General features: G+C 33.7%; 3 protein-coding genes across 4 annotated transcripts; 2 read left to right on the top strand and 1 right to left on the bottom strand.

Annotated features, from left to right (window-relative positions):
• Nucleotides 1-52719: 52719 nt before the first annotated feature.
• On the bottom strand, nucleotides 52720-180007 carry LOC129231845 (proton-coupled zinc antiporter SLC30A9, mitochondrial-like). 2 transcript variants are annotated; one of them, XM_054866227.1, is made up of 19 exons: nucleotides 179877-180007; nucleotides 158527-158654; nucleotides 152255-152404; nucleotides 150021-150200; nucleotides 144304-144409; nucleotides 130628-130720; nucleotides 120369-120451; nucleotides 112855-112922; nucleotides 108804-108859; nucleotides 94971-95073; nucleotides 94826-94881; nucleotides 91373-91508; nucleotides 87922-87961; nucleotides 72669-72740; nucleotides 66447-66657; nucleotides 62137-62199; nucleotides 58437-58566; nucleotides 54151-54264; nucleotides 52720-52997 (listed from the first exon to the last, which is right to left on the bottom strand). In XM_054866227.1, the coding sequence occupies exons 3-19, from the start codon at nucleotides 152379-152381 to the stop codon at nucleotides 52953-52955; spliced, it is 1683 nt and encodes a 560-aa protein (XP_054722202.1). In that variant the 5' UTR covers nucleotides 152382-152404; nucleotides 158527-158654; nucleotides 179877-180007; the 3' UTR covers nucleotides 52720-52952. The 2 variants fall into 2 exon arrangements, with proteins under 2 accessions (XP_054722202.1, XP_054722203.1); XM_054866228.1 differs by lacking the exon at nucleotides 158527-158654.
• A 14746-nt stretch (nucleotides 180008-194753) lies between these two features.
• On the top strand, nucleotides 194754-207814 carry LOC129231413 (transmembrane emp24 domain-containing protein 7-like). Its single transcript, XM_054865724.1, has 3 exons — nucleotides 194754-195041; nucleotides 206708-206953; nucleotides 207036-207814. The coding sequence occupies exons 1-3, from the start codon at nucleotides 194880-194882 to the stop codon at nucleotides 207261-207263; spliced, it is 636 nt and encodes a 211-aa protein (XP_054721699.1). The 5' UTR covers nucleotides 194754-194879; the 3' UTR covers nucleotides 207264-207814.
• Nucleotides 207815-229699: 21885 nt separating this feature from the next.
• On the top strand, nucleotides 229700-279919 carry LOC129231625 (beta-1,4-N-acetylgalactosaminyltransferase bre-4-like). The gene is made up of 7 exons (XM_054865991.1): nucleotides 229700-229760; nucleotides 247405-247637; nucleotides 252107-252294; nucleotides 257471-257593; nucleotides 261119-261214; nucleotides 269247-269396; nucleotides 279793-279919. Exons 1-6 carry the CDS (start codon nucleotides 229700-229702, stop codon nucleotides 269380-269382), a joined length of 837 nt encoding a protein of 278 aa, XP_054721966.1. The 3' UTR covers nucleotides 269383-269396; nucleotides 279793-279919.
• Nucleotides 279920-288358: the final 8439 nt, after the last annotated feature.

Below are 288358 nucleotides of genomic sequence, written 5' to 3'. Positions count from 1 at the left end.
AGAGCACATTTTTCAATATTATATCCAGGATATAACGGCAAGGAGTTAGAATAATGACTATACATTAGCAAAACATCACTCCTCCCACTCACATATTCAAAAATATTACTAAAATGTCCATTACATGACTATTACGTCATCCACATGTCCCAAAAAAACACACTTTCAAAAATGCAATGATCATAAATTGTTAATGCTAATGTCTTATTTTAATAATTAAAACTTCAAAGTACCATCTTATCTATCTGCTTATTTAGTTATTTTTCTTTTCAGATTCTTGAATTACTTATTTTTTTATTTATTTATTTACACTCCAAAAAGTAATTGTAGAATCTCCTACATAGGGTAGACCGATCAATGAAGGAGTAGCTAGGTTTTTCTTTCTAAGTTCAAAAAGTTTTTCTTGGGTGAATTGGCAGTAGCAACTCTTTCTTCTAAGCATTCTTAAAAGGAAAACAATCAGAAAATGTTGTGTTTATCCACTGTTCATTCAGGGGGTTCAGGCACTTTTTTTTTCATTTCAGTTGCCCAAAACGCTTGAAGCAGAGCTGAGAAATCCCAACATGTTCACGATGTTGTCAGTGAAAATCCGCATACTTAAAACTGCGGCTTGCATTTGGCACCTTTTAGGGTGAAACGTTGGAGCATTGGCGGCACCTCCTTAAGGGTGCCATTTACGCCCTATGCCATCTCCAAGGGTGCCAATACGGAACCAAATGGTGCCTTTAAGGGTGCCATAGGGGTTTCATCCTAAAAAGGGCCACATGCCACACGCAGTTTTAACAGCGTAATGTGCGATATAGTACACATTTCAAGGATGTTACGTATTTTTGAAAATGAAACTGTATTTAAGTGTTCATTCTCTGGTCGGTCTACGCTTGTCGTGCTGGGTGATAAGATTTTATTAATACGCGGCACCGGTTTGGTCTTTTCATCCATAGGCTCATTTCTTTGCATTTAAAAAGAGTTTCTTGGTAAAACCGAAACACAAGACTGTTTTACTTTCTTTCACACCTTCGTGCATTTATAAAGTTATTGATTTTACATTCACTCTTTAGAACATAAGAGTTAATTTGTTTCTATAAAATGATTCTGAATAACCGGGAGAGCTTCCACGATTTCTGAGACGGTTCAAAACTTGTCGATGATTGGAAAAACATTTTCAACGGGAACAGAGATTCATAGAAGAAATGGTAGTATATCCCACAGTTTTCTCGCGACTGAAATAGTAATTACTTCTTGTTTACCTAACTCCTTGAAAAAAAGAGAAAAATCTTGTCTTGCTTGTTAGTTTGAGCGTATCCCTCTGAGCAAACCGATGGTAATAAGGTGAGATTTATCTGCACACAGCTCATTTAACATGTCATCCAGTGACATAGTGGCTGGCAAAACTTTTGCAAAAAATCACCAATTATTTTCCCCACGTCTTTCCGCTTGAGTTGCTTCCTCAAACTAGACCATGACGATTCGAGGGTTAACTGTCAACGAGAGGCGTCGTGAGAAATGGCTGCTTTGAGTTAAAGTTCAAATGGGGTTAATAAAATGGGTGTATAGGCCCAGGGGGGGGGGCGATAGGAGGTCACGGTGACCTCCCAAAAAATTCCTTACTCGGGAGTTCTATTGGGCAAAATTGTTATTAATCGAAGGAATTGTTCTGCAAATTGAGAAATTCTGTCCTCCCAAATATTTAAGCTTTCCATGTCCCTGAGAACCTACAGATACGTCAAAAAGTGTTCCGCAGTAGGAGTTGACGAATTACCTTCAGTTCATTCGTTAAAAAAAAAGGGGGGGGGGATCTATAGAAAAAAATCTAGCAACAGCAACCTGTAAGGTTGCTAGATTTTTGATGATTTTTTAAATATATGAGTGATTCTCCAAAAATCTGACATTTTATAATCACAAATGTTTTTTAAATAAAAATGCTTCACAAAATCTGAAAAAAATTATACTTTCTCTATGTTAAGAACTTATTGAGGGAAAAATGGAGGGAACTCACTTTAACCATGCTACACCCCTCAATACAGGGGGACAAATTTTCACACGCCAGGAGAGTGACAAGCAGTAAGTTTCATCGAAGATTGTCAAAAATAAATTATAATAGAGAAATAACTGTAACCTAAACCAAAAAGTATGTTATTGCATGACAAAACACAATACATGTAAAACTTCTCTTAACAGACACTCCCTAATAACGAACATTTCTTCGAGTCCGGGCCCCTTTATATACATTTTTCCATATTATTCACTCTGATTATCTTACACTTCGAATAATGGACAGTTATTTTAGCAAAAAAAAAAAAAATTTTTTTCAATTGCTAGACTAAAATTCGAAACCAGCTAATAAATAACAATTGTCCCATTGAGTTCTAGTTTTTGTTATTTTCAATTCTCAGGTGTGATAAAACATCTGGTAAAAAAATCTCGGTGGGCCATTCACAAGCAGTCGATAAAAACACATTTTTTTTTATTTTTAGTCAAAAAAATGAAACTCCTTTCAAAAATAAAGTTTATTAAACTGCGTTTTCCCTAAAATGAAAGCCAACACGTGTAAAAGAAGCCACAACTACGAGAATTTAGGTGTGCACAAAATAAATACAAACATCAGAATAAGTTAAGATTATCTATCAGTAAATGTATTTACTACTTTGACTTTGTCTTACAGTACACACCCCAAAACATTTAATTGAGTCCGAAACTATTATAAGTATGTAATAAAATATCTATGAACAATCTTATTAATAAATAAACTTCAAATGATAATTAACATGAAATATTATTCCATGTAATTGGACTTACCTCAGCTGTTGTATTTGCAATTCGATAAGGGTAAACATTGATGAGTGTTGCATAAATTCTGTTTCGTGTGAAGTGTAAGGTAATAATTGCAAATATTATTTTCTTGCACTATATTTTATAAAGTGATCAATATCTTTTCGAGTTACTTTATTGTTAAAAAAATTTAAAATATTGATGGCAGATTATATGTATTATATAAAATCAGCAGGGATTTATAACTTTTTGTTTCTTATAGATAAGACTAGTTTCTAAAATTAGAATTTTCCACTTTTAGAAGCATATTTTATCCTCACAGTGCACACTAAAACTGTAAACTTATCAATAATTACCTTAAAAACAATTTTTTTTTAAATTTTCAATCGAAAAAATTGAAACTCCTTTCAAAAATCATGTTTATTGTACTATGTTTCCCACAAATTGAAAGCCAATACATATAAAAGAAGTCACAGTAAAACAGTTTAGGTGTCTTTCAAAATGAACCCAAACACAAGTACAAGTAGTTATGATTATCAGTCGGCAAAGGTTGTTACATTTTACATTTTTCTTGCAAATTGTTTGCTCCTTTTTAACCGACTTCAAAAAAGGAGGTTACGATTTCGTATTGTGGCATTTTATGTATGTTTTCGATTTATTCCAAGACTACTGGACCGATTTGAAAAATTCTTTTTTTGTTTGGAAGGATATACTTCTCACATGGTCCCATGGTAATTTGGTCTGGATCTGATTAGGAGTCTCGGAGAAATCCAACAAACTAACTGAGTAGGTTTAGTTTTAAATACTAATTTCGCGTTTAGTTAAATTAGTGTTTAATTCAGGATTCGGTGGGTTGTCAGTTACTTTAGGTAGTAGTTTATAGGAGGCTCCGACTTCAAAAGTTTATTAAAAGTTAAGAGATCGTATATAATTAGTTAGGTATTTAAAATAATTTATGGGTATAGTAATTAAAATCAGTGCTTATTTTATGATTCAGTGTTTAGTTTAGTTTATTTTTGTACTAGAATTGTAAAATAAATTTCATTTCTAGGCTTCGGTAGAAAATAGTATGTAAGTGTAATCAGTTATTTTTTGCTTTTTTGTTCCTAGGTGTTTTTTGAAGGCGGTTTTTTCTTTTTTTTTTTTAAATTTAAAAGTAATTTATAACAGAAGTTTGTGCGGACAAGTATTTTTGGGTGCATTAACACCTGGTAATATAGTTTTGATGTTCGATTCTTGTTTTTTTTTTAATCTAAAATTTTAAATGTTTCAAAAAAAAATTTATTATTTATTAGTGACGTATAAAAAGGTTTAAAAGATAACAAATACCAAAAGGCAGATATTTCTTTACATCCAAATATGTTTAGATCATTCGATAGAAAACATTGACTAATGACTGAGCAGTAATATTTAAATTATTTGCTAGAAGATTAATTTCCCCTCTGTCACATCCATTCCTCAATTTTACAGACTATCTTTACCAATAATAAAGCTGAAAGTCTCTCTGTCTGTCAGGATCTCTGTGACGCGCATAGCGCCTAGACCGTTCGGCCGATTTTCATGAAATTTGACACAAAATTAGTTTGTAGCATGGGGGTGTGCACCTCGAAGCAATTTTTCGAAAATTCGATGTGGTTATTTTTCTATTCCAATTTTAAGAACATTTTTCCGAGCAAAATTATCATAAGATGGACGAGTAAATTACGAAATTATCATAACGTGGAACCGTAACATGGGCACAATCCAATTGGCGAGAAAATTCATCATACAGTATTTGTAAATATACAGGCGAACCAAAAGACCTTTTAATTTTCTATTACGGGCAAAGCGGTGCGGGTACCACTAGTTTTAATAATATAATTCTATGTATTGCGAAGAAAGGTAATTTTTACATACAGTTTAACACAAAAAGTCCTTGTGAGTGATGCGTGTTAGACCTCTACTGAAGAAAAAGAATATTGTTCCAGAAATCTACATCAAAGAAAGTGATGCAACAACTTATCTTCATCGACCATCACCTTCTTACTTTGGGCCAGAATATGACTGCTTTTACTTTCTCCTTGTACTGATGATATCAGTACAAAAGCACAGGCCATATAGAATTCGTGGACAGGTCTAAAGTTTTAGTGTGAGCTGTGAGGATAAAATATGTTTCTAAAAGTGGAAAATTCTAATTTTGGAAACTAATCTATGCATAAGAAACAAAAATTCATAAATTACTGCTTTTTTTTAATATAATACACATAATCTGCTATCACTATTTTAAAATTTTGTAACAATAAGGTAACTCGAAATGATATTGATCACTTTATAAAATATAGTTCAAGAAAATAATATTTGCAATTATTATCTTACTCTTCACAAGAAACAGAATTTATGCAACACTCATCGACGTTTACCCTTATCGAATTGCAAAGACATCAGCTGAAGTAAGTCCAAACACATGGAGTAATATTTCATGTAGTTTCATTAATTTGTAGTTTATTTATTAATAAGGTTATTCTCATAAATATTTTATAAAATACTTATAATAGTTTCGGATTAAAATTTAATGTTTTCGGTGTGTACTGTAAGTCAAAGTAGTAAACACCTTTACTGATAGATAATCTTATCTTATTCTGATGTTTGTATTTATTTTGTACACACTTAAATTCTCATGTTGTGGCTTCTTTTACACGCGTTGACTTTCATTTTAGGGGAAACGCAGTCTAATAAACTTTATTTTTGAAAGGGTTTTTTTTTGGACTGAAAATAAAAAATTTTGTTTTTAACGATTGTGTGTGAAGGGCCTACCTAGATTTTTTTATCAGATGTGTGTGTCACACGCCGATCGTTCCACTACTATTTGTGGGTTTTCAATACGCTGATTAGTTTGCGCAAGTTAAAAGAGGGTGTTGTCTTTCGACAATTTTGATATTCATTCACTGAAACCTTAACCTAGATCACTAGGGTGTTTGAACTCAGCATAATCTCGAGCGCTTACCTTCAAATAACGATATCTAAAATTTTAGTTCAATTGCTTCAGCGGATAGGCAGCTAGGACTACGTACATAGGGAAAGTTACTTTTTGACTACTTTGTATATATATTACTAAATATTGCAGTTTTAATTGGTCTTTAATAGTGATTTTTCAATATTGAACTACTATTAGAAAAAAGTTGGCCGCCGAACCACAGGACGGTCCTGCGGCGGCTCACTTAATGATAATGTCATATATGTTTGGAGTCTATGGGTTTGGCGAAAAATTAAAGAGACATTGCAGCGTTGACATCATTTTTAGCGACTCATTTTGGCCCCAAATTCGGCGGAAAATTATTAAATGTCGCCAAGTTTAAAGACATTTGGTCACTTTTTTAATTTTCTGTGTCATTACTGGTCATTTAACTATCATAATCAAGGTCACGTGACGTCTGTGATGACGTCATCCGTGCAAAACAATCAGAAACGACCTTTAGATGAACATTACAGACATACATACAGTCGGGTTTTAATAGAATAGATTTTAGTTTTTACTGTGTTTTAAAAGGTGGTCAAAAAATGGCGGACACGGGTCAATTACTGGAAGCAAGGGGTCAAATACTGGAGGTAAGTAGTCGAGTACTGACGAAATCTCCCTTTTTAACTACCATTGAAAATAATTTGAAAAATAGTAACTAAAACAGAAAAAGGACTAGCAATCTTTAGTCCTGATAGTTTTATTGACACAAAAAAAACTTTCAAAAATTTTTCCGGTTTTTTTCCTGTGAAATTAATAAGAAGTTGTAGATATTTCTACTAAATGGTGAATTACTGGTGAATCACCCTAAATAACGCTGTATGGTAGTTTTTGTTTAGTTTTCATAGGACCACTCTGATGATATGATAGAACTAAGCAAGTAAGCAATGAATGGTTTCAAAGAATCCGATCGAAGTCCGCCCTTCAATAATTATAGTCTCTTTTTTAGTGTATAAGGAAATCAGTCCATGACCACTAGATCTCCAGACATCGCAACGATGTCGATAGCGTGCCCATGTCACGAGCCTTAAGTCCCAATCATGTTCTGCCTTAAAGAATTTCGCCCGAATTCCTTAGGCTGGCTTTCTGTTACAAAAACGATTATAATAATGATTTCATTCCTTAGAAGTTTTTATGTGAATGAAATTACTTATTTTCAATCACAGTCGCAGAAACTGCTTTGCTTCCATTCAACGTTTGACTTTCGCGAAAATCAGCTGCAGCCTTGCAGGAAAACTACCCTCATCATCTGCTGTTTGATACAGGGCTGCGGAGTCGGAAGGAAAATGGCCGACTCCAACCCCGACTCCGACTCCAACTCCGACTCCTGATTTTTTTTTTATTGTACTTTTTCAATTCCCTTTCTCCCTTCAGGGGAAGGGGGAAAATCTCTAAACAGAGATTGAAATATTAATTCTTTTTTATGAAAATTCCGAATTTTGTTTTTTATTGTAAACCCAAGACATTAGAAATTCAATTTAAAAATCAAATTTTCCAATAGTTACGAGTTTAAAAGTGAGATGACTTAAAAATCCCTTTAAAAAGAATTGAAAAGGATTAGCTGTAATTCCCCCCCCCCCTTTTTTTTTAATGTTTAACAAATAGATATTGATCAAATCGTGTGCTTTCAATTTTTGAAAGCTTTAACTTGAGAGAAAAAAAGCTTTTATTCACATTCCAAGTTCCTGAGAGGGGGTGGTGTGGCCGGGGTGACACCCATCTGGTAGGTGACTTCCAAAGTTAATTTCAGAGTTTATAAAAAATATAAATATTTTAATTCTGAAAATTTTCCCGAATATATTATAAATTATACTTTATCAATAAAATTTCAACAAAAATAGGGCACATATACGTCAGGAGCTAATTTTATACAAAATGCGGCGGTATACAAATGTTTACGAATAGCTTTTACTATACCTATATTTCTTCTTCGCTAAATTTTTAATTTAAATTTTATTGGCTACTTTAGAATTACCCTTTATATGAAGATTTTAAGATTAACTGCAATTATTGAGTGTTATAACCAAGAAATCATTTACACTTATTTTGTTCCATACATTTTAGTGAGAACCAAGCTTATAGAAATAGTCTTAATGAAGAAAAAATATACATATTATTTCATCGGATCTTTTGGATTCGTGCTTTCGCGCCAAAACTTATTTGAGTTTGCGGATCACTCTCAAAAGTTTCCACCTGAGCTACGGGCCTCGTCTTACTAAATTGTTATGTTCCTTTTACTATTTTATAACTGATATTGAACAAAACACTATATTTTTATTTTTATTTGAAAGTGATTATACTTGAAAATGTTAGGCAACAAAACCGTCTGCTGACAGTTGCTATTAGTTAAGTTAAAAGGCAAGAAAACTAGGGGACGGCTACAGAAAGTTCGGTAAGTACTCAAGCTAGATGATTGCCATAATGGCAGTTATTTTCTCATTAGTAGTTTTGTATACATGTAATCGAACCAATTGGTAGTCAGTTTTTAAAAAATGCAAGGAGAGTCAGTGAAAATGAAAGAAAAAAAGAACCCCGGAGTCGGAGTCGGCATGGTTTCTAACAACTCCGACTCCTTTATCCAAAAATCAGTCTGACTCCTACTCTTCGACTCCGACTCCGACTCCACAGCCCTGTGTTTGAATGACTAAAAAATAATAAGTGTTCAGAGGGTTTTCGCTATGACGGGAAAAAACCGAAGTCATTGAGCCATATGATAAGAGAGACGAATAGTACGACTGATCCTAATTTTTCGCAACGGTAATCCGAAGGATGAATCATTAGTGAGAGACAACAGTTTTGTGCTAATACAAATATTTGTCTTTTACCTTATGATTTGTTCCTGGATATGAAAAATTCGGCCTCAAAACATGAGTGACGTAATGTTCGTAAGGAGAATATACGCTACTCGAACTCCAATGGCGCGTAGAAAATTCTTAGGCAAAACTAATCATATTATTGTTATCGTACGCTTAGTTAATAAAGAACATTGTCTTTTATTTGGCCCACACAGTCAATCCTCGATAACTGCTTCATTTTAGTATTGATAATTGAAAATAGCTATAAATGTATACTCCCACTCTTGCTTAATTACTACTTTTTATACAAACACGTTCAACGTTGTTTTTAAAGAACCTGGCATACTGTTTTTTACCATAATCATACACATAATTATACATCAAAACATATTTATCAAAACACATTATAAAAATATTTATTAATTTTTCAAAAAAATACTTACTTTAACATGTCGGACCGCGAAAGACAGACTGAAGTTAAAAAAGCAAGCTTCAAAGTAGAGCAAAATTCAAATTATATCTCTTTGTGGGGTAGACAAAGAAGTATCCTATTGTAAAAAAAAATAAACTTTAAAAAAATTATAGATCGAGGTGGATTCTATACTAAACTCCATTCAATTGATACATTTGTGATTAACCGCCAATTCTAGCATTCCCGTCGTCGCCAAGTTCCCCCGGTCCACGTGCCTTACCTGCGCTCGTAAGAAAGCTTTTGTAGGGACTGACCGTATAAAATTGGCCTACAATACGACACCCTGGTCGTAAAAAAGTCCTCCGTTTAAGGCCTAACGCACCGTTTAGCTAAAAAGCAAAGAATAACTTTTTTATTTCTCCAAAGTAGAGGATTATGTTTATTGCGAAGTTTGGCGGTCATCTTAGGTCGCCAATGAAGCGTAGAGCGATGAGAAAGGTGAAAAAAAAGTTGTTAAAGAATATGAATGATATGGAGAATGTTTGCTTTGTTATCGAATACGTCGTAAGTTTTGCGGTTTTACAATGCATTCAAAAAATCGACTTTTTTTCGCACTTCCGAAATGCATACACGCAGATGGCATACAATCATTTGACCCCGAACTGCTAAATAATGCGATTTTTGGATTGTTCCCATCAGGTGAGAACCACAGGAAATAGTTAAGACTTAATAATTAATTCCTCACCACGTAAAATTTTCTTTCATCTATTTACTTTTCTCTCTGCGTGCATGACATAATTTTAAAGGCATGGATGTATATATGTTTACATTTACAAATTTCATATTTCATTTGTTTCTTTATTTAAAATAGTCTTGCTGGTGGAAGACACTCAATTGCAAGCTTTGTTTATTATTAAGCGAACAAGCTCGCTTATTGATATCCCATGGTCTTTTTATTTGCTTTGTGACTGGTAAATAGCGAATTACATGATCCATTAATATTGCTTGCAAAAATATTTTCAAAAATAGCGTCGCTAGTAGTCCGCTTTTTTTTCGCATCTAAAAGAGCATTTATTTCTTTCTTTCTTTCTTTTCATTATCTCTCTCTCTCTCTCTCTCTCTTGGCAATTTCTTTTGAAATGGATATTATTTTATTTTATTGGTTCTCAATATTTTCAGAACATTATTTAACTTTAAACACTTAGATTCGGTAATTATGAACGAATATTCTTGAGTCATACCCAAGATTTTCTTTTATCAAGTATATTTAGTGAATTCATTTAACATGTGTGTTTTGCATTTTCATTTTAAGAAATAAATTAATTGTTTAATTGAAATGAAAATTGCATATTCATTTCAATTAAACAATTAAAAAACTAAAATAAAACAAATAATAGTGAGAACCGCGGCACAATGAGACAAAAAATATGAAGTTCTTGAAATTTAAAAACTTTGATGCAATAAGAATATTTTCAAAGTGAACTTGTAATCTAACGGAAGTGCAAAATGTTGGGAGATCTGAAACGTTTCAGTATCATTTGAAGTTTTCGAAATAAAATATAATAAGGAAGCGTAAAAAATTATCTCATTGTACCCCACCTAAGTACGGGGTACAGTGAGGCAGCATATAAGGATTAGTGAAACATAATTTCGTCACCTCCTCAGAGCAACAGTAAGGTATCGTAAAGTGGGGCTACTTGGACCCGAATTTTCATACTTTTTGCGAGTTTTACACTGAATGCTTTGTTAAACCCGTAATGTGAACTGATAACCTTGTTTTTTCCCCTTTTCAGACGCTCTGCTACCACCTTAACCTTTTTTAAACAACAATTTTAACTCTTTAAATTTATTTTCTATTTTTAAAAATTGGGTTCAAGTAGCCCCCGCGCTGGGGCTTTGGTCCAACTCAACAAATCCATTCGAAAAAGCTGTAAAACGTGTGGTGGTATGAAGATGGCCCCATGATTTTGAAAAATAAACTCAAAACGTAAATTCTAGAGAGCAAACTATTTATATAAATTGCAAATTATTTATATAAATTAATATAAAATCAATGTATATATAAAAACATATTTTCAGGCAAACATAATTTCACAAATAGAAACATAATCCAACTACAGCTAAAACCAATTGAAATGCTCATTATTTAAACATTAGAAGGGAGGAAAGTCCCTTAATTTAATGGCTTGGGTGGATTTTTTTCTCTGATATTATTTAATACTTGCTCATCCTAGCTACTAAATACTACAGGAGGCCCAGGCTTGTTTTGTAAACGATCTTTTAATTTCCCTTTTAGAGTTGATATACTTCAGTCAAAATGGGTTAATGCCACTCTCTGATATATTTCTCCGGAATTAGTTAAATCTGGACAAAATTGTAATTTTCCTCTTAATAATCCGCATTATTTCCTACTTCAAGGGGTTCTCTTTTACTTTCGGATCCTTTTTATCCCCAGATCTGCAAAATACGGGTATAAATAGTAACTAATCTCTTTATTTTAAAAGGTTACAAACCTAACTTAGCATAATTTAGTGATGAAATGTGGTTTGGCGCTGTTTGAACGCTGGGTTCAAGTAGCCCAATTTTAAAGCAACCAGTGCACTTTTACTAACTTATATTAGTTGCTGTTTTAATTATATAGCTATAACCGTAAAACACTGATATTTTATTAATAAATAGAATGCAAACATAAAACTATCTTGACCTTCATGATATCAGATGCTTCCATGAACTTACATGTGAAAGTTTGCAGACACAAAAAACAACTGTTTAGACAACTTGCAATCATAACCTCAATCAGAAAAAGGCGGGAATAGCAGAAACTTTGTTTTATGCTCCAGCCTTTACCTAGTACTGCTACCTGTCATGAAAAAAGTTTTTTAAGTCGATACATTGAGTTATATAGGACCATGACGGATTTTAAACACTTTTTTCTCACGGGTTCGAGTAGTCCCTGGAGGCTCAAGTAGCCCCAATTTACAGTATCTAATCCCAGGAATAACACTAAGATGTCCCACCGTTGCTCTGAGAAGACGATATGTCCAATGTTTAAAATCAAAATTAAACAAAATACATTGAACAAAATCTTCAGGCTTCATCAACGAGTTAATTTCAAATTGAAAAACAGATTGATTTCACTTAAAAATAAAAATAAAGAATTAAAAATACCAAAAAAAAATGAGATTGATACTGCTGTGATCATTAATGTTGGAAATGTCGGAAAAAATAAAAGAAGGGGGGGGGGGCACAAAAACACCAACTGCAAGAAAAATTGAAGAACAAAAATATTAATAAATTACTTTTAAATAAAAAAAAACGCCTTCAAAACACACCTAGGAACTAAAAAGCAAAAAACAACTGATAACACTTACACACTATTTCCTACCCAAACGTAGAAATGAAATTTATTTTACAATTCCAGAACAAAAATCAACTAAACTAAACACCCAATTATAAAATAAACACTGGTTTTAATTACTATACGATGAGTGTTTTTAAATACCTAACTAATTATATACGATCTCTTAATTTTTAATAACCTTTTAAAGTCGGGGCCTTCTATAAACTACTATCTAACGTAACTAATAACCCACCAAATCCTGAATTAAACATTAATTTAATTAAACGCGAAATTAGTCTTTAAAACTAAACCTACTCAGTTACACTATTGCATATCTCAATATGAAGTATCAACTTTTTACGCTCTGTTCACGGAATACATAGACCGAAAGGGTTTCCTGAAGGTTTGCCGCGATGCCATTTTTGAGGAGTTTCTCTTGAATAAGAACGGTTAACCAACAGGATTCGCATTCGCCGTCTGCTTGGCACCATTGTTCTTGTCCTAGCCAAGCACGTGATTGAGGTCGCCAAATGGCGTAATTCTTTGTTTACATCTAGTTTATCTTTCCAGTGAATGAAGTTTAGAAAGTTTTCTTGCATTTAACAAATAAAGATTCGTAAATGTTGCAGAACAACATACCAAACAGCCCAATTACAGCACCCAATAACTGTAGTTTCACGATAATTAGCAATCATTAGTCTGTACTAGCTATAACTGAACTGGAGAAAGTAGACCTCTCATTAACGCGGAGATTACATTTATACTGATAGTTAAATATGCGGTAAAATATGATCACTTATAAGCGTGAAACTGCTGTATCTGGGTGCCGTAATTAGACAATTCGGTGTATGCTTTTAATACAAATTATTGCTATAAAATTGGTAAAAATGCTGAATGAAAATAATTATATTGTCAGAAAAACTATACTTTGACATGAACATTAACCCCCATTACAGTTTTAGCAGTCGTTCAGTTTCTGGCGCTTTAATTGACTGCTTCTCATTAGGTCAAAAATAAGTTTCTTGGCGAAGATTTATGTCTACAGTCCCTTGTCAAATCATTAGACGCTCAGCATGATGTAAAGTGCCCCACTTCACAATGCTTTTCATTTTGATATTTAAACTTTCCAACGAAAATTCAATCTCTTGTGCATTTAAGGTATCAACAATGGACTCAGGAAGAAAAAAAATCCTGTCAGAGAGTTTTAGAAATTCTCTAAGGTTTAGAAATTCTCTAAGCCTAGAACAAAAGTGGCACTAGAAATCCTGGCGTTAATTGCTATTGTTGCAGTTAAACTTCTAAGTCCGTCCTTTAAAGATAAGTGTTCTTATTTTTACCAGTTCACTTAAACACAAGATTGGATTTTTATTTCTTATTTCAACATCGTACCTACTAACTTATAAACTCATCAATGATGAACGAAATACTGATAAATAGCATTTGATAGCATAAATGGGTAGATCAAGATTGGGAAGTTGTTCTGATCGCCAATGGCGAATAGAAGCAAGTTACCACTTCTTCTTTTCTAGTCTCCACTTGTTAATATCTCCCCCCCCCCAAAAAAAAATATAATAATTTAATTACAAATTAGCTTTGAAATGTTTACTGAAACGTTAAAAATATCAATTTAAATAAAGGTCAATATAACTAATTAATGGTATTAATGTTAATCGCTAGCACATGTGGGATGGAGGAAAGTGGTGGCCGGGTGCGAATGATGCAAATGCCTTTTTTTTTTAATTTCGTCGCCTCGTTGCGAATGATGATTGCTTATCTCGATCTTTAAATGCGTAATGGCAAACAAGAAACAGTAGCTGGAAATTTTCTTAGAGCAAATGTGCCGACCCATTTGGCAAACCTCTGGGAGAAGGTTCAAAACAGGATCTATTTATTTTCGAACCCACAGTGGTGATCCCAGTTGACAGCACTGACAGTCATAAAGTACCCCCTCCAGCTTCCGTTCCATCCAGCTTCGATTGCGCACCTAAGTCGTAAAATCCTCCGCTTCTTTCTATGGATTGAAGATGATCCCGGCAAAGGTCCATGTGGAGTGTCTTCTTTGACAGAAGGGAGGGACTGGCCTCTCCAAGACATCTGCCCAAGACACATTTTGGCGAAAGGTCAGGCGCTTCAATTCTCGAGTTTATTTATTAGGACAATAAGATGGGAAGTTATAATAAGGATTTGACGTTTTACTACTGCAATATGGAAGGATTTCGGAAAATAAGTCTAGTGGGTTTGAAGGTGTTCAGATATACAAAAGACGTCTGGAGCATCTTATCTTGCTTGAGATAATAAGCTTTTGCCTTGAAATATAGACGAGCCAGACAGCCGGAAGCTGCTATTCTAGTTATAGTAAAGTCTGTTTCCTTTAGGATTTATGATAAAGAGGGTTTAATCTTAACTGCAAGATGTTGTTAAAGTGTTGATGATTTTAGACTACTGATAGTTTCTCCTGATTTTTCCGAACAGAGAAAGAAAAACAAATTGTACTTTTTAAGCGTACAAAAGAAATAGTAAATAATTCACAAAAAATATAGTTTTGAAAAAATGATACATTATAGTACATGCACTAAATCATAATTTAATGGTTGAGTACTACACAATCGATTGATTTGCAAACTACCATTTTTTAACTTGAGTAATTGCGCCTTTATTGCATCACATTTTTCATTCTAGAAAATTAAAATTGTAATCATATTATAATTTAAATGCAAATACTTTTTTCACATACTCACACACATACACACACAGCTCCAAAATTTAAAACTTTTTCCTGAAATTTTCATCGTGCATTTCGCGAACATTTTTCAGCATTCATAACTCAAAATTTGAGCATAGTTAGTGTTTAATGAGTGGTTTGAGAGAATTTTTTAATTTTTAAGACCTAAAAATAGTTTTAACAGAATCAGTTGACTGCCGTAAATTTAAATCTTGAACTTTATACATTAACAATTAAAAACACAATAATCCTAATATTTAAAAACATCTAAGTTTTATTGTAAAAATACCATTATGGCCACATGGGTTCTCCATACTCGAGCGGTCGTGGTCGACTGCTTGCGGCACAAATGACTATGAGTTCGAATTCCACAATGCCCTAAGTACGATTTCTTTAAAATGTCAATAAATAAAAATTGGAGAAATTGTCGTTGGTTATCAATGTAAAAATGGAATCTAAGCAGTCCCTTTTCAAACTGAGTGCGCGAATGCTTGAAATCTGAAATAATTCCAAAGTAAGGAAACTGGGGGTAAGCAGAGACACATTATTCATTTTACACTCTAAAACGGCTAAATTTTAGCATCATTTTTAAATGTATTTTTTTACAGATAATATAAACCTGTCTCGATTCGGTCATAAAAATTTGAGATTATAGCTTCTTTTTCTTTTCAACTAGAGTTTGACTTTTTTGATCAAATACATGCGGTCCCACTTCACCCCAGCTCTGGGGGTCTAAGCCTAATGAGACAAATGAATTAAACTGCTGTGTATGAAATCAATAACACATTTATTGCTTCACGGGAGGAAATAATTGCACTATTCTACATACATTATATTCTAAAAGATTTTCCAAAAAATGAATGGAGATATGTTCAATGTTAGATAGTGTTCCAACATTATTCGCTTCATGAATTCGCACAACCAGTCCGGACAGTTTTCCTTCCAATGGGTATTTCGAAGGCTTTTGAATATCGATATGAAAATTTTCTGTATTCAACAGTCGTTGAACCATGATGCATTTATAATAATTAATGTATTCAATAATCAAATATTCTCCCAAATTTTTTCTTCGCATGTAAAAACCTGATTTGGAACGCATTTAGGGTTCAATATAAGAGTTTTCCTTTCAGCAACAGATTTTCTAACAGCAAGCGAAAGGTCTAAACACTGTCGCCTTTTGTCTTTGCCATACTTTTCAGCACTAACTCTTATAGGGACATTGGTATTCAACACATTTTTCATTTCGTCTGTCATTCCATCATCGAATATCCTTTCCCTTTCTATCTATGTTAAAAAGTTAATCCTATTACTAAGTTGTCAAACCGTTGATATAAGCATTTCATATCAGTGGTGTCAAAAACTCTATTTTGGCATCTCTAATATGATTGAAAAAGGAATACAAATTCAACATAAATCGAAAATGAAGGCCATACTAATGTTGTTTCATAAAATATACAAGTTAAATTAAATATTACGCCTTATATTTCCTCTTACTTTAGTTAGGGATCAAATAGAACATGTCCCATTAAACACCACGTGATAGGTCCCATTAGCCCCCATGCCCCTTGCCCAAGTATTAGGTCCACTTCCGTTTAACTATTTCAAAACGAGCTGATGTCCCTTTACACCAATTTATTGTTATTACCCCATTATATTTAGCAATTTTAATGTGATTCAATAGTTAACTCTCTAAATATCACCAACAGTGGCCAAATTGAAATCAGATTTAAAAAAAAAAATCCGCCAAATTTGTCGTGAAGTTGGCGACAAAACTTGGCGACCAAAAGACTGGCGATATATCGCCAAGTGTCCGCCAAATGATAACACCACTTGAGTTTACATCGAAATTAACAATGATTTCCCCCCAAAAAGGAGAAAAAGACCCCTTTAGAAACACCCGAATGCAACCATAAGGGGAGGTGCACAACTAGACCCCACTAGGATTCTACGTACCAAATTTCAACTTTCTAGGACATACCGTTCTTGAGTTATGCGACATACATACGCACATACGCACGTACATACATACGTACGTACATATAGACGTCACGAGAAAATTCGTTGTAATTAACTCGGGAATCGTCATTACGGATATTTTGCTTGTCTATACGTTCTTAGGCACTTATCCACGTCTAGTCGAGTCGAAAAAAAAAACTCAATATTCATGCACAGACGCACATCCGCACATACATATACATACGCACATACAGACGTCACGAGAAAACTTGTTGCAATTAACTCAGGTATCGTCAAAATTTATATTTTGCGTGTCTATGCATTCTTAGGCACTTATCCACGTGTGGTCGAGTCGAAGAAAAAACTCAACATTCATTCAAGGGCGAGCAAAATGGAAATTAATGTCGATTTTTGAGTGAAAATTTTTTCGCGAATACAATACTTCCTTTTTTGTAAAAGGAAGTAATAACATAAAACGAGAGTTGCAACATATGAGGCACTGAGAAGCAAAAGGATGTAAGTGGACATTTTCAAGTTTTGAGAAAAATGCATTTAAAGATAAGGTCCTAGGTAGGCTTTCATCGAAAACTTTTTCTAAATCATGCTGTATAACAGAACCTACCAGGGCTACTAGTACTATCTCTTGCCCCAAGACAGAGGAGATGTTCACTATCATTTGTGCTGTTTATCTCAATTTTTTTTTAATTTTGCCACTTACATTCCTTTGCTTCTCCCTGCCTCATATAAAACGCTCCGAAATAGAAAGTGTCAATGTTGTGAAGGAAAAAAAAGAGATTAAGGTTGACAGAAACAACTATTTAAAAAAAGTGGAGGGGAAGGGTTAAATCATTACCGTGAGGCTTGAACAAGTCTTCTCCATTGCTCTCCAAACAACTAAGGATAAAGAAATTGCACATACATAGTCATCTGCAGAACTACTCTGCCGTGTGCAGGTAAAGGGCAGTAACTGCAAATTTTTCATTTTTTTTTTTTTTTGCATTTGTGTCATCTATTGTACGTTAGCTTAAAAGAACAAGCTTGCTTATTTGGTTTTCTCAGGAAAAAAAGGCACGAAGAAAAAAACGTCTAACTCCAAGATTTCTCTATGGTTAATATTGAATGCGACACACATTTCTTCAAGTATCTCGAAAACTCATTTCTGCAGATGCTGCCGCTTACCTGCACACGGCAGTACTAGTCCATGTATTTTCAAACGGAAAATGGAATTATTTCTTGTGATAATTCACAAATCTCATTAACCCCACGTCCCAGTAGCGACTAATCTCTCTTATTAGCTAAAACCGACAAACAACGTTTTGCAAAAGTATTGCACTGATTCAATTCTTATTCAATTAAAATTACTGGCTCACATATCTTTATACGATTAAAAGAAGTACAGTCAAGTTTCCACACTTGGAACAGTACCAGAAGGCGCTGCAGCACCACTGCCCACCGTCCTCTGCTGGCGGCGCAGCGCGGCTGCTCCGGTTTTGAGCTATCCGATCTCCTGGTAGGAGGCGTCCATGTCCTACACACACGCACGTACGTTCACACACATACACACAGGTCTACGCACACACACAACTAAGCACACGTAACCGCCTAGGAGGAGAGGCAGGCTTTTGGGGTGGTCAGGAGCCGTTTCTAGAAACAATAACTCCAATGAATAGGGTCCTGTCTCAGTTCGTGATTGCGAAAACCATAATTTGGATTCAAAATTTCAGAATTCAAATTAATTTTCTTTTTTTTTAAATACATTAAAATGTTAGTACCTAAAAACATTTTCCCCTTAATTTTCCACTTAATAGTTAGACAAAATTACTGGTCTAAAGCAAGTTTTCTGAATTTCAAAATGATTAGAAGAAGAGTTTTTACAACCGCATGCATAACTTTAATGTAAATATAACTCATAAACCGAAAATATGAATAATAAAACATTTCTAATATCTAAAAAAATGTCCTAAGTATAGAGAAAGACAATTATTATTATTATTATTTTTTTATTTTTTTTTTATTTTTTTTTTTGCATTTTTCCCATTTATTGTATTTCAGCTCTATTGTACAAGCTTGCTTGTTTGGTTTCCGCTGAAAATAAAACACGAAAAAAACGTCAACTTCCAACATTTCACTATTCGTATGGAAATACACAACGCGTTTCTTCAAATATATCTCAAAAACTCATTTCTGCAGATACTGCTCTTTACCATGCCACTGCAGTATAGTCTACATTCTACAAAACATAGCTCCACTAAAAACGAAAAAACTGATTTGAGGCCGCTTATACTTATACTAATTTAAAATCCATTTCGAAACCCAGGGGTGCAACGAGAGGCAATTTTCCAGAGCAATTGTTTTTTCCCCCAAATTCTAGTATGGTATTTTAGACCTACAAGGACTGTTATGATCCAACCCCCTCCCCCCCCCATTCTTTCAGGAGGTAACTTGTGATTGTGCTTTTGTTGAAACATAATACAAAAAGCATGTAAGTAATTAGGGGGTTTTTTTTGCATCAATTACATTGTCTAAAATTCTATTTAATCTTGTAAATTAGCAGTAAACTTTTTCGAGGGTTTTGTACAAAATTGTCAATACTTTTGATAGTATATATACTGAGCTATGTGTTCTGTACAGTGTACAAAAAGATAAAATAAAATTTAAAAAAAAAGTTTAGAAGTACACAACGTATGTCACTTATCATAAAAATATTACTTTGTTTTCCGTTAGAGTAATACGATAGATCTAATAAATTTTAATGCTAATGTTATTATTTTTAAAGATGTTTTAGAGAATTAATATGGATAATTTTTCTGTATGTAATAAAAAATAATACATATCAAAGAAAAAGCAGAGTTTATTGATCCGGTGAAAAGCAATTAATTACACTGTTACTAGTGTAATTGAAAAACAAAGGTTTTGTTACATAAAACATTTATAATGTTTCTAGGGTAATTTTTGACGCTGATTTCAAATAGTTTATCATAATTTTTCCATCACCCATAGTTTTTATGTAATCATAGTTTTTAAGTGATTTATTTCGGCCGTGTTTTCCTGTATCACGTAATGATAAAAACTCATAATTCCCAATTAAAATCTTGTCGTTAAGACAAGAAATACAGAGATAAATAATCAGGTTTGCTGCTACTGCAGTAGTCTTAATGGCACCCATTTTCGTGATATACGCCATACCTGAATTGAATTTTAATATTTGAAAGCAAACAAAGAATTTCTAGATTTTTACTCTAAGAAAACTGCTTTAATATACAGTAGAGAACCAATTATCCGGGAAGTTCGGGACCATCGCTGTCCCGGATATCTGAATTTCCCGGTTTTCTGGATCGCTAAAAAGCGCTAATGGGCGTTTGTTTATGAAACTTAAATAACTATAATAAATAGTAATACATATTGAAAATCGGTGTTTCCCGCGCTTTTCCAACGTGACTTACGCTCCAAATGGCTTTAATTAGAGACTATTCAATAAAATATTGCTTTAGAATGTGACAATATTCATTTCTTTAGCATTCAGTTGGAATAAAACAAGAAAGTTTCAGACTTACGAGTGTACTTTTTAATTCAAGAAAATATTTCGGAAATTTTGCCCCGCGTTAAGGATAACCCTCTGAAGTTCGTTTTTGAAAACATTTTCCCGAATCATAGATGAGTAATATGGTATTTATTAAGAAAGCATTCATATTATTTTAGGTATTTCAAAAAAATGCTTAGTTTTTCAAAAATTGCCGAAAATGCTCATTTTTTAAAAATGGCGGGAAAATCGGTAAAAGGTTGACGGTTTTCTGGTTTCCCGGTTTTTTGGTTCCCGGATAAAAGGTCCTGCATTGTACTGTAATAATATAGACTCTGTAATGGTTATGTTCGTATTTCAATATCAAACAGGTGAGGCTTGGTATTAACTCTTTCGAAAGTAGTTTAAAATCTATACTATTGCATGATTGAAACACGTTGCCTTCGGTATCACTAGCACATTCAGTCGAAATGAAAGAAAAATATGGATATTTGTAAGTATTTTTAAGATAAAATTTATTTCAACACATATGGGACAATTATTTATGGAATTATTTATGGCCTTCAGTTAAACGAAATAAATTTTATTAACAGCTTGGGTTTTATACAATGTTGTTTTTTCCTCTGCGACTGGGATAGTAATCACTGTTAAAACTACAGGTTGCGTTTGGCACCTTTCAGTGGTGAAACGTTTGTTCACCAGTGACACCCGATAGAGAGCCGAAATTGCACCCTTAGCAAGGGTGAAAAACTGGCTCCCTTCACCCAACGTGCACCGTAGGTGAAAGATGGTACTCCAGGTGAGAAAAATGGCACCTGTATTGCTTCCTAGAGAGATCCCCCCCCCCCCCCGTGTTGTTTGCGTTTTTTAATACAATTGTGTTTTATTTATTTTGATTTATATATACGAAGGCATTTGCTCACATTTCAACTTTCGAACATAGTTTAGAAGTGTTCATGACTTTAATTTTCTGTTCGTGCACTAACTTTCTTATATTCACTCTTGGATTGCTCAGTATGAATATGTCGTTGACAACTTTTACTGCATGATCCGTACTGAAAATGAATAGGGAAGGTAGTTACCAATCATTTGTCGGAACAACCAGCAATATTAGGTAACATTAGATTAGAATTATGGGAAAATAAAAGCGTTCATAAACGTTTAAAATTTTAATCGAGCGTAACATATCAATACTTAGTATAAGATTCGATATTTGAGTATCCTTATGCGTACAAGATAAATACTGATTTAAAAGCCCTTCTTTCCAATGTCAAGTTTTCCGTCAGATTTAAAAATAAAAACGAGTAGATAACTACATTCGCTTCATGCAATAACGCCTAAGAAAGATACGTTAACCAAAACACGATGTGAAACTCATGAGTCAAACGCTGATGGAGAAAGATTTCTTTTCAGGCGGTTTCCCCCCCCCCCCCGCCTTTGCTGCTTGATTAGTTTCTACTACGTAGTTATTTCATTTGAGAAGAAATAGATATTGGTACATTGGCTGCTCACGTCAATGCATTTTTATTCCGGAATTAGCAATTCAATTATCAGCTGATTTAAACGTTTTCATTTTTAATGTTGTTGTTGTTCAAGATAGTACTGATAGATAGTTTTAGGTAACAGTTTTGCAGGACATAAATAGCAAGATATAAAATATTTAATAAGGCAAACGGAACAATAAGCAGTTGTCAACATACTTTAAACACTTTAAATATGTTCGAAAGCTCTAAGTGCTACAATATGATCAAATGCCTTTACTTACGCGATATTTCGAAGATTAATCCACGAAATTTTCAGTTTTGTACTTCATTCAATGTGAGAGCAAAATTCGTTGCAACTTCCTTCGTTCGCCATTCAAACTGAAGTTGTCGTTGGACGATTAGTCAGAGCGCATGCGCAATGAGTCGCTCTCCTATTGAATCACTTTTGTTAACGTCGTTCACCCACTGAGGAACCAAAAGCACCTTGACGACACTTCCTAGCCTCCGTTTCACCCCGCGGCACTGTTTTTTCACCCTAGGGTGAAATTCTTTACCCCTGTGGCACTCCTGGTTTTAACAGTGATGGCAAGAACATTCTTTTTAAAGACTGGACCTGTTATTCTTCTTGCCTTTCATATTAAATTAGGCCTTTTCAAAAACTTTGTAAAGACTTTGCATTACTGGTGCTGATTTTGAATACTTAAAACCAGAATTTCTACGTATTAATGATTTAAAGCTACAACCCAAATCCAAAATAATAGAATATCAGAACTGTTTGAACAAAACTCGTCCCTGAGTCGGGAAAAATGAACGCATGCAAATTAAAAAGACTCATATTCGTTATTCATGAATGGGTAAATCAATTTAAACAACTTTTCAGATATTATTTTATCAATTTATGGATCATTAACACATTGGAAAAATAGATAGATTTTTTATATGGGTCAAAAAATTAGAATAATCTATTCATTCAATGTGAATTTTAAAAAGTAGCGAAAATATTTGCATACCTGTTACCCTGTAGTTTGTCACAAGTATGGAGCTTGGCACCCGGAAAATTTTACGCAATTTTAAAAGATTTTTATTGCTCAAAATGGGTCGTCAAGGTGATAAACAGGAAAAAAAACAAGTTACATATTGTATCACTTTTTTAAGTTATAAAAAAAAACTATCCAACTCAATTCAAATGAACGTTTTACAATCTATGGTATGTAAGATTTTAAAGAAATATAGAAAGACTGACCAACTAAAAAGTAACCGAAGTATAAACGAGGTAGAAAATTTGTAACACCTGGCAGAGATGAACCCAAATTAAAGTAAATTGTACAAAATAATCGTTGAAGTATGTTTCTTACGTCCATAAGTGTTGGACAGAATGTATAGTTATTTTATCCACGTCAACTACACTTGAACGGTTACATAAACTGCAACTTTAATTGCGGATCTACGAAGTAAGACCAAAGATAAACATGAAGCAGAAACGTGCACGACTCTCCTGTAGGAAAGAGAAGCTCAAACAGAGGCAACAAGGTTGGAAAAGTATTATATTCATTGGTGATTTTTTTTTTTTGAAATATCTGTGAACAAAAAAAAGGTATTCGGTTTTGACGTTTAAAAAGAAAAGCGTATGAGAAATCTTATCTAAGACGTTCTCTCCACTTTGACACATCCTTCTTGGTTTGTGGGTGCATGACGGCTGCTGGAATTGGGAAGTTATATACAGTGGCTCCCAAAAGTCTTCGTACACCTACGACTTTCAACAAAATGAGCCCCAATCCACTGGTTAGAATTAATATTTCGAAATAGGTATTTAATTGTAAGATCTATGATCAATTTTTAACCAAACTACAGGAATAATTTTTTTAAAAAATTAAAACTTAATTTTTTAAAAATCAAAAACCAAAAAGTGCCGGAAATTTTATCTCACAAAAGTCTTCGTACACTATATAAAATGTCTATATATTATTGAATAATCTAACTTTTGATTAAGTTATTAATTAGTAGAATATCGTACAGTATTCATAACACCTTTTAAACGTCTGGGAATAAATTTCATTCTTTTCCTTTCTTTTTTTTGCGTAATTTCTGAGTAAGTGTTCAACCACACTTCGAGTCTTACTGTTTCTAGCTCTATTTTCGTTTTAAAGCCCTGTTTTCGGAATCTAGCCTCCAGATATCTCTAAATACGTTACATTAAGTTAAAATCTAGAGTTTGAAGGAGTATTTTCTAAACTTTAGGACAATTTTCGAGGCACTAGACGCAAACGTTGAAAGCCGCGTGCTTCTTATCATTACTTGATAAAAAACAAAGTTATTTCCAATAACCAAATTTTTGGCTAAGAGTTCAAAATTTGTTTTTAAAATATTTAAAGGAACAGTATGATTCATTATTTCATCAAAAAATTACAAACTACCAAGTCGTGATGCTGATATGCACCCTCACACTAGAACACCTCCACCGTCCTGATTAACTGATCCAAATAAGTTCTTAAGATTAAGTTCCTAATTTTTTCTTTTACTTACAGTTATACAACAATTTAACCAAAAATGTTAAAATAATTCTTATCTGTAAGTAAGACATGATTCTAAAACGTTTTTAGCTTATTTATCATTGATTTTGCGACGAAAAGCGTAAGCTTTCTGTTTTTCGCACGACCAAGAAAATTTCTGCGGAAAGAGGTCACATTTAATCCTGCTAATCAAAGAACTTGGCAAACAATTTAGGTGAAAATTAAATGTAAAATGCTTCATTTAACTCTGCAGAAACTTTTACAGTACACAAATGTGTATTTTTCATAAATTTTTTAGCTTTAAATCTCCGATCACGTTTTGTCAACTTCGCCGGTTGCCCTTTTCTTACCTTGTTTTCGGTCCGATTCCTTTCTTTAAAGCATTTTATCAAGCACTTTACTATACAAACAAATAAATTAACTAATTTAGAGACATTTCAAACCAATTTACCACTACTGTGGGAAAAAATTTAAATTTTGAATGGTGTTTGCGGTTTTTTACGAATTCCAGCCATTTTACAGTATTAAGCACAATATTAAGGAATAAATAAACAAAAAATTAAAGCCAAATGACTTATAAGGGTCATCACAATGCAAAAATATAAATAAAACGGCATATGAAAATTTTAATCATGAATATATTCGAAAATATTCGAGTGTACGATGACTTTTGTGGCGTTTAATTTCTCTGTCTCTTCGTTTTCTGACCCATTTCAAAAAAGTAGCTAAGTCAATATTTTGAAAAAACCAATGGGTTGTATTTAGAATGACATAGGAATGATGTGAAAAAATATTGGACTTAATATTCGAATTCAGTTTCGAGTTATTTTGGTTTTACTAAAAAACTTCAAAGTGTACGAACACTTTTGGGAGCCACTGTATATCTTAAAATTAAACAATGCGTGACTTCCGCTGTATATCAATAACACTGCATGATACTTCATCTGAGGCACAGCAGTTACACATTCAGTGACACATTTTATCTTTCAGCAAGATTTTTCTCCGTGTCACGCCTCAAAATCGACTCATAAATTTTAAACAGAACGAGGAATTTCGGTATTAAACTGGCCAAGCAACTCTACCAATCTCAATACGATCAAGAATTTGTGGTGCCGTCAAATCTAAAGAAAGCGGTTCAAGACCTGGTGCCCGCCAACAAAATTGAGCTCGTATAGAAAGTGTATAGAAAGTGTCAGAAACGATTAATGTAAACAAGTGGTAGAATCCGTGGTAGAAAGGATTAAAGCATTAAATCCAGCAAAAAATGATGCATTCTAGTATTGATACTATTTCTTTTGAAAGTGTTTTTCCCCCTTTAATTTGAATATTCTAATTTTTTGACTCAATGTAAATCTTCATCACTATCACAGCTGCCAACATATCAACTTCAAAAATCTTACAATGCATGCCGTGGGTGTATTTGGACACTTTTTTAACCAACACACAACAAACCGTTAAAACTAAAAGCATTATATTTTGAAATCTTTACTTGTCACACAGAAAAAAAAACTGGATTCACAAAAGAGAAACATAGGATTACAACAAGCAGTTAGTTTCAAAAAGGCAGGCCTGTGCATTTAAAAATTTAGGGAATACAAGTGTGCACTTTTAAAATATTGTCTATTATTTTTCTGTAAGATGCATCATTCAATATTAATCTTTAAAAATATTCTTTTGGAAAAAACTATATCTTGCTGTATTATCTTACTTTTTCTTTCATAAATTAATGCAGTCAGCTGCTTTTGCTGAAACTACTTTAAATGGAACCTAAGCTTTCTTAAGTTGCTGACTTAGCAACATTCAAAAATTTTATTTCAATAACTTATTCAAAACAATAGTTTCTTTTAGTAAGAACTTAATGATTAAAACGTTACCCAGGTTATTATCAAACAGAGAACTTCACAGCTCTGTCCTTGCCTTTCTGACACTACTGAATATTCTTTTCCACTCTGCATTGCTGTGAGGTATGGCTAGAATAGAAAGAATAGAAAAGGAGAGCCTTTCATACTTCAATGAACCACTGACATCAACTAATTTCTTCAAAGCAGCCTATTTTTTATCCATCCTTTCCCTTTTTAGCACAACATCGGGAAAATCATCTATATTTGTGCAGAGCAAAATTCACTTTGGGGCTTATCTTAGGCTCTTCATCTGCAGTTTCTCTATTCTTCTGAAGCAACATAACACGAAACTAATTGAAGAAAAAAGCAATACCAGGGATCTAAAACCTAATTATCTTACAATTATGTCATAAGATCTTACAAACTTACAATATCTCCAAAAATCTTACAATGTAAGGCTAAATCTTACAAGTTGGCAGCTATGCACTATGAACTTTTGGATTATTCTATCTAAGATTATTTTTAACTGAGTATATTTGAAATGAAATGCACACTTTAAAGTCTAAGAAGGGTGGCACGTTCATTTAAACACCTAATTTGCTCTTATATCTGGTTAGAATAAACTTTTTTCCAAAAAGTGGGAAGTATTCTATTATTTTGAATTTGGGTTGTATAAAAAACGCATCTTTGGAGAGCCCCTTATTGTCCAAGTAAATACATTCTTGCTGATTAATGCTAGACATTTAAGAAGAATGATCCTAATACCAAATACATATAGAAATGAACAATAGTTAAATTTTTGATCATTATTTTTTAGCGTTATGCATGTGAATATGTGCATTTCTTTCAAACTTCAGTCCAGTATTACAAAAAATCTGTGGGTAATGGAGAAAAACTGTTTACGTATTTGAATTCAGCACATCATTTTACAATAAAATCAGGTATTTTTCCCCATGTAACGGATTTTTTTTTTTTTTTTTTTTGTAGATTAGAGTTATTAATTAATATTCACGCTTTAACAACTTCGCGTGTAAAGTGTCTGACAGTCGCAAAATGAAGTTTCTGTGAGCCTTCAACTAAAAGTTAACTGAAGCAAATAAATAGTCGACTCCTATTTTCGTATTTCAGAAAGTTGTTAAATTAGACATTTGTATTTAAGCACGCCTATATACGCACACACAAGCGTCTGCACACACACGCACGTGATGGCGAAAAACATAATTTGAATTTTAAGATGTCAAAAACTTAAAATTTTATGTCTTTTTTTAGTTTTAAGTCGGATATTCTAAAAAAAAAGTAGCGCAAAGTTAACCGGAATGCTTAAAGTTACCCTGACTGTATTTGTACTTCTTATAGCTTGTAAAAAGTTTCTAAAAAAGGGGAATGAGCACCTCATGTTTCATGATGACTTTATTCCTGCAAATGCTTTTTTACAGATTTCCCTTTTTTTTTTCCAAACGGTTGACGCTCTTTAGTTTGTCCACCGCCCTTTTAGAGGTTCCAGTCTTTCCCAAGAGGAAACCTTGTCGGAGTAATTTGGATCAAGTGCTGTCCAGATTAAGGAAATTTCGAAAATCGGAAATTTAGAGTTTAGAAAATCGGGAAAAATATGAAACAAAAAAACAAAAAGAGGGAAATAATACTTTCAATGTCGCTTGCTGTTTTATGTACAAATTGGAAACAAAAAGGAGAAAAAAAAATCACATACACTCAATAAAATTTAAAAATTGTTCTCCTAGCAACTGAAAATGCCAAAAAAAAAAAAATATTTTAAAAAGTAGGTTCTTCTACTCAAGTCCGTCATTGGGAAGAGGGGGGGGGGGAGAGGGGGGAAGGGCTCAATTGCTACCCTCCCGGGTTTGGAAAATTAACGTTTTTACGTAAAGTAATAAGTGGGATGTTTTTCGTTGTTTTCCGGTACAATTTGCATTGAAATTACTTTATTTGCCCCCTTCAATCGGAAAAATTCGAAACCTCACACCTATTTTACTTAAAAATAATTATAAAAAAAATGTGAGTTTATAAAAATTTGTATCATCAAATACACAATTACTATTTTAGCGCATTTCATTTTTATTTACTTATTTTTTTTTTACAGAGTCTGAGGTCTGAGAGGTTACGGAGCCTGTCCAAAGAGCAGGGCCCGATTAAGATATCGAGGGGCCTTAGGCTAAATTCTTTTTTGGGGCCCCCTGTGTTCAAACTTTATAACTTATCCGTTGGCTGAAACAATTTTAATCATTGACTAAAGTAATTTCAGCCATTTGGGGGCCCTAGGCCAGGACCTAATTGGCCTATTCAGTAATCAGGCCCTTCCAAAAAGAATAAATATTTTTGTTCGAACTGTCAGATTTCATCCGTCTTTCACGTTTGTTTTTAAAGGAAGAACTTCAATTCTATAAAAGATTTTTTCTTTGCTCAGAAAATGGAAGTTCCTCTTCATCGGCAACCATCTCACGTTGCTGGCAACCACGTGTTGAAAAATCCGAACAGCACCGATTCTTCGAACGTTTTCCAGCAGTAGTTTTTATTTCATTGAGATTCCCTTCGAAATTCACTACTCATGCTGCCATCTAGTGGCCAATTGTACAGCTAAAATAATATTTTCATGAGTAATTACAAAATGAACGTAACAAATATTGTACGAAATGTTAATATAGCTTTTAAAAAAATAATATGTATGCGAAGAAAATATTTATAAAAAAAACTTTGTTCAAAAACATTAACATCAAAGCTAATTAAAGTCGTTTGGGTATTTTGCCTCAATTATCCTTAAAACTCTCCCCATGGGCAGTTTTGGTTCAACTTCAAATTCTTTTACATTTGTCATTATCGCCGTCGCTTTCACTGTTTTTTCAACTCTATTAGCTTGAATTTTAGCTGTAATACCTTCGGAAGTTAATCTCAGATAAATAACGTTGAAAATTTAAAAAAAAAAAAAAAAAAAAAGGCCGTCATCAATTGCTCTCAGAATTGATGACTCATCAGTTACTTTAAGCTTTAAAGAAATTTTTCCAAGAAAGGCTAAACTGAGCTAAAAGTCATCAATAGAACTTTTGAGACTCACAGAATGCTCCCACAGATTTCACATTGTATCAACCAAATCTTTCTCTTAAATTCGAGAAATTAAATACACACATTAAAATAAAACAATTATATTGATTTGTTGAAAAGCTAGCGCTTAAAACAAATACGACTGCGATAAAAAATGTCAAATGCTACAAAATGATCAACGAAAATCCTTGGCAGAAAAAATATTATTTTCATGATCATTTACCATGGGAAATAAAGCATGAATAAAGTTAAATAAAAGTTTTTTTTTTTATAAAGTTAAGTAAGATTTTTTTTATAAAGTAAGTATCTCAAAACAAATAAAGGATTTGTACGAGAAGCTGTAATGAGACAAGAATCTTAATTTCGAAATGAATGATACGCAACTTTTTTAGTACGGAATACAAAAAAAAAACAAAAAAAACTGAGAGCTAAAAAGTAAAACTATTTGAAATAAATTTTTTAAAAAGGATAAATTTGTTAAAACTCGTTGGCGAGTTTTCGGAAGAAACCCTCTTTTCAAGGCAAAATATATGTGAGTATGCTAAGCAGGATATCATGTCTTCAAATACATAAGCACACATCTTATTGCATTGAAAAAGGGGTTACTTATTTCCCCGAAACACCTAAGAGCGTTTTTAATTTATTGCTATGAAATGCCTATTATCAGGGTCTGGAAATTAGTGTGGCCTAAAACACCCTAAAAATCTTCAAAAATTGCACAAGAAATGATCCCAAAATTGCAGTTTTAAGCTTAAAAAAAAAAGGCTTGTAAAATTTTGCACTTTAAGTAAAAATTTTATTGAAACAATTTAAACATTTGTTTTTTGAAAACATATAATACCAACATCATGACTTTCTTTAAAAAAAGTAACACAGCTAGTAAACTGTTAAATGTATATTTCAAAAAACTCATGTTGAATAATAAGTACTGTCCACCTCTGGCAAGTTGAGCTGTGGCCTTGAGCAAGTCCATTTCTTTTAAGGGAGAGCAATCAGTAAGAAAAGGAAATTGTCAGGCGCAGAGTTGGGTTTACATATCAACCTTTTAATTGGCGAGAAAAATCCTGTACTGCTTGCTATTTTTACCACTTACCTGAATAGTATATTATACTATTGGCTCCTATTTTGAAGTGCGTTTATTTTTCCAGTACAGATAGTTTACCTTTTCGAAATGCTTAAACATGGAAAGATAATCCATTCTAATGAACGTGGGATAATTTTTAATGTATTGAATTACTTTGAGAAAGAAAAAGAGTCAGACGCGATGTCAATTGAAGTCAAACGGATCCAGGAAAGAACGGCTGCTGCAACTGGTGTTTCACTATAAACAATAAAACGCATTAAAATGGAAGGGAACACTTTCCAGAAAATTATTGTCTCCCGAAAAGAGACGGAAACCTCCAAAAGGTCGAAATATTATTTCAGATGTAGATGATTTTGACCTATGCCTAATTAGGCAAACTGTGAATGAACTTCATGCCAAAAATATAATCCGTCTGTAGTAACGCTACACCCTGTAATTAAGGAAAAAAATAATTTTCCATTTAAAAAAGAAAGCTTGAGACGATTGCTGCATAAAATCGGGTTTCGGTTTAAGCGTTGCGAAGACAAAAGAACAGTGACTATTGAAAGACCAGATATTGTCCAGGGGCGGTATAGATACCTACGAGAAATAAAAAAAATATATATAAAGCCGCTGAGAGAGTCATAATTTATTTAGGTGAAACATGGATTGATAGCAACATGACTATTAAAAAATGTTGGCAAATGGAAAATATTGAGCACTGCAAAATCAAAATGCTGGCAAGCGACTAATAGTAGGGCATGTGAGCGATAAATTTGGCTTCATTGAGGGGGCAAGTTTAATATTCCAATCTGGCACTATACCACTTCTGGGGACTATCATGGCCAAATAAATTTTCAAAACTTTTCAAAGCGGCTAAACGAAAAATTGCTTCCAAATATTCCGCTAAAGTCTGTAATTTGTCTTGATAATGCACCTTATCATTCAACAATTATAAACTAGAGATGTGTCGTTCATGAACGAACGGGTCAAAAAAGAATTAATCCTTGAAATGAACGTAAAAAATGAATGACCGTTCCTTTGAACGGTGAACAGTTTGGAACATTAAATTGATGCACCTGTGATAAAATCGTATATGCCGTAAAATCGTAAGCCCTTTTTTTTTACTAGGTAAGAAGGGTACTAGTGTGGACAAGGGGTTAGTGTGGACCTGTGGAATAATTCTGTTGTTTTTTCAAAATTTCTCTGTTAATTTATTCATAAAGACAACACCAACATGCACTTTCATGTGTAATTTCGTGACAACACATTTGATAGTTCAGTGTGTTGTCACGAAATTACACATGAACTATCAGCAAATTACTATAGAAGGTTTTCATAGTGGAAAAGTAAATTTTGGATTTTCTTTTAATTATTAGATTAGACTATTTTAATTTATTTTTTCAATTAGAAGGAGATAATGTATCATAAATAAATGTATTAAATGTATATTTTGATTTTCAGTTCTGCTGTGAATAGTTTTAATTAATAATTAAAAGGCTTTAAAGAAAAAATTGCCCCATGGGTTAGAATGGACACACAGTGATGGGGCTACTGTGGACATATGGTAATGAGGCTTCTGTGGACTCATGCCCACGCTAATTTCTTGCAGCTTTGAATGAGAAAAAAAAATAAGTAGTTAAATATAATATATTTTATGTTATTTGCCTGATTAGATTAATTTTGACAAGTATGCATTTAATTACAAAGAATTTTACGTCCCGTTTTTTTTTTCATATTTTAAGTTTCCTTTACAAAATAAAATTGATTCTTGTATAGTGATGATTTTTTAAAAATTATTTTATTTATTTATTTATCATATTAAATTTTGGGATTTTAAAATTACCAATTGCTTCATAAAACGATTTATTGAAAATGATAAAATGATGACATTTAAAAAGGATTCAGTATTTTTCGCACATTTTTAAGCCTTTTTTTTTTTTTTTACTAAATAAGTTTGCTTATTGAAAGGTGATAAATCAATTTACCATGGAGTCCTGTCATTTTCAAACATTTATTATTATTTTTTTTTATAATTCAAATTGCCAATGACATAAGCCTAAATGACTTTGTGTTGGTCAAGTTCACTTAAAAAAATAGCATTTTGCACTATGTTGGACGCGAGTAAAGGCCGTGTAAAAATCAACTGATTTCATTATGCATTTCTTCTGGGAAAAAGGTGAAAAAAACCGTTCTTTGAAACACAGAAAATCGTCCTTTTTCCACGATGGAAAAGATATGTCCCGAACATCGTGAAATGAAATTGCAAGGAAACTACCATCGCCAGATCTTGCTAGTAGCACACTAAAAAAAATTCCGAAAAGTTACTGATTATTTTCGTGGAATGTTGCAGGATTTCACAGGTTTTCACTTATTTCCCCGTAAAATCAACCATCTTTGGAAAACTTCTGAATTGCTTCACGTTGCATGAGACTCCTCATTGGAGTGAAAAATATTTTTAGCTACCAGTTTAAAGATGAACTGAGTGTATGTATTAAGTGTATCGTCTTATGCTCAATTACGGTCCGTCCAGGTTGGTTAAGCTCGCTCTCAATGAGAGATCACCATATTCTTCAGAAATATTAAAGAATAATTTTACGAAGGTTTCTGGTTTTTAGCGGAAAATGTTCCTAGTTTTTGCTAAGTTAAGGTATTGGCAGAAATTGGTCACATGAGCTGCCCATTAATTTCCAGGAACGTTTCTGAATCGTTTTTACAGTGCATGTTCTGCTCTGCATCTCACATAATATTTAATGTTAATACCTTTATTTTAGCGTAAAAAAAAATTCTCTGCTGTATTAAAATAGCATTTTTTCATCTAAATAAAAGTGAATAGCTTTTAAACATTTTAATTTGTCTTTTAAATAGCTTCTTTACTTTTAGACAATTCGTAGCTACGAATTAATATCTTAAAATTTTATTATAAATTAAAATATGCTTTGCTAAGGTTAACACTGGCTAAATAATATGCTATATTAAGGATATATATATATATATATATATATATATATATATATATATATATATATATATATATATACACACACACTCCTGTTTGTGAAAATTGCAAGAAATGTAAAGTAGGGCATGATATGCAAATGATTAGAATTGCAGACCGGTAGCGCATGCGTATGCTGAGCAGCGCCCTCTGAACAGCGGATCGAACCGAATATAAATAGACGGCTGTAGCAAGGCGTGTAGTGGTTATATGCTAGAGTAAACGTTAACTGAATCTTTACTACGCCTCTTCGACGAAAGAAAGCGAAATTTGCGCAAATTTCGGAGTTTGAAGGGGACAGAATCGTCGGCCTTCGTGAAGATGGATTGTCTTATCGTGCAGTAGCCGCTCGTGTGCATCGTAACAGCAGCACAATCATGCGTGTTTGGAAGCAGTGGACGGACGAGGGTCGGACAGCTCGGAAATCCGGGAGTGGACCCGGAAATGTGACGTCAGCTCGCGATGACAGACACCTGGTGCGTATGGCGCTGACGGACCGCACAGCTTCTTCTAGACAATTGGCAGCACATTGGTCAACAGCTACAGGTGTTTCATTGTGTGCTTCATCAATTCGGAGACGTCTGCTGCAGCGTGGGCTGCGCGCAAGGATTCCTTTATGCAGGATTCCTCTCACGCAAAACCATCGCCGCCTGCGGCTACAATGGGCCAATGTGCATAGGAGATGGCATGCTGATTGGCAGCATGTCGTCTTTTCTGACGAATTTGTGGCACCATGATGGCCGAATTCGTGTCAGGCGCTATGCCGGTGAACGGCACATTCCGGAGTGCATTATCGAACGCCACAGTGGACGAACACCCCGAGTTATGGTCTGGGGTGCCATAGCATATCATGGACGATCACAATTGTTACGAATTGTGGGCAATTTGAACAGTACCCGATACATAAACGAAGTTCTACAGCCCCAAGCTATTCCTTTCCTGCAAGGATTGCCAGGGGCTGTATTCCAGCAGGATAATGCCCGTCCACATGTCGCCAGGACTGTCAAATCCTACCATGATTCGCAGCAGGTACAGCTTCTTCCTTGGCCTGCATATTCCCTGGATATGTCACCGATTGAACATGTGTGGGATTTCGTTGGACGGCGTCTCGCTCGTGATCCTCGTCCTGCTGCTTCGACAGACGAACTTTGGTTGCGCATACGAACAATATGGAATACTCTTCCGCAGGCAGATATTCAAACTTTGTTTCTCTCCATGCCGAGTCGTGTAGCAGCTCTTATTGCGGCGCGTGGTAGCCACACAAAATACTAATTTCTATTTCTTCTTATTGTTTGTTTGGTTTGAAAACGTAATCATTTATTTGTACCATTACCCCTCAACTGTGTATTAAATTTCATTCAACTATGATGCTTCCTTCATGGTGTTGCAATTTTCACAAACAGGAGTTATATATATATATATATATATATATATATATATATATATATATATATATATATATATATATATATATATATATATATATATATATATATATAACGTATTTATTTATGTTTATAAATCCACTGTTTACATTGCTGAATTAGCATTCTAGCTTGTCCACACTAACCCCATGACATGGGGCTAAAATGGACAAAAACAACCTTTTTTGAAACATTTTTTATTAAATAACTGTTTGGCCAAATGTTTTAATACATCAGTTAAAATAAGTGCAAAAGTTCAAATTATTGTTAAAAAGATATCGGGAGTATAAAAACAGTATTTAGTATACGTTTTCTCCAAAAGTGCGAAATTTGTCCACACTAGCCCCCTTCTCCCCTATATGACCAAAAGTATTGGGTCACTTTCTAAAATTAGACCTTTCTTTTTGCAAACGTTTGTCCTAGATGTATACTTCCAATTGCAAAAACGTTCAAAATCAGTTTCAGGGTTAATATATTGAGAGTTTGAAGCAAAAATAAAAATGAGTCAAAAAATACAAAAAGTAACTTTTTATACGGGCCTTAGGTCCCCTAACTAACATTTAGAGAAATAATCTTCATTGAAAACTATTACCGACACAAAAAACTTGACACTTGTGCGACCAAAACTCAAGGAGATATTCCAGTTCAAAGTTTTAAGGGACCATACAGAAGATGAGATTGGAATTTATCGCCCTTTCAGAATGAGAGGTTGTCGAAGTAAAAAAAACAAAGTATTTATGTATTTTTCATTGCTATTCAAAAATAAATGCAAATTTTATGCCGTGATGTGCAAAAACACACTGCAAAACCTCGAACAATTTGAAAAACCACACTCTGTCCACAAATAATTTTAAACACTGGTTAACTGCTATATTTCCCCCAAAAAGTAGTTATTGATAGCGAGTGTAAAGTTGTGTAAGTTACTAAACGCTGCGTTTCACATCTCGGTGAATATTTGTCGTGCTAATTTCAAACTTTTTACAATGGAATTGTGTTTAAATGGAAATTATTTCCCTAAATATATGTTAGGGGACCTGGGGCCCGTATAAAAAGTTAAATTTTATATTTTTTGACTCATTTTTATTTTTACTTCAAACTTTCAACATCTTAACTCTGCATCTGATTTTGAACATTTTTGCAATTGAAAGTATACATAAAAGTCTTGCAGGTTAAAATGAAACACCCTGTATAGCTGATACCCTTTGCCCCCCCCCCTCCCCCCCAGCCAAGTGTTCCGGGTAGCAACTTCTAGAGGGATACAAATTTACCCTATGTCTGTTGTTTTTTCGTTGAACCTCGTTATTAAACGATTCAAGGAAGATGGGTAAGAGTAGCAAGATCTAGGTTTTACTCCGGTTTTGAAGAAGATCCGGCATTGCAGAAATGTAAAGTTAGTTATAGAAAAGTACGAAAATTTAATGCTTCCGTAATAGGTAATAAATGCCAAGTTAAAAGACTACGAGAAGTTTACATAAAAATTCCGAGTACGGAAACTGAGAAAATATTTTTCATAGTACTTATTTTTAAAGGCTCGAAGATATGGCACAATACAGATTTTCAGTCGTAGTTCAATTTATCCCATTTAGGAAATTTTCAGTCTCCTAAATTTATGTTCTTGCTTTTTGCATCTGTTTTCCAATAATCTTTTAAAATAAGTCTTCTTGAACACTAACCTGTTTAAACTGCCCTTTGAATTTATTTGCTGTAGAATTGATCATTATATTAAAAGCTTCTACAATTCAGTGGCGCAACCAGAGGAAGGGGGGGGGGCACAGGGCCCGTGTTTCCCCCCCCCCCCGCCCCAAAGGCTGATTAGAATGTTTTTTTAAAAACATTTCTTATAATTAAAGAGAAGAATAGAACGTACCTTGGGAAAACGAAGTTATTTTAATAAGGGGAAAAAAAGAATGTCGCGAAAAAAATCTAAATTTCTTTTGAAAAGAACCTTGAAAAGAAAATTTTCAATCGTGGTGGACTATTGATCAGCTAGTTACCTCCCACATCTCCTATTTCTTTCATCCCCTCTCCCTTTTTTTTAAATTTTCCTAGTCTGTCTAAAAATAAGAAAGTCTTCATGATACTAAGCTTTAGAAATCCCCTTTTCCCCGCCTAAACATTTAAAGAGCGTCTCAATTCTCGTTTTCGGGGCTTAAATTTCGAAAAATTTCCAGGGGAGAACTACCTAACACCTCGCATTCCGAAAACATCGAGAATCGTTTAATATTGCTTTTTTGGAGCTACAAATTTGAAAAATTGCCAAACCCCTAACGTTACCAAATATAGTCTACAATCACGTTTTTAAGACATCAATTAAGAAAAATTTCCGGACAAGGGCTCGAATGCTCTCGTAGGAAATCTAAAAATGAAAAAATTACAATTTCTAAAAATTTAAGGGAGGGGGGAGCGTTTAAATCCTTCGTCACTGAATATCGCTTAAAAACTTCGTTTTCTAGGACCTTAATTTCAAAAACTTTTTGGGAAGAGCCTTAGAACCCCACTGTTCGTAAACATCATCAAAGTTTGTCTGTAACTGCGTTTTCGGAACTTCAATTTCGAAAAATTGGGCAAACGGGTGATCCATTTAGATCTATTCTGCTAAAAAAATCGATCGGAAGCAGCCCCAAAAAAGGCCCATCTGTTACGTTACCGTCAACAAATATCGCCTATAAACATATTTTTAAAACTTCAATTTCTAAAAATTTCTCATCCGTAACATAATCAGAAATCGTCTTAAACTGCGTTTTTAGGACTACAATTTCTAAATAATTTCTGAACCCCCCCCCCCCCCCCCCACTCCCGTATGAATTGGAGAAAATTTCAAGATTAAAACATAAATCCAACAATAAAATACACAACAATAAGCAAAAGGTTTTTTTTTTTTTTGAGAATTATATTTGCAAAATATGTAATGCAAATTTTTTTAAAAAAAAAGAAGCGTTAAGACGCAGAGAATCAAAATGTAAAACTCAATTTTTATTTCTATTTTTTAATGAGTAATTTCATACACTCCCTCGCCATCTCCCATAAACATAACTGCTAAAAAAGTTCTCCTCCCAAATCTATAGTCTGGATCCGCCACTGCATACTAATAGGATGACATTGATGACTAGGTGATTATACTATTTTTAAAACTTGACCCAGGAAAACGTTTGGATTAGAATTCCAAACTTTAATGAATGAATACAACTTAAATTTAAAAAAAAATCAATCATTTAAATAAAATGCCCTTAAAACTTAAAAAAATGCTGTAAAAATCTAAGTGTTCAAAAACACGGAAACAACAAAGAATGCTAAAAATGCAGAAACAAAATGCAATATCATCAATTTCTGGGGTCTGCTTATCATTAATTTAGAAATAAAAATACTTGTCATCACAATGTTAATACTTTCCATACATCGTTGATTTGCACTTGGGAAGAATGTATTGTCTTATGTAAACTTTTATAAACTTAATGATTTTTTCATTTATCATGCCCTGTGATTATTTTAGATGATCATGAAAATATTAATCTCCCCCCCCCCCCCCAAAAAAAAATTTTTTTGATAATTTTGATGCACATTTGATTTTTTTCATCGCAGTTGTTATTGTTTTAAACGTTAGCTTATCAACAAACTAATTTAATTGCTTTTATTTTTTTTAAATGTATTTATTAATTTCCTTCGCCTGACATTTATTTTTTTACAAATAAAAAAAGAAATGATAGGGTTAAAACACATTCTCAATGCTTTTCATTGATTCAAATTCGATTTAAATTTTGCTATTTTAAATCCACCAAAAATTAATGAAATTTGGAATAGAATATCTTTATTCCAAATTCATATTCAAGAAATATTTATAACAACATTTCATACAACATTTTTGAAAGTTAATATTCTAATTATTAATAAAATTTATATTTAGTTTGTACAGTTTGCCAATAGATGGCAGCAACGTAATTTAAAACCAGTTGTAAAAAGAAATCAGTGTATCAGACAAATTCCGCCATCTATGGGGAAAATATCACACCAATTTCTCTTACATGTTTTTGAAATTTCACCGAATCGAGTCACCAACTTGGTTGAACCAAAATATGTAGTCATTACTGGATTAGTGAAACGAATTTTTAAAACTACGATGCATTGGGGTCTTGTGTGGCGTTCAACTGCACAAATAAGAATCGATGAACGGGTTTTTGCTTTGTCTCCCGAAAAATTACGTTTAAAAGAACATGTTGCATTCAAAATAAAGGTTGTTTTTCTCATAGGTTATTTTCTTCTTCTTTTAATCAATGAATAAAACTTGGCACATTTTCCATAGACTTAATTCGTTGCGGTTTAAATGGCAACTTTTCGATTCGTATTCTACCATAAAACAATAAACATATTTTCCTATTCCTACTCCTATTCAGAGTCACAACTGACTACAACTGTATTTCTGTCGAGGACTGCATACTAAGTGCCTTGCCTCCATTATTTTATATACCGATAGATGGCAGCACCATCACCGGATCGAACAGTTAATGAGAATTTAGAACTAGTCCAGGAGCTAATAGCTACCTGGTGCTAGCACCCCCAGAGGTATCGTTTCACTTGGAGGACATTGAGACCACGAGCATATTTAACGTCGCCCAGTCCCCTTTAATGACGACGGTGGGTCTTCGACCATCGAGGTTCCCGAAAGAATGTGCGCTTCTTGGTGTTAAGACTCGCGGGGGCCATTGAATGACCCCCAAATCAAAATCTAGTCAGTAGCGAACCCACGAGGGCGAGTATGAGGTTGCAGCCCCCCCCCCCCCCAACAAGCAATAGCAATAGCAGAAAAAAATATGAAAATACATACATAGAAAAATTCAAAAGAAATTGCAAAAAATTCAATTTGAAAATTTTTTTGGCGGTCCTCGTAAGTTTGCCTTAATATCACCAGAGATCGTTAAAATTCCTTTTTTACGCTTTCAATCCCGAAAATAGTATCGGCAAAAGCCCACAAACTCCACAAAAAAACCATTGAAGGTTCCCTTAAGGATACCAAAGATGACTTACATACAATCGCGTTTTTAACAGACTTCAAAAAAGGACGTTTTGATTTCGTCTTGCACCTTTTTATGTATGTTTTCGTATTACTCCACGAATACTGGACCGATTTGAAAAATTCTTTTTTCTGTTTGGAAGGGCATAGTTTCCAGATTGCCCCATGTTAATTTCTCTGGATCTGATGAGGGGTCCTGGCGAAATCTAAGGAACTTTAAATTTCATACGTTGTGGCTACGTAGATCAGTTTTCGGCGGCTGCGCGACACGTCACAGGTCACGTGGTTTTGGCTCGAACGGTGCATTTTTTCGACGGAGGAAACCTGTCTTGAACAATATTTAATTCTCTCGCATCGGGATGTTTGATTTTCATGGTGCCGCCTGCTAATTTTAATTATAGTCTTACTAAAGCATTTATTACTCATGTAGCAAATCATTTAATTAAATGTGTTTTGCTACGAAAATAGTTGAATTAATTAATTTAATACAAAATTTGTTTTACTAATAACTTCATTTGTCATCAAAGTTTTTTTTTTAATATTTCAGTTTTGAAATATACTTAGTGTTCAATTCAAGGGGAATTGAAGACAAAATCCCCCCCCCTCGCCGCCCCTCCGACGATTAAATTTATGTTCCTTATCAAATACTTTACAGCTATGGTAGGGGTGCCTATCTAGGAGGGAAGGACATTGCGCAGACTGCGCTATTGAAACTTTTAAGGGGAGGGGGGCTGTTTTGAGGGACATTTTTCTCATTTGGGGGGCTCTAGTTTTTAGGGGGGATCTCCGCGATATTGAGGGGGTCGCCTTTGCCTTTAGGGGGTGGGCACCCCTGGTTATGGCAATACTATTTGACAGACTTCGCTGGAATTTTTTTATGCTCCAAGATTACTAGAAGACTCCTGGACTGATTAGGAGAATACATTTTCTGTTTGAAACGGTATATTTCTCCCGGTCGTTTAATGATCTTCAAGTCCGTGTATGAGGTATCCTGGAGAAATTGAGGAATCTTTCATACTCGCGCTTTGTTGTTTGTAAATTCATAGCGTCTAAGCTCTGGTTTCCAAGACTGCGTTTTCCCCGCTGTGCTTCGTGTCGATGACGTCAACGTCCGTTTCGGTGGGGAGAAATACGTCTTGCAACGCAAGGGGGGTTTCCGAAACTGCGTCAATCGCACTCGAAAAACTGGCCAAACAAGGTTCCAATCCCAATAAAGAATAAGAATGGGCCCACAGGGGGAGTCTCGGGCGCACTGGGTTCGTGCCCCTTCCCCCAGAATGCTGAATGTTTGTAAAATATGTTCTTTATTAATGAAGAGAAGAAAAGAACGCTTCTTAAGAGAAACAAAAGTGATTTTAATAAGATAAAAGTCTAATAACTTTTGGGGGTAATCTTAATTTTGTTAAAAAAGAAATCTTTGAATAAGAAATATTCAATAGTTACAGGTTATTGATCAGCTAATTCCTCCCCCCCCCACCTATTTTTTCCTTCTTTTTCTAGGTTTCTAGGCTGTCTGAAAATAAGAAAGTCTTCTAAATGATACTCTCCCGAATTTCCACATTCCCCAGTTAAACTCATTACGGAGCATCTCAAATTTTGTTTTCAGATCTTCAGTTTCACTAAATTTCCAGGCGAAAGATCTCGAACACCTAACAATGTCGCTTAAAATTGCTTTCGAAAATCGTTTAAAATTTTGGAGCTTCAATTTCGAGAAATGGCAGACCCTAATGTTACAAAATATGATCTTGCTATCGCATTTTTATGACTTCAATATTAGAAAATATTCAGGCTAGAGCCCCCGGATCGCCTTCCTTTAATACCATTAAAAATTAAAATTTTTAACTGAAAGAGCCTCTGAAACATTCTTCCTAATACCATAGAGTAGTGCTTAAGTTTTTAGGGCTTTAACTCTTAAAATTTTCCAGGGAGAGCTCCATAACCCCCTTCCTGTAATATCTTCAAAATTCGTCTACAATTGCGTTTTTGGAACTTCAATTTAGAAAAATTGGAACTAGCAGGAGGAATACAGTCAATTTCGACCTAGTTTTCAAAAAAATGGATCGATGACACTCCCTGAGCTCCATTCATACCCGTAAATCGCGTTTTTAAAGGTTCAATTTCTACAAATTTTCGCTGAGCCCCCTGTACCTCCCCCTCCAAAGCACGAAAAGCCCTCTAAAATTGCGTTTTCAAAGCTATAAGTTTCTGAAATCTTTCGAGGGAGAACCTGCGGACCCCCTCTATTCAAAAAAAAAAAATCAATATGCCTTCTCCCCTCAAACTATTTTTTAGTTGCGACACTATATTTTAGGTTAACTCCAGAACTTTTCAATTTTGTCCTTGATGGAAAAGCATCTGATATTGCTCTGCAACAGACATTAAAAACCCATTTCCTCCACTGAAAAACTTGCTCTGAGAATCAGGTAAAAACCTTTTTCTTTCCTTATCATTTCAAGTAACATACATTTGAATCAGTTCAATTAAGAAATAAGAAGCATGATTTAAACTAGGGATGCTCCTAAATACCATATTTTACCGAATAGCAAATTGCAGTGCTCCCAACTGGTTCCCTTTTTAATTATATCTATTACTGACCGTTAGTTTATTACTGACAATTAATAATTTCATCACAATTTTTAACATTTTGCGCTTTATTTGCGTCTCGGTTTGGCTTCTCAGCAATAGCACAGCGCACAGTGGACGGCGTTGAATAGCAGCGGACGCTACGGTTCACGCATGCGCAGAAAGATCTCCGGTAAGAACAGCGCTGGCGCTTGCGAATCCGCTAGAAAGCGCAGCGATTTTTATAGTTTTTTTGTTTAATGGATAGGAATGATGTAACTTAGGTCCTTTGCTTCACCATATTTGTTCTTTAGAAAAAAGTTATGGGCAAAAAACAATAAACTTCATTTAATTTCAATATTAAACGATTTAATATGAAATCCATTGTTATAAAAATATCATACAACAAAAGGTACTTTCTTTACTCAGTGTTAAAGGAAGTACCATACATTAATATTAATCAGGGGTGCCCCCTTACGGGCGGGGGGGTTGAGGGGTATTTTTCCTTTTTAGTGGGCTTTTGCTTTAGGGGAGTACCCCCCTAAATAGTTCCCCTGTATTAATTAAAGTCATATCGCAAATTTTGAATTAAGATTCCTCTGAAGCAAACAGGAAATTCATTTAGTATCATTGCTTTAGTAGTATTTCGATCTTCATATATACAACATCACAGTAGATACTGTTTCCAGTGTGGTGTTGATCTATAACAGGGCCAAGTAAATAGAAATGTGACTTTTATTCACGAGTTACGTGACACGTATTATTGTGATATATAAAAGAGTTAGGAAAACAATTGACATTTAAATGGTTCTAATTAAACTAGCGCACAAATAAATCCTGGAGAGGAACAAAGATAACTTTTAGTTCCAATCGTATTAAAGGTTATGCGCATTAAGATTTTTTCTCTTTTTAACCAACTTCAAAAAGGACGTTCTCAATTCGTCTTAATCTTTTTATGTATGTCCCCCGTAAACTCAACCACGCATATACCAATTTGGAAAATTTCTTTTTTTTTCTCGTTTGAGAAGGTATATACTTCCCAGGTGACATAGGCAGATTTACAGGGGTGCCAGGGCACCCCCAAAAATTTTTGGTTGGGTTTTGAAAAAAAATAATTTAGCATATTTCATCTAGAAACGCCGTTGGGGGAAAAATTTAATATCTGCTATACTAGTAAATTTACTTGAATCCAGTGTATCACCACACTTTGCTAGTGCAAGAAAAACATAACTGTGCTTTCATATTAAGAATTAAAGTAATTTTATCCATTTGAAAAAAAAAAAACAAAAACAACCTAATAAATAATTTTATGCAAATAAAGAAATTTCTGAAACCATGTATTACTACTATTGCAATTTTTTTGTGGGGAGTGAATGCCCTTCCAAACCAGAAGCTGGATTCACCCATTGCTTCTAACATCGACTTTCGTTGAAGACTTTCTGCAGTTTGAAATGTTAAGAATTGTCAATCCCCTAATATTACTAAATATGGTTTACATTGCGTTTTTTAGACTTAAAATTGCACCCCGCCCTAAAATTACTTTCTGATTTCGCCACTGCCTTGTTATTCCGGGAATACCCATCCCTCTCCAGATCCCCGTTATTGTTGCACCCCCAAAACTTTCGGCCTAAATCTGCCTATGCCAGATGATCCCATAGTCATCAGGTCAGTATCTGAAGATGGGATCCTTGAAAAATCAAGAAAACTCTTCAAATATTATGGGCAAAGTTAAAGCGATTTTTGTTGTTTTTTTAGTGACTTGTGAATATTTTTCGGAAAGCATACTTTGATAAAGTCAAACTGATGATGAAGACAATTTTCTTTGTACATAACTGCACATTTGAAAAAGCCTTTCTTCAGTCTTCAAAAGTCGTGGAGACGCAGGGCCGGATTTAAGTTAGGGCAGGCGGGGCTACTGCCCCAGGGTCTCCACAACAAAGGGGCCCAGACAATACAATTTTTACAAAATATCCTAACTTTCACGGGTTGAAAATATCGGATATATACGTATAAATCAAAATATTCGGATATATATCAAAGTATCGGATATTTTCCAAAATATGATGATCTTTTCGAACCCTGATTAGGGGCCTCCACTCCTTCGTTACCCCGGGGCCTCCACACTTCCAAATCCGGCCCTGCGGAAACGCTGTCATCTTAGCTGTTTTCAGACTCCTGTGCTCAACGCTTTCAACTCGAGATGTACGTAAGGAGTGTACCACATACTCAACCCTGCATACTTATTTTATATTTACACCACTAAAAAGAAATAAATAAATTATTTTCAAATAAAAAAAGAACAGACTTCAAAAAACAAAGAGGAACTAAAGTAAAAAATAATTGTTCATACTTGCATACGATTTCCTACCCAAACGTATAAATCAAATTTATTTTACAATTCCAGTACAAAAATCAAGTAAACTAAACACCCAGTTATAAAATAAACACTGATTTTAATTACTATACGATGAATTGAATACCTAACTGACAACCCACCAAATCCTGAGTTAAACACTAATTTAACAAAACGCGCAAGTCTTTAAAACTGAACTTACTCAGTTACGTTAGGTAATAGTTCATAGGAGGCCCCGACTTCAAATGGTTATTAAAAATTAAAAGATCATATATAAAAAGTTAAGTATTAAAATAATTCATCGTATAATAATTAAAATCAGTGTTTATTTCATAATTGAGTGTTTAGTTTGGTTGATTTTCGTACTGGAATTGTAAAATAAATTTGATTTAAACATTTGGGTAGGAAATCGTACATAAGTCTGATCAATTATTTTTTACTTTTTAGTTCCTCTTTGTTTTTTGAAATCGATTCTTTTTTTATTTGAAAATGATTTATTAAGGTTTAATTTTCAGCTCCCTTCCTAATCAATCTTTTTTGCCCCTAACATCACCAAAAACCTTCTAAAACTGTTTTTACAGCTAAAATGTTTAAGCATATTTGGGGAAGCCCCCCCCCCCCTCTTTCCCCAGCATAAAAATTAAAATAAAAAATCGACAATTGAAGGGTCTGCAGCAGAAAGACCTACACAAAAACCAAACCTTGGCTCGGTGTAAAAGGTAGGGTCTGGTGGGGGAAAGTGGTCAATGGGGTAAAGTGGTCATAATTCAAATAAATGGTTATAGCTTGGAAATAAATGTTCGAATGAATGTGAAAATTTTATTTAAGGGTAGTGCAGTTAGAAACTACATATTGAATACAAACTTTTACAACAAGCAAAATTTTATTTGGTACAAACAATATTTTGGGTAAATATGAAAGTTTTTAAAATCTAAACGCTTCTTTTAACTTCCCTTGGAAATTTTGTTTGTTAGAATTATGAACAGATTGACTGCCCAGGAAGCTTCCTACATGTCTCAAGAACTCTTACTCATTAACAGTTAGCTGAATCTATTTTGGACAATTGTTTAGAACAATTTAAGTAGAATGGGGTAAAGTGGTCATAATATTAGGCTTAAATGAATATTGTTCTTATAAAGTCACTTAATCTTTAAGAAAGAAAATAAACTGTTGGAGCACATTTGGAAAATCATCAGAAAGTCCAACTACAGTGACCACCGCTCTTATGAATTATGTTTGTTTTTAACAATTTTGATTCAATGAAGTAAAAATGTGTGTGTGTTTTTTTTCTTTTTTTAAACGTGGAATCAGTGGCGAATCCAGCCGATTGTTTTGGAAGGGGCCATCCAAAATTTTTGAACAAACTCCAAACTCCCTAGAAATTTTATTGAAATGAAGTTTTAAAAACTCAATTTTCGGGGTATCGAGACATTAGGTGAGGGGGTGAATTTAGGAATCTCAGTCGAAAATTTTTCAAAATTTAAATTTCCGAGTAATTTTTGAAAATTAGAAAGCTAAAAATGCATTTTGTCTATTTTTGATGATGTACGGAGAAAGGTCAGGTTTTGGGCGCTGGCCCCAAATACTTTTTGTAAATAAAGATTAGAAGAGGAGGGGTTCCAGCTCTTCAGCTGTCCAGCCTAAAAGTGCACCTTTAGGTAATGTTTGCTTACATTAAAGGAAGTGTGAAGGTACTTAGAATTCTTCCTTCCTTCCTGGAAATATTTTGCCTTTGAGGCTCTAAAAATTCGATTTTTAATTATATTTATGCATATTTTAGAAAGGGATGGAAGATTGGTGAGCTCCTCGAAAAAACCTCCCTTTAAAGCTATCATCACGATATAAACTAGAGAGGGAAGAGGTCCTATCAAAAATTGTTTGTAATTGAAGTCCCAAAAAAATTTTATTTAAGTTGCTTTTAAACAAGTTAAGTGATAAGGGCCGGATAAACTAGTTTCCGTTGACATTTTTTCCAAATAAAAGACTTAAAATGCAATTTTTTGCTACATATCAAGACATTTGTGAAAGGGGGTCCCCCCCCCCCTAGTTTCGAAATTAAAGACATAATAATGAAAATTTAGGCTCTCTTTGGTCTTGTGAACAATAGGTATACTTTGAGAACCGCAGCATTTAGAGATCGCCCGAGTGTCTGTATTTGAAATCAAGAAATGATGTAAAAGATGGGAAAAAATTTTTGAAAATAAAAGTTTTGTTTTGAGGATAGGGATATAATTTGTCTCCCAATTAAGGCCTATACTTCTTTTTCAGTAAAACGCATGTGTTACATTTTGTTATCTTCTCATAATATTTTTTCTTTTCTTTTTCCTTAAAAAGATTCTTACACTCACAAGGCTTTGGGAGGGGCCATGGCCCCCATGACCCCCCTCTAGATCTTCCCTTGGTTTAAGGATGGTTTACAATCTCGTTTCTAAAACTTCAATTTCGAAAAATTTACAAGGAAGATCCTCAAAACTTGCCCTTTTAATATCACTTAAATTTGCCTAAAATTGTGTTTTTGGAATTTCAATCTCAAAAATTCCGCTGCATAGTATCCAATTCAATCCCCCATTGAAAAGTCATCAAAGGTGACCTACAATTGCGTTTTTAAGAGTTTCATTTCAAAACATTTCCAGGGGAGAGCCCCCCCTGAACCCCCCTAATTATTAACATTACAAAGATTGTCTAAACTACGTTTATGAAACTTTAATATCAAGAGATTTTCCGAGGAGACTCTGACTCTTTCCACCTAAGGTGACTCACACAATCACTATGTAAAAACTTTAGAAAAATTTACGAGTAAGGCCCTTGAAACTTCCATTATCCTAACATCACTGACGAATGTTTAAAATCACTATTTTGGAAATTCGAAAAACTCCGATAGAGAAATCCAAACCTCATTCTTTCACTTAACGTCATGAAAGGTGGCCTATTGCCGTTTTAGATGTTCAATTTTGAAAAATTTCTGGGGATAACTCCTGAACCTGAACTCTGTTGTTTTAACATCATCGAAGGTCTTCTAAAACTGCGTTCTCCGAACTTCCAATGAGAAAATCTTTGTGAAAGAGAGTCCCTGACCCCTTACGTTACAAAAAATGTCTTGCGCAATTGCGTTTTTTAAATTTCAATTTCGAAAAATTTACAATGAGTCTGAAATTCCATTTTTTAAACAAGAATTTTAGAAGAATTTTAGAAACTCACTCTAAACCCCTATTTTTGTACAAATATTATCCTCACAATTAAATTCATATTGCTAATTCTTTTGCTCCTCATTGTGATGAATTCTCCAGATTTCTGTAGCTAATGATCCCTTTCTAAACAAAAAGCTCAACCGCATCCCCCCCCCTCTCTCTATATATTGAGTGTGTGTGTGTTTGAAAAAAAAATTGTGAGGCTGAAAAAATTGAAAAATTGTACTACAAATATACATTAATACGATTTTTAGCAGCGGGCCCAAAATCAAACTTTGCAGGGGGGCCCAAAATTTGAAGTTAAGCTAGTCGCTACAAGAGCAGCCATTTAATAAGATTCTAAAACCGCCTTGCAGGCTATTAATTCAACAAGAATCCCATCTTTGGTAGCCATTAGGAATTGCTAATCTCTTTTAGTCTCTTTTGGAGAAACATAAAGCTATTTACCTTCAGTAGATTCCAGCCCACAGTGGAATGGAGAGAAATGAAAAGGGCTTTTTGTCTAAAATAGGCGCAGCGACTGCTCAAACTGCTAATTATGATGTTCCGTTTCATAATGCAAAAGAGAACTATCAGTTAGGAAATCCCAGAAATCCTGGTTGAAAGATATCCAAAAACTTTGGACCGGATTAGAATGAAAGCAGTAGCAGAATTCTGCCTCGCTACTCGCCACGACTACCTTGCTAAGCATTTACATCTCCCATTAATACAGTTAATGACCCATACTGCATGTTCTCTAATCCTTGTGAACCCATGAATTATATTCATCTAAATTGTTGTACTCCAAGAGTTCGTGCGGATGCAACTGGGAAGTTAGAGATCGAAAAGGGTCCATAAACTTCTTCTGTCATTGTTTTTTTCTTCTTTTTTCCTTAGTTAATTTGATTTGGATGTCAGTATTGTATTTTGTATCCACCATTGGAAATAAAAAAGTCATCTTGAAATATTTTTTCAAGCAATAGCAATGAATTGTGTGAATCCTTATCCATGAATTACAAAATACATTAAAAGCTGTGGCAAAATAAAATTGTTAAACAATCTAGATTCCTTAAAAAAGGCGCATGTTCTTTTGAAGTTGACAGTTTATTTTCAAGATTAGTTTTATAAATGTAATTTTCAATATGTTTTTTTCTTTTTCAGTCAATTTAAAACACAAAAACTAAAGGTTTATAAACAAAGAAAAAAAAAAAAAAACAGAAATACATTCTAAACAATTTTCCACATTAAAAAGAAAAGAAAGGGATTAATCGGTCAATGAATAAGAAAACTTTCTCTATACAGGAAGTTAGTACTAGAAGTAACAGTATCCGTAATTTAAAAGTTACCAAGTGGTAATCAATGGAAGGGCATTTGAGGGCATTGGAAGGGCAAACTTTGAATTTTCTTCTTAAGAAATGTTGAAACCCATCATAGAGTTATCAAATGAAGCAGTTTATTAGATTCTACTTTGACTGATTCAGCATACTTTTAAATTATTAATAATAATAAATTGAACTAAAATAGAAGGTGGAAGAAATTTGGTGATGAAAGCTAGTAGCTGCACTGCAAAATCAACTGTGGAAAATGTAAGCATGTAGGTAAGTGGCGTCAAAGGCTGACGTATTACGCCACACGCTCCTTTTTTTTGACCAGAATTCTGAAAATGTCTTTAAATTATGAAAGTAAATTTTTTAGAGACTAATAATCTATTGACTAGTTTTCAGTACGATTTTAGGAAATTTAAATCTTGTGCAACTAATTTATTACATTTCTAAGACAAAGTTACCATGGCTTTAGACAATAAGAAGCCTGTAGATGTTGTTTACATTGATTTTCAAAAAGCTTTCGATAAGGTACTGCATGTTTCTCTACTTAGCAAATTAGCTGATATAGGAATAGGAGAGAAAACTTTCATTTGGGTAAAAAACTGGCTGATTGGAATGAAACAAAGGGCAGTTGTAAGGAGAAATTATTCTAAATGGAGTGAGGTTTTAAGCGGGGTTCATCAAGGATCAGTGTTAGGGCCTGTCTGGTTCATTGTTTTTATGAACGATATTCATAAAAATATTTCTGGGAACATGAATTGCTTTGCTGATGATGTCAAAGTTATGGGGATTGTAGATAACGAAGAACAAGCAAACCAGCTGCAAGAGGATCTAGATCATATTATGGAGTGGGCTGATAAATAGGGTATGGCTGTTAATGATGGGAAATGTCAAGTGCTACATTTAGGGCATGGAAATAAGTGTACAAGTTATTATTTGAAAGGTTCAGTCATTAGTCAGGCAGAAGAAGTTACTGATCTGGACGTCTTAATAAGTCAGGATTTAAAGTTTAGTCAACACAGTGCAGCATAGCTAGTAACAAAGCCAATAAGATGGTTACGTTTATCAATAGATCTATTTCAAACACATCTAAAGAAGTGCTTCTGTTGTTGTTGCTAGTCCCACTTGGCAGACAGAAACATCATACCAAGTCCATGAAGCCATGCAAACAAAGTCCCTCCAAAACAGCAGAAGGGTCGGAATACAGCTGATTCAGGTCACAGCCGATGCAAGAGAAAATATGGGTGGGAACAGCCTGAGTCAAATTGCATTTTGGGCACAAGGGGAAAACCTTAATACCAGCCACATGTCGCTGTGCTCGAGTGTGTCCACTTCTCAGTCGGGCTAGGACGGTTTGATGTTCTCTACTACTTGCCCGAAGTAAAGCAGCGCCAGGGCGGGATGCTTTGTACCATTCATGAATAGGGGGCTGTCTCCAAGAGGAACTGATGCTTTGCTTAACACGGGTTGCAATTATATAAGGGGAGAAGTGCTTCTGTCCTTATATAGAAGTTTGGTAAGACCTCATTTGGAGTATGCAGTTCAGTTTTGGTCTCCTTATCCTAAGAAAGATATTAATGTATTGGAAAGGGTTCAAAGGCGGGCTACAAGGCTAATAAATAGACTTTTTCATTTAGACTATGAATTCACGCTTAGAATGCTAAAAATGTACAGTCTTGAGCAAAGAAGATACCGAGGGGACATGATTCAGTTGTTTAAATTTATTAAAATGAAAGATGATACGGGGCTAAAGTTGAGCACTGAAAACAGGACAAGAGGTCATTGTTTTAAGCTATTTAAATCTCAGGCTAACATGGATATTAGGAAAAATTATTATTTTAGCAGGGTAGTTGGACCAGCTTACCGGAAGAAGTGGTAATGAGCAAGAGAGTATATAGTTTTAAGAGGGCCATTGATCTTCACTGGGGATTGTAAATTGACTAGGACCAGCCTAGCTGGGCCCAGAGCATGTTGCTGGTCGTCACTTTTGTATTTGTATTTAAAAAGCAATTCTCTGTTTTCCAAGTATGGCGATGATGAATTTCCTACTTTCGTGGGTATCTTGACAGTATCTATTGTCAAAATAGGTCCTCTATAGTTTAGAAACTTCTCTATAGTTTAAAACACACCTAAGTGACAGACTTTAATAGCCAACATACTGGATATTTTAAGAGACAACACTAAAGCTTGATTTTCTGTTAGAACTGTAAACAAAAAAAAAATGTTGTTGAAATATATTTTCAGATACCTGGGAATCCACCAATAACTTCTGTGCAAAAAAGTTTTTTAGAGCATCTTAAAATCGCAGATTACTAAAACAAATTTTTATTTATTTGCTATTTATTCTTATTAATTTTTTTAATATAAAGATTGACATTTCCTCATAGTACTTATGCCATAAGATATATCTATTTCAAAATTACATCATAAATTATGTAACAAATGAAATCTCCCATTAATAAAAATTAAACACTTAATTTTTACATATTTACCGAAAAGAATTTCATTCATCTTATCCATTTCCCAAGGTTGTCATAAAGTTGAAAAATGGTTTATGTCATTGATCACCCTTTTATTGCTTTTCAAACTTATATATACAAGATGAGAGACAAAACATATCCAACTTCTAATTTGGGAGGGGATGATCACTAGAATAGGAGCACAAAAACAGGAGAATTATGTCATACATTTGTGAAGAAAGAGAATTAGCAAATTGAAATTAGGTGTCACATAATATTCAAGTACAAACACAGGTACTGGGGATCCTCCTTAAAATGTTATTAGCATTGTAGTTTTAAAAACGTTCTTTTCTACGATATATTGTCCAGAAGCTATTCCTGGTAATTTTTTAAAAATTTTTTAAGTCTTAAAACTGCTGAAGTAGACCATTTTTGCTAAATTTAGAGGAAAAACTAGAATTCAAAGAATCCCAAGGAAAGCCCAAGAAATTTTTCACAATTAAGGTTCTAAAAATACTATTTTATACCTTGTCTAATGATATTAAAGAAAGAAGGTTCAGCAGTTCTATCTTAGAAATTTTACTGAATTGAAGTAATAAACAGAGCAATTGTATTCAACCTTTGAAAAAGGTAAGAGCAGGGATAGGATTAGGAACTCCCCATCGAAATTTGTCGAAATGGAAGTTCCAAAAATGCACTTTTAGATGATCTTTAGTGAAATTATGGAGAGAGGAGGTTTGGGAGCCTTATGTGGTTATGCCTACAAAATTTAAAGAATTTACATTTTTAACAGAAATTATGCGTCACTAACCAAAACACACATATTTAGAACAGGAAATTGATAAGAGATAACTGCAATACTTCAAAATGGGTTCTGACTCAGTTAAAGCTTAGGCACCTGCAGAAATTGCTTAGAAAAAGATGATTTGATGACATACAAGAAAAATACAGATAACTTAAAAGTAAACCTTTAAACAAATTAGAGCAAAGTTTTTCACTTCAGTTTATTTACTTCTAGGTAGATTTCACAATACCATCAATTTAAACATAAATTATAAAAGGAAGAGCATTTGTAAAAACGTTCTACATATACAAGTTGCTTCATTCATAGCACATAACAATTTTCAATATTATACAACTTTGATCATTAGTAAGTACAAGTATTTACATTTCTACAGTTCATACTTTTATGAAGTAGTTACAGAACTTCTAAATCAACATGCCGAATTTCAGGATGCTTTTTCTAAAAACAGAAGAAATTGAATTTATTCATTTGTCTAGGATGAATATCAGATATAGTAAATTTTAATCAACATTTTTATAGTTTAGAAATACAGCATATATACAATACAATACAATACAAATGTGACAACCAGCAACAGGCTCTGGGCCCAGCTAGGCTGGTCCTAGTCAATTTATTAGTTTCCAATGAAGATGCATTTTTAACTTTGAAAACTGAGGGGGCAAAGCAGCCCTTTACTTTTGGAAGTGAAAAGGCTGTTACCCCTTGGGCTCCGTATGAGCCGCCTATATTCTAAAATCCAGCAGAAAAAATTATCCACAGCATTTTGTCAAAACTTTGCATATGAGTTACACAAAAATTTAATGAACTATAACTCACAAAAATGCTAGATTGTTTTAGCAACAAAAACTACTTTTTTCAGTCCCTAAAATTTCAGGCTTTCAGCGTGATAAAATTTTCAGCAACCTGAGCTTAAACATAGCAATTCATTACGACAGGCTGAATTTTGAGCTCATTTTTCCATTCTTATCTAAAAAGAACACCACTGAAGGAAAAAATATGTTCTTTCTAATGGTCTTAACAAAAAGATGATGCAAGATGACAAACTTAAGCTACAGTGGTTTACAAATAGACTATTTTTGCCGCTTAGGATGACAATATTTTTTAGAAAATAGATATTTAAACTCTGCAACTATAACCCATTAAAAACAAGTATTTTGACAATAGAATCACGAAGTACATGCCTTTAAATTATTTTGTTCAAATTTCATAATGACCAAAAATAAAAGGAAAAAATTTCCCCACTATCTTCTTTCATGAGTTTACATGTGTGCTACACAAAATCTAATGAGCTCAAACTCATAAAAATACTTGAATGCATTAACAGCAAAACATACTATAAGTTTCTAAAATTTCAGGCTTCCAGTGTGATAAATTTTCTACAATATTAGCCCAAAGATGGCAATTTTTCACAAAAAGACTATCTGCCAGTTTGGATTACTTTTTTGGGATATCCTAGATCCTCAGGTTTTGATCTTGCAAGCTGATAATTTGCATAGATTAGTTTCAAAGGCATTTCTTCACTTTTTCAAAAATTAGGCGAGTTGACATGGAATGACTCCCCATTACTGAAAAGATTCATTTTAAAAATTACCTTTAAAGCAATTTCAATTCTATCAATCTGGCCACCAAGCATATCCACTATGCTTTCACCATGCTTCAACATAAATAATTCCACATCTTCAATAGATTTCAAATTCTGCATTTCCTATATAAGAAACAGAACATAGAATTGTTGCAATCACAATATTTACATACAGTGAAAAATGCTTAAATGCTTTTTATTTAAAAAAATCAGTCTAAGTTTGATGACTGGAAATCCAAATAACTCAATATATATCATTTCAATGGGTGAAAAGTACAGTTGAGGCTCAATGGTTTTTGGGATCATAAAAAAAATTTCTAAGAACAAGTTCATAAAACTGAAATGCACTCAGAACTAGGTACTATTAACAAATATGCAAACTTCCGTGGTAAGCTATACTGAAAACAAAGATATTCATTTGAATAAATTGAATATGTACTACAACAAAATAAAGACAAGCAATAAAAATACCATCGTACTCACTGGTTTAAGCATAGCACATTGATTACTTCAGCCGCTTTTAATTTTTGTTTGCATGGATAAAATAGTTTGAAAGCTAACATAATTACAATTTATCAACACTAAGAGTTTCTTCTTTCTTGTTTTGTGCAAAAAAAAAAAATGTCTTAACCAAGACATGCAAAACTTCATATCAAATTGTCAAGATTCTCTGATCACTTTAAACTGAACTATTTCTTATAGGAATAAAAACTATCAGGGGAGGACAAAATTACGGTATAAATTAGTTGTTATGGACTCATCAGTCTGGAATAGACAATAACTGAGCTAGAGGCAGTGTCATCTCATTGAAGCAGAGAGTGCCAACAAACTGGTAGCTAAAATAAGTTCAGCACACTAGCGAGGTCATCAGCAATGATGTGGTTCAACTTGTTAATTGAAGGCAAAGCTTAGGCATTAACTTTGGATATTTACTTTAATTACCAGTTTGATGGGACTATCAGCTTCAATTATATGAAATCTGCCTCCAGCTCTGTTATTTCCTATTCCAAACTAATGAGTCCATAATAAGGACGAAACTGTAGTCTTTGGATGGCATAACCAGGTTGGTGGTATATTGCACATAGTTCTGCTTAATCTTGGCTTATGGATGGTAATTTACTGCTTACTACCCAAGCATTGTTTTCAATAAATGAATTGAACTACACCATTGCTGCACTCTTGCTTGTGTGCTAAACTTCCTTTAGCTACCAGTTTGTTGCCACTCACAGCTTCAGTGAGATGACATCTGCCTCCAGCTTGTCTATTGTTTATTCCAGACTGATGAGTCCATAACAAAGACAAAACAGCAGTCTCTGGATGGCATAACATTGCTGTCAATATATTGCATACTAATTTGAAATCAGATTTCAAGTTCTATTGATTTTGAAAAGTCTTTCTTTTACATTGAAAAAAACAGTTTTGCAAAACTTTTAACAATATTGTAAACTTCAACACCTTACTTTTTTTTTTTTTACATTTATGGGTAAAAACCCTTTGAGAATTAAAATTCGACGGTATGTACCTATAAGCGATCTGCATATGTTTGTATGCATGTCACTAGAACTCCTTGAGAATGGGTGAGAGTTGAGAATCTATCTGGGTATAAAATTTTTTTTACAAGAAATGATGAAATAGACATGACACCTGGCAAATTGTCTCATGTTTGATCACTAACTCTAGCTAATCGAGTTCTACGTTTGTATTTTTTAGTGGAATCTCCTTCCCAAAATTTAATAATTCTTGCAGTATACGTCGTCAAAGTTTGCACTCCAATCTGGTTTGCTACCAAAGGTTACACTTTCTGTTAAGATGGGGCTTGTGGGGCACTTGTTTAAACTCATCACTGTAACTAGATATTTATCCACTGAGTTGAAGGCCAAAATATATTCTGTAATCCAAAGAAACAGTTATTTTACACACCCTGAAACTTTATTGATTGCAATGCCAACGAACTCAGAACAGCATGCAGAAGCTTGTACTGTTCAGCAAAATAGACTCAGACTTTTTACATTCCTGTTGCTAACTTTGATGCAGTACCTTACATTGATCTCATTGACTGGAAAAATGTGTCTGATCCACCAACACTGAAATCAATCTCTGACAAAGATACTCAAATGTTTGTTTTCGTAGGAAAAGAAGTCTTTACTATGCCTGCCATGTCACGCACAGGCTGTTGAAAAGGCTACACCATGCAAAAAGACCACTTTATAACGAACCAACTGGAGCCCCGGAAAGTTGTGCAAAAATTTGGAAGTAAGAAGGCTTTCATGCCATTTAAAGATAAGTATTTTCAATATGGTAAATAGGATTGGTTGAGGTAAGTGGGACACCTTTTGAGAATAGTTCGTTTTTGAAACCTCAAAAAAAAAATTTTGAAACAAAAACTTATTGTCTTATTTTATCTTGGACATTATTAACAAACGAAAGTTCATCATTATTTTCTAAAATAATTCTTTAAATATTCTTAACGATTATATTTTTTAAAAAATCAGATGGGTGTCCCACTTACCCCATAATAAAGGGTAAGTGGGCCACCCCCTCTCCTTTATTTTAGTTTAAATGAAGCACGTCTAAGAAAGGGGTAAGGGAGTTTTACTTGATAAAGCACATAAATTTTTAGTATGAATTATTTTTTTGTTAATGCATTCCCTTATGAGATATTTACTGTCTTATAAATCTGCATGAGAGAAAAAATTTAAAACAAAAAACAAAACAATTACATTGTGGAATTTATTGAAAGCCAATAAGTACATATTATGCTTATGATATAAAGGTAACCCTCCTCTTGCAAAGTTATTAATAATATTTTATACAAAAATTCTTGTTGCCGTATACACTTAACGTTAAACTATACATCAAAGTTTAAAAATTATAAAAAAATACTAAAAACTAACCTGAAAACACTTCTTTGAAAAATATTGCTTGAACCCGCAAAAAAATATTTTTCAGAATATATTTTTGACTAAGTTCTACGACCTAGAACAAAATTCCACGAAACCCAAATACATGAAAAACTAATCACTGTGATGAAAGATGACATGATCAGTGCAAAAAAAACTAAAAACTATATGTATGTTTCTGTTTTATGGGGTTGAATCATTTACCCCAACCAACCCTATAAGACTATTATAAACGTTTTTTAATAAATTAATAATACTCAGACAATCTTAAGTTGTTACATATATGTGTACATTAATTTGTACTTTTGCTTTTCAATTTTTTAATGAAAATAGAATTTTTTTTCTTAAATATGTGGTTTTCAAACTCAATCCGGATGCAGGAAATGATCTCCTAATCAAATGAAATTTTATGTATAACCTTAAAACGTCATTCGGCACATTTGTCTTGTCCTGCCTGATGGAAATCGGAAACTTTTTTTTTTACCATACAATGGTGACCCAAACCTAGTATATATCAGTGGGGATGGCAGTTATGGGGTTACCTTAGATATTATTTAAAAACACATTTTTGTTTTTTAAATGGTTCCCTCTACCAAAAGGGGATTGCAGTATCGATTCAAAATCTGTATTGTTGGAAAGCCCCTGAAAAACTCTCTTTGAAGATTTTTACAATGCTCTAAAACATGATGGGCCTTAAATTGGGTAAGAAAAATTTCTGGAGAGTGAAAATTCATTTCCATAAAATTATCTAAGCATGATTGACTAATATGAAAAAAAAAAAGCTTAATAATATTATATGTTGCACATTATCAAGTTAGAAATTATTGTTGATAATGAGCTCAGTTCGGAATTGGCTCTAAGAAAAAAGCTTAAAGTAATACTGAACAAAGGATACTGAAAATTTTTACAAAATTAAAGCAGAGATTTAAAACAACTAAGAAAGCTAGAAGCTGTACAGCAAACATGGTAAGATATTAAAGTTGGAACATTAAAAAAATCACTTTTTTTAAAAATAAAAAACGCCAATTATCTTGAACTACTGTCAATTGCAAGACTAAAAAAGCAGATCTACTAATGGTTGATGAAAATAAGCCTTGAAAATGAGAAACACTTTTATTTTCATTTCATTAATTTTTCTTTGGCAACAGCATACAGTACTTTGAAATATGTTACATAAAGGTAACAGTAGCATCAGCTACGCAACTGGAAAGAATTGGGTGCAAAACCTCATTATTTCAACAAAGATCAAGGAATGAATACTAGATTTACAATTAAATAAGTTGGAATTTTTGAAATAGTAAGAACAGCATTTTCTTTTTCATTACCAGCATTCACTGTCAGCTCCCAAATTTGTCAACAGGAGATATATAAAATAGACTAAAATAATTAACTAACTTGCAGTAAAGCATCTAAATCTTGAGAATCCAAGTATGACCGTGAAAGCTGCCTTCCATCAAAATCAACTTCTGCTTTGTACCGAACATAATTGTTTCCCATGTCGGTAGCTTTTACATCATGAATAGCCCTTGAAAAGATAACAACTGTAATTGATATATAGCTGTTGACATTGTAAACTTGCAAGAAAACAATTAAAAAATAAATAAATAAAATCAATACATATCAAAAATTTGGAGCACAAAATGTTTCTTTAAGAATAAAAAAAGAAAACATATAAAATAAATTCATTTCAATAATTTAGACAAAATCCCTTTCAAGAAAATGATTACTTACATGGCTGCCACACTTTCAAAAGTTTCGGCCATCGTTTTTTTTTTTTTTTCCATGTTCAAAATGATTTTTATAGATGAAACAAATCTTTACTTTTGAATCTCTCACTCTCAAAAAAGGTCTTATTCTTTGGAGGACAAAAAACCGGCCCATCTGCTAAAGTTAAAAAGATAAGCTGTTTTTTTCCCCCCAAAAATAACTAAGATACTCAATCAGTTGATTTCAACCATTCTTATCTTAATCTGGAAAGTTTCGTTAAAGTTTTTATCACAATGCATCTTATAGCCAAGAATCTCATACCTGATTTTTTTTTTTTTTTTTTTGTATGAAATATGAACTATTTATGTAACATGAACTATACAATCGGAAGCTTTTTTTCTGCAGTAGCAAATAGTAAGTTTTTTTAAAATTGTATTTTATTATTAGGTTCTTTTTCTACTTTTACCTCCAAAAAATCTTGGAAAATGATATGTTATTTTTTTATTTAGGTTTTAATTTTTACTTAAACTTACAATTTGGTTTTGCTATATAGTTACAGCATCAAAAATTAGCATTATATATGTCTAAAACATCAAACTAAGCGCTAACATTTTGGTGGCGAAATGGAGCCACGCGCTTTTCAGTCCTGGCCAATTTTTAGAGTGGCACCCATGATTACTTAACAGAAATCAACATAAAAATACTCTCACGAATAACACAAGTTTAAACTTAACAATTAGATGCCTTGAGTTAGTTTTCATATGCTAAACAATCAAGTTATACAAACTTATACAAATACAAATGTGACGACCAGCAACAGGCTCTGGGCCCAGCTAGGCTGGTCCTAGTCAATTAATTAGTCCCCAATGAAGATCAATGGCCCTCTTAAAGCTATCCACTCCCTTGCTCATTACCGCCTCTTCCGGTAAGCTATTCGTTACTATTTCTGAAACTCGGAAGGTAAAAGAAAAAACTGAAAATACATAATTCAAGCAATACCTTATTAGAACCTTTTGAAGTTTGACATTTTCTAGTATTTTTCTTCTTTTTTTGTGTGTGTCTTTTCAAATAATTTTTGAAAAATGATTTGTCCAATGTTATTAGTTGTTGCTGTTCTTAAATTCATGAATGAATATATAAACACACATACTAATTATGTATCACATTAAGAAAAACCTTTACATGCTGCTATGCATACACCAGAGTAAGTTTATTGCTTAACATTGCTAAAATTATAAAAGTGAAGTTTTTTGGAACAGAAAAAAGTAAAACACTTATTTCAAACAAACGATTTAAAATGCATTTAAAATTACAATGACTCAAGATAATATTTTCCTTTTGCATCGAAAGAGACAAACTACACAGTTTATCACTTAATAATTAATAATTTATCTGGCAGAGAAATAAAAATATAATAACAATAAAAATTAATATAACCATTTAAAATTTATTTCAACAGGTTAAATAAGAAATATTTGTAAATTATGCCTTTAACCTTTCTACCCAAGTTTGCATTGATAAGTTTCTTATGAATAAAAGTGATTTTGCACTAAGATTTCATTTTTCACCATCAATACTAAAAGTTATTTCAATTCAGCCACTTAGGTATCAGAAAACTGTACTTGGCATGAACATGGGCTTTTTGAACTATCAAAGGGCCTCATACCAGAAACAGCTTAGGGCCAACACCAAGTCTGAATCCAGCTCTGACAATGAGTATTCCAGACAGGATAGAGTTGTTTTTAAACAACAAACTGCAGAGTTTTATGAAAATGATTTTTAAACCATTACAAAGCACACACATTGGAAAAATGAAAATGCAAAATCCTGGCAAGAATATACTGTAACTAGTGAAACATCGTCAAAAAAAATCATTGAAGGAGACAAAATCATGAAGCAGCCAAAAACCACCACTGGGAGCCACACTCATTGTACTGGACCTTTCTTAATAACACAATAAATAATTTCATCACTCTCACAGATGCAAACTCAAAATTACCAGAGGTCTATTTTATATACAGAAAACTCTCCCATAAGCAAATCAACTAGAGATCTACTGAAAAACATTTTAAGTGTCCATAGCATTTCCTAGGCTTATGTTTGATAATGATTCAGTTTTAAAAGTACTGAATTCAAAGAACCTTTCAAAGAAAATGGAATTGATTGCAATAACACTACACTAGGGCACCGTACTACAACTAGCTAAGCGGAGAGGTGTGTTCAAACAAACTATACTCTATTACAAGTAAAAATACCTTTAACTGATAAAGTTCAAGAAATTTTACTTCACTACAGACCCTTAACTATGGAAGACACTGAGTCTAATAATTAGGCCACCAAATCAGAGCTAAATTAGATTGGCTACAGCCACTAAAAACAATAACTTTGCAATGCAGATTCCACTTAAGCCACCAGGGAGAAATTTAAACACTGCAGACTGTGTACAATCTCAATATTATCTGAAACAAAGCTGCAACTGTAAAGAAACTCGAAATATTTCACTAGATCTTTGAGCTGAACATTCTCTTAAATGACATTTTAACCAGCTTAGCAACTGGAAAATTAAAGCACTGACAACAGTACATTGCAATCTCTCCAGTGAAAGAGGTTTTAGGAGGTAAACTGTCCTGCTCAGAGAGTGCAGTTTTCAACAAAAGCATACATCAAATCTCTCTATTGAGAACAAGTAACAAATTTAGCTACTTCGTCAGAGAGCATCAATTCACACGAGTAATGGAGATCAGAGGGAATTAAACAACCTTTCAGATGTCTAGCAATTTGGCACATGAGAATAGCGATAATGAGAAAAAATATTATCATAATAAAAATAAAAAAAAAAAAAAAACAAGCATAGAGTCAAGTTTAAAGAAATAGCCTTTTTATCAAAGCATTGTACAAAAAAAGATGTTTTGGAGCAGTAGTGGCAGCTCTGCATAACAGGAAAAAAATCATGATCACGATGAATCTTAGGGGTAACATGACTACCCCTAGAATTTCTGAAGAAGTCATTTTTGAAATAATATAGGGAGGGGGAGGGGAGAGATTTTTTAATTGTCATTTGTGATAGCTATTTGAATCTAATTACTACTTCAAAACAAAGAGATTAATCCATATCATTGATTTTATGATTATGACAGCAAACATTTAATAAAAAATTTAAAAAAAAAATGAATATCTCATAAAGAATAACCCTGAAACTATTAGGTTCAGAGTAATTTTCTTAAAGTGGTCCTACTTTGGATGAAAAAAATATTTAAGTGCCTTTTAATAATTTTCTAAATTATTAAATTTTTAAGGACAGAGTAGAAGAGTATTATAAATCAGAAATTAAAATGGAAATTGGAATCTAATATGCTTTAATTTACACTTGAGAAAAATGAATACATACCGAATCATGACATCATTTTCCATTTCCTTATTTATTTCTTGCAACCTTTCTGCTGGAATTGATCTGTGGAGAAAAACAGATCAATTACATGCATTTCTGTAGGAAACTATCAACAAGGTAACAAATTAAAATATAATGAAATAAAGTCTAGGTTTTTCTTTTAATGATAAAAACCTAATTTAAATTCTTGCAGCCAGTTAAATTTCAAAAAGACAATCTCCAAATATTTCTGAAGCTCAATATTTCAACTTTAAAAAAATCACTAAAAAGCAATGCTGAGTTTCTAAAATTTTGTCATAAGATCATATTTGGAGCTGTTTCATAATGTTTTCTTTCTTTTTCAAATTTTCATCCTTTCCTTACTAAGAAGTCAGCTCAGGGCCTACAAGAGGTCATGTGAGCCTAATAGGTAACTAGGCCCTAGTTACCTACTAGGGGTAGAGGTAGTTACCTACTAGGGCCTAGGGTTACAAGCCAGGCCCCTAAGGGGCCTGGCTTGAGTTGGAGTCGTAAAAGTTTTATAGGTTTCATGGAGGGAGGGGGTCCTGGCAGCCAAACTGACACCTAGTGCAAGCCTTGGCTCTTGGCGGCCTTAGGTCAGTTACTTTCTTACTGAGAAGGTGTAGGCAATTATAAGTTCTCAAAGAAGATCAAGAGCCCCCTTAAACCTATTCACCCTATTGCAAGTCACAGCTGGTTCTGGTAAAATATTCCAAATACCTAAAACCTTGTTGAAGTAGTAATTTTTACTGATTTCACTGGAAAGATAATCATTTCTAGCCTTTTTTCAACTTTTAGTCAAATCGTTCAGTGTTTTTTCGCTTATTCCAGTGGTGAAATTGACCCTCAAAACAATAAAAGGTGCTACATGCACATTCAGTTATAACAGAACAGGTAAAGAGAAATAGTCTAGGAAAAAAACATTGCTTCCTCCCACTTCCGAAGAACTTTTATTCTTTATTGATGTTCTAAAATTTAAGTTAAAGAAAAACTCAGCACTTTTCCTGGAAAAGAAACATCTCGGATAACTTCTGGTGGAGAAGAAAGAACCATTAATAAATATAATAATAGTCTTGCATTATTAAAGATATTAATTTATACTTTTGATAATGATCATTTTGGATGTGAGTAACAAGTTATGGCTAATTATTCTACATTTTTCGTTACTGGAAATCCAAGACACACCAGTTAAAAGTACCCAAACTTCTGGGTTAGCCCATAAAAGTTTCATGCCTGTTATTCAATTGTAAAAAATAGTTAGTTGCTTTTGGTCAGTTATGAATGACAGTTAGAGGCTTCAATAATATGTTATGATTATCAATATGTTTTTCTTTTTTTATAAAAATAAGGAGAAAGTCAAGAACAGAAAGATAATAAATTCTTGAGAAGTCTTTTTGTAAATTGTAGAATTGACATTCAAAATTATTTAAAGGACAAAAACAAACTCTTACAGTAGACGGGAAAAACGGATTAAAGTTGTCATTAAAATATCTGCTGAAAATAAACTAATGTGTCATTTTATTTTCTAATCAAATTATTTACTAACTACAAATAATTCATTAGAAAAGCTTCAGAAGTTATTTTAAGTATTCCTAATTGTTTTCTTCTTTTCCAGTACAATTTCATTTTTGTCACCAAACTTGCTTTGAATGTCAACTCCTCAACTGTAAACAACTAGGTTGATTATTTAAAACACAAAGATTTGTTCATATTTTTATGGTATAAAAATTACTTTTATACTATACAAAATATACAAACTATTTTTCTTTTCTATTATCAGATTGCCGACACTCACACATTGAGTGATTCGATAACATAAACCAAATCTTAACAATTTGGAGATAGGTTTTCACTCGCACACTAATGCAACATGTACAAACTTTATTTTGCAATTTCAATTTTGTCTTTGCATTCCTTTTGTCTATTGCTCCTTAACAAAATTTAATTTGTGAATTATTCTCCTAAAAACAGTAATTTTGAGCTCATTTAGTTCAAAAGAAATTAAAGTGGGTGGAATCAGATGAAAGTTTTTATAGAGATAACCATATATAGTGATGTGCCTGATTAATAATAGTGTATATCCGCGGATACGAATATGGATTATTCGTGTCCAGGTTCACAAATATGGATCTCAGCATTTTTTACCCAATTTAATCCTGGTCAAAGAGTAAAATTTGTAATGGAAGGTATTTCTGTAAGGGTAAAGGCACAACTTCTTTAAAACTCCATCTACACCAAAAATATCTTCTTGAACAGGGTTTCTCGCCCTACCAGGCTCTGCACCCCCTCCCCCTTTGAACATTGATGTGAGCTAACTCTTACATTGGTCTCTTTCCATTAGACCCCCCCCCCCCCCCTCCATCAATTCACTCATTAGAGAGAGAATGAAAAATTCATTACCATTTGTTTCCAGTAGTTAGATCTTTCTGATATTTGAGTTCATTCACTTACAAATATTCTCAAATAAGGAAATAACCAATGATTATTAAGTTTTTATGCATTATTTAATTTTATTTACATGTAAAAACTGATAAGAGGGAATGACGGATGCAAAAAACTTTATCTGGTTTTATGCTTTTATATAGATTTCAAGAACAAATTGCAATAACTTGAAGAAGCAAATATGCTGCAGTATTTTTCTGGGTTGCCATATGTACACCACTCAACATTGTGCTGAAAAAAAAATAGTTAATTATGGTTACGTGAAAGGAACTAAATGTTGTGAGGGATTGACACTATCCACTAGGGAAAAGCTTAAAAATAATTGACTGACTAATTTCTAATGAAAAATTAGTTTTATAGGGCTCTTTTTACTTAAATTATTCAATATTTTAAAATAAAAAACACAAAAATGGGAACTTACTGTATCTTTTCTTAGAAATAGTTTTTGCTTATTTTTTACTAACAGTGGGGACAAGTGAGGAAATGACATTTTGGTACCTCAGACTCACATAAAATAAAGATAAATAAAATATAGAAATTTTACTTTACATATCTTGTTAACTCTATTCTGAAAAGTATTTAAGCCCCTAAAAATATGTATTAGTCATGAAATATTTATAAATTATAACAAGTGCACAAAAATGACCATTTATGTGAGAATGACCTATGAGGAAACAACTTTCAATCAGCATATCTGGGTTATCAGATGGACAATTTTCTAATAGGTATAACGCATCTTTAGAAATAAGTCTTCTTTTCCACACTAGTCAAAAACAAAGACTGTTTTATGTAGAAATAAATTTAAATATTTCATAAAACATTTCTGAAACCACAAAATAATAGTTTATCTAACTTTTAGGAAAGAAATAAACATGCACTGTAATACAGGGTGATTCTGAACTCTTGGGCAAAACTTCAAAGGGTGATAGAGGGGATGATAAGACACAAAAAAAATAATATAGGAACACTGGTTGCAAACGCAATGCTGACGCACTACATGCACACAAAGTCAGAAGTTGATGGATGCAGAACAGGTAAAAAATTTATTACACAAAGACGATTTTGTACAGCATTTTAGTTTTTAAGACAGGTGTAAAGTGGTTGTTGAAATTTGTGGCCTGCAGCTGTAATACATGCATCACAATTGTTAAGCCCATAGTGTAATTTGAAGTCAAAAAGAAGGCGCTACGATCACCACCAGATGTTATTCAAAAAGTGGCAACATTTATATACGTAGGAGTGTGCCTTGTGTAGTGTTAGAGTGTGGGAGTCCGCAAGTGTTGTCCAATCCCCAAGAGAATAAAGAGTTTTCTTTAGGTAATACAGTTCACTTGTGTGTGTTTTTGAGTTTGTGTGACTAACGTGAAAGTCGACAAAACATTGTGGTCCTTATAGAGCCGTAGTAGCTTCAAACCTTTTGTAACTGTGCAGTGCAAATTGAAATGATTTGGAACAATAGCGGATTTAAGTGCCACTAGTCATCCAAGAACTGTCAGGAAGGAAATTTAATATTTCATTTCTATTCAAGTGCAAATTAATTCATTGTGTCAAAATGGATGTTCTTTTAGTACATAAAAGAGAGCTTAAATCGGGTATTACAAAGGCATCTAATGGATTAGTTAAAGGCTCTTTCAATAAAATTCAATTGGAGCTCTATGAGAAAAAGTGTGACAATTTGAAAGTGTATGCTCCAATGTTTTGGAGAAAGTATTTGAGACTTGTGATGAGAAAGATATTGGTAAATTTATTGAAGAACAATGTTCAAGAACACTTTTCCGAGTATCAAGAACTCGGCAAATTGCTGAGTCAAGGAGTATAAAACGGAGTATTTGGGTATGAAACTACAATAAATTAGCTTAATTTAATACCTTCCAACCAATGCAGCAGTATTGGTATAAATTATGAAAGAGGCAACAGCACCTAGTAATCCACCAACAACAAGAGAGCCAACAGCGTCATAAAAAGGCAGACCAGTATAAGAGGTTAATCCCATGCATGTCGCAGCTATACCAATGCCTATTACAGAAGCTATGTCTTCTAACAGCACCACATTTACACTTGGATCTTGACCACGAAGAACTACAATTAATAAAATTACAATTAGAAATAAAAAAGTTCTTCGGATTAAAAATTGAAATAGAATAAGTTTTTCTTCTTTTTTTGATGGTAAACAAAAGAAGAACTTTAAGCAGTTTTTTTTCCTCCGCTACATTATATCATGAGTAAGGCTCCAGTCAGGACTGCCCCAAACTGCAATGTGGCTTGGGGCAGTTCAGACTGCAACAAACATGGGGATAGCTTACTGGAAGACATACATAAAAATATATCACCAGCTGATATATTTTTATGCGATCCCTGTGCACAGCTTGGCTGGTCCAAGTCAGTTTATAAGACCCATATAAAGATCAATGGTCCTCTTAAATCTATCTACCCTCTTGCTCATTACAGCCTCTTCCAGTAAACTGTTCCAAGTGCCCACAAAACTACTTAAGTAAAACATTTTTTTCTAATTTCCAGGTTAGCAAGACATTTGAATAACTTAAAACGACTGAATCATGTCCCTTCTGACCCACTTTTGCTCCAGGCTACACATATTAAGCCTTTTCAGTCTAGTATCATAATCTAAATTTAAAAGTCCCCTTGGTAACCTAATAGCATTAGAACTGTTTCCAATAAAGATATAGCTTTCTTGAGATAAGGAGACCAAAACTGAACAGCATCCTCCAAATGAGGTCTTACCAAACTTGTATACAAAAGCAAAAGAATCGTTTTAGATTTGTTTGAAATAGATCTATTGACAAACCAAAGCATTCTGTTGGCTTTGTTACTTGCAATGCTGCACTGCTGACTAAATTTGAAGTCCTGATTTATCAAGATACCTAGATCAATAATAGTATAGAAGCCTATGATGCTAAATGCAGATTTACTCGACTGTTGTGGGGACCTATTAGATTTTGTAGTTTAGATTATAAGAAGAAAATGATAGATAATGTTCCCCTTTAGTGGTGGGGAAAGTGTCTACTGATATTTAAAATGGAAAAAAAAAAAAAAAAACAGCAACATAGAAATGTTCAAGCATGTCAGACATTGAGTTTTGATGCTCCAACTTGTCTGTGAACCGAAGGTATGTTAGCCTGCCAATTTGCGAGGTGGGGGGTGTAACTATCTGAAAGGGTAGACAAAAAAAAAAAAAATAGCATGTCAGATATTCAGAGGGTATATTAAATGAACCTTAAAAATGCAACTATTCAAAAGACTAACATTTTGAAAGGGATACAAGCTCGTAGGGAATACTTGAAAATGCAAAAAAAAAACACCATATTGAAATACTTGAGCAGGTCAGATTTTTATACTAAAGGTTCAGCTTGATGTTCTAGACCTGGTAACCTAAAATCTGATTATTTAGAGGGGTAGCATTAATATGACCACTAGAAAAAAAATCGTACATGTAATACTTACTAACCAATGAAATATTCTGTGCTTTGTGATGAGCCTTAATCGCTTACTGCGCATGTGTATGCTCAGCAGTCTTGCATAATATAGACAAACGTGCGAACAGCATTCACAGAAAATGTTTGGCACTACAGAAAATATTTTTAAACTACCAATGTTAATTTATAAAAAAAAAAGGGGGGGGGGAATAAAAAAATTCCCACAGTTTTGAAATCGCGATCATAGTATTCTAATTACTTAAAGACAAAGGAGCAAATGGTTGCAAATTGAGAGTGCTTCTACTATGACTGTATGGTTCTTCATTTTACACAGCTTGAATCGCGTAAGAAGAAAATTCAAGCTATGTAAAACAAACAAATTTACAGAGGGAAAAAAACCACAGATAATCCATCGCAGTGTATAATCCACACCTCATTAATTTTACACTTGTTTAACAGATAATGCGTATGAATATACGGTATTTATTTTTGCAGAAATACTCAATTTTAAATGATTAGTTGTTTTTGTCGATTTGTTCACAAAATCAAACATCTTGATAAAATTTTCAAGTAAAAAGCAGGTAGCTTATGTTTTATCTTTGTCAGCAACTTGAGTAGTTTCAGATCTACATGAACTTTTTCACTATGAAATGAAAATAATAATAATGATCATGTGATTGACATTGGGCAAAAAATAATGGTTGAGGCAATTTTCTTCAGTTGGTGAAAAATAAACAAAAACTATATGTTATTGCAAAAGAAAAAAAAAGAATTAAATGATTTTAAACCAATTTTTTTTGTCTTTTTTTATGTTTGAATATAAATTTATTTTTTTATTCAAGGGTGAATAGTGTAAAATAATTATTTGCAGAAAATTTTTCAGTTAGGATTTGTGTTCGCAGAAAGCTTTTTATTTTATCTAAGTCTGACGCTCAGAACTTGACAGATGATTTTTATTACTTCTGCTAGCAGAAATCAGCAGATTTTTTTTTTTTATTTTGTGATTTTTTTTTTTTCAAAATAAAAAAAAGTCAACCACGCTCGAGAATATCAAGACAACATTTTTTTTTTACAACATTGTAACCCTTACATCACGCTCAAATCATCAGATTTTCTAAGTATACACTTTTTAGCTAGTAATTAACCCACCTTATCTTAATCTGACGAGCTTCAATAAATCTGATGATCATTTTTTTTACTAATCTGGCGAGCTCTCCTAGCCGCATCCACCAACAAAAAGAGCCAATATTTGGTGTAGGTACTCGACAGGACGTAAGGTATCTCCCCCATGTTTATCTGATGAGCTTGAATAAATCCCCAAAAACACTTTGGGCTCCTTCCTCTATTATAACATTTTCTGCCTGGCTAATGACTGAATCCTGTAAACAATAGATTGAATACTTATTTCCTTGAGTTAAATGTAGCACTCGACATTTCTCAACATTAACTGCTATACCACACTTATCTGCCAGCTTAATAACATGATCTAAATCCTGTTGAAGCTGATTTACTTGTTCTTCATTTTCTACAATCCCCATAACTTTGACATCATGAGCAAAATAATTTATGTTTCCAGAAATATTTTCATGAATATAATTCTTAAAAATTATAAACAAAAGAGGCCCTAAAACTGATCTTTTAGGAACCCCACGGAAAACATCACTTCATTTAGAATAATTTCCTCCTCCAACTACCGTAAAATACCGAACGTAACTCCCCTATCGATTATAACCCCCCCTTCCCCCTCCTTTCACATAAAAATTTTCTGATCATCTTAATTTGCCACTCCTTGCAAAAAAAATAATTAAAAAGGATAACATTTTCTGCTTTACTTAGAAAGCCTTTACAGAGGTTTAGCTTCTCCCTCCATGTGCAGGTTTTCTTTTCTTTCAAAAAAAAAGAAAGAAAAGAAAAAAAAAACGGTCTCCAAAGTGTATTTCCTTTGAAAATGTCTAGACTCCTTTTGATGCAAGGGCGCCTTTTTTTTTTGTTCATATTTACAGTCGAGTCCCGACATATGCGAGGGATGCATTTCAAGACACCTCGCGCTAAGTCGAAATTTCGCGTTGTAGAAAAATGTAAGGATATTTTTTTAGAAACATACCAAATTCTTTTAAATGCTATTAAACACCACTTCAACTGCTTTAAAGCATTCTTCAACTATAAATTACAGTTTCTTACATAAAGAACTAAACTTTTACTGTTTTAAAAAAATAAAAAAAGGCAAAAAGGCGTTTATTCGAGGTAAAATACTTTAAAATGCACAAAATGAATGATCAATGGGAAGGAAAGACATTAAAAAAAAAAAAACAACAATAACAACACAGCACAGTATGTAGTAATAGTAAAATGCTGCACTATAATAGTTCTGTACAGTAGATACAGTAATAATATCCATGAGTCGAAAAATAATGATGATGATTCATGCTCTATGAGCAGATCGTTATTCTTTTTTAATACATTTTAAAATATGATTGCTTCGCTTTTTCTTTTATAACGTTTCCATTTATGGCAACAGCCTCTCTTCCTGAACTCTTTAATCCACAGTACAAGAGCAGCTTCCTTTTTCATAATACTTATTTACTTTGCTTAGACACTACTCTGCAAGCTACAATATTAAAACCAAGTTCGGAACTTTTAACAGATTTTTTTTTGACTTTTAATTGTACGTATTTAAGATTCACTCATAATTATTGTCTTGACACCGTTGACATTTTGTAGTTCAAGCATATCTAGATTCTTAATCTTTTTTTTGGCAGAAACTTTCTTTTTCTTCTCTTCTTCAAACTTAGGATGAAACAGCACTCTAAGGTGTCATTATATTTTATCAACTTTAATAATTAGAATGAAAAAAAAATAATGAAAGATGTTGAGCGTATATGTGATGCATTAACAATGCAATGCATAGACTAGTTTGGTGTGAGAACTTTAGCTGTGAGTGATTCTAAGAGATGTAATAACATTCACGAAATCAATATTTGGTTAGCCAATAACTAAGTCGATACTTCCTACAAAAAAAAATCAAGTTGTTGATGAAGAATCCGCGTTAGCTCTAAAATTCGTTACTCATGAAAAATTTGTGTTAGTCCTTTCCCGTTAGTCGAATCCCGTTGTAGTGGGATTCGACTGTATTACAAAAGAAATTTATGCAATCGTACTGCTTTTTATTCATTTTGGAAGGAGCATTTTTCTTCTGACTTGTGAAAATAAACAATCTTCAACATGATGCCATTTTGAAAACGCGACGCCATTTTGGAAATGCGTTGCTTAAAAAGTAGCGCAACACTTAAAAATAACCTTTATAAAAGCAGAAATAGAGTACTGAAACGAGTTTAGGATCATCAGAAACCTATATTTTACGAAATCGAGCAAGAGATTTGTCTGTTTTTATGTTCCCGAATTTTGTAAAGCGCAGTTTTCAAAATTACAATTTTCGTTACGAATTTGCGGTTGTGATTGTGATTTTTGCTTCTATTTTGAAACAAGAGCATTAAGATTTTTTTTGCTTTTACTGTAAACTTATTACATTTAGCACATGATGAATTTTCAAGTGATAAATTTATAGGGATTTTGCCAACTTAAGGTGCAAAATCCTTTCTTACAAAAAAAAAAAAGGCGCCCACGAGCAATTTATTACAAAAAAATTATGAAAAGATTTAATTAACTAATTTCTCACTCTTCATTAATATTAACTGTTATTTACTTATTTTTTCTTTTCTGTACTCTAAAATTAATACTACTAAAATCAATTATTTTGGCTAATTTTTCAAACAAATTTCAATTATAACCCCCTCCTAAAATTGACAAGTTTTGTTTTGAAAATAGGGGGGGGGGAGTACTTTCGGGATTTTACAGTATTCTTTTTCTTTTTCCTTCCAGTCATCCAATTTTTTACTCAAATTAAAGTTTCCTATATCCTATTCCTATATCAGCTCGTTTGCAGAGAAGAGCAACATGCTGTACCTTATCGAAAGCTTTTTGAAAATAAATATAAACAATATCTACATACGTTTTGTTATCTTGAGCCATCATAATCTTGTAATAGAAATGCATTTAATCAGTAGCACACAATTTACCTTTTCTGAAACCATTCTGTAAACTAGTCAACAGACTATTTAGTCTATAAGAAATTTGTAATCTGGATTTCAATCAAAATTTAGCATCCACTAGTTCCTCTGCACATTCAACTAAAATTTGTGGATGAATACTATCAGGTTTTAGACATTTTGTGCTTATTAGCACTCATCAGCCCGGCAGAGGAAAAAAAAATTGGTTTCTTATTTCTCAAGAAATCCATAAAAATGTGAATTTGGGTGGTATAGCTTACATATTTCTCAGATCTTTTCTATGATAAACATTTATGTCACTACAAGCAATACTGGTTGGGGACTTTAAATCCTTTTTCATATTATGCATGCAGCTGAATTGTGTGTGCAGCAATTTTAAGGTTCAATTATGCATAAAGAGAGAGCTATTCCATAAACATTTTACAAGCATATAAAAACATATCTTTCAATTGAATAACAACATTTTTATTGTGAATTTCATTTTTCAAAATGATAATTTTGATTGATTAAATTAGACAGTTACTTCACTACATTTGAATTTAAACCTATAAAATAAACTACCACTAAAATAAACTAGTAACTTTCAACTTACCATATTGAGCAAAAGTCATTCCTTCACGTTTAGCTCCTCTAATTGTTTCTCTAAATGCCATCACAAGAGTTCCTGTGAAAATTTTTTTAAGTCACATCAAACATATAAAAATTTAATATATCAACTTTTGATTGAACCAAAAACCTACAGAAATTCATTGAATAGTAACAATAAAACTTAATAAGTTCTTGAATTTCTCCTTTACTTTCTTTAACCATTTGATTTTTTTTTTTTTAAGTCAGACAACTGACACAGTAGTTGATATAAAATTGGCTGATATTCTTTTTTTTTTTTTTTTTTGCCCACAAACAAAGACTCTGCCTCAAAGGGTTAAAAGCAGATTTTATCAGAGTCAGCCGGGTCAGATGCATAAAAATTTGATTTTGTTGAAAATTTTATAGTGGTTTCTTCTTACGATTTTAGAAAACACATTTTTTCTTTTCTTTCAAAAAAAAAAAAATTCTAGTGACCAACCAAAATTCGAAAAGTTTGTCCTAAGTTTTTTTTCAAATTAACATTTTTCAATATTCGATTATCTCAGTGCTCACCCCACTGAGATAATTGATCCACAGTACTTCTTTAGATTACAGTATGATATTTAGCATCTAAATTGAAATATTTCGTAAATTTTATATCTGAACTTCAATGTAGCCTCTTAGGGATAACTATGGGATAGGTTAGGGTAGCTTTGTTGAAGAAAGTGAAAAAGTGCCACGTTTGAGCCTCCTGGTTCCAAGCACAGAGTTTCAACCATAGTTTTTACATGTAACATGTGTAAATATCTATACAAACTATGTAATAAGCTAATTTGATCCATGGCTCACCCTCAGTGCTGTCAAAAGATGCTACAATGTATGTCCTTTAACACACCGTTTACAAAACTATGGCAATTGTCATGCCAGCTCATGTAGCACACTTGTAAATGAGCATATGTTTTAATGATGAATCCAGCTAATTGTAGCTCCACTTAACTACTTAAAAATGTTTTTTTTTTTTTTTGTCTGACTTGGCAATTAGGCAACCATGGAAAATAGCTGGGTTCTGTAGCCTAATAAGACCTCATATAAGTCATTTACATTTTGGGCTGCTTTCATCAATAATTTCTTTAATGTTTGGAATTGCTCTTTCAACCTGTTTATTGGCACTAGAAAAGTATGGCGACCTGATCTGATGATTTATCTGATGATGATCGATTCCATGCAAAAACTTTTACACTCTGAGTGTAAGTACAATTTTTACATAATAATAACTAATATCATATTATATAGCTAGTTTTTCTCGATTAGGTCTTGATGTTGTGAATCTGCTTAAGCTTATAACATAAATACATTATAATTATGTTTAAAGTGGCTGCAGATCATTCTTAGAGAACTATTTTAGCTGGGCAGCTGTTAAGTAGACCAGCAATAATACGGGTTGCATTTTGTTGGATATGTTTCACTTCCGTAGGTTAGTAGAAGAACATAATTAGTTCAATTAGCATAATAATAATTTTGACTAATACTTATCCATTATTTTTTCAATAAAAAGCATTTCCTTAATAGGAAGACTAGCGGAATCTGGTTTCAATGTTGATTCAGTGCTGCATGAAGTGTAAACATGAAATAATATCTAAAATGCATAAATTTTACACCTAATGCATAAAAACTGGCAATTGCACCATCTTTGAAGGAAACAATAGGATATTGTTTAAAAAAGGAAAAGGTTTTCATTTTGATGCAGAAAACACTGGTGTTTCTGCGACACAACAATAAGAAGAATATTTTATGTATGTTTATAGCAAAAATGATTCCTTTGTTTTCTATGTTATTTGAGAAATTATGGTATGATGAATTTTTTTCAGTCACAGTTAGAAAGTGAAAGGGTAAAAAGCACATTTGTGCTTCAGCAAGATAGTCCACCACAGGGGTTTCCAACTGGTGGCCCACAGCCGCATGCAGCCCACGCGTCTTGTTTCTGAGGCCCATGGAGTCCTTTGAAAAAAATAATTTGTAGCATTAAATTTCATGTTTGTATGCAAGAAATTTTTTTAAAGAAAAACCATATCTGTTCCAAATGTTGTTCATTAATAATTGCCGTATTTTAGGGACTATAAGTTGCTTTTCCAAAATTTAGATGTATTTCATATGCAAAATAGTAGAGACTCTCCATGGCAGAGTTTGAGATTAACTTAGTTTTTAGTGGTAGCAAGCTCATCAACCCTCAGTCTTTCCATTTAACATTTTATAAGTATTCGGCAAAGTTTCTCTTTTCATTTTATAATCTTCATTATGTTGTTCCAGCTCCCCTCCCCGTCCAAAAACCTATTTTAGTTCCTGCTATAGTTATGTTGGGGTTTCAGCTATGGTCATTGATCACTTAGAAGTTGGAAACTCCTGGTCAACCACTTCACTTCACACAAATTTGTCGAGACTACCTCAATAAACTATTTTCCAATAGTTAGATAGATTGTGGTTCAAATTAACTATGAGCAATATGCTCTCTTACTTAACACCTCTGAACTTTTTTGTGTGGGAGTTCAACACAATTCAATGAATAAAAAAATGAATAACTGATACAGTAGCGCAAATAACACCACATATGCTTTTAGATTTCTTTTACATATAAAAATTGACATTAGAACAACCAATAATCAATGAGACATAAAACACAGCAATTTTTGACTCATACCACTGTGCATTTGTGCTCATTCACCTTTTTTGGAGTTTTGGAGGGAAATACAGCAGTTAACAAGGGTGTCAAATTCATTGTCATTAGTGCGTTGTTTCAAATTGCACCAGATTTTTTTAGAGTTGTTTACGTATCATTTTCATTTATGTTTCAATAGCAATGAAAAATATCAATATTTTGTTGTTTTTTTTTACTTCCACATATTATATTTCTGAGGCCATATGTTCCCATCTCATTTTCAGTGCGTCTCTTAGAACTTTGAACTCTAATATCTCCTTGAATTTGCTTGTAAATGCTTCAAAGATTTCGCGTTAGCAGTATTTTTCTATTCAGAATATTTTCTTCAATGTAATTGTAAGGACCTAGGGGCTGGATAAAAAGTTAGATTTCGTATATTTAAATTTTTTATTTTATTTTATTTATTTTTTGCTTCAAACTTTTAAATATCTTAACTCTGCATCTTATTTTGATGATTTTTGCAATCATAAGTATGCATTTTAGACTGCTGGTTGCAAAAATAGAGGAAAAGTGGGAGTTTCCTTGGCCGCTAGAGGGCGCTACAGTTGCTGGGGGGAGTGTTTTTGCTGCTCCTGAGATAAGTGATTTTTTACTGTAATTGTTTATTTTACTACTTTAGTTTCAGTATTTTTATTGTATTTTATCATATAATTAAGTATTCTTGTGTACTTGCTTTCTTAAAGTGTTTTTCTATTCTGTGTAGCTAAGCCTAAATTGTGCTGATTTCTTGTTAAGCCTGACTGCTCTGTTTAGGGTGTAACTTGTTTATTTTAATTTACTGCTTATCTTAGGATTTAGTAATATTTGTATCTTTTACTTCCAATGCTTTCTAATTCTAATAATTAGCAATATTTCTCCAATCTTGTATTTTTGTATTGACGTTTTAAGTGTACCATTTTGAGCTAGAATGGGAGTTATATGCATAATGAAGGAGGTTAAAAGTGGTAAAGGGGACAAGTGGATTTCTTGTGACCTATGTCAGATGTTCTGCTTGTTTAAGGGGAAGGATGAGTCTGAGAAGGATTTCATTTGCACAAATTGTGTTGAACTCTCAGAAATCAGAGTTAGGATGCTTACTTTGGAGGGTGAGTTAGCATTAGGCTGTAGGCCTGTAGATGGGGTAAACACTCCAGAGGGAAAGGGGGAAGTTAGCAAAAAGGAAGTTGGCATTAGCTGTGTGTTAGATAGTGGGAATATTCCAGAATTAAAGGAGGAAGTTAGTAAAAAGGATGTGGAAATTAGCTGTGTGTTAGATAGTGGGAAAATTCCAGAGGTAAAGGGGAAAGTTATTGCTGAGGCGACTGACTGGGAAACAAAGGGTATAATTTTGGGAGATTCAATGGTGCGTGAGGTGGGAAACTCAATAGGCAGAGTTAGACGTAAGGTGGCTAGATGTTGTTTGCCAGGGGCTCGGATGAGAGATGTAAATAGGGTTGCTGAAAAGAAGGGGGTATTTAATAAAGAGGATGTAGTTACTTTGTGGGTGGGAACTAATGATGTAGGCCATAGTAACAATGATGAGTTTACAAAGGAATGGGATTCCCTGTTGGACAAAGCAACCAACTGTTTGGCAAATGTCCAAGTGGTTGGTTTGCTTCCCAGGTATGGAGTGCATAGGAGTTGGTTAAACCAACGGGCTAGGTGTATGAACCTGATACTCAAGGAAATCTGCGTTAAGCGTAGTATCAGGTTTATTGATGTGTGGAGTAAATGTAAACGAGATTGGATTGCTAGGGATGGCCTACATCTGAGCTCTACAGGGGTCAAAATGGTTAGTGGTTTGGTTTTAGAGGCTTCAGAATCAAAAAACTAAGTTGGAATGGGGGGCATGGTTTACAGAGCAGAATTCGAAAGGGTACTAACTATCGGGATTTTAGTAGAAACGGAAATAGGGTGGCTAATAAGAGAAAAGATTTTAACACTTGGGATTCAAACAATCGTGCAGCATTAAATAAAAGTAAGATGGGCTTACTTAAGGTTTTTTATACAAATGCTCGTAGTATTAGGAACAAGATGGAAGAATTGAAAAGCATAATTATAGACGAGAGGTTGGATATTATTGGAGTTACCGAGACATGGGCTACCGAAAGTGATGATGATTTATTATCTATTGCTGGGTATAATTTGTTTAGACAAGATAGAGTAGGTAAAAGAGGTGGTGGGGTTTTATTTCATGTCAGAAACACTTTAATTTGCAATGAATTGGTAATTAATGATAAACCTAATGAGATTGATATGATTTGGCTGGAGTTGATTAGTAATAAGGGCAAAAAACTACGTCTGGAGAATATTTATAGGCCACCCAACTTAAGCCAGGGTCAAGAGGAACAGATGTTTAGTATTATTAGTGACATTTCTAGCAAGGGGTCAGTCATCATAATGGGAGATTTTAATTTTCCAGGAATTGATTGGAATAATTTTTACCATAGTAATAGCAGAGAAGAGGATTTTTTGAAAGTAATTGGTGACTGTTTCTTAGATCAAATTGTAACTCAGGGTACTCGACAGGATGCGATTTTAGATCTAGTTTTCTGCGACATGGAAGGCTCTGTTCGGGGGTTATGTGTAGGGGAACACATTGGAGATAGTGACCACAACAGTATTAGGTTTGGGAATAAATTTGATATGCACAAAGTAGAGAATTTTAGGTTTGTGCCCAATTTCAGAAATACTGACTTTGTGGCACTTCGGCCGAGTTTGAAAGCAGTTTTTTCTTCTGGATTGGACAATAGCGATGTGAATCTTTAGTGGGCTGAGTTTAAGGAAAATCTAGCGAATACGGTTAGGGATCATGTTCCTTTTAGGAGAAAGGGTGTCAACACTAAAATTTGGCCAATGTGGTTCTCCAGGGAAAGTAAAGACGCTCTAAATTACAAGCAAGCTGCTTTTCATAGGTTTAGAGAAACAGGTCACAGTGCAGATAGGCTCCAATATTGTAAGGCAAGGCGTAAATTTAAGTATTTGGTACGGATTCAGAAAAGAGAATTGGAGCAAAGACTGGCAGATAACATAAACAGGAATCCCAAGAGGTTTTTTGCATACGCTAATTCGGGGAAAGTTCGAAATAGTCATACTGGGCCACTGGTTGATGAGCACGGAATTTTAATTCAGAACGATAGTGATATTGCTAATGTTCTTAATAACTTTTTTTCGAGTGTTTTTAACGATAACTGTATCTCAACAGTTGACATCAACAAGACACAAGCTATAGTACAGCTTGAGGACTTTGTATTTTCCAGGGATGACGTTTTACTTCATTTGAAAAAAATTAAAGAGACTAAGGCTCCGGGGCCAGATAATATTTATCGAAAATTTTAGTTGAATGTGCAGAGGAATTAGCAGATGTAATCGCAAACATTTTCAATGCTTCTTATAATTCGGGGACAGTGCCAGAGGACTGGAAGCTGGCTAACATTACACCGCTCTTCAAGAAAGGGTCTAAAGGGAGTGCGGGAAATTATAGACCTGTGAGTCTAACTTCGGTGGTTTGCAAAATTTTTGAAACATTGATGAAAATTAAGATAGTAAATTTTCTAGAGACTAATAATCTATTGACTAGTTTTCAGTACGGTTTCAGGAAAGGCAAATCTTGTGCAACTAATTTATTACATTTCTATGACAAAGTTACCATGGCTTTGGACAATAAGAAGCCTGTAGATGTTGTTTACATTGATTTTCAAAAAGCTTTCGATAAGGTACCGCATGTTGCTCTACTTAGCAAATTAGCTGATATAGGAATAGGAGGGAAAACTTTCATTTGGGTAAAAAATTGGCTGACCGGAAGGAAACAAAGAGTAGTTGTAAGGGGAAATTATTCTAATTGGAGTGAGGTCTTAAGCGGGGTTCCTCAAGGATCAGTGTTAGGGCCTGTTTTGTTCATTGTCTTTATGAACGATATTCACAAAAATATTTCTGGGAACATGAATTGTTTTGCTGATGATGTCAAAGTTATGGGGACTGTAGAAAATGAAGAACAAGCAAATCAGCTGCAAGAGTATCTAGATCATATTACAGAGTGGGCTGATAAATGGGGTATGTGTTGGGCTAAATGCCTTTATTTTTGGTTCTTGAAGGATTTCACCAATGTTGTTAAAAAAAAAAACATTTTGTGACTTACCTTTTGCCATTCCGAGAGAAAACCTTGCGCGGGGAATCCCATCCACCTGCCACCAACACTCAAATGTCCGAGTTTGAATCGGAAGTGTTCGGAAAAACATGTGGCACGCTATGATTGGTTGCCGTCATTCGGCAGATGTCGGTAAACTTCCGAAAGAGCACGTGTCGATGACGTGATGAAATCATGTTGAGGTGTTAAGTGCTGAATGCCAAATTAAATAAGAATTGTGCAACCTGCAAGCTGTGTGATTACCGAGTAGTGTTGTTCTGGCAATATGCAAATCATGTAACATCACATTGTTTCGGGAAAGGCCGAATCTGGCTATAAATACGCAGACCGGCCGTAGCTCGATCGGCTACTTTTCTTCTACTCGTCTCCTCGTCTTGTGTTGTCTGTGTTTTGTGAACGTGTTCGTCAAATGTCATCATAAATTTTCGCTACTGGCCTCTTGGGTGAGGTCTGGTCTTTCTTGAAAAAGCACTGCTGATGTCTTAAGTTTGGAAAGCGCGTGTTGTGATGACGTCTACCAAAGTGAAAAGTTGTAATTTTCCCTGATGTGGGTCATTTGTTCTCCGGTGAAAGAAGATCGTGTTCATCCTTGGTATGCCTTTTTCCCTGATGTGGTGAACTGTTGCTCACGCGGTACGAACTGACCTGCCTGCAATTCGTGGAAATTGCCATGCCGTCCAACGATCGGTGAGGCGTCACCATGGAACATCAACAGGACTTTTGATCCATGCATGGACTTATTGTAAGATCTCTTTTTTTAAATTTTTCTTCGGGGAACAAATCATTGTGTTGTAATCATTTTTCAATATGTGTCAAATAAATGTTTTTCAGTGTAAAGAATGATTCATGTTTTATTTTCTTCGGGCAGACCACTACCTCAAATTTTTAGTTGGAAATGAGTTGCCTAATTTTCAGTTTAGCTGTAGGCCATTAACCTCAAATTATATCCAACAGGTGGTAGCAGAGCGTGGTTGACCTGCCCGGAGAAAATTGAATCATTTTTTATTATGGAGAAAGATTATAGAAACGTTGAGAAGTTGGGCTCCCATAATTGGGCTACCTGGTCCAAAGATATAAAAATGGTGCTCATAGAAAGGGATTTATGGGAGATTACCCAAAAGAAACCAGAAGGGGAGTTAACTAGTGCTGACAGAGAAAGATGTGGCCAAGCTTTAGCCATCATCTATTTAAACTTGGAAAAAGACATAAAAAGGTTAATTGATAATTTGGAAGATCCTAGTGAAGCCTGGAAAGCCCTTAAGGCAAATTTTGAACCCCCATCTTTGGCCAGAGTAGCCGCATTATGGGAATCCTACTTCTCTTGCAAAATGCAAGAAGGTGAAACGGTGGGATTATTCGCTGCAAGGTTGGGGGGAATTTTTAACCAATTAGTCGAAAATGGATATATTCTGGAAGAAAAACTCAGAACATTTCAATTGATACGGCATTTACCTCATAATTTCAGCAGTATTGTTCAAGCCATCTACAGATGGGAAGGAGAGAGATTTACTTTCTCGAAAGTAAAAGATGAACTACTGGCTGAGGAAGGTAGGATTAGGTATTTGGCCGAAGAGCCTAATATAGAAAATTCGGCAATGTTTTCAAAACCCGGAAACTCCGGAATGGCAAATGGTAGGGGTAAATTTCTTGCTAAAAATAAAGTTTGTTACATTTGCAAAAAGAAAGGGCATATTGCGTCGAAGTGTTGGAGCCGTAACAAAGTAAAACAGGATAAGAATTTTAAATTTCAAGCCAAAGAAGACCCTCAGGCAGGAATGTTTTGTTCAGTAAATGAAAACGAAATTTCTGCAAACACTACCTACCCAAAATATGAGGATACATGGCTATTGGATAGCGGCAGCACATCTCATTTTTGTAGAGATAGATCATTATTTGCCGAGCTAGAGCCTGTACAAAACACACAAATGGAGGTAGCTGTAGGAAATGTGAAGAGCCAAGTAGAGGGCATTGGGAAAGTGATTTTTAAAATTGAATCAGATGGAAAATTAGTTACCATCACCCTGAATAACGTTTTCCATGCTCCAACACTGCGACGCAACCTAATTTCTGATTAAGGTGAAAAAACAACGTAAGTAAAGCACAAATATTCGAGAAAATGCAGCATATAGCTATTTCAAGGCTACAATGGAGCCTCTTCATCAGTGCAAAAAGCTCACCAACACAACCAGAAGTTGCGAGAGAACTGACAAAAAACCAGGTGGACACCGGTATTTATACCAAAGAGAGCCAACCAATAAGAATACAGGAATATGACAACAAACAACCAATCAGCGAACAGCATGTACGCTCCGGGCTCAAAGCAAGGCAAGAGACAACCAATCAAAGCCAAGGAGACAAAAAGAGTGCGAGACACCAAAGAAACAGGAAAGGCAATTATAGAAATTGCTTCCAAATATCATGAAAAAATGGAGTTTCTTATCTTAAAGCAGTGGCTTTCGATCGTGGTTATTCTCCTAGCATCATTGATTCAATTTATAATAAGTTAATTAAGCCCTCTCATTCTGAAAAGGTTTCTGCTTCTAGTGCTTCGTATACTATTGTTTTGCCTTATTATCCAAAAGTTAGTCATCAAGTTGCAAAGATTTTGAAGAAATTTGGTTTCGATACAGCTTTTAATCCAGTTAATAAGATTAATTTTACAAACTTAAAGGACCCCATTGATTGCCATAGCAACTGGGGCATTTATAGCATCTCCTGCAAGTGTGGACTTGGCTACGTTGGACAGACTAAACGTGCTCTCAAGCACCGTCTGAAAGAGCACGAAAACTATGTTAAGCATAAAGAACTTGCTCGTTCTTCCATCGCTCAGCATTGCTGGACTTCTGGTCACTGTTTTGATTTTTCATCTGCAAAGATTATTTGTAAATGTTCTTTGGTTTATGACCTCGATTTCTGGGAAGCTTACCATATTTGGAAAAATTCTCATTCTCTTGTCAATGATTTTTCCAGCACTCCATTTTTTCATGATATTTGGAAGCAATTTCTATAATTGCCTTTCCTGTTTCTTTGGTGTCTCGCACTCTTTTTGTCTCCTTGGCTTTGATTGGTTGTCTCTTGCCTTGCTTTGAGCCCGGAGCGTACATGCTGTTCGCTGATTGGTTGTTTGTTGTCATGTTCCTGTATTCTTATTGGTTGGCTCTCTTTGGTATAAATACCGGTGTCCACCTGGTTTTTTGTCAGTTCTCTCGCAACTTCTGGTTGTGTTGGTGAGCTTTTTGCACTGATGAAGAGGCTCCATTGTAGCCTTGAAATAGCTATATGCTGCATTTTCTCGAATATTTGTGCTTTACTTACGTTGTTTTTTCACCTTAATCATATTGTAGCACAAAGCTTATATGATAATTTTTCATTTAACCTAATTTCTGGTTCTTGTATAGACAGACAGGGCTATAAGCTCAAATGGTTGCCCGGAAAGATCTGTGTTTTTAATCAAGAAAATGTTAAATTATTTACAGCAAATTTAATAAATAAACTTTATCATGTTAAACCAAATTTTTATATTGATTGTGAAAATGTTAATTATACCAAAGTTTTTAAGACCAAGGACCCGTCTGAAGGGGCCAATATGGTCAGTGTTGATATGGAAAAATGGCATAGGAGATTTTGCCATATAAATATGGAAAGTATCACCAAAACGAGTAAACTTGGTGCAGTCCAAGGACTGGAGATTAAGAAGGGGCAAAAACCCAATTGTGACCCTTGTCAATTAGGAAAAATGAGGAAGTGCTCGTTTAAATTTATGCCAGAAAGGCGTACTAATTCTGCACTTCAATTGCTCTATATGGACCTGATGGGACCCCTTCAGACCGAGTCCTTGGGGGGAAAGAAATATATTTTTATAATTATAGATGATTTCTCAAGAAAGTCATATGTTTTCTTTTTAAGAACAAAAAATGAGGCATTTAATGTTTTTGTAAATTTTCAAAAAAGGACTGAAAGATTCCTGAACTCAAAAATTTTGGCTATCCGTTCCGATAATGGAACAGAATTTGTTAACAAAGATTTTGAAAACTATCTCACCAATCAGGGAATAAAGATAGAGCGGACCAATTCCTACACCCCGCAAATGAACGGGGTAGTAGAAAGATATAATTTAACCATAATGAATGGTGTGAGGTCTATGCTCAAGGATTCTGGATTGGGGGATGAGTTTTGGGCTGAAGCCGCTCTTTGTTTCAACTATGTAAGGAATCGGACGGTAATAGGAAATATGGACAAGACCCCTTTTGAGCTGTTTTCTGGGCGTAAACCTTCAGTGAGGCACCTACGTATTTTTGGGTGTACTGCCTATGTAGGTCAGCCTAAGTCTAAACTAAAAAAGTTAGATATGAGGGCTACCAAGGGGATCATGGTCGGATACGCCTTACGTACCAAAGGGTACAGAATCTGGGATCCTGAAACCAGAACAGTCACAGAAACTATTAACGTAAAGTTTAATGAAAATGAAAAATGGGGGGAATTAAAAGTCCAAAATAAAAATGAGAGAAAATTTAACTTTATCAGGCCTATAAGTGAAGTTCAACTTGAACAGGAAATCCAGGAGAGTGTTGAGCAAACTCCCTGTGAAAAGATTAAATGGGTTAGAGAAGCCAAAAAGAGAAAGACCGGGGACAGGACTGATATTTATTATACAATTGCCGGTAAAAATAAAGTAAGATTAAATTCATTAAAACAGGTTCTAAAATATTGTAGTGAGAATAAAATAGAGTATAAACCAAAACTTTTTGACTTTTCATCTAAAAATCCAATAGTAGGGGAAGTCTGTGACGACAGTGAAAGTTCGGGAGAAAGTGAAGAAGCAAGTTTGGTAGAAATTTTTATACCGAATTCGTATAGGCAATGTATGGCTACCCCCGAGGTGGACAACTGGAAACTGGCCATGGAGTCTGAATTAGATGTCATTAACCAAAGAGAGGTGTGGGACCTTGTACCCCCACCAGAGGGGAAACCAATTTTGGGAAACAGGTGGGTCTACGACCTCAAGGTAAATGACAGGGGTGAAATTGTAAGATACAAGGCCAGATTAGTTGTAAGGGGGGACCGTCAGTCAATTGAGTCATATTCTGAAGTTTTCAGTCCAGTAATTGAGTTTTCACTTGTAAGATTTTTCTTTTCTATTTTTATATGTCTTTTAAAATGGTGTCACTCACAAATTGATGTAAAAAATGCTTACCTGTATGCTGATTTAGAGGAACAAATCTACATGAGACAACCAGAGGGTTTTGTCAGTAAAAGCCACCCTAACTTTGTCTGTAAATTGAAGAAGTCTCTCTATGGACTACACCAGTCCGGAAGAAACTTGTTCTTAGACATAGACAGTGTTCTTCGTGGTTTTGGTTTTCAAAAATTAAAAGGATGTAATTGTGTATATCATAGAGACAAAAATACTTTTCTTCTTATTTATGTAGATGATATAATAATTCTAGCAAAAAATGAAAATTTAATTAAAAAGGTAATTAATGAAATTAAAAGTATGTATGATATTAAAGAAATGGGGAAAACCAGAAAGCTCCTGGGGATTGAATTTGTGGAAGATAAAAATAATCTTTTTATTCACCAAAGCTCTTATATTTCGAAGGTCTTGGAGTTATTCTCCGATTACTATGTGCCAAATTCAACCCTCCCAATCTCAAAGGGTACAGTTTTGTCGAAGGACGACTGCCCGAAAACTGAGGAAGAAAAAAGGGAAGCAGAAAAGCTCCCATACAGAAATTTGTTGGGTTGTATGGCATACATAGTGGGAAAGACCCGACCTGACATTTCGTATGCGGTGAATATTTTTTCCCAATTTCAAGCAAATCCCGGAAGAAAGCATTGGGATTTTCTATTAAGATTGCTAGGGTATTTAAAATATACAATATCATACAAACTAAATTTAAGCTCAATCAATAGTGTAGATCTACGGGGATTTTCAGACTCCGATTACGCCGCTAATCGGGAAGATAGAGTCTCAATGGGAGGATCAATTTTGTGTATTGATCGGGTCCCGATTAATTGGAGGACATTTAAACATAAATGTGTTGCGTTATCTACAATGGAAGCAGAATATATTTCACTTGGTGAAACTGCAAAAGAAATGGTCTGGCTGAAGAGGATAATTACAGAAATAAGTGAATTAAATATTGAAAACCTCCAGCTTAGAGATACAATTATTTACTGTGATAACACTGCAACAATTGATTTTTCTAAGTCTCCTATTGAGAATTTCCGTACAAAACACATTGATGTAAGGTACCATTTTTTAAGAAATTTAATTGAGCAAAAGATTTTTTTGATTAAATATGTGAGGACAAATGTAAACATCGCGGATATTTTCACTAAACCCCTATCTAAGAATTGTTTAAATAAACTTTGTAAAATTATATTTAATTGGGATTAAATGAGGGGGGCGTATCAAATTTTTGAACTGTTTTTCAAATGTATCTTTTGTAAATATAATATGAATGTAGTTAAATGTTTTTAATGTATATAATGTGGTTTTTGATGAAATTCCTTCAAGAGGGGGGAACTTGTTGGGCTAAATGCCTTTATTTTTGGTTCTTGAAGGATTTCACCAATGTTGTTTAAAAAAAAAAAAAAAAAAAACATTTTGTGACTTACCTTTTGCCATTCCGAGAGAAAACCTTGCGCGGGGAATCCCATCCACCTGCCACCAACACTCAAATGTCCGAGTTTGAATCGGAAGTGTTCGGAAAAACATGTGGCACGCTATGATTGGTTGCCGTCATTCGGCAGATGTCGGTAAACTTCCGAAAGAGCACGTGTCGATGACGTGATGAAATCATGTTGAGGTGTTAAGTGCTGAATGCCAAATTAAATAAGAATTGTGCAACCTGCAAGCTGTGTGATTACCGAGTAGTGTTGTTCTGGCAATATGCAAATCATGTAACGTCACATTGTTTCGGGAAAGGCCGAATCTGGCTATAAATACGCAGACCGGCCGTAGCTCGATCGGCTACTTTTCTTCTACTCGTCTCCTCGTCTTGTGTTGTCTGTGTTTTGTGAACGTGTTCGTCAAATGTCATCATAAATTTTCGCTACTGGCCTCTTGGGTGAGGTCTGGTCTTTCTTGAAAAAGCACTGCTGATGTCTTAAGTTTGGAAAGCGCGTGTTGTGATGACGTCTACCAAAGTGAAAAGTTATAATTTTCCCTGATGTGGGTCATTTGTTCTCCGGTGAAAGAAGATCGTGTCCATCCTTGGTATGCCTTTTTCCCTGTTGTGGTGAACTGTTGCTCACGCGGTACGAACTGACCTGCCTGCAATTCGTGGAAATTGCCATGCCGTCCAACGACCGGTGAGGCATCACCATGGAACATCAACAGGACTTTTGATCCATGCATGGACTTATTGTAAGATCTCTTTTTTTAAATTTTTCTTCGGGGAACAAATCATTGTGTTGTAATCATTTTTCAATATGTGTCAAATAAATGTTTTTCAGTGTAAAGAATGATTCATGTTTTATTTTCTTCGGGCAGACCACTACCTCAAATTTTTAGTTGGAAATGAGTTGCCTAATTTTCAGCTTAGCTGTAGGCCATTAACCTCAAATTATATCCAACAGTATGGCTGTTAATGTTGGGAAATGTCAAGTGCTACATTTAGGGCATGGAAATAAGTGTACAAGTTATTATTTGCAAGGTTCAGTCATTAGTCAGGCAGACAAAGTTACTGATCTGGGGGTCCTAATAAGTCAGGATTTAAAGTTTAGCCAACAGTGCAGCATTGCTAGCAACAAAGTCAATAAGATGCTTGGGTTTATCAATAGATCTATTTCAAATAAATCTAAAGAAGTTCTTCTGCCCTTATATAGAAGTTTGGTAAGACCCCATTTGGAGTATGCTGTTCAGTTTTGGTCTCCTTATCTTAAGAAAGACATTAATGTATTAGAAAGGGTTCAAAGGCAGGCTACAAGGATAATAAGTGGACTTTCCCACTTAGATTATGATTCCAGGCGTAGAAGGCTAAAAATGTAGTCTTGAGCAAAGAAGAGACCGAGGGGACATGATTCAGCTGTTTAAATTTATTAAAACGAAAGATGTTACGGGGCTAAAGTTTAGCACTGAAAACAGGACAAGGGGTCATTGTTTTAAGCTATTAAAATCTCAGGCTAACATGGATATTAGGAAAAAATTTTAGCAGGGTAGTGGAACCTTGGAATAGCTTACCGGAAGAGGTGGTAATGAGCAAAGGAGTAGACAGTTTTAAGAGGGCCATTGATCTTCACTGGGGATTGTAAATAGACTAGGACCAGTCTAGCTGGGCCCAGAGCCTGTTGCTGGCCATCACTTTTGTATTTGTATTTGTAAATGTCACAAACTGTTAGCACAAATAACTTGGAAAAAAAAAAGCATATGTATTCCACACGCAAAGTAAAATTTGCACAAAAATGAGAAAAATTTTAAAATTACAAACGTACCTCCTTCCGAAACCAGAGAGCCTCCAAGAACAACATATGCCTGAAACAAAAGATAAACTCTGTTACTTTCAATCAAATGCTAAATTATTTAATAAAACAAAGGAACAATCTTCATGTTTAAAAACAAATATTTTAAAAATGGAGCAATTTTTGTCAGATAAGTGAAAGACAATAAAAAGTCAACCCACAAAAAAAAAAAAAAAAAAAAAAACATATATCAAAATATGCAAAGCAATATTATAGCAATTATTAATGCTCAGGAATGGCTTAATACAGTAATTTCATAAAGTTCACTCTGATCATAAATGTAGCCCAATGTATAACTAGCAGCAGTTAAATAGCAGTTATTGATTTCAATAAAGCAAAACTATCGAGTTATATGCAATTATTTGCAATCTATGTTTTTCCTATTGTACATGAATGTTACTGAGTTTAACACTTATGTGATCAAGTTGCCAAAAAACGATAGAGAAATAGTCAATACGCACCTCATATTGTACTGGTTTAGTTTTAGAACAGAATCTACTTTGATACTCCCTCAATCATTACAACATTTTTAGTTTTAGAAGGGGAAAATATCAAAGCTTCAGACACTACTTCATTAAACAGATTTTGAATAAAATTATTTTTTTTAAAAGTGGGTTACAATTAGTCACCATGAGTCATGAGTAAAATAGTGTTCTGAATCTCAATCACAAAATAATCTCTTATTATAAATATATTTATTTTGATATGCTCACAAACTGAAATCCATTGATTTTTTTGTAAAAACCATCCTTCCGTTACCTCTGGAATTCATCATAAACAGAAAAATATCTTGTTCTGGAAGCAGACGGATACATGAGACAGAAAGTTATACCGCTAGGTTCTTTTTAATGGTCTTAGTGAAAAGAAGATGCAAGTTGAAAAACTTGAGCTACAACATGTTGAAAATAGGCTTTTTTTTTCACTTGGACAGTTTTGATAGCCACTTTGGATGACAATATCTTTTAGATTTGATACTGTACTCCATTAAAAGAAGTATTTTGACAATACTAGGGCAAATCGAAAAGTCTTTGCGCCTATTTTTATTCACCAAAAACAGGTACATACAGGTTCTTACAAATAAACGTAGCGTACTATGTACATTACACTATTTTTCCACATAGTCACCACACCGGTTCAGACATTTATCCCAGAACTAAATCCCCCTACTAATACCCCTACACTAATCCCCTTGTGTTAGAATTCTTCCAGCTGCCTGTGGAATCACCGTGGGATCACGTTCTTGGCTTCTGTCCTGCCAGAAACTTTTTCAATGGACCGAAATCATAAAAATCACTAGGGGCAAGGTCTGGACTGCAGGTGCAATTCCCTGTGAATTGCAATGGGGCTGTGTCCCTTGCTCCATAAAAAACGAATAACATCCTTGCTGCTAATAAGCTGTGGATATCTGAAGAACTACCGTCATCTTAAATAACAGGTAGCAGCTCCGCTCATCTAAGCAAAAGGCAGATACAACTGGTACGCTTCAAGGAACGGTCACTCCTGGGAACATATATGTTCGCTTTGTATTCACAGCCGTATTTTGGCTAGCAAAAAATAGCCACAAAGACTTTTTAATTTGCCCTCATAGAATCACGAACTACGAGCCTTTGAATTATTTTTGTTAAAATATTATGGCAACTTAAAATCCAGGAAAAAATTTCCCTTCTGTGCTTTTCTACAAGTTCACATGCATGCTACACAAAATATAGTGAGCTCAAACTCACAAAAATGAAGTTTTGTGCTGTAAATACTCGAATGCATCAACAGCTGAACATACTTTACACTCCCGAAAATTCAGGCTACCAATAAGATAAAATTTTCTGCAATCTTAGCCTAAAGATGGCAATCTGTCAAAAAAAATCTACTCGGCCATTTAGGATTACTTTTTTTTGGGGAGATCCTAGATCCACAGGATTTGTATATCAGAAGCTGAAAATTTACATAGTTAGTTTCAAAGGCATCGCTACACCTCTATAAAATTTCATCCAATTCGAAGATGGTCGAGTGGGGACCACGAGGTCACTTGACATAGAATAACTCATATTTGCCTATAAAAAAAATGAAAAAATCCAGATTTGCACTTTCTTGTCAATGTTATGAAATAAGTTTTCTGTTTTTACAAAAGATTAAAAAGTTGGCAATATTGTTTATAACAAATTGCATCATTCAATCATTCCAAAGTGACTGTTTGGAAACAATTTTTTAAGTTGTTGAAAGTGCTTTTCCTACACTGTGATATTCTACCACTATAATGAATGATAGAAATTGTGTAATGTTGTGCAAAAGGGGAGTGTTTAAACATTAAGAAATTTTACTTTGCTGCATTGAAGTTGCATTAGTTTTATTAAAATAATTTATCTTGCACTCCTCTCAGTGACCTCCAATGGAAGGATCACTTTGAACTTGTCAAATAATTAATTTGAAATTGGTTTTACAGTTGTTACTTCATAATTTTGGAGAAATATACAATGTTTAGGGGAGCTTCTATTGTTTAACACCAACAAATACAATAAAACAAGAGTAGGGTAGTTTAAAATATAGAAATTGCCTCCCAGTTACCCTGAATAATTGTATACCATTTTCTTTCAGAGCCTGCACTAGGCATTTGCCACGGTGCCAAATGCAATAAAATAATAAATTTGGCAAAACAAACTCTGATTTAGGGCAAGTATTGGCAAACATTAATATCTCCAATATTTCCATAGAAAACTTTGTTACCTCAATTTTCAGAATTATGTCAAAAAATTGATAAAATTTCCCAAGAGTAAAAAGAATGCTGCAAAATTGATAGTTGATTTGAAATTGCTTCTCTCCACAAGAAATGCTGATTGTAGAATGAAAATTAAATATCGCATATATTGTTATGAAGTGCATTAAAAATACAAGTATTTGTTAACATAGTATATTTCATTCAATTATACTAGTTTGCTAATTGAAGTTAAAAAAAAACATTCCTGACTAAAATTTGTTAAAATTAATCTTTGGCTAAAACTTAATAAATTTGGATAATTACTAGCTAACAATTTGAAATCCCTACTGTGGGCCCTGTTCTTTTGGTCAGTTGCATGCTCTATTCATTTTACCTGGCTTCTCACAATACTGTACATAATATAAAAGTGAACATTAAAAAAGTATTTACCTATAGCCATTGATTGGACAAAATTTGAACAGTTGCTACTCATTGTAATTTTTGAGTACTTTTGCCCTTCCTGTGCTTACATATTTCATAGGTAATTTCTTTATTTATTTTACACTTTATCAAAAGGGAGAGAGAGAGAGATAAGGCTCTAAATAAACAATGAAGACAAAAAGCAATTAAAATACTGTAACAGAATCAATTGTTTAAATGAGTAACAAAAACAAACCAGAAATTTTTCAGGCTCTTTAAAATTTTTAAATGAAAAGGGGAAAAAATAATATTTACCCACAATAATGATTCCATTGTATCAGGATTTAAAATGCCCATAACACCATGGTATATAGAGAGCCCAGTTCCAAGAAAAAAAATTCCAACGCCACTAACAAGTGAAGCAACATATCGCATGTTGTGATAACCGTACCTGAAACACAAGCAAAATTATGTTTCTCTAGCAGATGTAATAGATGTTTACGAGCTATTCTGAGCAAAATAAAGGCAAGTAACTAATATGATTTCTACGTTCCGAAATTAATCGAAACCAGAAATACGGAAATGAATGCACAAACACCTACATCATTAAAATCAAAAAGAATAAGAAAAAGGAAATTTTCTTCTTTGCATCGAAAGTTGCAATCAATTTTTAATTGTGTACCATTTATTTTAATCTTGGTAAAGGCACCAACAAATATGCTTGAAGCTAATACTTTCCTAAAACAAAAAAAAAAGCACTAGACATACTTTTTCACATTGTAAAATTTTGAAACAATGGTCAGAGATTTCAGCTTCACTTTAAGAATTAAAAATTTTAAACAAAGGAAGCGTTCTTTAAGGTCTTAAAAGGCAATTCATTCATGCATGAAAGTTGTGAAGGGTTACATTTCTTAACGAATTGAATTTGGATAGTATAATAGATGTTAAAAAGTTCAGATGCAACAGAGAAGCTACAAATGTAATTGCCTGCATCCTTTTTTAAAACTTTAATCTTTGAACTACAATAAAAGTTTAGCTGAATATCATTTTTGCACTCAGTTATTGATGAGTAAATCTGCATTATGTATTAGATGTTTATTTGTTAGGGGAGAAGGGGGGCTAGTGTAGACAAGGGGTTAGTGTGAACATCTGGAATTATTCTGTTATTTATTTTTTTAAATTTTTCTGTTAATTTATGCATAATGAAATCACCAACATGCACCTCCATGTGTACTTTCGTGACTACACACTTGATGGTTCAGTACAATTGACAAAATAAGGTTTTTATGGTGGAAAAGTAAATTTTGGATTTTTTTTAAAATTATTAAATTTTAGACTATTTTAATTTTTTATTTCAAGTAAAAAAAGATAAGATATTATAAACTAATGTATAAAATATATATTTTGATATTCAGTTCTGCTGTGCATAATTTTAATTAATAATTAAAAGGCTTAAAAGAAAAAAATGCTCCATGGTGTTAGATTGGACCGTGCAGTTTGAGAGGGGAAAAAATACGTGTCAGTGAAAATATATTTTATGTTATTTGCCTAATTAGATTAATTTTGATAAATATGCTTTCAATTACAAAGGATTCTATGTCCCGTTTTTTCACAATTTAGGTTTCATTTATGAAATAAGATTACTTCTTGCAAAGTGATAATTTCTTTTACATATGATTTTATTTATTTATCATAATAAGTGATGTGATTTTGCTCTTTACAATTGCTTCATAAACTGATGGATACATTTGGAAAGGATTCTGCGTGTTTTTGCACTTTTTTTTTTTTTTTTTTTACTGAGTAAGATTGCTTATTGAAAGGTGATTTTCAATTTACAAGAAATTCTATCATTTTCACACAAAAATATTATTTGTTTCAAATCACATTTCCAATGACATAAGCCTTAATAGCTTTGTGTTGGTCAAGTTTATAAAAAAAAAAAGGCATTTTGCACTACGTTGGACGAGTGGAAACCGCGTACGGAGCAACCAATTTTTATTTACATTTCTTTCAGAAAAAAGGTGGACTAATTAGTTCTCTAATGCACTGAAATTTTTCTTTTTTTCCCAATGTAAAAGATAAATCCTAAATATCATGAGCTGAAATTGTAGCAAACCTACCATCACCAGATGTTGCCAGTATTATATTCCACTCTGTATCTCACAAAACATTTAATGTTGATTTTTAACTATAATGTAAAGCAGAAAAAAAAAATTCTCTTCTGCATTAAAATAACCTTTTTTTTTTTTTACACTGAAAAAAAGTGAATAGCTTTCAAACATGTTAATTTGTCTTTGAAAAAATGTCTTTTTTTTTTTTTTTTTTTTGACAATTCATAGTTACAAATTGATACATTAAATTTTTATTATAAATTAAAATATGCTTTGTTAAAGTTAACATTGACTATGGAATCTGCTAGTTATGTTAAAATTTATTTATTTTTGGTTTTAAATATACAGTTTACAATGCTTGAATACTATTCTAGCTTGTCCACACTAGCTCCATGTTATGGGACTAATGTGGACAAAAAGAACATTTTTTCAAATCTTTTTTGTTGAATGACTATTATGCCAAATGCGTTAATGTATCAATTAAAACAAGTGCAAATTATTGTAAAAAAAAATAACAGGTGCATTAAAAACAATATTTAGTATATGTTTTGGCCAAACATGCATAATTTGACCATACAAACCCCCTTATCCTATACTATAAAATATAACATTTTAATTACAATAATGAAAATACGATACAGTAGACCCTTGTTTTACGAGGGTTTATTTTACGGGGATTCGATTCTACAGGGTTTTACATTTGACACTTTTATTTTATTTTATGCGGATAAATTTCAGTTTTCCTCAGACGCGACAATGCAAACCGATAAAATTTTCCCCACTTTCCAAATTCCAATTGTTAAAGAATTGCAGATTACACGTATTAAACTGCATTTTGGCATACTAATAATAGAGTTTGGGCCACTGGAGACATTTTACGCGATTGGTTCCAGAACTCTTTCCAGAAGTAAAGTTATTAAACTCACACAGTTCAGAACTCACTGGAAGAAGAGCTTTTAGGAGCGAGAGGACGACAGAACCAAAAAGGATACCGACATTGGTGATATACAATCAGAAACGTTCATATTGAAAATGTTGAGCCATTCCTAGACAATAAGCATGATCTTTTTGATTTGTTTGCGAAGAAAGATTCTATCATGGAAATGACGCAAGTGACCATGCATGCGTTAATACTCTGCAAAGAACTACAGAGAAAAATTCTCAATGAGTGCCAAAAGACTATCAGAGCAAGCTCAATTTTATAAACAGAACACGAAGTTAAGTTTTTTTTACATAGAAATCGATATAAGTACACATTAAAGGTATTATACAATTAGTCGTCACTAAAATGAAGCATTTTTTTAGTCTACGGAACATAACCTCTATTTTAACACCAATATTAAGTCTTAATTTACGCAGTTTTGATTTACGTGGCATTTCCATGGAACATAACCCCCACGTAAAACGAGTGTCTACTGTACTATTCAGAAACTACCCCGACAAAAAAGGGCACTCAAGCATCCAATGTATTCCCTGACATGTAAGTTTTGTTAAAAAGCTTTGTTTCATAGCAAATTATTGAAATATTAAAAGAAAATAAAAAGACCATTACGGATTGAATTTTTATAACTCAACCTATATAACAAAATCTTTAGAAAACTAACAAAAACTAACAAATCTTTAAAGAATTCCACACAGATCTTAAAATTGAACTTACGGATGATACTGCGTTGGTGTTTGGAGTGACTTTTTAATACCATATGCAAGTAAAAGCTGAAATAGAATGGATAACCCAATCAATAAATCATTAAAAAAATGGAGGAAGAAAAGAATGAAACAGAAAATTACTTTGAAGATCTAACCTGATTTCCAGTATCAGCTAAGGAATGAATAGCTTCTGCAAACATACTATGGGAACCAGTATAAAGCCAAGCAAGGAGTTTTAAGGCAAAATTTGTAGCGTTTCTACAATTAAATAAGTGTCTTGTAGAAGTATGCATAACTATCATCTTCACAAAATATAATGTTTTCAAAAGAAATTTTGCATCCAAATGTTTTTCTAACTTTCTACAGCAAAACACTTAATAAGAATGCATAAAAAAGCTGCAGGCAAATCAAAGCATCAAGTTGCAAGCAACCTTATATAAGCAATGTGTATACCTTTACACTGGTAGCTAAAATATTTTTAGCAAAACAGCAAGAGGTTCAAAAATTTGGTTTGGCTTGAAATAAAAAAAGTGAAGATAAAAGCTGCAGTATAAAGCCAAATTCTTTTCAGAGACTTTTCTCAATAAATAGTATATTACTCCCTTAAAGCCTTGATTAACTTTGTCCTAATAAATGTTCAAAAGATCATTCTAAATGATCCCTTCTCTGATTGAGTAATAAAAATGTAATATGTATATTTAAGCTCACTTGCAACTGTAGTCAATCTGGGGTCTTCCACAAGATTTAATTATAGTTAAAAATTCAGTATAGCTTTTTATCACCGATAAGCGAGACTTATCACTTCAGAGTTGAAAATGAATCTTTCAATATTTTAATTAATATACAAAAAAAATTCAAATATCAAATTAAAATTTACTAATAAGTAGTTCACCATCTGTTTTAATTTGTTGAGCAGTAAAACAATGTTATATAAGAGGCAGTTAGTATCAAATCTAGCTCAATCCATTTTCAAAAATTTCATAAGGGAGACAAAAATTATTTCCCACTCGGCCCAGCAAATTTTTCCAAAGAGATTAATTGTCATTTGAATGACTTTTAGTGTATCACTTCATTTTTGTTTTCTTTTTTAAAATAGCAGTATTGTTTAACTATTTACAGATAAAAGTAAGTCAGATTGAGCTAGTTTTAAAATAAATTGGCCATTCTTTTTCCAAATTGCAATTATTTTCATTAAGCACCTCAATTTTTTATTTTCTGTAAAATCAAAAATGTGACTTAATTTAGCAAATCAATGTAATTGAATCTTTGAGTTTGAAAACTAGTCATCTCCGCTTTTTTTTACCCAATTGAGATTATTTTACTTTCCAGTTCAAATGATGTAGACATACTTTTAGCCAGTAAAAAAAGACATATTTTTCAATACTAATTATAGAAAATATTAAGAATTAAAATTCATTGAAATCTGTATTTAGTTCAAAAACGTGCCACATCCAGGAGATGCCTTGTTTTTTAACAATTCATTGCTGATTTAGGCAAAATCAAGGGGGAAAAATCTTAGAAAAAAAAAAAAGCTCCTAAAAGTGATACCATTACCAGTGAAGGAAGTATATTCTGTAAAAGTTGCTATAAGCCACGAGAAAGTTACAGACATTAAGATGGCACTAAAATATGTACTGAATGACTTTTTGGATTTTTATGAAGAAATATGTTTTTATGGCCCAGCACAAATTATAATGATCCAGAAGAAGATTTCTGAACTGAAGATTTAGTTCAGCTGTTAAATATTAACTGTTAATTGAGGAAAAGGTGTAAAAATAGGCCATGGGTGTAAATACAGGCACCCCTCTCTAGTAACTTAAGGGGAGTACTGAAGACTGGCAGTGAGGACTGTAGATAGTCCCACTTACTAATATAATGTAACACAGAGCAGTTTGAACCCTTTTTTCAAGTAGTGTGGAAGCTGTTTGAGTTATTGTGAAAATAGGTGTTTTTTTGGACAACAAACTTTTTAGAGGAATATGAAATAGCTTTCTTTTCATGTTCTTATGTTTAGTTTAAAACAATTTCACAGTAATATCCAGAAAGCAGAGATCTAAAGCTACTTTTTTAAGCACACTTTTACGTTACGTGCGAGAGTGATCATTTTTTGTTTGTGTAAATATGGGCCCCCATTTAAAGAGTTCCCATTACTATACCACCTCTTTTCTTAAACAACAAAAATAATTTCACAAGTGATGCATTTTGCCTCTTTCGTGATAGAAAAATCCCTGAAGACACTCGGGGAGAGGTTGGGAGAAATGTGTTATGTGACAAATATGGACACACTTATTGTGAAAGAGCTGAAAGAGCCAGTTAGGTTAGCAACTTATATAAATATTTTTTCCCCTTGTAATAAAATTATCTACCATTTTGTATAACTTTATCCTCTTTTAAACTATTTTTGGGGACTTTTTCGAACGGTGCCCATATTTACACTCCATATTTTCTGGTGCTGTTTTAAAAGCTTTTTGTAAATTGCCATTTTTTAAATGAAATCATTGGTATTAATCATTGTTTTGCCTTCTCGCATTTAGGATCCTAGAAAGACAAAAATCTAGAATTTATTGAACTAAAAGTAACTTTGAATCAAAAACAAAAGATTTCCATATAATATCCATATAAGAAAGAAGCCCATATTTACAACTTTTCTTCTAATAGTACAGGGGCAGAAAAACTTATATCCATTAATTTGTAGTATATAAAATAAATTTTACTTTAAGTATTCAATAAAGAATTATCCTTATTTTCTCTTGTTAAAGTTATGGCAAGTATTTTTTAAGATTTTTGTCCGAAAACAAGTCATTTCTAATTTTTCATTATTTTGTTTAATGAAACAAAAATTGTTATAACCACACAAAAGTAATTAAATCTTAAATGAACAGCCATAGTCTATGATTCAAAAATGAAAAGAGCTCTATATGTGAGATGAATGTTAAATAATTTAGTTTTTGTCTCTCTTGTAAGATTAGTTTTGATGGAGAAATCAGGTTTTCAAACTCATTGATTCACCTATGTTGATGATTTTATTCCTGCATTCTTAAGGTAACAGTTCAGTAGAAGCATGCACACCTGCCATTTTTGAAAGAAACATAAATAATAATTTCACTTCAAAAAACAGAAAGAAAAAAAAAGATTTTTACCCCTAAAACAAGAGAAAAAAAGTCGGTTTTACATTGAAAATATTTTAAAATTATGCTTTTGCTCAAAAATACCACAGAAATTTGTTTAAACATTTACAGATCAAGGTTTTAAGGAAATTATACATTTTATTCACTACTCTTTAAACAATAATTCATATTAATTGAATATGCAAAAAATTCCAATTCCCAACAGAGATATAAAAAGATTGCATTTTTCTTCTGATGTATGAAAACAGAACTTTTAAACGCATTAAGTTTTTTTTTTTAAATTTCTATTTTAATTCAACCATATTAATTACTACCAGCATGATCATTTGAACTTTTGTGCAAACTAAAAAATGATGAAAAGAAAAATCTCTAATTTGAGATAATTTTTGCAAACTTATCATTTTTTGTTTTGCTTAATCCCTAGTGAGAGGGTAAGTTTTTTTACAATAATTTTAGCTATATTTGTTTCTTAGTGGAAGAAAGTCATACTCAAGTGGGAAATCTGAAGCAGCCAAAAATAAATAAATAAATAAATGGGAAGCTCCTGTGAAAACAGTAAATTTAGCAGGTATGAGATGGTTTTGAAATAAAATCTGTTTTAGGCTATGATTTTTGACTTGATTGAGATGGATTTAGTCCAAAAAGTATCAAATTATAAAAGAAAAACTTTTCAAAATTCAGATTGAGCTGGTTTTGATACTAAACACATTGTATGTTTAAATTTAGAAAACCTTCTGATTCTTATTCTAAAACTAGATAATAACTCCTCAAGGTGTGACGGGGCAAACTGCCTTTTAGTCAGAAATTAACCTTAGAATTTGACGTTTTCGAATAAATATCTGTACCATAAGTTACATTTTCACTACTTTTCTGGAGAGCGTAAAAAGGTATGTTTACTGCATATGAAGGTTAGGACTTGCACTCTTATAAACAGTGATGTTCCCATCAGTTTTTCTGAGGATATACTCGCAGTAATCCATCGCGCACAATATGTGTATGCGATCATATACATAATATGACATAATACAAAAATTTTCGGAGCATGAGGTTATACGCTATGAGCCAGAAAAAAAGTTTGAGAGTATACAGCGTATATGGAGAACACCACTGCTTATAAAACTGGTCAGTATATATCAAGGTCTTTTTTTTTACAAAATTACATTGTTATAGCTTAATGAGGAAAGGAATCTAATCATAGAGTCTGACCATCTATGAGATAGAAAGGCTAACATGTGGCTTACAGGCAGTAATGGACCCATCAATTAGTTTTCAGAGATACTACCTGTTTAAAATGAAATTACTGAATTTTAGGAGCTCCAGCAACCAGTTAATGCACTCACGCTAATCAAACATAACCAATGGTTTTGTACTAAGGTAGGAATTGAAGACATAAGTACATTCATTTTATCGCAAGTTTCATTTTTGGTGACATCACGTCAGAGTGTTACTCAATCAGTGATTTTGGCTATTATATATATGAGGATATATTTAATTTGCAAGAACCACAAGCTCTGATACATTTTCTATAAATCAAGATTTCCAATATCTCAGGTACTAACAGTCCTAATTAGCCTGGATAATTAAACTTTTACTGTACAGATGCATTAGAATGAGATTTCCTAAATGAGAACTGAAACAAAAATGTTTTTTCAAATCTATTGCCTGAAAAGTTACTACAAACTGTGGAATGAAGCCTTAAAAAATACGTTGAAATATTGTTGGTGTGTGCAAAACGAAAAATGATATTTTTCTGTATTCTACAGATAAAAAAGTGTAATTCAAAATAAATAAATAAATAATAACAATATTTAATAAATATTAAATACTGGCATATACAATTTTCAAAGCCATTTAAAATAAATAGCTAAATTAGTTTGAACAAAGATTATGAAGCTGGTAATTTAAAAATAAATGAAATAAAAACATTTCTTTAAGAAGTAAGCATTTCTTTCTTTGAAAATATAAACAACAATTTTAAAAAGGAACAACATTTTGCAAAAAATTACAGATGCGTTTTTCAGGGTTTCAAAGTACCTTCTCCTCAATGCTAAGAAATGAGGTAATGGATGTCGTTTCATCCTATAATTCATTTATTTACGTGGAAAAAGGTAACCTTGAAACATGTTTTTTGCATCTTTTTGCAAGCTAAGCTTTTTTAACATTGTTGTTTACATTTATATTTTTTAGCACAAAGGTATGCATTTATCTATTATCCCCGTCCTTTATAAGCATTCAATTCATCAATAAGGTACAATAGAAACTACAACAAGTGAATAGTACTCGATTATGTGGTAGGCAAGCATAAAGAATATGAAACAAAATTCAGGTTGCTGAACAGATACAATATATATGACAGTCTTTGAACATTTCAAAATTTTTAGATTGCTCGATTTTCATTTTGATTGCATAAGGCACAATCATTCAGGGTAACTTTGTGCAACATTTTCTATACTTTTAACTACTACATGCCTATTTCAATAGGGCAGCATTTCATGCATCTACTGCATGAAACGAAAGAAAAACATGTAAAGTATTGTGGAGTTATTCAAATTAAGAAATAATTTTTCTTAAAACCATTTAGAATGGATTTTTAACCTGCCTCAAAGTTAGCCTAACATACGAGATATCATTGAGCCACGTGAGAAATGTATTGAGATATAAACTATATTATGAAAAATATTGTAGCTGTGGAACTTCAAATCAGAAATATATGAGTGATAAACATTTTAAAACTCACCATTTTTGTCATGTAGCATAAGCTTTATATAAATTATTATATTGCTGAAAATATTCCTTGTATGGAAAAGTGGAAGAGAAAATTAATTATTTGTGTAAGAAAGAAGAATGTAAAAGAAATTCGTTTTCAATTATTAAACTAAAAATTACCCCTCTTTTTACAGAATTATACTTGTAAAGTTGATAAAGAAAGAAAAAATATAAACATGTAATGTATTCAACCGGGAAATTATTAGCCACAAAGTTGTAAGCTACAATATATATTTTGTGTCTGTCTTACTAAGGCTATGGTAGATTTTTTTTTTATGTGAGTTTAAAATTGTAATATTCATGTGTTTTAGCAGTGTTTGTCAGGTATAAAATGAAATAAAGAAAGTATTTTCTGGGAAACAAATGTCCATACAATTAACATTTCAGTTTGTATATAGAATTTGTTTATAAATGTAGGTAAACAACAACCATAAGTCTAATGTGGAGCTGGCTCAAAGTAAGCTTGAATACTGGAGAAAAACTATAATGTCTTACTTTTTGTCATTTAACTAAATATTATGAAACAAACTGTTATACATACAGAGAAACTTAGAAATAAAGTCCAAGATTAATGCGAATAATGTTATACGTTAAAAGATTCATAGGATTTCAACAACTTCAAATCAGCATTTCAAAATAGCTTCCAAATAGTGACTTTAAATTAGTTTTATTTATGATAGGTTGTAGACAGTTTTGCAAATTTATTCCCTAAAATAAAAGAATAGAAAACTGATTTAATAACCTCACCAGCAGAATGAAGCACTGGCCATCAAGTTTATTCTTTAATTTGAATAAACTAAAAAATTTGAAGTGCTTACTGAAAAAGATTAAAAAATTTCAAATGAACTAGAACGGCTGAAAGATACCCTGAACGATTCATTTTAGCTCTTCTAATACTTATGTATAAATTTTGAAACTGAAGCCGAATAGAGCATAGATCACACAAAAGTACAATATGAAATATTTTCTGGCATATTTAATTATTTAAGTTAGAAATCAGCTTGTCAAGCACTTTTGTGATTCAGTAGAATAAGATAGACATTGCAATTGAAACTGAAATAGCTAAACATGAGATTTTAGTCAAAACATGTTATCTACTCCTGTTGGCTTGAACACAATAGCTACCATAATAAAATTTGAAGTTTACTAACAAATGATTAATGTAAATGTCACACTGAAAATTTTAAATGTGACAACACTATTCTTAACTGGAATATTGTATGCTAATATAATTTTTGAAGCAAACCTACCTATGAAACAAAAGTGATAATCAGCATATACAAAGAAAAAAGGGCATGATGTACAGCAGAGTTAATCAACCCTAAACCCGTGGGCACCATAGTGACCGCCATTGATTTTACGTGTCCGCTGCTATAGGATAATAATAAAAATATATCGGTTTTTGAAATGAAATAGCTTTGTAAATGATCTCATTTTTAATTATTAGCTTCACAAAATGGCATCCAACACAGATAAAAGCACAAATCAAATTGTAACCAATTTCTTTTTCCTTTTGCATTCAAGAAAAAAGTTCTAGAATATAACTGAGAGAAGTATAAATTTCCTATCTTGAAAAAAGCAGAACATAAATAAAATTATGTTACGTCTCCACAAACTGGTAAGAATAATTGTTTACGACAATGAATACAAAAAATAAATAAAAAAATAAAGAAGAGAACGCAACTCAGAGATGCACACATTGATGACTGCTAATGAGCATAAATATCAGCATGCGTCTTAATTAAGCAGCAATAGCCAATCAAGTGCAATGACAATAATCTTATTGACTTTAAAAATTATATTTTTTGTATTAGAAATTTTGGACATAGCAAATTGCGCGTGAATTTAGTAATTACCCATTTTACACAAGAATATTAACAAAAAATTTATACGATAACTTATATTGGCAATTATTAATTCAGATTGAAAAACATTGTGCTTGCCATTCGACCAACATTCTAGAAAGTGCTCTCAAGTAGAAAAAGGTTGAGGACCTCTGAGGTAGAAAATTAGCTAATGTAAAAAAAAAGGTTAATAGTGAATAACCATTAGATTATTCGCTCAATTTATGCCTCAGTAGATTACATATTATTACAAAAGTACAACTTTTTTGTGAATTTATAAATAGTTGACTTCGGATAATTCATTAATTACGTGCTTCTTTAGGATATGAAGATACTGAATGAACATGTTGTTCCTTGGAAAGAACTCAAAAGGCAGCCAAGAAATAGTCGAACCTGGCTATAGAGAACCTGGGGTATAGCGATCCCCCGGTTGTAACAAAGTTTTCGAATGGTCTGAACTGAAGTCCTGTGCTATTGATGCAATTTTAAATGCTTGTAACGATCCCCAAATGCTAGAAAATTGGCTATAGCAATCCGAAATTTCAAGCTTTTCACCATCTAGTAAAAGAAGTCAGAAAGATGTCCTCTCATCCGTAAATGTCCTTGACTTAAAAAGTGGATTCACTTCAAAAGAAATTTATTGGACTGAATTTTTGCCTTTGTACATGTGCAAAGAAATTGTTGGGTTTCATGAGTTTCAGTATTTTTTGATTGATCCAAAAAGATTTCACAAGAACACCTTCACTGTGAGCTCATCTTCCGATATTGATGAAGAAACAGAAGATCCTGAACCTTCAATTTCAGCTCCAAAGGCAGCTGTCAATGTTTTGAACTTTTTTTTTCTTTTTTGGCAACTGAAACTATAGCTTAACATATAACATGTTGCAGATTTGTCTCCAATAGCTGACTTAAAAAATTGGCGAAATACATTCAAAATAAAAATTCTTGCAACCGAAAATAACATCCTTCTTTAATGCTATAAAAATTTTTTTCTAAAAAAGGTAAATTTGTATAGTTAGCTTATTATTGAGTGTAATGTAATAAATACATTTCGCTTAATTGTCAGAAGTACGAAAAGGAACATCTTATAATTAAGATGTTGATTATGGAAGTAATTGAGCGAATTCAGACATTTATGAAAAATCAGATGTAGCGAACCCTCGGCTATAGCGATTTCTCAAGTTGTTCAGTTGAGGGCTCATTATAGCGGGGTTTGACTGTATAACAACAATGAAAAGGAAGTGTTATAATTTTTTTTTCAAAAGTTTAGCTGGGTTAGTATTTTTTAGATAATTTTGTGTGCATGTACAAGTATTTTTCAGGTGATTTTTGCTGTTTCCAGTTACTTTACAGGTTAAAATGTATGTAATGTTGAAATGCCTTTCGTAGAAATTGAGCATTGCTTTCTGATTACATTGGTATTGTTTATCAAACGCATATACACCATAAAAATCCAGGCTCAAGGATTTCTGAAAACATTAACATGTCCAACCATTATACATAAATCTAGTTATTATCCATTATACATAAATGCGGTTAGGTATAGACAAAGTCAGCAGACCCAAATCTTAGTCTTTTTGAGACAATCATTACATTTAAAGGTTGTTTTTTTTTTTTTTCAGTTTCCCCTATTTTAATTTTGCCTGTCAATCATATACAACATTTTCTGTACATATTGCAGTATATTTCAAAAAGACTATACCTACAACCCTCTCATTGGCATAGCTGAAACCAATAGGAAGGAGACAGAACATCAAATCGAAACTTTAACAAGTAACAGTCAAAGAAATACACAACATGCATTCCATTACATGTAGTTCATAAATTGTGGGGGCTCAACAAGATAACATCAGATCAATAATTACTCATGGCTGCAAACATGGTCTAATTATAAACATTTGCAGCAGCATCATAAAGAAGCATCTGCAGAACACTTATGAGGACATGTCGTTTTATATTATGCTACACAAATATCAGCCTGAATAAAGAGTCAATAAGTCATTCTTTAGTTGTGTTTTTTACATGTAAGAAGCTCTAAATACAACACTGTTCTTAAAAATCATTTTATATATTTAAAGAAACCTTCCCTAGATGTTTTGAAATTTTTCTACTGAAACCTACTAACTGACTGAAGAAATTGATCACATATGCCCTTTCCATCACACATTTAAGTGCAGCAAAGCTATCAAGTGACAGATTCTTTATTATTTTGCTATCGATTCCACTTAAACAACAGCAAGAGAGCACCTGATACTGAGTATCAGAAAAATTGTCAGTTCCATGAGACTGACACAGCCCGAATGAAAAGTAAACTGGAAGCTAGCTAACATAACGCTATTCTTCAAAAAGGGGTCTAAAGGTAATGCTGGGAATCATAGACCTGTAAGTCTGACTTCAGTGATTTGTAAGATGTTTGAAGCTTTGATCAAAATTAAGATCATGAATTTCTTAGAGACTAATAGTCTGTTGACTAGTTTGCAGTATGGTTTCAGGAAAGGTAAATCTTGTGCTACTAATTTATTGCATTTCTACGACAGTTACTTCAGCTTTAGATAACAAAAAATGTGTGGATGTTGTTTAAATTGATTTTCGAAAATCTTCTGACAATGTACCGCATGTTGCTCTTCTCAGCAAACTAGCTGACATAGGAAAAGAAGGAAAAACTTTACTTTGAGTTAGAAATTGGCTCACTGGTAGGAAGCTAAAAGTAGTTGTGAGAGGAAAACATTCTAAATGGAGTGATGTTTTAAGCGGGGTTCCTCAGGGATCAGTTTTAGGGCCTCTTTTGTTTATTATCGTTATGGATGACATCAATGATAATATTTCTGGAAGCATGAATTGTTTTGCTGATGATGTAAAAGTTATGGGGACTGTCAAAAATGAAGAATGAGACTAAGGCTCCGGGACCTGATAGCATTTATCCAAAAATTTTAGTTGAATGTGTGGAGGAATTAGCAGATGTAATCGTAAATATTTTCAATGCTTCTTATAACTCAGGGACAGTGCCAGAGGACTGGAAGCTGGCTAACATTACACCGCTCTTCAAGAAAGGGTCTAAAGGGAGTGTGGGAAATTATAGACCTGTGAGTCTAACTTCGTGGTTTGCAAAATTTTTGAAACATTGATAAAAATTAAGATAGTAAATTTTCTAGAGACTAATAATCTATTGACTAGTTTTCAGTACGGTTTCAGGGAAGGTAAATCTTGTGCAACTAATTTATTACATTTCTACGACAAAGTTACCATGGCTTTGGACAATAAGAAGCCTGTAGATGTTGTTTACATTGATTTTCCAAAAGCTTTCGATAACGTACCGCATGTTGCTCTACTTAGCAAATTAGCTGATATTGGAATAGGAGGGAAAACTTTCATTTGGGTAAAAAACTGGCTGACCGGAAGGAAACAAAGGGTAGTTGCAAGGGGAAATTATTCTAATTGGAGTGAGGTTTTAAGCGGGGTTCCTCAAGGATCAATGTTAGGGCCTGTTTTGTTCATTGTTTTTATGAACGATATTCACAAAAATATTTCTGGGAACATGAATTGTTTTGCTGATGATGTCAAAGTTATGGGGACTGTAGAAAATGAAGAACAAGCAAAACAGCTGCAAGAGGATCTAGATCATATTACGGAGTGGGCTGACAAATGGGGTATGGCTGTTAATATTGGGAAATGTCAAGTGCTACATTTAGGGCATGGAAATAAGTGTACAAGTTATTATTTGCAAGGTTCAGTCATTAGTCAGGCAGACAAAGTTACTGATCTGGGGATCTTAATAAGTCAGGATTTAAAGTTTAGCCAACAGTGCAGCATTGCTAGTAACAAGGCCAATAAGATGCTTGGGTTTATTAATAGATCTATTTCAAACAAATCTAAAGAAGTTCTTCTGCCCTTATATAGAAGTTTGGTAAGACCTCATTTGGAGTATGCTGTTCAGTTTTGGTCTCCTTATCTTAAGAAAGACATTAATGTATTGGAAAGGGTTCACAGGTGAGCTACAAGGCTAATAAGTGGACTTTCCCACTTAGATTATGATTCCAGGCTTAGAAGGCTAAAAATGTACAGTCTTGAGCAAAGAAGAGACCGAGGGGACATGATTCAGTTGTTTAAATTTATTAAAATGAAAGATGTTATGGAGCGGAAGTTTAGCACTGAAAACAGGACAAGGGGTCATTGTTTTAAGCTATTTAAATCTCAGGCTAACATGGATGTTAAGAAAAATTATTATTTTAGCAGGGTAGTGGAACCTTGGAACAGTTTACCGGAAAAGGTGGTAATGAGCAAGGGAGTAGATAGTTTTAAGAGGGCCATTGATCTTCACTGGGGATTGTAAATTGACTAGGACCAGTCTAGCTGGGCCCAGAGCCTGTTGCTGGTCGACACTTTTGTATTTGTATTTGTGTAAGTAAAATAGCTTCAAGGGGATTTGGATCATATCACTAAGTGGGTGGATAGAAGGGGTATGGCAGTTCATGTAGAGAAATGTCAAGTGCTACACTTAGGTCATGGAAATAAGCATACAAGTTATCGTTTACAGGGTTCAGTCATTAGGTCAGGCAGAAAATGTTATGGATCAGGGTATCATAATAAATCAGGACCAAGTTTAGTGAACAGTGCAGCATTGCAAGTAACAAAGCCAATAAAATGCTTGGGTTTATCAATAGATCTACTTCAAACAAATCTAAGAAGGTTCTTCTGCCTTTATATAGGAGTTTAGTAAGACCTCATTTGGAGTATGCTGTTCAATTTTGGTCGCCTTTCTTGAAGAAAGATATTTCTGCATTGGAAAGGGTTCAAATTTAGGACTTTCAGATTTAGATTATGATACCAGACTAAATAGGTTTAATATGTATAGCCTGGATCAAAGGAGAGTCAGAGGGGACATGATTCAGTTATTTAAATTTATCAAAATGAAAAATGTTAACGGATTAAATTTTTGCACCGAAAGCAGGACGAGGGGTCATTGTTTTAAGCTATTTAAATCTCAGGCTATCTTGGAAATTAGATAAAACTACTGCTTAAGTAGGGTCGTGGGCACTTGGAACAGCTTACCGGAAGATGCGGTAATGAGCAAGGGGGTGGACAGCTTTAAGAGGGCAATTGATCTTCATTGAGGACTAATTAATTGACTAGGACCAGCCTAGCTGGGCCCAGAATCTGTTGCTGGTTGTCACATTTGTATTTGTATAAACAGCCTGCATGAAAAGTCCAACCTCCAGGCCTGATATTGGCTGAACAGAAAGTTCACTACCATTTCCAAGGAACTGCCATATTGATTGGCATGTTAAGGCACCATTTCACAACACTCATAACTTTTTAGACATGTCAGTATACACAAACTTAAGTCATTTCTCCAACATTGCCACCTTAGAGAGAATGTCAATAATTTTTTTATGATTAAAACTCAGATAATTAATTTAGTAAGTGTAATCATGTAAACAATGAACTGATTTAGTAAATATTTACCTTTGTGCTAAAAATATTCTTCATTAATTCCAACATAATATATGTTGGAACTAATTTTCACTGCATTTTGTGCCTGTAAATAAAGCACATAATTGCAGACATGAAAGAAGGCAAATGTTCAGTGTAGAAATAATAAAAAGGATAATCAATGTTACTAAAGCATACATTGCAAAATTATTGAATTCATGTGCTTTTTAGTTAGAAGGGGACGTTTTTTTGCAGCACATACGTTTTGAGTTTCTGGAAACTAAGTAGCAGCTACAATGAAGTTTGTGACTTCATTGTACGCTTAGGGTCAGAAAGTTCTAAGTTTTTTGCAAGGGGTTCATGAAACTCAAAACATGTGAATACAACAATAAGTTTTCAATTTGTATTTTATCAGTAATATTGTCATTTAATGAAATATGGATTTTGAAATCACAAGACATTGTGAGTGATAGAGTCACATGAAAACAAAATAGCCATTTTTCTCAGAAATGGCAATATTTTTCAAAAACCTTTTTAAAAAACAAATACATGAATTAATAATAGATGACAAAATCAACTCTTCACTTTAACTTATAATTTTGAACGTAATAGTATAATGCGAGATTAAATGAAGAAATAAGGAGTTTGTAAGTTCCAGAAAAGAAGAAAAATAGAATATTTTGGGAAAAGTAGCAACATACAAAATTTAGGAGTGAAAAACAAAGTACAGGAAACATACAGCAAAAAACGTCAACTCATCAAGAGAATTATATTACAAATATTCTCAATTTGCAATAACTAATAGTAATTGGATTCTTACATTATCACAGCAGTCATCACAACTCTTCCAGATGTTCTTAGTATCATCTCTTGACGCTAAAAGTACAAATGAAAATGCATGACGATTTGTTAAGTTTTAGAAGCATCTTTTGTAAATTTTAGTGTTTTATAATTCAGGGTGGAAAAATATATTGAAAATACAATCCATGGTGGACATTTAACAAATTGGTTTAAAGAAGAAAAGTAAGTTATTAAGGGTTTTACTAGTTGACAATACAGGTTGACAAGAAATAACTTAGACACACATAGTATATTATAATTTTAATGCTAATGAAAATATTTCGACCAATATTCAAAATAAAGATGTATACATTATTTCGTCTGATAAATTTACAAATTTTCAAAGTGGCTACCTTTAGCTATAACCCTTATGAAAATGTTGATAGAGCTTAATAGAATTCTATAGAAATTATTTCTATAATAATTCTATAGATATCCATATAGAACTTGAGAATGAAGTTTCTATGGAGAATTTCTTCTACAAAGTTCTATAGAAACTGCTATAGAATTTGAGCATAAGGTTCTTACACATATTAAATTCTATAAAATTCTATAGAATTTGATCAGAAAATTTCCTTTACTGTAGAATTTTGTAAAAAATTGAGAATTCGTTCATTTTGTTACTATTATTTCATTAGTGTTTATATAATAATTCTAGTTTGGAAAGGCTAAAAATCCCTAATTAATCAGGATGTTTAATCCCTAAAATGAAATAGTTTAATTCCTAATTAATCTATTTAATTTTAAGAATGATTATTTTAACAATTAATTATTTGTCAAGGTCATTTTTTTATTACAAGGGAGGATTGTAGTATGGTCTTTAATAATAATACTGTTGCATTTTGTCATAGTTCAAAGAAAAAAATCAAACTTAATTTAATAATAGAAAAATATACTCATAAAAGATAAAAATTACTTATTATTTAATATGTTTAAGTTATTTTATAGTAATAATAAAACTTCCTAACATTGAAATTAATTCTAAGTGTATGAGAAATCGTATAATTTCTTGTCATTGTTTAGTAAATAAAATAATCGAAATTCCAAGATGCATTCTCCCTATTTTGTCGCGAGAGCTTGCCGGCAATATTTCTCTCAATCTCTTTGCGCATGCACCAGTCTGTTTTCCCTTTTCTGCCACAAATCGAATCGCCCATTTTGCATGTGCGATCGACCCAAAGCGTTTTGCGCTGAAAATGGCCGAACATTGGTGAATTCGTTAGAAAGTATGTGTTATTTTTGTGTTGTTTTGTTATATTTGATTGTATCAAACCAATTGAGAATGAAAAAAATTATGAATAGTAGTTATAAAACAAAACTGAGTTTGAAATCCAGAATGAACTTCATTATGCATAGGAAATAGCATTTGATTTTACGAAATAAATAAAGCTCATGACTGAGTAATGACATTAATTTACTAGTGATTTTTGCATTATTAATTTATATGTAAGCAGCAATAACCGAAAGTTTGGACGTGTTAACATTTATTTTTGTACTGATAGGGGTTTTAATATTTAATTAGCACTCCCAAATGATGCCATTGTTCAGTTTTATGCAGTGTCTCTATCTAACAATAATGTAAAATCGTTGGAATAAATTGCTGCACCTAATATTTTTAGGCATAATTTGTAAGGAACCATTTATAACCATTTTAAGAAGACTATTTATAAGGAAATATGGAGCTTAAAACGTGCCACAAAATTTTTGGCCATGGACTGTAACTCACTTACTGATATTTTACTCCATTCCTTGGATAAGGATTTCCTTAGGGATGCCAAAGTTTTATGAAGTTTAGCACACACCCTTGTCTCCAAGCATTCTTCTTTGTTGAACGACATCAAAGACCACAATTTGGACAAGGGTGTGTGCTAAACCTCATAAAACGTTTTCAACCCTAAAGAATTCCTTATGCAAGGAATGGGATAAAATATCAGCAAGTGAGTTGTGGCCCACAGATGAAAGTTTTGAGACACGTTTAGAGCTCTGTATTAAGGCTAAAGGTAGACACTTTGAAAATTTGTAAATATATTAGACAAAATATTGTATTGATATTTATTTTGAAGTTTGGTCACAACATTTTCACCAGCATTAAAATTATAATGCACTACCGTATTTTCAGGAATAAGCGCCGCGGCACATAGAAGAAAAAAAGGCAAAAAAATCCTTTGACCTTGGATGACGAAAAAAGCAAAGAGGGGGAGGGAAGGCGAGTTGTCAGTGACTGCACGTGTTTCACTGAGGAGAGAAACGCTGATCCACGTGGGCGAGCAAGCCTTATCACGTTGGAGCAAAAGGGTCAGGGAGAGGAGGCAGCAAAAGTACTAGTAAGGGAGGGGGATGGATGTCCAATTTTGTAAAGGGAATATACCACTGCCCTCCCAAAAGTGGGTTGCTCGGTCAAGCAACTTAATTGAAAACTTGTCTCCTAGCTCTAATTTTATTCTTCACTCACATCGTTGCGTTGCATCTTTTGCTGTCGTTCGTGCATTCTTGGCTTATCTTTTTTATGGGATTTTTTCAGAGTTGCTTTTGAAATGGCTCCTAAGCGATTAAAAAGTTATACTGCAGCCTTTAACTTTAAGGTAATAAAGGCAGAAGCAACTTGCTGCCAGAGAGTTTGACATTAACGAGAGTGCGTTTGCCATTGGAAAATGGATAAATTAATCATTGGAAATGATGGCCAATCGAGGAACGCAAAGGCTAAAAGTGCAAAATGAGGATTTTTAAAAATATTTCATAATTGAAGCAGTCAGAAGCAAAAGGATGCAAGTGGACATTTTGAAGTTTTGAGTAAAACACGTTTAAAGATCAGATCCTAGGTAGGCTTTCATTGAATTTTTTTTCTAAATCAAGCTGTATACCGGAACCTACCAGGGCTACTAGTACTATATCTTGCCCCAAGATATAGGAGGGGTTCACCCACAATTAGTCCTGTTTATCTCCAAATTTTAAATTTTGCCACTTGCATCCTTTTGCTTCTCACTGCATCAATAGTTTATTAAAAATTATAATGAGAAACAAAAAAAAATTATTTACTTTTAATCCAGCTTTCTTTACTACTATGTTGTGCTTTTAAGTTGTTTAATGTTGGGTGTGCGCATATTGAAGGTGCGGTGCATACATTTAAAAAAAAATTCTTTGAGAATATATTACGATGCGGCGCTTACACCGGGTGCGGCGCTTATTCCCAAAAATACCATATATGTGTCCAAGTTATTTCTTGTCACCCTGTATTTCAGACATTAAGAATTAAAATCAGTTCAACCAGCAAACATTTTAAATCTGTTTTTCATGTAATTACTATTTCTTGGTGGATGTTGTCATGTTACAGAGTGAATTGAAACAGATCTGGCTCAATCAGGTCAAAAACCAATTTTCTTTGAAAAGTAGTTCTATCTCTAATTGCTTTTTGTCTCTTCAGAAAATTTAAAAAATGGCTAGAATTGCAATTGAAATAATTGTAAAAAAACAAAACTTAATACAGAAATAATGAATAAATTTATGATTAAGTTCAATGTGTCAATGTTCTAATTATTCCACTGAAATTCAGAGTTCCTCGATTGTAAGAGTAGAGGATCAATAAATCCCTCCTTGTTATTTACATTTCACACTAATCATTACTCTATTCTGGATTGCATGTACTGAAAAATTTTTTTAAATCTGGGGTTAAAAACCTGCAACAATGAATTATAAAAAAAACAATCACATATTTAATTTACAATTTAAACTTTCTCAAATTTTATTTATTCATTTAATTTTTTTAAACGAAGAGCACACATGAATTGCACTTTGAACACAGAATATTATGATTTGTTTCAGCACCATAATTTTTAACAGGGTAACAAAAAAAAAAAAAAAAAAAAAAAACACTTGGAAATTATCTAAAAGCAAAAAAGTTCCTAAAGTATGTATAAATAGAGTCAACTATAAAAGTATGCACACGTATAAAAGTAAGTTCATAAGAAAAACTTAATCCTTACTCTCACACTTTTCAGAACTAATAAAAAATCAGAAAAAATCAGAATTTTTACCTTTCGTTCTTCTTCATGCATGGTTGACCTTGTGTATTCCTTTAAAATTCTTTTCACATTAAAAAGGGCTGTAAACATTTTCCAAAATATACTTAGAAATGTATATCAAAACATTCTAGCAAATTAGTACATAGAAAAACAATACATATGGATGATTAAAAAATATTAGTTAAGATATTTTCGTGGCAAGGAAAAGTCACCAGGGGTCAGCTACCTAGGGAGGGTCATGGAGTAGATAGCATCATTGAAACTTTTAAGGAGGTTTTCAGAGAAATTTGGGAGATCATTTTTGGAGAGTTCTTGCTCTTGGAAGGGGCTCTGTAGTATTTAATGGGGTGCATGATTGCTCTTATGAAGGGTACCCCTGGCTTAACTCACAAAAAAATAAGATATGAAACTAAATATATTTCATTGTATATTATGTAATACAGTGAAACCTTTCTGAGCAGTCACCCCTCCGTTCCGTACATTTTCGGCCATTCAGAGGGGAGGCTGCTTTAAAGGGTTTTTGTTACAGTAGCAATATAATTTCTATAATACATAATATAAGCAAGTCTAACACATAAAATGAAGTTTAAGATTTTCTAAAGAGGAAATAGTACTACATTCTATTTATTGTTTACATACACTCCTGTTTGTGAAAATTGCAACACCACGAAGGACTTATGCAAGTGAGCTGAAAATTGCAGGAATTGTAAAGTAGGGCATCATATGCAAATGATTAGAATTGCAGACTGCTAGCGCATGCAATTGCTGAGCAGCGCCCTCTGAACGGCGGATCGAACCGAGTATAAATAGACAGCTTTAGCGAGGCATGTATGATTATCAGTGGTTATATGCTAGTGTAAACATTAACTGAATCTTTACTATGCCTCTTCGACGAAAGAAAGCGAAATTTAAGCAAATTTCGGAGTTTGAACGGGGCAGAATCGTCAGCCTTTGTGAAGCTGGATTGTCTTATTGTGCAGTAGCTGCTTGTGTGCAGCGTAACAGCAGCACAATCCTGCGTTTAGAAGCAGTGGGCGGACAGCTCGGAAATCCAGGAATGGACCCCGAAATGTGATGTCAGCTTACGATGGCAGACACCGGGTGCGTATGGCACGGACAGTTCGCAGAGTTTCTTCTAGACAATTGGCAGCACAGTGGTCAACAGCTACAGGTGTTTCATTGTGGGCTTCATCAATTCGGAGAAGTCTGCTGCAGCATGGGCTGTGCGCAAGGATTCCTTTATACAGGATTCCTTACATGCAAAACCATCGCCGCTTGCGGCTACAATGGACCAACAGCATAGGAGCTGGCTTGCTGATTGGCAACAGGTCGTCTTTTCTGATGAATCCTGCTTCAATTTGTGGCATAATGATGGCTGAATTCGTCTCAAGCGCTATGCCCGTGAACAGCACATTCCGGAGTGCATTATCGAACGCCACAGTGGACGAACACCCGGAGTTACGGTTTGGGGTGCGATAGCATATTATGGATGATAACAATTGCTATGAATTGTGGGCAATTTGAACAGTACCCGATACATAAATTAAGTTTTACAGCCCCACTGCAAGGATTGCCAGAGGCTGTATTCCAGCAGGATAATCCTGTCCACATGTGGCCAGGACTGTCAAATACTACCTTGATTCAAAGGCAGGTACACCTTCTTCCTTGGCCTGCATATTCCCCGGATATGTCACCGATTGAACATGTGTGAGATTTCGTTGGGCGGCGTCTCGCTCGTGATCCTCGTCCTGTTGTTTCGACAGACAAACTTTGGTTGCACATACAAACAATATGGAATACTCTTCCGCAGGCAGATATTCAAACTTTGTTTCACTCCATGCTAAGTTGTGTAGCAATTCTTATTGCAGCGCGTGGTGGCCAGACAAAATACTGATTTCTATCTCTTTTTATTTTTTGTTTGGTTTGAAAATGTAAATCATTATTTGTACCATTACCACTCAACTGTGTATTAAATTTCTTTCAACTATGATGCTTCCTTCATGGTGTTGCAATTTTCACGAATTTAATTGAAAACACTAATTTTCTACAGACTCGTTAACCAGAAGACATTTTTCCCAGTCGGTGCTGTAAATATCAAGGCACTCCATTGCTGTTTCGTGCTTGAGAAGAATTCGAAATTGTCCTCTACTTGCCAGTTATGCATGCTCGTATTGCTCAGAACTTCAATACGTTGTTCGAGATCCATAAAAATATTCATCAACAGTGCTGTTTGCCACCTACGTCAATCACGCAGACACACACTGACCAACTAATAAAATAAACGTGAGTGACGATTCTACTCCAAAATTATTGGAATTAGTTAACAGCCAATAACACTTCTCCTCCTTAAACCGATAGGATGCATATTAGAAACAAGAAGTGAATAAATTTTCCTGAAAAATGGGATGGGCACACTCACTCGGCAGCCGTTAAGAAGAGTTGGGTGGCAGTTGCTAGGGGTATTTTTAACATTAAGTCATTGGGCCAAAAAATTCGTGCCGCAAAAAATTGGCCGTTAAGAGGGGAGGCCGCTCAAAGAGGTTTCACTGTCTATCATATTTTCCAGTATATTATACGAGGAGGATCAGTTTAAAAAGTGTAAAATTAATGAGATGTAGACTATATGCTGCCGCAGATTATCTGTGCTTTTTCTTTTCTCCACAACAACACTGTCGAAACTATGGGTGCCTTTGACTAACTATTTGGCTCCCTGGGGTAAAAACAGGGGGCCTCAGGGTGCAATAGAGGCTAGGAAATGTGATCAAGGTGAATGACGCTAATAAATGTGAAAACGGACCTCCTAAATGCATGGGTGAAACGCTGGCGCATGCGCTCTCCGCTCTGACATCATTCAACCACAATCAATGGCGGACACAAGAATAGTTACACACATGCACTTTCCCATTGAATGAAGTACGAAATTGGATTAAAACTCATAAGTTTCTGCGATTTACTCTACAAAGTTTCGCGTAAGTACAGGCATTTGAGCATAATGTAGCTTTTAAGGCTTTTGAACATATTTAAAAGTGTTTCAAAGGTATGTTGATTCTTCAGTTAGCCGTTATGTACATTTGCTATTTCTATCATGCATAAATTTTACCTAAAAATAGCTATCAGCACCGGATAAGTAACATTTAATAATCAAAACGCTTAAATTAAATGATATTTGTGTACTGCCCAAAAGCGTAGTGGCAACAGTTGGAAATGACGCAATGGATACAAGGCAGTACGAAAGAGCTAAAGTTTCCTTTTTTACGCATATCATCTCGCCTTGCATGCGTGGCTGAAACAGCCTCTCGAGTTTCGTTAAAATGGTGAATGTGGGGATGGCCCTTTGCAAGGTTAAGTGCAGATAAATGTTCCTCGCTAAGATGTGAAGTCTCGGCATCACATAAGTGAACCAAGAATCTATCAGAGTCTCCTGCCAGACTAAATTCATCGCTGTGTCGGAAGTGGAGGCCCCATGGACCAGACCTGGGAGCTAATAAACGCATCGGATGGATGGAAATTACAAGTCTTGTGGCCCGTGAAAATGAATAGCAGGAATTGGAGTTCGGAGCTATCGGCAGCGGGCGAATCCTCAAATCATTCAGCCTACGCTAGATCTTTGAAGCAAGGTCGAATTGGTGCCTTTTGTACAGCGTGTGAGATTTTTAGTGTTTGATGCCTCGTCGTAGAATTCAACCCCTGTGAAGTAATGTTTTAATGTATTACATGAGAACTTTTTAATTTGTGCTAACTGTGGTATTATGTTGTTATAGGCTAATGTTATTTTAATGTGTGTAAAATGCAAATTTCATATTAGTTAATTTTAAGCAGAGAGTTATTTGGGCTTGGTGCTCTTGTAAATATGTATAGGCGGAAACTCTGGCCGTGTAATAACTAATGTAGTTTAACTTTTATTGGGGGTTAATTTTAGAGTTTGTATTTGGTCAAGGAGTAGTTTTAAATTCTTTTAAAAGCACTATTCTTGCAATTGTATTTGTGTTATAATGCTGCATCTTAACCATGCCACCTAGTAAGAATAAAGCTGTTTCTTTCTTTAAAGAATTGTAATTAATGTGATCTTGGGTATGTGTTTCGGTGTTTCGCGTACTGTACGTTTCACCAGTACATTTGAAAAGTTATTTCAACTATTAATTTTGAATATGTGGTTTTACTTGCTTGTATTGTCGACAATCTTGTGGATTTTTAACTAAGAGATTTATTTTTAGCAATGTCATGCACTCGGCAAGTGAACGGAAACTCTAATTACGATGATGCAAATAACAAAAACATAAAAGCACAAAAAAAAAAGGAAAGCGGATTGAGAAAAAGAAATTTCTTTTCAGTCTGGACTTTTTTTTATTTATCATCTCGTGTTTAAGTTAACTAGCTTTCCTCGGCGTTATTGCTTAAAGCGAATGACTGAGCTTTTTTTGTCGTTCTAGTAATAGTAAGAATGAATAACTCGTTAGAAATTGTTTTGGCTTTTTAATTTATTGAAAGACTTATGCTCTTTTATATTCTATACGGATATTTAAATGTCGAATCATATATACATACATACTAATTTGGTGCTCTTGATTAAAATTTCAAACGTGATGAAAAGATTTTATTTTCCCATGATTGCAATATAATTCAATATTTATTGTTCGTGTAAATGATTTACATATAGTACCTACGCTCTTCATTCTCGGTACAATCGTGCTGCAGTAAATGTCAATAACATATTAAAATTACTGAGCAATCCAAGTGGATGTATGAAAATTAGTGCACAGCAGACAAATTTAAGTTATGAACACTTCTAAACTATGTTCGAAAGTTGAAATGTGATCAAATGCCTTAAAGTACAAGTTTTAATCATTTTCAGAACTATTGAATGTGGAAAATGTACCAAGACTTAGTTTTTTATAACTCAAAATAATAAAGAGTAATGTATACAATGGTTTACGGAAATGCACACAAAAAAGAAGGGGACAGTGGGGCTCAGCAACAGGAAACAGAGGGTGCCAATGTACTGCCATAGGGTTCCGCTTTTCACCGCAGTGCACGCTGGGTGAAGGGTGCCAGTTTTTCGCCCGTGTTAAGGGTGTAATTTTGGCACCGTAAAGAGTGCCGCTGGTGAACAAGCTTTTCACCCTTGAAAAGTGCCAAATGCAACCTGTAGTTTTAACAGTGAAAGCATCAAACCTCAATTTACAGCAGGATTTGCCATTAGAGACTCCTTGGATGTAGGATTGTATATTTTATACAGCTTGAATTTTCCTCTTACGTGATTCAGGCTGTGCAAAATAAACACGCATACAGTCAAGGAAGAAGCCTCCATATGCACAAGATTAATCGTCTCGCTCTTTGTCTTGACTCTGTAAGTAATTAGCGTACTCTAATCATGATTTCAATAAGAAACCATTATTTTTTGGATTATTTTTCACATCACTTTTAAAATTAATTTTTACCATACCTCAAGGACAGATACAAGGGAGGGGCGATGGAGGCAATCGCCCCTCCCTTGAGAAATCCTGCACCTGCAATTTTTTCCGAATTGAAGTCCTAAAACAAAAGTGTAGGGCATCTTTGATGATGTTAAGAAAAAGAATGCGGTTCGAGTCTCCCTTGCGGAGACTTTTTGAAATTGAAGTTTCAAAAAAGGAAATTTTAGTCAATCTTTTGAGACGTTAGGATGAGTGGTTTGAAAGCCTTTCCTGGAGCATTTTTAAAAATTTAAGTCTGAAAGACGCGATTGTAGACATCTCAGATAGTGTTAGGGGAAAGAATGGTTTGAGTGACTTTCCTCCAGTAATTTTTCGAAACTGATGTTTCAAAAAGCACAATTTTAGGGGACCTTCCATGACATTAGGTAGAGAGGATTGTGAAAAATTTTTCTGAATTATCATGAAATTGAATTTCTATAACACAATTTAGGAAAACTCTTTCATAGGAAAGGAAAAGAACAGGTTTGGGGACTGCCTTAGCTAAATTTCTAGATTTTAGTTTTTTTTTTTTTTTTTAATAAAAATGATGTGGCAGCCCAAATGAAGTGATGTTGGCAGGTGTAAATCAGATAAATAGTAAGAGGTAAAGAAAAAACACTATCACCCCTAATACAAAAATTTCTGGATCCGTCCCTTGCTACACCTTGAAAATAATTACTGATTCTCATTTTTAATTTAGTTGCAAAAAATGTATGTTAAATCAAAACTAAGTTTTTTTTTTAACAGGGATTATACAAAAAAAAATCTCACACCCATTTTAGGATCTGTGGATTATAGGCCACAATGTATAATATGCAAGAAAATAGGGTATTAGGAATTACAGGAATGAGATTGCCAAAAAGCAAAAAAAGAGGGAACTCCTAAACCAAAAACTGGAGAAATTAAAAACAAAATGTGCCTATAAAACAAATAAAAACTTCAGTTTCAAATCTGCTAGACATTTATTTTTATAGGAGGTGAAATTCACTCAAAAAAAATTTATATATATATATATATATATATATACACACACATATGTATTTGTGTATATATATATATATATATATATATATATATATATATATATACACACACATATGTATTTGTGTATATATATATATATATATATATATATATATATATATATATATATATATAATGTTGTGTTGTTTCCCTGTTCTTGCAAAAAGCACGAACAGGGAAACAACACCAAAATGAAAAATATGAACCAGGGACTGATACTACTTTCTCAAGGGGAGGACCAGTCCCTAAGTTCACAAGGTCCTTTCTGTTTAGCAAGAGGGAAGGCTCCAATAACTTGCTACCCTCCCCTTCGAGGAAAGTTGAACATGAAAACATACCTGTATATTAAACAACGAAAGAGTTTTCGAGTGAATCTTCAAAAGGAATCAATAATCAGAATGTGAACTGAAGGAAAGAATAAACACTTTAATGTTTATTCTTACATTTTTCTTTCAGTGTGTTCGAATTTATATTTAGAATGTTCTTAAAATGTATCTCATGTTATATATATATATATATATATATATATATATATATATATATATATATATATTGCTTTGTGCAATCATCTATCTTTTATTTTTCTGCATAATTCTTCATAAAATATTAACCTAATTTGATCTAGGATGTTATAGCATGTACAAATATAAATGATTAGCAGATAAGAAAATTTTATCACTAGAAACATTTTTTTGGCATAGCTTAAGAGGAAAATAGGACTCCATTATTTTACCATGAAAATGAATTGAGGATTTGAACTAGGCTCGCTGCGGAAAAAAAAATTAAAAAAAAAAAAACCTAGGGGAAAAAAATTGGTAAATTTTTCCTTCATTTCTTGTATGATTTATTAAAATATCGTCGCCTTAGAGCAACAGTAAGATATCTAATCCCAGAAATAACACTAAGATATCTTACTGTTGCTCTGAGATGATGATATGTGCAGTAGTTTTGAAAATATAATTTTTTTCAATCGGGTTCTATTGTGCTCACCCTGTATTTATCTTCTATTTTGATACATAGAAAAAATGCATTGAGCTATTTTTAACCTACTATCTTTATGAAGCCGCTCTTCTTCTTGTCGTTTCTTCAATTCTCGTTGCAAGGCCTCTTGACTTCCCCAAACTTCAATTGATCTAATGAACAGAAAAACAAATAAGTAACATTTCAAGAAGTTACATATTTCAGTCAACATCCAATAATAGTTAACATTACTTAGATTAGTGTGGATCATCATTACATAAGCAACACAAAGTTATAATAGTATTACATTAACCACCTTTTTTTTTTTATTAGAAGTAGAGTGGTAAGTTTTTGATAACAAATTGTTTTATCCAGTTTTAACTATTTTGTGAAGAAATTCTTTTGGTAATGATTACCAAAACAAAAATTTTGCATTAAAAAAACCTGTTTGATACAAAATTCATGTGGAAACATGGATAAAACATAAAATTTACTACAGTAAAATCCTGATTATCCACAAAATAGGGTGGCATGGAGGGATAAACAAACGTGGATAGATGAATTTTGTGAATAATCCCCAAAACAGGTGAAATATAATACTTGCGACTTTGTAGTTGCTTTGAAAAAATAATCATGACACAGTATTACCAAAATATCAGAACAAAAATCAGGACACTTTTAATATTTTTTAATGCATGTAGTGTACATATGGATCATTCTACAGAAACTAACTTTTTAACATAAATATTTTTTCAATTTCAAAACCCGTTTTTTGTTTTTTTTTCATTCTTACATGAAAGTGTTACTTACTAGAAGTAACCATAAACAATGGTCCAGCTAAGTTCCAATTATTTTACTCATAAATAAAAAAAATTAAAAAATGTCTTGTTCACAGAAATTTAAAAAAAAAAGAAAAAACTTTTAATGTTTAAAAACCAAGGCCAATTTAATATCAAAGTACTAATTTTGTTAATTGTGCACACAATGAGCTATTTTAATGATTAGTGAAGGTCTAATATTAAACTCTCTTAATTAAAGTTCAGCTTAATTAGTAGTTATCCTTTTTGTTCAAATGTGCGTTAAAAAGTAGTAGGGGAATGTGGGGCAAAGTGAAATACAAATACAATACAAATACAAATGTGACGACCAGCAACAGGCTCTGGGCCCAGCTAGGCTGGTCCTAGTCAATTAATTAGTCCCCAATGAAGATCAATGGCCCTCTTAAAGCTGTCCACCCCCTTGCTCATTACCGCCTCTTCCGGTAAGCTATTCCAAGTGCCCACGACCCTGCTAAAGTAGTAGTTTTTCCTGATTTCCAAGTTAGCCTGAGATTTAAATAGCTTAAAACAATGACCCCTTGTCCTGCTTTCCCCACAAAAATTTAATCCATTTACATCTTTCATTTTGATAAATTTAAATAACTGAATGATGTCCCCTCTGACTCTCCTTTGCTCCAGGCTATATATGTTAAGTCTATTAAGTCTGGTATCATAATCTAAATCTGAGAGTCCCCTAACTAATTTAGTTACCCTTCTTTGAACCCTTTCCAATACAAAAATATCTTTCTTCAGATAAGGCGACCAAAACTGAACAGCATACACCAAATGAGGTCTTACTAAACTCCTATATAAAGCCAGAAGAACTTTCTTAGATTTGTTTGAAATAGATCTATTGATAAACCCAAGCATTTTGTTGGCTTTGTTACTAGCAATACTGCACTGTTGACTAAACTTGAAGTCCTGATTTATAAAGATACCCAGATCCATAACATTTTCTGCCTGATTTTTGACTGAACCCTGTAAACGATATCTCATACGCTTATTTCCACGACCTAAGTGCAGCACTTGATATTTCCCTACATTAACTGCCATACCCCATTTATCTGCCCACTTAGTAATATGATCTAAATCCTCTTGCAGATGTATTACTTGCTCTTCATTTTCGACAATCCCCATAACTTTTACATCGTCAGCAAAACAATTCATGCTTCCAGAAATATTTTCATTGATGTCATTCATAAATATAATAAACAAAAGAGGTCCTAAAACTGATCCCTGAGGAACCCCACTTAAAACATCACTCCAATTAGAATTATTTCCTCTCACAACTACTCTTTGCTTCCTACCAGTAAGCCAATTTCTAACCCAAAGTAAAGTTTTTCCTCCTATTCCTATGTCAGCTAACTTGCTGAGAAGAGCAACATGTGGTACCCTGTCAAAAGCTTTTTGAAAATCAATATAAACAACATCCACACATTTTTTGTTATCTAAAGCTGAGGCAACCTTGTCGTAGAAATGCAATAAATTAGTAGTACAGGATTTACCTTTCCTGAAACCATACTGCAAACTAGTCAACAGACTATTAGTCTCTAAGAACTTCATGATCTTAATTTTGATCAAAGTTTCGAAAATCTTACAAATCACCTAAGTCAAACTTACAGGTCTATAATTCCCAGCAATACCTTTAGACCCCTTCTTGAAGAGTGGCGTTAAGTTAGCCAGCTTCCAGTCCTCTGGCACCGTCCCCGAGTTATAAGAAGCATTGAAAATATTCAAAATAACATCCACTAATTCCTCTGCACATTCAACTAAAATTTTTGTATAAATATTATCTGGTCCCGGAGCTTTAGTTGCTTTAATCTTTTTCAAATGAAATAAAAACCTCCTCCCTGGAAAATACAAAATCCTCAAGCTGTATAATAGCTTGTGTCTTGTTAGTGTCAACTGTTGAGATACAGTTATCGTTAAACACACTGGAAAAAAATTTATTTAGAACATTTGCAATATCCCTATCGTTTTGGATTAAATTTCCATACTCATCAACCAAAGGCCCAATTTGACTGTTTAGAGCTTTCCCAGAATTAGTGCAAGCAAAAAACCTCTTAGGGTTCCCATCAATGTCATCTGCCAGCCTTTACTCCAATTCCCTTTTCTGAATCCGTACCAAATACGTAAAATTTCGCCTTGCCTTACCATACTGGAGCCTCTCCGCACTCTGACCAGTTTCTTTAAACTGACGAAAAGTAGCTTGCTTATAATTAAGAGCTTCTTTAGTCTCCCTGGAGAACCACATGGGCCAAATTTTGGTACTAACACCTTTTCTCCTAAATAGAACATAGTCCCCAACCGTTTTAGCAAGTTCATTCTTAAATTCCGTCCACTGCTGATCTACGTCACTATTTTCCAATCCCGGGCGAAAAAACCTCTTTCAAGCTCTGCCTAAGTGCAAAAAAATCAGTGTTTCTGAAATTGGGCACAAACCTAAAATTATCATCTTTGCACACTTCAAATTTAACCTGGAACCTAATTGCTTTGTTATGATCACTATCTTCAATATGCTCTGCTACACACAACCCCTGAACAAAACTACCTATGTCACAAAAAACTAGATCCAAAATCGCCTCCCCTTGAGTCCCCTGAGTTACAACTTGATCTAAGAAACAATCACCAATTACTTTTAAAAATTCCTCTTCTTTGCCATTACCAGGATAAAAATTATTCCAATCAATACCCGGAAAATTGAAATCCCCCATTATGATAACGGATCCCTTACTGGACATGTCACTAATAATACGGTACATCTGTTCATCTTGTCCCTGGTTTGAATTAGTTGGTCTATAAATGTTACCAAAGCGTAGCTTTTTGCCCTTACTGCTCATCAATTCCAGCCAAACCATATCAATATCAGTAGGCTTATCATTTACGACCAATTCATTGCAAATAAAATTGTCTCTAACATAAAATAAAACCCCACCACCTCTTTTACCTACTCCATCCTGTCTGAACAAATTATACCCAGCAACATGTAACAACTCTGCATCAGATTCGGTAGCCCATGTCTCTGTAATTCCAATAACATCCAACTTCTCATCCATAACTATGCTATTCAATTCATCCATCTTGTTCCTAATACTGCGAGCATTGGTATAGAAAACTTTAAGCATGCCTAAGTTGCTTCTATTTAACACCCTGAAATTTCCTAAATTACAATTGTTAACATTACTACTCTTGTTTGTCACTTTATTTCCATGTCAAGCAATACCCAAAAAAATTTCATTCTCTCGATACCTGATGCTTGAACCATGCCCTCCATTCCAACTTAGTTTTTTGACTCCGAACCCCCTAAAATTAATCCACTAACCATTTTGACCCCTGTAGAGCTCAGATGCAGGCCATCCCTAGCAATCCAATCCCGTTTACAATGACTCCATACATCAATGAACCTGATACTGCGCTTTTCGCAAATTGACTTCAGTAGCAAGTTCATACACCTCGCACGTTGATTTAGCCAGCTCCTATGCACTCCATACCTGGGAAGCAAACCAACCACTTGGACATTCGTCGAAAAGCTGGTTGCTTTATCCAATAAGATTACTGAGTTTTTTCAAAATGAACAAATCGGAATTCATTTTGGTTTGTCTTAAAAATTACAGTACATAAAGAAAGAACATTATATTTTATAATAAAACTTTTGTTGAGAAAGTATTTTTTATTTTTGACAGTAAATTTGAGTCTTCAAAAAAAAAAGTAGAAAATTTTCACTTTTTTTTTCCATGGGACAAAGTGAAAAATAAGTATCATATAATTTCTAATGAAATATTTTCTATTTGATTATAAAACATATTTTTGATCAAAAGAATCAGTAAATAAAGGGTTGAATGAATAACTGAAAGGATAATGAAACAAAAAAATGAATAATTTAATGAATAAAAGAATGAATGAATTAGAAAATAAGTGAATGAATGAATAAATAAGTCAATTACTAAATGAAGGAATGTAAGTGAACTAATTAATAAATGAAAATGGAAATGATTTAGATTAAATGACTGAGTAAGTACATGTAAACTATTTTACATTGCCCAATCCAATTTGCCCTGCATGTACTTGACTAATTGCACAATTTATTTAAAATACAAATACGCTCAATATTAACTAAATTTTTGCTGCATTGAGTATTAGGAGGTCTAAATTAATATTTTAAATGCTAATAACAAGAACTTTATCATTTTATAGTAACAAAAACAGTATTTCTGACTTACAACAAATTAATCAATATCATAATCAATCAATAGATCTATTTCAAATAAATCTAAAGAAGTTCTTCTGCACTTATATAGAAGTTTGGTAAGACCCCATTTGGAGTATGCTGTTCAGTTTTGGTCTCCTTATCTTAAGAAAGACATTAATGTATTGGAAAGGGTTCAAAGGCGGGCTACAAGGCTAATAAGTGGACTTTCCCACTTAGATTACGATTCCAGGCTTAGAAGGCTAAAAATGTACAGTCTTGAGCAAAGAAGAGACCGAGGGGACATGATTCAGCTGTTTAAATTTATTAAAACGAAAGATGTTACGGGGTTAAAGTTTAGCACTGAAAACAGGACAAGGGGTCATTGTTTTAAGCTATTTAAATCTCAGGCTAACATGGATATTAGGAAAAATTATTATTTTAGCAGGGTAGTGGAACCTTGGAACAGCTTACCGGAAGAGGTGGTAATGAGCAAAGGAGTAGACAGTTTTAAGAGGGCCATTGATCTTCACTGGTTATTGTAAATTGACTAGGACTAGTCTAGCTGGGCCCAGAGCCTGTTGCTGGTCGTCACTTTTGTATTTGTATTTGTATTTGTATTACAATATGAGTACCAATTTTTTAAAATTACCTGTATTACCAACTGCTTTAATCTTCAGTAGTACTTTTTCCTGACTGGAATAGACTACATATGGTACTATATAGTTAAAATAATACCAGATAGGTGGAGCTAAAAGCAGAGTATATGTTTCACCATTTCACTTTGCTCTATGTTGCCCCATGTTAGTAAATTTGAGAATATATTGACAATCTATAATTTTGGCAGAATGCCTAAGATTGATGTCTTTCTCCTCCATCATTTATTTTCACCTCAGAAATAATGACATTGATAAGATTGGTCACAGAGATGAGACTTACAGAGGCGAGGAATTTTGATTTGGACAACACTAAAATATAGGGATTGAGAAATAGATAGTGGCTCATTTTTCCAACCTAATGGATAGACCAAATGGATACATTTTTCAGGGAAATATATTTTTTTCTTTTTTGCTACTATCTGCGCATACAGGGCATATAAAAACATTCTCACTTCTTTTTTTACATTAATTTATGTCCCTGAAATTCAAGTTCACGGAAGTGAGAATTCACAATAACCACACTTAGTTTTAAAAACAAAATCTATCTTCTTGTTTTTCGGCAAAAATCTCACAACTTCTGCTGAAAATAAGCAAGGGTATATATTTCCCTTGTATCATGGGAAATAAAATGGGATGTCAATACTGCCACGTGTTAATGAGACATGGCATTTTGTTTTTGGGTAATAGAGGTGAGAATTTATTGTGTGACATGATTCTTTATCCTACAAAAACAAACTAAAACACAATATTTAAAAATTAAATATACGTAAGCAATTAATATTTGAGACACTTGTGAAAGGAATAATAAATAAGTATATTCTTTTAATTAAACAAGTTATTAAGCAGCATAAACAGTCACACCAGGTGTGTGACATGCCAAGGAGGTGATGAGAAGTCACATGTTGTGAACCAAAAATATATTAAAATAAAAATTGTTATTAAAAAGTTGTTGGTATGTTTAAACAGATATATTTTTGATAAAATTAAAAAGCTTTGTTAAATGAATTGTTCCTTAAAGTTTTTACATTAATAGGTGTGTGACAGAAAAGTTACACTTTTTGAAGAATAACCCATATATATCAATGAATATATAATACTGAACTCTATACTATCTGCATGTACCAATATAAGGGATGTGTATAGTTTTGTATTTCATTATTGCACGTTATAATCAAATTTACTGGTGCTTGCTGTTTTTTCCTGGGAACATTGGTATAAAAAAGACCCATAAAGTTCAATAACTAATAAATTTGATTTTTTTTTTTCCAATGGGGCTGTATACGAGATTCACCTCAAGAAGCGTCTGGGCCATAATCAGACCTAATGCGCTCTCCAACAATGCATCAGTCTTTCATGTGTCACCATTAGGCACTGATGCATGACAAAGCAGTTTTTTGACGCCCAGTTTTCACCAGATGGAGGCACCTGAGCTCTCTTTTGATGTGAAATTGCACTAGGAATTTAATTTAGGCGAGGGATATTCTAAGCTAAATGAATACCCAAGGGATCTTTTACATGCCGCATAATCATAAAACATAGGCGCTGATTATTTTCTGCATCTTGAAAATCCACTGACTAGCCACCTCAAGCTGGCCTGAACCCGGGTCCACAGGCTTAGATGGCCAGCGCCTAACCATCACACCACGGTCACTAAATTTGATATTGTTCAGATTCATACAAAGATCTTATTGATACAATTACTCTTAAGAATTTGGAATGCACAACTGTGACAACATTATGAATTTATTTTGTAGGAAAGTTTATCTTTCAAACATTCCTGCTGAAATTTACATGTATAAAGGTGTCATTTATAAAATTTTGACTTACATAATAAATACTACGGCAATATGATATTTATCAGATTTTAAAATGAAGTTACTATATAGAAAATGGTAGTAATATTTAGCATAAAAAAATGAAAAGTTTAACAATTCACTACTTAGTGACAATAGTGAATACAATGTTGATAAAGCACTAACTAGCAAATTAATTCAGATATTTGTTTTGGGGTTTCAAGGAACCCCTTATTCAGTGCATAAAGGCATCAGTTTATGGATATAAATTCAGCATGTCTATCTTCAGTAGCTAATTTGGGCTTTATCAACATTGTGTTTACTAGTGCAACAGTGTGGCAAAAAAGTTTATTCTTTTTTAATTTTATGCTTGTTCTTCTAGAGCGCAGTATTATCTTTAAAACTATTAACAGCCAGTAATTTAATAACAGATTAAACTAGAGATTTTAAAAAAATATTAAAATTAAAAAAAAATAAATAAGTTGATAATTTATTACAGTTAAGTGTTGAGAGTTTGAATGCAGCATAAATTAGAGCAGCTTTCAATTTTAAAAACTAAATTGAAAAGATTGAAATCTCTAACCTTTGCATGAATACCTTGCTTCAGCAAAGCATGTGTTCATCTTTGGAATCTCCCTCCCCCGTTTTTCAAAAGACGTTTTTATGAGTTCCTATTTTATACATTATCGAAATTAAATTCGAGATTTAGTTTTAAATGTTCCCGGGAATTTTTCTCGGTTACAACTCAAAAATGACTGGAAAGGTTAATGGAAAAGTAATTATGAGTGAAGCACATATTCAGTTTATTAAAGAGTTATTTCTCACGTAATTAGCAGGGGCATGCACAGAAATTTTGGGGCCCATCACAAAAAACTTTTATGGGCCCCCCCATATTGTTTAGCACTACCTCCCTATACATTAGAAATCCAACCACTCATTTTAGAAACCATGCCCCCCCCTTTCGTAGTTCATTTGTTATTTCATTCCACTAGCAGACGTTTTAAAAAATCACTTGGAAAATTAAAAGATGAGTCTCAATCACAAACTTGCATGAATAGTTTCAATTTCTGCTCTTGAAAACAAACTTGCACAATAGGAATTAATGGCAGCAATGGAGGGAGGTACTGCTGATAAAATGCAGCAAGTTATTTTATTAAGTAATTGACAATTGCAATCTAAACCCCAAGAATGCACTTCAGGAAAAATCGAAAATTAGTGCTTGCATGGAACCAATTCTGAGAGAATTAATGGTATTTCGCTGAAAGACAAAACATTTTTTATCAAACAATCAGGAATATTAGGACAAATATTGATACTGATTTAACAGCTTTTAAAAAATGAATAAAACTCACACATACATTTATACTTTAGTTAAATACGATAACAATTCATGTAAAAGCAAAAAATTTAATTCCATTAATTGCAAATGGATTACATCAGGGGTTTCCATATTTTTTAGATATGAAACACTCTTTGAAGAACAGGACTTTTCTTGAAACAATCTTATCTATCTCCATTTGTATATAGTTAACTCTCTGGAACTTGAAGCCTTATAACTCAAATATTCCTTTATTTTGAAGTTTTCATTCAATCCTTAAATAATTAAGTGTTTTTAATACAATATTGTCTTTATATCTCGAATGTACTCCCTTTAAATCAAGTTCATACCAGAGTTTCATTTCCATTTTATACATAAAAATGCAACCAAAATAAGAAAAAATAGTTTTTTTCTGCTTTGATATATTGTTTTGCTTATTAGTTTGTGTGAAAGGGAACATTACTTCAAGTTACATTAGAAGTAGCCAAATGGGCTCCTTTTTAACGTGGCTGACAATATACAATTTTATTGCTGGCTAACTTTGAGAGACTTAAAATTTTAACAAAAATTGAAAAAAGTAGAGTTTATTTTCTGGATGATTCAAATAATGTACTTTTAGGAAAAAAAAATTAAAGCAGTGCTAACAGAAATCAAAAGAGAAAAAATTGGACCAAGTATATACAAACCTAATGACGTTTTAAGATACAATAAAAAATATCAGCGGTTAAAAAATCCTTTTTGAAGTATCTTAGTAAAATTTAATATCAGTAAATATATTTTAACATAGCAATAATAATTAATTCAAACAAAGAGTTATAGTCTATTCACTATGCACTATTCCTGAAAAAGAAAATTTTAAAAAAATCTTCAGAATGCTGGGAAAGGAACTTCTGATAACCCTACCGATTAGTCGAAGGTTTTAGCCGGTCCTTTCTGACTTCAAGTTATCCAAAGTTGACTGTACACATATTGATATCATGGATACTACGTGACCACTCCCCCCCCCCTCTCTCTGGGGCATCCTAGGGTGCATAAGCACCCATTTTGAGAACTATTGGATCATACACATACACAGCAACTTGTGCAAACAGATTACCAAAAACTAGGGAGGAGGGATTTCCGAACAAAACTAGTCCAGCCACTGATTTACATATCTAAAGAGAATAGATCTAATAATCAGGTTTCTACAAGTTAGGTTTCAGTGATCTTGGATAGTTTGATGATTGTTGTAATTGGAAGGGATGGGTTGAAAGAAATTGGACTGTCTAAAAATAGATTTTACACTTGTTATGTGTTAAAATTAGAGCATTTTAACCTTCTATAGATACTTTCTCTTTTCTTGTTCTTTTATAACTTATATAATGCTAAGTTTTAGAAATATAGTTCAATATTTTACAAAATACAGCACTTATTTTATTAGTTTATTAATTTTAAGACTCTTTAAGACGGTAAATTTGTGGATAATGAATTCTTTTAACATCAATAAAGGGTGCACCAACTTCAGTACCACATAGCTCAGAAAGTTAACTTATGCAAAACAGAATTTGTAGATATTATTACTGTTTAGATTCTTACTTTTGTTCAACATCACGTCGCAGATATACATTAATAGGTGGGTTATCTTCAAAAGGGCTTCGTCTCTCGATCTTTCTCAACATTTCAAGGTCACTACACAGTAAAGAGTCATAAATGTTAATCATATGTTCAGCGTTGAGAGCAGAAAAACAACTGTATTTATCAACAAATAAAATAAATTAATTTAATGAACATATCATCAGTATAGACATGTTTTACAAGTCTTTTTCATTCCACATATACATAACTATTTCATACTGGCTGTAACATAAAAATGAATGAACTTCGATGTGCTAATTGAAACAAATTATCAAACAAAAGAGCTAAGTTATTACAGCAATACAGTAGAAGACTGTTATACCGTACACCTTGGGACTAGAGTTTTTGCGTTATATATCATTTCACAAGTTTTGAAACTAATATTCAGAACATATCTCCATATTTATACTTCATAATAAGTTTTAACTGCAATGAGTATTAAAAAGCACTAATTATACAATTTTTTATCTTGTCATTCACAAATAAATGTATTTCACAATAGAAAGAAAGTGAATTATCAAGGATTTTAAAAGCTTTGAATGAAGATAGGAAGATAAAAAACTTTTAAAATTTAACTAGCTCAACAATTTATATGTTTGCAATGCGGAACAGAGGGTTTTTTTAAACTGCAAAACTTATTGTTTACTTGCGGTTTATAGAGAATTGGGTTATATAGGTCAGTGTTATAAAGGTATTCAACTGTATTTTCTAATGTTGCTGAATTCACCTAATAAAGTCTATTTTAGGACGAAAACAATCTGCAGCTGTTTATGACTACAGAAAAAAGCTTTCTTTCATTTTCTTTTTTAGGGGGGGGGGGAGGAGAGAGGGACTGTCTATCTGCACAGAAAAAGCTAACACCACAGCTAGTATACTTTACATAGCTAGTAGAACTCTTTTTGGTAAGACTTTATTTGGAGTATGCTGTTCAGTCTTTGTCTTAAGAAAGATATTTTTTTATTGCAAACGGTTCACAGAAGAGCTAGTAAGAGGACTTTTAGATTTAGTTTATAGCACAGACTCAAAAAGCTTAATATGTATAGTCGTAGCAAAGCCAGAGAATCATGATTCAATAACTGAGTCACATCCTCTAACACTGTTTAAATTTATCGAAGAAAAGATGTCAATGGGTTAAACTTTTCATGAAAAGTAGGACAATGGGGTCATTGTTTTAAGCTATTCAAATCTCATGCTAACTTGGTTATTAGGAAAAATTACTACTTTAATAGAGTTGTGAGGAAAGCTCTTTTAGGCACATTATATACCGTATTTTCCTGTGTATTATCCGCTGAAAAAGAAATCTATTATTTTACAACTAGGTTCCTTGATCAAAATGACTCTTTTAGGTGAGCTTACACACCTTTAAAAAAAATGTTATTCATTGATTTGACCAAAGAATTAGTGGACGTATGGCGACAATACGTTCCCTTGAATTTTAAACCAGTGAGTAAATGTATTCTGCCACTCTAGGCCTCTGATTCCAGTATTACTTCTTTAGCAAAGAAAAATACTTTTACTAAAATATGCTGTGTGTTTTTTTGTGTTCTTTTTAATTAACTATATATATATATATATATATATTAGGGTGGTCCTTATTTTCGAAAGTTCATATTTTTTCAAAATTATTTGTAATTTTGTTCAGTTACACCAAAACATTAAAAATACAAAATTTCAGCTCAATCCGATAATATTAACACGTGCCGCATTGGCCTTGAAGTTTCATGCATCTGACTGTCTAACATGCTACGACGAGTCGGCGCCAAGTGCGTTCGAATTCGCTACAAGCGCGACTACAAGTCTCGACAAGTCAATTTTGTTTTTACATATTATTTGTTCAATGCTACATTCGTTTTAGTTTCGTACTTGAAGTGCATAAGAAAAGACGTGCTATATAAGTAATTGATAAAAGTGCTGAAATGTCCACTTTGCGGAACAATATTTATCTAGTTGGAGTGATGAAAAATCAAATCTGCGGTAGTAAATTACCATGTAAACGAGATGTTTTGAGTGTACTTTTTTATAACATGAGAGTGGTAAATTTAAATCTTAATGACAGCAGTGCTTTAGTTATTGATGAAGTGGTCGTTTTTTGGAAAAAAGCAAGAATCCCAGTTCAAAACCGTTCAAACTGTATTTCGAAATTAAAATCTTTGTACGATAATGTCAGAAATTTAGAAAAATCTAAAAATAGAGATACTGAACGGCAGAGAGAAAAAGAAAATGATTTTAAAGAAGCTTTAGACAACCTTTTCGATATTGCCACCTTAAATGCGTTAAATGAGATTAAAATCGCCGAAGATAGAGAATTTTTAATTAAGCAAAGGGAGAAAGGTAGAGTAGGTTGTATGTTGGGAGTAGATATCAAATTATTACGTAAGGAAAAGCGGAAAGAAGAACGCACAGCTGCAGAGTTGAAAAGAAAAGAAGATTTGTTGGAAAATTCTAGTTGTTCGATTGGACATTTTGAAATGGAAGATAAAGAACACGAAGATTCACAGAAAAAAGTGATAAATCAAGACAACAGTGAAGATGACATATATTTCATATCGGAATCTCAACAGGGTCCATCTTCAAACAAGAGAGGACGAAAGACGTTAATGACACCTCGCCTGGCCGCTGCCTTGGACAAATGTAAAGTGAGTGACAGGGATGCAATGCATATTATTTCTGCCGTCCTAGAAGCTCTTAATATAGATATCACCGAGTTTGTTCTCAATAGATCGTCTATCAAAAGAAATAGAGAGATTTTGCGGAAAATAAAATATTCATCAATAAAATCGGTAGGAAATGATGCAAATTTTATTGAAGTGCATTGGGATTCCAAATTATTGCCTGATATCACAAAAAATGAGAAAATTGATCGGCTTCCTGTGATCGCGGTTGGTTTAGATTTTGAACAATTATTAGGAGTACCTGGAATTGCATCATCAGGAGGATCGGAAGTTTGCTCTGCTGTGTTCCATATCACTGATGAATGGAATTTAACCGAAAAAATTCAAGCCTTTTGTTTTGATACTACAGCATCAAACACTGGACGTATAAAAGGAGCTGCAGTTCTGCTTCAACAAAGGTTAGGGCGAGATATTTTGTGGCTTCCATGCCGACACCATATATTTGAGGTCATTTTGGCTGGTGTATTCACGAGGACAAAAGCAATTGTAACATCCGGCCCTGAAATTGCTCAATTCAAAGCACTTAAAGAAAACTGGAAGAATATTGATAAAATGAAATTTTTAGATTATACCAGCGATGAAGCCGTTTATAATGCACTGAAAGATGTAGCGCCCGAAATTATTTATTTTGTGAAACAGAAACTTGCAGAAGAGCAACCACGTGATGACTACAAAGAGTTTTTGCAATTGACGCTCATTTTTTTGGGAGATAAAACAAATGTGAGTTTTAGGGCCCCCGGTGCATATCATTTAGCGAGATGGATGTCTAAAGCGATTTATTGTTTAAAACTTTTTTTATTTCGCGATCAAATGAAAATGAGAAAGGATAATTCCAAACTGAATGCAGAAATTTGCGTTTTCGTTGTATACTGTTATGTAGAGGCCTGGTTTTCAGCAACGAATACTACAGGAGCTCCCCTAAATGATATATATTTTTTGAGAAAATTGGTTAAATTTAAAAATATTAATGAAAACATTGCAACCATTGCAATAACAAAATTTTTAAACCATTTATGGTATCTAAGTGAAGAGTGTGCTGCCATGGCAATATTTGACGATAGAATTGAGAGAGTTGAAAAAATTAGAATGGCTCAAAAAATTATGGAATGTGCAAGTAAAAACATAGAAACTGTGAATGAAAAAGAAGAAGAAAATGAAGAGACAGAAGTCATTGAGAAAAAACTATCGTTGCAAATCCGAGATGTCCAAAATTTTGTTCAAAAAGATCTACCAACTGAATTATTGTCCGCCAATTCACTTCAGTTATTTAAACGATTCGGTATTTGTGTTGAATTTCTTCAGGACGATCCGCTGAATTGGGAAAACAGAGAGGATTATCGCACAGGAAAAAATATCATTTCAACCTTAAAATGTACAAATGATATTGCAGAAAGAGGAGTCAAGTTGATTGAGGATTACAATGAAAAAATGACGAAAAATGAACATCAAAAACAATTTTTGATACAGGTATGTATAAACAAATTTAATTTTTTGTTATTTTTTTCTTGAACACATTATATAGGCTAGGTTTAGAAAACACATTCAATATTATTTTTTTTTATTCAGGTTGTTCAGGAGTACCGGAGAGAGTTCCCAGTCGCCACAAAAGGAGGCTTACTTAAATCCAAAATATGTATCTGAAGTGGATGTATCATTTCAATAAATAAAAAATATAGTACTAGGATAAACTATATCTTTATTTTACGTTTTCATTTTAATTAGTATGTTTTTATACTAAAATTTAAAAAAAATGCGTAATTTTATGTTTACAGTCGAGCGTACATTGTCGTTCTTATAGGTAATAACTGCCTTACATTGAATCTCACAACTTCAGCGTCGATGCGGCACGTGTTAATATTAACCGATTGAGCTGAAATTTGTTACATTTTCATGTCTTATATAAAGGTACATTCTGGCAAATAATTTCTAAAAAATTCGAAAAAATTTTTTTTTCCTTATAAATAAGGACCACCCTAATATATATATATATATATATATATATATATATATATATATATATATATATATATATATATATATATATATATATATATATATATATATATATATATATATATATATATATGCAAAAAAGAAGTCAATTAAAAATAATAAATAAAATAGAAAAATTAATTTATCCCAGGGGGCACGAGCCCCCTGGGCCCCCCCTAAAATCTGCTACTGGCCACTTTTGCACTTTTGGCAACGATTTTTTTAAATAAAATTATGCACAGAGTGCATTTATCAATTGTCAAATTATGAACAAGCCGCTTTTTGTCAGTAGAAAGAAACTGGTCAGAGTGCATATAGGATATTGTAAAGCAAGACGAAATTTTAAGTATTTAGTATGGATTCGGAAAAGAGAACTGGAGCAAAGTCTAGCAGATATCATTAACAGGAATTCTAAGATGTTTTTAGCTCATGCTAATTCTGAGAAAGTTTCAAATAGCTAAATTGGGCTACTGGTCAATGAGCATGGGCAGTGAGGATGAAGTTGAGGATGAAGTGGCAAAATAAAAAATTTCGAGATAATCGCTACAAATGAAAGGTGAACTTTTCCTCTGTCTAGGGGCAAGAAATAGTACTAGTAGTCCTGGAAGGTGCTGTTATACAGCATGATTTAGAAAAACTTTTCAATGAAAGCCTACCTAACGCATTTTACTCAAACTTGAAAATGTCCACTTACATCCCTTTGCTTCTCACTGCCTCAAATGTTGGAAAAAACTTCTTTTCCGGTGTTTTTAACAATAACTGTATCTTTACAGTAGAATGTAGCAGGACACAAGCAATTATACAGCTTGAACATTTTGTGTTTTCTAGGCAGGAGGTTTATATTTCATTTGAAAAAAGTTAAAGCAACTACAACTCTGAGACATGATCTAAAAATTTTAGTTGAATGGGTAGAGGCATTAGTGGTTGTTATTTTAAATATTTTCAATGTTTCTTACAACTCAAGGACAGTACCAGAGGGTTGGAAGCTGGCTAACATAATATTGCTCTTCAAGAAAGGGTCTAAAGGTAATGCAGGGAACTATAGACCTGTAAGTCTGACATCAGTGATGTGAAAAAAAATATTTTGAAACTTTAATCAAAATCAAGATTATGAAGGTCTTAAGGACTAATAGTCTGATGACTAATTTTCAACCTGGTTTCAGGAAAAGTAAATCGTGTGCTACTAAATTATTGCATTTCTATGACAATGTTACTATGGCTTTAAATAACAAGTGTGAAGATGATGTTTATACTGATTTTCAAAAAGCTTTCAACTAGGTACCACATGTTGCTTTTCTCAACAAACTACCATAATTTTGGGTAGATAACACGTTGCTTATACAAGTTTTAAAGTTGAATTTTAACATCCACAACGTATCTGCCAGGGCGGCATATCTCAAGAAATTTTGTCCCCATCCTTTGTTCTTAGTATTTCTCATGTTAACTCTGCCATTGCCGGTCCCAAGCCCGGATGAGAAAAGAGGAGGGTGCCAAAAGCTCCATGGCATAACTGGTGCTGGTCAGTAGAGCCGAAAGGTTCTCGACCAACCAGGAAAGGCAACCCAAATCTAAGGTGTGGAACCGTGCCGATGGAAATACGGCTTACCACATGGCAACCGGGGTTATAGGTTGTTACAAACAGTCCCTCGTGGCTTGGCAAACCACGTTGAATTCAGCCTTCCGCCTGTAGAGAGGGTCAATTCGGGCGGTGACCGTTTACCTACCCTCCATTTACCTAAACACGGGCAAACGAAAAAATAAACAAAAACCTGGCGGTGAAAACCGCCCAAAACAAAATGTTGACTCATCCCGGGATATCCGGACGCAGCCAACCATCACAGAAACTCTCTGCTCCTGAAAAGGGGTCAGCAGACAATACTAATAAAACTGTTTTTCAGGAACCACCTGCAGAAGCAATGAACACCGAAGTACCTGGTCCATCCGGTACCTCCAAAAAATTGTCCAGCAGGCAACAAAGAAACCGGCAGCGAGCCATCAAGTTTCAACAGAGCCTGGAACATGGACAACAGGGCACCCCATCTACAAAGAGGGTCCTATCGGACGGTTCCACCCCTTCACCATCTAATGTAGCCCAGGTCAAGAGACCTAGAGTCTCCTATAGCCAGGCTACATCTGCCATTAAGTTGGCTATCACCAAGAAAGGTTACCCGGGAGATCAACTTTCCCCGGATGATGCCATTTGTATCCAAAGGGACATCGATGCAATCATTGATGATATCCCCCCCAACGACAATGTACCTCAATTTGCAGCTGTCAGTCTCTCAAATGGTGCGCTGGTTATCCAGTGCACCAATGACTTTGCTGCAGATTGGGTACATTTGCACTTCAATGGGCGCACTGCAGGTGACTCTGCCTTTAAGACAAGGGATATCTACACCCTGGAGCAAGATAAAGTCTTGAAACGACTTGCTTGTCTCAACCCCGGCCTCAACACGAGCAGCTGGAGGGCTAGAGATAAAACAGTTGTTAAAGACAACTATGTCAGGTGGATCTTCGAGGTGGACTCTTGTTCAGCCGAGTTCATTAAGAAGTCCAACCTGGAATTGTTTGTTGGGGGTTTTGGCAAGGGTCTGTGTAAGATCCTGCACGATCCCAACACACAAAATGCTCCTGGTGCAGAAACTGCCTCATCCAAGGACTCCGATGTTTCATTGGAGCCCAAGGATAATGTGGAGGTAGTTGAAACTCCTGCTGGGAGCAATGTTGAAGATCCTGCAAAGATGGAAGGGGTGGAAACTTCGGTGGATGGGACACCATCTGAATTCACTCCTACCGTAAGTATTGAGAGCAAAGATAATGGTTCTAACTCTCCTAAATCCACTACAAGTTCAATTACGAACTTTATGGAAAATCTTGACGTTTCGGATGCAGATTCCGATGTTACGTTAACGGATGAGACCTTCTTGCAGGATACTCATCCTAACAAAGAAGCTGCCTTAGCGGGTTCCCGCTCTCTGCGATGGAGGTGCCTGGCATCATAGTTGCGCAGCTTAACCTTCATCATTGCCAGTCTGCTACTGCTCTTCTCAGTAAAGACTTGGCTGAAGGAAGAATTGACATTGCCCTAGTACAGGAACCCTGGGTTAACCACGGGAAAATCCTCGGTCTGGGTAGCTGTGGTAATCTCTTCTATGATCTGACTTGTAGTAGACCGAGAGCCTGCGTAGTTGTTAACAAGCGCCTGAATGCTCTCTGCCTACCAAAGTTTCTTGACGGTGATAATGTCGTCATCCGAGTATTTAATGAAGATGGTGCTTCGCATGTTTCATGTCGGCTTATCTACCCTATGAGGATGTGATTCCTTTAGCGACTTCAGCCAGGAATTTTGTAAAATTCTGTGTGCATGCAAGGCTGAAGTTCATTATTGGCTGTGACGCTAACGCTCACCACATTGTGTGGGGAAGTAGTGATTGCAACAAGAGAGGTGAGGAACTTTTAGAGTACCTGCTAGGTAACAACCTAAATATCCTCAACAGAGGTGATAAACCTACTTTTATTACCCAAAACAGATGTGAAGTCATTGATCTAACGATATGTAATGATAGAGCACTGAACTGCGTAAGTGATTGGCAGGTGTCAGACCGGATTACCCTATCTGACCATTGACTAATCCTTATGACTTTCTCAGGTCCTGCACTAAGCGTACTGCAGGAGGAACGGAATTCCAAACGAACATCTTGGGATTCCTATCGGGATGATCTAAGGATCTCCCTATCAGGTAAGAATTTCGAACTTACTTCGTTGTTAGACTTGGAACTAGCAGTTGATTAACTTCAACATTCTATACTCCAATCTTATCAACGTAATTGCAATGCAATCTCCACTAATTTACCAAGACGAGTTTCTTGGTGGTGTAAAGATCTTAGTGGATTAAGAAAGAATTGCAGAAGACTTTTTAATAAAGCCAAGAAGACGGGCGATTGGTCTTTGACCATGAAGCTCGCAATAAATGCAATAAGACTATAAGAACCAGTAAACAGGATAACTGGAGACAGTTCTGTAGCCATTTGGACAGCATCTCTCGCGTTGCTATATATAAACTCACGAAAATACTCTCTAGAGACAATTTTTGTCAGCTGGGTTCCATTAAAAAGGAAGATGGTTCCTTTACTGATGACAGGGAAAGTACTCTAACAGAGATGTTTAGGGTACACTTTCCTGGCTCTGTAATTAAAGATGACGAAAGTCATCCTGATATTCAATCAAATCTAAAGAAGTTCTTCTGCCCTTATATAGAAGTTTGGTAAGACCTCATTTGGAGTATGCTGTTCAGTTTTGGTCTCCTTATTTTAAGAAAGACATTAATGTATTGGAAAGGGTTCAAAGGCGAGCTACAAGGCTAATAAATGGACTTTCTCATTTAGACTACGATTCCAGGCTTAGAAGGCTAAAAATGTATAGTCTTGAGCAAAGAAGAGACCGAGGGGACATGATTCAGTTGTTTAAATTTATTAAAACGAAAGATGTTACGGGGCTGAAGTTTAGCACTGAAAACAGGACAAGGGGTCATTGTTTTAAGCTATTTAAATCTCAGGCTAACATGGATGTTAGGAAAAATTATTATTTTAGCAGGGTAGTGGAACCTTGGAACAGTTTACCGGAAGAGGTGGTAATGAGCAAGGGAGTAGATAGTTTTAAGAGAGCCATTGATCTTCATTGGGGATTGTAAATTGACTAGGATCAGTCTAGCTGGGCCCAGAGCCTGTTGCTGGTCGTCACTTTTGTGTTTGATATTCCGTTACACCCCTTACGTGGTAGTAAGGAAAGGTGGAAACTAGCGGGTGAAATTGTGACCCCTGGTAAAATTGAGTGGGCCATTAATTCATTCAAGCCTTTTAAATCTGCTGGCCCAGATGATATTATACCTGCTCTTCTGCAGAAAAGTGTGGATATTATCACACCACATCTTTGTAGGATCTACAGGTCCTGTCTTGTTTTTGGCTATGTGCCTTATGCTTGGAGAACTTGCAAAGTAATTTTTATACCCAAGCCTGGTAAGCCAAACTACAATGTGGCGAAAGCCTTTAGACCTATCAGTCTTACCTCTTTTCTCCTAAAAACTCTGGAGAAACCGATTGATAGGCACATCAGGGATTGTGTTTTGAAAACCAACCCTCTTTCTAAGTGCCAGCATGCTTATCAGCCTGGAAGGTCCACTGAGACTGCACTTTATGAGCTGACAACAGCTCTGGATGGTGCAGTCAATGGACAAGAAGTAGCTCTCGCTGCTTTCTTTGACATTGAGGGAGCTTTTGATAAGGCTTACTGGTCCCTACTGAGACTATTAACGATTCTCTCGCACACAAGGGAATTGATCCCATGATATGTACCTGGGTTAATAGTCTGCTAACAACCCGTATGGCAAAAGCTTGCATGCTGGGCAGAACTATGATGGTGGGTAACTGCCGTGGCTGCCCACAAGGGGGCGTTCTCTCCCCTTTGCTTTGGTGCCTGGTGGTTGATGAACTTCTGGAAAGAATTCGTCGCAAAGGTCTGCACTGCATTGGCTATGCGGACGACATAACCCTTGTTATTAGGGGTAGGTTCCATGAAACTGTTACAAATCTCATGGGGTCTGCCCTTAAGGAAATTGAAAAGTGGTGTTTGGAGGCAGGTCTTACGGTCAATCCGAATAAGACTTATTTGGTTCCCTTCACTCGTAAACGTCTCAAAGACTTGAAGATAATTAAGTTCTTTGGTTCGCCTCTTGCCTACACTAGTGAGGTCAAGTACCTGGGTATGTTCTTTGACAAAACTTTGACATGGAATTCTCACCTTAAGCAAATTACCAATAAGGCCAAGAGAATCTTTTGGTCTTGCAGACGAGCAATTGGTATTAATTGGGGCTTTTCTCCAAAAATTGCTCACTGGGTTTATACTAGAGTAATTGTACCTACGGTTGCGTGTGGGGCAATTGCCTGGCGGAGTAAAACCTGTACCATTACGGCTGAGGGTTGCCTCGCCAAAGTACAAAGGATGGCTACTATTACTATCACTAGTGCCATGAGAACTGCTCCTTCCCAAAGCCTTGATCTACTTCTTAGCCTTCTTCCGTTGCATAAGCAAGTGGAAATGGAGGCGATTCTGTGTGCATACCGCCTCAAGCTCATGTGTCTCTGGAAATCCCCTCGTTACCTGTCTCTGTACGATAAACTGTGTGCAAAGACTAGTAAGCATCCTTACTTTATGATGCCTTCTGACTGGATGTTAAAACAATTCAGCTTTCATTGGCAATACACACGAAATCTGGTTTACAGATGGTTCCAAGACTTCGTCTGGAACTGGTTCTGGTGCATATTGCAGCAGCAATAACACTAATCTGTGCTTCTCTTTGGGGAAGCTAGCTACTGTCTACCAGGCAGAAACTTTAGCCATATTGGCTTACGCAAACAACTGCCTAGATCGAGGCCTAAGCGGGAAGGTTATCAGAATATTCTCTGATAGCCAAGCTGTGTTGAAAGCTCTCAATAGAAACTGTTTTACTACCAAAACAGTTTGGGAGTGCCATAATGCACTGGTAAGACTAGCTGGCAGTAATAGGGTCTCCCTTTATTGGGTTCCTGGTCACCGTGACATTTTAGGTAACGAATTGGCAGATCAGTTAGCTAAACAGGGCTCCAATATACCGTTTATGGGACCAGAGCCTGTCCTCTGCCTGCCCTACAATGCAGTAAGGACCACTGCAAAGAACCTTCTCATGGATGAATCTTATGGCCTGTGGCTTCAGTCTGAGTCTCAAAGACAGGCCAAGACTCTGAACCAGCAGCCTCCCTGGCTGAGGTCCAAGGAACTGCTTAATTTGAGCAGGAATGGGATCAAGAAGTCTGTTGGCTACTAACTGGACACTGCTCCCTTAATAGGCACCTTAATCTGATGGGTGTTATCGACAACCCTTCCTGTAGAGGATGTCATATGGCTGATGAAAGCTCAATTCATGTGCTATGTGAATGTGACTTCTACTCTGCACGAAGATTTGAGCATTTGGGATACCACTATGTTGATCCCTGGGAACTGCCTAGAATTTCGGTTAGGCAATTGCTGAGATTTATTTCTGTTACTGGGCTCCTTTAGTAGTCTTAGCGGGGATAGTACAATAGACCTGTGGTCTCGGTGCTCGCGCTGTTTTCAAGCGCCCCCCCCCCCTTTTCACTTCATACTTCATTTCTCATGTTCGCCCTATTGAACCGCAATGTTAAAATTCATTAAAAAACACTAGTAGAGCTCTCAAATTGAACTATGAAACAGGTTTCTCAACAAATTTAATTTCTCACTCCATTGAACTTGCATTAGTTTGCGCCGATTTTACCAATGTTCGCTGTTGTTGTTCTTTCCAGTGTTGCCAAATTCGTAATGGTACCATACGTTTCACAAGGTTGAAAAATGGAGGATTCGCTATCTTGTCTGAGTTAGAGTCCTTATAGTCTGAGTAACGTTTTAAAATGTCTCAATGATGATAAATTAAAGAAATAAAAATCAATTGATAAAACTTAAACAATTTTTTCGATGATCAGCCAAGTATAACACAATGATTTGAAAACTTTTAATCCAATCAAATGTAGATGTCATCTGGCAACACTAGTTTTTTGCGTAACCCTAGCATTTTTCCGATCTCTCTCTTTTTTTTTTTAACACGAAGTTTACTCCATTTCTATCTGTCAACACGTGCAATTGCTAGTTACAGTTTCGTTCCAACTATAATAAATGATCGCATCCATACATATGTATATATAGAGAGGGATATATATATAGAGAGGGTAAGGCGGCTATGTTTTAATGTGCTCTTCTGCGGCGTTTACGATAGGGCGACTTATATACCCGAAATTATGGTAGCTGATATAGGATTAGGAGGGCAAATTTTACTTTGAGTTAAGAATTTGCTGATTGGAATCAAACAGAGAGTAATTGTAAAGGGAAATCATTCTAAATGGAGTGATGTTTTGAGTGGGGTTCTACAGGGATCAGTTTTAGGGCTTCTATTGTTTATTATTTTTATGAATGATATTCAATAAATTGTTCTGCTGATGACGTCAAATTTATGGGGATTGTAGTATTGTAGAAAATGAAGAACAAGTAAAACAGTTTCTAGAAGATTTAGATCATATTACTAAATGTGCAGATAAAGTTAATGTTGGGAAATGCCAAGTGCTACATTTAGGTCATGAAAATAAGCATTCAAGTTATTATTTATAGGGTTCAGTCTTTAGTCAGGCAGAAAGTGTTATTGATCTGGGTGTCTCAATAAATCAGGATGTCAAATTTTGTCAACAGTGCAGCATTGCAAGAAACAAATCCAACAGAATGCTTGGGTTCAGTAATCAATCTTTTTTAAACAAATCGAAGAAGCTTCTTTTGCCTTTGTATAGAAATTTGGTAAGATCTCACACTTAAAATTCATAATATGTATAGCCTGGAGCGAAGGAGAGTTAGAAGGGACATGATTCAGTCGTTTGAAATTCATCAAAATGAAAGATGATAATGGTTAGATTTTTGCATGAAAAAAACATATTGGACAGCGACATTGAAAAGACATGAAATAATTCAAGATTACTTAAGATTTTGCATACGATATGAAATGTAAATCCCCTTAAAGTATCTCAAAGGCTTCAAATACTATGTAGAGGACAGATAATGTGCACTTTTTTTTTGCATATAGCAAAAGCTTAATTACATTTTAAATATTTAGCAGGCTCTCTGCAGCTAAATAGGCTCCAGGAAAATACCAACAAGCACTCCTAACATACAATACTAATTGAAGTAAAGACACTTGATAGCATCATGCTCTGGGGCAACATAGGCAGAGAAAGTGTTAAAACACTACCGTACAACAAAATGGGCTCATGGGGAAACTCTTTTTTAAGTTTTAGCATGAATTTAAACATATTTTAAGCATCGAAGAATAAATTTAGAACTAATTTATTAAGCAAAAAATATAAGTTCAGATATTTTTATCACCTTGGTTTCAAAAGATAATCATTCATGGCTCTAAGAGGAGTGATAAAATTTCTTTCTGTAAATATCTTGGTATAATCTACCTTTTGTCTCTCATTCTTCAACTTTCCTATAAGTATCAAAATTAAAAATAATTTTATGGTTTCCTAGAGGATATAAAACAACAAAATATTTAATTAGTAAACAAACAGTATATTCTCATAGATTTACAATACTAAGGAATAAAAAGTTACAAAAGTACCTTCAAAACATCATTTAACAATTTCTTTTCATAAACAATAACAACAAATGTAGGTATTTCGTAATAAGAAAAGTTCTATGCAAACAAGGAAGAAGGAAATTTTAAAAATAACAATAAAGGCAGAAATGCAGTATTTTAATCCAATAAAGTATCATTTCAATGAAATGTATTTAAAAATTTCATACCTTATAAGAATATTACACATTTTAAAATATTTCTTTATACAAGAAGATAATGTAATGTTAATCAGGTAATAATTAATAGAAGTGTATTTTCTGCTCATATGATGTGTCAATGATACAAAAGCTTAGCAATGATTCTGCCAGCAACAAATAACATATTAGAAAATCAATTTAAATTCCTTTAAACTTTAAAGATAAAGTTAATTTTACTATCAATCAACGAATATTATTTAATCTAAGCAGTTCAAGCCCCATGCTCTTTGTGCTTACCTACTGCGCAGCATCTGCCATGGGCAGCTGCTAGGCATTTGGCTGGAGTATGAGTAACTAGAACCTTGGCACTAGAAGGTTCCAACCCCTGCTCAGCATGACTTGATGACATCTTTGCAGCAATTTGTAATATTTTTCACAATTTGGTATCAACCTGGCAACAAACATCATGCAGACTCAAAATTTCGATGCCCCATATGCAACATAAAATAGAATCTCCCTCATTGCATATGCTTCAATTTTTATTAATTTCAATATAATCTCAGTAAATGGTTTCTAGTTAAGTTAATTTCTCCTAAATTTAAATATTATGTATATTATATTACACTCCAGGGGTCCCCAACCTACCACTAAAACTGGTTTAACAGGTTGGATGGAGCCATGCAGACAGCTCTGTTGAAGAGTTCTGAAAACTTGCCCAAACTCTGGCAGGGTGGGAAAAAAACCTGTGCAACACACCTGTTACATGAACATTCCCATTGACTAACCTAGCATTTTCAAAAACTCATCCACATTAGGCCAAGTTTTTGGGAATCTATGGTAGTAGAAAAGTAGTAAAAGTTATATGCAATTGAAAAGAAACTCTGCTGCTATAATTTCCCAAGCCAAACCTGGGATATTATATGATTCTGAAGAATAGCTGAAAACTGCAATAATTACTAAGTTATTCTTTTCAAATTCAGAGGCAATCTTAATATGTCAACAACTGATAAAGTTGCTGAACCAAGAAACGAAAGTCCATAGAAATTGATGAAGCCCCTTTTTGTTGGGAATTTTACAATTTAAAGTTAGCTGATCAAAATTACTTTTTAATTCAGTAATTACCAAAAATCAAAATATCTTAAATCTTAAAAGAGGATGAAAACAGTTGCAAAATAGAATTTAGTTTCCTAGAAGAACACCTTGAATTAAGAAGAAAAAAACTTTCAGATTTAAATATTCCGGCAGACACGCTGCATTGGGGTAATCCATCGCACACCACGGCCTACGTGGATTTTATCAAAAAAATTCCAAGGAGTCAAAAAAATATTAAGGAATAACTCTAAACATAAACACGCAACATGATGCAATAGCATCTTACATTACTTCTCTAGATACCACCCTCTGTTCCACGAAAAAACAATCGCTAAGAGAGGTGGTCGCTCATAGAAGAGTCAACTTATAATCACCAAAAGATTTTCCCCAAAAATAGTACTGCACATTTCATAAAATAAAGAAACATGAAAATTAATTGTCTTTGCTATTTATTGAATACTGCATCATTTAAGCACTACTACAAAAGCATTTTTTAACTTTTCTTAAAATAAGAAGAAATTTCAGAGAGTTTCATATTTTTTGTTTTTTGTGACAATACACATCTGTAGAAAAAATTTTACATCCGACTTCTCTATACTCCTTGATGTTTGAAAGTTTCCCTTTTTTTTTGCGACTTTTCAAAATTTTATTAATTTCAGTTTTCTCAAAACCGAATATATCTGTTTCTAACTTCCTTTCCAAATTTACTTTATTGTAAGACTCAATCACTTCTATTTGTTGCTCTAACGCTAAAGTAGCTCGATGATTAGACACACAAGCTAAGACAAGAAATTTAGCTAAAGTGCACTTTACGGCCCTTAAATTCACACCAAATGTGCTTAGAGACCTTTCATTATTTATGCAAGGATGATTTTTGCCCCCCCCCTACTCTCATGTAAGGGTATGTAAGATTTTTCAAAGCCCTCCCCCCCCCCATTCTTACGTAATTTTACATTTCGTTTATCAAATTTTTCTTGATTTCCAGATTATCCTCAGATTTGAATAACTTAAAACAATGTCCAATTGTTCTGCTTTCCATGCAAAAATGTTACCCCATCAACATATTTTTATTTGATAAGATTAATATTGACATCTTTCTACAATGCAATATGAAATGAGTCCAGTCAATACTTTACCAACTAATTTGGTACCCTGGGCCCATGACCCATGTGCTCATGCCTTAATCTGGCCCAGGTGAAACAAATTTTCATGTTTAAGCTAAGTTTGTATAAAATTTTGTCACAGTGGAAGCCTGAAATACATTTGGCTTTTAATACATTCTAGTATTTTTGTGAGTTTGAGCTCATTAGATTTTGTGTTGCATGCATGTAAACCGGTGAAAAAGCACAGTGGGAAAATTCTTTCCTGGACTTTAGGTTTTTATAAATTCAGAACAAAAATAAATCAAAGGCTCATACTCCATACTTCTAACGTCAAAATACTTGTTTTTAAAGGGTTATAGTAGCAGAATATTGGTTTCCTAAAAGAAATTGTTATCAAAACTGTCAAAATTGTTCGCATGAAAAATAGCATATTTTCACCCACTTTGTCACCTTGGATCTTCTTTTCCTTAGTACCAGAGAAAAAAAGATTCTTTCCTATCAAAATAGGTTTCTTTTTTTTCCAATGGTGTTCTTTCAAATCAAGATAAAAAAAAAAAGAACTTAAAATATTGTCTGTCATAACAAACTGCTATGTTTTTTTATCTCACTGAAAGCCTGAAATTTTATAAGCTTAAAGTATTTTTGGCTGCCAATATGTTCTAGTATTTTTGTGAGATTGAGTTCTTTAACGTTTGTGTAGTGTACATGCAAAGTCTTGGCAAAATGCAATGGGGAAATTCTTTCCTGGATTTTAGAATGTCATAAATTCTGAATAAAAATAATTCAAAAGCTCATATTTCTGAATTCTATTGCCAAAATACATGTTTTTAATGGGTTACAGTTGCAAAGCGTAGATATTGATTTTATAAAAGGTATTGTCATCCAAAGTGGCTATCAAAATCCTTCACATCAAAAATAGCCTGTTTTCAATGTGCTGTAGATCAGGTTTGTCACCTGTATTCTTTCTTTCGTTAGTACCATTACAAAAAACAGATTTTTTTCCTATAAAAACAGGTTTTTTACTGACAGTGTTCATTCACATAAGCATGAAAAAATAAGAAAGAAAGAAATACTGTCTGTCATTCACAAGAAAATCTCGTTCTATATTAATAACAAGTGGTGATTGCCATAGAAACATTTTTATGGTAATTTTTCAAATGTTATTAGTCAGAAATAGTTTTTTATTCCTCTTTTTTAAAAGTTAGTTTGCAAATTAAATGTGATAGAAACAGAAAATTATCTTGTTGTGGAAACAGACTATGTATTACAACAGACAGAATAAGGTTTTTTCCTGTTCCTCTAATATTTAATTTACTAACTTTTCAAATATAAAAAACTATTTCTCACTAATAATATCGCGAAACTACCATAAACTAGTTTCCATGACAATCAGCATCCATTAAACATTAAACATTAGAAACAGCTTTTTTCCGAGAACAACAGACAGTATTTCAAGCTCAATTTTTTTTATCCTTATCTAAAAAAACACTATCAAAGAAAAAATCTATTTTTATAGGAAGAAATTCATTCTTCCTAATAGTACTAACAAAAAGAAGATTGAATTTGAAAAACCTGAGCTACAATATGTTGAAAACAGGCTATTTTTAAAGTATTTTTATGACCACATTGGATGACTAGATTTTTGACAAGAGTTTTGAGGACTTACTACACATTGACTGAAAAAATATTATGAAACAACTAGCATCAGTCAGCAGGCATGACATTTTACTCTTACTAAACTACACACATTCATGTGTCCCACAACAAACATAGTTTAAACCCTGTGAAATTGGACTACAAAGAGATGTTTTATTTTACATCTCCTAGACCTAAACCTACAGATTTTTATTTGTATTGTAACGTTACTCTTTCTATATCTTTGCAAATAGTTTGTTTGAAACACATAGGTCTATCAGCAGTTAACTTCTTTCCAATGAAGCCAGCAACCAGACTTTCTGTTTTGGAAAACTACTTTGAAAGACAAGTGGCTGTCTTATAACAAAACAGAAAGTGTTTATTTCGAGTTTTATATTGAGTACATTTTTTTTATACTTGTCTTCATTCTCGGGTCATTCCATACAGATTCAAGGGATGAGTGCGCTCGACCATTTTTAATTTTTTTGAAACTCATTTCCCAAAAAGATGCATATGAATGATGTTTAAAACCACTTTTATTTTTTCTCTAAACTTAACCCTTGATTTTTAGAGGTCATCAAAAGTCATTTTCGTAGTCAAAAATGGGACTTTTAGACCTTTGCATTTTGGCCCAAATCTAATTGAATAACAATCATGGCAGAACATTTTACATTTTGATGTTAAAGTACATAAGATAGTAGTCTCACACACTGAAATGTGTAGCTGTAACTTAATAATTAAAATAATGGCAGCAGGCCAAAGTTCAAGGTCAAATGTAAAATTTTTACTCATTTCAAAGGGTCATAACTCGCTTAGGGGATAAAAACACAAAGTGAAATATGGTAAAAACTAATCACTGGAGTCACACTAATGAGAAAATATAGCTGTAATTGTGTGTTTGTTTACTCTTTACAAATTACAGCCCCTCAAAGATCAGAAAATTGAGAAAAATGACATTAAGATGAAATTTTGCCAGAATATGTTTCGGAAGAAGAAATTAGAGCTTCAGTAAATACTGCATGTGATTCTCTGGGTGTTTCACCAGTTAAAATAAGTAAATTACGTGAGAATAGAAGGTCATCAGCTGTTAAAAGAAAAGTCTCACAAATTTCAAAAAGTATGGAGGAAAAACTTAAGAAATCATTCATTGTATGGAATGACCCTCTCTTGAGTCTGATGTTATCCTTCAGACAATTTATCTGCACCAAACCAACAGAAAATATATCAAGAAAATGCAGCTCTACTTGGTTAAGCATAGAAATCAGTATGTGAAATTATGGTGCTGTTGTATTGGTTTCCATTGTATATAACATTGTGCAAGTATCGTTTGATCGCTTTAAGAAGTCTCTACTTTTGACAACCATTCAACTATTTCACAAGTAAATTTAGTTAAAAGGACTGCTATGAAAACTGAATTGTCATCAATATTATATAAATTCAGCCATGAAAAGCATACTTCACATTCAGAACAAAAGCCATTGCAATTATGCTTGCCTGCTCGAGAAAGTTTAGAAGAGTCACTACTTCTGCTATTTAGATCATCTTTTGAACTTATTACAAGGGCAAGATGAAAATTTCTTTCAATATGCATATGAACTTGCGATGAAGGATGAAAAAGACTCCTGGATGGCATATAGGGAGCTGGAACTAACAGGAGGACACAATTTCGAATACCTAGATCAAGATAATATGCAAAATTAGCAAATTGTAAAAAAGAGAAAAGCTGTTAAACCATTTAATCAGTAGAACTATTATCAAAATTTGTACTAATTTTTAAAAAAAACAATCTGAGGCATCAAACAAATCTGAAAAACTTCAAATACAAAAACTAAGCACAAAACATTTATAATAGCACTTTGTATTTCAATAACTCCGAATAAACTTATAAATCACACCCATAATCTTTCTTAAAAGAGCATACACTACACTTTAATATACGAAGGCCTCTTGCATTTCAAATATTTTTATAGCTTACTTTGGATATAAGTCATAAAACATTTAAAACAGATTTTATTCTAACAATGATAATATTAAACAATATTTACAATTATTATTTTACTCAGGATATTAAGCACACTGTTACTTAAATTTACTTTGAAAGGGAAGTGTTCTATATTATAATTATTATAATTTCTGAGCATGCAAAAGAAGTATACATAATTTTTTTCGAAACCAAGGGTCAATGTTTTGAGCTTTTCAAACCCCAACCTAATCTAAAAATCAGAAAAAAAAAATACTACTTCAACAGGGTCCTAGGCTTTTGGAATAGTTTACCAAAAAGCAGCCGTTACTTGCAATAGGGGGAGGGAGCACTTTTAAGAGGACTCTTGATATTCACTGGGGAATGATAAACTGACTAGGACCCCATAGTCTGTTGCATGTCACCACTTTTGCACTTATTTTTAAAGAAAACAAATTGTATCCCCCCACCCCCTTTTCTTTCTTTTTAACAATGTAGAAATTAATGCATCATCCAGCCCTTATATATGTATATTGATAGATATCAAGTTGCTAAAAAAGTCAAAGCTAAAAATCTTTTGTTTGCAACTTTTTATTAAATTCCAATTTCAAAAACGATAACAGAAGGTCATTTCGGGACATGATTTCACACTATCACATTGCCCCCAAAGTTCAGCTAAACTATAAAAGGGGAATTAAACTGAAAAAATTAGAGAACTTGTTAAATCATTCTGATTTGACCCTCATTTTGAGAAAATAATTTTAAGCATAGACATGACGTACTTGTTAACAGTAACGGAAGGACAGTAACGAAAGGAGAAGAAGTTCAAAGTAATGAAACTTGATAATTTTCATTAATATAAATAAAATCAAAAACTTTTTTTAAATTTAGTATAAAAGATTTAACTTTCAATCTGTATCAGCTTATAGATAAATGTCCTTCAATTACCATATTTTCTGTCCTTCCGTTACCATTAAAAACCATATAAATTAAATACCTATTAAAATTATAACTGTTTCTCATTAACAAGGGACATAATTCTGCTTTGCATAAAAAAATAATTTTAAAAAAAAACATTAATTTCTAAACCCAATAGGTTCTTGGTGAAGTACTTGAGATGTAGTATTTTGGTAACGGAAGAACATTAAAAGTGTTCTGTTAGTAATATACCTATTTCCTGGTTCAAAAAATGTATTTTTAAAATTACTTAAGAGAATACTTAATTAGACATATAAAGGATAAAAGTTAGCCAACCTATTATATTCTGATCAACAAGTTTATTGAATTAGCAGTAGGTAACAAAAAAGAGATTTCTCGTTCTGTAAAAACAGAGAGTAGGATTGATTTTTCCTTTAATTTTCTGAAAGTCATTGAGTTAGTTGGAAAAAATATGTTAAGATTCAAGATATTCATTTATTTCTGAAGAAAATGATACATAGCATGTTACCAAATATTAATTTTCGAAATTTAAGTGTCATGTCTAATTTTTTCTGAAATTCATCATATACTATGCTGACCTACTTATAACCTCTATCAACAATGATAGAATAATTTACGAGGGGAAAGGGTATATGGTGCAATTATGCTTTGAAATTTGGTCATCACACTTATGTGCTATAATTTACTAAAAGTTGCACGTAAACAACAAGTAAAAAAACTGTGAGAAAAATTGTAGTTGACTATTTCAGAAATTCAAAATCATCTATTATAAAAATTATTTCTGGAAATGAGTCGTAAGAAAATGCTCAGTAATTTGAATTAGTATTACCTTTGATCCTGCTAAGTTTCCATGTACCAGAAATACTGAGCATCCTTCTGCAAAACTTGTGTGAAATTTCATGAGCCATAGTGGAACAAAGAAGTTGTTCATAACTTTTCAAAAACAACTTGAGCATATTTTCTAGTAAACATTGACAAGCTGAAAAAAAATGTTTGTTTCAATAAGACATTTATAACATCATACTATACAAGCAGTGAGTCACTGTTCTTAACCCAATGCTAAGAAAGAACTTCAAGCAAATTACAGGACAGATCGGTTGAGACATCCAGAGACTGTAGTTTCCACCTTGTTATGGACTTATCAGTTTGGAGTGCTCAATAAAAGAGCTAGAGACAGATGTTCTTTCATTGAAACTGAAATTACCTTCAAACTGGTAGCTAAAATTAATTTAGCACACTGGCAAATGTCCGCAAACAATGGTGCAGTTAAGCTTCTAAAATGAAAGCAAAAACTTAACTATTGCAGACTGATGAGAACATAACAAGGACGAAAATGCAATATCTGGATGTAATAACTGGGCTGTCGGTATTTTGCATGACTATATAACATATTGTTTTGTTAAGAAAATAAATATATACAAAATTATAATGAGACAATAAAGTTCAATCTTTGGAATTACTTTCCATTTCTCTTTCAGTCAAGCAATATAGCAAGTACATTCTTCGACTTACAAGAATTGTTAGTAAAATTGATTTTGCTTTCAAACAAGTAAATCTCGAAATTATGAAAAATTACTACTTCGACTGGGTTACAGGCATTTGGAATAGTTTACAGAAAGCAGCTGTTACTTGCAAAGGGATGAATAGTTTTAAGATGGCTCTTGGTGCTTATTAGGAATTGATAAATTAACTAGGAGCTTTGCCACTTTTGCATTTCTATTTGAATAAAAGTGCAGCTAAATTAAAACTTAATGGTATTTGAAGATAATTGCATGCATTATTATTTTTAATCATAGTTTGTCATTACTACTTCCAACGATAACACTATAAAAAGTGGCAGACAGTTATTATTTAGGAAAAATATATGCCTGAATAAATATTCAAATTAGGTGCTCCTTAGCTTTGCAGGAAATAAGTTCGAACTAAAACAAACAGCGTCCAAAATGTCCCTTTCACAAAACAAAGTTTATAAGAACAGCTACACAGTAACAGAACAAAAACAGGACTAAAGTACAATTAGGCTAGTTTTTTACTTACAGTTAACCTTAAATGAAGATCAAAGGATCTTTATGAAAATGTTGACCCAATCAAAATTGATGATGTCTTTTCAACAGTTGATGAAAAGACATCATTAATTTTGAATTCAAATTTTGAATTCATCATCAATCACTTTAATCATTTATAACTATACTGTAATAATTCTAGATTTTTTTTCTCTTCTGCTACATAGCTTTAACAACTTAAATAATCATAGACTTGAGAAAAAAATGAAGCTGTATTTGAGTTACATTTTCAGGTTTTATATTTATCCACATTTCTTTTATACAATTGAATAACCAGTATTCTGTATCTGCAGTGAGTTTTTAAAAATTAGAAGTAAAATTCGATTCAGAACCAATATATCATGACAAAGATTAAGAATACCATTTATTGCTCTCTACTAAATTAGCTCTAACTCAACTCAAACAGCTACCTGCAATCCTAATGTCCCAAATGTATGGAGCATAACATGGAGCTGTACGGCAATATGTTTTTCCTTAGAATAGGAGAAGAGAAAGAGCAAAAATTTGTAGTGCTCCTGCTATTTTTTATTATTATCATTATTATTTATTTATTTGCTTAGTTAATTTATATTAGCATTTCAGAGCAATATTTAACTTCCTATCTTAGAAGAAAAACAAGAAAAACAATGACAAAAATTAAATTTTTTATAATATTTAAAAGATTTATTATTTCATTCATGTAGTAATTCTTTTTTAACACCTAAGCTGACAAACAATTTGATTTGAACAACATTCTATTGAATTAATATTAATTGTTGCTAGTTTTGTTGTTTTACATCAGACATCCCATACATTATGAACATAATTACTTTTATTAATTAATGAGATCATTTTTTAAAATTATTTAATGTATATTTAGGTATTACTTAATAAAATTATATTGTGCTAAGTTTTATTTGTTAGGGAAAACTAGAAGTAAAGTTCAATTCTGAATCCCTATTGCATGACAAAGATTAAGAATACCATTTATTGCTTCTAGTAAAATCGCCTCTGCCAGGTACAAAAACAGAACAGTTTTGTGATGTCCATAAATTGTTTCTTATTAAAAAGTATTAGTGTTGACTAGTGACACTAATACTTTTTAATAAGAAACAATTGGCCCTGTTGAATAGAAATTTTATTTTTATATTATTCAAGGCATAAAAAAAAAAAAAACAATAAAAATAATTGCAAAAAAAATTTCAAAATTATCTTTGCAGTAAATAAAAATATTCTTAAATTTTGTGGTGATGTTACATACAGAACATCTGAGGAATGATTCTTCATAAAAAAATTTTAAATGACTTTTTTTCCACACCAAAACTAAATTAACAATTGCCAAAAATGAAAGCAGGTGTTTCATTTAGAATTTTATTTTAAAAGAATCAACGATCAAAATGAAAAAAAAAAGGAAAATATTTCTTTTTTTTTTTAATTATAAATCCATCAATGTAAATTTATCATTAAATGATCTTTTTTTTTTCATTTTATTCTTGAATTATTATTAACATTCAGTTGAGCAGCAAGTAGATAGGCATATTTTATTCAGTACATGTAGTTCTAAACAAATAGATAATACTAGCAAAAATACCCGGCGTTGCCTGGGTCAGTAATAATTATGAGAAACAATCGTTACTTGCCCTTGTTTTCTGTTTTAAGCGAAAGAATTTAAAACAAACCTTTTTGATGTGATTAAAAATCGAGCTTCTTCCTTACTCATAAAACTAAAATAGCAATAAGTATAAAAACAAAATAGTATTCATTTAGAAACGAAGGCACGACATTTAAGCATATACAAATTGGAAGAATTTCCGAAATATGAAATTAAACTTTACATGTTAAAAAAAAATTTATCTGTTAGTACTTTTTGTTTCAATCTAAAACCTTCTCTGTATGGCTATTGATGTACGAACTGTTTTAAAAAATGTAGCCGCCCGTGTTCCCCTTACATTTGCTTTAGTTATTTTGGGAAATTTCAATTTTTGTGGGCACTTGGTGCAGTTTAAAATCTTACCAAATGTGCAAGAATCATTTTGGAACACTTTCAATAATACTCCCCACCCCCTTTACTAATTTTTATCATAGAAATATTGTTGCCAGATGCTGAGATACCTTTGGTCAAAAAAAAAATGGCGCTAAACGGTTTCATCCGAAATGTTTCCAAAATAAGTAGTAACATTTGGCGATTGTTTGAAATCATGCAAAAAGAAAAATTAAAGGAAGTTTTTGTGTGGTTTATGGATTTGCCTAATTTAGTTGTTGAATTATTTTACACAGTATTTTCTTTTTTTAAAGTATCTTTGATTGGCGATATTTTGTTTATATGGTGAAAGCTGAGAAATATTATTACGTAGTCTTTGGGCTCAAAAACAGCGACAGTGGAAAAAACTGCTAAATGCATCAGCTATGGAAATCTTTCTGAAAAAATTCTGGCGATATTTCTGCTGGTTGGATATAGTGAGCAAGTGTCCAATCAGCATAAATAATAATAATAAACCATTAATGACATAACTTAATATAGTAAAATTATCAGCCAAATCCATTTATTTTTAGCCAATCTTGTGGAAAAACGTTACTTTAAGATTTGACTTGAGAAAAGCCTCAAAAAGTCAGACGAAACGCAAAAATATTCAACAATACAACAATTCTTGGGAGTTGAGATGGCACACTAAATAATGACTTGGGTTGATGAAAGCCTTCGAACAGGGAACAAAAAAGCTCATAACTCGTTTTTTATACAACTTAGAAACTTCGAACAGATGGTATCTTCAGCAGAAAAATTGGCGCTTTCGATGGATATATAATGTTAATATGTGCACGTTTTTTTCCACCTATATTGGGGCATTTATGCGAAAATTGGGACTAAAATTGGAATAAAAAGGGAACTATCAATCGGATTTTTTCGAACTGGTCTATAAACCTTCCCAGTACCAAACTAAACAAACGGTGAAAGTTTCAGCCAAATCTGCTGGGTAGTTTCTGAGATCTTAGGGAACAAATTTACCAAACTCCATTTATATATATATAGATTTAGCAGTAAGTTACTGTGCTTCTAAGTCAGTTATAAGGCAGAACTACATGCAATATACCAGACAGCCCGATTATCACATCTAGAAACTGCAGTTTCATATTTATTAGAATAGTGAATAACCATGCTGGAGGCAGATGTCATCTCACTGAAGCTGAACAAGTTTGTTGGCACTCTCAGCTTCAATGAAATGACATCTGCCTCCAGCATGGTTATTCACTATTTCAGACTGAACAGTTCTAATAAAATCGAAACTGCAGTTGCTGGATGTGCTAACAGGGCTGTCTAGAATATTGCAAATGCATAATAAGTCAAATAAAAACTTCAATCTTCAGTTTTCCTCTTGCTGAACTTTTTTTTTTTTTGACTATTTCTTCATGTTTACTCCCATGGCACTTTGGGTCATTCTAGGTGCATCTTAGGAGAAAACCCACTTACTAGAGGATTCATAGGATTGATTGCTCTACATAAATTGCATAAAAGAAAACCAGGAAAACACTCAACAGACCATAAGCACAAGGCAATATGTTACAACAATCACTTTGTTTACTTCCTTTTTAAAGCACCTATTGCAGTGCCAGGACTCAAACCCAGGACCTTCATAGTTGAGTGCCGTATTGATGCTCCTCCCTAACGGTAACCCTGGCTACACCAAATGAGGTCTTACCAAACTAAATGTCAATAGTTGCTTTTAATCTAAACGACTAGCAAAAAATTTTCCTTTTTAATTTAAATCTAGTATTATTTCACATGAATTTTTTACTTAACCAAAAAATTACTGTGTGAAAAAATGGCAAACTGGAATTCGGCATTTTTCACTTAATCAGTCTTTTACTACAGTTAAACTCTTTAGTTAACAGCCAGAGAATATAAAATTTGTCCAAATAAGTCAGTATTTATCTTTTTAGTATTAAGTAAAACGTTTGAACTAAAATCGAGAAAATATTACGATTTTTGGGTGTTGCCAGGAGTTACAGAAATATTAGATCGCGAATAAGTCCTATCTTCCAGCTTTCAACATTGTTTTCTGGACTAACTTACAGAAATTTAAGGAAGAATATGTGGTAATTGTTTCAGTGAAAATACTAACTTTTAATACATGTATTGAACCAATTGTTCAATTTCTTGATAGATGTTTTTAATTTTTCAGCATGGCAGCATGATGATATCTGACATGTTGAAACTTTTGATAGAGATCTAAAATTCGGTAAGGTTCGTGCTTGGCAGATTTAGGGTCCTAAACTCTAAGTAATTATATCATTAAAATATTAATAATATGTAATGAGTTTAAACTGCATTCCAGTTTCCCTTACTATAAATTTTGCATTTAAAATTTTTAAGTTTGAGTGTGGCATATACAGTTGTGGAATTTTTCCCTCCTTCAAAAAATATTATGCGGTGCTAAGAATGGGTGCGGCCCATACTCCTAGAAATACTGTGGTTACAAGGTGTGCCCCGTGTAATTTGATTATAACAGTTCTACGCACACATGTATGCATCAGGGGTGACTTTGTAAATTTTCTAGTACTAGAATGCCAATGAGAAATAATAGACTCCTGAGTCATGAACAATTTTATGTACAAAACATTAAATACTTGAAAAAATTACATCCTAAACACAAATAAATTATTCTTTTTCATACCTCAGAACAACAGTAGGATATCTTACAGTTATTTCTGAGCATGTCTTACTGTTGCTCTGAGGCAACAATATGCCAACATGAACGATATAGAAATAAATTGAAGCGTATAATTATTATTGATTCAACTATTTGGAGCATAAAACAGAGATCAAGTTAGGTTTTAGGTGTTCGAGCAGAGCAACTCAGAAAAGTTGTTGCTCCAGTTCCCTGCAATATACAGTAAGTTGTTTTCAAACAATTTAAAAGCTATTTTCGGCAAAACTTGTTTAAAGAGACAATAGTTATTAAATTATAACACATTTGCACAACAGACTAGATTTTTAAGAAAAATTGAGATTTATCTGCATAATTTCAATAAAACGTTTTAAAAATTTTCAAACTGAACTTACTTTACGGACACAGCATGGTCAAATCTGCTATTTGTAATTTAGAAATCCAATTATCACTTCAGACGTAAACAACATAAATATGAAAATTTCGCTGGGAATTTCAAGGCAACAATCATTGATGATAATTTCTGAAACATATTGAATAATCTTTCAACTGAAGCCCTTATAATTGAAGTTTAATAGGTTGTAATTATGAAACATAATTATTCAGGACATTTTTTAACGAAAATGAGCAACATTTTTGCAAAAGTTTTGTGTATTTATACAAATACAAATACAAAAGTGACGACCAGCAACAGGCTCTGGGCCCAGCTAGACTGGTTCCTAGTCAATTTACAATCCCCAGTGAAGATCAATGGCCCTCTTAAAACTATCTACTCTCTTGCTCATTACCACCTCTTCCGGTAAACTGTTCCAATGTTCCACTACCCTGCTAAAATAATAATTTTTCCTAACATCCATGTTAGCCTGAGATTCAAATAGCTTAAAACAATGACCCTTGTCCTGTTTTCAGTGCTAAACTTCAGCCCCATAGCATCTTTCATTTTAATAAATTTAAACAACTGAATCATGTCCCCTCGGTCTCCTCTTTGCTCAAGACTGTACATTTTTAGCCTTCTAAGCCTGAAATCATAGTCTAAGTGAGAAAGTCCATTTATTAGCCTTGTAGCTCACCTTTGAACCCTTTCCAATACATTAATGTCTTTTTTAAGATAAGGAGACCAAAATTGAACAGCATACTCCAAATGAGGTCTTACCAAACTTCTATATAAGGGCAGAAGAACTTCTTTAGATTAAGTTGTTGGTTAAAATGTCAGTAATATCAGTAATCATGTTTGAATGCTTCAAACTTGCAGTATTTAATAACACTAATGGACAAAAAGAGATACATTTTACCAATTCTATTATTGTAATTTTTTTAGTAGAACATTGTTTATAATTAATCTGGATCAAATTTCTGGAGTTATAAAATATATTTACTTAAATAATAATTTTAAATTATGATTGCAAGAACAGAACTATAAACAAGCCAAATATTTGGTTTTAGTTTTGATTAAACATACAGCACTTGCATAGATTGTACAATAAAAAATAGTACTAATTTAGGAAACAATATAGCATATTTTGGAGTGTCAGTCCGAGATCACTGCAGTGTAACTATAACTGAAGTATTTGCAAGAAATGGTACAGTGTAGTTTTGTTAGAAAGACATTGTTATTTGCTGTAATAAAAGATAAGTCTGCTCATTTAAGAATGTTTTTGCTTATTAGCCAGATCATCTGGATTTTCGTTTATTTGGATTGCCTTTGGTTCCAGTTGGCCTGAATAAACAAGGTTGTACTGTACATGTAAGGACCGTTATAAACCCCACCTTACAGAAAGTAGATTCTGGCTGCACTGGTAGCCTTAGTATTTATTCATTTTATTTCTTGTTCAGATTTAAATCTTATTTATGTTTACTGTTACTGTGCAGTTTATTGCAACAAGTAGGTGTTAAAGAAAATTCAAATTCTTTTAAGAGCATATGTTTTCAGGTTTAATATTCTTAGAAAACTAAATCGGAAGGGGTTTGATACAGATGCAAATGACATTACCAAACACAATTATTATGCATCATCATAGCGGCAACACTCATTTCTTTTTGTGAAAAGCCCAAGTCATCACAACCTACTTATGGGAAGCAATATTACAATGAACAGTGGTGGATCTAAAAATCTGATTTTGAGGATGCTAAGAAAGGGAAGTCAAAAATCGGGGGAGGGGGGGGGAGGCAGTTTTGGCAGCCCATTAATTTTTTTTAAATGCATATACACTGCTTGACAATTGCAAAGGAACAATTACGTTTCTTCGAATAGTTAAGAATAGATAATGATTAAAGAAACAGAACGAAATATATAGTTAGTAGGGAGGGTGTGCCTTTATTATAAGTACAAAATAAGACAGATATTACTGCATTAATGAAGTAAAAACTTAAAAATAAAAAAATAATCCTACTTAGATGATTTTCATACAACAACAAAAAATGATTTAGGTCAGAATGATGGAGACATGAATACCTTAATATGATGTATGATTACCAGGAACACTAAAGCACAATTTACATATGTTTTCCATACTCCCCACTAATCATTGAGGAGTGTTTGGAGGATGTTTTCCTATTCCTCTCTCAATTCAGATTTGAGTTCTTGTACTGTTCTAGGATGGAAGGTTCTTCGCGAAACACGTCTGCCAAAAGAGCCTCTCAGGCAAGTTCAATTGGATTTAAGTCAGGAAAGTAAGCAGGCCACTGCATACGGAGAATGTTTTCACTTTGCAGTGTGTCTAACACTCATGGGTGCAAGTTAGGTGATGTGTTCAAGACGGAAAATATTTTGAGCTCCCCCCCCCCCATGCATGCTTAAGGAAAATTTTATGAGCATAAATGTTTGTAGATTTCGACTATGGCAGTTTTGAAAACTGTGTTTACTTTGAAGTTTTCGCTTTTGACTTTTTCTAACAACATGGACCTAGTTTAAATTGATATATATAAGCGTTTTGATATCGTAGTCAAAAAAAAAAACTTAAAACCACCAACGGGGGTCTGGGGGCTCTCCCCCAGAAATTTTTTTAATTGAAGTCCACAAAACGCAATGATAGGCCATTTTGGTAAAGTTCAGGGAAAGGAGGAGTTTATCAGGGACTCTCTTAGATCAATTTTTTCAAACTGATGGTCCCAAAATCACAATATTGAGCGATCTTCAAAAATATTACAGAAAGAGGGAGGGGGGGGGCACTGGCTCTCCCAGAAATTGAAGCTTTGGAGATTTTGAAATTGAGGCTTTAAAAACAAAATTGTACTCCATCTTTCAAAACATTTACACGTTTTTTGAATGTATTATCGAAGGGATGGAGTTCAAGAACTCTCCTTCGGCAATATTTCAAAATTGAAGTTCCGAAAATGCAATTTTAGACGATGGATGATGTTAGGGGTAAAAGCGTTCGAAGCTCCAAACCATTAGTTTTTTGCCGATCGTAAACCTTTTTATTGCAGCAACAAAATTGCTTGGGACATAAGATTTTCACTTTTACAACATAAATCAGTTCTGATCGGAAAGTCTACCCAAGATAGCGCGAACAAACCATAAAAGAAAGGTGGGGGAAGGGTATGAACGATTGATGAACTGGCACCATTCCCCCCCCCTCTCCAGTCTTCATATGTAAAAGAATTCTCTTATATGATAGCAGGTGGTAAAGTTAGCAATAAAAAAAAAACAGCTTCAGTGAAATAGATATATTTTTTAAACGAGGAACACTATCAGATATTCATTAATTAAAAAAAGCAATAGGGGAACTGAATCCTCACTCAAGGGAGAGCCCACGAATCATGTACCTCAAAAGGCACTCAAATACAGCCTAAAGTAGTGTTTAAAATATTTCGGCATCGAAAAATTTTCAGAAGAGAACTCCCGAACCCCTTCCTCTAAGTTCACCACAAAAGTCCTTAGTTTTAGTTTTTAAAGCTTCAGTTTCTAAAATTTTTTCAATTAACAGTGCCCCCTTTACCTATATACAGGACTTATGACCGCCTAAAAGTTTTAATACTTTAATTTCAGAAAACTTTTGACAGACGCTTCCGACTCCCTTCCCACTTAAGTTATCCAAAGATAGCCCAAAACAGAGTTCTTAAAACTTCAGAAACGAAAATTTTTCTGGCTGGTCGGCGGAATACCCCCTTTCCTTGTGTGAAGCAGGCACACTAAAGGCAGTGTAAGTTTGTGTTTAAGATTTATTTTTCTATTGAAAGAGCAACTTCCCTCCCTACATCGCCAAAGACAACCGAAAGTTTTAAGACTTCAATTTCGAAAATGTTTCGAGAAAGACCCCGGAATTCCCAAAGTCTTTACTCACTCAAAAATAGAAAAAATAGCATTTCAATACTTCAGAGAGAAATTTTCGGAGAAGAGAGACCCCCCCCCCCCCCCGAACTCTTTCCCCTAAGTTCACTAAATTTGCGATTCCCCCTTTTTCATTACCGAAGTTTTTAGAATTTAATTTCTAAAATTTATCGAGAGGGGGTCCTTCGAATTTCCTCTTCTTAAGTCCCTCAAAGATTGAAGGAGGAGGGCAGGAGGGGGACCCCGAACCCCACCCTCTTTGCTCATTAAAGATGGTCTAAAGTTGCGCTTTTAAGACTCCAGTTTCGGAATTTCGCCTAAAGAGACCGCCCTCCCCTCTCTCTTGACATTGCCAAACACAGCCTGAAAGTTTTAAGATTTCAATTACAACTTTTTTCGAGAGAGGGTCCCAAATACCCTTTCTCTTAAGTCATTTTAGTATAGCCTCAAATAGTTATCAATGCTTCAGCTACAAAACATTTTTAGGTTAGAACACCGAAACCATTTCTCATAAATTCAACACAAGATGACCTAGATTAGTGCTTTTAAGACTCCAGTTTCCGATTTTCTTTAAACCTCACCCTCCCCACTTTTACATCTTTAAAGAAAGCCTAAACATTTTTGACCCTTTTTTTTTTAGTTTGCAGAGGAGAAATCCCAAACCATTTCTAGCTTCAAAAATGGCTTAAAATTAAGTTTTTCCAATTTTTTTATTCTGGAGCTCTTGAGTACCCCCCCCCCCCCCCTCCTTATATTCTCCAAAATATGAATGTGTTAAGACTTCAGTATCGTGGGTTAATTTGCGGACTTATCCTCTTTCCAAGAGCAGCTTTTTTTCGCAAACTCGTGCTGCCGTTATTTATCTCGTTTCCTTTCTCCCCCCTCCCTATTTCCATTCTAGCGAGTGTTAGATTGAAAGTCATTGGAATTTAGTGATTCTTCAAGTCTTAGAATATTTTTACCAGAAACACTTCAAAAATGCAGGGAACAGTTGCCTATCGGTGTTTCAAACCAGCTTGAAATTTGCCTCCGATTTTTTCCAGAATTCCCATTCTCATGAAAATTTTCAAAACCCTGAAAGTTCCCGTTTTACCTGGTATGTGTACGCCCTTTGATCTGGAGTAAATATTTCATCCCGTCAGCAATTACACTCAACCGGTTGATTCAGATTCAACTGAAAGACAATTTAAGAGCGCACATAATTTTCATTTAATGCGTGTAAAGTTTGCAAAAAAAAAAACGCAAATGAGAAAAAAAAAAACGAAAGGATGATGGAAAATAGCAAGTGAAAAGTAAAGCTGAAAGGCGATCAATTCGAAAAATTAGCGAGAATAGCGAGCAACTCCTCAGATTGCAGTGCAGTTGAGTTGGAAATAACAGAACTATACCTAAAAAAAATAAACGACGCGAGTCTAAAAGGTACTACTCCAAAAGCACATTGCAAACAAAACAAGCCCACGGCGGAAAATCAAGAGAATGTCGATGTAAATTCGTGTTTATAGAACGGTCCAGTAATATTAAAGCATATTTTTTCAAACACTCAATTTTTCTTTTTTAAGTAAAAACTGAAGGAATGTCATCGAATTTCTTTCCGTCCCGACCTCCGTCTCGGAAATTTTGTCCAAGACGGAAATCCGTCCTGAGACGGAAGGTCTTGCACCCATGCTAACACTTCAATGCTCCAGTGCGGCCTTGTATCGTCGTCCGTAAAGAGAATGTCTAGACCTACAGCCCCCCTAAAAAGATGAACATGGTCCAGCATAACATCTCTGCAATACATTTACGACGTATCGCTTTCTTATTCAAAAATGTGAAGCGGTGTTCTGCCATTGGGCAGGATGCCTGCCCACACCATGACGCCTGGGCCATACCGATCACGTTCACAAACGAATTTTTGTGCATAACGTGTTCCGCGCTCTCTCCACAGTAGTTGGTGACCAGAATCACTTGTCACACTGAAACGAGATTCGTCAGAGAACATCACTTTAGATTAATTTTGACGATCCCACCAACATGTTCTTACACCAGCGTAATCTCTCTCGACGATGGCGTGGTTGAACTTGGATGCAACGTACGGACTTCGTGCATACAAACCGATATTATTTACTCGCCGTGAGATGGTTCTTGCAGAAACATGCGTACCGGTAGCGGTTGTTAGATTTGCAGCTATCTATCCAGGAGTGAAATGTCTGTTCCTTTTTGCCATGAGGGATACATAGCAATCTTCTGAAGGCGTGGTGCTTCTACCAAGACCTCCGGCATGATTTTAGAAAACATTTCCACCTTCAGCGGTCTTCTTTAATCGGGGAGATGGCACTTTTTAATACACCCATTGCAGTAGCCACAGTGGGACACTTTGACCTGCTTCTAGTCGTCCAACGGCTTGTCCACAATCGCAGATACTCAAATGATGTCTTGCTGACATTTTACTCTTAAGCATTTCAAGAACCAAACAGAATTTCAGAGAAAAACCTTTTTCAACATCCAGCACTATTTTTGTTAAAAAACAATCAGCGTGAATTTTCGTACGAATCTTGAGCGTGTATGCACTGTCTTTTATACAGATAATGAGTCTTGGTCTACCACGCCATCTGAACTTGAATTTATTTCCTTTGGCCAGGTGGTTGAGGTACAAATTTGCATAAATCACTTGTTCCTTAGCAATTGTCAAGCAGTGTATAAATACAGAGAGAGAGAGCACCCCCTTGTTTTGGAGCAAAAACAGTACTAAATCTAAGTTTTAGCAATAAGAATTTAATTGTAAGTAGAACAATCATAGAGAAATTGGGCATCTGGGGTTTTTTTCCTGGAAAATTTTCAAAACTAGTGCTTAAAATGCAGTTTTAGACAACCTTTGGTATTATTCAAAGGAGGGGATGTTCAGCGGCACTTTCTCGGTAGTTGTTTGAAATTTAAATTCCGAAAATGCAATTGTAGATTATCTTCGATTACGTTGGGGAGAGGTCTCCCTGGGAAATTTTTGAAATGGTAGATCTGAAAAAGCAGTTTTAGACAATCTTTGATGGTGTTAGGGAGGAGATTCGGGGATCTCTCCCAGAAATATATCGCAACTGAAGTTTTAAAAACCAATTGCAGAGTGCAGACCATCTGTGGAAAGGACTCACTAATTTTTTAGGAACGTAATTTTAACAGACTTTCGACATAGTTAAAAGAAGAAGTTTTTGGGGCTCTTCTTCAGAAATCTTTCAAAATTTCAGCTCTAAAAACAAAATTTAAGACAATTTTTAAACGATGTTGGCACTAGGGGGAAAGGAACCTCCTCCAGAAAATTTACATTGCAGGTTTATAAAATGCAATTTTAGACGATCTTTGGTAGTTTTAGTGAAAGGCAGGGTCAGATTAAGCCACAAGGTCCTTGTATTGACCTCCAAGAGGGATTTGTATTGACAGCCTATTCAACGGATCCTCCATCACTGTTTTTCCAAAATATGATTTTAGTCAATAAAGAGGAGGGGGAATCCTAACTAACTTGCAGGGAAATTTCAAAGATAATATTGAAAAAAAAAATGCTCTACACAAACTTCAACATTCAAGTTTAATTTTAAGTTAAATGTGCACTTTTCTTCATTTGGTTTTTTATTATTTTTTCTCCAACGGGAGTGGTTAAACTCCTTGGACATGGTCCTGGTATTTACATGCAAATGAATGTGTTTTTTACTGTTTTTTGGTATAATTTACATTGAGTATGTACCCTTTGGCCCCCTATAGAAAAGTTTGAAATGTGGGGACAGAAAATACTCTTTCTGAGAAATAAGATATTTTTTTAACATACTTTTTGGGAGACAAAAGAAAAGCGTGTGATATCCAAACAAGCAATATAACGAATGATTACTGTATTAACAACATATCCAAGCAAACATGTTTCTAACTTTCATTGCAATAGTTTGAGTAGGGTTGGTTAGGGGAAATGGGTCACTTTGGTAAGTGTATCACCCCCCCCCCCCTAAAACTGAAACATGAATCAAGTTTTCAAACTTTTTTGCACTGATTATGTTAAATTTCATCAGTGAATGGTTTTGCACATATTTGGGCTTTGTGGAATTTTTTTCTTGGTCATAGCACTTAGGTAATCAAAAAAAAAAAATTCTGTTTTTTTTTCTTTTTCTTTTTTTGAGTTCAAGCATCATTTTCCAAAGAAGTGTTTCCTGGTTAGTTTTTATTATTTTTTATGATAATTAATTTTTCACAAATAGTTTAACTAAAAGTTCATACAGCAACAAGAATTTCTGTATAAAATATTATTAATAAATATTTAAGAGGAGAGGTCCCACTTAACCCGTAAATTTTTGCTATAAGGGGTAAGTAAGGGGTAACTCGCTTACCCCATAGTGGGTCCCCTCACTATGGGGTAAGCGAGGCCCCCTATAATAATGGGGATTTCAAAATTAAAAGCAGCTTTGATTAAATATTTGTTGTTAGTGAAATACAAGACAACTATGATGACCTAGTAGGAATTGATAGTTCAACTACAAAAACTGCTAAAGCTGATGATAATTTATTTGTTGATCTTACATCAAAGTAAACCATAAAGTAGATCTACTGTTGGAAGTTGATGATATAAATTTTAAAAAACTGTTGAATTTGCAAGAAAGAATAGAAATAGTGACACTTTTTATTGGCATAGTGCAGATGATGTTGGAATAATTATTGAAAATGAAGTAATAATGGTTCTTCCGTAGCCAACTTTACATAGATGCAGTCATTTAGTGTTTCCATTTTTTTTTTCTTTTCCAGTTTATAGTTTTGTTTAGTTTACCAAAATTGACCTTAATCACCTGTACTACGTTCATTAAACACACCTTTATACATAAAAGTAAAATATATAACTATAGGAATCCAATAAATTTCACAAATAAAATTGTTTTGTTTTTGGTTTTAAAATTTTCCGTGATACAGATTTAAAAGGCAGTAAATATCTCATAAATGGATGCATTAACAAAAAAATAATTCATACTAAGAATGTACATACTTTATCACGTAAGACCCCCTTACCCTCTTTTTAGATATGCTTCATTTTAGATTTAAATAAAAGGGGGTGACCCACTTACCCCTTACTATGGGGTAAGTACCAATGTGAATTTTTAAAAATATAATTCTTAAGAATAGTTAAAGCATTATATTTTAGAAAATAATGATGAACGTTCATTTATTAATAATGTCCAAGATAAAATAAGACAATAAGTTTAAACATTTTTGTTTCAAAACTTTTGTACAAGGTTTCAAAAATGAACTATTCTCAAAAGGGATCCCACTTACCCCCAACAAATCATACAATAAGTATTTATAATCAAGGCATGACTTTTGATTCCCCCAGTATTTTTAACAGATGCAAAAATATTTTTCAAAAAGAATAGTAATATGCTAAAAATTAATTTATGGAAAATATCAATTTAATAATAATCTGCTGTGCAGAATTTACCTGTGTTACACAAGCCAAGGCTCCAGAAATTTGAAAAAAATGTAGTAGTCAACAGTAAAAATATTTGGCACCTGCCCCCACTGAAAATTTTAGGTTCAATTTGAAACATGCTACAATATACAAACAAAAACTAGATATATAAAAAGGTTACATAAAAATCAGAGTAACTGCTTGATATCTGCCAACTTTTGAAAGTATTACTACTAGAGACGTACCGAGTAGCACTTTGGCCGAGTAACCGAGTACTCGGCCTTTCACTACTCGGCCGAGTTACCAAGTACCAATTATGTTTTAAGAAGAACCACTAACACACATGTGATGAATTTTGAACTTATTGGAATAGTAGAATAGACCTCCTTATCCATATAATAGTTTTTAAAACTAAATTCCTGCTGAAGTTCAATTACGCATTACATAAACAATTTTGTGTCAAAAATTTTACACAAAACTTATTTTTAAAATTAAAAATAAATAAATAAATGGTATGATTAATCAAGTTGGAATTAAAACAAATTACAGTAAAATCCCTCTTATGCGGACACAATTTTTTTTGTCCGCAATAGAGAGGTGTCCGCAGGACAAGGGTTTAATAATGTTATTTGCATTGGAACTGGGGAATTAAAAATTGTCCGCATACGAGGAGTGTCCGTTAGGAGAGGTTTCACTGTATACCAATCAATTATAGTTTTTGTTCGCCAAACATGAATAATTTTTTAAATACAACAAATGTGAAGGAACACCGCAGACACGTGTTTCTGATCCCCCCCCCCCCCCCCCCGTTACAAGGAACGTCTTTTTCAGTGCATAACATGAGCTAAAGAATGTAAAGACATTTGAAAAAAAATCTGAATTTTGTCGGATGCCTTTAAATCCACGAGCTCCCATTTTGTGCATTGAAAAAGGAATTCCTTGTAACGCCAAAACACGTGTCTGCAGTGTTCCTGCACTGTACTTTTAACCAGGGCTGTGGAGTCGGAGTCGAAGAGTCGGAGTCGGACTGATTTTGGGGTAAAGGAGTCGGAGTCGGAGTTGTTAGAAAACTTTCCGACTCCGACTCCTGGTTTCTTTTTTTCTTTCCTCTTCACTGACTCTCCTTGCATTTTTTAAAAACTGACTACCAATTGGTTCAATTACATGTATAAAAAGATACTAATGAGAAAATAACTGCCATTATGGCAATCAGCTAGCCTGAATGCTTACCGAACTTACTGTAGCCGTCCTCTAGTTTGCTTGCTTTTTAACTTAACTAATAGCGACTGTCAGCAAACGGTTTTGTTGCCTAACATTTTCAAGTAATCACTTTCAAATAAAAATAGAAATATAGTGTTTTGTTCGATCTCAGTTATAAAATAGCGAAAGAAACGTAACAAATTAATAAGTCGAGGCCCGTAGCTAAGGTTGAAACATTTAAGGGTGATCGACAAATTCAAAAACGTTCTGGCGCGAAAGCACGAATCCAAAAGATCCGATGAAAAATAATCTAATGTTTTTTTCTTTATTAAGACTATTTCTATAAGCTTGGTTCTCACTAAAAAGTATAGAACAAAATAAGTGTAAATGATTTCTTGATTGCAACACTCAATGATTGCAGCTAATCTTAAAATCTTAATATTAAGGTTAATTCTAAAGCAGACAATAAAATTTAAATTAAAAATTTAGCGAAGAAGAAATATAGGTATAGTAAAAAACATCCGGAGTCGGAGTCGGAGTTGGAGTCGGAGTCGGGCGCTTCAAAATCCAGGAGTCGGAGTCGGGGTCGGAGTCGGCCATTTTCCTTCCGACTCCGCAGCCCTGCTTTTAACGTTGTTTTATTTCCTTTTATTTTTTAAGCAAAGGTATTTTTATATTTTTATAAATAATTTTTGTTTGTAGCAAAAATTCATTTTTAACATAAAAGTTCCATATTTTCTATACTTACCTTTTTTGCATATATTTAATAAATAAGTTTTATTAACTTTGGAGACATTAAAAAAAAGATTTATTCCATTGAAGCATTGCAAACTTTATTGTTCTCAAAATTTAAATTTGACTTATAAATTTTAATTGTAAATGATTGCAGAATATAATGCTTGCTCTTTTTTTTATAAATTTTAGTACTGCCTTGGACAATATTCAATTTTTTGCAACTACTCGGTGTTGGCCGAGTATCTGATCAGAATTGGCCGAGTACCGAGTACTCAGCAAATTGGCCGAGTAGGCCGAGTACCGAGTAGTTACCGAGTACTCGGTACATCTCTAATTACTACGAAAGATCGTTTTTCGAAGTTTGGTATATGTGGAGTGATAAATCAAGAGAAGTGCAAAAGGAGTTTCAAAAAAGTATGAACATTAATATGATATGAATGATGCTAATCAATGCTTAGAGAGGAAAATAAGTTGACACGGAACGAATAATGATATAACTATATGTACTATGTGATAATGAAGCAACATTATAAATAGCTCTGGCTTAGGGACGGAAACTTACTGCTAAATACCCAAGTTTTGCCTTCATTTCACGAGTCAAACCGCACCGTGCAGCGGACACTCGCTGGCGAGATAAATTAATTTTATTTACCAATTTGTTGGCAAAGCCGGCCTTAGCGAACACGGTCAAATATATAAAGAACAACAATATTTGATATAATGTGAAATTAACTGTGTTAATTAACACACTAACATTAACATTAACACTGTGTTAATTAACATTAACTGAAATTAACTGTGTGTGTGTTAGATAGTGGGAAAATCCCAGAGGTAAAGGGGAAAGCTATTGCTGAGGTGACAGACTGGGAAACTAAGGGTATAATTTTGGGAGATTCAATGGTGCGTGAGGTGGGAAACTCAATAGGCAGAGTTAGACGTAAAGTGGCTAGATGTTGTTTGACAGGGGCTCGGGTGAGAGATGTAAATAGGGTTGCTGAAAGAAGGGGGTATTTAATAAAAAGGATGTAGTTACTTTGTGGGTGGGAACTAACGATGTAGGCCATAGTAACAACGATGAGTTTACAAAGGAATGGGATTCCCTGTTGGACAAAGCAACCAACAGTTCGGCAAATGTCCAAGTGGTTGGTTTGCTTCCCAGGTATGGAGTGCGTAAGAGTTGGTTAAACCAGCGGGCTAGGTGTATGAACCTGATACTCAAGGAAATTTGCGTTAAGCGTAGTATCAGGTTTATTGATGTGTGGAGTAAATGTAAACACGATTGGATTGCTAGGGATGGCCTGCATCTGAGCTCTACAGGGGTCAAAATGGTTAGTGGTTTGGTTTTAGAGGCTTCAGAATCAAAAAACTAAGTTGGAATGGGGGGCATGGTTTTAGGAGCAGAATTCGAAAGGGTATTAACTATTTGGATTTTAGTAGAAACGGAAATAGGGTGACTAATAAGAGAAAAGATTTTAACAGTTGGGATTCAAATAATCGTGCAGCATTAAATAAAAGTAAGATGGGCTTACTTAAGGTTTTTTATACAAATGCTCGTAGTATTAGGAACAAGATGGAAGAATTGAAAAGCATAATTATAGATGAGAGGTTGGATACTATTGGAGTTACTGAGACATGGGCTACCAAAAGTGATGATGATTTATTATCTATTGCTGGGTATAATTTGTTCAGAGAAGATAGAGTAGGTAAAAGTTGAGGTTGTGGGGTTTTATTTTATGTCAGAGGCACTTTAACTTGCAATGAATTTGATAATTAATGATAAACCTAATGACATTGATATGATTTGACTGGAGTTGATGAGCAATAAGGGAAATAAACTACGTTTAGGGAACATTTATAGGCCACCCAACTTAAGCCAGAGTCAAGATGAACAGATGTTTAGTATTATTAGTGACATTTCAAGCAAGGGGTCAGTCATTATAATGGGAGATTTTAATTTTCCAGGAATTGATTGGAATAATTTTTACCATAATAATAGCAGAGAAGAGGAATTTTTGAAAGTAATTGGTGACTGTTTTTTAGATCAAATTGTAACTCAGGGTACTCGACAGGACGTGATTTTGGATCTAGTTTTCTGTGATATGGAAGGTTCTGTTCAGGGGTTATGTGTAGGGGAACACATTGGAGACAGTGACCACAACAGTATTAGGTTTGGGATTAAATTTGATACGCACAAAGTAGAGAATTTTAGGTTTGTGCTCAATTTCAGAAATACTGATTTTGTGGCACTTAGGCAGAGTTTGAAAGCAGTTTTTTCTTCTGGATTGGACAATAGCGATGTGAATCTTCAGTGGGCAGAGTTTAAGGAAAAGCTAGCGAAAACGGTTGGGGATTATGTTCCTTTTAGGAGAAAGGGTGTCAACACTAAAATTTGGCCAATGTGGTTCTCCAGGGAAACTAAAGACGCTCTAAATTACAAGCAAGCTGCTTTTCATAGGTTTAGAGAAACTGGTCACAGTGCCGATAGGCTCCAATATTGTAAGGCAAGGCGTAGATTTAAGTATTTGGTACGGATTCAGAAAAGAGAGTTGGAGCAAAGACTGGCAGATAACATAAACAGGAATCCCAAGAGGTTTTTTGCATACGCTAATTCGGGGAAAGTTCAAAATAGTCAGATTAGGCCACTGGTTGGTGAGCACGGAATTTTAATTCAGGACGGTAGTGATATTGCTAATGTTCTTGATAACTTTTTTTCGAGTGTTTTTAACGATAACTGTATCTTAACAGTTGACACCAACAAGACACAAGCTATAGTACAGCTTGAGGACTTTGTATTTTCCAGGGATGACGTTTTACTTCAATTGAAAAAAATTAAAGAGACTAAGGCTCCGGGACCTGATAATATTTATCCAAATATTTTAGTTGAATGTGCGGAGGAATTAGCAGATGTAATCGTAAATATTTTCAATGCTTCTTATAATTCGGGGGGGTCTAAAGGGAGTGTGGGAAGTTATAGACCTGTGAGCCTAACTTCGGTGGTTTGCAAAATTTTTGAAACATTGATAAAAATTCAAGATAGTAAATTTTCTAGAGACTAATAATCTATTGACTAGTTTTCAGTATGGTTTCAGGAAAGGCAAATCTTGTGCAACTAATTTATTACATTTCTATGACAAAGTTACCATGGCTTTGGACAATAAGAAGCCTGTAGATGTTGTTTACATTGATTTTCAAAAAGCTTTCGATAAGGTACCGCATGTTGCTCTACTTAGCAAATTAGCTGATATAGGAATAGGAGGGAAAACTTTCATTTGGGTAAAAAACTGGCTGACCGGAAGGAAACAAAGGGTAGTTGTAAGGGGAAATTACTCTAATTGGAGTGAGGTTTTAAGCGGGGTTCCTCAAGGATCAGTGTTTTGTTCATTGTTTTTATGAACGATATTCACAAAAATATTTCTGGGAACATGAATTGTTTTGCTGATGATTTCAAAGTTATGGGGACTGTAGAAAATGAAGAACAAGCAAATCAGCTGCAAGAGGATCTAAATCATATTACGGAGTGGGCTGATAAATGGGGTATGGCTGGTAATGTTGGGAAATGTCAAGTACTACATTTAGGGCATGGAAATAAGTGTACAAGTTATTATTTGTAAGGTTCAGTCATTAGTCAGGCAGACAAAGTTACTGATCTGGGGGTCTTAATAAGTCAGGATTTAAAGTTTAGCCAACAGTGCAGCATTGCTAGTAACAAGGCCAATAAGATGCTTGGGTTTATCAATAGATCTATTTCAAACAAATCTAAAGAAGTTCTTCTGCCCTCATATAGAAGTTTGGTAAGACCTCATTTGTAGTATGCTGTTCAGTTTTGGTCTCCTTATCTTAAGAAAGACATTAATGTATTGGAAAGGGTTCAAAGGCGAGCTACAAGGCTAATAAATGGACTTTCTCACTTAGACTATGATTCCAGGCTTAGAAGGTTAAAAATGTACAGTCTTAAGCAAAGAAGAGACCGAGGGGACATGATTCAGTTGTTTAAATTTATTAAAACGAAAGATGTTACGGGGCTGAAGTTTAGCACTGAAAACAGGACAAGGGGTCATTGTTTTAAGCTATTTAAATCTCAGGCTAACATGGATATTAGGAAAAATTATTATTACAGTAGGGTAGTGGAACCTTGGAACATTTTACCTGAAGAGGTGGTAATGAGCAAGAGAGTAGATAGTTTTAAGAGGGCCATTGATCTTCACTGGGGATTGTAAATTGACTAGGACCAGTCTAGCTGGGCCCAGAACCTGTTGCTGGTCGTCACTTTTGTATTTGTATTTGTAATAAAACTAAAGTGAATATGTGTATTTTCATCTAATTTTAGATTCAATATTGATTATATTATTATTGTGTATGGTCAGTTATATCAAAACTACACAAAACAATTCAATTATTACAATTATTTTTAAGAACATAATTATTTAAATTAAATAATTATGTATAAAATTATGTGTAAATAATTATAGATAACAATTAGTATAAATTAATAATATTATTATTTAAAAACAATATTTATTCATAAAATACAGATGTGAGGGGCAACGTCACTTGTCATGCCTATGGGCTCCCAAATGTTTAATCCGGCCCTGAATGGAGGGAAAGGGGAGACAGGTATTTCAGAATTGCAGAACAATAAGAGTATTGGTGATACTTAAGGTGAGTGGTGTTGCTACTTAGAAAGTTAGCTGATAGAGGACTATTAGGGAAAACTTTCATTTGGGTAAAAAACTGGCTGACCAGAAGGAAACAAAGAGTAGTTATAAGGGGAAATTATTCTAATTGGAGTGAGGTCTTAAGCGAGGTTCCTTAAGGATTAGTGTTAGGGCCTGTTTTGTTCATTGACTTTATGAACGATATTCACAAAAATATTTCTGGGAACATGAATTGTTTTGCTGATGATGTCAAAGTTATGAGGACTGTAGAAAATGAAGAACAAGCAAATCAGCTGCAAGAGGATCTAGATCATATTACGGAGTGGGCTGATAAATGGGGTATGGCTGTTAATGTTGGGAAATGTCAAGTACTACATTTAGGGCATGGAAATAAGTGTACAAGTTATTATTTGCAAGGTTCAGTCATTAGTCAGGCAGACAAAGTTACTGATCTGGGAGTCTTAATAAGTCAGGATTTAAAGTTTAGCCAACAGTGCAGCATTGCTAGCAACAAAGCCAATAAGATGCTTGGGTTTATCAATAGATCTATTTCAAACAAATCTAAAGAAGTTCTTCTGCCCTTATATAGAAGTTTGGTAAGACCGCATTTGGAGAATGCTGTTCAGTTTTGGTCTCCTTATCTTAAGAAAGACATTAATGTCTTGGAAAGGGTTCAAAGGCGGGCTACAAGGCTAATAAGGGGACTTTCTCACTTAGACTATGATTCCAGGCTTAGAAGGCTAAAAATGTACAGTCTTGAGCAAAGAAGAGACCGAGGGGACATGATTCAGCTGTTTAAATTTATTAAAACGAAAGATGTTACGGGGCTGAAGTTTAGCACTGAAAACAGACAAGGGGTCATTGTTTTAAGCTATTTAAATCTCAGGATAGCATGGATATTAGAAAAAATTATTATTTTAGCAGGGTAGTGGAACCTTGGAACAGCTTACCGGAAGAGGTGGTAATGAGCAAGGGAGTAGACAGTTTTAAGAGGACCATTGATCTTCACTGGGGATTGTAAATTGACTAGGACCAGTCTAGCTGGGCCCAGAGCCTGTCGCTGGTCGTCACTTTTGTATTTGTATTTGTATAACAAAATAAAATTCAGTTGATTAATTTTACAAATAAAAAGACAGAAAATGAAATAAAAATGAAGAAAATATTTACTTTGGAGTCATAAAACCTTCTTTCTCTCACAAAATTGTCAATTTTACTCATTTGATGCTGATTTTTACTATGGCACTATTTAAGGGTGAAGGTTACTATTAGAGATTACAAAAACATGACTACTAAAAATAGATTCTTAGATATTAGCAGTGCCCAAGGTACACTTCACTCTCCCCTATTGCAGAAAATTTCATCCTAGTTGAATTTTAGCATTCTTAATGTTAAAAATAAATAAATCAATAAATAAAAATAATTTGTAATAAATAACTGAAACAGATTTAAAAAATAGCTTTGGGTGCCTCTGTCAATTCCCATTTTGCCTATGCAATACTAAGGTCCGGGGATAGGGCCCTTACGTTATTTCTCACTGTACTAATCGATAAAAATTTCTTCTTTGAGGCCCCATTACCCATAGTTTGGGTGGGGCAAACCAAAGGGGGCACCATTGTGAAGGCTACGCAGATCCTAACCACAGCATTACTACGATGTCAGGTTAGGTAGTAGTTTTAAAAATACATTTTGCTAACTTTGACTCCTGAAGCTTTTAGCAAACTTAAAGTTAGCTTAAAGAAATTTAAAAACCTCCCCTATTTCATTATAATTGGACAAAAATAACTCCACACCCCCAGATTAAACAACAGTTAAATATTAATTTTGAACTTTTAACTCTCATACAATATTTTTCTTGTTTATCTAAAAGGAAAAAAATGATTTTTTTTTCTTTTGGCGAGGGGCCCAATTGGACACTTTTCCTCTAACCCGCTCAAGGCCAGCTCTGTCTGTTGGCATTCTCAGCTTCAATGACATCTGCCTCCAGCTCGGGTACTCACTATTCCAGACTGGGGAGTTCTAATAAAAACGAAACTGTAGTCTCTGGAGGTGATAGCGAGGCTGTCTGGTACATTGCATGTATAGTTCTGCTTTAGCCCTGGCTTAGGGATAGTAACTTACTACTAAATACCTAAGCTTTGCCTTTAATTTACAAGTGAAACCGCACCATGCTGCGGACACTCCCTGGTGAGATAAACTCATTTTATCTACCAGTTTGTTGGCACTCTCAGCTTCAATAAGATGACATCTGCCTCCAGTCAGATATTCACTATTCCAGACTGGGGAGTTCTAATAAGAACAAAACTACAGTCTCTGAATGTGATAATCACGCTGTCTGTTACATTGCATGTAGTTCTGCCTTAGCCCTGGCTTAGGGGTGGTAACTTACTACTAAATACCTAAGCTTTGCCTTTAATTCATGAGTCCAACTGCAACATGCTGTGGACACTCGCTGGTGAGATAAATTTATTTTTGTATTTCAGTTTGTTGTCATTCTCAGTTTCAACGAGATGACATCTGCTTCCAGCTCGGTTATTCACTATTCCAGACTGAGGAGTTGTAATAAGAACAAAACTGCAGCTTCTGGATATGATAACCGGGCTGTCTGGTACATTGCATATGCTGTCTATTTTATATTTCCTAGTCAGAAATGTTTAAAACATCTATTATTAAAAAAGTTTTTTCTGTCTCCAAACAGCCAGTCTTGAATTTCTTAGTTCAAAACACCCTAAGTTATTCAAATTAATCCAACCATGATTGGGCTTTTTTTTTTTTTTTTTGTGATTTTCACAAATTGCTAACTCAAAATATTTCCACTTGCTGATGTTATTGATATAATTTTGTCCTGGGTGTACTTTTAGTCAATGGTTGGGAAAACTACATTTTTTTGTAGCGAACTACAAATACAACTACTTTATTGCAAATGTAGTTCACTACAACTACTTTTTGTTCAATGTAACGACTACTACTTTTGAAATGCAGATGCTACTTTGCTACTTAAAAAATAAATAAATAAATAAAAAGCATACACACACACTGTTTGAGGATTGAACAAAAAGAATCGAAACATTGCTCGAATTAATAAATTAGCTCATTGGAACATGGGATATTACATAGAATTATCATTTCCTTCTTTCTTTAAACCATTTTTACGAATACTAGCTGCAAGAAATTATTTCAAAGTTAAAAGATCAAATTTTTACATTTTGGCAAATTAAAAAATGTAAACAGAAGCCATCATAATTTGATTACTGCTTAAGGCTTTCACGGCTGGCGTCAATATGGGGAGGTAACATTTCCGGGCTTATAGGCCCTGGCCTGTAGAATTTCTACTCCAATTAGACCACGACCAATAAACCCGGAAATGTTATCTCCCCAAATCATAATTTTATTTAAATTTTACATCCGAATACTTACATAAAATTGATTAGATGAGGAAACCATCTTTTAAAAGAGAAAAACTTTAATTTTCCAAATTTGAATTAATTTTACAGGAACTTAATATTTTGTAGGATCTAATCAATTAATTTTGACCTTCAAGCTAGTGGTTTTTATCTGGACACCATTCCCTTTCTTACGTTACTGATATATTTTTTTTAAAAATAAATATAAAAGTATTTTCCAGAAATTGCTACAAACTACTATTTTTTTGTATCGAACTAGTCGCTACTCTATTTTTTAAAAAGTAATGCTTTACACAACAAACTACTAAAAAATGTCACTACTTGTAATGCACTATTTCTGACCCCTGCTTTTAATTTTATGAGAGAGAAAAGTAGCAAAAAACTACTCTTGTGCACAATAAATTTAAATTATCTTACAGCTTCCATTTTTCAAGTTATTGTTTTCATATCGGGTATGGAACATAAAAAAACTGTTTAAACATTAAAATGAACCACTGGAATTTAAATATTATAAATTTTTGAATACATTATTTTTTTCAAAAAAAATCCAAAAATTTTCTATTTTCCCCAAGTGGAAATAAATCCCTCCGAAAAAAAAACTATTTTTTTCCCAAAATTTTAGGGATTTTTTTTTCTGGTCATGCCCATCTCTACACGCATCAAATGAAAATATACAGTAGAAGACCCTTATAACGCCGACCTATATAACGCAACTACTTTTCAGAAGTAAACAATAGGTTTTGAAGTCTAAAAAATCCCTCTGTTTTGCTTTGCAAACATAAAAATGGTGAGGCAAATTAAATTTTGAAAGTTTTTCATCTTTCCATCTTATTTCAAAGCTTTTAAATTGAAAATTAGTACTCATAGTAAACAGAAAATACCAGATGACTCTCGAAAATGCAGCTGTTATGCAAACCATGAAGCTAGCAGAAGTGCAGGATTTTGATTGTGAAACATATTTATTTGTGAATAACTAATTGTAATATTGGTGCCTTAATACTCATTGCAGATAAAACCCATTCTGAAGTGCTAATGTATAGATATATTCTGAATATTAGTTTCAAAATTTGTGAAATGATCTATATAATGCAAAAACCTGTACAACGCAAAAGCGCTGGTCCTAAGGTGTGCGTTATAACGGTCCTGTACAGTATTGGAATTTTTACTTTAACATTTATTTCCACTAATTGATATATTATTTATACACTAATTCTGTTTTATGTATATATTTACAGCGCTAATAAGAAAAGTAGCAAATAATACTTAAGTATTCAGGGAAATTAAAGTATCTTACAACTTGCATTATTAAAAGTAGTTTTCATATGGGATGCTAAACATAAAAAAACCCAACAAAAAAAACTTAGGAATATAACTAGGTATTATCATTTCCGAATACATTATTTTATGCTAGAAATTTCAGAACTTCCAATTTTTCCCAAGTTGAAAAAAACCTTCTCGAGGAAAAAAAAAAAATTTCCCAAAGTTTCCAGTTTTTTTCTAACTATTCCCATCTGTAATAGGAATCTTTTTTTTCTTTTTTTTCTTCGAACAACAAGGATCATAAAACAAACATTGATTAAATTTTAAGGGAGTACCGAGTACTCGGCAAATTGGCCGAGTAGGCCAAGTACCGAGTAGTTACCGAGTACTCGGTACGTGTCTAATATTTTTCAATGCTTATGAATTCAACAAAAATAGTTTCAACACTGAAGTTGCATACATGCATACATGTTGTTATGCATGTAATATCAACATAAAGTAAGAATGGTTGGAGTCTCTTCTTTCTTTTTTTTTTTTAAATCATTTATAATGAACAAATGGGGAAGGGTAAAACTACGCTACGATGAAATTTTAGGAACAAGATAATTGACATAAATACATGATCACACTTTTGTGTCAAATTCTTTAGCACTCTGACACCTAATAAAATGTTGAAGAAAAATGTAACTGCATAAATCAACTTATTGCAGGTGAAAACAAGTTGTTTTTCCGATCACACTTCAATATATTATGAAAGGTCAATTAACTAGGTGAAATATCTTATCATACTTTGAGCAAACGAATTTTTATTTACCACTCAACGGTTTTGGAGTAGTTTTACTTTTGTAAAGTGTTCTAAAATCATTTTCCAAAACATTGCCCAGCTGGAGTTCCGAATGTTAAGCCCAAGACACAATGTTTACAAATTCGTGTTTTCTATGAGTGAATACTAAAGAGCGTAAATCTTCACAGAGAAAAATAGAAGCGCCGAGCGAAGTCCTCCTAGCCTGGCCACCTAAATTTTCAACCTCCTTAACGCATGCGTCTTTTGCGCATGCGCGTTAGAGTAGATGTGCCTTTCAAGGAGAGGTTCTTCAAGAAGGTTTTTTGTGCGCCTTTGGCGTACAAGAAAGAGCTAAAAGAGCGATAAATAGGCGTAATATTTTCTCACTGAGCGATGACGTCATGGAGTTGCTGGAAACACGTTCAAAGTAAAAAAGGTTTAAAAAAACTATGTGAAGCACCGTTTATACGTTTTTGAAGGGGCTGTATGAAAAAAGCGTGCAAACGAAATAACGTATAGTAGGTAAGGTTAATGTGTATTAGAGTTTGCAGGGACCAATTTTAAAAACGTATAAAAAAGAAACGTATAAACGGTAGTGATGGGCATAATCGAGTTCTCATAATCGAATCACTCGATTATCAAAGATCACTCGAGAACTCGATTATTACGAGTTCTCGATTAACGTATCTCGAGTTCTCGATTATCACATCTCGAGCTCTCGATTATCACATCTCGAGTTCTCGATTATCATAGATCTCGAGTTCTCGATTATCATAGATCTCGAGTTCTCGATTATCGCATCTCGAGTTCTCGTTATCCCTTCGCGAGTTCTCGAGCGGTGACTGCTCGAGTGCTCGATTATCACTTTCCGAGATCTCGAGCGATGGACTGCTCGAGTGCTCGATTATCACTTTCCGAGTTCTCGAGTGATGGACTGCTCGAGTTCTCGCTTTGTGAACTTCTCGAGATGTTGATTTCTCGAGTTCTCGAGAAGTCAATCACTCGAGCAGTGTACTTTTCAATCGATTTGATAATTTGAACTTTGACTTCTGAAAGGATTCAGTTACCTGGACAGATCTGTCATTTAGTGGGTCAGAGGCAGAGGTGCCCACAGGTGGGGGAAGGGGGTCATGGCGCAGACTACGCCATTGAAATTTTTAGGGGCGTTGTTTTGAGGGGTATTTCTTACTTTTTTTTGGAGAGCTCTTGTTTTTTTTTTGAGGGGGGGGGATCTTTGCAAAATTTAGGAGAGGGGTGCGCACTTGCTCTTAGGGGGTAGGCACCCCTGTCAGAGGGCTGGCTTTGAAAAATTAATGTTTTGACATATAAATGTGCGTGTTTTTTTTTTTTTTTTCAGAAAAAAAAATGCACAGGAAAAGGGGATCATGGCGCTCTTGAGGAGGGGGGGGGGGAGAGGTTCATTTTTAAGAGGTGCGCCAGCACACTTGAAGAATGGATACTCCTGCGGTCTAAATGATTTTATAATCAAAGATTTGCCTCTCAAATATTTGTTGTAGAAGTTTGTGTGTTGTGCTTGCATTCGAATAGTGTTGTAATTAGTTCCATGTATGCTGCCGAATGCCTGATTATCAAATGATTCTTTGGGATGATTTGGTAGCCCAATGATATATTTTTGGGAGAAATATGTTAGCGAATCAACACATGGACGGGTCTATGGGTGACATGGGTGGTGTGTCCCGGTGGTGAAAGCAAAGGGTGGGGAGCGCTAAAAAGGTTCTGACTTGAGGGGCATTAAAACTAAAATTATATATCATGTCAAAAGGGGGAAAACTTTAGTTAAAACCTCAGAGAACCTCTCCCCCCTTACGTCCACCTTCGACTAAACCATTGGGTAATCAAACCCGAAACACGTGTCTGCAGTAATTTATATATTTGTGCTACAAAAGTTAGTTATTTCCTGTTACTTCTTGGCACAAAGGTATTTATTTATTTCTTAATAAAGCAAGTAGCCTAGTTCTCGTGTAATTCATTCGCAGGGGGTGACAACCAGGAGAAGGGGACGGGAGTTTAAGACGCAAACTGCGGGATTGTAATTTTCAGGAGATTTTCTCTTTTCGGGATAGCGCTCTTGGGGGAGAACTCCATTCGTGCAGGGGGCGTCCACAGGGCGAGGGGGAGAAAAGGGACACCTGTTGGCCCGGGCCCGAGATTTTTTAAAATGAGAGGTGAAATGTATTAGGGATGTAGGGGTAAACAATATAGAGGGGGGCCCATCAAAGTCATTTGTGACGAGCCTCGAAATTTCTGTGCACGCTCCTGCATATGTGGTGCGTCAATCGCTCTTGGAATTGATGGATTTGGAATGGTTTTAAAATCGAATGACTGCTTTCTTGCGTGCTTTATTTCTGATGGGGTTATATTTGAATGTTTGGTGTCAAATTTTCGATTATCGAGAGATCTCTTTATAATCGAACGATATATTTTCGCACGAAAATAATTAAGGAATTATATCATATGAGCGCGTTAAGGGGGGGGGGGGAGGGGCACGGGTTGTGCATTCCGTTGATGAAATCTTGAAATAACAGGCAGAGAAATGCTTTCCATATTGCTTTGCACTTGACAGTTATTTAGATCAAAAAAATTTTAAAAAGTGGGGGATAATGATAATATGGACATGTGATTGGGCAACACAAACAGGTTTGAACTTGAGAGTTGTTTACATAAATAATGTATTGAAATAAAAAGTGGGAACAGTTTAGCTAAAAATCGGGGGGGGGGGAGACACCTTTCTCCTACGTCCCCAACCCCTTAAATGTGACCCTGAGAAATTGAACAAAGCTTTTGAGTGGTTAACTTTTCTAGTGATTCATTCGCAGAGGTTATCGCTAGGAGGGAGACGTTACCCTAGTAGCACATAACGTACGACGATATCGTAAAATTTACCAATACTATATCGCTGCGTCATCGGGTCACGATATAAAACGATGTCTAATCCGACAGAGCGTGCGCTATCGTAACAATATCGTATTCGATATTACAACGATAACGGAAGCGTCATTGTGTCGTCATCGTTTTGCCCATAGTTCCGATATCTCCCTATATCGTTTATGCGTCATTGTAACGATAACGTAAGCGTCATTGTGTCGTCGTCGTTTTGCCCATAGTTCCGATATCTCCCTATATCGTTTATGCGTCATTGTAACGATAACGTAAGCGTCATTGTGTCGATATCGTAAGTGACATCGTGCTATCATCATTTGGTTGACTATTCTGATATCACCCCTATTTCGCTTTATATGTCGACATCGCTAGCTGTAATTAAGATCATATTTTTTTACAAAGAAATAATAAAAATCAGGTTTGCTCCCCCCCCCCATCTCAACTCTCTTTCCTTTTTTTTTTTTTTTCACTTTTTCGTAATTTCATTGATTTTTTTAAATTATTTATTTGATAATTTATTTATTTTAATTATTGTTGCTATTATTATTTTGATAGAAAAGATCTGTGCTATGCCAATGACACACACACAAGCTAAATAAATAAATAAATGGAAGTAAATTAATAATTAAAATTAAAAATAAATCAATAAATTTTAAAAAATGAATGCTGCCCTCCCCCCCCCCCCTTGCTTTATTTTTTTTTGTTTTGTTTTTTGATGCCGCAACTTGCGCCATAATCTTCCCCTGTGGGTACCTTTGATAAAAATTAATTGATAAATAGTTTAATCAAGCTTTGTTTAGGTTTAAATAGGGTTGCGGAGTCGGAGCCGTATTGATTTTGTGGTGAAGGAGAAGGAATCGAACGTTTGAAATTTCAAGAGTTGGAATGCGTCATTTTCTCCCAAAGTTTGTAATGCTGCCTGTGCTTGCGGAGTCAGTTTGAATCAGTCTGATTTTAAAGTAGAGTAATCAGAGAGTTGGTCATTTTTCCTCCCACTTCGCAGCTCTGGTTTTAAAGAACTATTTTTAAAAAATATTTAAACGTTAATTATAAGATTAGAAATTATTCTGATATAATTATACATGCGTAATAAAGACTGCAATGTTAAACAAAGTAGAAAAATACGAATATTAATAACAAATTAACGTAAAAGATTTCAAATAGGTTAGATAATGCAATATTTTTTATTGAGAAGTCACAATTGTTTGTGGTTTTACTTGAACGTTGAAAGACATTCTTTCCTGTTTGAACACCCCCCCCCCCCCCAGAATCCACAGACTGGTGCTCCTCCTGGGCTGTGGCATCCATGTCACCTGACCTGGAATAGATTTCATTTATGCCGGACCCACTTGACTTTATACAATCCTTTGTAGACATCCGGAACCCTGCGCACAGCATCTGGCATCCAGTTCCCTGCATTAATTTGAATTTTGACATCTTGAATCCAAATTAAGTTCTTATTAAATTATAATTACAATAGGAGGCATTTGTAAAAACAAGAATCCCAAAGAGTATGATCCTATCATAACTTGTGGCTGCGAAAAACATAATTTGAATTCAAGATGCCGAAACTCACATGTGTGCCAGAGATTGTACTCTAAATGTTGTGAGCTAAACATTAAATCTTTTTTTTTTCTTTCCTTTTTTCTAAAAAAAATAAGGTAACTTTTTTAACATGAACTAACAAAAACCTCTGAGGACCAGTCAAATTTTTCTGTGAACCAGTTTTTGGTCCTTGGGACCATTGGTTGAGAATTGCTGATCTGCATAGTAAAATGAACACTTACTTCACAAAATTTCTTTACTTTACCTGATGCACTAGTCAACAGCAATAGCTATTCTTTGGGGTTATTCAAAGCAACCAGCAAGGTCATTAAAATGACAAAATAAAATTTTGCCTATCAAAATCACCCAGCTAGTGTTGAAATTAATTTTCAAAACTGCTGAAAACATACTTTTTTCATTTTAAAAATATTTGACTTGCTCAAAATGCATGTTATTGCAACAACTACATGCATCATATCCCCCTACATAGTCAAACTTTGGCCAAGAGCTGAGTATTAAGGGATACAAGGAGAGGATCATGGAGTCACTACCCAACTAAACATCCACAATCGCATGCAATTGTCATTTCAACCAATGCCTTTCGATTTTTTTTTCCACAAATTTTACAGCTAACATAACTCATTTATGGTTGGTAAATTTCAAAAATGCAAACAGGATAATTTGAAAGACTGAGATTTCTACAGATTAATCATACACCAGTCACCATTAGCAAACATGGATAAACTTACACCGACAGGAATTGAAACCATGGCCATCCAGCCGGCACGGATCTGTAAATTGTAAGCGGCCCTCTTCAAAAATTTTGCAGTGTCCCAGCGGCTCACTGGATTGCCCCCCCCCCCCCAAACGATGAATTTTTAACCAAGTGATAGTTGCTTGTTTCTACCTGTTTCAATATTTCTTCTCAAATTTTGGATTTATTTGTTCAAGTGTTTTTATTTCATTTTATTCTTATATTATAGTTTATTGATTTTTAACTTACCTGTTTAAGCGTATCGAGGTAGTTACGTGGGTTTTTTAATGTTGATTTTGTTAAACTCATTTTGTTTATAAGTTATGTCAGCAAAGAAACAAGTTTCCCATAATTTTACAGCTCTCCGAGATTTAACCAATCTTTTAATTTCAATCCAAGTTTAAGAACCTCAAAACTGTTTCGGTTTTGAAAGAATTTTTACATTACACGGAATCAGCTTAACGTAGTACAGGGTAGGGCTTTCATTCTATAAATCTTTCAAGTTAGGCTTACATTTTTGCCCGCTTTATAGGTTTTCTCCCAATTCGTGAATTTAATCATGAGTCAAACTGAACAATGCTTCATACACTCAATGGTGAGATAAATTTACTTTACCTTTCGTTAGTTGGCATTCTCAGCTTCAATGCCATTACATCTGCCTCCAGCTTGGTTATTCACTATTTTAGACTGATGAGTTCTAATAAGAGCGGAACTGCAGTCCCTGGATGTGATAACCGCAGGCTCCGATCTGCATACCCCTGGAGTGGGGGGGGGCACGTCCTTAAGAGGTTTTTAAAAAAACATGAGCACTACAACTTATTAACGTTGCAAATTTACACTGTTGGCCTTTGAGGGGCGGGCATACAGATTTTGTTGTAGGAGGGCCCAAAATTTATAGTTACAGGCCTCGATAACTGTGCTGTATTTCATGTATTTCTGCCTTAGCCCTAGCTTAGGAGTGGTAACTTACTGCTAAATCACTCTATATTTGTTATTGTAGCCCTGATTAAGACCACTTAAGGAATTTCGCAAAGCAGTTTTAACTCAGGAGTGCCCAGCCGCCTTAAAAATTACGAAGACCCCCCAAAAACCAAGAACCTCCCTAAAAAGGTAACAAATACCCCCTAAAAACTTTTTAGACGCAGTCGGCACCATGATCCCCCCCCCCTCAGGTGGTCATCCCTATTTAACTAAAGTTAAATCTGTTTTAACCCTAATTTTAGTTTACGGCAAAATTTAACCAAGAGCCAAAAAATTGAAATATGATAGCCTTCCTCTATTTCAAGAGCAAAAAAATCAGAATACTATACTACAGTCGACTCTCGATAACTCGAAGGCTTATAACTTAAACATTCGTTCATTTCGAAGTTTCCATTTGGTCCCAAAATAATTAAGTTTTTCTTAATACCAAGTTGTTTCTATGTCTCAAATGTACCCCTACGACTGCACTATAGTCTTTCCTTGTAATGGCAGCAAGAAAAAACAATAAGAATAGACGAAATGTTTTGATGGAAAATTCAAGTTTTTTCTCGCCCGTTGAGGGCGGAAAATATTGTTTTACATTTTTACGTCAATAATTGTTCTTACTAATTTCAAATTTATTTAAAAAATTTCTCAACAAAAATACAAATACAAATGTGACGACCAGCAACAGGCTCTGGGCCCAGCTAGGCTGGTCCTAGTCAATTAATTAGTCCCCAATGAAGATCAATGGCTCTCTTAAAGCTATCCACTCCCTTGCTCATTACCGCCTCTTCCGGTAAGCTATTCCAAGTGCCCACGACCCTGCTAAAGTAGTAGTTTTTCCTGATTTCCAAGTTAGCCTGAGATTTAAATAGCTTAAAACAATGACCCCTTTTCCTGCTTTCCCCACAAAAATTTAATCCATTTACATCTTTCATTTTGATAAATTTAAATAACTGAATCATGTCCCCCTCTGACTCTCCTTTGCTCTAGGCTATACATGTTAAGCCTATTAAGTCTGGTATCATAATCTAAATCTGAGAGTCCCCTTACTAATTTAGTTACCCTTCTTTGAACCCTTTCCAATACAAAAATATCTTTCTTCAGATAAGGCGACCAGAACTGCACAGCATACTCCAAATGAGGTCTTACTAAACTCCTATATAAAGGCAGAAGAACTTTCTTAGATTTGTTTGAAATAGATCTATTGATGAACCCAAGCATTTTGTTGGCTTTGTTACTAGCAATACTGCACTGTTGACTAAACTTGAAGTCCTGATTTATAAAGACACCCAGATCCATAACATTTTCTGCCTGATTTATGACTGAACCCTGTAAACGATATCTCATACGCTTATTTCCATGACCTAAGTGTAGCACTTGACATTTCCCTACATAACTGCCATACCCCATTTATCTGCCCACTTAGTAATATGATTTAAATCCTCTTGCAGCTGTTTTACTTGTTCTTCATTTTCGACAATCCCCATAACTTTTACATCGTCAGCAAAACAATTCATGCTTCCAGAAATATTTTCATTGATGTCATTCATAAATATAATAAACAAAAGAGGCCCTAAAACTGATCCCTGAGGAACCCCACTTAAAACATCACTCCAATTAGAAATATTTGAAAGCTGATCACTATTATTCAATTACCCAGGAAAATTATTCGATTAAGCTGGAGTCTTTAATCAGGCCGGATTACACAATAGGCCACCCTAAGCCCTGGGCTAAAAGTGCAAGCCGAAAAGGGCACACGTCACGGGAAAAAAAATTAATAGCTTGTTGAAAAAAAAAAAAAAAAAAAAAAAACTGGCATGCTATTATGAAGAAGCAAAATTCAACTTTATAGATATGCAACCAGATATTTAGACAGAAAAAAAGCTTTTTGAGGAGAGCTGAGGGGGTGTATGCTTGAGTCGAGGTCCTTTTCCAGTAAAAGCAGATAATTTTCAATATCTTTGATTTGAACAATAATTTCTTCAAAGTATAGCTTTGCTCAGGGTTAGACTGGGTCCTCTCGAAGAGCTCACAGATTCAAAGGCACAAAGAAAAAGAAAAAAAAATGTTGCACAGGTTCAAGAGAGAAAAAGTTTGGGGATGTCTCATGACACCTCCATTGGGTCCAAGACATATCACCTATTTTGCACAAAATATTTGCCATAGACTGCTTAAATTCTCTACACACACATTAATTGCGTGAAAGTTTCAAATTGATAGCAAATTATATACGCAGTTTTATATATTTTGTTCATAATTATATCGGTTATCGGAGTTTGCTGCCAACATATTATTTTTTGGAGCATTTTTATTCAAAATTTCATCACGAAGACCTCAACAAAGTGGATAAAAATACATGGGATGCCCCAAAATACGTTTTAAATAGAAAAAGAAAATAAAAAAATAAAATGAAGAAAGTAATTTAGAATATGGTAAGGAAGAGATACTAGCAGTTATAAATGGTCCTAAGGTAAAAAATGAATGGTGAACAAAAGTGTATCAGGAAATTCAAGAGACATATTTAAATTTAAGTAAATAAAAAAAATATATAAGATACCCACCTCAGCCCAAAGTATCAATATTTCCTTTTTCAGGGGGAACAAAAATTTGAGATTGAAATTTGAAAATTCCTTTATGGGAAAACTAAAAGTTAAATATTTTTGGAAAAGAAAAAAGTATGGCAGGATGCTTTACAAAATATTTTTAAAAATAAAAAATACAGTAGGCTCTCTGTTTAACGACTTTCAAGGGACCACAAAAAATCATCCTTAAGTAGAAAGCGTCCTTAAATAGAATGCTTTTAACATTATAGTGGACTATCTGGGATCGTGAAAAGCCATCGTTAAACAGAGAGCCAACTGTATATATTACGGACAAAGCAAAATACGAGGAAGGAGGCCTTTTCTGAGCCTAACCCCATATGGGTGGGGGGCTGATTTCGATATAGTTCGGATGTGAGGTGGGGCGTCATTTCAAAGTTTGGCCTAGGGTGTATATGGAACTTAATCCAGCCCTGTCTTTAAAACTGCATATATGGGGAAAATTTTGGTTTCAGGAGGTTTTATTCATACAATCGGTGTAGTCATTTATCTGTTACCCCATTAAGTGACAGTATCTTAAAAAATTTATTCTGTTCTCTGTAAAGTTATTTTTATTTAATACATATTAATATTTAATTTATCCAAACTATGCATGTTATAATAGTTTATGTATCGGGCACTATTCTTGAGAAACAAAATAAAAATTATACTTGAGAATGATAGGAAGGAAATTACGGTAACTTGAACTGCTGATTACTGGAAGGTTTTAACCACGTTCTTGGGACTTTGAGTTACTGAGAGTTCACTGTATATATTGGAATTCTATTTCACTAGCTTTCTTGTCTGTTGTTGCAACCATAATGTAGAATTTCAGGCAGTTCTAGTGCACACTAAGCCCATCATTTAAAATTTTTTCACGGGGAGCGAGGCAATGGACATATACACATTGCAAATGTTAGGAAAAAACAGTAGAGTAACGCTCAATGCAATAGCTTTGGGACAAATATATTTTGATAACAATAATCGAAAAGAATCCAGAAAAAAACAACGTTTTTTTCAATTAAGCATGCAATATGCTGTAAATTAAAATTGCAATCAGTCAACTAAACTGTTTTAAATTACTAAATTAGCAGAAAAAAAAAAGCAGTTTTTTCCATCAATTAAACCATTCCACCGGTGCTTTTTGGCCTATTTTTAAAACAAGATCTTCTGTGGTTTTTTTCCCGCAAGGACAGTGTACTGAGAAATACTAAAAAGAGGGCACAGGGTCTTCTTAAAATGCCAGGGGAGGGGGGGGGGGGGGGGGAGGGGACATAATAAGAAAATCAAAATTTATTGGGGGAAAAATGTCAAACTAAAATTCATCTTGCTGTAGAATATTCAAAATTGCAGCATTTCTAGTAATGAGATAGATAATCCAGGAGCAGGCAAGCATATCTGCCATTTTTATTGTACCGTTTAAAAAAATACTAAACCTAGTTATATACAATGCAAGTGTTTGTTTTAATGGAATTTCATCTGAAATAAATTTACTGAAGCAGCTTTGCATAAGGAATTAAATTTGTGATTTAGTTTCAATTAGCAACAAAAAAATCATGTTTCAGCCATAACAGCGTTCCATTACCTTGCATTCAAACTCACTGTCGCTAAAACAATGTTTAAATTTTAAACACAAATTCATTATTTTAGAGTTTGACTTTGAATTTTAGAGCTTGTTGACACAAAACAGTCAAATGTCATAATGTAGATCCCGAAAATTAATTATGAAATTTTCCACGTTCGCTCGAAGCAAATGTTTGTTTACACTTGAAATTTGAATTAGAAAACAGCGCGAACGCCCTCTGGCTTCTGGAAGAAGCGAAAAATATCGTTGTCATTCCTAAAAAAAAATGAAAAAATATGAAACCTATTTTCGAACGTAGAATAAGTTATTTTTCGAAATTTCTTGTTTAGAGAGGAGTGACTATCCAATATAAATGGGTACAAGTAAAAAAAAAAGAAATTACAATGACGTACGACGATATCGTGAAAATAACCAATCCTATATCGCTGCGTCATCGGGTCACGATATAAAATGATGTCTAATCCGACAGAGCGTGTGCCATTGACAAAATCGTCACGCGTCATTGTAACGATAACGCAAGCGTCATTGTGCAGTCATCGTTTGCGATATCTGCCTATATCGTTTACGCGTCATTGTAACGATAACGTAAGCGTCATCGCGTCGCGATTAGAGAAGTGCGTGAAATTTCAAATATTTGAATTTTTTTTATTAAAACTGAATTATTTTTGATTTATTCCATTTTATTCATAAAATAACTGTACAGTTTTGAAATTTGACTATTATAAGCAATTTTGTAAAATGCCGTTTCGTGTGATATCGTGCCGATGACGAGCTATACAGTAGAAACGATATTCGATATCGGGTAGATGAAACGATATACGGCAATGACGTACAGATGACGCTAAGATATCGGGTGCTACTAGGGTATGGCTTAAACCGGGTAATTCAAATTTTTGAGGGGTCTTTGCTCTTTTTGGGACTATCGTATTTGGAGAGGGGAAGGTGATTGTCACGAGGGGTCCCGTTGCCCACAAGAACGAACGGACATCCTAATTTAGTTTCGAATAAGAGCTTCTCGGGCGCTTTTTTCGAATGGGGTTAACCAGATAGTACATTTCTTTGAGTAAACGTTTTAAAACTTTTGTTACGCTGTAACAACCATTTTAAAACGTGTATGAAACATTTAAACGATGTGTGTTTATAATACAAGGCTGCCTATCTTCCTAAGGGTGAGGAAACCCACTCCTCAAATGCGACGGAGAACCCCCCAGAACAAGAGCCTCCTAAAGTAAGACCAAAAGCCTTCTGGAGTTGCCCCCTCCTCATTTAAACTTCATTTTGGCGCGGTCTGCACCATGGACCTACCCCTACCCTCTCGTGGGCACCTCTCGATAATTGCTTGTTGTTGAATGTTCGTTATCGAGCGACGCTTTCGGATGATTTGAAAATCGAATAATCTGAATTTTTAGAGAAACTTGGTAATCAGTTAACCCTTTTTGAGGACCAACGCAAGGAAAATGAAGCGGAGCCACGGGACCCAAAGTTTCGAAATGGACCGCTGCCAGCCCAAACAGTTTTAGCAGTTTAAAAAAAATCATAAAATAAGCATCTCAATACAATGACTCCAAATTTTTAAGTTGAGTAAATAATGTACTACTAATCAACATTTTAAAAGTATAATGAATATAACATTATTAGAGTATGCACACGCGAAAATAAATGATACGCAAACAAGAATAGTTACAAATATCATACGTATGGAATGAAAAAAAAAAGACAATAATGATCTGCATATAATGTAATTTCAATTAAAAAATTGAACCAAAGAATGTGAGCTAAAATTAATTCCACACGACAAGCATCAAAACTCCTTTACGTACTCAGAAACATTTCAAATTCACTCCCTGCACCCATTGTTATTAACTTTTCCCCTAATCAATAAAAGTGAAAAATAAAAATAAAAAAGAGCGAATCATAAAAGAAGCAAAAGAATGAATTCCACTTAAAGTTGCACTATTATTAATGTGCCGGGAATACTAATGCCCTGTAAAACATAGCGAGAAATATTTTACCTTTCCTCCCTTCTCTTATATAAGTCAGATACTAACCCTACTACCAACAGCAGCAGCAAAAAAAAAAAAAAAAGCAAAGCTATAAACAAGAACAAATGAGCCCTTATGTGCAGAGCTGCGATTCCTCGACTTGTTTACATTATTAACTTCTTGCTTAATAAGCGTCCGAAATCTCGAAATAATCACGTGGTAGAAGAGAAACATCCCCTGTAGGCCTCCGAAATCAAGCTCTCGTTGAATCTGCATTCCCCAAGAATTGAGACCCACAATGAAAACTATTAAATGTATCTATAGAATGCATCTCCCAAAACACAACAGACTCAATTAATTACTATGCAACTTTTATCGGAAAACAACGAAAACTAGTTCCACTTGAATGTAAAATATAAAATTTTTCAAGAAGGGGGGCGAGGGCAATCGAACTCCGTAAATTGAAGTTTCAGTGGCTATGTATGCATCATAACTCTCAAGCCCATATTTCAAATTTTACACTTTAGGGGGGGAAGGGGTTAAAGGGCATATAATCAATGCATAGTATTCCTAGTAACAGCAAAAACTTCATTTAAATGTAAATAATAATTTCTAAAAGCCAGGATGGGTCGCCCCTTCTAGATGTTACCCCTGTGAAAAAAACTTGATGTTTTAAAAGTCGAGGGCATCCCCTTCCCCCAGGGCGATGACACACCCTCTCAAATGTTACGGAGCATCTGTCTAGGAAAAGAGCCCACGAACCCCCCCCCCCCCCCCCCCGCGAAAATTGAGATAAAGAAAGTCTCAAAAATGACCCCTAAAAATTTCAATGACGCAGAGACTAAAACCTACCAAATTGACCCCCATAAACTGGTTCATCCAGGGTGAAGCTTAAGGGGAGGGGAGCAAAGGGTATGTAACTAGTGCAAAATTAAACGAAAAACTACAAAAAGCACGTTCCCGTACATTAAGAAGCATTAATTTTCAAAGCCGGGAGGCGATTGACTCCTCTGACCCAGAGGGGTCAATCGTCTCCTCATCGGGCCTACCCTCAAAGTTGCAGTGACAGAAGTACGCGTCATGACACTCAGGTCCTTTATTTCAAATTTTCCAGGACAGGGGCGGGGGGGGGGGATAAAAGAATATATATACTCAGTGTATATTGCACAAATTAATAACAAAACCTACGCCTACATATATGTCAGTACCATATTATTTCGAAAACCCAGGGGGGGAATTGCCCCTTCCTGACCCCCTAAATTACGAGCTTGATGGTACACCTTCCCCTCGTGCGCAACCCTACAGAAACAATTCGTGATGTCGACTGTTCTAGAAGTCAGAAATGCCCACTCCCACGACCCCTCAAGAGCGATGGCGCACCCTCTCAAATATTACGGAGCAACTCCTAGGACAAGAACCCCCTACCCCCCCCCCCAATGCGATTTAAAAGACACTCTCAGCCCCCTCTCCTCTTAGAATTTTATTGGCGTTGTGAGCGCCATGGACACCTTTAGCGGGCACCCCTGTAAAAGTAAACTTGATTCTGGAACTCAGGAAGTCTAGATACTGGTCGAGAACTCGATTCAAACATTTCGAGAACTCGATTCAAACATCTCGAGATCTCGATTTAAAACATCTCGAGATCTCGATTTAAAACATCTCGAGATCTCGATTTAAAACATCTCGAGATCTCGATTCAAAAGATCTCGAGAAGTAAATTGCTCGAGTACTCGATTTAAAAAATCTCGAGAAGTAAATCGCTCGAGTACTCGATTCGGAAGATCTCGAGAAGTCAATCGCTCGAGTTCTCGAATTAAAAAGATCTCGATTATCAATCACTCGATTATCAGAAGTACTCGATTCCCGATATCTCGATTATCAAAAGATCTCGATTATGCCCATCACTAATAAACGGTGCTTCACTGTATTAGTAGCTTTTATGCTCTAGACATGTTTCGAACACTTTAAAATTCTTCTCAAGCAAAGTGTCGTAAAAAAATAGCATAATTTATTATGCAAAATGTCAGACATCCCGGAGCCCGGTTACATACAGAGACTACAGTTTCGTCCTTGTTATAGACTATACTCATCAGTCTGGAATAGTCCATAACCGAGCAGGAGGCAGATGTTCTCTCATCGGAGCGGAGGTAATTAACAAACTGGTAGCTAAATTTAATTTAGCACAACAGCAGCGAGAGTCCGCAAGCATTCAGGCAATGGGGCGAAATGGGAAGATTGGAAGCCGCAGATTGGGCGCCGCATATTGGGCGCCGAGCACTTTGGGCGACGGGAACTTTGGGCGCCGAGCATTTTGGGCGCCGGGAACTCTGGGCGCCGAGCATTTCGGGCGCCGGGAACTTTGGGGGGGGGGGGGGGGGGTAATTGACCTCACCTTTTGATTTTAGAAGTATAATGTAAATATGCATTTTGTATGCATTTTGTTTTTTTCTTACCAAACGTATTGAATGTATGCCCTTTGCCCCACACCCCCATGGAAAATTTTGGAATGAGGGGCTTGACCTCTGGCCTCAACGGACTCTTCTGCTTGGTACTCATTTAGTGGACTGCTAAAATTCAATTTGGCAACACCAAAAATTCTCTAATGAACGAAGCCCGTAGAGCCACGTTGAGTTTTCGGTAAACTAAAGTTATACTTGTTATTAAATGACGTTGAATTTGCATAATATCAAATTACATGAGTTATAGTCGATCGGATCTTAGATGTTTACAAACATGCGTCTGCTATTATTGTTGGCTTTTTTCACGGGTTCTTTTATAAGTTCTGTTATAACTGTCGAATTGACTTTTGAGTTGCCGGATAATGCAAAACAATGCTTTCACGAAGAAATTCCTGCAGGGGAAAAAGCAACTGTTGAATTTCAGGTAAGTTATTTAATATACTTAATTGGTGTAATTCTTGCTTTCTGTGCAATGATTTGCGATTAAGATTATAGTTTTTACCTTATGTAAAAATTTTTAACGCCGGTGCTTTGATATCAAGTGTGGAGTTATTGTTCGTTCTTACTTCTATTTTCATTTTGTTTTTTATACAGTTTGAATTAGCTACTGTTTTCAGAAAATAATATGTTCTGAAAATAGTGTTGCAGCTATAATTTCTATCAAATGATGTTTATGGTAGTGATTTTAAAAATGTTTTTTTTTTTTTTTGAAAGAACATATATTTGAAGGTATGAAATGAATTTGATTAATTGAAATGTAGTAATTTAATAATGAAACGAATGTGAATAAAACGAATTCATGTAAAACTATTCTAAACATTAATTTATTATTCCAGCAAGTTTGATAAAATAAAAGCAAAAGTAACTTGAAAACATATCTGTATCTGCTTTGAATGATACAGAAAGAAGAAATAAATATCGGAGCGATTTTGACGATTAAATTATGTAGGTTTTTTTGTGCAGGAAAATTGATTTTTTTCTTTTTTTTTTTTTTTACTGTAATATTTGAATTATTGCATTCATTAATAGGGTAGATGCTCCAGTTATGGCCACTTCATGTCGATTTCCCAAATATTTAACATATAATATTTATATAACAAATCAGGTACAATTTTACAACAAAAACAAACCTTTTTTTATTACTTGCAACCTCATTGGTTCATTTTTTTAGAATATGCGACTTTCAAAAAAAAAAAAAAAAGAAAAAAAACAAAAAATATTTTAGAATGTGTTCTTTGTTTATAACTGTTAAGATTTTTGTTAAGGAACTAAGTTTTCCTACTCCTTTAACATCTGACTTAGAGAAACAGAAACTGTTCTTAAAACTGATTGTATTTCCTTTTATGAGGTAAGCTTTCTTCCTATTTTGATTTTACATTAAAATTTGTTAATTTTAATATTTAATAGAGGGTGGCCAAAACTGGAGCATGTGAAATATTTTTTCATGTACCAGTTTTGGCCATTCAGGTGGCCAAAAGTGGAACAACATGTGTTCTAGTTTTGGCCACATAGTTCATTATTTGAATTGTTGGGCATAAAATAACTTGAAATATTTGGTTAAAACTGAAAACAAAACTTAATTTTGTTTCTGTTTGCATAGCTATGGCTTCAATTAAAAAAAGCAAAATAGATGGTAAACCTAGTAATAAAAGATAACTGGTACATGAATGTGGCCAAAACTGGTGCAGAGATGGCCATAACTGGTACAAATTGAAAAAAAATATTTGGTAACTTTTAATTCAAAATCAAAAATGTTCCATCCCAATGTTTTAAAATGGTTACAGAGCCAAGTAAATAAACTAAATAATGATATTTGCATGAATAAATACATTTTAGTCAGTCATTTAGTATAAATTTTCCTTTTCAAACTTTCTCTAAAAGTGACCATAACTGGAGCATCTCCCCTACATAGGATTTTAGTAAGTGCTTCAGTCTCTTTATAGTGTCGCATTTGTAATTAGTTTTTGGCTGACCTGTCAAGGAAACTCGTTTATTGAGATTGTCTGAAAGAAGCTACTGTTTGACATTTTAAAGTAAAACCTTCCTCGAATTTGCGCATGCGTCAGGTCTCTTCTGATTTGATCAAAATAGGGGTGATAGAGATAACGATGAGAGGGGATTTTATTTTTCAATCGGGATGCATTTGTAAGACCGTGGTTAGACGCTGTCTCTATTTTGCGTTTTCTTTTCTTTCTTTCTTTTTTTTCTATATTTCTTTCTTATCGGATCTAGGAAAACAATATCGGAATTATCAAAAATGATGCCGTAGTGCATCAGTTGTTGCATTCCAATAACAATTTGAAGTTCAAATAGGTTTACAGCAGTTTTTTGAATAAAATAAATAAATGTGCATTAACCGCCACTTAAAAAAATCATAGGATAATTTTCTGGATAATCAATGCCAAATCTGCCCTCTGTAATAGATATCAGAAAAGCACTTGCTAACCACACAAAAATACACCAATATTTTGAATTCTTTATGTAAACAAGGGAAAAAAAAATCCTTGTGTTTAGTTGAAATGTGAACCGATTTTGAAATACTTAATATTAAATATAAATACAGTTATTCATTTTTTCCCCGCGTATTGAGACTTAAAACCTCTTGCGTTTTAAAGTGCAGGGATGACGATTTATAAAATCAGCCGCTTTATATAACCAAATGTCATCGGTATCAATGTGATTTTAATAAGTGGCGTAATACATAAAAAGTATCTAAAGAATAAAATATTCCCTAAAACAAAATGCTGATGATAGGATCATATAAGAAAATTCCTTATTATTATATATATATTTTTTCAAACCTTATTCAAAAAAATCAACATGAAAAGTTGCAGATACAAAAGAGAAGAAAATATAAAATCAAAACTTATCAGAAAAAAAAATTACCTTCACTCATCATATTCATCCTCCTCTGCCGAAACTGTAGCTTCACTATCCCATTCATTGTCGCTTTCTTCTGTATCAGTTAATACAATTTGCAGGGGTTCACACATTTCTTCAATTATAGCGTCTTTTTCCCCAAGATTTAAGTTCTAGTTTTTCAATATGATTGCAGTGAGATTGCCACCTAGAGCTAGATATTTTACTTATGGCATTTTCTGTTTCTTTTAGCAATTTATCCATGTTCAAGTCACTTGTGGGATTTATATTTCTTATTTCTCTTTTCATGTCGGCCCAAACGTATTCAATTGCATTAAATTCACAGTGGTAGGGTGGGAGGCGAAGCACTTGAAAGCCATGTTCTTGAAGCAATTTATCAAACTTATATGTTTTATGCTTAGGAGCATTTAATTTTACAAGCTCTAACAACTCCACTTTCAAGGCATCAGGAGAATTAATAATAGATTTTGCAGCGAGCCAATCCAAAATCTCCCTTTTGCGGCTACTGGAGTTGGGACACTTGTCAATTTGCACGGTGTGATATGGCGCATTGTCAATAATAATAACTGCATTTAATGGCAAATTTGGAATAAGTTTTTCTCTTGCCCATTTTTCAAAAATATTCGAATTCATCTGCCCATGGTAGTCTCCTTGCGTTGTATTGGCCTTATAAATTAAATTTGAATTTGGCAAAAATCCCATAGAGCCCCCGGCACAAAGCACGATGATACGACGTGCAGCATTTCCTGTTTGCAGTACGCCATCCACTTCCTCCGACTGCCAACATTTGCTAAAAGTCAAATTACTATCGACCCAGGTTTCATCAATATAAATTAAAGGTCTGCCTTCGCTACGGAATCTTTTAATGTTCCTTACGTATTGGATTCTTTTCAAAATAATATCCTCACGTTCCAACAGTACTTTTCTTTTATTCTGACATCTCTTCCACTTGAACCCAATTTTGTGAAGAATTTGGCGCAAAGTTTCTTTATTCCAAGGGAAGTGTATCTTTTGTTTTAAAACGGGAAGCAACTTATTCAATGATGGGACTTTTTTCTCTTTCACATAAAAGTCATGAATATTTCGACGAATTACGCTGCAGTCAAACTCATCAATATCTGTTCATTCAAAAACATTCTTTTTCACTCTTTTCTTAGGAGAACTAAAGTCCGGATTTGATTCATCTTTTGTTTCACGGCGAATTTTTTTGATAGTACTAATCGAAACTCCAGCAATTTTACTGGCTCGTTTTGTGGGATGAATAATTGGAACACTTAATTGCTCGTTTTCTGCTTCTTCATCACAAAACCGAACAACATTGTATAAAATCTTCTTGGTGCCACTACGAAAAGCTTTATTTTTACTGGAACTAGCCATATTAATCGTTGAAATCTAATAAAAATGACTTTCGAATATTCTCTGAGACGCACCGGAAAAGGGAATGAAAAGAAATGTTTACGCCGACCAAGTTCACTTCGCATTTGCGCAGATAACAGAACCCAAACTAACTATTTCTGCGCAAATGCATAGTAAAACTAAAAACGCGAACCAAAACCTTTTTTTTTTTTAGTAGTTCCGCCGTGTTCAAAGCAGGCATCGGGAGGCGCGCCTCCTTAACCCATCACCCCTTTTTCAAATCGAACCGCCCGTGGCTGCTAGTCGCAGAGTTCGAAAACAGACAGTACAAGAAATTCTAAAATCAACAACCTCATAGAGAAAGTTTTTGTAACAAATGGTGATCAATTTTGTTTGAGATTGGCTTCTCATCATCATCAAATTTCAAATGCAGGCAAAGTGCTGCAAGTTCATCAACTCTGAAATACCATGATTGCCGTAAAATTATGTTTAAGCTTTCCATATGTATTTAAATATGTTTTATTTTTCAATCTTTGAATAAATAATTTATAATTTGCAGGGGCTTCAACGATTGATTGCCATGTAAAATAGATTTGATTTGGAACTAATGTCATATACCCCACCATTGTCGACTTTTTCCTGTTGACGCCAAGAAAGCGTCGCCAAGAAAATGATGTATGACGACATATGTCATACATCGTTCTTAGTAATGCCTTTTTAATGCCAACAGGAGAAATTCAGATAAAAACATGATCAAAGAACTTCCGAGCACTACATATAAAAACAGCATAAAACCACAGCAAAAAACATTGCGAACATACGCTTCAAAAATACCAGAAACTAGAAAGGTTTTGTACAGAAAGAAAAATTACTAGAAAGTATTTAAAATGCTTAAATTAACAAATTACTATAACAGCTCAGTATGTACCAATAGAAATAAAAGCTATTTTGCAACATGCATTTCACCGAACAAAAACTTTTCTCATACTCTGCTAAAAAAGAGCAAAGCGATTCAAATTGCGATGTTTAAAGCGGAAAACATCCCCAAAATCAATAACTATTTCAGCCAAAAAAACGCTTAGTTATTCAAATTTCGATGTATGAAAAGTAGAAATATCTCAACAGAACATCCCAAACATAAACAATACAGCAATACCATACATTAATTTGCTATACAAATATGCTTTCAAAATACCTATTGTATTTTACATAAAATAACACCTTCATATTTTTATAAATGCTAGAGTCAACTTATTTTCAGAAATTCAGTACCTAAAAGGAGGCACGTTTATAGAATATGTCTAAATAATTCGTGGCATCGAAAAGAATTAACTTTTAGAATAAAAAAACCGTACTATTTTTGTAAAATTAATTTACATACAGTAAAAATAATGTTAAAAACTACAAGAAACCCTCAAGATTTTGTAAAAACAAAAAATTTCGGAAGTGAGAGGTTTCTTTTTTTTTTTTTTTTTGAATTCTAAAAAAAAGAACTTACCTTTTTATGGTATAAATCCTCACACTCAGTCTGAAACAAAACAACATATGACAATGGCACCTCAGAAGTACACCACCAAGTTGGAGTTTACTTTTAATTAACGTTCAAGTTTCAAGAAACTGGCATTGTCTTATGCTTATTCATCAAAAGACAACTACTGAATTTAAAATAACACAAAATAAGCTTTCCTGTAAGGTACATTGCACAAAAAAACAAGAATCTCTCCTGCGTAAAACCGACAACAAGTAAACAAGTTTGAACAGATCTAAGATTGCCTTAGGGTTGCCAAACACAGGTTAGTTTCGGCAGGGATGCCATGCTTAAAAAATTATCGCTTCATTGGGGAGAAAAATGTTTCAATTTTGTACAAAAAATTGGATGACGCCAAATGGGGGGGGGGGGGGGGTATATCACATCTGTACCTTTGATTTTTCTCAAATATAGCAAACCAGTTAAATCTTTATTGTAATCCTTGAAGCTCATGAGGCCTTAATTTCCGTAAAAGATTCCTTTTTCGCCTAGAAAAAGCTTCATAACAATAAAATGCGGAAGCTCTTTGTACTAAGAAACTGGTTTTATTCAATAGCTCAACCAATTTTAATACATTATCAGTGACATGGTGTTGGTGCTATCATAGGGGAGGCCAAGGGGAGGGTTTTAAAAACCCCTCTCATTGGGGAAAAAATAATAAAAAACCAAATGGAGAAAAGTGCACATTTAACTTAAAATTAACTTCAATGTTGAAGATTTGTGGAGCATTTTTTTAAATTAATTTTATTTCTTGACATTCTCTTTGAAGTTTCCCTGCAATTTAGAATTGCCCTCTCTTTATTGACTAAAATCATGTGAAAAACTGATGAAGGAACTGTAGGATAAACTATCAATGCAAAGCATTCACTGCGTTTTTATTATTTCTCATAAGTAGATTTTGATGACTTGGACATTCTATAAAAAGAGATAAGTTTTGCCACTATGAAGGTGCATAGTAATTGTGTTTGGTTATGTAATTTACATACACAATGAATCCAGAACTGATGTGATATACCCCACCCTTGGCGACTTTTTCCTGTTGGCGCCAAGAAAGCGTCGCCAAAAAAAACGATGTATGACGACATATGTCATACATCGTTCTTAGCGATGCTTTTTTAGCGCCAACAGGAAAAAATCAGATAAAAAAACATGATCAAAGCACTTCAGAACACAATATATATAAAACCAACATAAAAGCACATCAAAAAACATCACAAATATATGCTTCAAAAATGTACAGGGCCGGGGTTTTTTGTAAACATATTAAAATACAATGAAATAAATTATTGTATTAATTACAAGTCGAAATTAATGCATTAATTTTTTTTTCATCATTTCTCCGGGATACGAGCCCTCGGTCTCATAGTACTTTCGTAATGAGCTCGCCGGCCCTGCCTCGGTCTCATTACGAAAGTACTATGAGACCTCTGACTCGCCAGGACCTCGCTCCGTTATCCTTCCGACTGTTAATATACGTTACAGTCGGAGTATGGTCACAGTTATGTATATTTTCATGGAGACACCCAAGGGTGGCTCCTTCCGTTCAGTGTACAATAATGACACAGTTTTAAGTGTGAAATATGCACCATTATTGTGCAGATTTATTAATAAAATTCAGCATTTTTAAGAGTACAACCGAAAGAACTTTCAATTGTTAACATAAAATTCAGTACCTAAAGGAGGCACGTTAATAGAATGTCTAAATAATTCGTGGCATCGATAAGAATTAACTTTTAGAACAAAATAACCATACTATTTCTGTAAAATTAATTTACATACAGTAAAAATAAAGTTAAAAACTACAAGAACCCCTCAAGGATTTGTCAAAACAAAGAATTTTGGAAGTGAGAGGTTTTTTTTGAATTCTAAAATAAAGAACTTACCTTTTTATATGGTATAAATATTCACACTCAGTCTAAAACAATACATCATATGACAATGGCACGTTACAGATGCACACCACGTTGGAGTTAACTTTTAATTAACCTTCAAGTTTGAAGAAACTGGCATTTTCTAATGTTTTTACTTCAAAACACAACTACTGAATTTAAACTAACACAAAATAAGCATTCCTGTAAGGTATATTGCACGAAACAACACCACGTATCTCTCCTGCGTGAAACCCAAACAATCCAAGTAAACAAGTTTGAACAGATCTGTAAGATTGCCTTCGGGTTGCTAAACACAGGTTAGTTTGGCCAGGGATGCCATGCATAAAAAATTATCGCCATTGAGAAGTGTTTAGTAAAACTTAGAAAATCGAATTGCTCTTTTTTTTTTCTGATGAGATTAAAAAATCGGACTAACGTGCCCCACCTCCCCTTACATACTAATATTATTAATTGTGATGAATAACCATTTAAAGATACAATGTGTTGCTGGTGATGTTGCAAAAATTTGTCAAAATATAATTCATTTTGATTTGTGAAATAATTCCTCTGGGGTACATTGAGTGTTTCAAGTCTGACACCAAAATGCACAATTAATTATGCTGAGCCAATAATTTTAAAGCTGCATGCATGTATTTTTGGGTACAAAGTAAGATTTTCGATCTCATTGATATAACCTGTTTTCATTTTGTAACAAATGAGTATTTTTTATTAAAATCTAGGTGTCGGACGAAGCATTTTTTTTTACGTTCGACACTGTTAACATTCCTTTAAACAGCATATGTTTTCAACTGTGTTTCCTTTTTTGCCTTTAATTTCAAAGTTAAAGTGAAACATGCATATAAAACAACTTAGCGAATTTATTGAATATACCTAGTGTTGAAAACTTATACAAAAGTTTTGAAACAAAAAAATCAAAGTCCTTGTCTTGTTTATCTTGGACATTATTAATAAACAAAAGTATATCATTATTTTCTAAAATATTGCTTTAATTATTCTTAGGGGTTTTATTTTTTAAAAAATCGAATGGGTGTCCCACTTACTTTATAGTAAGGCCGGGGTAAGTGGGTCACCAATCCCCTTTTAATTAAATTTAAATGAAGCATATCTAAACAAGAAAGATAAGGGAGTCTTACATGATAAAGTTTTTTAATTTTTAGTGTGAATTACTTTTTTGCAAATGCATCCATTTATGAGATAATTTACTGTCTTTTAAATCTGTATCACGGAAAATTTTAAAACAAAAAACAAAACAGTTTCATTTTTGAAATTTATTGAAAGCCTTTAGGTGTGTTGAATGAATGTTAATACAGTTGATTAAGATCAATTTTGGCAAATTAGCCAAAACTATAAGTTGAAAAAGAAATTAGAGGAACATTAAATGACTGCATCAGGGTTCGCCGATATATATCAGTCAATATATATCATGCATAGACATGGGAACCACCATGGGGAACCATGGGGTGAAATTAGAGAAACACGAAATGACTGCATCAGGGTTCGCTGATATATATTAGTCGATATATATCATGCATAGACATGGGAACCGGTTCTCTAGCGCTCACTTAACTAGATAATAGATCATCCTATAGGACTGCGTGGGGAAAAATGATTTCTTTTGAACTAGTCTCGGCCGCCATTTGGTGGGCAAAGAAATCGGTGTTGAACTGCATTTGGTTCGTTTCTTACATTTTGGTTTGGCGGATAAAGCTCAAACATACCTTTAGGCGTCAAAAAAATTAACTCTTGGAAAAAGAACTTATTATCTAAAATTAACACACAGACAGCCAGGCGTCACTCAAAAAATTCTATTTGCTTTGCATTTTTGAGAACATAAAACTTTAAGATCAATCAAAAATTAGCGTTGGGGGCCCTGGTGAAGTTTTGCGGGGCAGGGGGGGGGGGTAAGAGGTTTGCTGATTCGGGCCTATCTATACCTTCCCATGGCAGTACAGGTGAGCACCATGATGACAACTTACTACCCTGTAAATTTATCCTGCTTGACTAATTACAAAATAATGACCAAAAAAATGTATTTCAATCATGTTGACTTTGAACCTTATACATTTTATGTTTCGGACTTTGTATAGTTTGCTTTCATTATTTAGTATTTACTTATTTTGTATGTAAGATTTTTTTTTTTTTTTTGAGATTACTTAAAAATTACTTTTTATTTCACACATTGTGTGTACATATCTTTGTTATGTTCACCTCTTTAGTAAAATCTCGAAAAAATTAATGGTGCCCGTGGTGCGACCGATATTCTAGCATGTGCTCTTAGGTACAAAAATGTTGGGGAACACTGTAATAATGAATTAATAGCAAATGTTCGTGTTTCACCAACAATATCGTTCGTATTTGTGATTTATGATAGTTTATTGTGTAACAATTGGAATTGATTCTGATCAGAAAGGGACTGTGGAATTAACAAACCTAATGCACTTTAGGTTATTTTTGTTCATTAAAAATATTTTGTAAATTTTACTGCTCTGATCAGGGGCGGATTTACACTCTATTAGAAGCGGCAATCGCCCGTCACTAACTTATCGCTCCCTTGAAGTGTCAAATGTTCCCTTTGGGGGCAATCTCCCCCCATTTTTCTAAGTCATAGCAATGTATTATCATATCATTATAGTGTTGTCCATAGAAGAAAAAGGTTTTAAGACACTTAAAGAAACATAAAAATTATTAAAGTTCAAAAAAAAAGGGGGCGGGGCGAGCTAGGTTCAAATTAAAAAGTGGGTAACTCTATCCATCTTCGACTACATTAACTGTCTAAACTAAATTTTAAGCAAATTTCTGGAATTTACTTGATTGAAATTAGTAGCGATTGCTAGTAATTCTTTCAATTCTATATTATTGGTATTATGAAATGACGGTCACGGAGGGGGCGGTCCCCCCCCCCCTCTGCCCCCAGTAAATCTGCCACTGATTCAACTGATTGCTAGCAATAAATCATTGCTATCATGATTTCAAAACCTATGAAACATCAATTTTACATTTTATAATATATTACCAACCAAGAGTACATATAAATTTGCCTACAAATTGAAAATTTCATACGGTAAATTTCAGCCCTTCTCATTTAAAAAGATTCGGGAATTCATGTAAGCCTAAAAAATCCTCATGGGGACCATTCATTAATTATGTAAGGGTCTCAAGAGGGAGGAGGTTTGAAAAAAATCTCTACATACCTTTATTTGGAGGGGGGGGGGGTCAGACCGTTACATAATACTTTTCAATTCAATATTCTATATTAGAAATTGCGCGGTCAAGTGGTTTGGCCGGGATCGTTTTTTTTGGCTTCGGGAAGTTAAAAACGTATTAGGATGAGCTGTTTTTACTTGTTTTTCATAGAATGAATAGTGTAAAATATAATAAAAGAATCGCACTGTGTATGGCATGTGTTATTTTTAATTAGTATTGCATTATATACAAAAAATATTTGTCCAAAAAACATTCAATCTAGAATCCTTTTAGTAAATATTTTTTTACACTAAAAGGTTTAAAAAAAAAAAATAAATTTAATAACGATTCCAGCGATAAGATTTGTTATTTTATTATTTTGAAAATCGAAATGTAGTTTTACGTAAGATAAGGGGGGGCTAAAAAATCTTACTTACCCTTACATGGGGGGAGGGGGATCGAAAATTGCCAAAATCATCCTTACGTAATTAATGAATGGCCTCTAGCAATTCAAACTGACTTACCCGGAATCCATAAATTTAGTTTTTCGTCGACTAGAAACGTATATACTTTAATGTTTCACATATAGCTGAATTAAAAAGTAGTTACAAATTAGGAGGATGCGAAATCTATTTTCTGTTCTGAAATTACCTCCAATAGCGAATTTCCAAGAGAAAATTATTTTGCAACATTTTTTTTTTTTTTTTTTTTCAAAAAATTAGATATTCCGTTGAAAGTGGTTCTTTAAAACTGAAAAATCCCCGCAAAAATTGTGGAAAGCGAACCGATAGTAAGCTTATAGGATGTGCGGTGGGAAGTTCTTGCCCACAAAATGGCGGACGATTGTTGGTTGAAAAGGAATCACTTTTCTACCACATTATGATCTATCTAGTTAAGTGAGCGAGAGCGAACCGGTTCCCATTTCTATGATATCATGATATACATCTGACATTTATTTCGAAAATATCACAATATTTTGATATTTTCTATATTTATTATAGTAAATTTGCAAATAATTTAAATATAGATTGCAAATAAAAACAGTTTATCCTGCAAGCAAAATTTATTGTTTTTTCCCCCCAAATTATGGTTTTTACCTAGAACTAGATATGAAAGTTCAGATATTTACTTGAGTGTTGTATATATAATATTACATAAATGTCAAATATAATCTGAAGTATAAAATTATTTTATTGTATTGTTATGAATTATACTTTTTTAGTTCATATAATATATTTATTTTAATATTAGGTTGTCACTGGTGGTCATTATGATGTAGATGCAATTTTAGAATCTCCGTCTGGTCAAATTATCTACCAAACATCTAGGAAGCAATCAGACATGATTGCATTTACTGCTGACCAAACTGGTGTATTTAAAATTTGCTTCAGTAATGAATTTTCTACCTTTAGTCACAAACTTGTCTATATGGACTTCTTAGTTGGTGAAGAAAAACCATTGCCTGGCATTGGAGAGCATTTGACTGCTATGACAAAGGTAACTCTTTATCGTGTTTTGCCTTGTAGATTTAATGGAAATTGAGTGAATGCTTACTGTCTTCGTCTCTCTCTCTTTTCAGCTGGAAACATCTTCATCTAATGTACATGAGCATTTGAATACTGTGCTTGATTATCAAACCCATCATCGTTTAATGGAAGCTCAAGGCAGAAAAAGAGCAGAAGAGTTGAATGCCCGCGTCATGTATTGGTCATTAATGGAAACATTTTTGATTATTTTTATTGGTGTAGGACAAGTTATGGTTCTCAAGAATTTTTTTAGTGAAAAAAAGAGAACTTCATCTACATGAGTGTCCATGAGCATTTAGTGATCAGTTTTTTGAGGCACGTGAAACAAGGCCTGATTTCATTTCTTCCTCATGGAAAAAAAATGTGCCTCTGTGTTTTATAATACGCAACTGGATTTCAGAAACTTTGTCTGAATTGTTCATTAAACATCGTGGAACATAATTTTGTCAATATATTTTTTTTTTGTGCAAGGTGTCCCATCGTTCTGAAAGTTAGCACCTATTTAAAGAAGAGAAACATATTATTCAGGAACTGATACTTAAATGGTCAAGTAGTTGATTGGCATCCTGTTTTCTAAATACAGAAGGGTAAAATAAAGTATTGAATGATCTGTGTATATATAAATATATATTTTTTCTTTTTTTTACCAGTTTAAAATAGAGATGCTCCATGGTCCATTAGTATTTTGATCAAATCGTGTATAATTTATACTATTTGAAAAATAAATTTTGTTTTTTGTCTAACAAATATGTCATACTAAAATTTCCGCTTTTCATTGTCTGTTTCTCTGTATTGCACATTAAAATATGTTTTTAATATTTTTTAGTAGGCAATAATATTTCTAGAGCTCTTGACTAGTACGATTCAACCATCCAACATGCAAGTTTTGATCAGATTGTGAGAAAGAAAGCTTTTTTTGTACAGCTTTTAAATGTTTTGTATATTTATTTATGAAAGTTTCTTGAATGTACAAAGAAAACTATAATAGCAGCATTTTTAAAAACTTTTAACAGCTTAAAGGAAAGCACACCTCTAACCAGTGGCAGTGCTAATATCAAATATTCCCTTGCAGGGCTCTTTGCTGTAGAAGTTTGAGGCTCTTGCATAGCCCTGTATTTTTGTCGGGAGGCTCTGATACGTAACAAAAAATACAACTGCTGGGCTATCGAGCACTCTTCATCCCGTTATTTGGGTTTCCAATCCTTTTCCGAATTCAATTGTAAGGAGCCGATCCTGCGGGATTGACTTTATTCTCTTAAAAATTAAATTTCTTTCAATGGTCAAAAAGAAAAAGCTGTGCTTTTTAGAAAGGACATGCGCCAATTGTAGAGCACTACTAAGTCAGATCCCAGTATCAATTATCATTTGGAACCCAAAAGAGTCCATTAGGCGATTCTTGAAAGTATGTACCGTGCGTAACGCTAAGTTTTTTATTCTTTCTAGCTAACCAAAGCTATCAAAAAATAATGCTGTTGGGGAGTAATCCATGCTTTAAAATACTATCAAAGCATAACAGTGAATCCCATATGTAATGAATAGTTACTTGAATAAAATAAAAAAACCTAGCGTTTTGCACAAGATTTTTTTCGAGCATCGTTCATGTGGGATGGGAAGGAATTTTTGCTCAAAAAGTAATGCTTTTGATGAAAACACGTGCTGTTACACCACTGCAGTTGGTTTTACCAAGATCAAAAAATTGTGGACAGTTAGGGAAACTTCATCACCTTCTGAAATAAATTTTTCATTTCTTCTGCTCCGTTTTTGCTCGAGAACAGCAAATTTCAGACAAAAGCGATGTCGATCGGATGCGTTTTGCTGTATCCAATTTAACTTGGATTGAGAATGTCCTTGTTGCTTTATTATCGTTGGTCATTGTATCAGTGCATTTGCTTCAGAGTTTTTAGTGTTAAACGAGTGAGAACATAAATTTTAAAATTAAATCTGTTTGTTAAGTAAAAATTCACAACAGACAGAAAAATCTAAAATTTCTTTATGTGGTAGAACATACTTTTCATAGTAAGAATTGAAAATAAATAAATATTTATGTATATAAACGATAAGTTATATTTTTCCTTGCATTGGAACTCAGAATTTGTTTTCAAAACTTCCTAATACGATTTCGGAATCAAAAGAACAACTTGCAGCTGCCCCATTAATCATGAAATCTCAAAACTTTAAACTGGCTCTAAAGCCAAAACTATTAGAGATTCACCATAAATAATTTTTTACACTTTCTTAATTGCACAAAAAAAATAACACCATGCCAAGTTTTCAATAAAAATTCGAGACAGTGGGTGCTAAGCCACAATTTTTGATTAAGTTTTGCATTTTTTCTAAAATAAGTTAAACTAATAAAAATATTATTGAAATGATGAATAAAATGAAAAGATATAGGGAACAGATAGTAAAAAAACACCCAACGTTAAACATAATTGAAATACTCGCAAGATGCAGAAAGATTGAAATCTTGAACGAGGCATGCAACTTTCCGCGCAGCACGTGTTTGACGTCGTTGGTACGATTCCAAACATACGCTTTTGGCAGATATCGCGGAGGATGAAGATTCGAGGGGAAAAAAGAGAAAATAAAAATCGGCACCGAAAATTTTTTTTAAATCTTTTTTTTTTTTTTTTTCCCGATATTTGAGAAAAATAAGGCTTGAAAGAGGCAAAAAAAAAAAAAGGAAAGACTTAAAAAGCCAACAAAAAAGGCCGGGAAAATCTCATCCCTATAAAAAATAATGATTTCTTCTCTAAATTGTCATTATAGTATGCTAATTACTGGAAGGCAAAGAGTCAAGAAAGGAGCAAACGGTATAACCTTGTGCAAATAAAGGTGTTCTTACCTCTAGGTAAGATTATCTTTTTCTATTAGCTGGTTTCTTACGGTTGGCTATACTCTGCAACGCAACACAACACACCCATTGAACTACAACAAAAGTGGACTGTATAACTTTTATTATGATTAATTTCATACACTTGAGAGCAGCATTCTTTCAGCCGCTCTGACCTTAACCTCCCTGAGGTTTTTAACTAAACATAGGTGGCGCTTTAACATACCGGGCCACGTTGAAACATATATGGTTTCAAAAATTATATGATAAACTAGAGAAAAAAAACAATTGAGAACTAACTACTATCAAGTATACGTTACTCGCAACAAATATGAAATACACATTCTTAAAGTTTGTAGAATAATAAAACAGATGTAAAGAAGCCTTTTTACAAAACATAATTATTTGCCAATCCATTAGTAACAGTCACCTAAAGTTCATCAGTCCATATAAGGCAAAACTGCTACTTTATGAATTGGTCGGCGAAAAAATCCAGTATCGGTCTTTATGTTAACAACTCGCACATTCTGATCCGAACCAGAGAAAACTTCCATTACTCTACCTAACCTCCACCTTAGAGGAGGAACGTTGTCCTCTTTAATTAAAACTAAATCATTTACTTTAATATTTGGTTGTTCTCGTACCCATTTGGATCGCTGTTGCAACGCGGAAACATATTCATGTAACCATCGTTTCCAGAAACTCTGAAAAATCTGTTGAGTTAATTTCCAGCGATAAGAAGGGGGAATTTTTCCGTTGAGAAGATTTTCTTCTGGTATTGAAGAAAGCGATGTACCAACCAAGGTCAGCAAAGACACACGAGTGGTACGTTTGCTGCGTAGCCCCTTATCCAACAGTGTCCGCTGAACAGTGTGCTTCGATACTATTCTACTTAGCCCTGCATTGTATTGGGCTGTCAGCTGAGCCACTGTCTGGCTCCGGTTTTGCTTCACCATGCGAGACAGTCTCCGACGACCTTTTTCTTCGATAGCATGTGGACGTCCAATACCATGTCGTCTACTGCTGGTTTCGGCGTCATTCATCCACTTAGCATTAACAACTGTAGGTCGTGAACAATCCACGAGTCGTGCAGTTTCTGAAATACTTGTTCCGTGCCTTCGAGCCATTACAATCTGCCCTCTATAAAAGTCGCTTAGATCCGCAGCTTTTCCCATCACACGCAGAAGTAAGTGAAAGAATGATTCTTTAGACTTTCCAGCAGCAGTTAAATACCACTTCCACCTGATCACGTGCCTTCCACGTCATCCAGGCGAGTTCATTGCAAAATATAGGGGTGGTCATAATGTTTTGGCTCTTGAGTGTATATGTATATGGGACTGGTACCAATTTTAAATCCGCCCCCCCCCCCCCCCGCCTCCCCATAGTCGGCCTTAGCATATGCGGGGTCTGATTGAAGAATTCTGGAGGGGCTCTGTATACACTATGTATACATACATATTTGTACTGTGATTGTACAAATTTGAGAGGTGCCGACGATTTTCCCAACGCGGACAAATATTCGAAACTACCGCAATTTTCTGTCATCCTTCAAATTTCTACATCACGTTTGATTTTTACTTCCTTTTACAAACGAGCTGATGTGTGCATCACATGACTTTCTTTTACTCCAATTTAAAGATAATAGTGCCTGGAGGTTAGCAAAAAAAAACTTTAAATACTTTCATTCCAAGTCTGTTGCGAACCAACGTGGACGGAAAAAAAAAACGTTTTATACAGATAAATTTTCCCAAATTGGTTGTTTTAATGTGATTCAATGGTTAACTCTCTAAATATATAGCCAAAGTGAAATCAGATTTAAAAAAAAAACATTAATTTGAATTTTTGGCATCTTGAATTCAAATTATGTTTTTCGCAATCACGAGCGTATGCGTTTCTGTAGACGCATATATGTGTGTTCGTGTAGGCGCAAGTGTGTGGGTGCGTGTGTATGTATGCGTGCGTGTTGTGTATGCAGTGCTGTGTGTGTACGCGCGCATGTGTGTGTAGGCGTTCGTGTGTGTGTGTGTGTATGTGTGCAGGCATGTGTGTGTGTAGGAGTGTGTGTTTGTGTCTGTGCGCAGGAATGAGTGTGTGTATGTGTGTAGGCGTGTGTGTGTATGTGTGTTGAAGTGTGTGTGTAGGATAGGGAAGCAACCTGGAGCAGCCAAAAGCTTGGCGATCATTGCCAAGTGTTTGCCAAATTATAGCACCGCTTGAGTTTACATTGAAATTAACAATGATCTTACCACAAAAATGTGTAAAAGACCCCTTTGGAACATCCGAATGCAACCAAAAGAGAAGGTGCACAACTAGACCCCACTTGGAGTCTATGAGCCAAATTTCAACTTTCTAGGACATACCGTTCTTGAGTTATGCGAGATACACACACATGCACATAAATACGTACATACGGACGTCACGAGAAAACTCGTTGTAATTAACTCTGGGATCGTCAAAATGAATTCTTCAGGTGTCTATACGTTCTAAGGCACGTATCCACGTGTGGTCGGGTTGAAAAAAAAATCAATATTCATTCGGGCGCGAGCAAAATGGAAATTAAGGCCGATTTTTGAGTGAAACTTTTTTCAGGAATACAATACTTCCTTTTACAAAAAAGGAAGTATTGTATTTGCGAAGGAAGCGAATCCTGTGCCTAGGAACGTACAGACACCGAAATATCCATTTTGACGATCCCCGAGTTAATTACAACGAGTTTTCTCGTGACGTCTGTATGTACGTATGTATATGTGTATGTATGTCGCATAACTAAGAACGGAATGTCCTAGAAAGTTGAAATTTGGTACGTAGACTCCTAGTGGGATCTAGTTGTGCACCTTCTTTTTTAGTTGCATTCGTATGCTCCAAAGGGGGCCTTTTGCCCCTTTTTAGGGGGAACTTATTGTTAATTTTGATGTAAACTCAAGTGGTGTTATAATTTGGCTGACACTTGGTGATATATCGTCAGTCTTTTGGTCGCCAAGTTTTGTCACCAACTTGGCGACAATTTTGGCGATTTTTTTTTAAATAATTTTAAATCTGATTTCAATTTGGCCACTGTTAGTGATATTTAGAGAGTAAACTATTGATTGACATTAAAATTGCCAATAATGGAGAAATGACATAGAAAAAGGATGTTATGTGATGCACACATCAGCTCGTTATTAAGTTTTTTCTTAAGAAATGAATGAATGAATGACCACAAAAATAAGGGTGAATTGTAAGAACGTAAGATAAGAAGTCCTGATTTTCTCTAGAATCATAGGCGGCTGGTGCACAAAAAAAAGTGTGTGTGGGGGGGGGGGGAGCGGTGCCCTTGATGCTGATTTTTTTGAGCAATCACGATTGCTTATTGCTTTTATTTGACTGTTTTGATGTCCTATGATTTTATTTTCCCATCAGCATCCTCTGCAGCATCACCGTCGACCGGCTCCTCACGATGCTGCTCCTATAGCGAAAACCGTCTTCAGGTTGCATCCATGTCCTACACACACACACGCATACATTACACACACACAAACACACAACTACCCACATATTCATGCCTGCACACACACATACACATACCACGCACACAAACACTCATACACACAACTACCCACACACTCATGCCTGCACACAGACACAAACACACATGCCTACACACACATATACATACCCCTACACACAACATACTACCTCCCCACACACAAACACACACGCCTATACACACACACACACATTCGTGATTGCGAAAAACATAATTTGAATTCAAGATGACAAAATTCAAATTAATTTTTCTTTTTTTCGTCAAATCGGACGATATTATGAGATTTTAACATAACTGATTAAATGACTTCCAAAAAAGGAGAAATATATAAGGTACTCAAATTTGTTGGATGAAAAACGATCAATTAAATTATATATGTATACAGGTGTACCAAAAACCGGATTACCAAATTGAAATGGAAATATCATTTCAAAGCTAAAGTCAATAAATTTTCTAATTCATGTTTTGGGATTTCTTAAGCAACCGTATATCGAAATGGGAAGATTGGGCATATTGGGCGCTGAGCATATTGTGCCAAGTATTCCCGGGGCCTAAAATGCTCGGCGCCCAATGTTTCCGGCGTCCAAAATGCTGGGCGCCCAATGTTCCCGGGGGCGAATTTTGAAACGCTCTCAATGCTTACGTTACGGTAGCTACCGGTTAGTTAACCACGTGACAGCTAATGATCGCGTGCTCCAATCAACTGCTTAGAACGGTAACCGGTTGATCATAGAACGCTGCGGTTAGTAACCGGTCGACCGGTGAGGTTCGTCAAACGCAAGGAATGCTTGCGTTCGCCGAGCTCAACTGGTAGCTACCGGTTAATCGATCACGTGACATCTAACGATCACGCAGCGGTTAGCATCCGGTTACTCAGTGGTCGATCGGTTAGGATCGCCGAACAAAACCAATAACAGTACATTGGCGAAATGAGAAATAAAAACGAGCGCGTTCTATTAAACAGCATGGTGACCTGGATACATTAAAGCAACCCCGAGTAAAATGTAAACAGAGCCGCCCCTTTAAATTGTGAGGTAGAAATTGCAATGCGAAATATTGCTGTTTAAAGTTTTAGTTCGTTTTAATTTCACGATTTTCTGTATTGTTGTTATGTTTGGAAACCTTTCCCCCAACTACCAATCACTTCTGAAGTGCTCCAAATTCAGAGTTAATTACAATACAATATGAATAGCAACCCCTTCTACAAGTTTTCCGGATTTTTCGCATGCCATGAATGTAAGGGAAAAAAACGGAAACAAACAAGTTCAAAAGGTGCAAGAATGCACTAGCCACTCACTTTGGCTCCCCTCCCCCCTCTAACTTAACTATCACAGGTGCTATGAATTCAAAGTCAATTATACAATACTTGCTGTAAACTTCTTTGATAGGGAACATTTTAATATAATTAAGATTTTGGTGCAATCTGCAAATTGTTATCAATTATCAGTTCATTCAGGCAAAATTAACAAGGCCGAAAAAAAAAAATTTTTTAGAGCTCTGAATATATTATTATCATTAGCATACAAATGAACTCACACCTATTAGACTATAATGATTTAGTACAGTTAAGGAGTGACACAAGCTCGGAGCATAAAACAATCGAAATGGAAAAGCTTACAGTTCCTGGGGCCAATGATTACTGATTGCGAGTAGTTGGTGGTAGCCAAACGTGTCATTTTAATTTTTTCTAGGAAATGGGGGGGGGGGGGGGGGGTGCAAAGGCTGACACTGGTCGCTCAAATTCTCACGAGTCCCACAGAGCATAGGAGCAGTGACTCAACATCTTCCCACCCATCCTTTCCCCTTTTTATTTTTTTTTTATAAAACTAAAAACTGAGACAGATGAAAGTGAAATTAAATTAAATGAAAAGGATTATATTCTTTCCTGAGATAAAATGTATTTCTTAGATCATTAAATGGTAGTATTTTTTACAGATTTTCTCACGACATTTTTATTGTTAAAAAACTTTATGAAATAACCAAAATCTTCAACATATTGTTCAGAGAAAACCAATAAATTAAAACATCAACAACATAAGAGAAGCGCACTCAGATTGTATTTCAGTTACTATTCTCAAGAATATAAAAAAAAAAATCAACAGTCAAAGAAACTCATTTTGAAACAGCATGTATTATCCACCATGTTAAAATCTGTTCTGCGTCTCTTTCAATGTGAGTTTATTGCGAATGTTTACAGCAAGCAGAATTTTCCAAACATAACAACAATACAGACGTAAATTAAGATTCAGAAGAAACCCTACGAAAACGGAAATATTTCACAACACAAAAAACAGTAAATCGTGAAATTAAAACGAACTAAAACTTTAAACAGCAATATTTCGCATTGCAATTTCTACCTCACAATTTAAAGGGGCGGCTCTGTTTACATTTTACTCGGGGTTGCTTTAATGTATCCAGGTTACCATGCTGTTTAATAGAGCGCGCTCGTTTTTATTTCTCATTTCGCCAATGTACTGTAATTGGTTTTGTTCGGCGATCCTAACCGGTCGACCACTAAGTAACCGGTTGCTAGATGTCACGTGATCAATTAACCGGTAGCTACCAGTTGAGCTCTCACCGGTCGACCGGTTACTAACCCCAGCGTTCTATGATCAACCGGTTACCATTCTAAGCAGTTGATTGGAGCACGTGATCATTAGTGGTCACGTGGTTAACTAACCGGTAGCTACCGTAACGTAAGCATTGAGAGCGTTTCAAAATTCGCCCCCGGGAAAATTGGGCGCCGAGCATTTTGGACGCCGGAAACATTGGACGCCGAGCATTTTAGGCCCCGGGAATACTGGGCCAATATGCTCGGCGCCCAAAGTTCCCGGCGCCCAAAGTGCTCGGCGCCCAAAGTTCCCGGCGCCCAAAATGCTCGGTGCCCAAAGTTCCCGGCGCCCAAAATGCTCGGCGCCCAATCTTCCTAGACCGTACACATATATGTCGTTTTTTCTTTTATCAGTGGTTATATATTGTCAAGCAGCTACCAGTACCATTTATCAACAAGATACTGAGCGTTTATATATATCATTAGTTTTGGCCTCGAGAATCGGTAGCTACCAGTTTTTTGCCCAAATTTATCGTTTTTCAGTCACTGAAACTTCGAAAATGATTCACATGTCAATGGGTGCGCTGATTATTTTTATGATCTTTTTTCAACCACTGAAACTGAGCTAAAATGAATTTCTCGAAAAAAATGAAAAAAATCTTATTTTAAAAATTAAGACAAACAAAAGTTAAGACAAATTAAACAAATAAAAGTGGTTCCATAGCGTACACAAGAGATGCAAAATGTCATTCGAAGGCGTGGCTTTCTCGAAATACCGCTTAGGATACGCTAATATCCGTTTACTTTTCTATCGCAGAAACCGGTTGCTCTATTCGACCATTTCCTACGAGTTTGTCACTCGTTCCTGCAACAGAAACAATGAATTACGCAATCGCAGAAAATTTGAAAAATGCTGAAATTAAGGCCGAATTTCAAACAATTATAAGAACGTAGGGAGAAAAATAATATAGTTCGGCGATTTCCAAGCTTACGTTCGACAAGCTCAATCGGTAGCGACCGGTCAATTGATCACGTGACAGCTGGCAGCTTATGCTAAAGCATTGGAAGTTTGCGTTCAACGAAACTCATCGGTCGACCGGTAAGTAACTGGTAACTAACCGAAGCGTTCTATGATCAATCGGTTACCACGGCGGTTACCATTCTAAGCAGTTGATTGGTTGATTAGAGCACGTGATCATTAGCTGTGACCTGATTAAGTAACCGGTCGAGCTCGTCGAACGCAACCGAAGTGATGTCATCATTTGACGTCATTATTTCAACTGATGAGCTACGGCCAAACAGCAGCCGAGTTCAAGGTATACCGTTGCAAAAATATCGGTGAGAAATGTTTGGCACTTAGGGAACATATTATTCTGTCATCTGATCAAACATTAACAATGTTGGAGTTGTAAGCATTAATGTGTATTTTGGCAATTTTCATCGTCGTATTTTTTAAAAACAATCTACAAAAGCACTCGTTGTATGCAAAATTAATGAGATGTAGAAAAGGATGTCTTTTTTTTTATTCCAGTTCTATTAGATAAATTGGGTCGTTAAAATGCTTGTCATAAATCATGGCACCGTTATCGTTCACATACAACATGCTTTCTTTGGACAAAGAATAAAAATTTCACGTTTATCTAAATAAGGAAGTTGTTATGCAGCATTTGAATTTTATTTCTCTTAGTATGTCTGAACAGAGTAAGTTTTTTTCCTGTTGATTTCTGTAGTGATTTTTTCTGTTCCAATTATAAATTTTACTAGGTAATACCTATGTTTATTAATCGGTGTATCAATGTTGATACATTATGAAAAAGATAATTAACTCATGTGTTGATTTTGCAGTAAGCAACCGCCCTAAGCCAGGGATAAGGCAGAAATGCATAAAAAATACCGCCAGCATAGTTATTCCATCCAATTCCCCCGGAATAGGAAGTAACTGAGCTGAAAGCGAAAAACCTCTTAAAGCAGCCAAGAGAGCCAAAGAAACTGGTCGCTAAAGTCGAATTAGCGCACCATTAGTTACCAGTTTAGCCCTCTTGGCTGCTTTAAGAGTTTTTCCGCCTCCAGCTCAGTTACTTCCTATTCCGGACTGATGCATGCGAACCAGCACAAAACGCAGTCCTCGGATGGAATAACTGAGCTGACGGTGTGTTTTATGTAATTCATATTGAGTTATATGCAGTGGCGGCTCGTCACTATGGGCCGGGTGGGCAAAGCCCACCCAGAAAAATTGTACACCACTAAATAGATCATGTCAAAATAACGTTTAGTATTTCGCTAAAAAAAAATAAAAATAATAAAAAAAACAACAAACAAACAACGAATTGAGGACATGAAACACATTTTAAATCTCTAACACTTTGCATATCGCTTCTAAAATGTTAGCGTTTCGCTTGCAAGCTCTGAGAATGATTCTTGGGGCTGCGACTGGTTTGCCCCTCGATTGACTTGCCACACCTCCGCACCTAACCAATCACGACGATTCAATTAGACACCAAAACGGCAAGCCCGTGTCACTCCGATTTCTGCTGTGTGGGCTCCCGCTCCCTAGCCCTCCGAAAAATAGCTTTACCCCCAACAGCAGTAGAAGGGCAATAGGAGGTGGGGAAGGATTTGACACACGTCACTTGTACGAAACAACAGTTCGAAAATGGGCAAAAAATGACAAGCCCACTGAATGAAAGAAAGTCCTCTTATCGTTTTCCACCGTCCTTCTTTTGTATTTGTCTTTAATCTTAAATTTCTGTTAGTATCTGGAACTGGCATTTAAAATTTTATGGGTTCCCTCCGATTCTACCGCATCGCATGCGTGCGTATTTTTATTTATTTTTCTGTTTGGAACTAATATGATCGGAATTTCTGAATGAAGAGTTTGTTTTCGAATATACTAGTTGGTTTTGAGTGTGAAAAATTCTGAATTGGTCCGAAACTTTTACAAAAAAACTTCAATTGGGCGAGATCTATTCAATTTTCTTTTTTGTTCTGATATTTGGCAAAAGTAATAAGAATTAATCGTATATTAGGTCTTATCGATATGTGTTTTCTATTCTGTAGTACTCTAAGGCGGAACAAACCTGAATTATTTCAATTTGATCCGGTACATCGCTTTAAATCCTTAAAGGCGTAGGGCCACATAACCTCAAAAATGACCAAACTTTTCGATTTTTTTATTGTTTGTTTTAAAACTTCAGATTGTTTCAAACTTTATGAAGAAGAGGGTTTCCACGCTTAGTTTAATTATTTAAAAAGTTATTAACTTTATGTCACTCACACTAGGTGCGCTTTTTCTTGATTTCGAACTGTTTTTGAACAATCATGAATTTCTTATTGTGTTCACTTGACCGTTGAATGACGTATGCCTTTGATTTTATTTTTCTATTCTTATACTGTTGGCCCCACTTAAACGAATACCTTCGGTTTCAAGAAATATTCGATTAAGCTGGGAAATTTTATTTATCTTCCCTGGTTGACAACTTTTGCTTAAAACGTAATAATAAATCAATATCTAAGTAATAGAAAAAAAATGTTTTTGATTAAAAAGCGTTTTAAATAAGCTAAGTAATCAACAACATGTATAATAACTAAGTATATATAATACAAGTACATATGAAAATTATAAATATGCAACTTACAACTTGAGGTATTAAATCTACACCTTTTTTCAGTTCATATTTTTTGGAGAAAGTCCATAATAGTGGATTCCTTGCTCAATGTGTTTTGTGAACAGTTTTCTAAATTCAATTACCGCGTTTTACGTAATCAATAATTATCAATTTCTTATTTTCTGCAATGTTGATATTTTGTTGTGTTTTTTAATTTATTTATCGACTGTCTGTTGGTAATGGCATTGGTAACTATAGAAGAAACTAGATAGAATAATGGAAATGTTTTGATGGAAAATTAATGTTGTTTTTCCCGCCCGTCGTTTGCTGAAAAATGCTATTTTAAGTTTTTACGTCAGTAATTGCTCCTATTTATTTTTAACGTATTCAAAAAAATTTTCAGCAAAAATATATGTGAAAGCCGATTACTATTATTCGATTTTCCGAAGAAATTATTCGATTAAGCGGGGATCTCTAACATTACATCTTTAAATTTGGTTCCTAGAGATTTTACTCGATTAAGCGGGGCTGACAGTAATGCAGGCATCCATGTGCCTCGGAATCGAATTATTTATTAACGACCTTCTGGACTTTACACAATCCTTTTTACGCGAAAAAGGTATCCAGCACATAATATCCAGCATCCAGCCCCAGGCATTCATTTGACTTTTGACGTCAGGAATTCAAAATATGGTTGCGATAAAAGCCATTAGTAGAAAAAAGAAATTCCTCCTATCGCAATTCGCGATAGTGAAAACCATACTTTGAATTCAAGATCTCAAAATTTAAACTTTTAAAAAACTGATATATTCTTCAGTGTTTTGATTTTATGAAAGGGCATGAAAAATAATTATTGGTAAATAAGTAAGCGCATACAAAGATTCCAAAGAATTACATATTTTATTGAAATGTTTTACAAAAATGCTATGAATGTGATGTGACCCCTAGATATTGTGATGTAGTTTCACACAATAAAAATAATTAATTAAATTAAATAATTAATTCTAATTTTGATGTATGAAGAATGCACTAGCGATTGAGGAAACTGTGCTTCTGGAAAAAAAATAGTAACCAATTTTGTAATTTGAGATAAGGAAGCATGCTAAAACGAAAGTTAAAGCTTCTGCGTGATCATGTGCTCGTGTTGGCATCAAGAGTGTAATGTAGTAGTTTAATTAATGCTGTGTGTTGTTTATTACTAGTTGGCATGGGGTGGGTGTCTTGCCATTAAATTTAGGTTATTTACCTTGCATTTTCAAAAAATGCTCAAGTGGATATTTTTCTAAAACAATTTCAACTTTGAACTAGAAGAGAAGTTAGAAATGAAACAACTGCAATAAAGACTATCTTATATTGTTCAGCATTACTAACTGCAGTCCTCTCCATTGTATCTGTATAAATATTATTGATAAAACTTTATACAGCGAGCCCACCCGCTAAATTAAGGCACGAGCCGCCACTGGTTATATGTGATGAGTGTAGAAGTTTTCGTCATTAACGTTTTTTTCTCTCTTCAAATTTGAACTGCAGACATTTTATTATTGTTTCCAATGTGATTATGCTGTCATTTCCATTTACAAACTCACACATATATCTTTGTTTATGAAGCCAAGCTTCTTTTCTCAAGAAACTTGAACCTGTAGTTCTTTGATCTTTTCATGGCCTTTTCATAGTAACTGGGTTAGCTTTTTGTATGTTTGTCAATTAGATGGGGGGTGTTGGTACACGTTGGTTCGTTTTTCTACTATACCTTTTTATCTAATTGTATAATTAACCACTTGACGCTTTCGCCACTGCCTGACACGGGCAAAAGTTGCCAGCAAACACTTTGTTTTCATAACATTTTCTAGAAAGCAAGAGGTAATCTCCCCTCTTCTTAGTCATTCATCTCCCCACACAACTGAAGTTGCAAAAAGTAACTTACAAAAAGCCTATGTATTCGGGCCATTTCACAGTATTTTGTCCAAAAAGTGTTTGCAACAAAATTCATTGGTAATAATTTTTTTTAAATAAATATCTAAAATAAAATGTTTAAATTATGAGAATATGTTGGTTGTTTTGAATTTGCTTAAGGGTATTTATAGAAGTATGCAGTAGGGCTGGGGGAGGTAGGAAATTCTACATGGTGATGCATCACGATGTAAGTTTTTTTTTTTTGAGCAATCACAATTGCTTATTGCTTTTATTTGACTGTTTTGAGGTTCTATCATTTTATTTTCCTGCCAACACTCTCGCAGCATCACTGTCCACCGGCCCCTTCACGGTGCTGCTCCTCTAGCGAAAACACTCTCCAGGTTGCATCCATATCCTACACTCACACACATACATACACACACATACGCCTACATACACATACGCACACTCAAACACATACACACACGCATACATACAGACACCTACACATACACACACAACTACTAACACACTTCATGCCTGCCCACAAACACATATGCCTACACACACATACACATTCTCCCTCCCCCCCCACACACACTCATACACACAACTACCCACACACCTATACCTGCACACAGACATAAACACATATTCCTACACACACATTCTCCCCCCCACACAAACACTCATACACACAACTACCCACACACCCATACCTGCACACAGACATAAACACACATGCCTACACACACATACCCCCTACACACATACCCCCACACACACATAAACACACAAGCCTACATACACACACTCATGATTGCAAAAAACATAATTTGAATTCAAGAGGTGACAATTCAAATTAATTTTTTAACTTTTTTTTTTTTAAAGCTAAACATGCTAGTTTAAGTTTTATGAAATATATCCTAGCTAAGAAAAATTATGTATCATGCCAGATACGAATTAACAGATTATAAAGCAGTGCTAAAAGGTGCAAGTTAGTGAAAAATATAGAAGACATGTTTTGAGATGACAATGAGCCTGTTTTTTCAATGCAAAAAGATGTTATTAAATGAATGCAAAAGCATGCATTCAATTCAAAAGTTTCCCCTTTTCTCGCATTAAAAAGTTCCTTGTAATCAGTAGGGGGAGAGAGGGGCCGCACCAGGGGACACTCAAAGAGGATTTCATAGTTTATAAAAGTTATAAATACTTTAGTTCTGAAAGTTTCCACCAATATATTCTAAATTATATATAATCCGACAAATTTAACAAAAATAAAGTGCTCAATATTTCAGGGAAAGGGAGAGGTTACATATATCATTTTGGACAAATTTTGCATAAAATGGATTCAGTTTATATTTGTCTTCCAAACTTTTGCTACACCAGAAAAAGAGGAATGAGTTGTTTTTGAAAATTATATAAATTTCATATTTACATAGAACATTTGTAAAGTTACATAAAATACACCCCCACCTTAGTCATTCCATTCGAGAACTGCAGTTTCGTTCTTTTTAGCACTCATCAGTGTGGAATAGGAAGTAACCAAGCTAGAGGCGGAAAACCTCTTAAAGGAGTCAAGAGAGCCAAACAAACTGATAGCTAATGTACATTAGCTACCAGTTTGTTTGCTGATTTGATTAAATGTGTGTGAGGTTTTTTGGTAATGCCAAAATTATTTTTTAAATATCATATTTAACAGAAATTTGTAATAGACAATTTTGAGATATCAAAATAAATTAATTATTGAAAGGACTTGTAACCATACTCCCCAAATAAAAGAACTTCACTTTCTTCTTCATAAAAATCCAATTCTTAAAGTTTTAAACTTACAATATTTACAACATTGTATGCTATTAGAGTGATATTTGCATGGTATATATATATAGTAAGCTGATGAGCTGTGTTCTTACTCGTAAATGGTGGAAAGATTTGACATTATAATAGAAAGAATCAATAATAGGTTAGTTATAAATACAGGGTGTTTCTGAACTCTTGGGCAAATCTTTAACGGGTGATAGTACAAATCTGGACGAACAATATAATGGTAAAAATGAGGGTGGCAAATGTCTTCTGAAAGAGATAGGCGCTATTAAAATTCAGGATCTAACATTTCAAATGATCATAAAAAACGGAAAAATTGGTCAATTCGTTTGCTTTTTTCGCTAAAATTATTCTTATCAGTATTTTCTTGAAAATAAATTTTGAAGATATAGTTTTAAAAATGCCGATAGAGCTCGCTTTTGACTTTGAAGTAACGAACACCTATTTTTTGCTGCTATATTTGAATCTGATTAAATGTTTTCTAATGCTTGGAACCTAAACCAAAATCTGAATTGTTGGAAGTGATGAAGTAGCGAAAACTGAACTGTCTTCAAATCTACACTCGGTCACAAAAAAGATACATTAACCTAGAAGGAAACGAGCGATCTTCACGAAATCCTGAATGGATGTGGCCTATGACAAGATAAGGAAATTATTATAAATTCAGAACAAAAGATTGTTTTTTTTAGAAATTATACAAATACAAAAGTGTCGACCAGCAACAGGCTCTGGGCCCAGCTAGACTGGTCCTAAATAAAGGTCACAAAACCGTAAGTTGTATAACCTCTAGCAGCTATACAAGACAAAACACGCTGTGGTATGGAGTGAAATAGGTTACCTATGACCACTGAAACTAAATCTGGATTTATCGTTGAAGATAACATGTCTCCTGTCTGTCACAACCCAGTTAATCAAGTGCAGCAATAATCCAATCAAGAAATTGCAATCTATCACAATGGATGCCAGTTAGAGATAACAGCGTTTGTCAGTTTACTCAGGATTGTTTTTCTTGACAGGGTCTATTGGGGTAATTTGGGTATAAAAATTACCTACTTTGAAATTTCCAGTCCTGTAATAAATTTATGTATTCATATTTTTTCTTTTTCTTGTTTCAGCTGAGCATTATGACTTTCCAGAATAGTGTTCTACGAACTACATGTTAAGAGACCCATTTACATATAAATGGCAAACATAAGTCTCACTATACCCAAATTACCCCATGGATGGGGGAATTTGGGTATAGTAATGGTTAAAGAGCAAAGCATGGTTTTAATAACAATCTAACTCACTGTTTTCAAACTTAGGTTGAATTTAGGTACAACATAAATAATGGAATATGAAAACAAATTTTTTTATGTATTGAGGTGAATTTTAGACTAAAAATAGCACAATACGACAAGCCGTTAATGGACGGGAAGTAGTGTTTTGTTACAGATCATTTAAATCAACAAATTTAAACAACCTTTCAATTCATTTTTAGCATATATTACCTTGGGTAGTGAGGATGCGCATACAGGCCTATGCTTGTAGTCCAAATAAAATTATTTGTCCTTCTGATTAGTAAAATGTAATCAGGTCATTCCATGTTCTAATCAACCAAAAAAAAAAAAAAAAAAAAAAATTATTTTCAAATTTACCATCTCAGATTTTCATGAAAATTTCAGGGATTATACTGTTTGACATTCTAAATTCAGATCTACTTTAAAAAAAAATCCATCTTTTTTGGTTAATGAGTTATTAATTTTTTAAATGTGTAATAACTCACATTTTTTACTCATCTGTTGTGCTTAAAAATGCTACAATTTTAGTTCTATGGGGGTCAATACAGTTGGTTAACAGCTCATTTTAAAGAGAATTGCATAAGCTTTAATTTGACATGCAACTTGCATATTTCTCTTGAATTTGTAATATTTTTTTTAAATTTTAAAATTTAAATTTTTTTAAAGTTATAGTGTTTTTTAAAAATTTTGAAAAAAATATATGTTTTTTAATATGTTTTAATAAATACATCCTAAAAATTTCAGAGTGGGGAAATGATGGGATCAGCAGTTATAGCAAATAATGCAATGGTGCTACTTAGCATTTTTGTTTAAAAATTAAAAACACAATAAATAAATAAAAAATATTTTTTTAAATGCACAAAACTATTTTTAACAATTTAAATTTATTTCAAAATACACATGTTTTAGTTTTTTTAATAATATTATAAACATTTTGTAGCAAAACTATAAAGAGTTCAATTAATTAAAAAACCTTTAAATTTCAAAAAAATCTTAAATTTTGGTTATCTTTTATTCCTTTGAAGTTCAGTAAACATAACTAGCACAGAAACTTTGAGGATGTAATTTTGAAAGGTATAAACACAAAGTAGAATTCAATACCTAAAAATACCTAAAGAAACCTAGAGTGCCAAACCAGTTTGTTTGGCACTCTAGGCTTCTTTAAGAGGTTTTCCACCTCCAGCTCAGTCACTCCTATGCCGGGCTGATGAGTGCTATTAAGCACGAAACTGCAGTCCTCGGCTGGAATTGACTGCGCTGGCGGTGTATTTTATGCAAATAGTTGAGTTCCTAAAACTTCAGTGATCTTAGTTAATTTTGTCTTGGGGTACTTCTTTTCACTAAGACAAATTTTTTTATGGGAGTTTCATCAATTATTCCAAGACTTTCATTTAAAATTTCAATAGCTTTAGACTTTTCTGGAGTTGAAATTTCAGTCTCATGATCTGTTTCATTCAGAGCTTCATCTGAACTTTCTTTATGATCTGAGGTAACTAAAGGTAATTTTTGTATGGCTTTGCGGCAAGTATCATATTTTATAGCCTTCACTTACTTCCTTATGATGCTTTGATACATTATTACTCACAGTTCTTAAATTTTTCTTGTAATAATCATGTCCAGGCTTCTTAAATGGATTGCAGCAGTACAAAGAAATACTTTTTGAAGTCCCTGCTTCAGTCATGTTTTTTTTCTTTAAAGCTTGGTTAAAATGTCATTATTAAATTCCAATAAGCACTCTTGAAAATTTGCACAAAAATATTTTTAAATAATCAACTTTTATAACTATTAAAATATGAGAACATCTATTGAAAAACAAACAATTAAGCAAAATTTAAAAAAGCACAATTATCAATACATCAAACACAACCTACTTTACTATTTGAAAGCCAGAATAAGAATGAACAGCTTCCTTCAGCTATTGGACTTAATGCGTCACACACCTATTTGAACATGTCAGGGAGTGTTTCAACACGTGTGTAAACAAGCTGCTGCATGATCTGCCTGTTCTTTAAATGGTTTTAATGCATTTCATTTTCAATTTTTAATTATATTTTAATTTATATGATAATTTTAAAATAAAATGTTGCCAAATTAGAAATTGCTTAGTTAAAAATAAAATTAAAAAATAATTTTAAAGAAAATTTTAAAATAAAAGTAATTTTAAAAAGTAAAAGAAAATAATCTAAAAAAATGTCTAATAAAAAAACATATATATGTATATATATATATATATATATATATATATATATATATATATATATATATATATATATATATATTTTTTTTTTACAAAAAAGTGTCATTGCATTATTTGCTATAACTGCTGATCCCATCATGTCCCCACTCTGAAATTTTTAGGATGTATTTATTAAAACATATTAAAAAACATATATTTTTTTCAAAATTTTTAAAGGACACTAACTTAAAAAAAATTTAAATTTTAAAATTAAAAAAAATATATTAAAAATTCAAGAGAAATATGCAAGTTGCATGTCAAATTAAAGCTCATGCAATTCTCTTTAAAATGAGCTGTTAACCAACTGTATTGACCCTATAGAACTAAAATTGTAGCATTTTTAAGCACAACAGATGAGTAAAAAAAAATAAGTTTTTACACATTTAAAAAATTAATAACTCATTAACCAAAAAAGATAGATTTTTTTAAAAGTAGATCTGAATTTAGAATGTCAAACAGTATAATCCCTGAAAGTTTCATGAAAATCTGAGATGGTCATTTTGAGTGATTGATTGATTTGATATGGAATGACCCAATCTATACCCAAATTACCCCATGTCTTAAAATCATTAATTACATGAAAACTAATTCCGTTAAATGTTTCAATTCAATGCCAAATCAAAGTAAACATATAATGTCTACATACCTAAACTTGAAAAATATAGAGTCACAGGTTAATTAGCAGCACTATTTGAAAGTTGTGCGTTTGCATTGCATTGACATCTCCGAAAAGTTGAATTTATTTTTTATCAATTTCAAAAAGAGTGCTGGCAGCATTTTTTCAGCATATATTCATAAGTAAGGATGATGTTTTTCACTCTGAATTTTTATAAGTGTATCAAATGAATAGTTTTAATTTTGGGTAATAAAATATAACTTATACCCAAATTCCCCCCAACTACCCAAATAACCCCGACTACCATCAGTTTCTTGGACAGTCTTAAACGGCATGGAACTAATGTTAGTAACATTGTTTATAGGGTAGTGGATGCTTCTATGATGTGCAATCTTGAACACGATAAAGAAACTCCAATTAAAACTTTTTCAAATGCTTTACATGGCGTGGAAACTAAAAACATAAAATGTAACAGGCTGTAAATGGCACAATATTTCTTTTCTCTCCACAAAGTCAAAAGGAAATTGTCAAACACCTATTACTCAGTACTTTAAAATTTCAAATTAACTAGTGTGTAATAAGTTACAAAATACTGAATAAAAAGTGTACACATTCCAATTATGCATATTTTTGGGCAGTTGCTTATTAGAGCTTTTACAGAAAGTAAGTGCATTTTTTGTATTTTTTTTTTATGCCCGATATTAAGAATAACTCAGATTTAATGTAAAAAAGTTTCTTTTCCAATGAATTCGTTAAATCGAGGTCCGACTGTGCTATCAATGAATAAAATCACCAGATGAGAAAGTAAAAAAACGTACATGTAATACTTTTTTTAAAGCATGAAAAATTTTGTGCGTATGATGGCTAAGAAACAGTCATAAGAAAGGCTGCTTTACATCAGAAGCTCAAAATATTTTTTTCATTGAAAAAGTTTTACTTTCTACTCTGAATCATTTGTATGCACTATTTAGCAGTTATGTTTTATTAAAATATTTCCCCCTCACAAAGTCACTTCATAAAAGATTCAATAGTTTAAATATTCTTATGTTAACTATCATCAACAAAATACTGGTGCGTTCAGCCACTCACGTTATTTCAAACTTTTCCAGGGAGCAAAGGGATGTACTCAATGCAAATCATATGGGAAATTAAAAAATTTCATGGCAGACTCCTCCAAATGATTGGCATACATGCAACACTCCACTAGTGCTTTTGTGACACGAGCGACCCTTTACTGAAAAAGATTTTGCATCCCTAAATTAGATATTAAATCAAAAGTGAAACACATAGTGAACAAAAACTTGAGCCAAAACAAAAAAGCTCAGTTTTTAATTTATATTAATGTCATAACAAACTCGATTCCATTTCAGCATAGTACTTTGTTAATTATTTGCCCATTTCCTTTTTCATTATAATAATTAACATTTGGGACACTTATATTTTATAATTTTTTAAGGTTTAAAACAGATGCTCATTTTTTCTGATTGTTAAGAACTAAATGCCTTAAAACTAATATTAATTTTATTTATCATTTTATAAACGTGCAACCATAAAAAAAAAGCTTAAAAAAATTAAAATTTATTGTGCTTATATTACTTGTGTAATGATTCGATGTAAAATTGTACCTTCCATGAAAATAATCAATGCATTTATTTGTTATTGCTAAGTTGTTTATTTTTTATATAGAACTTTTTATTTACTGAAAAAATTGGACAAAATGAATAAAATCATTACCTGCTTGGTGGTTTCTTCTGCTGGGGTTTTCTAGGGTAGAAAAAACCGGACACTAAAGTATAGTTGTACCTCTGACCATGGGTTGTTGTCTAATTGACCAGGCAATTAGACAACAAGTATAAAAGGAATAATTTTATTCAGTAACATAGAATAATTGTACGTTATACAGGACAATGCAAGCAAAATAAATATGCTATTAATGATAGTATGTTAAGAATATTGTATTTCGGGTTTGCTTATCCGATTTTATGTGATGAAAAGTCCACTTCAAATGATAAATATTTTGATTGTCGAGCAGATCCACCAGCAAATAGAAGCATTTGGAAGTTTAGCCACAATATCTTCTACATCAATATCATACATCTTTTCATCGTCTCTTGTAAACGTGCCTCGTAAAATTGGTTTTCAAACCAAAGGGCTTTGATTGAAGCCTCTCCAGGTGTCATTTTCTGCTCCTTGATCAATGTTATTGTCCTTTCAATATTATTTTTATCAATTTTTTTTCTTTTGATTTCTGTCTTGCTTCATGACATTCTGTTTGGACTTTGCTCCAACTAAAGTAAAAGAAACACAAAGCCAGTTAATCTTGTAGTAATTTAAGAAATTAATTTTTACCATTATGCCCGCTGTGAGGGCTGTGTGTTATGCAATGAAATGGGTGGAACAGTACCTTTCTCCAGGTGCGTCCACACCCGTGCGTGGTTCTCACCTGACTCCAAAATGAACTGGGAATTATCACTGAACACCACCTTTTGCCAGTCAGCGACATCCCACATCGCTCTAGCTTTGCACCATTGTAGACAGAGTTGCCTGCATTTTGGTGTTTAAGGGATTACGCAAAAATGGTGCTTGGACTGCAGATTTACTTCCGCACGACCCTATAAATTGAGGAACAACTGCTACCCTTACATCTGCTTGTATAGTGGAACGAGTCACTGTGGGATCCAGGAGCGCTCACCGCACAATCCTTTTATCCTCTCCACTGGTTGTCTTCCTGGTCGCCAGACTTGATTTTTCGCATGTAGATGTCTACCATCCGGTGTCCACGGCCTCCAACGATTTCAAATGGAACACTCCGAAGGATTCTCCTCTGCAGCAACACGGTCTGTCGACTAGCCTGTAATTTTTATGTCTCTCAAACGTGCTTGACTGTGAGAAACGTTTTTTAACTCATCTACCTAGTATGCAGGGGTGTAGCTAAGGGGGGGGGGTTTGGGGACAACCCCCCCCAAAATGTTAGTCTCAAAAAAAAAAAGAGAGAAAAAGAAGAGAGAAGAAGAAGAAAAAAAAGAAAAAAAAATCAAAATGACTTTTTTCTGAGTAACAAAGGTCAAAAATTCACTTTGCCCCCCCCCCCCCCCCCCAATGCCATTGAAAATCTCCATGTGTGACCCTCAAGCATAAGACGCCTCCCTCTGCTGCGACAATTTTTTGATAATTGAGTGAAATTTGACACTTTGCTTTAGAAATGAGATTGATTTGTTAAATCCACGTATATGCAGCCTTTCTTTGTCATAGATTCTGTAAATTTTTAAATATGTTTAATTTTATGAGCCGCGCAGTGGGAATATAGTCATATTTCATTGCATACAGTCAAATCTGTATATTTCGAATTTCACATTAAAGAAAAAAATCGAGATAAAGAGGTTTTGAAATACGGGGTCTTAAAGAAACTTTTTATAGAAATTTGAAATATTATGGTGAAAATTTGAAATCGATAAATAAAGACAATATGGGCTCTTGATTAAAATTCCTCTTTATTAGTTTTGTTAGGTATTTATTCTATTATTACATTATTAAGTGCTTTATTGCGAGTTTAAGGAATCATTTTGACAGTAAAAGAAACTTTAAGCATATCTTTTTCAAGAAAAAGTCTTTTATTGCTTTTTGGTCCCTGATTTTTTTTTTTTTTTTTGGATTCATTATTTATCCTCTTGAGGTTAGCAATATATATATATATATATATATATATATATATATATATATATATATATATAAGAAGTAACCCCCCCCCCCCCCCGAAAGTCGGGTCTAGCTACTCCTCTGCTAGTATGCTTCACTCATTAAGGTTCTCCAACAATCAGGAGATCATCATAACCTTTTTAAATCTTAATTTATGCACTGGTTCATGTAGCACCTTTTTCCCGATTGCACCGATACCATAGGGTAAAGGGCGATGCACATTGATGTCAAATTTGGATCATTTGCACATCAGATGTCACTCTTCTTATGTGCGAAATTTCGCGATTGTAGCTTTCTTCTTTCTTGGGGTACTATTTTCAACGTTCTTGAGTGTATGCTGCTGATAGGGGTGTTCCAAATATCTGTTTGCTTATACACATCCTGGTGAAAAAAACAGTTTACTTATTTCATTCATTCTTGTGGTCAGGATTGATTCAAAGTTATGGTGCTAAGCCGGACAGGTACTTAATACAAAACTTATAAGTAATAAATACAAAAACTCATATTTCTTAATTTCCTATTCCCAAAAATTTTTTTATTCGGCACATTTTGTTTCAAGTTTCGGCAAATTTGGTAACCCACTTGCAATAGTATCTTAATTTTTTTTAAAAGCAAATTTAATGATAATTCCTAATGTATTTTCTCAGTGCTTCATTTTTTTACCATCTGTATTTCAAGAGACAATATGAGTTGGGCGGAGGGGGGGGGGGGTAACGTCAAAAAATTTACTTTTTTTACAAATTTTTTAAAGAAAATTGTTTGTTTAAATCTATTAGAACCTTTTGTTTATTATTATGTATGGTTTTAAGAATATTCTATAAATTTTTTATCAAAAAGTATCCACAGACAAGCCGGTGACAGAGCTTTTCTCATAGCACCTCTGGAGAAAGATGATTTGCGGTGTTCACTGTACCTCGTCTGACATTTATCTGAAATCAAATTCTATTTGAATTTAGTCAAAGTATTAGTAAATCCTCCATCCTACCTTCTCAGACCTTTTTTGTTTGACTTAAAATTCTTTGGCAGCCATTTGAAGTTAAAAGGGCTACTTTTCACAAAAAATTCCACTATTTTTTGTTAGTAAAAAGCGATTAAAAAAAAAGCTCAAACTCAACGTAGGGGAGAGGTTTTGTTATATTCAGAATGTGTGTAAAAAATTTGAAATGGATCAGTCTATTGGTTTTAAAATGGGAGTTAACACCGACTTTGAAAAAGTGGTTTTGTGAAAAACGTGTTTAGAAACTAAAAGGCATCAATTCCTGCTGCATAGAAGACAGTCCCTGTAGCAGCTTTGATTTCCTTAGCCTTTTCATTTTTCATTATTTATTTATCTTATATTTAACTAACCCCAAGCAAGTAGCACTGACATTGTGAGCGTCCGCAGCTGTTAGAACAGCTACATTCTTCGGCAGCTGTCAGAGCTACAGTTTGAAGGAGTGGAGACTGAAAACTTGATAACTTTGAGAATTTTGGTCGAAATGACTTGAAATTTTGGGAATATATTTTTGAAATGTTTATATAACTACAAGACAAAATAAAAAAGAAAAAATCACTTTTTTGAAACTGCAACCCCCCCCCCCTTAAATCAAAAAGGATCCTTAATCCGTATTTCAGATTTGGAACTATTTTTTTCTAGTAACTATATTATATTAATTATTTTGTATCTTATGGTTCTTTTTCTTTTTAGATACCATTCCTTTATAAATGAAGAAGATGAACGGTTCATTGAAGGCTGCATGTTTCGCAGAGTTACATATGTCTATAAGTATAAATAAAAGATTACATAGAATAGCAAAAACGCCTGATATTGCTTAGTTCAGATGGTTTATCCTGTGAAGTAGAATATTTTTTACTCTTCATGAAAATCGACAGCAAAGTTAGAAATGTGCAAAGCGGATGCAATATATCAGTTCTGTTGCACTATAAATTTCTGTCGTTTACGTACATGGAAAGTGTTGGCTTTCTGTATTTTGCTTGGGATAATTGCATTTTCAGTGGATTTCATAGGATTAAAGCAGCCTATCAATAAAATAGTATCTCCTGAACTGACTTTTATATCCTCCCCAAATGATAAACATGGGGTAACTGATGCAAAGGAATTTGAAAAAAACATTTCTATATTAATAGACAACAATAGCTCAGTTATAAACAGTACTGTGTATATAAAAAGTAAGGCAACTGTTTTCGTGAATTCAACTCAAAGTGCTGTGATTCAGACAAAAATTAGTACTAGTCAGAATGAAGTTAAAAAAGAGTGTCCACCAGTGCCTCCCAATTTAGGTAAGATATTTATTGGTTAAAACCTTCTGTTGCAGATGATTCATTCAAACTTTGTTTTATGTGGATTTGTATTTTCTAACTGTTTTTTAATTTTATTTTATAATAAAATAATCTTGTTATTAATTTGTGCAGTCTGAAAAAAAATGGTTAGTAACATCAAATGTTTATAAAGTAAAATGTTATAAACCATAAAAATGTTGTAGTACAAGTGAATCGATTATTTCAGAAAGAGTATAGGTCACATTTTTTTCAAAATTGATTTAGCTGTTTTTTTATACCATATTTGTATATAGAGAAATCAACTAGTGTAGCAGGGAAGTCGATCCTTGTACAACAAAGCACTTTATTTAGGGATCAATTTTCATTTAGTGCAGAAAAGGCATAAGTTCTGGACTTATGCCCTTTCTGCACTAAACACGAATGAAGGAATAGTAAGATGCAATGCAAATGTATGGCAAGATCATAGAAGAACTAGATTTTTTGGCGTAACGAAATGAAAACAAATAATTACTTTTATCTTGCATTATTACGGTAATGGTAGGCTCTTTCAGTTAGGGGGTAAGTGTTCGAAATTATGAAATGTGCAGGAAAAGAGGCAGAAAATTCACAAATTTCTCATTGATTTTATTAACATCACTCTAGGAACTGCAAAAAAACTGTGCACTTTTAGTGAGATATACGCTGGTCAAATAAGAACAACACTGCAGAAGACTTTTTCTAGAAATAACACTGAAGAAATTTAACATGATTGCTGATAAATTTCCTCTGAGAGAACATTCGTTTGTCCGGAGCTTTGTTACAGTAAAACAAACATTAAACAGATATGACGGATTACTACCATGTGAAATCTAACCTATTATATATGAAATTCTGAAATTACATCAATTCATGTAATTCTGTAGAAATTTTGAAAAAAGATTCTACTGAGTGACAAATGTTTTCAATTATCAACATTAATGATGTTTAAATATTCAATAGAACAGGGGTCTCCAACCTTTTTCACTCACGAGCCACATTGTAAATTTTTGAAGGCGAGACGGGCCAGTCCAACAATATTTAGCTCAGATGGTCTATTCAGCGCTACCCTGCTCCTCTACCCATACATCGCGAATATATATATATTTTTTAATTACCGTATATACTCGCGTATAGGTCGATCTCGCGTATAAGTCGACCCCCCCTTTTTCAGAGAAAAAATCTAGAAAAAATCTATAACCCGCGTATAAGTCGACCCCCATACTTTCCAAAAACATCGCGAATTATTTTCAAAGAAATTTCAAAATAATGAGCACATTTATTTACAAATGAAATAGGAATTAAGTAGGAAAACATTTATAAAAGCCTCCGAACTCGGATTCAGAGTCGGACCCAAAAAAAAGTGGACTAAAGTCCGCTTCCGTCATCGTATACATCGGCGGCTGCAGAATCGTCAATGATATCACAACCTCAATGATGATCACAACCAGGAGGCAGAAGTGCGCACGTGCTTTGAAAAGATATGATTAAGCAAGTATGTTGCCACTCTTAAAACAAAAAGTATAGCAGTTAATTATTTGAATGGCGTGACTGTTGACGATAAGTATTTTCATACGTTTCACGATATTTGTTAATCGCTGATTTGATCCTTAATAAAGAGGAATAAAATAGTCTTTATTTATGTGTATTATTTAGGTTTTTTTATTTATTATTTTTGAATAAGTTTACTTTTTCACACGATCAACTTATAAGCAACTACCTGTAACCGCACATCGGCATTTCTCGTAGCTTCCCAGCTCTCGTTGATCGGAAAAAAAATTTCGGAAAATTTGACCCGCGTATAAGTCGACCCCCTTCCTTTGATCTCATTTTTTGGACAAAATTTCTCGACTTATACGCGAGTATATACGGTAAGCGCTCAGTGGTGGTTTTCAAAAATTTCTGGACTTGCGTCTAAGTTGCTATACTTCCTTACACGTATTTGCTTTTAATTAAATCTCTACATAGTATAAAAATAGTGTAAAATGAAGCCTCTAAAAAGCGCCTGTGTGTTTAGACCCTCAAAACTCGAGAACTACCCAGTCGATTTCGCTGAAATTTTCGTAGTTTGTTTCTTTAAGTCCTGAAAAGATTTGCAGACTGGTTCGAAAAAAAAACAAAAAAAACTATGAACAGTTATTTTTTTTATTCCAATTTAAGCCCAATTTTCACATAAATTCTCGAATATGTGGGTGAAAAATTACTTGCATATAGTAACATTACATATTGTTGGAAAGGGTAGAATTTTCCGCATTCTACGTAATTTGTTTTAATGCTCTAACTTAATTATGGGGGTAGTTATTAGCGTTTTTACTTCGAATTCTTATAGACTTAGCTGAAATTTAGGCACTACTTTCTTCATTACATCTATCAATAAAAGATGAAGAAATGGTCCCACAGATTTTTATTGGACACCATTGGAAAGAGTGTCATTTTTTATTGTAGTTCTGTCACGACCTCTGCTCAAAAAACTGAGCTTCTATCTCCAAAGGAAAAAAGTTACAAGCCTTTTTAAGTCAAGTTCAAAAAATCTCATAACCGTTCAAATTGTTAACCAGTTTCTTTTGCATTTTAATTCCTTAAACTTATTTTATTTTGTGTTTCCATGGATACGCTTTTTGAATCCATCTTTCTCGATTGAATTTCTCAAAAGTATTTTAATATCTGTCGTCATTGTTTTTAAGGGAAATTTTGCATGATGCTTTTTTTTTTTAGTTCAGCCTGATTTCTGAATATACCTCTCTTGACACAATTTTTATTTTCAAGTTAGGGCTGGGTGAAGACCGTCAATGCAGCTAGTTAAATTATATTTTAAGTGCCCATAAATCTTTTCTAATATAACGTTAGGAAGTCTAGTAAGATTTAGAATAGTTCAAAGAAATGAAATAAAACTTATTCTTTGTCACAAAATAAAGTTTTTTGTTTTTAAAGCTAATGAGTGAGTGATACGAGACAAAATTATTGCAATCTACTGCAATTGTATTTTGTTGAATTAATGATGATTAAAAACTTGGAAATAAATAAAAACACAATACGTGTGTAAAGTTTTTAAAAAATTTTAAAAAGTAAAAAAAAATGAGAAGATTGCATTTATTTATCGATTAACATTTTAGTCCACTCAGGGACAAACTTCGTGGTTCCGATTATTAAGAGAGATTTTAAATGTTCATCTGATAAAAAAATCTATACTTAGATTTAACATACTTCAATTTTGAAAACGTCTGTTCGCACTTGCAAGTGGATGCAACCAGGGCCTGATTACCCAAAAGGCTCTGGAAGCTTCAGCTTCCTCTCAGAATTTTTAATGGGCCCAAATATCACTGAATAACTGCTTTTAACTGCATTTTTAAAGAGATTGCAAACATTTGAACTTGCTAAACAAAAATGTTTGAAAGAATTAAATTACTGAAAGTGGGGACACATTTAATGAAGTGTAGCTACAAGCTAGATTTTCAAATGTGGGATTTAATTCAACTCTGTTACAATGTACTTTTATGGCATTTAACTTTTTTTAAGTGTCAAATAGGATTCAAAATGTTACTACCCTAAATTGTAAAGAATTAAAGTGCAACATATGTAATAAAAAAAATTCTGTCAGTCTTTAAGGTGAAATAAACTTAACTCTGAATTCTGCTGGACTACTTAGCATTTAGTCAGTGTTGCATCATTATACACAGAATGTTTAGAAAAAATTCCCTAAACAAGAGTGGGGGGGAGGGCTCCAAAATGAGGCCGAGCTTCCCCCAATTTAGAAGGTTAATCAGGCCCTGGATGCAACAAGAGAAAACATAGCTCTAGCATGATATTTTAAGTTCTTAAAGTCTTTTTCTGGTAGAGAACTATAAAATGGAAGTAGGTTATCTTCCTTGAGGCATTCCTGGAAAGCTGTCTTGAGTAAGTCATTAGTTGTTAACTCGATGATATTTTAAGTTGAATTTCAGAAGGCACCTCATCAATATCACACTTAAAAGGGTTTTTGAAAGAGTTAAATTTCGTCTGATGCTCGGTCAAAGTCTTCAAAGCGGTTTTCTAACTCATGTCATAGCTGAGACATGGCTTCCGATACGTGATCCTTGGGAATGGTAGCAGTGCTTAGTGCACTTAAGTTCTTTCATGTTTCACAGTTCATAGATCCTAAATGCTTTTTGAAAAGTATGGTTTTGTCTCGAAACTTTGACGCGGTGGCATGTGTCACAAACTGAAGAGTTTTCACCTTGCCGTATGAAATTCAGAAAATTAATATGCATCGCGAGATCAACAACGTAAGCCAATTTCCATACAAATACACTGTCAGAAAGTTCAGGTAAAAGACGATGCTGTTCAGTCATAAAAATGTCAATCGCTTCTCGAAGTTCAAAAAACAGTCGCAATACTTTGCCTCTGCTCAACTAGCGAACTTCACAATGGTACGGAACATCTACGTAAATGCTGTCGAGTTCAGCAAAAAAAAATGAATAGACGGTGTTTGAGGGAACTTGATCTAATGAAGTTAAGTGTTTTGACAACTACGTTCATTACTTAAGCTACTTTCAAGTGTTTCTCACACAAGGCTTGCTAATGGATAATGCAGTGAAAAAACATGAGGAGAATACCCGCAGGCCAGACAAAATATGTTTGCGGGCCGCGGAAATTGTCATTATAAGTACTCTAATTTCATGAAGACTAAGAGTCAAGAAAGTAGCAAACATTTTAATCTTCTACATATGAAAGCTTTTTCCTTTACTGTACGTTGTTTATTTTGCACAGCCTGAATCATGTAAGAAGAACATTCAAACTATAAAACAATGTAGATGCAGGGTTTACTACCTCTAAGAAGAACATTCATGCTTTGTAAAATGAACATACAGACAGGCAGGGTAACAATCTCTAATAGCGAATCCTGCCGTTAATATTGAGGTTCTATGCGTTAGTGTAGAGAAAAAATAAATAAAATGCACAGATGATCCGTGGCAGCATATAATCCTCAGCTCATTAATTTTACACTTTTTTAACAGATAATCCGCAGATTATATGCAGGAAAATATGGTAATCATGAGATCATTAGGAAGCTTTTATTTTTCATGTAACCTGTTAATCTCCCCTCCCCATATGTACCTAATCAGTGTCTTTAAAAAGCCGTAACTTACTATTATTCATAAAGGTTCAGTGGGGAATTTATAACTTCACAATTCTCTAAGAGATTCCCAGGACATACGAGACCTGAGAGGGATCTAAAAGTGTGCATGAAAAAAGGTTTTACTGAGTTTAGTTTGTTCATAAGCAGAAATATATTGTGTTTCAGTTTGATGGGTTGTTCAGGGTTTTTATTTAATTTCTTTTGCTCTCACAACCTGATTTACCCATTCGGGACAAACGGCGCTTCCCTGAGTTACCGCAAATCCAAAACTGTAGGCCGATTGATGCACATTCGCATTGCCATTTTGGATCAAAATATTTACTATCAGATGACGTTACTTATCCATGTTCCATGCAAATGATTGGTCTTGTTCAATAGTATTTCTTTCTCCGACATCAAAATGGGGTCCAGGTTCCATCAAGTGTCTGTGATTTATTGAATTTCATGAAAGATAATATAAACATGTGTTAGCAAGTGGAAAGGGAAGCACTTACTCATTTTGAAGTGTTTGTTTCTAGTTTCAATTCCAGTTTAAGATGGGATTTTATGGGAGATATTTTAGCTAGGGTTTTACTTTTAGAACTAAGAACATGTAATCTTTCTGAGGAGAAAATATCTGATGCAGGGTTCCCACGGACCCTCAAAAACCCCTATAAAGGCCCTATTTTCAAATATTGTTTGTATGAGCCTCTATAAAGGCCATATTTAGTAGTCAAAAGCAATTAAATACCCTATTTTTTAGAATTTGGGTCATTCCATGTCAAAAAAAAAAATATGAAAATCTCAACCTGACCATTAAAAGTTTTAATAAAACTTTCAGAAAGCTTACTCATTGTCAATGATGTCTTAAATTTATGTGTAATTAATTTTTGAAATTCATTTAAAAGCACATTTTTTACTTGCCTGCAATGTTTTAAAGTGTTTAATGCAAGTTTTATGGGAGCAACAGAGTTGTATAACAGTTTAATTTCATACATAGTTTGGATAACTTTAAGGGAAAAACTTTTTCATAAAATTTAAAATTTCATAATAAGTTAGTATCCTTTAAAAATTTTGATATTTTAATTTTCTTTTTTAAAGTATTTTAATGAATACATCCAAAATTTTTCTGAATGGGACGATGAATAGATCAGCAGTCTATTTATGGCAAACAATTTGAAGATTTTTGCAATTTCTGCTTGAATTTTACTTGAAAATTTTTTCTACTGTAATCTTTGAACAGAGTCAAAGTGACCCATGCCGTTCTGTTTGCTGCATATTGCACACGTTAAAGACTTGATTTTTTCAGAAAACTGGAATTTCTATATTTTCTAATCACAAACAAAATTAGTTTTTCAGTACCACTGGCATTTGCTACAATAAATGTCAAACGTTCTTTGCTGTTTTTTCCACCAGTGCAAGCTTTATTCTTGTACATCAGTTTTATTTGACATGCATTTATAAAAAATGTCAATTTCATCCAAGTTAAATACATCCTATTTGTTATAAAGTAAAAGAAGTTTTTGCAATTTCTTTTTCCATTCAATGCATGTTTCATTAGAGACATATTTTGCTTTCTGTGCAATGTCTTGAACACAGTCTTTTGTTTTGCCTTAAATTTTTTGAGAATTTACATGGTAAAACTAGATTATATTATGGTAGAACCGAATTTTACCACCAAAGAGCTGTCCAAAACTACATTGTATAAAAGCACACTATATGTGTACATATAATTACAGGGTTCGTACTTCCTTAAAAAACCCTTAAGAAACCCTTAATTTCATCAAGCAAAATTAAGGTCCCTAAAAAACCCTTAAAAAGTCCTTAATTTTCTGAAAATTTCCTTAATATTTTAACCACTGTATCAAGTTTGGTCCCCTTTTTCTTATTTTTTTCGTTTTTACCCCTTCAAATCTTTATAATCCGCGATATGTGCCGAAAACGTATGTTTTGGAGACATGCCGACCACGTTAAACACGTGCTTCGCCGAAAATTGCTTGCCTTGTTTGAGATTGCAATCTTTTTGCATCCTGCAAATATTTCAATCTTTTTAAATGTTGGAAGGTTTTTTTACAATATGCTACTTTATATCTGTTTATTTTTTTCATTATTTCAATAATATTTTTATTTCTTAAATTTATTTTAGAAAAAATGCAAAAGACTATCGAAAAAGTATGGTCCAACTCCCAGTCTCTGATTGTATTTAAACTTGTCATGGTTACTATTTTTATGTATTTGAAAAAGCTTTCAATATATTTATGGTGAATCTCTAAAGGTTTTGGTTAGGCTTTACAGCCTGTAAAATTTTTTGGAATTTAAAGATTAAATAAAGCAACTTCAGTTTTTTTTTTTTAAATCGTGAAATAATATGAAGTTTTTTAAACCAAACTATGAGTTCCATTGCAAGGAAAAAGGATAATCAATTATATATATATATATATATATATATATATATATATATATATTTATTTATTTTCAAATGTTTTTTTGTAAAAGAATTGTTAAACCCCCTCTCCAAATATATATATATATATATATATATATATATATATATATATATATATAAAATATTTATATTATTGAGTGATACAGCCAAGATTGAAGTCTGGCTCCATCAACCGCTTTATTCAAGGACTCAGGAGTTAGAAATTGCTTTCTCTCTTTCAAAATTTAAATTTATATAGAAATAAACAAACTTGCGAGAAATAGTATGATATAGCAAATTTGTTCGAAATAGGATTTTAGTAACAATAACAGATCAAAAGCAATAATAACAAAACACTAGTTTAAATATCTTGAAGAAAAAAGATTTTAGTTATTTTCCTTCAATTTGCCTCTCATTCTAATCATGTATGCTAAATGATAATGCTTTAATATGCAACTAATTTTCTACAGCTATCCCCATTTTCCTAATCTTTTTTTATGACTGAAATTTGAGAATTAAATGTTATTTTTTAAGAACAATATGTGCTATCTATTATATTAATTACTACCCAATCATTTCAAGCCTAATTAATAAGGAAAAACTTTCGTATTATGTTTGAAACTGGCTAATTCGCCATTTTTTGTTGAATTTTGGAATGTCATGGACTCAAAGGGCACTCATGATCTCATCTCATTTCTGCTTGATTTTAAGAACTCTTTTTTTTTTTGGGGGGGGGGGGTTCTCCATTTTCCTCTTGGATCACTATGATGTGAAATTTTAAAATTTTATTCACTGATAATGGGACATCCCAGTTGATTGGGCCTCTCCCTGCTTTTTGGAAACTGATGCACTTGTGCATGTGTATATATATAATATGTGTATCATATACTTTGCCCCCCCCCCCCCCCCCCCGGAAAACTTTAAAATGGTATACGCAAAGCTATCTAGTTATTTTCCCGATAAGTCCTTTTTTTTGAGAGAGAGTCCTTAAAAAGTCCTTAATTTTTACTTTTAAAAATGAGTATGAACCCTGAATTAAAATGCATCATGTTATGCATTTAAATGCATAAATAAAGGAAATATGATGTGTATTTATCATAGTTAAAGTCATTTTTAAAACTGATTTAGTGATTTAAATTCAACTTTTATTATATCAACATCAAAAATTGTTCACAACTAAGACAAAGGACAATAGTTTATTAGAAATGCTAAAGAACCTGCAATATATAAAAAAAATAGCTATTTTTCTCAAAACATATTACATGCATTCAATTTATTAAAAATTAGTAATATACTTTGAACAAATTTGAAAGTAATTTTGTGCACAAGATACTATGAAACAAGTGTATATTGTGCTATTTATGCTGTTCTGACACATATTTTTAAAAGAATTATCACATATTTCTCCTGTGATATGACCAACCTTTTGGTACATGTAGTAATTTATAACTTGCATAGGGTTTAAAATTAACTGTTAACTTAAACACAGACTGCTGTGTCATGTTTCTTTTAATTATGTACTCATTATTTTTCATTTTAAGTTTTATTATTTCTAATACCCGCGTCCCATTGTCTAAACTGATTTTATTTCAACCTGTTTTATCCATGATTTAAATCCACCACTGGCCAAATGCCGATTAAATCCACCACTGGTCTTATGATAAGCTAAACCACTTGCTTGCAAATATCAAATTATAGAGTAGATAATTAGTTTAGTCTTTGTAGCACACATGGGAACATTGAGATTTTATTGGTGTATTGAAACATGAATCAGGAACTTCATTAAAGGTTATTGAAAAGCTAGTAGAAGGTATAAATATAAAGACAATCAACTATGCAAACAAATACCCAGAACAAAATAAATCAAAGGTAACAGGAGATTGTAATGAGTTTCTGGAACTCATAATTATCTTCTTTTTTTGTTGGTTTAGCAAGGAGAGTAAGATTTATTTCACAGGTAGCAATCTACCATGTCTGGTAGATGCCTTAAGTTGTATATTTTTTTCAAGATTGGGGCATCCAAAGCTCAGTTGGAATTGATTTCAAAATGAATTACTCTGTTATGTGTACATTTTCATAGTTCGTATGGATATGAAAGCATAGATGTCTGCACTGCAAGCTTCCAGTGTTTCTTAGAATCTCCTGTTTCTTAAATTGTTACTTAAATATTCATTAATAGTTTCAGCATTTCAGAATCAAAATCAAGTAAATTTTCTATTCACTTGCAATATTTATCAGGACTTGTTTGTTTAGCTAAATTTGATAGGTGTCAGTATATCAACCAAAAGACTGATTGTGTTATTCAATGCTATGTAAAATGAAAATCCTGCTATAAAAAGTTGAAATTACTCTAAGAAAATCAGCGTTGAATTGAATTAAAAATCGAATCTTAGAAGATTTGTACAAATACAAAAGTGACAGCCAGCAACAGGCTCTTGGCCCAGCTAGGCTGGTCCTAGTCAATGTATTGGTCCCCAATGAAAATCAATGGCCCTCTTAAAGTTATCCACCCCCTTGCTCATTACCACCTCTTCCGGTAAGCTGTTCCAAGTGCCCACAATCCTACTAAAGTAGTAGTTTTTCCTTATTTCCAGATTAGTCTGAGATTTAATTAGCTTAAAACAATGACCCCTCGTCCTGCTTTCCATGCAAAAATTTAATCCATTAACATCATTCATTTTGCTAAATTCAAACAACTAAATCATGTCCCCTCTGACCCTCCTTTGCTCAAGAGTTGTTTGTTACATGCAAGTCAATGATATTATTTCAATTGTTAGATATTCTAGTTGAATGTAATCTTGACTTAACGGAGTAAGGAGGATGGCTTTAAACATATAAAGGATAGTAGTAAATGGTCATACCAAATATGAAATTTTTCTTATGGAAGACAGCAGGATAACCCATGTAGTACAGTAAAAATAGGGGTCGGACTTAAACATCCAAAAAAAAAAAAAAAAAAAGCTAAACCTGGTGCAAATTGTTTATTACCCTCCCAATAAGAACAGGTAAAAAGTCCCATACCATTGTGCGTCGGGTTTTGGAATGGGGGGCATCTAAAAATTGCTGTTTTGGGTATTTTTCCAGAATTTTTAGAGTAAATTTAAAGTGAGAATATTATGTTTTACTAAATTTAAAAGCATGAAATTAAAGGTGTTTGACCCCCAAGAGAGATGACGTAACCCACCAATACTACAGAGCCCCCCTATCCTCGTAAAACGAAGCAGTACCCCCGAACCCCTCTCCTTACATTTTATATGGAAACATTATTTTATGCTAAGTTAAAGTTAGAAATCGAGTGTGTCTATTTTCCAAGATCGATGATGCACCTCCTCTCAAAGCTACAGCACCCCCCCCCCAGCCAAATAAAATAAATCCTCACCCCCACCTTTCCCTTTTATTTCAAGTAGAAGTATTATTTCATGCAAATCAAAAATGCATTAAATCAGGACTGTCCACCCCATAAGAACAATAGCCCACCTCCCAAAACGAAATTATATACTAAAATATTATCCTTCCCCCACCCCCTCTAATGGTGCACATTTGATTAAATGGCCAGAAAAATTACGCTGAACTGTTTTTTTTGCTTTCAAATGATTTCTCCTAAGCTTGTAACAAAAAGTCTTAGTTATCAAGATGTTTTTTGGATAGATCCTCTGCAAAATCGTTATTGTTGCAGCTATGTCCAACACAGTTTGTGCATATAATTGAGCACTTCAGTCCACTTTCAGACTTTTCAAACATTCACTATATCCAATGAACCCCTCAGAGCAAGCACAAAATTTGAGACGCAGAAAGTCTTCTAGAGCAGAAGGCTTGGCGATTGTAATAGGATGCAGATTATATTTCTGTGGTGCTTTCTTTGCACGCATCAAAAATGACACTAGCTTTCCCACACTTACAAGTGACCACTGCATTGCTGGCATATTACCTTGAAGCTTACATATCATTACCAAAAATATGATCAAGCAGATATCTTCCATCTATTACATATGAAGCAGTGAGAAGCAAAGGGATGTAAGTGGCAAAATTAAAAATTTGGAGATAACCAGTACAAACGGTTGGTGAACCTCTCCTCTATCTTGGGGCAAGAAATGGTACTAGTAGACCTGGTAGTTGCTTCTGTACAGCATGATTTAGAAAAGAAAATCAATGAAAGCCTACCTATCTTATCTTTAAACGCGTTTTATTCAAAACTTGAAAATGTCCACTTACATCCCTTTGCTTTTCACTGCCTCATATATGACACCAGCTGCTCGTTCGGTGATGTTGAATGAACCTTTTGCTTCAGATAATAGTACTTTAACAATACAGGATTTCTTTCCTTCTGAAACCAGATTCATCAAATACTGATGGAGGATCAGCGCATAACTCATACTAGAAGTTTTTAGCAATTTGTTATTCCATCTTGTTATCCCATATTTGTCCATCTTTACTGTTCATACCATTCGGTGTAAAAGATGGTTTGGGCTTACACATCTTTACAGATAGTAACTACCCTCGTAACAGAAGCTAAAGACATAACTACTTACCTCCTTTACAAAGAAATGCCACAAAATTGTTTGCCTTCAATATCCTTTGATGTTACTACCCGGACGTTAAAGGTCTCATCGCAACTCACCTTATTATCAGCGAGCAATACCACTACCAACATGAAAGGGAAGAAACTTCTGGGGGGTTTAGAAACGGATTGTGATTTCCAAACTTGGAGACAAAAAGGTGTAAATATTTAGCATTCTATTGTTGTATTGCTCTCATCAAGACTTGTTCTATCGTTGAATTATTACAGGTTCTAGACCATCTGAATTTGTCACTGCGTTAGATCGTTGGATTGCTGATGTTTTAGCTGATGTTTGATGTGATCAAATTTTTTTTTTAAATTGCATAATGTATTCAAAAGTTTCAGATAGTGTTGCAAGTATATGTCTGCATATTTAGCATAATTCACATAACCAGCTGCGTAAAAGAGAGGTTATGGTGTTTGCAAATGAGAACCGCCACCGACTTAGAGGGTGCCGAATTGCAGCATTGCCAGTCTCACTATTGGCAATTCCGGTTTGTCCCACCCTTACGGTGGTGGCAAAAGATTGTAGAAAAGTTGAAGTTAATCAAGAAGAAGTAGGGAAACTTTGGTCAATTTGGACTTTTTTTTATGCTGCACAGGAATTTTGTTTTCCAGCGCTCTAAACAGTTTAATAACTCCAGTCACAAATAATTTTTACTGAGCTCGCTTAGATCTTTTAGAATTATCATTCTGACATTACCATATCATTGTGAGGCATTTTGTTCTTTGGAAAAGTTTAAGTCAGGAAAATTTTTTCGTGAACTTCACTGCAATAGTTGATTTTAGAATGTAAATTCAGGGTCCCCCCCTCCTCAAAGTGATGGCGCGCCCCCTAAGTGTGACGGAGTACCCATCCAGAATGAAAGTCCTCAAAAAAGAAAGAAAAACCCCTTGAAAAAACTGCCTTAAAAATTCCAATGACGCAAAGCTGATCCATGGACCCCCCCATTTCCCCCCTCCCCCCGTCTGTGCACCCCTGTCGATTAGCATTTTTTTCTGTGAGAGTTTATTGTTTTACTTTTATAGAGTGGTCTCTGCGAGATTTGAGAATTTTTTTTAAGTAATAGAAATTATTTTTATTTAAATAGAGGATTATTTCGTCTCCCCCCTTCCCCCCAAAACCCGACACGCAAAGTGCTGGGACTTTTTACCCCTTCTTGCTGGAAGGGTAAGAAGTAATTTGCAACAGGTTTCACCTTTTTTTTTTTGGATGTTTGGGTTTGGCCATTTTTTGGCCTAATTTTACTGTACTAATGGTGAAAAGTATTAATTACTGTTACAAGCTATGGAAAGTCGAAGTACCCTGCTAGCAGAGACAGAAGTCTTAGTTTTTGCAATGATGATGCAATCTTTTAATTCAAAAGTAAAAGTCAATGTGTACAATTATTGAAACTTTACAATTAATGCAAAAATTTTAAACGCTTTTGTTAAGCTTAAAGGAATAGTAATTTTGCTATATTTTCTACACTTTGAGGCCATTGAGCTACCTCTAAAATTTTTTTTACATTGTTCAAACTTCTCATATATCCTTTTTATAGTAAATGTAACCAATTAAAAGGTTGAGACATGCAAAAATCAGATTTCTTTTTCACAGCTCTTAAGTTCCACCCTAATATAGGGTTTGTACATAAATCTATGATCAAGTATGGTTAGAAAAAATAATTATGTAATGAAGTTTGTACCAAAATAGTTAGAGTTTTTAGGTTTTTTTTTTTTTTTTTTGAACATTCTGCCTTGAAAACTTTCTTCACTGTTTTCTCTGTAATTATTGAAAATCTTGTATTTGAATTGAAATGGCAAATATTTTAGTTAAGATATTTATTTTTACTCTTAGATGAAAGAAAGCAATTTATAACTTTCATTCATTGCTTTCAAGATTTGCTTTTTGTTCTCTCTATCTTTAAAAGTTGCTCTCTATGTTAAGTTTCGCATTACATTCTGAAAAGTAAGCATTTACTTAGTGATCATTTTTCATTTCTATTTTAGTGGGAAGATTAAAGGTTCTTACAGATGCTCCATCTTTTGAAGAACTTGAAAAAATGTTTTCCAATTTAGATCCCGGAGGACGATATAAACCACCCACATGTACATCTAGAAGTAAAATTGCCTTAATTATTCCTTACAGGGATAGAGAAACACATTTAAGAATGTTTCTCCATAATATGCATCCTATGCTTCAGAGGCAGATGTTAGATTATGGAATATATGTTATCGAAGAGGTATATTTTTTTTTGTTTTAATAATATTTAAAATATATTAAAGTTAGAAAATTAAAGCATGCATATATGATGTTTTTTTGTTATGTCCATCTCTTGCATGTATCTAGATTATTTAGCATCTTTTCAGTCTCAGAGTACTGTTCACCTTAAAATATTTTCAGTCTTGAACACATCACCAAAACTTCCATCCATGACTACGTCATCTTGTTCGACATTTACTTTAAAACCACCATTAGTTCGATTAAACTGGTAGGCCATTCAACTCAACATCCAAAATGATCTCAGGTATGCCTGATCTGTGACAAACCGAGGGAACGAGCAGCTCAGACAAGGGGATAATGTAGAAGAGGAAGTCAACTAACACCCTTGTTGCCTGTGACTGCACTCAGAAAATGTCCTGATATCAATGCTAACTGACGACAGATATCATATAAGGGAATTGGCATTTTGAAGAATTCTGAAAGCACGCAAAGACAAAAATTCTGTTTTTACTCCAACCACTGCAACCATGGGTGCCTATATGCAAAATTTTAAGGAGGAAGGGGGCTCAGATATTTTCCCCATTGTTTAGCTGGATATTTTCCCCATAGACCCCGATTTGAGTACAGATTACAGTTTTTAAACTTTGACATTTTTAATGCATTATTCAGTAATGGCTGGAAAAGAAATGTTTTTACATTTTTGCAAAGAAAAAAGTACTAAAAGCAAGGAAGTTCTAATTTCTAAAGGGGAGCTTGATCCCCCTTGCCCCCCTATATGGGTGCCCTTGACTGCAACGGATGTTAGTATCCGCATTTTCAATTAGCCAAACTTTTTCTTGCACGACAGATTATGTCGATTTAATTCAGTGGGAAAATGTGACAGAGCCTCCACTGACTGAACGCTTTAGTGATGCCATATACTTTTAGAAGCAATAGGAAACCCAGAAATCATTACAACAATTATGCTACCAAATATTCGGTATCTTTCATTCCACACTCAAGCTACAGAAAGAATAGTAAAAATTGTCACAGAAGCATCTGCTGCTGTGTGTGGACCCTACAACAGAGACAGGCTTATACGAAATTGCCTAAAATCACGAAGCCTCATGCCAGTTTTCAACACAAAGAGTGATTACCGTCCGCTGTGATTCAAATGGTATTTTAAGTTTAGAAAGTTTCAAATGAATCTGTTAAGTTTTTCTTGTCATCAATTCATTATGTTTTAGTTCATTTTAATAATAATTTAAAAGAATTAAAATGCTTATTTTAATTTGGTAAAATTCATTGTGATATTCGACATTAAAAGGTTTAATTAACTAAATCTAACATATTTTGAGGAAGTATGGCAAATCAATATTTTTAAAAAAGTGTTGATTATATATTGATTAAATCCAATATATAATCATAATATATATTGTTTTAAATTTTATATTAAATTTAATTATTTAATTATTTATAACATATATTGTTTTTTTCCAAATTTAAAATTTGGAAAAAAAAAATCCATCCACCCTATTACACACTGTCGCCTCCGTTTGGAGTAGTTTCATGTTCGACGGCATTTGACTGCAACCAGTACGGGATCCAGTACGTCTTTAGTGACAAATCCAGATTCAATTTAGACAATGATGACTATCATGTACTCTTGTGGAGACCACGTTGTGAACGGCCAATAGTGTCTTTGCTTTTCAATTACACGGAGTTGTAGCTATGGTGATATTGTAGGGAGTAATGCATGAAAAACATGGTCCCCTTTAATAGTGATCCACAATGCCATGGCAGCCTAATGGTACATTTGTGGCATGCTTCAGACATGAGTTGGCACTAATAGCAGGGCTCCCAGGAGCCACTTTTTAACAGGACAATATTCCATCACACTCAGCAAAGGTGTCAGGGACTGATTCTTTCATATTATCACCTTCTCTGGCTTGCATTATCCTCTAATTCAGTGTTTCTTGTTTTTTAGATGAGTGGAAACCTTTTAATGTCCCCTTTTCTTGTGAAATGTGAATTCAGACATGTACTGCAAGCTCCTGATTGTCCGCAGAAAAAGGTGGCATGGTAATTGAGGTTAAGCGAATTTCACGGATAATCCACTGGTGAAAATGATACTAGTGTATGCAATAGCTTAAAAAAATGAATAACACACTCATACATTGAAACTGTAGGAAAAAACTAGTATAGTTTGTCAAACTCCTGGTTGAACTTGTGTGGACTAAAACCAGAGTTTACGAGTGTAACACCTGGAAATGGTTAAGGACATGAAGTGCAAGATACACAGTGAGTGAGAGACATTCCAGGACAATCCGGTGACAAAATGAGTAGAAAAGCATGCACAATTGTACAAAGATAGAAAAGTAGTCACAAACGTTCTACAATAGTGTACACTAAATATATGTAAAATATAAAAAACCATGGCTCATTATTGTGAACGAATTACACCCATTTTTTTGCGATTTAATTCCTAGAATTATGGAGCGGACTTAAATGCATCAAAATGCATCAAATTAATGACCATAAGTCCTCAAAATGCAGTTTTAAGTTATGTTTATTAATTAAGGGTGATGGGAGTCATGGCCCTCAGTATCCCCATTTGGTGAAAATAAACTTTTTATACCTTGAAATAACTATTAGTTGTATTGAAGTATGTTTATTTTTCAAATGGGAAAACTTGTACTGACAAAAATTGAAAAAGAATTTCTGTTCTTCTGGGGAGCAGTAATTGACCACTACTGTTAGTTCATCAAAAGAGAACTTCCAACTGAAAATATAAATAAAAACAGGGCCCTTGATTCAATGCACTTAAAATGTCTTGGGCTGTGTTAAATGTATACTAATACACTGCAGATTAGGGCTGGATGATATCTGGATTTACATACGCGATATATTGGAAACTTAACATCATGATATATCGATACATCAGTATAATCAGCTATCTAGTCATAGAGGGGCACTCATTTGCAAGTATTGATGCTTCTTTGGTCAAAACACAGCACTTGTCGACTTACAAAGAATCGTACAGAATTCCATAAACTGCAAAATTTTACAGAAAATATTTGTATATTTGCAGAATATATTTCTTGGCTAATGTTAAAACAGTACATAGAATAGCAGTTTTGAAATATAATTAATTTTTTAAAATGGAAATAGCAACCAAATTTGTGATTAGTTTGGTCCTTAATCAATACACTTAATATTCGGCAATGATGCAAACTTCATCTGCTTTTGAACTACCTCTAAATATTATTCAAATGACACAAAATTTTGTGCTACCTATTTTCTAATGTACTGGAACCAAATGAGAGGGTAAGACTCAAAAATTTTCCACCTTCGAAATTTTGCACCACCCTAGTGTACAGTTGTGTATGTGTAGGCTTGTGTGTGTGCGTAGACCTGTGTGTATGCACGTTGGCGTGGGGAGCTGTCTTATCCAACATTATGGTTCCAAAATTGTTAGGCCAAAAAAATAGTATTTGTACAAAAGCCTCATTGCAGAAAACTGGTGTTCAAGCTTTAGATGTGTTGCCTGATTGATGTTTGATTTTTTTATTCTGTAGATGAAGACGATTTAATTAATACGAATTTAAAACAAATAAGGTGTGAAAATAAGGTTTATTACAGTAAACATTTCCCGATACAATTTTGTTGAATTTGTAAACAAAGTTATCTTTATAGATCGATCTTAAATGTGAATTTAAAATTATCATCAGTTATTTTACGACAGCAACCACCGAGTATTATAATGCATTTATAAACACTAAAAACAAGGTTGGATTCAATTAGGTCTTGGAAACAAAATGTCGGATAAGTCAGTCTGTCCTTTTCAAACGGGTCTATCCACTCTTGAAGCAACGCAAGCGCTGTCCATGTAACACTCCTCCGTTTGCGCTACTCGGCGGGAAGCTGTTCCGATTGTTTGGTGGAGAAAGCGGGGGGAGGGGGGGGGGGGCGTTGCCTACGATTTGGCAGGTCTCAGAGGGGAATCGCCGCAGGCAAGTCAAACGTCCGTCCAAGAGATAGCAAAACAAACGGTTTCATACAGCCGAATCCAGTGTCGGTGGAATCGAAATTCAAAGACACCAGTTTTGTTTACAATATACCGCGAGCCATGATATATTGTGGGTTCAGATATCAAAAACTGGTTTTTATGGCATGGCTATGAAACCGGTGTTCAGCGGTATATCGATATATCGTCCAGCACTACTGCAGATAAATTAAGAATTTTATTTTTTAATCTCAAGAACTGATATTGTAATTATTCATAAATACATATTCTCTATTCCATAAAAATAAAAAACCAGTAAACATTTTTATGATAATTTTTACGTACCCAGCAGTGTATCTAGCCAAAATATTAACTTTATAGCTAAGAAAAAAATTAAAAGTGAATTTTTGTTAAACAGTATAATTAGTAGTATTGCATAAAATATATTGTTCATTCATGTGCCGCTGGTCTTTACAGTTGACACTGTGCATTTATATTTCTAGTCTGGTGATTCTAAATTCAACAGAGCAATGTTGATGAACATTGGATATGTTGAAGCTTTGAAGCAGTATGATTATGACTGTTTTATTTTCCATGATGTTGATTTAATACCTGAAGATGACAGAAATTTGTATTCATGTCCAGAGCAACCAAGACATATGTCTGTAGCAATAAATACAATGAATTACAGGTATGTCATTTGTTATGTATTACATTTACACATGTGTATATGCAGTATAGAATCCAAAATTTGCTCAAAAAATTGTGAAAATTATTGTGTTGTGCAATACTTGACGCATTCTTCAAAATTTCAATGAAGTCCATGTCAAATTTCTTTTTCTTTCTTTTTTGTTGATTAATATCAATGAAAGCATACTATGATACACAAAAAAAGTTATTAATAATTTTTAATGTTGTATGATTCGCAGATGTTGCTTTTTATTATTTAACATTAATAAATTGTATTTATACTAAAAATAGATGTGTACTTTTGCTCAATATACTTCATGTTTTATACTAATGAGAAAATAAAAAGAAGTATCGTAAACCAAAAGTGGATGCACAAATACAGCAAAAAACTAATGTTACACATGGCACAAGGCTTCAAAGTAACATAACATTAATCTATAAAAAATGTTTTTAGCAATTAATAACTGAATTTTAGTGGTTTTGAACTCTTAAAATCAGGATTTTTTTTTTTTTTGAAAAATCCTTTTGTGAATTTTTTTTAATTTAAGGAAAATCGTTCCAGGTTTTGAGTCTTCTGGATGGCAATGCATTATTTTTTAGTCACTCGGGAGTCATGGGGTTGTGGTAATCTTGTCATAAAGATGTAATAAATTAGTAACTCACGCTTTCCTAAAACCATACTGCAAACTAGCCAATAAACTAGTCATCATCACAAAATTCATAATATTGATTTTAATCAGTTTCAAAAATTTTACAAACCTAAGTCACAGGCGAATAATTTCCTGCTTTGCCTTTAGACAAAGATCAGATTTAATCAGCAGTACCAATTAATTGGCCAGAATTAGCCACTTTGCCGAATATTTATAATTAGTCAAATTTTGCTGGTGGAAAAAATATTTTCAAAAAAAAAAAAAAAATAAGCGCACCTTTAACAAGGAACTTTGATGAATTCATTTGTTAACAGAAAATAACATAATTTTCTGCAAACATTACTATGACATGCTGTATGAAAGTGAACAGAGTAAAAACAAAAGATTAGAAAGTGTTAAAACTGACTGAAATATTAAAGGATTATTTCCTATGTTTCTGTTATGATACTCTCGCCCCAGCTGTTGATGACACATTTTTTTCAGGTATTTTGTTCCTCCTAACTATAAATATGATTACATCATAGAATTTACTCTTTGATTTTTTAATATTTGATTTACCAAAAAATTAATTATTATTAAATATCATTTGTAAAAAAAAAGCAACATACTTTTTGTTATTATTTTTTTACTAACTGAAGGTTGAAGCAATGTTTATCTTAGCTTTATTTTTTCTGTTTTGAATAAATATACACACTCATTATACAACATAGCAGCATTTTTCATGTGCTGACACTTTTCTCCTTTTGCATTGTGCTTTTAGATAAACTTATAATTTTAAAAAGAAGAAAAGTTTATTAAATGGCTACTAATAATTAAAAAATTAGTTTTATATACAAAGTGCTCTTTCCTAAATTAGCCTGCTGATAATAAGCTATACAGTTGGCTCTCTGTTTAACGACTTTCAAGGGACCACAAAAAATCGTCCATAAGTAGAAAGAGTTCTTAAATAGAATGCTTTTAACACTATAGTGGACCATCTGGGACCGTGAAAAGCCTTCGTTAAACAGAGAGCCAACTGTATTTTTAAATTTAAACCCTAATCCTTTTAAATTTTTCTGTGTAGTTAACATTAGGTAATTTTATTGAACATAATAATTTGGCTCAAATGAATTGGAAGAAATTTTGAAATTATTTTCGGAAAATTAGGAAAGTGAAGAAAAGCAAATGAGGCAAAGAGAAGCAAAGGGATGTAAGTGGCAAAATTAAAAATTTAGAGATAACCAGTACACATGGTAGGTGAACCTCTGTCTTGGGACAAGAGATGGTACTAGTAGACCTGGAAGTTGCTGCTATACAGCATGATTTAGAAAAACAATTCAATGAAAGCTTACCTAGGATGTTATCTTTAAACACGTTTTACTCAAAACTTGAAAATGTCTTCTTACATCCCTTTGCTTCTCACTGCCTCAAATAGTCTCTCAGAAAAAAAAATTAACTATTTCTAAGTGAAAAATTATCATATAAGCTTTGTGCTACAATATGATTAAGGTGAAAAACAACGTAAATAAAGCACAAATATTGGTGAAAATTTCCAATTTTTTTCTCCAATATTTGTGCTTTATTTACGTTGTTTTTCACCTTAATCATAACTATTTCTAAAGTCAAAATAAAACAAAAAATTATGATGGAGAAATTGGTAGTATTAAAACTAATCATTATGATCATTAATCAGCTCTGCCGATTAATCGGCCGATTATCTACCAGTCAATTAATCGATAATTGGTAATCTGCCAATTCGCTTATCTGAGCATACTTTAAACTCTTTTTTTTTTGAAGAGCAACATTATGTTAGCCAGCTTCCAGTCCTCTGGTACTGTCCCCAAGTTACAAGAAGCATTGAAAATAAAATGATGACAATAAATTAAAAACAGACTCGTTGTTTTAAATAACATTATGATTTATAGTAGTAGCCTCCATGTGGTGATCGGAGCAGAATAGTCCCAACGTAGTCTATGCATGTCGTAAGAGGCGACTAAAATGACACCCAATCTAAGGTGTGAGGCATTGTGCTGATGGAAGGATGGCATCTGGGTTGTATGTCTTAAACGGTCCCCTCGAAGAACCAGGTAAAAACTTGTTGTATTTAGCCTTACACTCTTACAGGGTGGTTGTGCGGGTGTTGACTTTTTACCACCTCACAGTTCCCAGCTCACTTGGAGTTGGTGGCTGGCTTGAAGGAGAAAACCAGCAACATTGCTGCTGGAGGAAGTGAGGGTGTGGGTCTGCAACCCACCGAATGACTGGGGGTGAGAGTGCATGTCTGCAACCCAGTGACTCTGCAGTAGGAGGCAGGGAGTAATCAATTTTGCGGAAAAATGCAACAGGCACGGACAGGAGAGGGGGAGGCTGGTACAGGAGGCGCAAGCCACTGGGCCAGCCTTTCCCAAGAAGGTAAGAAAAACCAAACATCTTTGGTCGGAGTTTTCAACTCCTTCCCCTGCACAAACTGCTGCAGAAGGAGAGAACTAGCAACCTTGCTGCTAGTGGAGGTGAGGGTGCAAGTTTGCAACCCACCAACCAAGAGGGTGAGGGTGCATGTCTGCAACTAGCTGACTCTGCAGTGGGGAGGCAGGGAGTACTCATTTGTGCACAAAAATGCAACAGGCACTAGCGCAAGCAGGAGAGGAAGAAGCTGGTATGGGAGACAAAAACCACTGGGCCAACCATTCCTGAGAAGACAGGAGAAACCAAACTTCTTCACTCAGATGTTTGAACTCCTTTCCCTGCGCAAACTGCTAGGACAAGTATGGACAAGTCAGCCACAGTCCTTTCTATGCTCAAGCAGTGAGTATGTTTAAGATGGCTGTTGTGTGAGAGAAACCATCCCGTTGGAGAGGTTATCTCGCAATAACATTGAACATATTCAGCTTGTCATCCTGAGAAGAACAGACCTGATTCTCTCGGGGGATCAGATGCCAAAAATACTGGCTTCTTAACGAAAATAGTATTTGGAAGACTTTTGGTTTTCTTACTGGTATTTACACCTTAAAGCTGCACCGTGCTATAATGGGTATTAGTAATGATCCAATTTGCGTAGGTTACATCTTGATTGAGAAAACTATTACTCACACCCTGTGTGATTGCGAAGTGTTTTCTGCCTATATGTTTGAACACCTTGGTCATTGTTTGCTTGAACCATGAGAGATTCATGATATTCCTATTGGGTGTTAGCTGAATTTTACTTCAGCTGCTGGTCTGTTTTAAGGCTGCTGTTTGGGGACTAGTACAACAGACCTCTGGTCGCAGTGCTTGGTTTGGTTGAACCCCCCTTTCTTTCATTTCAATTTCATAGTAGTGGCATATAAATGAAATACTTTTAGAGATTTTTAAAGAAATGTTGCTGAACTTAAAAGTACTAACTACTGAATAACTTATTAGATTGCATTTTGTGCAAAAAATTGCCCTGACATTAGAAAATACATTACAGGAACCAATTCACTGAGCACTATTGAGTCCACACATATTATATTTTTGTACTTGTTCTTGCTTTCTTATTGAAATAATTTTTGGAAATGAAATAATATTATGGGGTTCAGTCAATTAATATTGATAGTTATGTATTCTCCTAAAAATTGTTGTATTCAAATGAACAGGTTTGTAATAATGTATAAAAGTTTGCTAGTGATTCTCTTTACTTTATGAGAGCTTGTCCCCATGGATTGAAGATAATATTTTCTTAAAACTTTATTAATCCATTATTTTGTCTCTTTAGAAAGTTACAGGAAAATTGGAAAATGTCAGAAACTACATCTAGTGGCATACTCTAGTTGGTTATTTCTAAAAAGGCAGAGAATGTCAATCTTTTATTATATAACACTTTTTAAAGATGTTGACGAACCTAAATTATTATAAGATTCATTTATACAAATACAGATACAAAAGTGACGATCAGTTACAGGCTCTGGGCCCAGCTAGGCTGGTCCTGCTCAATTAACAATCCCCAGTGAAGATCAATGGCCCTCTTAAATTTATCTACTCCCTTCCTCATTACCACTTCTTCCGATAAGCTGTTCCAGGGTTCCACTACCCTGCTAAAATAATAATTTTTCCTAATATCCATGTTAGCCTGAGATTTAAATAGCTTAAAACAATGACCCCTTGTCCTGTTTTCAGTGCTAAACTTTAGCCCTGTAACATCTTTCATTTCAAGTTAAAGTGTCTCTGACATAAAATAAAAACCCACCACCTCTTTTACCTACTCTATCTTGTCTAAACAAATTATACCCAGCAATAGATAATAAATCAGCATCATTTTCGGTAGCCCATGTCTCAGTCACTCCAATAATATCCAACCTCTCATCTATTATAATGCTTGATTTAGTTTGAAATAGTTTGGATTTAGTTTGAAATTTTTCTACAAAACTGCACTTACTCATGCAATATGTAAAACTGCATTTACTAATAAATAACATCTAGAATACATTTTGATTATTTTTCCTGCATTATTATATTTTCATATATATATAATTTTGAAAGACTACTTTGCTGTTTTTCAAGTGTATATGATATGATTTTGTTTTTATTTAGGCTACCATACAAAGATATATTTGGTGGAGTAAGTGCCTTGACAAAAAAGCACATGGAAACAGTAAATGGTTTTTCCAATGAATTTTGGGGATGGGGTGGTGAAGATGATGATATGGCTAATAGGTAAAAAATATAAATTTTGAATATATTTGTTCTTGTGTCTTCTTTTAACGCTTTAAATGCCTTGGCGGTTCCTAGGGACTAGTGCGATAATTTCAATTCAAGCCTCGCTGAACTAGCACGGAAGGCAAACCTTTCGATTTTGTAGTTGCTATGCATGTGTTGGCCCTACTGGCGAGTGGTATGGGAAGAAATCATGACTGAAACTAGCCCAAATGAAATTAACTTGTCATTTAATTTTGTTAAACATACTGTAGTTAATTTTTTAATAGAAAGGTTAATAAATATTCAATGCTATAAAATTTTCTCATGGTCAAAATAAAATTACATACATATATTTACATATATAAATTATTGTAAACATTGCTCTTAGTTTTATCTATCATACTTGAAATTTGTTGAACTAAGGCTTGAAAATGGGACCTACACTATGATCATAATAAAACCCAAAAGCATTATGCTTGTTATGAGAAGTCAAACAAAAATGCTCTAGATCAGTTGTTGTGATAATGATAAAATATATTATTTAGGGTAAAAGCACCAGTAGTTGGCTATTTAAGAGATCGGTTGTTGATTTTTGTTAACCTACAAATTTTAGCAATCAACAACAAAAATAATGTATAACTTTAGGCTGTACCTTTCTGAAAATGATTCATTTACTTGTTTCTGGAATAAAAACATTTTTATTTTAAAAACCAAGCTATTGTTAACATGAGAAAATGCACCAGTAGTCGGCCATAGAAATCCAGTACTCAGCCATTTATAAGCCCAGTAGTCATTCACTTCATTTTCATTACTCTTTTGGGGTGTGTGTGAATAAATTTAAACTTGAATGGAGAAACTTACTTACAAAATTAATTATTCCAGTAATTACGAAAGAATTTGGCATTCTTGATGTCTGCAACCAGTTTGATTATGCATCACATGCAATAATTTTTTTATTATTTATATTCTATGTCAGCAATTCTTAACCTACAGGGGAGAAAGGGAAGGACCCTAGGGGGTAGCAGAAGATCATCAAGGCGCGTGAGAGTATATTAGATAAAATAAAAGCTAAAGCAAATTGACATTCAATTTTGTGGGCACATGTGAATATTTAATAAGTGTCAGCCCTCTCATTAATGTTGTGCAATTGACTAATGTGCACACCAACCTCACCTGGATCCTAAATTGCCTCAAAAAAATTGTATTTACTTCTTTTCATCTTGGATTTCGTCATGAGCTGTTCAAAATAAAATTTCGAACTGTTAAGTTAAATTTTGTGTGTGAAACTATCTGGATTTTTCCTATTTTACTAGTTTTCAGCTATCCATATCAGCTCCAATTTTGTGTTATACTGTTTGTATTGAGAACGTATGTGAGGAGGGGGAAGGGCGTGACCTAATGTCAGTCTAAAAAGGGGATGCAAAGGTTGAGAATCCCAGAAAATTTAAACATTTTCTTTAGAAGAAATAACCTTAGAAAGGGAGATTTTACTCATCACATCTAAGTTGTTGCTGTATTTCGATACTTCATTTTAATAACTATTTGATGAACATCAGAAAATCTATATTAAGAAAGTGGCTGACTCCTGTGTAGATCAAACAGCATAAAACCAGGGTCGAACTGCCATGGCCGACTGCTGGATGTGAAATAGAATTCCATACCCTGGGGCTGGTTGGCCAGCTGGTGGGTCAGTTGGCCAGGGCTGGTTGGCCAGCTCTTTAAAAACAATTGAGTCGAAGAAGGAGTTTATTTTTTTATTGAAACATTATGTTGTACACTCTATTAAGACAAATACAAAAGCAAATTTCAATAGAATGTAAAATAGGGTAGGGGAAAAGGTGGCACATGTGAGCACGGGGCACATGTGATCATGGTATGTTTTACTAGGATAACGTCAAGCAAAAAATCTCAAAAAATTCTCAAGCAATAGCACTACCTGCCCTACTATTTAACCAAACTTTCAGAGCATGGAGCCAGTTTATGTTCCTGTGGTGAGAGCTTCTTTGTTTTAGCAGATACTGATATACTTTTATCAGTCTTCTTTGTGTAAAAACATATTTTAAACTAACTAATAAGCTAAATTGAATTATTGCAAACCAGTGTAAGAACATTCACATAAATTTATGCTAATGTTTAAATTTTGTAATTAAATTAAAAATTCTTTATTTTTGAAAATTAGTTCTAAGGTAGATGCCGGGGCACTTGTGAATGCAACATGTAGGGGCACATGTGAACAGCTCCCATATCATCTCCGCAAATATAAATATTAGTGTAGGCTTATTATAAGTGTTAAAAGATATGTAGAGATTTATAATTATTGTTTTGCTGCAATTAGTTTGTAAATTTATCATCAATTATAATTACATTAGTATTAATTATTTATTTTATCATTTTTATTTTTTTAATTCGTTAATTACTAAATAGTTAGCTAAAAATTTAGTGGTATATAATATTTGCACGGAAAATAAAGACAAAATATTTTCCTTTAACTAAAAACTGAAGTTTAGAAAAATTTTAAAATTCATCATCATATTCTGTATGAAGCTTAAACGTACTTTATAACAGGATTATACTTTACATAAAAATATTCTTTGTATTGTTTAGTAGACTTATATGATTTTTTCTTGTCGATCTATTGATTAGAACATGCTATGAAACTTTAAAATTTGACAGTGAACAGAGTTCTGTAATTGAGAAAAAAATATTTTCTTAATAACAGCTACTGTGTAATTCAAACTGACAGTATAGGTTAGAAGCCCTTGAATGTAATTAGTGTATACGTATATGCTTCATTATAACAAGTTTTTCGTTGAAATATGATGCTCATCCTGCATTTTCAATTGTGTTCACATCTGCTCCAACTTGTTCAGATCCCTGCCCCCTATAGGGGCACATGTGAACAATTGAAGACATTTTTAAAAAAATTCCATAAAGTATAGAAATATTCTTTTAAAAAATATGAAAAAATTCCATGGTACAAAGAAAAGACTATTCAATCATGGGGACTCTTTTTCTGTGAGAAATTGAAAATATTTGCTGAGAAATTAAGAAATGAAAAGAAAAAAAAAATGTTCCAATGTGCCCCTTTTCCCCCTATTTATCTTTCAAAAAAGATCTGTCTTCTTAAGAAAAAAATAAGCAGAATCTCAAACTAGGATGACAGGCACATCATTTAAAATAAAATTACTCATTACTACAAAAGAAAAAGTACAAACAACTTAACTGTTATTGGATGATAATTAAGGATAGGAAAATGAACGCAGGAGTGCATTATATCAGATTTTGAGTCTGCATATTCTATTTATAAGCAGTTTTTGTCCTTGTGGCCGACTACTGGAGCACTTACCCTATTTGTATTTTTCAAATTCTTTTGTTAATTATATTTTAAATCAAGTAATTTATCAGTACAAGTGCAAAAAGTCGAATTTTATTTCATACTAGTATATTTTTTTGTTAAAGATTCAAACCATTCTTATTTGTAAGAATAAGCAAAAATAGGAATATTTGTTGTCCATTATGCTTCATACTTTGTTTTCCTTTTAGGATCAAGTTTCATGGTCTTCAAATTTTAAGGTATAAAGCAAATATTGCCCGGTACACTATGCTAAAACATAAAAAGGATGACCCTAATCCTGATAGGTATATTCTCAATATCTTTCATTAAGAAGATATATAATTGATAAATTATTATTATCATTATTATACTGTAAGTTAACCCTAAGTTGGGGCTAAGGTAGAACTGTAAGCATATATCAACAGCTCCATACAGCATCCAAATATTATCATTTGACTCTCAGAGATCATGAGTCTTGAATAGACATGAAACCATTCTGTATCTTCCTCCCCCTAACATTCCCATTACTTATGCCTAGGGCAATAATTTGCATCCTTTTTCCTGAACTTTTGCCTTCAATCAGTGCTAAATCAATTTAGTTTACACAGGACAGTTAACACAGCTTCAATGAGAGGATATCTGTCGCCAGCTCATTCATGGCTATTCCAGACTGATGATCTGCATGTAAGGTCTGAATTTTATTATTTATGAAATTTGTATTTGAGTGGCAACACTCAGTTGTTGATAATTGAATAAGAATGCTCACAAGCATATTGCTGCATAGGATTTTCGAGTTGTTTCATAATTATCACAATGTTAGTGTTTCGCAAGTGTTTATCATCAATTAAATGTTTTTTATATAAATATCAGTTTCCAAACCATTTCAATCTTATCATTGTTGACCAAGAGACCAACTAATGTGGAATGGTTGGTCCGGGAGAAATGAAAAATGAAAACTCAATTTAAATTTAAATAACAGTTTATTCAAAACTAGTGTAAAAGCTTAAATAGGAAAAACAAACATTCAACATTTATAAAATCAAATCCCCATAAACAAATTAAACATCATTCCTCCACCCCCAACAAACATCACAAAGAAATATCACATATTCGTTTTCTCTAAATATCAGCTCTAAAATATCCTTAATGGATCTACCCTAAATACAATGCCACATTGTTGGTACCGTCCAGGAAAAACTATTGATAAGTTCATACCACTGGGAGTCCACACACAAACACTTGCCACACAAAACACGATGGCTACATGCACCTGTAAGATGTACAGCCGAGTTGAAAAAATGTCCACTCGTGGATGACAGACCATACTCTGTCAGTGGCTTCCAAGCAAAACAGGAAACAATTCAGTAGTAGAGGACACACAGTCTATGAGAGGATACCTCACCCTAGTCGGGGACACACAGTCTATGGGAGGATGCCTCACCCTGCACTGAATCACGTACAGTCCGACCGGCTCCGAAACCTGATATGAGCCATATTGGACCTTCCAGCCCTGTTAGGTCTAATTCTCTAAACATCAACTCTTTAAACCTAAATTCCTTTTTAAAAACCGCCTTCCGAACATAAGATAGTTTTAGAACACTTCCTGCATTTCAGGCAAATGATTCTTTATTTTCACATTTCTTTAGAAAAACTTCCACATCCTCTGCGTGGACAAATCAATTCAAGCTCACATGCTCACTTCAAAACAAAACCGACAACTGAGGCAATGGAACTAAATGATAAGAGATGGATTGATTGATTGACTTGCTATTTAAGCAGTCTCAGTTGCACCCTATGCAACGACATGACGTGACATCGTCAAAATTTGTATCCGATACATCGCATAGCCAACTCACTCAGACTGTTTACAATTTTGAATTTGTTTACCTGCTGTGCAATCAGCAAACTCAATTCAACTTTTGAGGTCTGGCGTCTTGTCTGCCAATGGGTGAAACACATGATCAACTCTTGGGTGTTTAGGCATTGGGGATTTCCGCTCGCTCGCTGGGTATTTATGTCATTTAAAAACAGGAATCTAATTCTCTTGCATAGTTTGAATCAACAAGTAAGTTTGCCAGTATTAAAATGCTTTCTAGCTTTTTATGACTTGCTCCAAGAACACTAAAACTAATGACTTTTGCCAACAATCATCACCTTATATGGCGCAGTCTGCATTTTAAAAGAACCGTGGAACGAATTTTCGCTCGCCTCACAGTTTCCCTTGCCTCAATTCTCGCCAAAAAGAAAAAGTTCGCCAAGCGCTGTTTGCTCTTCGCTTGCTCTATTATCTCTTCGCCTCGCTGTGCTTCTTCTCGCCAAATCGCTGCTTGGCCTTGATTTGCTTCTCTTCGCCAAAGAACTGTTGTGAAAAAAAAATGTCTAAAAATAGACTCAGCTCAAAATTGTTGTGACAACAAAGAATTATTGGAAAAAATTCAGTCTCTACAAGAACAAATGGAACTTATGCAAAATTGGATTAATATGGCACCTCCTCCTGCACCTCCCCTTTCTCAAACAGATCCAAATATTGCTACAATTCTTGCCATAATGATGGACACACAAAACCTACTATTGTACAGTTAAATAAATTCGCCAAATATTATCTAGATCGCTGCTACCAGTAAAACCGCAAATTCGATCACCATACTTGGAGGAGATGCCATTGACAACGCTAGCGCATGGCTTAAAGAAGTTGATAGAATAGCAACATTGGCACATTGGTCCGACGACCTGAAACTCACTAATGTTATCTCTTGCCTTGCTAGATCTGCAAAAAATTGGCAATTAACTGGAGGCAAAGCCTATAATGTTTGGACTGCATGGAAAGTTGTGTTCGCTTTGAGATTTAAAAGGTGCATTACGACGAAAGAATTTTTGACTCACCAGAGCGATCGTATAGTGAAGCACAATGGAAGCTTAGTCCATTATATAAATGCAAAAGATGCTCTCCTCAAAAAAGCTCCTTTCACTATTCCCCAAACTAATCGTTTTTCGATGATAATTGGCGACATCACAGAAGAAAAATGGCAGATCGCTTTAGCTACACAAAACTCAAAAACTGTAGAAGAATTGATTGACCGAGTTGTGCCACTTGAAGCTATTCGAGGGTTTTAAACAAGAACACCAATCCAACGAAAATTTCGAAACTCTGTCAAAACATTCCCATGCACAAGACATTGAGCACCATAAATACAATCCTGCCACTAATGATATTCCAAATATTACTTGCTGGCGATGTGGTCAAAACGGCCATGCTTCGTTTATGTGCAATTTACCGCCACCCCAACAAAGTTTACCCAGATCTCAATCCCGAAACTTGTCCCCTTCCGCTCAAGAGTACACAAGGCAAGCAAGCACTTCTCGCCCTTCAGTGCACTCTGCTGTTTTCAAAAATACTGCACCCAGTAATACTGCCAGCACAAAAAATTTAAATTCATATTGCAACAAAAATTGCAATTTGGCAACTGAAGTGTTTGAACCTACAATTACCAGTGAGGATAATTCTATAAATTACATTACAACTCATAGGAACAAACGTGCATTCCTGTTACTATAAAGCATAATGCTGAAGTTCAAACACTATACGATCCTTGTGCTGATATCACTGTCATTCATCTTTCTTGCGTTCCTGATGATGATGTTATTCATCCGTAGATAGATGGGCAATTCCAAGTTGTGGATAATGAAATAAACCCTATTGGATGGACTTCTTTAAATATCAAAGTAGGCAAGATTAATCACCTGATGCCCAAGGTCCGAATTTGCTCTCAACTTCCCTTTTTGCTCATTTTGAGATTCGATTGGCAGCAGCAAGTTCAAGCTACATATACTTATCACCCTAATGGGTCATTATGCTTCTCTATGCCAACTGCACTTCATGCATATGAGTGTTTCCACAAATGTAAACCTAGCATTAATTTCATCCATTCCAGTAAACTATTACAACCGCCATTAGAAAATGTTTTTCCCATAACAAAACCAAGTATCTTCCCTCCTCAAACTAAATTTATTCCTAAATCTGCAGGATTGTCTATGACACAACAATCTCTACTTGACGCTGTAAATGGACAACTTTTGAACATTTTTTATCATGATGATCTGGTGAAGAAGAGGAAGAACAAGAGGAGGCTGAACCAGAAGAAGAGGAGGAGGAAGAAGAAGAGACGGAAGACGTGAATAAACGCACCCCAGGCAAGCACTACGACTCTAAAATGGATGTAAATTCAGAGTTTCACACTATTTGCAGAAAAGAACCTGTCTTTACACCTTGCCACACTGAACGCATTTTGCAAAAATATGGAACCACAAAATCTTTGACACCGCCATATTCCCCTCAAGCAAATTGCATTGTTGAACGAGCTGTACTTTCATCAATCTTGAAAAAATGACTGACAAACATCCAGAAAAATGGAAAGAAATTCTGCCCAACACATTACTAACTATTAACACCACAAAGCAATGTTCTACGAAAATGTATGTGTTTCACTCTCTTTGTGGATATGAACTACGTCTTCCCCAAGAACTTCACATTGCAAGCTTTTTTGACGACACAACACGCGAAGATCAATTTGACCTTCTGACCCTAGTCAGGGCCGAATCCATAAGTAATGTGTACGAAACGCATTTGGCAAATACAGTCAAACCTATTTATCGTAACACCCAAATTTCACGACACTCTGAATGTCACGTCATTTTTTCAAAGGTCCGAACTTATGCCATATAATTTTAAGGTTAAGTGGCACCGGATTTTATGACAGTTTTTTCATGCAACTCCAGCTATGATGACGCTTCGAGCTGCTCAGATTGGATCAAATATTTCTTTGCAATTGAAAATGTTTAGTAAAATAATGAAGACATCTGGAAATGTTTGTTGTAGGAACTTTGAACTCTGACAAGAGATTTGACCAGGCATGACACCTTGAGAATGGTGAGGGGCGAGTAGATAAGTTCTGAAAGGTACAGGTTTCAGACTCTGACAAAAGCGACAATAGAAAGGAATTCAAAGCAGGTGGATTGTAATACTGGACGAGGGAAACAGCAAGAGAAGAGAAAGACCATAGCTACGTTAAGCTGTAGGTAGTCACAACAAGCTTCTCCCATAAGATAAAGAGATAAGGGGCTCCTCATTAAATTGAAAAGAGACACACAACTCTTAAAGTGGATAAAAGAATTAGAAAGGGTTTTTTCACCTTCAAAAGGTGGGGCTTAGCTGTCAAAATCTAATTAAATTGCAGACAAAAGTGAAAAGAGTTTTGAATTGGTTTCTTTCTTGATGGTAATTCCGTAGAAGGAGTGTGACAAATGTTATTCAAAAAGTTATCAAACATTTTATTGGAAAGTATTGTAGAATTGAAAAAATAAATAAATAAATAAATTAATTAATTAATAAAAAGTGAAGGTTTTTTTTTTCAAATAATTTTTGTTATATTCACCAATAACTCAAATTTTCATTAGTTAAATCTAATTAAAAAAATAAACAGCATTAATTTCTTCATTAAATCTAATTTTATGGTTAAATAATGTTTAACTATAAATTTTATAAACTATTCCGGTTATGACGTTGCTCCGGCTATGATGACACTTTATTGACAGTCCCAAAGGTGTCGTGATAACGAGGTCTGACTGTACACGCAAATTTGATCTCCATCGTCCTCTGGATTCCTTTAAGCCAGGAGATCTCGTTTTATATGACTGGCCGAAACAAAGAGATCATAAACTCTCTCCAATTTTTAAGGGACCATTTCAAATTGTTGGTCCAGTTGGGGCCGTATGCTACAATATCAGAAACATCAATCTGCAAAATATTGTACATGTGCAACATCTTCACCCCAACTACTTGTGGGATTTTCCACCCATCGAGGAAAACGACAGCTCGGAGGAAGAGGGCAAACAGGACTACTATGACCTGTGACGTGGTCGTTGCCCACCAGACAGATTTGGACAACATGTTTCTTTTTTTTTTTTGTTTTATATTTAAGGTTCAATTTTAAATTTAATTGCAACTAAATGTAATATTGAGCAGGGCCGAATATAAGGTCTGAATTTCATTATTTATAAAATTTGTATTTGAGTGGCAATACTCAGTTGTTGATAATTGAATAAAAATGTTCGCAAGCATATTGCTGCATAGGATTTTGAAGTTGTTTCTTAACTATCGCAAAGTTAGTATTTTGCAAGTGTTTGTTATTAATTAAATGTTTTTTATATAAATATCAGTTTCCACATCATTTCAATCTTTTCATCATCTTATATGCAGTAACTGGGTGTCATCATCAAGCTGTTGGTATATGATTGTATTTTTTTTATTGTTTAATGGCTGTAAAATCTATGTAAGCAATTCTTTATTATGTTTTGCATAATCCATGAAAATAATCCCAAGAAAAATAATTAAAATCTCACCCTTATAATTTCATAATGTTTTGATTGTAACATATGTTACAATTCATGAAAAAGTGAGACATGGATATGCTTTGGTATTGCGTCAAAAAAATTCTGGGGCCGAGATACAGGTCATTCAAGATGGAATCCCAGGCATCATTTTTCACTTGCAATCTTCAACAAAACCTTTAAAGTGTTTTATCTCTAAAGCGGTAAGCATATTTTTTTATGGTTTGTTTTATTTAAAAGGTGATATTTTTTTTTGCTGAAAAAGATATGCACCATTTTAAAATATGTATTTAATTTTTCTTTTTAATCTTTTGGAGAAAAAACCCTCGCTTTTTAAAATTTTTTCTCAAAAATGCCGATTTAAAAAATGTTTATTATTATTATTTTTTTTGCTGTTAATATGTATCATTGAGAACTACATTGCTTGAAATAGGCAGCTTCCACTCTTTCATTTAAGAGGTTTAGAGACTTTTTAAAAAAAAAATGAGGTTCTTTCAGGAACTGTATCTTTGAAGGTAGACTTGAAAATTCAAAATTCTATTTAGCAGCAAGTGAACAGAAGATACTTTAAATTTAGTTATACATCCCTATTTTCATTTTTAGTTGCTTCATCCAGGAATTATATATTTTTTATAAAAACAAGAGCAGTCTTCAGCCAATTTGCTAGGCAACCTTTCTTTACACGTAACCTCTCTGCGTAATGCCATGAGATTCATTTAGCATAGCTTCTTCTGTTTTCTCAAAAATAAAATAGGATAAAAAGGAAAAAAGTGTATGTAACTGAAATAAAAGTGTCTTCTGATAGCTTGCTACTAAATAAAATTGTGAATTTTCTAGTCTGAATTTACAAGATTTCCTGAAAAATCATTTTTTTCAGATGCTTCTGAAACTTGCGGAACAAAAAAGTAGAAGCTCTCTTTTTCAGGGAATGTAGTGCTCAGTGGTATCGTTAAATAGTAAAATAAATAAATAAAAAGATAACCTTAATGTAAAACAAACCTCAGCAAAATATGTCGTACCATTCCAGAGATGAAGAATTCTAAAGATTTTGTTGAAATTCGCAAGTGAAAAATGATGTCCAGAATGCCATTTTTGACAACCTGTATCGCCCCATGAATTTTTTCAGAAAAGCCAAAATATGCCCGTATTTTACTTTTTCATGAATTTTAGCATATCTTACATTCAAAAAAAAAAAAAATTCCAAGGCCATTAAGGTAACTCTCCTGTCTGAATTAACATGGATTCTACCTTTATTATATTTTTTTGATTCTGCTTTCTTTGTGTATTTTTGTGGTGAAACAAGAAGTAAGAGATCATTTGAAAATATGTGAAAAATGGCAGTGTTTTAGTAATTTGCTTGGTTATTCAAGCTGATTTACTGCAAGAAATAAATAATACCTTTATGCAAAAAGGTATATGATGAATAACTATGTTTTGACGCAAAAAAATAGCAGATTACTGCATACACGTGTTTTGAGGTTTCAGGGAACCTCATTTTCATTGCAAATAGTGAGCTTTTGGATGAAAAGACATCCATTAAATCCTTTTACTGGATGGACTTTTAATATCGTACTTTGAGTTTCAGATCCATGATAATTGTCAACTTCTTTATTTTGTTTCTAACAGTTATGCCAAGATTTTTTTTTTGTTTTGCTTTGTCTTACTATCTATCACATCGGTTAATTTGCTGTTTGAATGCCAAATTCTCAACATTTATTTCAAATATCATTTTACTTAACATACAATTCGTCTCTAAATCTTAGTCTGCTTTTTCTAATCCAATTATCTCAATATTTTTTCACAAAACTGCAATTTTTATATAATGTAGGAGGAAATTAAAATTTTGCTATCGTTTTAATGTGAAACAAATGCTTAATTGAAAACTCATTTTTTTGATAAAATATTAATTCAATCAGCATTTAAATTTTTTTTATTAATTTTTTGTTTCAGGTACAATAAATTATATAAGGGAAAATCAAGATTCAAAAAAGATGGCTTAAGTAACCTAAAATATAAACGATTAGATATAGTCCTTAAAAAATTATACACATGGGTGCTGGTTGAGATAGAACCCATTAAAAAGTAGTGTTTTCAAATTTGGTAAGTATTATGATTAAAATTTTTTACTCTCCATTTCATGTTAAGTCTGCCGTGCTAAGCACAGATGTGGTATCTGCACATTTTATCAAAATTGAGTTATTGTCACCAGGTAGTCGTTAGTAATTTAATTTACCTAAATCTCAAGTTTTTTGGCGATTTGTTAACCCAAAATATTAAAAAAAGCTTTAAGAAAAAAGTCGTAAACTGCAAATTTGCTTAGTTTGCTAAGGCAATTTGAACGTAAGTGACAAATACTGAGCCTTTAAAGTAGTATCTGTGCAGTTACCACTTTTTTCCTTAGTAATTTGTAGATACGACCTTTATACCTTAGTAAAGCAGCATATTTAATAATGTAGCATTTTATTGTAACACAGAATATTAAAATTAGTTTACCATTGAATAGTTGATACATGTTGATAATAAAAACTAATACAACTTTGCATAATTGTTAAAGTAAATAATAAATATTCAGCTTTTTCTATTTAAATGTTTTTTTAAAATGCAAATTCTAAAAATAAAATGCATGTAAAATATTCATATCTAATTCTTTCATGCAAAATAAATGCATTTCATTCTACGGCTAGTAATGTTTTTATTTAAGTATCGTCTGCTGCCAAAATTACCTCTATGCTCGGTAAAAATGAATCTAGAAAATAAACCATTATAAAAAAAAAAACACATTCTTTGAATATAAAAAACAGAAAATTGTTATGGATTACAATTTTAAATGTCCGGAGTTTTGAAAATGGTATAAAGAAAGATAAGTATAAGTATAAATAAAGATAAGAGGTATAAGTAAAAAGATTAGAAAATTACAAAATGTTGAGCAGCGTGGCTTGGGTGATATCTAGTTACAAGAATCCAGGATTGATGAGGAAAATTTAAATAAATTGTTAGTTTACTGTTGAAAGCTATAATTGACTCTTATTTTGCTTATTTTTTCATTATAATGTCTGCCAAAGTTTCAACTAGCTTCCCACAATTGTGTCGAAATTCTTATCAAAGAAATTCAAATTTTATGAATTTCAATATTTTTGAAGAATTGACTCTTTGGCTGCTGCTCACATGCCAGTGCCTGATGCTGAATAGTTATTTATAAGCGTACAAGTTAGAGTTTACAGGGTTCAGTCATTAGTCAGGCAGAAAATGTTATGGATCTGGGTATCTTAAAAAATCAGGACTTCAAGTTTAGTCAACAGTGCAGCATTGCAAGTAACAAAGCCAGCAGAATGCTTGGGTTTATCAATAGATCTATTTTAAACAAATCTAAGAAGGTTCTTCTGCCTTTATATGGGTCATTCTTCAAAAACGTGTAAATTTTCTGTCACAAGCCTTTTACAGTGAAAATTTTAAAAAACAATTCATTTAACAATGATTTTTAATTTCATCAAATATATATCTATTTAAACCTGCCAACAATGTTTTAATAATTATTTTTATTTTAGTATACTTTTGGTTCACAACATGTGAATTCTCACCTCCGTGGCATATCACACACCTTGTGTGACTGTTTATGTTGCTTAATAACTTGTTTAATTAAAAGTATATACTTATTTATAGATTATTCCTTTCAAAAATGTCTCAAATACTAATTGTTTAAGTATATTTAATTTTTTAATATTGTGTTTTAGTTCGTTTTAGTAGGATAAGAAGTCATGTCACACAAGAAATTCTCACCTCTGTTACATAAACACAAAATGCCATTCCTCATTAACACGTGGCAGTAATGGCATCAAATTTTATTTTCCATGATACAAAGGAACCCCCTTGTATATTTTCAGCCTTAGTTGAAGTTGTGTGGAAAAACAAGAAGATTTTGCTTTAAAAACGTAGTATGGTTATTCTGGCTTCTCACCTCCCTTAACTTGAATTTCAGGGATGTAAATTAATGTAAAAAAAGAAATAAACATGTTTTCATATGCTTGACATGTGTAGATTGTAGCAACAAAGAAAGAAAAAATTGTCTAAATCGTGTATCTATTAGGCCTATATTAAAATTCCTCACCTCCGTGACAGACCTTATCAATGTCATTATTTCTGAAGTAAAAATAAATGATGGAGGGGAAATAATCAATAACAGGCATTCTGCCAAAATTATAAATTGCCAGCATATCCTCAAATTTAATAAATACTGTTTTTCAACACACTTTTGAAACTACTAATTAAGCTATACTTTAATTAAAAGAGCTTAATATTGTATTCCCACTAATCATTAAAATAACTGATTTTTTTGTACAATAAACAAAATTACTACTTTGATATTGAATTGGCCTCAATTTTTAAATATTAAAAGTTTTTTTCTTTTTTTTTTACTTCCGTGAACAAGACTTTTTTTTTTTTTTAAATTTATGAGTAAAGTACTTGGAACTTAGCTGGGCCATTGTTTATGGTTACTTCTTGTAAGTAACACTTTCATGTAAGAATGAAAAAATAGAAAACAAAGGAAAAATGTTTGCATTCAAAAGTTGCGTTTTCTGGAGAATGACCCATATAGGAGTTTAGTAAGACCTCATTTGGAGTATACTGTTCAATTTTGGTCGTCTTATCTGAAGAAAGATATTTCTGTGTTGGGAAGGATTCAAAGATGGGTAATTAGACTAGTAAGGGGAATTTCAGATTTAGATTATGATACCAGACTTAATAGACTTAATATGTATAGCCTGGAGCAAAGGAGAGTCAGATGGGACATGATTATTTAAATTTATCAAGATAAAAGATGTTAATGGATTAAATTTTTGCACTGAAAGCAGGAGGAGGAGTCATTGTTTTAAGCTATTTAAATCTCAGGCTACCTTGGAAATCAGGAAAAGCTACTACTTTAGTAGGGTGGTGGGCACTTGGAACATCTTACCGGAAGAGGCGGTAATGAGCAGGGGAGGGGGGGGGGGTGGATAGCATAGATCTTTAAAAGGAATAGATATGCCTTTCTCCTACAGTGCAGCGTATTTCGCCCGAAGAAAGTGGGGTCATCCTGATTCTTCCAAGAATCATGTGATCAAGGGACATCGTATCTCCCTCTTCTCAGGCAACAATGACATAACAATGCGAAGAGTAGTTAAAAGTCTAGGATTGCCTGAAGATTTTCATTATACTAATGTGAGAAATCTCCATCTGTTTGAAGCTGAGATTTTCTAGTGAACGAAGATTTGATGAATGCGATGCTAGTGCCAATCTTATTCAAAAATTTAAAGACTTTCTGACTAACAGAAATCTTTCTGCTAAAGGCAATTAAAGTCCCTCGCAGAGTCAAAATTTTGAGTATTTTAAACAATTTACTGCACATGCGGAGCATTATATTAAGTTACTGAAAACAAGTGATTTAAAATTAATTATAGGATGTCTGCGAAAAACTAGATTTTTAGGTTTCATAATTTCTATGAAAACTGCTGGGAATATATAAAAAGGATGTAAGTGCCCGATTTCCAGTTCTAAACTACATAATGACTTATTAGCTTAATCAGGATCACCTTGAAACGTTTTTCAGTGCGATTGGTCCTGACATGGATTCAAAAATAATCGTCGGAGAATTTCAAAGTGCCAAAAAAAAAAAAAAAAAGGTTATTAATTTATACTGAAATTAAAGAATTCAGTTTTTCAAATTGCGCTGATTTTGACAACCTTCTAATTTGAAGTGTAACAAAAATGCTTTGAAAGAATGCAACTTTTCTTCCGCAACTTGCGTTCTGTTGTGAACTGCGACGACTGTAAAGCAGCCTTAACTACAACAAACCAAAAAACATGATTAATAAAATTTAAGAATTTTGGGACATATTCAAGTATAAGAGCTTATTGAAACCATCGAAAGATGTCTATTTATGCTGAACATCCGACTGTGTTAGTCGAGAATGTGAAAGAGTTTTGGAAATAAAACACAAAAATATAATGGTACTCAGGACACAAAAGCTATGGAAAACATTTCGAATTATGTTTTTCTAAATTTAAATGAGTGTATGTTAGAAACAGAAGCAGCAGATAATCACGTTAACAAGTTTATAAAATTAATCAGTTTTAAATATTTAAGCATTAGAATGTATAATGCAGTTAATTCATACAGTGAAATTAATTCACAAAAACCAATATGTGGGAGACGAACAAAATTAATACTGTTTAAGGGAGAGTAATCACTAGTTTTCTTCGCCCTTGATTTTAAATTGTCAGAACTATCATTTTGTGGAACAAAAAAAGAAAAAAAAAAAAAAAAGAAGAAGGAAAGGGGAGAGGGGAGGGGAGTCAAACTACCATTCATGTAGTTTATAATTGAGCTGAAAAGTAACAAATGAATTTATTTTCTGAGCACTTAGAAAAAAAAAAAAAAAACTGAAGTTGACTAAAAATCATGAACAAACCAAAGTTAGTGTTTGGTTAATATATTACTGGGGTGTAACGCATGCAAATACTGTTTAATTAAATCAACTGATATTCGATTCTATTTACATTTGTATTTCTAATTGATTTAGGGTTTTATGAAAAATTGTTGCTCTGACTTCAAAAGTTGTGGAAAAAGTACGCGTTGGATCTATTTATCTGTATTTGAAAAAGTTTATTTAAATAAAATAAAATTTAGAAGGTTAATTTTTGTTCAAGATTTTTTTCTTTTATATTTAACATTGAAGACGTCTGTTTATGCTTAGTATTTAAGTCACTTGAAAGAAAGTTTAAAAGCTTATGCGTCTGCACATAAGTTATGATCGGAAAATATCTAATACTCTATTCCATCAAAAAGCTGCCATTTTGTCCTGCATTTCATTAAAAAGTGAGAACTTAAAAAGGTAATAAACAACATTTTTTGCTAAAGTACAAGCATACATTTGTGATTTCTTAAGCAAAAAAATTTTGTTCATTCCACCTTTTAATTATTACTTTTAATGAAACAAACATATAAGCTGTCACGTGCGGGCAAAGTGTCCAATTTTTCCGCAATTGCACTTTTACTTCCCTTAATTGTGCAAATAATCGTGACAAAAAGAAATTCTCTTCAATAAGGGAAAGAGTTTCTTGTGAGGGATGTCCCATGATCACGTAATGTCCAACGGGGAGTGTTGACGTTCGCTCTGAGGAGAAAAACGGGGAGAAGGCACATCTACTCTATTTTAAGATCTATGGTGGATAGCCATTGATCTTCTTTGGGACTAGTAAACTGACTAGGACCAGCCTAGCTGGGCTCAGAGCCTGTTGCTGGTCATCACATTTGTATTTGCATTGCAAATTTTTTTTTTATAAATAGCATCCTTTGTAAACCCTTTGGGGAAAAAAGGCAAGGTATAGGCAGCGAATGTGTTAAGAACGTTATATAGCTGTTCTGGGTCAAAAATCTGATCAGAAATCTGTAAAATATCGTAGAAATCATTTAGAAATGGCTCTATTAAAATGATTTCAAAGGTCAACATTTGATGATTTTGGTAAGAACGTTATATAGCTGTTCTAGGTCAAAAATCTGATCACAAATCTGTAAAATATCGTAGAAAATATTTAGAAATGGCTCTATTAAAATGATTTCAAAGGTCAACATTTGATGATTTTGGTCTCAGTAGTCTTATTTTGGAATTTTAAACAGCAATGTGCTTGAGCGTTGGGTTACTCTGACTTTCTATGCGGGTACTACTGGTCAAAATATATTTTACTGTTAACTACTAACCTGTAAAAAATAATCTAGTTTTAACTAATTGTGAGCTGCTTTTTACTGGGACTATAACTATTCTTCAAAAGTAGTTAACTAATCCTCAGCTACTCTATTTCATTCCACAGCATATTTTGTTATGCAATTTAAAATATTTTTCTTAAAACATCAAATAATTGTTATAGCTCACCAGGGATATTACTTTGCATGTAAGGCTTAGTGGTAATGCTTTGCACATCTATGCCACACATCAATTCCCTGGTTGAAGACCGTCGACTCGGTCCTTCACCCCTTTGGTGGATCGATAAAATTATAAAATTAGTACCAACTGTGCTTTGGAATTATATTCTGGCATTACCGCCTTTGACTGACCTCCTAATTAGAGCAACTGCTGTGCACTCCAGAATCCTTACTCACAAAAAAATGATATGGGCGCAGTAGGCCTTGGTCCTATGGGCTGTTGTGCCACTGAATTTAGTTCATTGCTTTGCTTAGACAAAATTTTTGTCTTAATTAAAACACTTGTAAACCTAACCATGGCTAGAAATAAAATTCATTATTATTTGACTTAAACGCAATTATGAAATCCTATTTTAGAGGGTTTTTTTGTCTCAAATTATTGCAGACTAAGGATGTTTAGCAGCTTGGAACTTCAGAAAATCATCTTGGATCAAAATTGTAAAAATAGGGATATTTTTAAATAAAAATTAACTATCATGTAAAATTTATCACACAGTTCTTGCAAACTAGAAAGTGTACCTCATATACTTGAGTATAAGTCGACTGCCGTGTTTTTGAGAAGAAAATCGGTAAAAAATCGAAAGCCCCCATGTTGAGCGCCCACCATCTAGAAAAAATCAGTTAGACTTTGCCTCAATTTTTGAAAATAAGCGTATTAAACAGAAGGAAAATGAAATATAATATGTATTTTATTTTCACTCCTTTATAACAGGTTTATGGTCAAATACATGCAAGTTTTATACTTTTCAAAAGAGAGTTCATTTTTGCGATCAGAGTGTTTGTAAAGTGTTCGTTTTTTGAGATTAGGATTTTTTTGTATTGTTGCTTTTATTTTTATTTGATATCAGTAAAATTTAGTGTTTGAGTTTTTTGCATTAATTGGTTTTATCAGTACTTCCACACAAATGGCTATCAAGGAAAATCGCCAATCCAGCATTTTCGGTTCTTTCGAAGTTGTTGGCTTTTTGATGTAATTATTTATTTCTCACAGTTAGACCATGTAAAATTATATCAGAATGTGTGGTTATTTACTTCTGTACCTTAGTAACAACTAGATTCACATCAGAATAAATTTTTGACAGAAATAATACCATTCTTGTTAAAAATATTTAAAGGCTAGTTTGAGTTCAAATCTACATTATTAGCATTGAGCTACCTAATCAAGCAGTAAGAACACAAAATCTGAAGGCTTTCCCGACTTTGGATTAGCTTAATAAACATAACATGTAGCTTATGGAATGAAGGTTTTATAAGAAGAAAATTAAGCTGATAAATTCAAGTATTTTAAGGAAACAATAAGAACTGCATTCTGATTCACGATGCAATCCATTAAAATATGATCTGTATTATCATTGCAAAACATTTTTTCCCCTGAAGAATAGCCTATGTTTAAAAGTAGACTGAAAAAACCCAACTTTCATCCCTCCCAAAACAAAATCAAAGAAAGAGAATTCAAAAATTCAATTTGCAAAGCAATTAAATCATTTTCAAAATTTGCAATTTTCTTTTGGATTTCCCGAATCAGCTTTACAGGTACAGAAAAAGGGCAAATGGTCCAAAAACCTGTACTTCTTCCAGTTAAGACTACAAAATCTGTTAATTTGAAACTTAATAAATAATTAAATGAGCCAAAATAAAATGAAATAACTGATGAAGGACCCGTTAAAGCAAAAGTTAAATGACAAATACACTAACTACCAATAAGTATTCGGACACCTATGCAAATGTCGATATCTGCGGTCCTAAGGTACGTCACGGCCTTTGTCGGTATATATCGTGTAGGAAACAGCATCGACTTTAGTCGCATGCAAGATGTCTCGCAGTTTGGAGCTCTCTGATTTCGAGAAAGGTATAATTATCAGGTATCCCAAATGCAGCCGATCCTTAAGGGTCATTACTCGCGATCTGAAGTACCCAAAATCGACAGTGGCCTATGTGATTAAGAAGTGAAAGGTGAGCGGTCATTGTCGGAATTTGCCCCGCGTCGGCAGACCAACGAAACTGGGAGATAGAGACCGACGAGTGCTGTCCAGAGAAATTTGGAAGACCCGCACCCAACGGATGGCCCTCATCCACGAGGAGTATTAACAGGCATGCGGGAGTATTATCCACTATAATATTAAAATCTGTTCGCGTCCGTCTGTCTGTCTGTCTGAAGATCGATCTCCTCGAGAACCGCTGCGAATCGAGAGTCGAACCAATCTCGTAATTGTACGAATTTAATTAGCGGAGATATTAATTAAAACGTTAATTAACATAACGTTATTCAGGAATTTTTATTTCTTTCCTGTTGCCATTTTGCGAATGAGCAAATAAAATTCTAATAATTGTTTTAAAAGAGATTTTTTTGGCTGCTGTCCAAATCTTAAAACAACGTTTCCATCCAGAATTTCATTTCAAATTAGTTTAAAATTGGTTGCTCTATTCGGATATAGCCTTTATTTTATCGTCTGTCCTTTTTTTATTTTTTACATTCAACGTTCTTAACTTTTCCTCACATAAAAGTTGTTTCTTTAGCTATGTTTATTGATTGTAGTGTAAGTTTATCATTCACCGGCCTCATATTTTGATGCATTAGGATGTGCGACTAATTATGTTTATTTTGTTGAACTTTTTCCCGTTACTTGGGTGAGTTTTCGAATTGCAATAACTTTCTTTTTCTTTCCTGTTTCTATTTTTGAAATACAGTTTGTATCGTTAAAAGAACATGTTAAATTAAGCTTGTTTGGATTTCTTTAAGTGAAACAGAGTTGAACAAAAAAATTGTTTTTAAGGATTTTAACTAAAGCTATCTTGGAATCTGATGACTTGGTATTTAATTAATGCTTATTGGTATTTATTTAGTCTTGGTGCTTTAGTTTCACATAATCAATCAAAATGTGTGTGTCATTTTATGTAAAAAGATGATCGTAATTGTACATAAATATTTCAGATATAGTCTATCAGATTTAATTCAGTTTAAAGTGACCAGAAATTATAGTTGATAATGCATATATTTTCATCTTTTGTGCTTATTGAAAATACTCATAACTTGTATCATTGATAACTATGATTAACGTTAAAGAGAATTTTGACAAAAATATGCTCTACTGGTGTTTTACAAACCTTGCATTACGCGTATTTATTTACTTCTTAGCGCTTTAGAAACTGATGTCAGAGTAATACAAAAACATCAATTGGACATCTCTTTTATTTTTTAAGTAGCCCGTGCAACGCCGGGCACGCAGGCTAGTTTCATATAATAAAATCCGTAAGGAAGCACTTCTGCTTGTTTTTCACCGTCGTGCTGCTGCCCATAAGCCTTTGATCACAAAGCCTAACCGTGCTGCTCGGTTAATGTGGTGCAAAGCACATCGAAATTGAACCGTAGATCAGTGGAAACAAGTTCTTTGGAGTGACGAATCAAGGTTCACCCTTTACCGTTCGGATGGCAGGGTCGGAGTCTGGCATCTACCTGGAGAACGTCTCCTGCCAGAATGCATTGTGCCAACAGTCAAGTTCGGCAGAGGTGGAATTATGGTCTGGGGGTGTTTCTCCTGGTATAGGCAGGGACCCTTGGTCCCCATTCATGGTGAGCTCAACTCCAATGCCTACTGCACTATTTCGGTTGACAATATGGTTCCTACGTTGTGGCAGTTTTACGGGTTGAACCCCTGTTACTTTCAGGACGACAATGCCAGTTGTCATGTTTCGATGTTAACCAAAGCTTGGTATGGTGCCAATGGAGTTCATCGAATGAATTGGCCTGCCCAGAGCACAGACCTGAACCCTATCGAGAACCTCTGGGACGAGTTGCATCGCCGAATTCAGGGGTGCACTCCCCGTGCAAAATCGGTGAAGGAACTTCTATTTCTTTTAAAAGCTGAGTGGAAGAAAATACCACTAGCTGTCATACAAAGACTTGTGGAAAGTATGCCCCGGAGGGTTCACGCTGTAATTGCCTCTTGTGGAGGCTCTACCAACTATTGATTTTGAATAAAGTTAGTTTTTTTTTCTATCACAGGTGTCCAAATACTAATTGGTAGTCAGTATTAAAACTGCTTTGTGCTATAAAATATTAATATTATGAAAAAATAACTAGTATTTTTTGCACTAATGAAGGGTTTCCTTTGCTGCATTTATTTATTTATTTTTTTTTTAGTTTCTACTTTATTTATATATATATTTTTCATTCTATTCACATTTTTGCACAAAGCAATTTTTATTATTTTTCATTTAACTGACTCCTATGACTTTCTTTTGCTCAAGGAAATATTTTAGAATGTTAAGCTTTTTACGCCTGGAATCTTGGCCTGGAAATTTGAAAATCTATCTGATATTGTAACTTATCTTTGGATCCCACCAATATTGGCACAAACGTCTTCATGTCAAACTTCTTCAATGTGATGCATTAAGTTATTAATTATATATTTTTTAAAATTGGAAAGAGCATTTAACTTTTAGTATTTGTTTTTCAAATATATGTTTTTGTAACTTTTGTACAATTTTAAAGTAATTAGTTTTTTCTTTTCAACTGATACATGATGAGTTTTCTTTCAGGTGGCATATGATGAGTTTCTAATATGGATGGTGAGTTTCCAGAAATAATTTAAAATGAAAATACCATGGAAGTTACTAGTGAGGTTTAACTTTGCTCAACCTTTATGTTATTGTCTTGCATTGAATTTTTCTGGTTACACATTTATAATCACATATTTCCTTTTCTCCTGTGAGTACAACATATTTGAGTATTGTGTTGTTGAAGCTGGATCCTTAAAGCAGTAGTTAATGAAGATCACAATTATATTATCTTGTAAAATGTTTTATTGTGCTCTATTCTTTGCTGAAAGACAATTAGTCTTTCAAATACTCTAAAAAAAAATTAGTTTCTTAACATTTATGAATGATAACTTGTGCATTATTGTCAGAATCAAAAAATTATTTGTATGATGTTAAAAAAATAGGTTTTTTTTAATCGTGTCATTTTTCTCTGATGAATGTTTATTCCATTTTCAAAACTGTATTATGTAAAATGAAATATTTAACCTTAGTTTTATTTAAACACTTGTTTGAACATTTTCACCTGTTACAATTGTTGATAAGATGCTGTGCTTACTGCATTTACCTTGTTATCAATTCATTGTTGCTTATTTAGAAACATGAGCCTTGTTATTTATTGAGTATTTAAGTACATGAAACTTTAGAGGTTATTTATGTAGTCAAATTCAAAGTTTAATTTTTCTTTCTTACTATTTTGAACCAGCAGTTTGCATTGTTTGAATGTTGAGTCATTCCATTTCAAATCAGGCAGGAGTGTATGAAAAGTGTTATATGACCATCACCGATTTTTTTTTTTTGGAAAAAGTTACAACTAAGAAGCATATGAAATATCCCAATAGGATTTTGCAAGAAACAATTATTTTCTTCAGTTACAGCCTTCTAAAATTCTGCACAAAAATCGCCATTTTGGAAAAATCCAACAAAATGCTAAATTTGAAATGGAAATCTCCATTATTTCAAAGTATTTCACCTATTTGAATAATTATTTTTTCTAAAAATAAATAAGGACCTATATATCATCTAATCATTGCTTCTGGATATTTAGTTGGGTTTATTGATATTGAAAAAAAAAAAAAAAAAGAAATTTTTGTGGAGAAACTGCATTTTTTCTGATTTTATGATTTTATTTCTACATGAAAAAAATATTTTTTTTGCTAAATAGAGATGCCAGTGTAAAGCCCTCATATGATGGTTTTATAACCTATTTTATTATGATCCTTTGATTCATACAGTCTTGGAAATAAAATTTCAAATTTTGAAAATTTTCAAAAATAATTTTTGAAGAGATTACTCAAAAAACCCATTTTTTAAAAATCTAAAAATTGGCTCATTTGAACCCCTTTCAATCCCTAATAAGTGGATATGCACCAAATCCTGTGTTTTTTTTTTGCAGGAAATGTTTTATGATTTTTTGTGAGGGACCTTATCGCCCATGGCATGCATGTAAAATGAAAATGCCTTTTTTTTCATTAGCTATAAACCCAACTAAATTTAAAAAACAATGTCTAGATTATACATAGGTCCAAATTTATTTTTAGAAAAAAATATTCAAACAGGTTTATAACCTTTGAAATAGTATCCATTTCAAATCAAGTGTTTTGCTGGTTTTTGGCAAGATGGCCGATTTTGTGCAGAATTTTAGAAGGCTGTAACTGAGGGGAAAAAAAATTGCAAAATAATTTTGGGACATTTCGTATGCCTCTTAGTTGTAACTACTGTAATTTTTTCAAAATAATTGTTGATGGTCATGTGATCGGCCTTGCCTGATCTGAAATGGAATGGCTCTGCAATCCTTTCAAATTGATGCTTATTAAAACTGCAGTGATTTGTAGTTCTCCTGTATCTTAGAAACAGTATTATGAATCAACTGTGTACTTTGAAAGTTGGATACTTAAGAGAGTCGAATAGATTCTTTTAAGAGACTTTGCAAGACCTCTTAAAGAGAAAAATTGATAAAAGAAAAAAACACACTTTGTTTTATAGTTAGGGCTGCTTAGTTAAACTTTTAACAATAACCCAAAAAGACTAACTCATACTTTGTAAAATTGTAACTCCTAAAACAGTGGGATAAGTTTCTGGAAAAACTTTATACCAGTGTTTAGTTTCTCAGGTAGGACAGTTATGATAGTTTGATTCTATACTGCGGTGAAGAAATATGGTGCTTGTCTTGCAAAACTTCGAAGTTCCTATGCTGAAGTGAATTTTCTGAAATGAAAATAATGAATACAGTTCTTGGAGGACAAAAGTGCAGATAGAATGCAGTTTAGGAAAACTGTTATTAATTGCTTAACATTTTCTTTATGGTGTTTGTGCATAAGTTGTCCCCCCCCCCCCAAAAGAAAAGAGATCTTTATTTTTATAACCCTATAAGTATCATATTAAAATAGATCCCCCTTCCGGAATATGATAGCTTTGTTAGAATGAGTTTCATTTTACTGTAAACATTTAGCAAAATTAAGAATGGCAACTAGGGTGCTTCGAAAAAAAAAAAAAAAAAGGTTTTTGGAATTTATTTCTTCTTACCCTTCAATTCTTTTATGCTATTTATATGCATAATTTATTAAACAGTTTTTCTCAGTTGAATAATATTTAGAGGCCGTGCAACACAATGGAATTCAGTTGAAACTTTTGAAGCAATTTAGACAAACAAAGAATAATTTTAAATGCCAGTATCCAAAATATTACATCCAAAAGGGTGTATTTTCAAAAGTGTAATGACTCTACAAGGTGAATAGACTCTGATCAGTTTGAAGAAAAAACCCCAATTGCTATAGGGCCAATATAAAACTGACAGAAGGGCTACTTTTATAGAAGTCGCTTCGTTAAATAGTGTGGGTCAAAATGTGGAAGATTTTATACTTATTCATTCATCTTTATGACGGCAAAGGCAAACTATTTGCTTCCAACTGGCCATTAACATTAAAAAATCCTTTCAATTTATGGCTGTAGCCACCTTGATGGTTGGATGGCAAATTAAAGAAAAACCTATCCAGAAACCCCCCAATTGGCAACTAGTGATAATATGTAAGAAATATTCTCCATGATGTTAGGTTGTGTAACGCTTGCAAGGGATTCTACGATTTATAATTGCAAAATGGGACTTTCCGCAATTGCATACTGGGCAGATGCTTGAGAGCACTTGAGGTCATAAGAATATGGGCAGTCGACTAGAAATGACCAGGAAATCCTAAGCAAATAGCAGGATAACATTTTATGGAATATTTCTTGACTATTATTCAATAGGAACGGCAAATTAGCTGCTCTTGTAAAAATGTGTTTGATTGATGAGAAGTGTGAACAAGAGAAACGGGAATTCCATTTGATTACATAATATGAGTACCAATCATAGATGAACAAAAATTGAATGCTTTTAAATTACAACTAAGAGATAAAAATTGCTACAGAAAATACCACTGAAAAGTTATAAATAAATGGGCACTTACTCAACGCGTATGGCCGGGACCACCGTGACAAAGCGCGCGCTCCATTCGTCGCCGCGCGTTCTTTCTACCCGGGCCCGGAACACAGTTGAGTGAGTCACGCTAAGCGATCGAACGTTTTGCTTCGTTCGCTGACAATATACTCGATTGCAAGCTTTTTTTCATAGAAAGAGCAAATTAAATTTTCTTAAAATGTGTTTACCCATGAATTGTTTTCCACAGATTAAAGTAAAAAGAAAAAAATAACAACAAATAATTTTGAAGCAAAATATTTTCTCAACAAAAAGTAAAATGGTGAAAATCTTCAAAATAAATTTTCTTGAAAACGTTGCTAAAAGCGTGATCATCCAAAAAAAAAAAAAGATTTTTCAACAGAAACAAATTATTAATTGCATATTATACATGACAATACTATGAAAATGTGTTTACCAATAAATAGACAAGGTATTTTTTTATTGTTATCATTATTATCTTGTAATTTAAAAATCAATATACATTCCATCAAACGTTTAAGATAATATCGATATGTTTTCGAGCCTTTTAGTGGCAACTCTTAATTTCATTAAAATATGTAATATAAAATTAAAAAACAGAAACAAAGAAGAGTTGAAAATGATGTCATTTTTTGATAGGTCTTAAGATAAAAATATTTCTGTGTACAATTATTTTGCACTGAAAACAAATCCCAACTAAGCAAGATTGAGTTGAATGGTTTTTCAAGAATATATATACTAAAGCATATTTATAAATTCAATAGATAGGTCAAATTTAGAGTTAAGACTTCCTTTTGAAAGACACATGAAAGGTTCTCATATCTCTTTCTTTATAGCACAGTACTTATCAGAACAATTATTATTGTAAAATAACCACCATTAGTTCAAAAAGTAAAAATAGTAGGTTAAAAAGAGAAAAACATAGAAAACGTTATATACTCATGCATATAACCAAAATAAATAAATTAAATAATTGAATATTTTACTAAGGAAATAAGAGAAAAATTTAGCACTTTAAATTCATTCTCCTATAATTTAAACCAAATGTGCAGCTAAAGTTTTAAAAAATATTTTTTTTCTAAATATTCATTAAACATTGATAATCAATTGCAGATGCACCGAATATTCAGTTGATATTTGGATTGGTATTACATTTTTACTTCCAAAATACCAATTAAATATTTTAAACTTATGAAATTACTTTTATTCACTTGTTTATCCATTCTAGAAAGATAGCATTTTAGAAAGTAATTAACATTAAAGTTATTCATGTAAAACTGAAAGATATTTGATGTTGTAGGTATAGCACTAGATTGTAAATTGAAGACACTATATAACTTGCAATATGCTGTCTGAGATTCAGCAATCGAATTCTTAACTTTCCTTTTAAATCGTTGCACAGATTTTTTAACTTAATAAAAACAATGATAATCTGAACGTTTTTACTAATCTTTAATGCTAGTGCAAAGCTGAATTTAAAAGATCGGAAGGATTCCTTTAAAAAAGCAATATAGAGACTAACAACAAATTCAACCTGTAAGAAGTGTGAAACAACTGTCTTACGCAAACATTAAAACATAACCTTAATAAAGGTTACTAAATCATTTGAAGTAACATTTCAGATCACTTACCTTTATTTCTGTTAATCATCAATTCATTGCTTACAGAAAGGTGAAAGGTCAAACATTTTCAGTAACGGTCGTTGGAAAACGTAAAGCAAAACATTGGATTGTTGATTTGAATCTCAATCGCTTAGACTGTAGCGCCACTTAGGTTTTTCTAAGTTGTTCCGGGCCCGGAAGGACCGAAGAAAGCGCGCATTTTTGTCACGGTGGTCCCGGTATGGCATATATACCTGGATACTGGTATTAAAATTAGAGTCTTTGATATTGGAACAAAATCTTGGAAAGCAACTTTGGTATTTTGTTTACCGATACTGTACTCTAGAAATTGTGCTTTCTGTTGTATTCATGCAATGTACATGACTATCACGTCATGTGGACCTACTATAATGTTTTTCAATGATTTCAGAAATCTTGGTCAGCGATAGACCATTCTAGTTTTGAACCTGGAGCGAGAAACACTGAGGTACTGACTGCCGTTTATATGGTATTCATAAGCCATCTGTAGATGTCCTATGCAAGAAAAGATTACAGATTAATGCTAGAGCTTGCAATTTTTATGAATGAAAAACATTTTCCTTGTGAAGGGGAATCTTCAATAAAGGTGTCATTTCAAATATAGAAAAATGTTGGCAATAAATTGCTCTCATAGCAACCCGGCACTACACCGCCACTACCGGCAACCTCTTCATTCCTTCTCATCCGGAGAACACTCTATCCACATTATGGAGCGTCCCCTGTCTTTTTCCTCCCCCTCCTGCCGCTTTTCCCATTTTGGTGGTGGTGTACTGATGAATTTGCCTTGTGGCCAAAATTTCTTTTAATTATTGTAAATTGTTATTTTTTTTTCAAAAAACTATGAGGTTCTTATTGGAAACCCTGAAAGCTGTGAGTACAGCTTCTAATTAGCATTTTTTTAATTTGTGGAATATTTTTTATAAAATGGCATGGAATGCAGTGATTTCATTGTTACATAGCCACCCCTCTTTTGTAGCTCTTAATTTTACAAAAATAATTGATTTATTGTTGTCTAATATTTAATTTAATCCTAAATTTATCCTTTCCAATCTTTTTTTATTGATTCCTGCCCAGATGCAATTAGATTTTCCCCAATCAGGCTGAACTTATTTGCTGCCATGCCGTTTTATTTTTGTGATTTTATGTGTTTTCCTTCAACTGTTGCTAAATTTTTTGGCCTCAAAGTTCAGACACTATTTTTTCCACTCTGCGGATGAAAAAAAAAGGGGGAGAAAGAGAGAAAACATGTTTTTTTCCCTTACTTACTGACGTGGAAAATGAATGAGTTTCTCGTGTTTTGTAGAATGAATTTCTTTTATTGTATTTTTGAGGGTTTATTTATTTAGATTAGTTAATAAATAGTGTTTTTGAAGATTAAATTTCCCAAATTAATTTCTTAGTTGATGTATTTAATATTTATTTTAATGTTTTTATTACCATTTTATTAAAATTCATTTGTCTAGTTATAGTAGTATTTTAATATATTTTTGGGGCTTATTTATTTTGATTACTTAGCATTTTTTATTGTTTATTATGATTAGTGTTTTTAAGGATTAAATTATTCAAATCAATTTCTTTGTTTGCCATGTTAAGTTGTTTGAATTTCCTTTTTTTTGCAGTATTATACGTCGCTTTTCTACTTATGTGATTTATATGTAGGCAGTAAAATAGCTCTGCTTGAGAGTCTCTTCTTCACAGCAGCTGTTTTATTCAGGTGCCAGTATAATGAAATGTAACAATGAAGTGTCTGCCCCCGATCACTTATAGAACAAATTTAATCACTGTTAGTTATTGTTCTGCATAGATATTTTTTATGTAAAGTCTCTCTATATTATTCTTTTCTACTGTAATTTTTAGATACTTTCGTTTTTGTTTGTGCTGAGTTTATTTTTAAATGAGCTGTAAATAATTTCTTTAAATCAGTGGTTTATACTTAGTTTCAAGCAAGAAATGTAAAATTTTAGTGTCATGTTTGTCCAAAACCTTGTTATACGATGGTTCCTTTAAATTAGCCTATCGTATTAGACGGAAACTGCTGAAAAAGCCACGTTTGTTAGAAAAAGGACTACCTGTAGTAAAAATAATGAAGCGTTCGGGTGACAAAACATTGTTGTCTTTTTTGAAAAGTTAAAGATACTAAGGGGCCCAAAACTAATGGAAAAATATTTGGAGTTCTTGTATCAGACTCTGAGACTGCGAGGTCTTCATTCGCCTCTGATTTTTCTAAAATTGAAAAGAATCGGTGAGTATTTATCAATGTCCGACTTATATTCACAAAATATTTAATTTTAAAGAAGATTTTCGCCACATTTTTTACTATTATATTTAGTGAAGTTTATTGCATATTTCTGCATACAAGATAGATATATGTCCTTTGTTGAGTATTATGCTTATGTTTAATCAATATTTAAATGTATCATGTCCATAAAATATTTAATTTTTATTAGATTTTTGTAGCATTTGTTTATTGTTTTGTGTTGGCTTATAAGAATACTGGTCCTAAACAGGTTATAATACATCTTAACTAGGTCATTTTAATTTATTGACTTATTATTAATTAAGTTTATTAATAATAATTTTAGTATTCAATTTATAATAGTTAAAATAATTAAGATTTCAACCAACTAATGGCTGATTTTGTGTTTTGTTGACACTTCAAGAAACCTAAGTTCAGGAAAATTGCTGTACGTATGACTACATTCTTGAGCATGACCCCCCCCCCCCCTAAAATGAAATCCTGTATCCGCCTCTGCTGCCAGCTATGTATCTATCTATAAAATCTATATTAATCTATATGTCGATATTAGCTACCAGTTTGTTTGGCACTCTTGGCTTCTTTAAGAGGTTTTCCATTTCCAGCTCAGTCACTTCCTATGCCAGGCTGATGAGTGCTAATAAACACGAAACTGCAGTCCTCGGCTGGAATGATCAGCTGGTGGTGTATTTCATGTATTTCTGCCTTAGCCCTGGGTATAGGGCAGTAACTTACTGAAAATATATCTATCTAGTTTTAGTAGCATTATATTGTATTTTTTAGGGTTTATTTATCTAGATTAGTTTATAATTAGTTTATAATTAGTTTATATAATTCTTTGCTTTAAATTATTGAAATTAATTTCTTTTTTGATAGGTTAATTATTTGTTTTAATGCTTTACCTTTAAAAAAAAATCATTTGCCTAGTTTTTGTTGCATTTCAATGTATTTTTGAGTTTTTTTTAAAATTTAAATTAGTTAACATTTAGTGTTTTTGAGCAGTTGAGTTTGTTTTTATGTCTTTACTGTGTTTTTTAGTATTTATTTGTCTAGTTTTAGTTGTTTTTGAACTTTTTGTTTTTCTTTTGAATTTCCAATTTCTTGTATTTCTGTTGCAAAAACTCAATTTCATTAATTTTTCCAGTTGATTAGTAAAAAAAAAATCTACGCTCCCCTTTCATTGACAGAGCAGAAAAAATAGCACCTAGACTTTGGCAACAGTTGAAAAATTCACCAAAT

This window comes from Uloborus diversus, chromosome 10, assembly GCF_026930045.1.
Source record: "Uloborus diversus isolate 005 chromosome 10, Udiv.v.3.1, whole genome shotgun sequence".
NCBI classification, from domain to species: Eukaryota; Metazoa; Arthropoda; class Arachnida; order Araneae; family Uloboridae; genus Uloborus; species Uloborus diversus.
This window is presented reverse-complemented; position numbering and strand designations above follow the sequence as displayed.

Bases quoted from the DNA above. Each gene is read 5' to 3' on its own strand.
- LOC129231625 (XM_054865991.1), top strand. From the start codon at position 229,700: ATGCCCGCTGTGAGGGCTGTGTGTTATGCAATGAAATGGGTGGAACAG. The intron at 252,295-257,470 runs GTATGTCATTTG...GTTTTTATTTAG, and splicing joins ATAAATACAATGAATTACAG to GCTACCATACAAAGATATAT. The intron at 257,594-261,118 runs GTAAAAAATATA...TTTTCCTTTTAG, and splicing joins GATGATGATATGGCTAATAG to GATCAAGTTTCATGGTCTTC.
- LOC129231413 (XM_054865724.1), top strand. From the start codon at position 194,880: ATGTTTACAAACATGCGTCTGCTATTATTGTTGGCTTTTTTCACGGGT. The intron at 195,042-206,707 runs GTAAGTTATTTA...TTTTAATATTAG, and splicing joins AAGCAACTGTTGAATTTCAG to GTTGTCACTGGTGGTCATTA. The intron at 206,954-207,035 runs GTAACTCTTTAT...CTCTCTTTTCAG, and splicing joins ATTTGACTGCTATGACAAAG to CTGGAAACATCTTCATCTAA.
- LOC129231845 (XM_054866227.1), bottom strand. From the start codon at position 152,381: ATGCTCAAGTTGTTTTTGAAAAGTTATGAACAACTTCTTTGTTCCACT. The intron at 130,721-144,303 runs GTGATAAAAATA...TTTACTGTGTAG, and splicing joins GATTATCTTTTGAAACCAAG to TGACCTTGAAATGTTGAGAA. The intron at 91,509-94,825 runs GTAAGTTCAATT...CTTGTGTTTCAG, and splicing joins ACACCAACGCAGTATCATCC to GTACGGTTATCACAACATGC.